Below are 288,358 nucleotides of genomic sequence, written 5' to 3'. Positions count from 1 at the left end.
GGGACTCTGTGAGTTTCTTCAAATCCCCTGAGAAATGGACAACTGTAGTCTGGTCTGTTTCTTGGTGGGTGGGAGGGTGGTTCTGGAAATCAAAGAGGTTACTGTGTGCTCTGAGATGTGCTTGGTAGTGCCTAGCATCTAGTTTAAGGTAAGGGATAGACAACCCTGATTTAAAGGGTCTCGTTTCTTCTCCTGTTGCTGTACTCCTTTAATAGGAAATCTGCACCCAATAATCATACTCCATCTTCTCTTGTTGTTTACACAGCTTTACATGAAACCCTTTAGATATAAAGTTAACAGTCTTATTCATTGATTAAATATTTTCCCCAAGTCAGGCATTTGTTAGTATTTAATTTCTGAAATGTCTAAAATGATGTGTGAAGTTAATGTGACATCCATTGCCTTAGCTTTGTGGTTGTTTAGTCACTAAACTGCATCCGACTCTTTTGCAACCCCATGGACTGTAGCCTGCCAGGCTTCTCTGTCCATGGCATTTCCCAGGCAAGAAATGTGGGTGTGGGTTACAATTTCCTTCTCCAGGGGATCTTCCTGACCCAGGGACTGAACCTGCATCTCCTGCACTGGCAGGCGGATTCTTTACCACTTAGCCACCAGGGAAGCCCATTATACTGGGTAGTTATAGAGTATACTGAAGAGAGGTGGAGAGGGAGGGATTATATTCACCTTAGACTGTAATAGGAGGTTCGCTCTTTGTTAGCCAGAGCTCGTAGGTTGAAATATTGATCTGAATTTGTAAAATTTTTAAAGAAAAATAGTTTTGAAACAGCTTGGATTGCTGTGACTTTCCCAAAACACAGGGTAAAAAGTCATTTCAAACTGACTCATTCATAAGCAAATATTACCATTTCCCGGACAGCACAGTAGAGGATCAGAAGGTATATAAAAGTAGAAATTTAAAGTGGTACCAGAAGATATCTGTGTCAGGCAAAGTACATCACTAACACTGTATCAAGCTCCATATTAAAGCTTATTGAAGCTTTGTTGAAACTTCCAAGTGGACTTGCACAGATGGTACATTGGGCTTCTTCAGTAATTTACCCATTGTCATCTGCGACCCATATGAAATAGCAACACAAGGACACCCCCCAAACACATGCAGTTCTATACAGGCCCACCTGCCATCAACAGTTTACCCTAGCTGCTTATATGAAAGGCAAGGTGAATATGGCCCGGCAACCAAGGTGGATAAGAAGTAACTCTGGGGGCTTCCCTGGTGGCTCAGTGGTAAAGAGTCACCTGCCAATGCAGGGAAAACAGGTTCAATCCCTGGTTCAGGAAGGTCCCACACGCCAAGGAGCAACTAAGCTGGTGAGCCACAACTCCTGAGCCAGCGCTCTAGAGCCCAGGAGCCGCAGCTACTGAGCCTGTGTGTCACAAGTAATGAAGCTCGTACGCCTAGAGCTTGTCCTGTGCAACAAGAGAAACTACTGCAATGAGAAGCCCTTGCACTGCAACAAAGAGTAGCCCCCCACACCCCACCAGCCGCCACAACTGGAGCAAGCCTGCAAGCAGCACTGAAGACCCAGCACAGCCATAATCTTTTTTTGTTTGTTTTTAAAGAAGTAGCTCTGAGAAGACATGCTACAGTTCTACCTTAAGAGAAAGGATGATAGGATTTTGGACAATCTGCAAAAATACTGTGATAAGCCTTCTAAGCTAAAAATACTCAAGTAACAGTTTTCATCTCAAAAAGACCCTTAATAAGACTTACTTATCCAATTGATATTTATTGAGAGCCTATTCTAGGTGCTTGGGTGAAGAGCAGCAGAGAAATGTTAGCCTGGGACCACCTTATTAAACTCCTGAACCCAAGAGTTCATCATGTAGATATTCAACGCATGTTTATTGTAAGAATGTTAACAGAACCTGTTCTGGTTGAGATTGAGGGCATAGGCTGCCCTTACAACCTCTTGACTATGGGTTAAGTGATAACACCATAAAATCCTCTCTTTCAAAAGTCCTTTGAGATTTCACTTTTTAGGTATTCCACATATCTTGGTTTTGATTAGAGAGGCCACCTATCTAGTAAGGGTGTTGCTGTCTGTGGTAGTCCTTCAGATTTGTCACAGTTCACGACCTGACCTTCAGCCTTACAGATCTGGAAGGTTGATTTTTTTTTTTTCTCCCACAGACCCATGGTTAATGAGGTTTTAGGTGTTAACTTACGATGCCTAAGCTCATAAGAGACTGATGGATATACTAGGATGGAACCTTGGTAATACAGTAGGGAAGTTTTATTCTAGTGCCTGGAATACTGATGTCTCAAACCCAGGCCATCCCTTTCTAGTATTTTAATTCCTGGCAATCTGAACTCACAAGGCAGAGTGGAATCAGAGCCAAGAATTTGGGGGGTAATTTGCCATCCAAGCATTGGGAAAGCCTTTTCTTGCCTCACTGTTCTGAACCCAGAACACTTCTGACTTCCAGATTCTGTGTCACTCTAGATAGCTCTGAAATAAATGTCATTCTTCTTCTTAATGTTCCTTTTCCAGGCTCCAAGCTGATCATTCCCTCTTCTTTTTCTTCAATGGAGCTTGTTAGGTTTTAGAAACATTAATGCCTTTGATTGTTATGGTTACTTTCAGCTGTTTCCTATTAAATTATAGCCTCATGGATTTTTATGGTCATACCGTCCTGAAAAAGGCATTTGAGACCCACTTCCAACTCATTTCCACTCTAGGAGACAATTATTACCTGTTAATACTTTTTTTTTTTTTTTTCGTAATTTTAAACTTTTGGGGCCTTCCCTGGTGGCTCAGTGGTAAAGAATCCACCTGCCCATGCAAGAGACATGAGTTCAGTCCCTGATCTGGGAGGATCCCACATGCTGAGGAGCAACTAACAGTGAATTGATCCTGTGCTCTGGAGCCTGGGAGCTGCAACTGTTGAAGCCTGAGCTCCTTGAACCGGTGCTCCAGAGCAAGAGAAGCCACTGCATTGAGAAGCTCATACAGTGCAACTACAGAGTAGCCCCAGCCCCCACTCACTGCAACTAGAGAAAAGCCTGAGCAGCAACTAAGACCCAGCACAGCGAAATAAATAAATAAAATTATTTTGTAAAAACCAAAACTTTTATTTTGTATTGGGGTGTGTGTACTTAGTTGCTCAGTCGTGTCTGACTCTTTGTGACCTCATGGACTGGAGCCCGTCAGGCTCCTCCATCTATGGGGATTCCTCAGGCAAGAATACTAAAGTGGGTTGCCATGCCCTCCTCCAGAGGATCTTCCCAACCCAAGGATCGAACCCAGGCCCCCTGCATTGCAGGCAGATTCTTTACCATCTGAGCCACCAGGGAAGCCCAAGAATACTGGAGTGGGTAGCCTATCCCTTCTCCAGGGAATCTTCCCGACCCAAGAATCTAACCGGGGTCTCCTGCATTGCAGGTGGATTCTTTACCAGCTGAGCTATCAGGGAAGCTCTGATTAACAATGTTGTGGTAGTTTCAGCAGAACAGCAAAGGGACTCAGTCATACATATACATGTATCCATTCTCCCCAAACCTCATTCCCATCCAGGCTGGCGTATAACATTGCCTCTCACTACTTAACATCCACTTTTTTTTTCCTTGTAACTTGGCAGATCGCCTCACTTCTTTGGACTCATTTCTGTATGTAAGTCCTTATCTCTTCCCTCCTATCATCTGAAATGCCCTCCCCGCTTATATTTCCTTTTTATATCCTATTCATTCTTTAGGCCAGTCTTAGATCTTACATTTCCCTTGATGGAGGTTGATTTCTTATTTTGATTCCTCTGGACTTTAACACTTATTTTGTCATTTAATTGGTTATACTGTCTTGTATAATTTAACCATGTTATCTGGGTGCGACTAATTCCATTTTATCTTTTAAGTCAGTTTAAAAGTCACCTCAGAGAGACTTCAGTTCAGTTCAGTTCAGTCTCTCAGTCGTGTCCGACTCTTTGCAACCCCATGAATCGCAGCACGCCAGGCCTCCCAGTTCACTCAGACTCACGTCCATCGAGTCAGTGATGCCATCCAGCCATCTCATCCTCTGTCATCCCCTTCTCCTCCTGCCCCCAATCCCTCCCAGCATCAGAGTCTTTTCCAATGAGTCAACTCTTCGCATGAGGTGACCAAAGTACTGGAGTTTCAGCTTTAGCATCATTCCTTCCAAAGAAATCCCAGGGCTGATCTCCTTCAGAATGGACTGGTTGGATCTCCTTGCAGTCCAAGGGACTCTCAAGAGTCTTCTCCAACACCACAGTTCAAACGCATCAATTCTTTGGAACTCAGCCTTCTTCACAGTCCAACTCTCACATCCGTACATGACCACAGGAAAAACCATAGCCTTGACTAGACGGACCTTTGTTGGCAAAGTAATGTCTCTGCTTTTGAATATGCTATCTAGGTTGGTCATAACTTTTCTTCCAAGGAGCAAGTGTCTTTTAATTTCATGGCTGCAGTCACCCTCTGCAGTGATTTTGGAGCCCCCAAAAATAAAGTCTGACACTGTTTCCACTGTTTCCCCATCTATTTCCCATGAAGTGATGGGACCGGATGCCATGATCTTTTGTTTTCTGAATGTTGAGCTTTAAGCCAACTTTTTCACTCTCCTCTTTCACTTTCATCAAGAGGCTTTTTAGTTCCTTTTCACTTTCTGCCATAAGGGTGGTGTCATCTGCATATCTGAGGTTATTGCTATTTCTCCTGGCAATCTTGATTCCAGCTTGTGCTTCTTCCAGTCCAGCGTTTCTCCTGATGTACTCTGCCTATAAGTTAAATAAGCAGGGTGACAATATAAAGCCTTGACGTACTCCTTTTCCTATTTGGAACCAGTCTGAGAGACTTGCTTTACCCTAAATAAAATAGTCCGTTCCCCACAGTGTTTCTTTTTCAGCTTTTCCTTTATGTGGAATTTACCACAACTGCCATTGTTTTGTTTGCATGCTCTCCTACTAAAATATAACTACCTAAAGGTAGGAACTCTTGTCTGTCCTGTTCATTGTTGTATCTATAGTACATAGAACAATAGTGTCTGATACATAATGGGGTCTTTAATAAATACTTTTCAGTTGAACTATTCCCTAAATAAATTGTTAAGTAGTTGAGGGTCAGGACCTATATTATTCTATGGCCAAATTCTCTGCAGTGCCGACACAGTAGACTGGTAAATTGGGAATGTTAATTTTTCATGAAGGAGAAGGGGATAAGCCTGAAGAAAGCTGAGGCACTTTTTCTGCAACCAGATGCCCAGAGTCTCTTCTGTAGAGGGGATAGCAGCAGTGAATGCTGGAGATACATCTTTGGTAAGCCTGCTCCAGGCCCAACACTCCCTCCCACAGGTGGGAACTTTCAGGACACTCCCCTCCGCTTTAGCCACTTAGCAATTCCAACGCAGTCATAGCTCCCAATACATTTTCCTTGTCTATAGGGTGCTTTAGGCTGGGAGAGTATTAACAGACAGAACTGAAAAATAGAAGGGTGAAGTAATGAAAGACACATGGTGGCCAAAAGTTTTTTTTTCTAGGCTCAGTGTTTTTCTTAAGGTGTATCCTGGAATACTAACAAAGGTTGCTTGTGGTAGCAAAGTAGATAAGGATGGGGTAGGTGTGAGTCTTTTGTTTACCTTATTACACAGATTGTTTTTTTTTGACTGCCCCAAATGACTTGTGGAATCTTAGTTCCCTGACCAGGGACTAAATCCAGACCAACTGCAGTGACAGTGCTTAACCACAGGACCATTAGGGAACCCATCAGATTTAATTTTTGATTCATATGAATTATTACCTATTCAAAATAAAAATACATTTAAAATATTACTTTGTATGCATATTGCTAAGCATATTGCTCTCTTTCAAAAGTCATTCGGTTACAAATTCTGTACATATTTACTGTTTTACTGAAATTCCATTTTAAGTTATTAAAAGGTCATTAGAGGGAATTCCCTGGCGGTCCAGTGGTTAGGACTTCGTGCTTCCTCTACAGGGGGCTAGGGTTTGATCCCTGGTCAAGCTGCACAGCCAAAAAAAGAAAAAGGGAGTCATTAGAGATCAGACTCTGGGAGCTGATATCTTCTAACCATAACCAAAAGATCAATTTATAAACCAGATTATTTGTTTATTAGCACAGACCAGGATACTTGTATGGGTTGTCAGGCCATTCATTTCCAGTAGGGAAGCTTACCCAGAGAACCAGTGAAGATTAGAACACTTTGATTAGTGCAAATTCATATCAGAGGGAATTGGATCATCTTAATTACGTGCTTTGTGTACCTTTTTTCACTATAGGGATATACTTGCCAGGCACTGTAACTAGGTGAGCCTTCCATATTACCTTCTCTGATCTATGCAGGAATATACTAACAGGTTCTTAAACTCTCTAATTCCCATTTTCCTTCTCTTTGGAATCCATGAATGGGTTAGATCAGATGGTGTCTGAGATTAGATTTAGTCCTTGGCAAGGGCAAAATTTCTAAGAATTTGATCAGTTTGATTATTTTTATTCTTATTACTGAATAAATTGACATTCTTTTGTATAACTCAGTCCCTTGTCATTTTGACTAGTGTGAATCAGTTCACCTTCACTTGAAAAGTCATCAAAATCTGTGAAATAGCTTTGCTAACTACAGAAATTAGTCTTAAGTAGCTAAGTCGTGTCCAACTCTTGTGATCCCATTGACTGGCCCGCCAGGTTCCTCTGGCTATGGGATTCTCCCAGCAAGAATACTGGAGTGGATTGCCATTTCCTTCCCCAGGAGATCTTCCCAATCCAAGGATCGAACCCAGGTCTCCTGAACTGCAGGCTGATTCTTTATGAACTGAGCTATGAAAGCCCAACTACAGAAATTACTTTCCTTTAACTATTTTATAGTTTCTGATTAAAATTGAAATAGAGTTTAAGATCTTTGTCCAGTACCTAAGAAAGAATTGCTGAAGCCAAACTGTGTAGGGAATATAATCTCAGATGTCAATTCTGCGCTTAGAACTAGTCTTAATATCTGTCATTTTAGTCTAAACCTGTCATAAAGCTGACCTTTGTACACCAACATTTAGTTAAGCAAGAATTGCACGGGTGTGTTCACCTATGAATTTTCCCTTGGCAATCAAAGTTATGCTACTGTGTTAGAGAGCAAAGGTTTTATTGTGCTGTTTGACTTTCTAAATATTAGGTCATTATAATCTTTGTCACACTTTTTCAGTAATATCAGTTACTATAATTTTTTTCCATGTTTCGTGCTGGTACAGCTGAGAACAGCCTAGGTCATCCAATTGGAACATTACCTTTTTTTTAAATTTTTTTTTTAATTTTTACTTTATTTTACTTTACAGTACTGTATTGGTTTTGCCATACATTGACATGAATCCACCATGGGTGTATACAAGCTTACATTACCTTTTTTTTAAAAAAAAATCACTGTTTTCATAATTCTTAATGGGTCTGATTGTAGGAAATCTTTCCCTATACCTGTCACCTTGACAGTTTTTATAAAGTGTAATGAATGTGCAATGTGGTTTCTTTAAATTTTCTGTTCTCAATAGTCTTACTGTTTCTCTTCTAGTACAGTCATGTTTGAAATTAAGAAGATCTGCTGCATTGGTGCAGGCTACGTTGGTGGACCCACGTGTAGTGTCATTGCTCACATGTGCCCTGAAATCAGGGTGACGGTTGTTGATATCAATGAATCAAGAATCAATGCATGGAACTCTCCTACACTTCCTATTTATGAGGTAAACCATATTAAACAATGCATTGTTCTTATGCTCTTTTTTGCTAATTTACTTTTTTTGCTAATTTAATTTGATGTAAAACTCTATGACTGTAACTGTAGGAATAAAATGGAAAAGTCTAAATACATATTATGAACATTATAATTATGTCAGATATGCCCAGGAAAAATGTGTAGAAAAAAGTTTACTGAATATTAATATTAGTGGAGTGAGATGATGAGTAATTTTCTTCTCCATTTTCTAATTTTGTCTGTTAGTATGGCTACCATATTATAATAGTGCAATTAAAAAGTGGCATTCTGTAAAAATAAAAATTAAAAAACTGGTTGTTTCTAATACTGATTCATGTAAGCCTATTATATTTTTGGATTATTGTATTTATCTCAGATAAACCTTGAATGAATAAATGGTGTCTTTCATGTTCAGTGTTCAGTATCACAAATTTGTTTAAATTGGAATTTCAGTATTTCTTTAATTTAGAGAACTCATAGTTAGGAAAATGTGTCTCTATTTTATTGCGTAAGGTTTCATTTTTAAAAGTTTTCATAGTAAAAAGAGTTCATGATATTATCCTTTTGAAACCCAACAGAAAAACATTTGAAAGTTTTGAGGATAGCATTTTTCTCCAACATCAATATATTCTTTTTTTTTTTTTTCCAGAAAAGTTTTGTTATTTATAAGACTAATCAACTGTAGTCTTTAAGGAGTCTTTAGCAGGGGAAATCTCTGTAAGATAAATCTTCCTGCTATTTATAGTTCTATGAATAGAAATCCATGATTTGTTAATATCTAAATCAGACAGAATTTTTTTTTAAAGCCCTCTGTGTGTGTGGTAGCTTCTGTTTGTGCTTTATCCTTTCTTCCTCTACCAGATGAACCTCCTGTAATACTTCTTTAAATACCTCAGTGTGATGGCATTTCTTTCCCTGTTAGACAGCACTACTACTATTTTGGTTTGTGGGAATTTTTAAAAGCATTTTGGAAAGATAACTTGATTAATAGTTTAATAATTCTGATATCCATAAAAGGGCTGGAAGTCATCTGAAATCTTGTGAACTATATTTATATCCAGTCATTCAGTTGATTACTGAATTGATTATTACATAATTATTATGCCAGCATAATTTTTCAAACACAAAGTGTAACAGAATGGCTAAAATTATGACTGTTGACAATGCCAAATGTTGACAAGGATTTAGGGCCATTGGAATTTTATGCACTGCTGTTGTTTAGTTGCTAAGTTGTGTCAAACTCTCTGTGACCCCATGGACTATAGCTTTCCAGGCTCCTCTGTCCATGGGATTTCCCAAGCAAGAATCCTGGAGTAGGTTGCCATTTGCTTCTCCAGGGAATCTTCCCAACCCAGGTATCGAACCCATGTCTCCTGCATTGCAGACAGATTTTTTACCACTGAGCCACCGAGGAAATGCTTATACACTGCTGATTAGAACATAAATTGGTACAGCCAGTTTGTAAAATGTTTCAGCGATAATTATTAAAACTGAAAATATACATAGTCTGACTTAGGAATTCCACTTCAAGGCATATATGCAACAGAAAAGCTCACATATATGCACCAAAAGACAGTATTATTAACAGTGTTACTCCTAATAACCCCAAATGGGAAACACCCTACGTGTTAATTAGCAACAGAATGGATACATAAATTATAGTTTAATTTTATAATAAAATACTACATTGAAAAATCAATGAAACTACTCCTGCATGCAAGCATATGTTTAAATTCTTATAAAAGTAACAAGTCATTGGACACAAGGTAGTCCATACTGTGTATCCCATTTATATAAAGTTCAAATATAGATATACTGGCCTGGTGGTAGAATTCAGCATGATGGTAGTTTGAGGGGTTGTAGTTACTAGAAGAGGACATACTGCAGGCTTTGATTTAATGTTTTTTGGTTTTGTTTTGTTGACCCAGCCAGGCTTGTAGGATCTCAGTCCCCTAACCAGAGACTGAACCCAGGCCACAGTAGTAAAAACCCAGAATCCTAACCACTAGACCACCAGGGAACTCCCCTGTTTATATTCTTCTAATTCTTATATGGATAGTGATCACACAAGTGTGTTCACTTCTGAAAACTGAGCACTTTTCTGTGCTAAAGTATATGTACTGTTTAAAACTTTTTTTTACTTCACTAAAATTTTTACTTAAAAAAAAGATTATCTCGAACTAGAAGTATAAGCTATCTATAATATATTGGCTTTAGATTTTTTTTTCTTTGAGAAAACAAAAACATTAGTTGATCAGAACGCATGTTCCCTAGATTCTTATTATTAGTACTGTTTTTAAAAAAAATAATTGGATTTATTTCTTTATTGACTGTGCTGGGTCTCTGTTGATGCCAGGGTTTTTCTAGTTGGGACGAGCGAGGGCTCCTCTCTAGTTGAGATGCATGAGTACTCAGTAGTTGTGGTTCCCAGGATCTAGAGCACAGGCTCAATAGTTGTGGTGCATAGGCTTAGTTACTCCGTGGCAGGTGGGGTGTTTCCAGACCAGGGTTCGAACCCATGTTTCCTGCATTGGCAGGCAGATTCTTTAGCCACCAGGGAAACCCAGTTGTTGCTCATTTGCTAAGTCGTGTCCAACTCTTTGAGACTCCATGGAAGACCAGTGCCATTTCTATTATCTGAAATTTGAAACTTTTTCCTGAGACTTCAGTGCTTTAAATTAAATACAGTGTGTTCCACAGATACAGAGAACTTGTGATTACCAAAGGGGAGAGGGAAGGGAGGAGGGGCAAAATAGAGATATAGAATGAACAGATATAAACCATATGAAGTAGATAAGCAACAAAATTATCCTGTATAGCACAGGGAATTATACCCATCATCTTGTAACAACCTGTAATGGACCATAATCTACAAAAGTACTGAGTTACTATAATATAGACCTGAAACTAACACAATATTATAAATTCAGTTCAGTTCAGTCGCTCAGGCGTATCCGACCCTTTGCGACCCCGTGAATCGCAGCACGCCAGGCCTCCCTGTCCATCACCATCTCCCGGAGTTCACTCAGACTCATGTCCATCGAGTCCGTGATGCCATCCAGCCATCTCATCCTCGGTAGTCCCCTTCTCCTCCTGCCCCCAATCCGTCCTAGTATCAGGGTCTTTTCCAATGAGTCAACTCTTCGCATGAGGTGACCAAAGTACTGGAGTTTCAGCTTTAGCATCATTCCCTCCAAAGAAATCCCAGGGTTGATCTCCTTCAGAATGGACTGGGTGAATCTCCTTGCAGTCCAAGGGACTCTCGGGAGTCTTCTCCAACACCACAGTTAAAAAGCGTCAATTCTTTGGCACTCAGCCTTCTTCACAGTCCAACTCTCACATCCACACATGACCACAGGAAAAACCATAGCCTTGACTAGACGGACCTTAGTTGGCAAAGTAATGTCTCTGCTTTTGAATATACTGTCTAGGTTGGTCATAACTTTTCTTCCAAGGAGTAAGCGTCTTTTAATTTCATGGCTGCAGTCACCATCTGCAGTGATTTTGGAACCCAAAAAAATAAAGTCTGACACTATTTCCACTGTTTCCCCATCTATTTCCCATGAAGTGATGGGACCAGATGCCATGATCTTCGTTTTCTGAATGTTGAGCATTAAGCCAGCTTTTTCAATCTCCTCTTTCACTTTCATCAAGAGGCTTTTTAGTTCCTCTTCACTTTCTCCCATAAGGGTAGTGTCATCTGCATATCTGAGTTTATTGATATTTCTCCCAGCAATCTTGATTCCAGCTTGTGCTTCTTCCAGTCCAGCATTTCTCATGATGTACTCTGCATAGAAGTTAAATAAGCAGGGTGACAATATAAAGCCTTGACGTACTCCTTTTCCTATTTGGAACCAGTCTGTTGTTCCATGTCCAGTTCTAACTGTTTTGCTTCCTGACCTGCATACAGATTTCTCAAGAGGCAGGTCAGGTGGTCTGGTATTCCCATCTCTTTCAGAATTTTCCACAGTTTATTGTGATCCACACAGTGAAAGGCTTTGGCATAGTCAATAAAGCAGAAATAGATGTTTTTCTGGAACTCTCTTGCTTTTTCCATGATCCAGCAGATGTTGGCAATTTGATCTCTGGTTCCTCTGCCTTTTCTAAAACCAGCTTGAACATCAGTGAGTTCACAGTTCACGTATTGCTGAAGCCTGGCTTGGAGAATTTTGAGCATTACTTGCTTATTTATTTTTTATTTAAGTATAGTTAATTTATAATAAATAAACTATAGTAAATAAATAAATTAACTATACTTAAATAAAAAATAAATAACAGCCAAATACCCAAAATAAAAGTAATAGCCACAGAAGAAGTGAATCAGTGGTCTCACTTTGCCATGTTATACTTTTTTTTTTTTTGAAAAATTAAAAGTTAAATTCCTCCAAAAAAACATAGTAGTATTCTACACTGATATTGAATCCAATCGGGATATATACTTAGAGAAAAAGAATTAAGATCTAAGATGATTTTTTTCCATGTCTTACTTGTTTTTTCTTGCTAACCTACCAAAAAAATCAAAAGTCTTTCTGGTTGTTTCACACTTTTATTTAATAAAATTTTTCTTCTTTAAAACTCTTTAAATAGAATCTAAAAGATTTGAAAGTCTATCTAGCAAGGCTGTCCATTTGAAACAATGTTTGAGTTCTCAGAAATCTAACAGCCCATAATTGTATTGGCTTTATGTAAAGTTGTAATTATTTGGTCTTCATAGTCTTATTTTTATCTCATTTTTAATATGTCTACTCCAGAAAATTAGATGATGATAAGCTAAGCAGCTATTTCAGTTCTGTACTAGTTAGTGTAGCTTGCAAAGAAATGGAGCCTTTCAATAAAACCCAGCTGACTTTGGAGGTTAAAAACATGGCATTGCTACTTTAAAATTCTAGAAGGAATCTTCTTGTAACAAGAAGATTCTTGTTTCAACAAGTAGAATGGTTTTCCTCTTTGCAAGTAAATGACTTTAGGCTTATAATTTTCATGTGTGTTTCTTAGACATTAGTTGTTAAAAGACACCTACTGAAGGAATTTATAAATCAGAAGAAAATAGATTATTTCTGTAGCATTGTGTATTTAAAAAAAAAATTGGGGGAAAAAATTAGGTAAATGAGCCATGTCCCCCAATTATCCATTTTCAAATATATGTTAGGCCTTTGTTCCAAAATGGAACAAAATTTATTTCTTTATTTTGTGTTGTAAAACTATTCCTACATATTTCCTTGGCCATATTGAAGGTGTGAATGTTAGGTGAAATGTCAAATAGGGAGAATTGTGAAAGAAGAAAAACAAGTGACAAGTTTAACCAGAGTTCATGGTGTTTTATGAATTCCTTTACTGAGTAGCTTATACATATTGTTACCAGTTGTGATTTTACACTGACCATTGACTATGCCAAAGCCTTTGACTGTGTGGATCACAATAAACTGTGGAGAATTCTGAAAGAGATGGGAATACAAGACCACCTAACCTGCCTCTTGAGAAATCTGTATGCAGGTCAGGAAGCAACAGTTAGAACTGGACATGGAAAAACACACTGGTTCTAAATCAGGAAAGGAGTACATCAAGGCTGTATATTGTCACCCTGCTTATTTAACTTATAGGCAGAGTACATCAGGAGAAACGCTGGACTAGAAGAAACACAAGCTGGAATCAAGATTGCCGGGAGAAATATCAATAACCTCAGATATGCAGATGACACCACCCTTATGGCAGAAAGTGAAGAGGAGCTAAAAAGCCTCTTGATGAAAGTGAAAGAGAAGAGTGAAAAAGTTGGCTTAAAGCTCAACATTCAGAAAACAAAGATCATGGCATCCGGTCCCATCACTTCATGGGAAATAGATGGGGAAACAGTGGAAACAGTGTCAGACTTTATTTTTGGGGGCTCCAAAATCACTGCAGATGGTGACTGCAGCCATGAAATTAAAAGACACTTACTCCTTGGAAGAAAAGTTATGACCAACCTAGACAGTATATTCAAAAGCAGAGACATTACTTTGCCGACTAAGGTCCGTCTAGTCAAGGCTATGGTTTTTCCTGTGGTCATGTATGGATGTGAGAGTTGGACTGTGAAGAAGGCTGAGCGCCAAAGAATTGATGCTTTTGAACTGTGGTGTTGGAGAAGACTCCCGAGAGTCCCTTGGACTGCAAGGAGATCCAACCAGTCCATTCTGAAGGAGATCAACCCTGGGATTTCTTTGGAAGGAATGATGCTAAAGCTGAAACTCCAGTACTTTGGCCACCTCATGCGAAGAGTTGACTCATTGGAAAAGACCTTGATGCTGGGAGGGATTGGGGGCAGGAGGAGAAGGGGACGACTGAGGATGAGATGACTGGATGGCATCACGGACTCGATGGAAGTGGGTCTGAGTGAACTCCGGGAGATGGTGATAGGGAGTCCTGGCATATGGGGTCACAAAGAGTCGGACATGACTGAGCGACTGAACTGAACTGATCTTGGACAAGGCAGAGAAATATTTTGTTTCCGGAGAAACTTTAGATACCTTTGCAATCAACTTCCTCCTTAAATCTGTATCCTATAATTCAGTTAAAATATGCAACCAGGCTTTCCTGGTGGCTCAGTGGTGAAGAGCCCACCTGCCAGTGTGGGGGACGCAGGTTCAATCCCTGGTCCAGGAGGCCCCCACATGACGTGGAGCAGCCAGCCCAGGTGCCACAACTATTGAGCCTGTGCTGTGGAGCCCAGGAGCTGGGACTGCTTCAGCCTGCAAGCCCTGGAGCCTGTGCTCTGCAGGGGAGGCCACTGCTGTGAGAGGCCCAGGCGCCCCAACTGGAGAGTGGCTTCCACTTGCAGTGAAGACCCACCACAACCAAAACTAAATAAAATTAAAAGAAAAAGAATATTTCTTTAGAAAAATAAATAAAATATACAAGTAGATATTTGTTTTCAATGATACTATTAAATTTATGGTATTGATTTTTCTTTGTATATACCAAATTTTCATATTAGAGAGACTCTTGGTGATTTATGTTTAAGTCCTCATCACTGATAGAGAAATGATAAATCATATGTATTATCATATTTAATCAGCTCTTTTGAATGCACAGCTTCCTTGAGAGTCATTCCATCCTCACTCCACTTACTCTGAGACTCACTAGATTAGAGAAATTTTTTTTTTTTACTTTGCCCTGAGGCTTGTGTCCTATCTTTTTGCCTTTTCATACTGTTCGTGAGGTTCTCAGAGATAATCACAATCGTGTGATCACTCACTTAGAGCCAGACATCCTGGAATGCAAAGTCAAGTGGGCCTTAGGAAGAATCACTATGAACAAAGCCAGTGGAGGTGATAGAATTCCAGTTGAGCTATTTAAAATCCTAAAAGATGATGCTATAAAAGTGCTGCACTCAATAAGCCAGCAAATTTGGAAAACTCAGCAGTGGCCACAGGACTGGAAGAGGTCAGTTTTCATTCCAATCCCAAAGAAAGGCAATGCAAAAGAATCATCAAACTACCGCACAATTGCACTCATCTCACACATTAACAAAGTAATGCTTGAAATTCTCCAAGACAGGGTTCAACAGTACATGAACCATGAACTTCCAGGTATACAAGCTGGATTTAGAAAAGGCAGAGGAACCAGAGATCAAATTGCCAACATCTGTTGGAGCATCGAAAAAGCAAGAGAGTTCCAGAAAAACATCTGCTTTATTGACTATGCCAAAGCCTTTGACTGTGTGGATCACCACAAACTGGAAAATTCTGAAAGAGATGGGAATACTAGACCACCTAACCTGCCTCTTGAGAAACCTGTATGCAGGTCAGGAAGCAACAGTTAGAACTGGACATGGAACAACAGACTGGTTCTAAGTCAGGAAAGGAGTATATCAAGGCTGTATATTGTCACCCTGCTTATTTAACTTATGTGCAGAGTACATCATGAGAAACGCTGGACTGGAAGAAACACAAGCTGGAATCAAGATTACTTGGAGAAATATCAATAACCTCAGATATGCAGGTAACACCACCCTTATGGCAGAAAGTGAAGAAGAACTAAAGAGCCTCTTGATGAAAGTGAAAGAGGAGATTGAAAATGTTGACTTAAAGCTCAACATTCAGAAAACGAAGATCATGGCATCTGGTCCCATCACTTCATGGGAAATAGATGGGGAAACAGTGGAAACAGTGACAGATTTTATTTTTTGGGACTCCAAAATCACTGCAGATGGTGACTACAGGCATGAAATTAAAAGATGCTTGCTCCTTGGAAGAAAAGTTATGACCAACCTAGACAGCTTATTAAAAAGCAGAGACATTACTTTTCCAACAAAGGTCTGTCTAGTCAAAGCTATGGTTTTTTCACTAGTCATGTATGGATGTAAGAGCTGAACTATAAAGAAAGCTGAGTGCCAAAGAATTGATGCTTTTGAACTGTGGTGTTGGAGAAGTCTCTTGAGAGTCCCTTGGACTGCAAGGAGATCCAATCAGTCCATCCTAAAGGAGATCAGTACTGAATATTCATTGGAAAGACTAATGCTGAAGCTGAAACTCCAATACTTTGGCCACCTGATGTGAAGAACTGACTCATTGGAATAGACCCTGATGCTGGGAAAGATTGAAGGCAGGAGGAAAAGGGGATGACAGAGGATGAGATGGTTGGATGGCATCACTGACTCAATGGACATGAGTCTGAGTGAACTCCGGGAGTTGGTGATGGACAGGGAGGCCTGGCATACTGCAGTCCAGGGGGTCACAAAGAGTTGGGTATGACTGAGCAACTGAACTGACTGACTACTGAGGCTCGTGTGATCCAACCAGGGATTCAATCCAGGCCCTCAGCACTGAGAGCTCAGAATCCTAACCCCTAGACCACCTTGGGAATTCCCAAGGGAAATATTTAGAAAGAAAAATGATCAGACTTGACTGTTGATTATATAAAAGGATGAAGGAGAGGAACGAATCTAGAATGATATTCAGGAATTCAGGGCTGGGGAATTCCCTGGTGGTCCAGTGATTTAGGTCTTGGCACCTTCACAGCCGAGGCCTGGGTTCAGTCCTTGGTTGGAGAACTAAGATTCCACATGCCACAAGGCATGGCCAAAAAGAAAAAAAAAGAATTCAAGTCTGAAGAGGTAAAGTTAAGATTGTCCAGGTATTAAAAAAAATATTATGCAGGCAGCAGTAAAATCAGAGTAGGTTAGCTCTCTCAGGAAGGACCTATAGTGAGAATAGAGCATGAGTCAAGGGCAGAACCCTGGAAAATACCAATGTTTGATGGTGGGTGGAGGAAGAAATGCCTTAGGGAAGCTATGAAGAATAGAGAAGGTGAACTAAAACCCAGAAGAGTTTTAGTGGTGCAAACTCCATAAAGCATATGTCTTGATTATGAGTGACTAACACAGGGGCCAGTACTCAGTCACTACTTGACAAGTATTTGCAGAGTGAGTAAGCTGTCAATTATGACAGATACAGCAGGAATGAGAGATGAGACATATTCTTGAAATTCAATGTTATGGAGGCCATTGCAGGTTTTACAAGAACAATTACAAGTGGTAGGAGATTGGAGAAGTAAGAGTGTAGAAAAGGAATGACTCTTAAAAAGTTTAGTAAGGAAATAAAGGTGGTGGTCACTGGAGAGGGACATGGGGTAAAGACGATTTTTTTTTAATTTATATTTTTTTCCTATGGTTGATAAAGAATCAAGCATGTTAATAAACTAAGGTAGACAAATCACATAGAGAAGGAAAGGTCAAAATTATAAGAAGAAAGAAGCTAACTGATGGAATTAAAGTCTAGAAAAATAGCAAAGATGATGAGGTCAAAAGCACAAGAAAAGGAATTGGCCTTGAAAGTCCCCTTCTCAGAAATTGGAAGGAAGTAAACAAGGATGGGGCTTCTCAGGTGTTTCAGTGGTAAAGAATCCACCTGCCAGTTCAAGAGACTAGGGTTTGATCTCTGGGTTGGGAAGATGTCCTGGAAGAGGAAATGGCAACCCACTCCAATATGCTTGCCAGCAAAATCCCGTGGACCGAAGAGCCTGGCAGACTACAGTCAATGGGGTCAGACAGGACTGAGCACACAGGCATGCAAATAAGAATGGAGAAAGGTACTGTTTTGTTGGTGGGAACAGGAAATAAAAGTGACTGGAACATTGGTCAATCTCAGTTGTTGGAACGTGGGAGGTACAATCCTCTGAAGAACCTGTAGTGTAGGTTGGAGCAGTAATCTCAGAATGAGAGGACAAGTAAAAATATTACCAAGCTACATTGAAAAACTCAGCTAAGTGTATTTAGGGTTCACAGAGTTGTGCTCATTGTGATTTTTTTCCCTGGTGGTCCAGTGGTTAATGTTATAAGTTTATATTTTATGGGTCAAAACTATATTAATAAAATTAGGCATTTTTGCTGTCTAAGAAGGAAATAGTAATGACCATCAGATGAAACTTGGTAATAAGGTATTCATGTTTTTACTCAGAGAACAGAATAGTAGATTCTGTTAATATTTAACAATGAAAACTTTTTGTGTTACCATATTTATTAAATAGTTATTACTTTAATGTTAATTTTGTTCACTTAAAAAAGCCAATTAATAACTACTTCTAAAAAAACCAAACTGGATAATTTGCTTTGCTTTTTCTGAATAAAACAAAAGCTAATTTTAACCTGTGAAAGGATCTGAGTTCTTCCATTAAAAAGTACCATATAAATTTGAAATACTAATTATGATAATTACATAATGAACCTAATAAGAGGTAGAACCTATATTATAAACTGCTTCTGCATTTGTTTTGGATATCTACAAACATCCCATTGATTTTAATGGAATAATGTAGCTGTTCATGTTGAAGTCTTATTAAGACTTATCATAAATTATGCATTGCTCTGAGTTTAGGTTACTTTAATTTAAATACCGGAAGATTATATATAGGATTGAATTAAATCTCTGTAAAATAACCCTTTACTCTAATTTTCTAGAACCTAGTCAAAATAAGGAAACAGTTGCTATAACTGGTGACACCAGGGACTTCCCTGGCTATCCAAGGGTTAGGACTCCACACTTCCGCTGCAGGGGGCAAGGGCTTGATCCTGGTCAGGAAACTAAGATCCTGCATGCCATTCGGACAAAAAAAGAGAAATTTCTTGAACTGAATAAAAATGAAAATATAACATATTAACTTAAAAAATTATATGGGAAAGTAACAATTTTTTTGATAGACATGTTCCTTATAATAGGACTTAGAAAAGTTATAAATTTACGCATGTGTAAATATTTATCAACTATTTCACAACTAGTCTGAATGGTCTGTGTTCTACGACCTGGATTCATGGGAGTAAACCTGCATTCATAATGACGATGCAAAATCAAATGTGTGCTTGAAATCACAAAAGACTTTGACTTTCCTGATCATTATGTGATACTTGGTGTTAACTGCTAACTCTTATGAAATAGTCTGGAACATGGTCAACAATGAAATGCATTAAGTTGATCTGCTGCTTTAATTGTTCAAGTTCAGTTTTGCTTTTTTTTTTTTTTATGTAACATAATGTGCATTAGATGGCCTTTGGTACCAGTTTGATCTTTGAGTTTTCTACAGAGGTGTTATTTGAGAGCAAATCTAGACCTTTAAATTACAACATGACCTTTCCCTGAATGAATGCAATTCTATACTACTGGGTTATCTCATCTGACTGGTAAAATTTATGTGCAACTTCGTTTCTTTTCTCTTTTTAGCCAGGACTAAAAGAAGTGGTAGAGTCCTGTCGAGGAAAAAATTTATTTTTTTCTACCAATATTGATGATGCCATTAAGGAAGCTGATCTTGTGTTTATTTCTGTAAGTATTTTCCTTTGCTGTGTGAGTTAATGTATTCTTGTCTGTATAGAAGTTTCATTGTAGTTTAATAATAAATCCAGTGGCATTAAGCCATAGCATTACTTAGTATAAAGTTGTCCAGTTGAATTTTGATGCTTACTAATTTTATCCAACAGTTCACCAAACTCTATGATCATCTGATCATTTCAGATCATTGAATAAATAAGTTCAGAGAAAGTTCTAGTCTGAGATCTAGAATTAGGAAGTATTGATAACTTGTGAGCACACATGAGCACATAGGGTGATAGTATATGTATTTCGTTGTTTCTTGGTTCCCCTGCTTGGTGTAGGTACGGTAAAAAGAATCAGGTAAAGTTTGCTGCAACTGTACAACCATCTCCTATCTAGATGAATTTATATTCCAAAAATCATTTTAAATTAATTATTTAGAACTTGGCATATCTTGATTAGGTTGTTAGGCTAGTCCATAAATAACTTCAGTTCATAATAGAACTTAACTGTTGTACCTTTGTAATTAAAAAAAGTAGAATCAGTGCTTGGGAATACACTCTGGTAATCCAATATGTGAACCAAGGTAGCTTTTTTTCTTGCTGTTTTGGTGACTCAAATATTCTGTGTGTGATGGTATAGTTATCACCAGGTGGTAGCTGAGCTAGGGTGTTATATGACTTAAGACCTTTATAGCCTTATGGAGTAAGAGGAAAGCCAGTGGTGTGAGCTTGGACTGGGTTCCATGAGATAAAGAAAACACCAGGGGCGTCCATAGAGTAGAGATGATGTTGAATTGATTATGTGTATCAAGGCAAAAGCAGTACTGTGAAGAAATATGAACTCCAGGAGAAAGAGTAATGAAACCCTTGGTGAAACTGTGCTATGAATTCAGTCTTTAAAAATTACTTCAGAGGAACTGGTGCCAGTTTTGTGACTCACCTATCCTTTGTCTGCTCAAGCTTGTAGAAGGTTAGGGTAGAGGCATAGAAAAGGAGAAATTATTTGGGAGTATCTAGATGCTTGGAGAAAATCAAGAAGTTACCTTAGTCCCAACATTTGGATAACCACAACCTAGAATGGGAATAGGGTACTTTTCTGTAAGAAAAAGAAATATTTTTTTTAAAGAATCTATTCTTAAGGCAATAGAGTTTACCTTAGTGTGTTCTGGCAAAGACAGCTGATTATACACTGCCTGAGTTCCCTTGACTCCCTTGAATCTTTCCAAGCTATTGCTTTGTGTGCCTGTTATTTTTTTGTGGTATGACTCCTACCTAGCTTCCATTTTTCTCTGCATCAGTTTTTTTTTTCAAATTGTGCTTGTTGTATACTTTTCATCATGCAAAATAGCAAACTTATGCAAAAGATGGACCAACGATATAATGAACCCCTACGTAAACATTCTCCATTGTCAACAGTCATCATGGTCATTCGTGTTTTTTGTCTTTATAATTTTTTTGGCTGCTCCTCGGGGTATGTGGGATCTTAGTTCCCCCAACCAAGGATCAAACCCACACCCCCTGCAGTGGAAGAATGGAGTCTTGACCACTGGACCACCAGGGAAGTCCCCAATCTTCTTTTATACTTCTCTCCCATCCTAGATTACCCAAATTATTTTTAGGCGAATTCCAGGTAGGAATAGTTTTATGCTATGGAATCAGTTTTCAGTTGTTATCTTTAGAGCTCCTTTACCTGGGGAAACCATCTGATCATCCCACATCTCCAGCATGGCTCACATTGTCTTATCAGTCGTTTTCGCCCTTCTGTGCACCACGGCACCCTGACTTCCATACCTAAGTCTTTTCCTAGGTTGTTCCATGCATATAAACAAAATTTCCTCATGCTTTTCACACCTCATCTAAATCTTCATGTTTTGATTTATTTTGGTTTCATTCTTTTATTTGGTCTCCCATTAAGTCATAAGCTTGTCAAGAGAAGAAAATTGGTGCTACATACTGGTTCAAAAATTATTCCTATATAGAAGTTTGGACTTCTCAGAGTATTTTCACTTTTATGTGAATGTTTTGAAACTCATGAGTTAGATTTTAGAGAATGTGTTATTCTCATTTTCCAGTGAGGTCATTGAGACAAAGGCAGCCATACTTCCCCACGGTTACATGATACAGCTACGCCAAAACTAAATGCCTGGACTCTGAACTCATGGTTTCTTTTTCTTTCTGTATGATAGTCTTTGTCTGCATAGTATTCTGTATCCTGGAGGTGCTAGATAATTTCTAGTTCTAAATAGCCAAGAAAGCATTTGTGAATGACACTGCAGACATTTATAAAAACTTATTGATATAGGTCTATAAAAAAAGGAGAGTACAAGGAGTTTTAAGTTTAGTTTTAAAGACTAGGATAATATGTGTACATATAATCAGGAGAAGAAGTAAGAGAGAACTTACATTTCATTTCAGTCCATGAACTCCTTTTGGAGTCTCCTTCATCTTTATATCTCCAGTCTTAGCTTAGTGAAGTGAAAGTGAAAGTCACTCAGTTGTGTCCGACTCTTTGTGACCCCATGAACTATACAGTTCATGGAATTCTCCAGGCTAGAATACTGGAGTGGGTATCCTTTCCCTTCTCCGGGGGATCTTCCCAACCCAAGGATTGAACCCAGGTCTCCCATATTGCAAGAGGATTCTTTACCAGCTGAGCCGCAAGAGAAGCCCAAGAATACTGGGGTGGGCAGCCTATCCCTTCTGTAGTGGATCTTCCTGACCCAGGAATCAAACTGGGGTCTCCTGCATTGCAGGTGGATTCTTTACCAACTGAGCTATGAGGGAAGCCCAGATGAGCTATGTGGGAAGCCTAGTCTTAGCTTAGACCCTGCCTATCCTGCTATCCTGACTCTGACACATATATAGTAGCTTCTCAATAGAAATGTAGAAATGTAATGAGTGAGTTCTCCAGGTACTTCAAGCTGTTCCCTAAGGTATTATATTTATAAAATGTATTATTTCCATGGAATTAATAGAGGGTGAAACCAAGCCTACTGATGCTGTTAACTTCCCACTTGACTAGTCAGTTGATGGTCCAGGGTATATCCTGATATAAGTGAACATTTCACAGATACTTTGTTCTTAATTCCGTATACTTTCATCAGGTGAACACACCAACCAAAACCTATGGAATGGGAAAAGGCCGTGCAGCAGATCTGAAGTATATTGAAGCTTGTGCTAGACGCATTGTGCAAAACTCACACGGGTACAAAATTGTGACTGAGAAAAGCACAGTCCCAGTGCGGGCAGCAGAAAGTATTCGTCGAATATTTGATGCAAACACAAAACCCAACTTGAATTTACAGGTATGAAAAAGGAAGCATTAGAATCTGGCCTTCTCATGTAAATATCAGTGCTTTGAGTTTTCCATAATTAATTCTAGCTTAAAACTTTCCTTTGCATTGGGATTTTAGGTGCTGTCCAACCCTGAGTTCTTGGCAGAAGGAACAGCCATTAAGGACCTGAAGAACCCAGACAGAGTACTGATTGGAGGGGATGAAACCCCAGAAGGCCAGAGAGCTGTGCAAGCACTGTGTGCTGTGTATGAGCACTGGGTTCCCAGAGAAAAGATCCTCACCACTAATACTTGGTCTTCAGAACTTTCCAAACTGGTTAGTATGTAACACTCAACTCTCTATTAAATTTAAGCCAAGGACTTATTTCTCTTAACGCTGATAAGCTACCTAGGTACTTTTTTAATAAAAGATATGCTTATGAAGATAATGTTCTTATATATTATGAAATAATTTCATAAGGGGATCAAGTATTTGGGTTTGAAATATTTTAGAGTATGTAAAAGAAAATAGAGTGTACTAAAATACTAATTTTAAAAATCACTCATTTCCTTCTTTTTACTTTCTCTGTTTTAAATCTTCACCTTTATTCATTTATTTTTTTAATATTTATTTATTTGGCCGAACTGGGTCTCAGTTGCAGCATGTGGGATCTTAGCTGTGTCATGTGGGATCTAGTTCCCTGACCAGGGATTGTACCCAGGCCCCCTGCATTGGGAGCAAAGAGTCTTAGCCGCTAGACTACCAGAGAAGTCCCTTTTGAAGCATGGCGTGCTGTGATTCATGGGGTCGCAAAGAGTTGGACACGACTGAGCGACTGAACTGAACTGAACTGAACTGAATCACCTTTCTTCTCTAAATTAAAACATTTTTCTGAACCAACCCACCCATTGCCTCTTTAGATTGAACCCATCAGAAACTTTCATATCTCCTTCAGTAATTTGCATCAACTTGAAATATAATGCAGATTATATAAAATGTTTATTTTAGTTCATTGTATTCTTCCTTTTTTTTTTTTTTAAAGACAGCAAATGCTTTTCTGGCCCAGAGAATCAGCAGCATTAACTCTATAAGTGCCCTCTGTGAAGCAACAGGAGCTGATGTAGAAGAGGTGGCCACAGCCATCGGAATGGACCAGAGAATTGGAAGTAAATTTCTGAAAGCCAGTGTTGGTAAGCTGAAAGTTTTCCATGCATCTAGAAAAAGTTAGATCTCTAACTTTAAGGAAGCCTTTGCTTAACACCCTTAAAATGATGATTTCATTATACATGTAGCCTTCAGCTTATCAGGGACTTTCTAAGTGAGACAATAGTTACATATATTGTTTAATAATTAGTGACTGATTAGTATATAAACATGGTTCAGTGTTTCAGAAGAAATATATTAATATTTTGTTAGAACATTTAGGTAGAATAAGTTTAGGAGATCACATCAGAAATCATGTAACACCTTACTGAAGCAATAGGAAAAAATTCCTTATCATTTGCTGTTCCTACTGATCAGTCAGTTCAGTTCAGTCGCTCAGTCGTGTCCGACTCTTTGCGACCCCGTGAATCGCAGCACGCCAGGCCTCCCTGTCCATCACCAACTCCTGGAGTTCACTCAGACTCATGTCCATCGAGGCAGTGATGCCATCCAGCCATCTCATCCTGGGTCGTCCCCTTCTCCTCCTGCCCCCAATCCCTCCCAGCATCAGGGTCTTTTCCAATGAGTCAACTCTTCGCATGAGGTGGCAGATGTGACCTTAGTGAAATATCTTCATTAATTGTGGATTCCATATTTGTGAATTATTTAGCCTACTTGCTAAAATGTATTTGTAACCCAACATCAGTACTCATCTGGTCATTTGCAGATATGAACAGAGCAGCATAAAATTTGAGTCACCCAACACATACATTCCCAGTTGAAGTTGAATAAGGCAGTACTCTTACCTTCTTGTTTTAGCTCACATACTGCAAATGTCTGCTGTTTTTGTGGTCTGTTTAGTACCATATTTTTTGCATTTTGGTGCTTTTTCCCCTCTGTGATTTCACTGTTTATAATGGCTCTCAAGAATATTGCTGAAATTTTTTCTGGTGTTCTAAAGTGTCAGCAAATTATGATGTGCTTTACAGAGAAAATACATGTGGTTTGATAAGCTTCACTTCAGTGCTATTGGCTTTGAGTTCATTGTTAATGAAGGTCAACAATATTTTTAAATAAGGTGTCTCTAAATATAAGCACACATAAAACAAGATTATGTTGATCAGTTGACAAAAAACATTACCAGAAGCTCCCAGGAACCTAATGCTGTATTTTACCTACAAGCAGCACTTCAGTATTTGCTAATTCAGTGTTTATGGTGAATTTATAGGATATAACTACTGAGTTTAATGAGAACTGTGTATATTTTTGGATTTAAATTAATAAAGTTGATGTAAAGGTAAAAAGAGTCTTTTACAGATTGGGCCATAGGCAGCACTTCCTATGTTTCTGGGGCTTTATGCCATTTTTCAGTACTGATTTCCTGGCCTTTTCTGTCTTTCTGATATTTACTTCTAGTGACCATTTAATAAAAATAGCTACTGTTTCCTGAAGGCATATTATGCAACAAGTTCTGAAACAGGTGTTTATATATCTTAATTTATAACCTGTTATATAAAAGTGTTGCTGATTAAGGATTGGGGGAATTTTCATAAGTTATTCAGTCATACAACTAGTGAGTGCCTAGGTGTGTCTGACTTCAAAGCTCATGCCAACCCTCACTGTATACTGCATTGCACTCAAACAGCGGTGGGCGAACTATAGTCCTCAGGCCAAATCTGGCCCACAGCTTTGTTTTGTAAATAAAGTTTTAATGGAAAATAGCTATGCCCATTTGATTACATATTGTCTATGACTGCTTTTGAGCAACAAAGGCAGAATTGAATAGTTGTGCCAGAGACTACATGACCTACAAAGTCTAAAATATTTTTCACTCGGAATGTTAAAGTTTGCCAGCTCTGTGTTAGAGTGAGAGATGTGGAGCAGTTATACCAGCTAATGATGGAAAAAATAGAAATGTAGCCACAATAAAACTTGTTAGAAAATTATTTTAAATTATTTGTAATTATTTAAAATTATTTATAACTATTAGGAAATTATTTATAGTTGATTAGTTTCTTGCAAATTTCACATAATTTATAAACTCATTAATTTTCCCCCATTCAAATTTTATTATTAAAAATCCTAGCATAGGCCTTCTGATTAGTATGACACAGAAATTTGTAACATGATTTAGTTGTGTGATTCCAAATGAAAATATTGTCATTTTTTTTTTTCTTTCTTCAGGTTTTGGTGGGAGTTGCTTTCAAAAGGATGTTCTGAATTTGGTTTATCTCTGTGAGGCTCTAAATTTGCCTGAAGTAGCTCGTTATTGGCAGCAGGTATTTATAGTCAACAGGTTATGATTAACTTCCAATAAAACATGTCATCTTTTTCTGTCAAATGTTTTTGAGAGTATTAATTTTTTCTAGGAACTCAATTATTATTATATTCAATTTGTTCATTTTAGGTTTATTTATTGAGATTCTGTGTTTATAATTTGTCTGTTTTGGTAATCAGCTATGATGAAAGTTTATGATAAACAAGTATTCCTTTTAATTTTAATAACAAAATTTGCTCCCTGTATAAAGCAAGAGCTTTTAATTGTAGTTCTTCATCTTGAAAGGCATAATAGAGAAGTAAAGAAGAACCTCTGTTGTTATGCTTGCAAATGGTTTGCATGTGTTGATATTTGTTTTGTCCCTTTGAGATTCACAGAGCTAAAATTGGAGACCCTACTCAACTGGAAATAGAGTTAACATTTATTGAGTGCTTACTCTGTGCCAGGCACTCTTTAAAGTACTTTATATGTAGTATCTTAGTTCTCAGCATTAATATTATCCCAGAAGGAAATGGCAAGCCACTCCAGTGTTCTTGCCTGGAGAATCCCAGGCACGGAGGAGCCTGGTGGGCTGCCGTCTATGGGGTCTCACAGAGTCGGACACGACTGAAGCAACTTAGCAGCAGCAACAGCATTTATAGATGGGGAAGCTGAAGCTTAACAGTGTTAAGTAATTTGCTCAAGATACCAGTCAGTGTATGTATCTTTTCCAAATATTTTTTCCCCAGGTTTAAAAATTTTCAGATTTCAGCAGTGAGTAGGAAAGTAAGGAAATGAGCATTTTTAGGGAAATATACACTTCTAAGTTCCTTTCACTCACTCTAGTGTAACAGCTTTATGTTACTGTCCATTGTGGGGAAAATGCAGATAAAGGCTTCATTTTCCAGGTTCCATGGCAGTCCAGTGGTTAAGATTCCATAGTTCCACTGCAGGGAGCACAGATTTGATCCCTGGTTGGGGAACTAAGATCCCACAATGCCTTGCAGCTATGTGGCAAAAAAATAAAGGCTTGATTTTTCTAAAGCTTTGAGCTCATTTCCCAAGCTTTCAGACTCTGAGATGGCTTCTGGAAGCTTAGAGCCTTAAAAAACAGTCTTTCCTTATATTCCTCTGGTCACAAATATGATGTTTGTTTATTAATTCTTAGGAGAGTAACAGATTAGATGATCAGAGACTTTACTGGTCACAAATATGATGTTTGTTTATAAATTCTTCGGAGAGTAACAGATTGGATGATCAGAGACTTTTACTTGTAACATTTAGTTAAAAATTTCTCCAAGTGTTCATGGTGTTATGGTTCATCTGGAGGCAACTGTAGCTCTGTACGTGGTTTGACTGTTCTCTATCTTCTTTCTACTCACACTCAGTTTTGATGAGGGGTCTGGTTAAGCATATGAGCGAGTACTTTGGAGTTTAGTTGCTTCCTTAGGGTTTGGAGAAGTTTGGTAAGGAGAACACTATTTTCTATGTGCCTTTTTAGGCTGGCCTCATGGCAGACCTCAAATGGGGTTGGAATTTACCTGTGCTCCTCTCCTTTAGATTCATCCCAGTCTGATGCTTGTAAAGTTAAAACCAAATGAAACTTAAACTTTTCAGGGTGGGGAGGAGTGGGAAAGGAAGGGAGTGGGTAAAATTCTTTGTTTTTTTTCTAATCTGTGGATACTAAAGAGGTTGGAAACTTTTGCCTCCTGTTAATTCATAAGGTTTGTATTCATACAAGAGTACTAACCATAAAGGTATATGCAGTGTATACACAGGCTGTACCACTTTTAACTGATCCTTGCATAATTGTGTACGTCCTTTCAGGTTATAGACATGAATGACTACCAGAGAAGGAGGTTTGCTTCTCGGATCATAGACAGTCTGTTTAATACAGTGACGGATAAGAAGATAGCTATTTTGGGGTTTGCTTTCAAAAAGGACACCGGTGATACAAGGTATTAATTCTTTCCTTTTTGAGAATCTTAAATCCTCATCCTGATTTTTTGATGGTAGCTGTATATGTGAAATACATGTATGTGTATAGTATAAAGAGTAAAAAAATGGACGTTCATATCCTCACAAGACATAGAATCTCACCTGTATATTAAATTCCATAGGTATTAAAATATATGCCATTCAGAAGCATAGCAAAGCTGGGTTTTGTTTTTTTCCTTCAGAGAGTCATCTAGTATATATATTAGCAAATATTTGATGGATGAAGGCGCACACCTCCATATATATGATCCAAAAGTACCAAGGGAGCAAATAGTTGTGGATCTTTCTCATCCAGGAGTTTCAAAGGATGACCAAGGTGAGTCAGGCTTTGTCTCCCACGTGTCGTTTTGAGTTTGGGCTCCCAAACTTATTTATTCTCTGGAAACCTTTGGTTGTTCAGTTTTTGTCATTGTTATCATTGCTAGGCCCCTCTTTTCAACCTCACTTCTCTAAAATTAAACTCTCAGACATTGCTTCATCAACTTTGATTTGAAGTAATCCAGTGGATTAGTAATGTAATTACTAATTAGTAATCAAGTAATGAAGTAGATTACTCTAACAATGTTTCCAAGATATTCTTTTAAAAACCCCCAGAGATTATAAGGAGATGCTTCTGGGACAAGACTGGGGACTACTCCAGGCCCCTCACTGTTACCCCCACTCATATTTCAACCAGACCATTCCACTTCTGTCAGACTCTCAATTCCTCCTGCAATCCTAGTGTTAAAATGCATAATCTCAAATCACTCCTTTCTTACTGCAGTTTTTTGTTGGGTTGTTACAGTGGCCCGGCTCGTGACCATTTCCAAAGATCCCTATGAAGCCTGTGATGGTGCCCATGCTGTTGTGATTTGCACTGAGTGGGACATGTTTAAGGTGAAGTGACAGAAGTGAGATTAAGGAAAATTTTAGAGGTGTTCTAATAGCATTTGGGGTGGAGTATGCGTTCCTATATATGCTCTAATTATTTCTCTGGTTCTTTCTTTATAGGAACTGGATTATGAACGCATTCATAAAAAAATGCTGAAACCAGCCTTTATCTTTGATGGACGACGTGTCCTGGATGGGCTCCACAATGAACTACAAACCATTGGCTTCCAGGTAAGCATCATCCTGAACTGGTTTTGTTTCACTTGTTGGGTCATTTGCTTTTTGAAATGGGCTTTGAGTTTCTTCGTTTTCATCTTTTTCATTTATTTTTTGGCTGCGCTGGGCCTTCGTTGTGCTGTGCGGGCTTCTCATTTTGGTGGCTGCTCTTGCTGCAGAGCGCAGGCTCTGGAGCACGTGGGCTTCCATAACTGCAGAACATGGCCTCCGTAGTTGTGGCTCACAGGCTTAGCTGCTCCTCGGCATGTGGGATCTTCCCGGATAAGGGGTGTCCCCTGAACTGGCAGGTGAATCCTTAACCACTGGACCGCCAGGGGAATCCCTGGCTGTGAGTTTTATGATTTTAATATTTTCTCATTTAGCAGTAACATAACTCTGGGAAAACGTCAGTCAGTTCTCTGGGAAGTCTCTGTGGTGTTTGTGAAATACTCTACTCCCTCCTCAAATTCATAACCTAAAGGGCATTCAGTTTGGTCTCTCTTACAAAGTTTATAGGGCCAAGATGTGCCTCACCCTACCTTGTATAAACATCAAGTAAGAAAGTATAGGCATTATTATTTTTTTTTTTTCCTAGAGCCTCCAAAGCTGCTCTGTTACACTGTGCGCGCCACACTGACCCCCTCAGAGGCCAGGTCATTTATTCCTATAGAAATGTGTTAGTACTATAGTTGTCCCATGTTGGTTTAGGATCCTCTGTCTCTGAGTGCCTAGCACTATGCTGGTGCTGTGAGAGGTCTAAATGAAAAGTATGGGAGCTGCAGGGGTGCTGGCCCTCTTTTAACGCAAAGCTTGTCAGTCAGGTATGGAACGTTTGGAGAGCAGACAGAAAGCTGCACAATACATTTTGTGTTGCACCCACTTCAGTTCTACCAGGGGCCTCAAAGGTATTAATAAGAAAGAGCCCCTTTCCATTTCCTCAGCAGACGTGGAGTCTGGGCCCCAAGGGGGAGGTTGGGAGGATAAAGAAATCTGCCAAGAGATTGTTGTCAGCAGAGTCCCAGAGCAGAGCAGAGTGTGGCAGTGTTTCGAGTTGGCTGTGTGCGTCTGCTTAGCACCAGCTGTCTGGGAGAGGTACTGATAAGGCCTCGTTCCCTGTTCGAAATATCTGATCTGTTTCTCTTAACCTGTCGCTGACTTGTTGAAGATCCTTCTTACTTATAATTCAGTGCCCACTCCTCATCCATGAGAGATTAACTTGCATCACAAATCAGATGACATCCTTGTCAGTTCACATTCCATCAAAGACCCTGGGGACTCTTCTATCCAACCCCTCCTTAGTGAGTAATGGGACTGTTTTTCCCAATCATGACTTAACTTAGCAGTGTTATTTTTTAAACATTATTTGCAGGCACAGAAACATTTTCTCTCATTGCTGTTTTACTCATCTAGAGGAGAAATGCAGAGACATATATATATATATATATATATATATATATATATATATATATATATATAAAATGAGTTTGAGCTCTTATAATTAACTATTCCTAGTAAGGGTTAAAAAAACTATTAGACTGGAATTGCTAAATGAAGATAATTTATAAGCCATTAAATAAGACAACTGATTAATACAAAGCAGAGGGACCTCCTTGGTGGTCCAGTGACTAAGACTCCACACTCCCAATGCAGGTGGCCTCTTTTCAATTCCTGATCAGGGAACTAGATCCCACATGCCTCAACAAAGAGTTCACATGCCACAGTCAAAGATCCTGTATGTAGCAATGAAGATCGATCTTGCGTGCTGCCACTAAGACCTGGCCAAATAAATAAGCAGAAGCCCTTTGTGGTATGAGTCAGCATTAAGTATTAATTTTTAATTAAAAATGTCCTTTTTAATTAAAAATACATTTCTGAAAATTAGTATATTTCTCTCTGCTGTAGAGAGGAGATAAAATATTATTAAAGAAACAGTATCTGTAAAGATAATATTGATAATTTTGGAAAGAGGGGGAAAAGTTTTAAATGTAATATGCAAAATGAAAATTGACTACTATTGGTTTATTGAAGGTTGACTTAATATGCCAGACATTGTCCTGAGCACTTTATCTAATTGAATCCTTTATCTAATTGAATCCTTTATCCAATCGAATCCTTCGAGGTAGGTGGGTAACACCATTTACGAACAAGGAAGAAAGACCTTAGAGAGTTTAGGTATCAGCAATTATCAGTCAGGATTCCAACTGGAGCCTTTAAGACTCTGAAGCCTGAACTTCTAAAAACTATGCTGTTATAACTTATGCAAGTTTTTTAGAATAAGGGAAAGAAGACATTAGAATAGAGTTTGGAAGAATGTGAATGAATGGGAATCTGGGCTGTTTATTGCTTTCACATCTGCTTTTAAAGCCACAGTGGCATGTAATCTCCTATTCTGTTTGAGGGAGTCTGGTGTTAAGAACGAGAGGAGTGAGCATGTCTAGATATGAATATGAAAAGGGGAATGTAGACTGACTCTAGAAACAAAAAATATGGAAGGAACCAAAGGTCTTTCACAGCAACCCACACAACCTGAGAAACTTCTGCCTTTAAAAAGAAAAAAAAATCATCTAGGTTTTAGCCCTTATTACACTGTATGGCAAAATGTTACGTTTAGGTATTGTTAACAATTTTCTTTTCTCCTCTAGATTGAAACAATTGGCAAGAAGGTGTCTTCAAAGAGAATTCCATATGCTCCTTCTGGTGAAATTCCAAAGTTTAGTCTTCAGGATATGCCCAACAAGAAACCCAGAGTATAGACATTGCCATTTTTATTTGGAACTTTTTTGGTACTTCAAGATAGCAAATATCTATCTGATATTAAATGATAAATGAACCAAGTGCTTTTAAGGAAACAAAACTATTTTTTTAATAATCAAATTTATACTAGCTATATGGGAATTAGCATATCTGGTAATTATGAAACTAGAATTTTTTTACGTATTTTTATAATATTGTTACCTCAGTGATTGGATGAGTAGCAAATAATCATGTTGGTTTTAATGGTGTCGATTTTTGTAAAATTAAACTTCAAACACTTTTTACTTTATAAAATATCTTTAGGCAGCACTTCAATATCAAATGGTAATGGGAGTGACACTCCTCAGTTTTTCTGATCAGTGGTTTATCTACTTGTCATTAAGTATGTATTTTCACTGCTGGAGTAGGAAGTGACTACTCACTCCAGTACTCTTGCATGGGAAGTTCTATGGACATAGGAGCTTGGCTGGCTACAGTCCATGGGATTGCAACAGAGTCAGACACAACTTAGTGATTAAACCACCACCCCATGTATTTTCTGCCATGAAAAGGCTGTGCTAAATACTGGGCTAAACCTGTTACCCTTTCCAATAGTGTCATGGAGATTTAAAGTTTTCTGGATTAATTGGGTGAGGTGTGTTCCATGCCATTTCTTGCCTCCCTGAATTGAGGAGGGTGCCATGGACAGAATGTGGCCTTTGTGCTTTTTTTCCTCCTATGCTTCCACGTTAGAAGTAACCCTACAGGTCTGGTTTGGTTATTGTTCTTTTGCTCCTTTTGTTTTAATGGGCTGTATCGATGGTTTCTTGAGTCCACTGCCCATTTCCAATCAATTCAAATAAGACTAAAAGGTAACCTTTTTTTAAAAAACATGAAGAAAAAAATCAGTGTAGTGAAATGAAAGTCTGTATCATTCCTTGTTTTTCCTCACTGATCATTGTTTTTTAGTCTAAAAGCCCAAACTATTTGTTACTTTTACTTTGTATTTCATTCCTGTGACTTACTGCAGTTTCTCCCATTTTAAGTAGTAAAATCAATATAATCTCATACATAAACTTACAGTAGTAGATTTTACAAGTTAATGTATAGCATAATCCTAAAATAAGGAATTTTGTGTTTTCATCTGCTTTTTTTCTTATGTCTCTTGTTGACTTATATTTGATTTTCTCTTGTGTCTATCATTATTGAAATATGTCCATTTGATGCTTGTACTCTGCCAAAAGTATACAAATTGAGTTAAACAGATACAAATCTCATCCTTTAGGAATTTTGCAGTTCAATAATAGAGATAAAGATGAGGACAGAGACATCTGTACAGATATCAAATACATAAATAAAATATTCTTCATAAGCCAGTGTGTGGATTATTTTTTGTCTAGTGCAAGTTCGTGACAGTATGACATTAGACAGGAAAATCACTCCTTTTTTGAGAAAGGGGCATTATGTTGTTCTTTCTAATGATGCAAGAAAGGAAGAGAACAGACCAGGTATTGGCAAACAAAATCCCATGGGCCAAACCTGGCCAGCAACCTGTGAGCTAAGATGTCTTTTACATTTTTACATGATTACATTTTAAATGGTTTCATATATATTGCTATCTGACTCTTTAAGAAAAAGTTGGCAGACTAGAGTGAAGGAAACAAAACAACAGAAAGAGACAATAGATGATCCCTTACTCCTAGATTTTGAAATGGGAGTGGGCTTATTAACGAACTGCTCTTCATTTCTCTTGAGAATATTCTTATATTCTGGTAACAATCTTAAAGTCTAGTAAAGGGATTATAACGCAAAGGTGTCTTGCTAAAGCAGTTGAATAAGGCACCAGTTTTAAGTTGCAGGATGCTTCAGTGCCTAGAACTGATAACTAAATGTGTAAAACATGGTTACTGATTAGAAGGTGGGAGAACTGGCAAGTGGATGAAAATACAAAAGACAAAGAGCCATATAACCTGGCTGTAATGGGGAAGAAGTGACTTGGTAGGTTAATTTATAGCAAATTGAGCCTTTATGTGAAAAGTTGCAAGAAGATGGTTACCATTGTTTTCTCTATTAAGACAATTAAAGACCTTGTGTTTTTTTAAAAATTGATACGTTTCAATTTTCAGGGGAGATCACTGGTGGCCCATGTTTAGGATTTTGGGCTTTCACTGCAGTGGCCCTGGTTCAACCCCTGGTTGGGGATGTGAGACCCCACAAGCTGTATGGTATGACAAAAAAAAAAAAAAGATTTATTAGCTAGTACTTTTGAGATTATTAACTAGTACTTAAAATTGAAAACAATACAAAAGGATATATAAAAAATCTCAGGACTTCCCTAATGGTCCAGTGGTTAAGAATCCAGAGGCCTGGCATGCTCCGGTTCATGGGGTCACAAAGAGTCAGACACGACTGAGTGACTGAACTGAAATGAACTGAACTGAACTGAACTGCCAATGCAGGGAACCATGGGTTAGGTCCCTGGTCGGGGAACTAAGATCCTGCAAGCTGTGAGGTGTGACAAAAATAAATTAATACATTCAGCTGCAAGTAAGAGAAACTCCTGTTCAAACTAGTTTCATTAATAATTATATCTGACCAAATAGGAACTGGGTTTTGGAGTTGGCTGATTTAGTCATTGGAAATGGGGCAGAGACCTCTGTTCTTCTCCCTTAATCCAGCAGCTACCCCTCTTCCAACTTCTTCCCTCTCCCCTGGCAATGTTGATGCCCCGTGGGCACATTTTATTCTCTTTCTTGTTGTGAACAAATGAGAAATATTGTTTATGCCATTTCAAGTTGACTTTGTGATTAAAAACTATGTGCCACCTGTCATTTTCACTTTTTCAAAGAATTTCATTTGTGCTACAGAAAGAAAAGGATCAGACATATTGAAATGTGCACATACCAAATTTTACATATTGGAGACTGGATGCATTAACTTGTACCACCCGGTCAGAAATTTTTTATAGGCTGCCTGCCATGTCTGTGCATTTAAATGTGCTTGTTTTTAATGCATCATTGTTTAGGAAGGTCAGAGCTCTGTCCTGGCCTTTCAAAATTCAGGCCTGCCCATTCTTGTGCAGTTGTACAAAGGACTATACCTACATCTCTACAGTACATGCCCACCAGATTTGGTCACATATTCTAGTCTTGATAGAATGGTCAATTATGCAATAATGAGTGGAGGAATAACAAATTCAAAAGATCGAACATTTCTTGCTAATCACCTTTCAGGTTTTTGGAATATATTTAACTGGAGAGTATCCTGAGATTGCATGATGTTTTAAAGTTTTTAAATGTGTTATTATTTAGCTGTACCAGACAGGATTTTTCTCAAGTGTATGTAACCAAAATAAAACAAAGGAGTAAATGGACTATTGAGATCTGACAAAGGCTGCAAACGTCACCCATAACTCCCAATTTCACATCTGTATCAAAATAGCTTCATTTTACCACTCACTATTTTTATGAGCAGTTGTTACAAATTAAAACTTTAACATCAGTTCAATTCAGTCACTCAGTTGTGTACGACTGTTTGCGACACCATAGACTGCAGCACGCCAGGCCTCCCTGTCCATCACCAACTCCTGGAGTTTACTCAAACTCATGTCCATTGAGTCGGTTGATGCCATCCAACCACCTCATCCTCTGTTGTCCCCTTCTCCCGCCTTCAATCTTTCCCAGCATCACGGTCTTTTCAAATGAGTCAGCTCTTCGCATCAGGTGGCCAAAGTATTGGAGTTTCAGCTTCAACATCAGTCCTTCCAATGAACACCCAGGACTGATCTTTAGGATGGACTGGCTGGATCTCCTTGCAGCCCAAGGGACTCTCAAGTCTTCTCCAACACCACAGTTCAAAAGCATCAATTCTTCGGCATTGAGCTTTCTTTATAGTCCAACTCGCACAATCATACATGACTACTGGAGAAACCATAGCCTTGACTAGACGGACCTTTGTTGGCAAAGTAATGTCTCTGCTTTTTAATACGCTATCTAGGTTGGTCATAACTTTTCTTCCAAGGAGTAAGCGTCTTTTTATTTCATGGCTGCAGGCATCATCTGCAGTGATTTTGGAGCCCCTCAAAAGTTTTATACTTATGCTAATAAAATGCCATTTTAGTTATTTTACACTGGGATAACAAAAATTTCACTTGACAAAATAACTCTTCTGTTAAGATATTTCATTATCACTTGCCTACCCTGGGCAATTGTTAACAGCAGATTATGTTACAAAATCAGAGTCTGAAAATTAATCCATTTTTTTTTCCTGTGAAATCCCATGGACAGAGGAGCCTGGTAGGCTACAGTCCATGGGGTTGCAAAGAGTTGGACATGACTGAACACACACAACATAAGGAGAGTAATTCAAAATATATATGGCTCCCCTGAGTTAAATTAAAATGTAATTTTCAAAGTTATACACTATAAAAAAATTAGTTCACGTATTTAAAACTTCGAAACAGAAATGGCTATCCAACTTACATATTTTACCATATTGCCATCTAAATACATCTCTAGTGAGATGTGGTAGAAAAACAGGATTCAGAGTCAAAGGATGAATTTGAGTTCTATTAGTTAGGAAAGTAATTCCTCACTCAGGTCATTACTATGATAGAACACAATCACCTCACCAGAGTGATGTAAGTTGAATAAAAGGAATAAGTGGACAGTGCATGTGATGTAGCAAATTTTATAAAATCAGAGTTAATATTTTATTATTAGGTTATATTTCCCCATCTTGGACAAAATCATGGTCTTGGTTTCATAGAAGTCCTAAACAAGTAATCAATGTAGAACTGTGTTGTAGGTCTAAAACAGTTGTTATCTATATGAAGGGTCTACAGTGAAATTCTTAAGCCTTTCTAAATTATTCCAATGATGTTTTTGCTAAACAGACATAACCTCAAGTCTATACTGTTTCATCATAATATGTCATTTTCCAGAAATGAAAGGTGACAATGATATATAGAGGCTCAAAAGATTTTCTTAAAGTTTTTAATGTATTATTTAAATTAATGATAAACTCTTACAAAGACATTTTATGATTATATCATAACAAGCAATTGTTTACTGGGACAAAGAAGATATCCTAAAAGATGAATGAATTATTATAGTTAAATATGCATAGCTTATTGACATTTTTCTTAAAATAAAAAAATTAGGATATATGCACTGAATTCTAGGCATTATACCATCACTTCTGTTAACAACTGGAGTGAAACTTCCAAAACTATCATCTTGAATGTCTCGTTAAATGTTACAGGGCTTTTGTTTTTCTTTTAGCCACTAGATTTTTCAGGAAAAATTCACCTATTTAGGAAAAATAAAAATATATTAGTATCAATTTAAGATTTCAGAATAATTATACTTCCATGTTTCCCTTTAAAGACGACTCCTGTATTTATTGGTGTTTCCTTCTTCTCAATTCTCAATGGCAATAATTCTCTAACCCCACAGATCCCCCACATCTTTGGCTCTTTCCTCAACCATAATGATCATTATCCTTAAAAGACATTTTCTATCACCACAATATCTACCATTTTTCTTTCAAGTAACTCAACATATAAAGGGTGACCCTATCGTATCTAAGGTGCATTTATTCTACTTTATGTGCAGTATCTACTGCTTAGCACTGATAAAGTATTGCTGTTGGTTGACACAGTTATTTCAGAGAGCAATTCGGCTACATTATTAGCCTAGATTCAATATTTATAAAACAGAGACCTTGCTGCAGTTGAGCAAATTCATTTGATGGAATCTCTTTAGCTTATTCCCCTCTAGGGAAGCAAGAGCTCTTCACTTATAATGGGCTTGCATTCTCTCTGCACTCTTAAGATGTGCCTGTGCACTAAATTAGCTACTTGGAGGAGGGTATTTCCCTTTTCAGGTCTTAAGGTACTGCTTAGTCTCTGGCTGTTACACCATGGCTCAGTGCTTAACGCCAGAGCTCAGTACTCCAGGCCCAACATTATGCAGAGTCTTAATGTTGTTGTTTAGTCACTTAGTTGTGTCTGATTCTTTTGTGACCCCATGGACTGTAGCCCACCAGACTCCTCTGTCCATGGGATTTCCTAGGCAAGAATACTGGAGTGGGCTGCCATTTCCTTCTCCAGAGGATCTTCTGAGTAGAATGCAATGACTGTGATGTGCACATAATCACCAAGGCTCATAACCTAGCCAAGTAATGGAGAGAATAATCCCTGCTGTCCCAGGCTTTATCTAAATCTGATAAGAACAGAACCAGATTATCATGTCCTAATCCATCTGAATCTAAGGCTTTGTTCTTTTACTGGTAATTTTAAAGGAATTAGAAGTTAATAATTCACTTACTTGTAAAAGTGAGAAATTCGCCTTACCAAAAAACAAAAGAAAACAAAAAACCAACAAAAACTCCTTTCAAATGATATTATTCTACTTTAACCACCCTGGAAGCTGCTGTTGGTCCTATCCTTTATATATATTTTTAGCTTGCCAGCAGCACTGCTTGAAGAGTAATTTATAATTATTTCCAAAGTTCCCACAGTCTGTCAATCAGCATCTGATCAAATTCTTGGGTTTTATAACCAAGATACGCTGTTGCTAGTTCATCAAAAAAGTCTTCAATTTCTTTATAGAACACACTAAATATTACACCTAAACCGTAATTTTTACAATCAGAATTTATGCCTAATTTAAACATATCTAGGATTAGACTTCAGTGTATAACAGTCATTAAAAATTATTAATGTATAACACAGTTTGGATATATCAAAAAAATAACTAGCTGTTTATTCTTGTAATGGCCATTACCACATGACTTTCTCTCTTAAAAAGGCTTTCATTTTCATAAGTCAGCTCAAGCTATTTATCAAAATAAGAGGTGAAATTACAAAGGTAAAAAATCATATTGCAGCTAGTAAAATTACACTAAAATTATGGACTAAACAGAAGCATGAACTTACCTGCTTTGTATGAAGAACGCACCAGGGGGCCACTTGCAGTATAATGAAATCCAAGTTCATTTCCTACTTTTTCCCAGTATTTGAACTTTTCAGGAGTAATGTATTCTTCAACCTAGATTTAAAGAATTCTAGATTCTAGAATTTTCCAAAATCATTTTAGTTCTATATGTAAATCTACTTGTTGGCTACTTGGTCAGAACATAATGGTAGTGAATTACAGTGAAGGGGAAACATCAATTTTGTATTACACTAGCTATTCCAACGAGGTCGCTAAGAGTCAGACACGACTGAGCGACTTCACTTTCACTTTTCACTTTCATGCATTGGAGAAGGAAATGGCAACCCACTCCAGTATTCTTGCCTAGAGAATCCCAGGGACAGGGGAGCCTGGTGGGCTGCCATCTATGGGGTTGCACAGAGTCGGAAATGACTGAAGCGACTTAGCAGCAGCAGCTATTCCAAAAGAGAAAGGATCAGTCATGCCTGTAAGATCGATCCCTAAGGATAAGACTGTGTTACTTATCTTGTATCTTCTGCTCAGCACTGTGTCTGGCACATGGTTACTACTCAAGAAAAGTTTTCTGAATGAATGAATAAATGTCTGATATAGAAATAGGGAGACTGGCTTTTCTTTCTTACTTCACCTCTAGCTCTCATATAATTCTAAAACAAATCACAAGATTGGCAGGAGTGATATGAATGTACTTCCCAACTTAAAAGTTTTTTTTCCTATAGGTTACTTTCGTAAGACAATATTGAGGGCAGCAAATAAGTGCCAGCATAGCCGCTTTATGCAGATAATAAAATGGAACGGAAACTCAGAAATATACATGGAACATTACACTAAAAAGCCAGCAGCTTCTGAATTTCACCTATAGAAAATATTTAATTCAAACTGCCAAGAAACATTTGGCAACCTATGGTAGTTGTACCTTAAGGTGGCGCTTTGTTGGCTGCATATATTGTCCTAAAGTCAAACAGTCCACATCTGCCTCACGAAGAGCTATAGGAAGAAAAGCACACATTATATGAGCTGATTTTTTTTACAGTGCTATCTGTATGCATTGCTGTAAAGAGTAGCTTTTAATTATTATTTGAATTTATTACTCTTTGAACCAGTAGATAACTGCAAGTTGGCCAAGGGCCTTCAGGTAAAATAAAAGCTTTTATATTTTAAAATTTAAGAAGCTCAAGAATTGCAAAGCAAACAGATTTAATAGACTAAAAGTCAAAAGCACACCATGTTATGTAACAATGCTTCAGTAAGCACTTTCTCAAAGGCCTGGATTCATCTTAGTCACCTTTGAGTTGTCAGTGGTTGACAGAGCTCCTGGTACCTGGCTAGCACTCAAAAATTGTCTTGACTGGACAAGAAAAGCAGACAAAATCATCTTTTTAGTTGATGAAAGGTAAGGAATAAAATGGAATGCAAATTCCATATTCTAAGCATCCTGTACATCATTCCATAAAGTTTTAAGAAAACATTCTTCCTTTCCTTTCTATGCTACTGTTTATAACCACATCCTAAATTTTTGTTCTCACTAGCACTTTCACTGAGACTATGGAGAAAGCATACCAGGTCTTCCAAAGTGGGATTCCTGCTATCACTCAAGTTAAATGGAAAAGAGTTTTCATTTTTCAATTTCTTTACCTTTCATCGTGGCATATACTTGCTCATCATTCTCACCTAAACCCAACATAATAGATGTTTTAGAAATAACATCAGGTCGAACCTCCTTGGCATGTTTTAGTACGCGTAGAGACTGGTCAAAATTGGCCCGGGGATCACGAACTTTCCTTGAAAACAGCAGAGCTGTTGTCAGCAAGAATAACCACAAACTCAACTAAGTACATAATTATGCAAGCAAGCTGAAACACCAGGAAGGTACATTCTGGACATCACGCCACATCATATGGTTCAATGTTAGGATTTGTGCACAAATGTCTAACTGTTACTTTGGGAAAGAAAATAAGGCTTCACTAGGCCCCCAGTTCTGCTGACTTTTCAGGCCTTTCAAGCCTGGGGCAGGGAAAATGAGAACAGAAGTCATGAATGAAGTAATTCAGTTTATGAATTACTTATTGAGAAACCAGGATTCTTCAGCCGGAGAATGAGTGGTTATAAGGGTAACTGAGAGAAGGGGGAAACATGGAAGAAAATTTCGATACTGAACAAAGAAAAAACTGTTTAACCTGAACCATTTCAGAGGACTGAAACTTCTATGTTCATTTCTTTTCTAAAGACTAAGCTGCCCTCTGCTGGTAGCTACACAGCATTGACATTTCTTAGGTTGAAAAAAAAATAAAAGCACTATTCTGGAATTTTCACTGGAAAGGATGTTTTTTAAATGAAAACAGAGAAACTGGCACCCACTGGTGGTGGGATCATAAGATATGACAAGGCTGGAACAGGCTGTGTGCTTGACTTCAACAGGGGACAAACCACCAAGTTTTAAATGGATAAAGGCCCAAAGGACACAGTTGCTGACGTTAAACTGCATTGATTTGAACTCTAATGTACCTTTATTCTGTGTAACTGATCTGTTGTTATGGTTGCTATTTTTAATCAGAGACCAGTTCACACAGGAGGAGAGGGAACAAATTTATGAATTTAAAAGTAACCACAATACTGATAATAAGGAAAATACTTTTTGAAAGTATTTATCCACTGAATTTAAATTAGGCTCCCTAATACAGTTATGATTTGGTAGAAATGCTGGTTGTTGTTTATCATACTTGTATGACACAGAATAACATGTAGAACCTAATAAAATCACTACCAAATGCTTTACTAAAATAATGAAAATGAATGTATAATCTTGCCTGAAATTTTTTATTTTTCTGAAATATGAATAGTTATTGATACAGAATAACAATCTATAATTATTCTTAACTACTAAAATTACTAGGAAGAGTAAGAAAGCACAGTACCTACTTTTTTAAAAGAGATTTAAAATACATCTGAATGATACCATTTTTTTTTCAGCATCATTTACTGTATATATTATTGTCAAATGCATTGTTATATGTCCTTTTTAAGAACTACAATCAATTGCTCTTTTGTAATATGTTTCTTTTTGAAAATTGTTCTTTGGGAAAAAAACCCAGCTCATCAGCACTTGCAATACTTTACCAAAAAAAGGAAAGAAAAAAAGATCCTAGTTATGTTTGTATGCATATACCAAAACATATACACACATGCATAAATATGTAAGTATATAGACACTGAGATGTAAGTAACTGATATTACCAGGTGGAAATATGGATGATGTCAACACTCTTTTTGTTGTCTATATTTTCTAATATTTCTGTACTAGACATATATTTTTTTTTAAAAAAACACAGTTTCGTTTAAAGAGAGTTCACTTTATAAAATTACAATCTTCTCCCCTGAAAAAAAGTATAGCAGATTTGACCCTCCAAACTTCCCAACATTATTCCATACATGAAATCACCTCTGTAATTCTGGAACTGTTTCTACATTATGCGCGTATACATCTAATCCTGACCGAGCAACTTTCTCTATTGCTTTAAGATCTCCTCGGAAATCAGGGGTGAGACATTCCACAAGAATTTTTGGATTCCTATAGTGAAAAAGAGATAGGTATCACACTGAGGAAAAGAATTGACGAAACTTGCTCAAAATAGAAATCATCAGTATGCATTCAGCGTCAGTTTCAGCACAGTAAGCTTCAGAATCTTGCCAAGAACAGCACCAACAGACAAATGCTTATATATGAACTGTTAAATGAAACAGTGACAACCTAGAACATCAGATAATATGTACACTGTGGTTAAAACACATCTGCTTGCAAATAATGATCAGAATAAATTTTGGGATGACATAAACTTTTAAACTTTATTAAAAGGTGTTTGAAGAAATTAAAATATTAAGTATTAAATAAAAAATAACATATTTTTATGAAAGTAAATTGGGATACCTCTTATGTGAATATAAAGTGATTGCCTTAATTTTGATTTCTTTTAAAATTCATGAATAATGCCCTCCTCCCTTCCTCTTGGTAAAATATTTCACAAGTGTTCTGGGCTTTAAAACCTGTCTTCTGAGTTGCTGAGTCATGAGCTTTGCTTAAATGAAATACAAGCTAAACATTAATCTATTTATACTATGCATTCAAGCATTCAAGTATGAACTAGGTACTAGAGCTGTTCCCTTTGATAAGCAGTAGAAATGACTGAGAAACTAATAAACTTTTTCACAAACCAAATTGCAACTTTTTGTTTTGGAGTTGTTTTATGAGAGAACAGATGTAGAAAGCACCACATCGTACCCTCTCTTGGATTCAAGAGATGTTGAAAGAACACATCCTATAGCTCACTGTTTAATTGCAAGGAGGGACCCACTGGTAGTTTGTGAAATCAATTTTATGGGTGGAACAGCAAACTTTTTTTAAATGAACTATTAAAAAAACAAATAGAAAATATTGGGGGAATCAGGGCAAAAACATTTACTGAGCGTGCTAGGTGCCAGACTAGTTCTGAGCTATAGGAAATAAGCATAAACTCCTTTTTAAAGGCTTTTAAAATAAAATTTACATATTAATAAAATGTGAGTTATGGGTAAAATCCCCAGGGCATGTCAATATCAATAAAATTTACATTATGATTACATATTTTAACAATGTGGGCGTTTATCTCATCCTAACTTCTCCTAGATGATGATTTATTCAATTCAGTCCTGGGAAGACTTTAATTTCCAGCAGACTATAAAACGAGTTTTTATAACCCCCTGCAAAAAGTTAGTAACCACTGCTTTAAGTTAACCTTAAAAAAACCTTAAATAAACTGAATTTAATATGGGTCAACAAAAGTCCCTAAATTGCACAAGCAAATGCAAAAACAAGTACCTTTCCTTTAAGTAAGATACAGTCTTTGCAAAGTGCTCAGCTCCTCCATCAGGCATATCTGGAATCAAGAGAATCCACTGCTTAAGATGACATCACAGCTTAATGAGTCAATTTAAGGAGAGGTAATGATGTCTCACTAACCATCTCGATCCACAGATGTCAGGACAACATAATCCAGACCCCACTCTGCAATTGCCTTTGCAGTATTGTAGGGCTCACTGGCATCCAGTGGAGGTGGATTTCTTGCAGTCTTAACAGAACAAAATCTACAACCTCTTGTACATGTGTCACCCATCAACTAGAATAGAGATGTTACAGTTTAAATCAAATAAACAAATGACTTTGAAAAATATACTCGTAAGGGAATAAAACTGCAAGGAATGAACAAATTTTGACCCTGTTTATATGAAATTTGAAACATTCAAAGCTAAACAATATAGTTAAGGAATACAAATATATATGGTAAAACAAGAAAGAAAAGGAAACAATAAACTCAGAATAAGGAATAGTGTTAAGGGAAAAAGAAAGGGGATGGGATCAAGAAGGGATGAAAAACTAATGTTCTGTTCTCAAACTGGAGGTATCAGGGTATCTGCGTATTGGTAGTCTTTATAACTTACACATAGGTTATAAAAATTCTTTTATATCTACTTAATTTTAACAAAAATGATGTTAAAAGAAACAAAATATTCAATTAACCTATCAATATGCAGATCTCTGTGGAAGTTAAACAGAAGGTATAGCTCCCTCTTGTTAAACAGATGAAACAGAAAACCACATAAAAAGTTAGTAACGGGATTCCCTGCTGTTTCTCCAGGACACTGCTTCTGCTGCCATGGGTCACTACCATGCTCTACCCCTCACCAAGCACAGCCACTGCGGATGTTTTGGAGCCACTGGAGTTTCAAAGCCCTATGCTAGGGGTTTTGATTTGAGGCAGAAAGCAATTCTTTCCCTTTATGTTTAACTCATTCAGAAGGAACTCACTGCAGTGGTAATTAGGCCCACCATCTCACAGAATGTTACTGAAACAATGAAACCTCCCAGGAGACACTAGGCAGCAACAGTGATCATGGAGAGCAGGCAAGGGATAAAACCAGAGATTTCCATCAGGGAGTATTCAGAATAACTTCTTCCTTTAAGAATTGACGTTGGGGCCTTCCCTGGTGGCCCAGTGGCTAAGACTCCATGCTGCTGATGCAGGGGGCCTGGGTTTGATACCTGGTCAGGGAACAGGATCCCACATGCCACAACTAAAGATCCCACGTGTGGCAACCAAGACTCAGTGCAACCAAATAAATTAAAAAAAAAAAAAAAAGAATTGACGTTGCATAGAAGGAAAGTTATGACCAACCTAGATAGCATATTGAAAAGCAGAGACATTACTTTGCCAAGAAAGGTCCATCTAGTCAAGGCTATGGTTTTTCCAGTGGTCATGTATGGATGTGAAAGTTGGACGGTGAAGAAAGCTGAGCGCCGAAGAATTGATGCTTTTGAACTGTGGTGTTGGAGAAGACTCTTGAGAGTCCCTTGGACTGCAAGGAGATCCAACCAGTCTATTCTGAAGGAGATCAGCCCTGGGATTTCTTTGGAAGGAATGATGCTAAAGCTGAAACTCCAGTACTTTGGCCACCTCATGCGAAGAGTTGACTCATTGGAAAAGACTTTGATGCTGGGAGGGATTGGGGGCAGAAGGGGACGACAGAGGATGAGATGCCTGGATGGCATCACTGACTTGATGGACGTTGAGTCTGAGTGAACTCCGGGAGTTGGTGATGGACAGGGAGGCCTGGTGTGCTGCGCTTCATGGGGTCGCAAAGGGTCGGACACGATTGAGCAACTGAACTGAACTGAACTGAACTTAGAAAAGCTCTCTGAGCCAAAGCAATCTTGAGAAAGAAGACTAGAACTGGAGGAATCAACCTGCCTGACTTCAGGCTCTACTACAAAGCCACAGTCATCAAGACAGTATGGTACTGGCACAAAGACAGAAATATAGATCAATGGAACAAAATAGAAAGCCCAGAGATAAATCCACACACCTATGGACACCTTATCTTCGACAAAGGGAGGCAAGAATATACAATGGATTAAAGACAATCTCTTTAACAAGTGGTGCTGGGAAAACTGGTCAACCACTTGTAAAAGAATGAAATTAGGACACTTTCTAACACCATACACAAAAATAAACTCAAAATGGATTAAAGATATAAACGTAAGACCAGAAACTAAAAAACTCCTAGAGGCGAACATAGGCAAAACACTCTCCGACATAAATCACAGCAGGATCCTCTATGACCCACCTCCCAGAATATTGGAAATAAAAGCAAAAATAAACAAATGGGATTTAACTAAAATTAAAAAGTTTCTGCACAACAAAGGAAACTATAAGCAAGGTGAAAAGACAGCCTTCGGAATGGGAGAAAATAATAGCAAATGAAGCAACTGACAAACAACTAATCTCAAAAGTATACAAGCAACTCATGCAGCTCAATTCCAGAAAAATAAACGACCCAATCAAAAAATGGGCCAAAGAACTAAATAGACATTTCTCCAAAGAAGACATACAGATGGCTAACAAACACATGAAAAGATGCTCAACATCATTCGTTATTAGAGAAATGCAAATCAAGATCACAATGAGGTACGATTTCACACCAGTCAGAATGGCTGCGATCCAAAAGTCTACAAGCAATATATGCTGGAGAGGGTGTGGAGAAAAGGGAACCCTCTTACACTGTTGGTGGGAATGCAAACTAGTACAGCCACTATGGAGAACAGTGTGGAGATTCCTTAAAAAACTACAAAAAGAACTGCCTTATGACCCAGCAATCCCACTGCTGGGTATACACACCGAGGAAACCAGAACTGAAAGAGACACGTGTACCCCAGTGTTCATCGCAGCATTGTTTATAATAGCCAGGACATGGAAACAACCTAGATGTCCATCAGCAGACGAATGGATAAGAAAGCTGTGATACATAAACACAATGGAGTACAAAGAATACATTTGAATCAGTTCTAATGAGGTGGATGAAACTGGAGCCTATTATACAGAGTGAACTAAGCCAGAAAGAAAAACACCAATACAGTATACTAACACATATATATGGAATTTAGAAAGATGGTAACGATAGCCCTGTATGCGAGACAGCAAAAGAGACACAGATGTATAGAATAGTCTTTTGGACTCTGTGGGAGAGGGAAAGGGTGGGATGATTTGGGAGAATGGCATTGAAACATGTATAATATCATGTAAGAAATGAATTGCCAGTCTAGGTTCAATGCAGGATACAGGATGCTTGGGGCTGGTGCACTGGGATGACCCAGAGAGACGGTGTGGGAAAGGAGGTGGGAGTGGGGTTCAGGACTGGGAACTCATGTACACCCATGGCAGATCCATGCTGATGTATGGCAAAACCAATACAGTATTGTAAATTAAAATAAAGTAAAAAAAAAAAAAAAGCAGCTACTTAAAAAGAAAAAAAAAAGCTCTCTGGCTGGCTCTGTATTATTCTAGAAGGAGCTCTATCTCACACGAATTTCCAGATTCTCATGTAAATAGCCTCTTGCTGGTATAACTCATTTATCAGACATTCCCCAGACAAGCATAACTTTAAGTTAGACATAATTTAGATTTAACCCAATATTTCAATCTCTTTGTATGAATAAATATGGTAGACTGCATTGTGAATTCCATTTCTTACTCCATCATATTAAGATTGTACATTTTACCCACTGCCATGTTACTTGCAGGGCCCACCTTCTGAGGGAGGAACTTAGACCTCTATTCCCATTGATCTGGCTTGGCCATGTGACTTATTTTAGCCAACAGAATGACAGCAGACATGACCAAGCATAAGCCTCAAGTGAGCATGGATGCTTGGCTTGCCCTCTTGTGCTCCTTCCATCCTCTGTGATAAGAATATCCTTGGTGAGCAGCTGGTCCAAGAATAAAGCTCTGCAGAGGAGGCCTGAGTCCAACCTACTTTCTGGAGTCCAGTTTAGCACACTCAAGATCAGAGGATCATGGGCTAACTGAAAGGCCCATGAGAGAGAAATATAAATTAATAGAAGAGGTAGTTCAAGGTAGCATGTAATTAATTATTATATTCTATCAGGTAGATGGAAGAATTAATAACAGACTTATTCAGAGAAAGGTGAGATTGTAACAAGCTAGATTATTCCGTCAAGTTTCGCCCCCACCACAAACTCATATGTAACAAAAAATATCATATTTTTTTGAGACTCAAAATGAACATCTGTAGGAAAAAGACATAAAACATTTCCTTTCGGTTTCTAGACTAAAACTCCGGAATTTGAGGGTGGCCTTACCATGATTGTGGCTGTGGCGGTAGCATATTCTCCACCTCCCCAACACTCTCCAATATTGGGACATCGAGCTTCCTCACACACCTATGAGTAAGAGAGAACTGAATACAATCAGGTTGAAAATATTTACCAACTGAGCAAATTAGTCATCAGGCATTTTATACTATCCATTCTTTATATAGCATGTTAAGAAATTCACTATTTGGAAATGCTGTTAAACTGCCAAACTACACAGATATTAGGATTCTATTTTTAAATTAAAAACTATGAATGTATATGTTTTATATGTACAAATAAAAAAGTCTACAAGGGTATATGTTGAATACTTAAAGTGGTATAACAAACATTTGAGATTTCATATAGTATGTTTCACATTTAATATATCCTTTCCAACAAGCATGTACTTAATTTGTAATACAAGACAAACAAAAACTCTCATTCCCTGAATGGCAGAAAAAAATTTTTTGGTTGGTACTATTAAATAAGTGGCTAAGCAATAAAATTACTTTTTGCTTCTTTTGCAGGAAAAATGAAAATAACTTTTAAATCTATTTCCATTACTGAGAGTAACGTGAAAACGTCTTTATTTACTTTCCTTGCTATTTTCAATATGTATTTTATTAATTTTCAAGTTATATATGCATAGAAAAATTATGTCTTCTGGTAAAGAGGGATACTTAACCCTTAACAGTAAGTAACAAAACTTACTGTGTGAAGATTTAAATTCCGCAAAGTGTTTTTCAGCTTATTGTAATTCTTCCCCATAGGAATCTCTGTCTTTAGCCATGGAGGTAGTCTTAACCTGGGGAAAGCCAAAATAACTACATGCTAACAAATATGTTCCCAAATAAGCACACAGCATTGAAGTTACTTTGCTCTATTATGATGACCAATTGGAAATTTCCCCCCTATAATCCTGGAATGATTCTTTTAATTTCTGCCACAGGAGATAACAGAATCAAAGTTCAGTTCAGTTCAGTCGCTCAGTCGTGTCTGACTCTTTGCGACCCCATGAATCACAGCACACCAGCCCTCCCTGTCCATCACCAACTCCCGGAGTTCACTCAGACTCGCGTCCATCAAGTCAGTGATGCCATCCAGCCATCTCATCCTCTGTCATCCCCTTCTCCTCCTGCCCCCAATCCCTCCCAGCATCAGAGTCTTTTCCAATGAGTCAACTCTTTGCATGAGGTGGCCAAAGTACTGGAGTTCCAGCTTTATCATCATTCCTTCCAGAGAAATCCCAGGGCTGATCTCCTTCAGAATGGACTGGTTGGATCTCCTTGCAGTCCAAGGGACTCTCAAGAGTCTTCTCCAACACCACAGTTCAAAAGCATCAATTCTTCAGCGCTCAGCCTTCTTCACAGTCCAACTCTCACATCCATACATGACCACTGGAAAAACCATAGCCTTGACTAGACGGACCTTAGTCGGCAAAGTAATGTCTCTGCTTTTGAATATGCTATCTAGGTTGGTCATAACTTTTCTTCCAAGGAGTAAGCGTCTTTTAATTTCATGGCTGCAGTCACCATCTGCAGTGATTTTGGAGCCCCAAAAAATTAAGTCTGACACTGTTTTCACTGTTTCCCATCTATTTCCCATGAAGTGATGGGAAATGATCCATAATCTTCGTTTTCTGAATGTTGAGCTTTAAGCCAAGTTTTTCACTCTCCTCTTTCACTTTCATCAAGAGGCTTTTTAGTTCTTCTTCACTTTCTGCCATAAGGGTGGTGTCATCTGCATATCTGAGGTTATTGATATTTCTCCGGGCAATCTTGATTCCAGCTTGTGCTTCTTCTAGCCCAGCGTTTCTCATGATGTACTCTGCATAGAAGTTAAATAAGCAGGGTGACAATATACAGCCTTGACGTACCCCTTTTCCTATTTGGAACCAGTCTGTTGTTCCATGTCCAGTTCTGTTGCTTCCTGGCCTGCATACAGATTTCTCAAGAGGCAGGTCAGGTGGTCTGGTATTTCCATCTCTTTCAGAATTTTCCACAGTTTATTGTGATCCACACAGTGAAAGGCTTTGGCATAGTCAATAAAGCAGAAATAGATGTTTTTTTTGGAACTCTCTTGCTTTTTCCATGATCCAGCAGATGTTGGCAATTTGATCTCTGGTTCCTCTGCCTTTCCTAAAACCAGCTTGAACATCAGGAAGTTGACGGTTCACGTGTTACTGAAGCCTGGCTTGGAGAATTTTGAGCATAACTTTACTAGCATGTGAGATGAGTGCAATTGTGCGGTAGTTTGAGCATTCTTTGGCATTGCCTTTCTTTAGGATTGGAATGAAAACCGACCTTTTCCAGTCCTGTGGCCACTGCTGAGTTTTCCAAATTTGTTGGCATATTGAGTGCAGCACTTTCACAGCATCATCTTTCAGGATTTGAAACAGCTCAACTGGAATTCTATCACCTCCACTAGCTTTGTTCGTAATGATGCTTTCTAAGGCCCACTTGATTTCACATTCCAGGATGTCTGGCTCTAGATGAATGATCACACCATCGTGATTATCTGGGTCGTGAAGATCTTTTTTATACAGTTCTTCTGTGTATTCTTGCCATCTCTTCTTAATATGTTCTGCTTCTGTTAGGTCCCTACCATTTCTGTCCTTTATCAAGCCCATCTTTGCATGAAATGTTCCCTTGGTATCAACTTAGATTTGCTCAAACCACTTTAGAAAACACTCATAACTGTGTCTATCAGGGCACTTTGCTCATGTCTTTGTTTTGCAAAGGCACAGAGTAATACCATCCTTAAAAAAAAAAAGGAGCTTTTGAAACATCTCATTCCCTAATGAATAATACTGACAAAATGTTCTGTATTTATTCAGATTAAAAAGAGACCCCACAGGTGAACCTTCTGTTCTTTGATTTTGATAGGTGTTAAATGGAAAAAAATGTAAAATTTGGAGTAAAGGCTACATATCCTCAGGTTTCCCTTGACTTCCACCCACTTGTAGTCTAGAAGTTGCTGGGTAAAGTACCTCCCCAAACAATTTGTGCTCTGCACTAAATTCTCTTACAACTTTTTTAAACTAAGGCATGCTATCTGTGCTAGGAGAAACAAGTTAGATCATCAGCACCCAGTAACAATGAAAACCTTATCGAAGTGTAACAGACTAATATCAAGGTGATAATCTTTGCTCTCTGAAGACACTTGTTGCTGGATGGACAAAGGGAGATGGTGGTGTAGGATGGATATGTCCTAGCAAGGCCCTCAGAGGACAGACAGAAAAGAAAATTTCACCTATTTGCCTATTCTATGTTAGTTATCAGTTCTAATGATTTTTAGCTAAATTTAACAAGCTGATTAAAAATGTATTTCAGGGTTTCATTATATCTGAAAATGATGCACTATGAAGAAACAGGATGTTAAAATTACCCCAAATTTTCAATTACCTTTCTCCTTTCTGGCGTTTTAAATTTCCTTTATATTCATCCCAGGTACTCTTGTCAGCCAGATCACCAGATATAAATTCTTGAAGGTCTGGTCCACTCTGTAAAAATTCCTTTTTTTCATCTGGCAGGGAACTTACTTCTCTGACAGGGCTGCATAAATATCTTCCAAATACCTAAACAAAAGGTTCATTATGACTTTTATTTAGTTTGCTGTTTAGTCACTAAGCCGTGTCTGACTCTTTTGCAACCCCATGGACTATAGTCCACCAGGCTCCTCTGTCCATGGATTTCCCAGGCAAAAATTTATTTAGAAGAGTTAGTAATAACTTAGTTTTAACCTATTTAAATATCTAAAAGGAAGAGTAAGCCAGAGAACTGATTCAGAAATGATGTTAAACTATTTACAAGCTCTGTGTTGAATAAGGTTAAGGAGGACCCAAAGGGAACAAAACAAACCTAAAGAAGAATAGGAATTAACTATTTCTGTCTAGATTTAAAATAGATTTGGAAACTTCTGGAACTGGCTAACAAAACATGCCACACTTTATCCGTATCAGGACTAAAAGTCAGTCATTCAAGTTTAAACTGCAATAATAGGAGAAGATGCTACAGATTTGAATTTTCTATTCCTGACGAGTCAAGGACGTTTAAATAAAATCTGAAGTAAATTATCTCTGCCTTGGGCTTTGGATAAACACATGTGTTAAAACTTAGAGGTTTAAGGTTTAACCCTGCTGATTTCAGAGAACTTGAAGTAGGGAAACCAAACTTACTGTTCCAATTTTCTACGTTATATTCTGTATTTGATCAAGGAAGTCACTCAATATATATTTGTTGACCAAAAGAAGCTGTCAGCTTATGGATTTGAACACACACATGGACAAGACAGCCAAAACATCATAAAATTCAAAGAGTTAAAAAAAAAAAAGTGTGCCTATTAAGATGCTGCACAATTGCTACTGTTCTCGCCCAGGTCTCCCGCTCAAGCTTACAACACAGATTTGGGTTCTAATTGCCCAAACCGGTGTCTAGTACAAATCACTGACATGCAAGAAAAAAAAAAAGACACCTCTCAGCGTCAGCCAGAGATACCTACAAACAAATCACTACCAGAGACTTAACTTCCTTGGGTGTCTGAAGAATTAGACGAGATACCACACGAAACATGTTTAGAAGAAAACCTGGCTAGAAGTAAACATTCAGTAAACGCTGGCATTATTGGGCGCTCTAAAGGGATGGGAGCCCTCTACCCGACGCCCGCACCCTGCTCCCCCAGCCGCTCACCCGGGGGCCCACGGTGCGGACCGCGCCCCCGCAGCGTAGAGACATCTCGCTCTTTCTTTCCTAGCAAGGACGAATAATCAGTAATTCCCGGGAAAAGAGAAAAGGATAAACCGTCGCCAGATTTACGACAAGATAAACCACCCTGACCCGGTGGAACTCGCGCAGCTCCGCGATTGGCTGCTTTAGTCTAGCGGCGTCGCACACTGATGACCCCATACGCAGACCTATACGACTATAAGAGCGTGATGACGAAAGACGCTCTCTCTTTGCCGCATCTACTGCGAGGTGAGGTGGTTTCTGTAATCGGTGGGCTTTGGGAATCTGAAGCCATCGGCCCTGGGAAGGCCAGCGGCGCGGTTGTGGCCCTCGGGAACTCTATCGTGGTTGTCTCCCCACACAGTGACCGCCATATGAATTTGGTTGCGCTGGAAATCGAGCCCTGTACTGGGCTTTCAGGCCTACCCCAGCTCCTCAGCCTTGCCGGGATGGCGCCAGCTTGACACCCGAGGGTGCCCTGAGCGGGGAGTTCGCCGGCTGGGCTTAACAACATGCGCCTGCGAGCTGCTCCTTCCAACCAGGGCGCAGCGGGGACCGCTCTCGGTTCGGGTCCTCCCGTATTCTTGCCGGCGGTCTCCGGTAGGAGTGGAGCTCCGTGCGGTGGAGCTTGGTCGTTGGCGGCCTTCTTCTTACCCTAGGTGTTTGTGTTTCAGAATGAAGACCATTCTCAGCAATCAGACTGTCGACATCCCAGAAAATGGTACGAGACTTGGTGTTTGCGTTTTTCTTACGTCTTTACTACATGCTCTATACCTTGTTCCGAGGCCTCACGAGTACGTTCTCTCCTAGTCGACATTAACTTGAAGGGACGGACAGTTATTGTGAAGGGCCCCAGAGGCACCCTGCGGAGGGACTTCAATCACATCAATGTAGAACTCAGTCTCCTTGGAAAGAAAAAGAAGAGGGTGAGTTTTTTGTTCGTTTTGGACACAGTTGCTTGTTTGGAAGGTTGTGATTTAAGAGTAACAAGATGGGTTGCTTTTCAAATTACGAAATTGAGATTCTGTGTTTTAGCTTCAAATTGGGTGTCTAGAATTATAGCTAGTTTCAGTGTTGTTGCTTTAACAAAATTGGAAGATCAAATTCTGAACAAAGTAGATTAGAAAAACTCCTTCCAGACCAGGGTGCAGCGGGGTAGTAATGATTCGTAGCAGATCTTAATAATACTGTTACAAGTTAAGTTTTTTTTTTTCCCTGATGGTTGTGTAAAAATCTTAGGGACACAGCAGTGGGTCTTAAACCTGATAATTTTCCAGGATTGACGTTTAATGCAGCTTGTACCATACTTTTGTTTCTGGGTTGTCGTTCCTTTGTGAAATAGTGTACCTGTAATGCATAGTAATGAAAATATTTTGAGGTGGTGTGGTTTTTTTTGGGGGGGGGCAAGTCATACTTTTTAATTAGGGCAAGTACTAGAATTTACAGTGATTGTTGTGAATAAATGGACTTCTTTCTAAGCCTGCTTATTTCTGGAAAGAGTTTTCTAAAGTTTTTTTGTTCTGTTACAGCTCCGTGTTGACAAATGGTGGGGAAACAGAAAGGAACTGGCCACTGTTCGCACAATCTGTAGTCACGTACAGAACATGATTAAGGGTGTTACACTGGTAAGCAGATTCCTCAGACTACTTTGTCTTAGAAGGGGGAGGTTTCTCAGCTATACTTCATGTATGCAACATATATGTTTGCTGCAGAGAATAGATTATGCATGTAATTTAGTGGCGTACTTGAGCCCTAGTGCTTGGGAAGAGGTAATGTTGGCAGATGTGTCCAATAGGCATTCCTGGGTCTTGGGATTAAGTGATACATGTGTGTGTGTGTGTGTGTAAAGACCAGGTAGTCTTTGATAGTCTGCTGATGGTTTTTATTTTTTTCCTACACAAATTAAGTCTCATTTTCAAGGTGCATGCTTATAGAAAAGTAACACATGGGGTAGACTTTGGTTTCTTGTTTGATGCCTGTCACTATTTACTCTTGCGGGGATAGAAAAAGGTGGATCAAATTTCTGAACTCCATGTCCATTTCCTTAAAAACATACCAGGGTAGGTTCCTTGAGTGTGGGTGCTTTTGTATCCTTAATTCTTGCTATCTGGTGTACCTTAGTAATTCAGTATGTTAGCCCCGGTGCCCAAGATGAAGGGCTTTGGGGTTCTTTATGAGAAACTAGTGTTGTTTACTGTGGGCATGGTGGTTAAATCACTGTGGTCTCCGACTCTTTTGCAACCCTGTGAACTGTAGTCCACCACGCTCCTCTGTCCATGGGATTTCCCAGGCAGAAATACTGTAGTAGTTTGCGATTTTCCTTCCCAACTAGAGATCAAACCCATGTTTCCTGCACTGGCAGGTGATTTCTTTACCACTGAGCCACCTGGAAAGGCATAGGTGGTAGTGAAACACTTTTCATTAAGGTGCGCACTGCAGTCTGGCAAAGAGACAACAGAAACCGATGATTCTGTATACACTTGTGTGGTGTGGGTGATTTTATAAAGCCTTGAATGAGTATGTGAGAACAGTTTTCAGTTTCCTTTGTCATGGAGGAGGAAGTTTTCCTCTAAAGTCTCTTAGAGATTTGGTCATCCTTTTCTTGGTGCAAAGAGGGAGACAACCCTGACAAATAATGTAAATATTCCTTACAAAGGGGCAGTTCCTACTTGGTTTTCGGAGAAAAACTGGGTATCCTGTTCAAATTTCTCAGCGTTACTGATAGTTTTTTTATTTAAATCTAGGGCTTCCGTTACAAGATGAGGTCGGTGTATGCCCACTTCCCCATCAACGTTGTTATTCAGGAGAATGGTTCTCTTGTGGAAATCCGAAATTTTTTGGGTGAAAAATACATACGCAGGGTTCGAATGAGGCCAGGTATGGTTCATAAGTTTTTTTTTCCTGCTTGTGAAGGCTTAAATATATTTTGGGTTAGTTATAACTAAGGCTAGATTATTTCAGACTTACCCAGTACAATTAAAGTAGAAGTGCACTTAAAATAGTTTTTCTCTGATACATAATTGATGCGTCTAACACTGAAGCAGATTTTAAAACTTAGTGCTCTTTGATTCTGCTTTTTTTTTTCCTATTGAATTGAGGGGGAGTGGGAGGTCTTGCACAAAGCTTGTGAGATCTTAGTTCCCCACTAGGTATCAAACCCTCGCCCCCTGCATTGGCATCATGGAGGCTTTAACCACTGGATCAGCAGGGAGGTCCCCAAAAATGAGCTTTGAAGAATACCAAACGTATACAATTGAAATAAGAAATAAGATTGGATACAAAGCTTATTTATCTGGCTGAGTCTTAGTTTTTGCTTATTTAGCTATGGGATTCTTAGTCAACAACATTCAAACTCTTTAATTTGCAGCATGTGGGAACTAGTTTCCTGACCAGGGATTGAATCCAGTCCGCCTGCATTGACAGCCCAGAGTGTTAGCTACTGGCCCACCAGGAAGTCCCAGGAATACGAAATTTGCCCAGATAATTCAGATTCTATTACAAAACATAGTTTCATTTGGTGTGTGGAATTTTAAATCAAGTAAATTGCTCCTTAATTTAAACATTTTAAGTATTCTACAATTCTTATTTTTTATCTTGACACTATGCAAATGCCCTCTTATATTTTAGGGGTTGCCTGTTCAGTATCTCAAGCCCAGAAAGATGAGTTGATTCTTGAAGGAAATGACATTGAACTTGTGTCAAATTCAGGTTTGTATGTTTACTGTGCATAATTAATACCTATAAAGTCTTATCTATCTAAATCCTGGAGTTGAATACCTGGTATTTGTTCATTTGGTGAGGGTTTTTTTTTAATTTGGGGGATCTTAATTAAAAGCTATAAAGTACAGCATGTGGTGAAATACTTGTGATGAGTTTGGCTGATAATTGCCTTATCTTTTTCACCCTTATAGCTGCTTTGATTCAGCAAGCCACCACAGTTAAAAACAAGGATATCAGAAAATTTTTGGATGGTATCTATGTATCTGAAAAAGGAACAGTTCAGCAGGCTGATGAATAAGATCTCAGGTGGGATTTTGTAATACCTGTATAATTTTATTGCTTTAGTTGGGTCTAATTAATAAACTTAAATTGTAGTTGTAGCAAAGGCAGAAAGTATGTTTTACATGATTGGGAATAAAACTTTTCTGGGTAAGAATATTGATGGAGAATTACAGACTGTTTCTTTTCTTTTTTACAGTGATCTGCAGAAACAACAAGATAGCAGATGGTTCTATGGACTCAGTTGTGATCCTTTAAAGAGACAATAAAAACTCTTGATTTGAGATTTTTTCCTACTGATTTGTCATTTCAAACTATTTGGCCAGTAAACAGTTAACTAAATTCTAATGTGTTAAGAATAATAACAGAAGGAATAGGAGTCGTTGATTTTGTTGTTGTTGTTGGCAAGACTTAATGGCAGAAGGGGCTTGAAGGAATACCAAGGACATTTCAGGCAAGAGGAATACAGTTATCGTGGGAAGAACTTTAGGAGATGCCCTGAAGGTATCTAATTTTACAGTGGCATAGATTTGAAGATTTGTGAGGTAAATGCCTGAGTCACAGTAACTGAAAAGGCAGCTGAGAAGTGATACTTGTCTTAGTAAGAATTAAAAGATGGGGTTAATTTATATTTACGATAAACATGGTTGCCGTAGTCTAAGGTTCTCTCAGACCCAAATTTCAGCCACTTCTATATCTTAGTCTTTGATAGCTTTAAAAAAACTTAAGAAACATTCCATGTGTCGTACTTCAGATACACTACTAAACAATACTGTGTCTTAACTCAGTAGGGTTGCCCCTAAACCTGCAGTCCTTCCCTATCTCATTTGTTAGAAACTGCAAGTGTGTAATTTCTCAGGCAATACATTTAACTTTGTCTTACCTACTTGTCTAGTCCATCAATAAAATCTGTGGGCTTACTAAGATCTTGGTTTAAATAAATGAAATTAATTTTATATTCAGTTAATCATTGGTTTGATGATAACAGTTAAATTTTTAAGAAATGGGTGAAATTGTAAATACAGATTTTGCTTTGAATTATTTTGAGATGAGGTTTGGGGTAGGTGTTGGATGGGTAAGTTGTCTTCCTTTGAGTGACAGGTTAGCAGTCAGATATTTTCAGTGAAGCCTGTTGAGCTCATTCCTCATGTCCATCCTAGCATACCCTGCTCCAGTTTTTGTCCATGATGTTTATAATGTAAGATTAATAGTTTACTTTGTTGGGTATTGATTATATACTCTTTTTCCTGCTAAGAGTCTAACCTTCATGGGGGGATGTGACCTTGTCTACCCTGGGATATTCTAAGTTCTAGAACAGTGTCTGGCATATAGCTGTTTGCTGAGTAATTGGTTCCCAAATTGCCAGGGAGATTCAGGTTGTGGAGATTGAGTAATAGTAATGGGCCTCAAAAGATGTTTTTAAGGTATTGACAGAATTTTAAAATTGAATTTGAGGGTTGAAATTTCCAAGTGGCAGTGTTGCAGAGGGATAAAGGTGTTATTGCAGAGTGTCGGTATATAGGCAGTGGTAGCAGCAGTGGGAGTGTGTAAGACCAGAAGTGAAGCGTGGAGACTTTAAAGGGTAACTGTTGGCAGTCTGGTTGTAGCTGAGGAGTTATTTCAATTTAATAACTTAGATGTGGTAAAGGAACGTGTAGCAGCTTCTCCCCAGGGAAGCTGTCCATGTTTGCTGTTACCACGGAGGAGCATGTAAGTGCATCCTCGGTTTTGAGGTGTATCAGTCTACGTTTTCTAATGAGAAAACATACTTGGGAGTAAATTGCCCATTTGGCACACAGTTTCGGCGGATGGAGGGAGGGGGTGTTGGCAGAACCCAGTTAAAACACCATTCACATTCCATAGTCCTTAAGTTGAATATAAATAATCAGCATGATCCAGTTTATTTGGAATGAATTACTTTGAGAATTAAAACATCCAGTCATCATTTACTGACCTCAATTTCCAGAGGCTCTTTAAACACCATGATTGCGATACTTCCATATATATCAGACTTAGTGGTGAAAGGGTTGTTAAACTGAACATGGAGAATGCAATAATATACAAAGTAAACTACATTTTAAGATGTTCAAGTTTTGAAAGGTAAATTAAAAGATCTGTCAAAAGCTGCCAACAGTTCCTAACTGACTCTTTATGGTCTTATTTTTTAATTAAACAAACGTATTTGGTAATGCAGGATCTATGTTGTGGCAAAGGCTCTTTAGATGTGGTATGTGGGTTCTAGTTCCCTGACCAGGGATTGAACCCAGACCCCCTGCTTTGGGGCATGGAATCTTAACCACTGGTCCATCAGGACAATCCCCATTTATTATTTTAAAATGAATTTAAGAAAAACCTGAAAGGTATAACTGAGCATGAGCTAGATTAAAATATGTACCTAGGGACTCATGGAGCTTACCTGGAGGCTCAGATGGTAAAGCGTCTGCCTGCGGTGCAGGAGACCCGGGTTCGATCCCTGGGTTGGGAAGATCCCCTGGAGAAGGAAATGGCAACCCACTCCAGTACTCCGGCCTGGAAAATTCCATGGACTGAGGAGCCTGGTAGGCTACAGTCCATGGGATCGGGGATCGCAAAGAGTCAGACTCGACTGAGTGACTTCAGTTTTCAGGGACTCATGTATGATGATGGCTTAAAGACTAGTAAAATTCCCAGGTGGCAAAAAAGGACAGCATTGAATTAGGGACTTTACTATTGATACCTTCTCTTCCCTGGTGGCTCAGATGGTAAAGCATAGTCTCTGTGAGATCCCCTGGAGAGAAGGGAAGGGCAACCCACTAGTATTCTTGCCTGGAGAACCCCATGGATGGACCATAGAGTTGCAAAGAGTGACTAACAGTTTTCACTTTGTGGCAAGGTGACAAGTTTAAAAGATACATTAAGCACTAAATGTAAAGACTTACAAACAATACAAGATAATCAAAACAGGACAGGAAAGCAAACATCTTAATTCCAAGTCTGTTTTTAGGACTGAATATGGATTTCTTTTTCAAAACCTTGGATGTTGATGAGTTGCTCAACTGATACTCATTAAAAAACTAGTTACTATAATCATGTATAGCCTCAAGCCTGATAATCAGATGAAAGTTGCTCAGTCGTGTCCGATATTTGTGACCCTTTGGACTGTAGGTCTCCAGGCCAGAATACTGGAGTGGGTAGCTGTCCCCTTCTCCAGTGGTTCTCAGAGAAATATAAAAAATTCTTGGAAAACAAAAGCTGCTAAGGTTGGAGGAAGGATGCAGTTGGAACAAGGAGACAAAAGCATCTAAAATTTTACTATCTGAATTAGCCAGAAAGAATATTGATGTCTTAACCACTTTTGCATTTGTTTGAATTGACCAATTGTGTTATTTTTATCTTTGAAACTTAATGCTGTTATCAATTAGTATCTCAGTTATGCAGGAAATAAGCTTTCCTTTGACTCTGGAAGTCAGACTTCCAGAGGAGTAGACAATAGTTAAATATTGACTCACCTAAGGAAAGAATGGGTATAAATGGGTTTAGATTCAGGTTTTCTTCCAACATTTAGAATACAGTGAATGAATGTTAAGAACAGAATTCAAAAAAGTCAAACTGCAAATTCTGTTTTAAGAATTTGCTTAATCCTAGCTTCAAAGGTTGCAATGTAAGAATAGTTTACTCAGGCCACCAGTACTCTGAATTGTGTCCACAGTTGGGAGGTGCCTTCTACACCTTGAGAGGTCCATATGTGCTTGTGTTAGATCAGTGAAGGACTTCAGGGGAGAGAACAAGTCTCATGGGATAAATGGTAACTTGATAACGATAATATAAAAAAGTCATGTCTTAGAATGTTTTCTGCATCTGTCACCTAAGATTCAGGTGAGGAATAATACCAATTTGAAGGAAGTTGCTGTACTGTGAGGTTGAATGACCTCTGTCTTCACAGGCAGTTGGATCTAGTTGAATTTAATCTTTGTCCTCTGATGTTTACATGAGTTACTAGAAATTAAATGTTATTTTTTAAAAAATCATCTGATAAAAGCTCATAAAATGAGATGTTTTATAAATGCTCAATTTTAACTTCTATTGACACAAGCTGAGGGATTGATGTGCTTAAGAGTTTATAATTGGCTATAGACAAATGATACTTAACCCTATTTTTTTCCATTTGAGAACCACCCTGACCAAAGGGGAAAGCACCTAAAAAGTGACAGAATTTTATCACTGACAATCTCCACTGTGGAATCTTAACAAAGTTGTACTTTCAAAACAATTTCTTTTATCATAAGTAGCTACTGGTATGAATAGAGGAAAACTAGAGAATAATGATAGGAAACAGCTCATCAAACACCATGAGACAACATATCAGATAATCTTCATAGGCTTACTGTCGAGGGAAACCTTTACCTTAGATCCAAGAACTGAATTCACTGATGTCAACACCTTTTAAGGGAAAATTTGAACCATACAATGGAGACCGAGATTGTCATTACCTTGGCTATCACTAAATTCTCAAGTTGTCTTTTTTCTACAATATAGGTGTATCTTCTGTAAGTTACCAGTATATGGAACTGGAGTGAATTTTTAAACTTTTCCATCTGCAGACAGAAATAAGATCAGCTTAGCTAAAAACTCTTTTGTGACCTTTCTTTAACGGTATGTGCTGTGAGTTCTTTGCTTTCCAAATTTTTCTTCTCTTTTGCTTATGAAAAATAGTAATTGATAACAGTAGAACCAGAGTGGAGAAGAAACAACATCCAAAGAATATCAGCGGTTTCTTCTGCACAAGAAGTAAGCAGACAATACATTCTGTGTTTCTTTGAGCCTGACTGCATCTAGGACTACCGTTCTCAGAAAGGAAGCCATTGTTGCTGATCAGTTTGTTGTAAAACTGGATTGAGGATTTAGCTTTGAAATCGGGTGTGAAGAATCCAAATCTGGGTCTAGATTTTTCTTCAGTCAGTTTGAATACATAATAGCCTTTGATTTTGATTTTATCAATCAGGTATGCTGAAAAATACCAAAAATAAACATTATTAATCACATGTGAACTATTAGATATCCTTAAGAATTTAGTTTTCATTGAAAACAGTCTAAAACTCATGCTCATAAAACATTTTCATTAAAGGTTTTTTGACATTCTTTTATCAATGATTTTTCTTGAGAAGATGAATATAGGTGTAATTTTTTAAAGATTGAATTAAAACATATCTATAATCATACAAAAACACCTGCAGGAAACTCAGATTTAAGAACTGTAGCCATAAAGGTCAAAGGACTTAACTGTCAACTTGTTCACAGTGTTAAAAAACAGAAAAATTTTGCTTATTTACCTTGATTCCAGAGCTCAGACGTGAGATAACTGCCCAATAACTGCACTTGGTTTCCCCAGCCACTCACTCTGGCTCGCCTACTCAACTCTTTTATACCTTCTGTCAACAAACTTACAGCACCTCCTCTGTTGGAATCATCTTTGACTACTCTCATACACACATCCAATCCTGTTGACTACCTTCAAAACACATCCAGAACCTATCCACTTCTCACTATCTCCACTCTTAACTGGAGAAGGAAATGGCATCTCACTCCAGGACTCTTGCCTGGAAAATCCTATGGATGGAGGAACCTCGTAGGCTACAGTCCATGGGGTCCGCAGAGAGTCGGACTCGACTGAGCGACTTCACTTTCACTTTCACCACTCTTAATAACCTGACCCAGTCCACCATTATCCTTACCCAGACCAGTGCAATTCTCCCTATATCAATTCTTGCTCCTTTAGAGTGTGTTCACAAAAGAGCAGCAATTCTTTTGGTGTGGGTTGGATCTTGTTAACCTGTTTAAAACCTAGAACCTTCCTATCCCTGAGAGTAAGCTACAGTTTTTACGACAGCCTTTTTATAAGCCCATAATAGACTATCATTAATGAGCCTGTTCCCCCTCATTCTTTGGTTCATATTATCTGGGAATGTCATATATTTCAAGGGAAATGGCCCTCGAACCTCACCTTTCAAAGCCTCCTGAATGTATTTCTCTAAGTAGTATTTTCGGAGCTCATCATTTTCCAGAGACTGGTCATCGATGCCACTGGCTGTGATGTAAACATCCATGTCTCCATAGTTCCTCCGGATCCACTTCAGCACCCTGCGCTCTCCCCAGGGCATCACGGCCAGGCGGGTGGGGGAGCTCAGGCAGGTGATGTCCTGCAGAAACTGGATGTCCCTGTCTGTGTCGTAGGTGCTGCCGTTCTGGCGCTCGTGCATCACGAACCTGGTGGTGAAGTGGTTCAGGGCGTAGAAGTCCGCAGTGCCCTTGACTAGCCTCCTCTCCTCCTCAGTGAACTGAGGCAGCGTGGAGCATGCGAGCCCTTGCCTATTCTTGAAGGCGACGTACTCTCTCATGGCCAGCGGGTAGTCTCCCGTCTTGAAAAGGGGTTCTGCGAACCAGGCGATTTGGAACTGGAGGAAGCGCTCGGCCGCCTTCCAGTGCGAGTCCGCGTAGGGATTGGCGGGCTCGGCCCAATCCGAGTGCAGAGACAGCGACACGGCCCCGCGCTGCACAGGCCTGTACTGCCGGTCATAGAGGTGCCAGGCCAGGGCGTGGGCGATCAGCAGGTGGTGGGCTGCCCAGTAGGTGTCGTTACTAGACTGCTCGTAGATGTCACTCAGTCGGTTAGGCTCGTTGATGGTGATCCAGAGCTTCACCAGGTCCCCCAGCTCCCGGAAGCACAGGTCGGCGTAGTCCTGGAAGGCCTCGGCCGTGGACCGGTTCAGCCACCCTCCGCTGTGCAGCAGAGGCCCAGGGAGGCCTAGGTGGGTGTGGGTCGGATAGTACAGCGTGACCATTGAGGAGATGTTGAGCTTCAGCCCCTCGCTGACCACACACCTGTAGTACCTCAAAGCCTGTCGGTTAGCCACGGACAGGCTGCCAGTGGGAAGGATTGAGGGCCAGTCCAGAGCAAACCGATAGTGGGTCACTTTCATTCTTGCTAACATCTCAAGCTGTCTTTTGATGCTGACAAAATCCGTGCATTGAGCTGGCCTTGTTTTCAGCCTCACTCCTTCCACTCGGTGCAAGAGTCTGTTGCCCGTCACATTCCACACATACAGATGAGGATCGCTGAACTGTGGGGAGGAAGCCACCGCCTCAGGCTGTGAAAGCAAGCACATACAGGCAGGCAGAATCTTAGCATGCGTCCTCTAAGAGAAAGAGGTGTGTGTTAGTCACTCAGTCATGTCCAACTCTTTTGCGACCCCATGGACTGTAGCCCCCAGGGCTGGAAGTGGGTTGCTATTTTCTCCTTCAGGGGCTCTTTCTGACCCAGGGATGGAACCTGGGTCTCCTCTATTGCATTCGGATTCTTTACTATCTGAGCCACTTCAGTCAGACCTTCAGACCAGAAAGGAAGAGCCTGATCTTATTTTGCCTCTCACAATAGAGAAAATAAATGATGCACATGTCCTTCAGAACAACCTATGTCTTCCTGCTTTTTTCCTGTTGATGTCAGCAAAAAAGGCCTGATGGATTATCCTCCCTCCAGGCCCTTGAAATTTACCAGGGAGACAGGAAAATGTAGAGAAAGAACCACACCTAGGGCTTGGCTTGCAAAACAATTTGTCTTTCAGAATACAAGAGGATGTTTTCCAGTTCCTGGGTCCTAAAAACCAGGTAATATGGGTTTGGGGGTGGGGGTGTGTGTGTGGGGTTCTCATGTGATTCTGTTCAAATGCATCAGGAAATTGGCTTGGTTCTCAGTTAAAAGGAACCACAAAGATGGACCTTCCAAACCTGTCACAAATTAAAGGCAAATTAGCATTCCAGTTGTGGAGGATTTCACTGAGATTAGCATTTGGGGTTAGAGGAGGCTGGTGGACCCCAGCCACAGTTCCTAAAATAGGCCAGTGGGAAAGAGCAGGAAATGACCCCTTGCGTTTGCTGAATGCGGCTAACACATTCCAGTTGAAAAATCCAAGTGATGTCACACGTCCATCATTCAGTTCTCCCCTTCCCATGTGCCTGTGAGAACACAGCATTTATTCCTCCAAAGGGAGGATTCTAAACACGCTCCTTATATAAGGTAATGAAGTGTGAAAGAAGAGAACCCTAAAATAACCCCCAGAATCTCGCAGGTTGACTCTTGAATCCATTCTCTGCCCCTCCACTAAGCAGAGAGCCCTGGACTCCTGCTCTGGTTCTGTCCCTTTAAAAGCCAGGCTTGACAACTCTGTTTAGTGACAGAGCAATCTCACCCACCTCACAGGTGTACTGTGAGAAGTCTGTGACTCTGGGCAATTGCTCTGTCAACTCTAAAGCACTCTACAAACATAAGGTACTTATGACTTGGGTTTAGTTCTCCCTGCAATTATCGCCTGTTAGGCCCTTGAGTCTAAATTAAAACAGAAAAGGGCTTAAGAAAAACAAGTTCAAGATTAATAAGAAAAAGTGAAAGTTCTGTTCTTGTTTTAATGTGCTTTTTCTTCCCATGACTGAATTTAACTGCACCTGGAAATCAATGGTAATTAGCCTTTGGTAAATATTTTCCCTCTAATTGTTTTCTCATGTGTCATCTTTCATAGTCTAATTATAAAATCAAATCATTGCCCACTTGCCATCTGCCAACTAGCCATCTAGAACATTAAACGGAGAGAACATTGATCATGTGAGCATGAAGCTAAATCTGTATATAATTATTTGAGTAAAATTCTTAGCCTAGATAGCCAGTTTCAGTGTTTTGAAACCTCAGAGCATCACGGTACTGAAAGGGTATTTATTTACAAAGGGCAATCTTACAGTAAGGTAAGGTACAATGAAATGAAAATCTGTTTTACTTTTAAAAATCTCCAGAAAGCATTAGTCTTAGCAACTGTGTGATTAATCTGCTAAGAGAAATAGTTAAAGTATTGCACTCTGACCTCAGCCCCAGCTCCCAGAGCTTGGTTCTAAAGTTCTTTATTCCACTAAAAGGATCCTGGACTCCTTGGAAAAATGGCTGTTTTCAGGTCTGGTTCAGGAAAGGAATGAGGGGATCCTGGTGAATATTGCACCAGAAAAATAAGAACATACTTAAAAACTGGAAAGGAAATGTCAAAAAGATATAAAAACAGCTTGAAAGAGTCCCATATGCCAAATTTGAGATAATTTGAGCATCAAAATTTCCAGTGAATCAGTGACAACAATGAATTATAACTGAGTTAATTCACTCATTAAACAATGTGTTTAATTCACTTAATAAATACAGAAGAAATAATCTAATTAGAAATTTGCCATTTTGCAATCTACAAAGTAATAACTAATTCAGGCAAGGTTCATAAATCAATGTTAAGAGCATTGGTTGAATGCTGTTGAGAAATAGGATATTTATACAGTCTTAAAATATCACCATCAGATTAATTCTTAATTACAAATGGAAAAGGACCTTTCAGTTAAGAGATCTGGCAAATGCCACATCAAGAAATCTGGTGACTGCTACTTCAACTAGTGTCTCCAGTAATGAAAGAAACTGACTTTATGTGCCTCCTATGGGCTGGAAGAAGCACAAGCTGGAATCAAGATTGCCGGGAGAAATATCAATAGCCTCAGATATGCAGATGACACCACCCTTATGGCAGAAAGTGAAGAAGAACTAAAGAGCCTCTTGATGAAAGTGAAAGAGGAGAGTGGAAAAGTAGGCTTAAAGCTCAACATTCAGAAAACTAAGATCATGGTATCTGGTCCCATTACTTCATGGCAAATAGATGGGGAAACAGTCGAAACAGTGTCAGACTTTATTTTTCTGGACTCCAGAATAACTGCAGATGGTGATTGCAGCCATGAAATTAAAAGACACTTACTCCTTGGAATAAAAGTTATGACCAACCTAGATAGCATATTTAAAAGCAGAGACACTACTTTGTCAACAAAGGTCCATCTAGTCAAGGCTATGGTTTTTCCTGTGGTCATGTATGGATGTGAGAGTTGGACTATAAAGAAAGCTGAGCGCCAAAGAATTGATGCTTTTGAACTGTGTTGTTGGAGAAGACTCTTGAGAGTCCCTTGGACTGCAAGGAGATCCAACTAGTCCATTCTAAAGGAAATCAGTCCCGGGTGTTCATTGGTAGGACTGATTTTGAAGCTGCAACTCCAATAGTTTGGCCACCTGATGCGAAGAGCTGACTCATTTGAAAAGACCCTGATGCTGGGAAAGATTGAGGGCAGGAGAAGGGGACGACAGAGGATGAGATGGTTGGATGGCATCACTGACTCAATGGACATGGGTTTGGGTGGACTCCAGGAGGTGGAGATGGACAGGGAGGCCTGGCGTGCTGCAATTCATGGAGTTGCAAAGAGTCGGACATGACTGAGCAACTAAAGTGAACTGAATATGATGTATTGGAAAATACACAACAGCATCTATGTAGTATTATTTCTAGAAACACTTAACTGAATCTAATAAAGAAACAGAAATCCATGCTTGCAGACATTTTACAAGCAACTGGGATGTCCCTGGTGGCTCAGTGGTTAAGATTTCACCTTCCAATGCAGGAGGTGTGGGTTGAGGAGCTAAGATCCCACATGCCTCCTGGTCAAAAAAAACCAAAACATAAAGCAGAAGCAATATTGTAACAAATATGATAAAAATTAAAAGAAAAAGTCCCACATTCTACAAAGCAACTGGCCTGAACTCTTCAAAACTATCAATACCATGAGATTAGGGGGATTTCTCTCAATTAAAGAAGCTAAAGATACATATAGGCCCAGATGCTGGGGAAGGCATAGTAGTATTTTTTAAATGTTATTTTCATTTTGTAGTCTTCCTATAGAGGCCATCTACTCTTGCCTGCCCATCATCTATTCATACAACCTTTGGCTGAGTTTTCAAAAAGCATCCAAATTTTTCTTGGTAAAGCATTTATCCTCATTCCTTAAGTGCAAGTGAAGCTGACTCCTCAGTGGGCTCCAGGTGTGAGCAAGAAGCCCAGGTCTGATTGATCACAGCATTGCTTTCCCCTGACCGAGTGATCAGCTCTTGCTCCGAGGAATAGGAGTAGGGTCCTCAGAGCGGACTGACAGTCATAGTGTCAGTTACTGGAGAGCAGATGGGTCTTCACATGAAGCAGGATCTTGCAGGTGGGGTTATGTACAATCCGGAACTCTTGTCTCTCCTGGGGCCTGTTGTTGCTGGTTCTAGACTTCGCAAAACATAAACCTACTTGAAGTGTTAGGGAAAAGATGGTCTGCCTGTGCCATGTGGAAGAGGAGAGAGATACTGGGTAAGTACGTGCCTCTCCGGGGGTCACAAACTGAAGGTGAGTCACTGTATTTATATCACTCCCTATATCTTTCTTCCTTTTATCACTCCCAGGCCTTTCCTAAAGTTTTGTCTAAATACTGATAGGGGTTGAGATTCATAACTTTGGCCACTCACGGTTTCGGCCCTTTTGTCTAGTTGTATCCCTTGCACATCTTGTTTTTCCATAAGCTTCTAGAATACAAGTACTATGAGGTCTTATAGCATAATGGTCAGAGACAGACAAATCAGGGTAAGTTGGACAAGTTATGTAACCTTCCTAAGCTTCGATTTCTTTGCCTATGAAATGAGGGTTTTGTGATTAAGTATACTGAATGTACATACATTCAGAAGTTAAGTGCTTGGAACATAGTAGGAGCTTCAAAAATAGTTTTGGAAAAATTATTTCGGAAAGAGCATCGTGCATCTGAGAACTTGAGGATAGCTTGCTACATGTTCTGTCACTATTTGTTACCTTAGGCAAGTCACTTTCTGTTATTAATTAACAGGCCTTACTTTCCTTAGCTATAAAATGAAAGATTTGAAACAAAAACAAAAACAAAACGAAACAAAACAAAACAAAATGAAAGATTTGGTATAGTCTCACCTGGGTCTAAAAGTTAGCCTTTTTCATACACTATGCACTGAGCAGTTACTGTGTATCTGAAACTGCTCTAGTAAGGCATCCAGCAGGCAGTAAATCCTCAAACCTCTCCACCGTCTTGCGGAGAAAGTTTGCATTCTAGTAGGAGAAACAGGTGATCAGTAAGGAAAATGTGTAAAGCAGTTACCAGAGGATGGCAGTGAGGGAAATGAGATACTGATTGAAGGGTACAAACTTCCAGTTATAAGATTAACATGTTCTGGGGGTCTATTATACAGGATGGTGACTATAGCTAATAATATTGTATTGTATACTTGAAAGTTGCTAAGAAGATCTTAAATTTTCTTACCATAAAAAAAAGATCTTAAATTTTCTTGCCTGTGATGGTATGGAAGTGATAGCTAATGCCATAGTGGTAATGTTTTTGCAATGAAAAATGTATCAAATCAACACATTGTACACCTCAAACTTACACAATGTTGTATGTCAATTATATCTCAATAAATCTGGAGAAAAAAGGAAAATGTGTAAAACATAGTATGGTAGATGTGATGAATGCTATATAAGAAAATAAAGCAGGAAGGGAGAATAAGCAGTGATAGTGATGAAGTTATGCTGTTTATTGTAGAGGGAAGCCTTATTGAGAGGTTGACGTTTGAGTTACATTTGAAGAAGGTGAAGAATGAGGCAAGTCAGGAGGCCCCATTGGGGTATAAAGACCTCATAAGGCAAATGACCCAAATTTATCATAAATCACTTAAATGAAGGGCCACTAGTAATTTGCTTCTGGCAAAACAAAAATCTAGGGAATTCCCTGGTGGTCCAGTGGCTAAGACTCCATGCTTTCACTGCTGAGGGTGTGGGTTCAATCCTTGTCAGGAAACTAAGATCCTACATGCTACATGGTGCAGCCAACAAATTAAAAAAAAAAAAAAAAAAAACTGTAAAATTTGTTTCCTGTAATTTTGATACTACTGACAAATGGCTGTCACAAAAATGACTGGAAGATCTCTCTAGACTATATGCAACTTGAGGGCAGTATGAAAAGCTCTCAGTAAGCATGAATTCTTCCCTTCCTCTCTCTTCTTTCCCCAATGTCCCTTATAACCCCCAAATAATCATGGTATTTGATATTATCTGACAGCTGTTTCTTAGATGTCATTGAGTAAAATGAAAGGGAATACTGTGTATTATTTGGAGTTGGTGATGGACAGGGAGGCCTGGCGTGCTGCATTTCATGGGGTCGCAAAGAGTCGGACACGACTGAGCGACTGAACTGAACTGATAGTTAAATTTGTGGAGCTTCCTAGGTGGCGCTAGTGGTAAAGAACTTGCCTGCCAATACAGGAGACAAAAGAGACACGTTTGATCCCTGGATCAGGGAAGAACCCCTGGAGGAGGGCATGGCAACCCACTGCAGTATTCTTGCCTGGAAAATTGCATGGACAGAGGAGCGTGCTGGACTACGGTCCATAGGGGAGCAAAGGGTCAGACACAACTTAGTGACTTAGCATGCATGCATAGTTAATTTGTAAGTAGCCACTTACCTTAAGGACAGATTCAGTGACACCCCAGGAGAAATCACAGGGAAACTGACCCTGCACATCTGGTGTGGACTCTTTCACAGTGAAACCATTTTCTTGAATGATCTGTTTATAGTAATGTGCTGAAGACTTGGGCTTTCTTTCTTTTTGTTTACTATTAAAATCCACATAAAATAATCCTCGGCGAGTGGTGTAAGCATCCTGCCATTCAAAGCCATCCAGGAGGGACCAGGCTGTGTAACCAAACACTTGTATTTCATCAAACTTGATTGCTGTACAGAAAGACAAAAGCAGATGTTCAGAGGCCTAAACACTCTGGTTCATGTTTACAGCTTCACAAATGACATGCCAGGGGCAGCATATTGTGAAACCAACTTTTTGCCTAATTTGCAGGCCCATTATATCAACTAGGAATTTTATTTTATTTATTTTTTGAATTTTATTTTTATATTTGAAAAGGGGCGGTTATTTTCAACCAGAATGGTCTTCCCATGTGAACAACACAGTTAAAGGGTCAAGTTTAAAATATTCCTTGTCAGAGAACTAAGATCCTGCGTGGGGCACCACATGGCCAAAAAATAAATACATAAAATAAAAATAAAATATTCATGAGACTTAACTTAGTGTGCAAATCTGTGTCAGAGTGCATGGTAATTTCCAGAACCCTTTGGGACCAATGCAGATGCCAGCTTTGACCAAGAGTTTCTCATTTCAAGCTTGGGTGGTTTCCCATTTGTGGACAAACTCTTCTATGAAACAATCCTCAGGGACTGAAACATCAGCTTTGAGAATGAACATATGTGAATGCAGATTTAAGGAGGAGACAGAAGCACAGTGATGTAAGAGAACAGGAACTGACCGGGCCCAGGGGCAAGAGGGGAGAGGGCTTGCTCTATTGTGCTCCTGGGCGGGGCTCTTGGGCAGGTTTCTCGACCTCAGTTTTCTCATTAGTAAAAACAGAGGATTGAAAAAGATGATCTTTCAGAAATTTTCTAGCTTTAAATTTAACAACGTTTAGGAATTAGGTAAAAGTTAAATATGCAATAAAAACAACAGTGGTTCAATCAAACATGAACTTTTGTTCTTAAAAGCTTTCATTTTCTCATGGAAATGTCTCCTTTCTGTACTTTGGGAGTTTTATCACAGAATTTCTTTTCCTAAAAGGTAGAATTGATGTCAAGAGATTCTAATGAGATAAATGTTTCAACAGGCCCTGGGTCTCGTGCTTTGGTGTCACAGGGCCCTGTGAAAGGAGGAATGGTAATGCCTAGGGAGTGACACCAGGCACTATGGGCAGAGTTCTCTGCTCTGGAGGCCCCCATGTGCACGAGCCCTGGGGCTGGGCCTGGCACAGCTCTGTTCCATGCGATCCTCCTGCAGGTTAGAACACTAGTGTCTTGCTCTCCCTGGGGACCTTTCCTGAACACTCTCTACAGAACCGGGGATTTTTTTCTCAAAGTTTGTGACTTTTGTTTTGGCCACTCCATGTAGTTTGCCATGATCTTAATTCCCTGACCAGGGATCGAATCCATGCTTTGGCAGTGAAAGCACGAAGTCCAAACCACTGAATCCCCAGGGCATTCCCTTCAAGCTTGTGACTTCTAAAGAGAGCTATAGAGTTGTAGAAAGAGCCACCGAGAATTCCTTTATATGGGAGAGAAATGGAGCCCAACTCTGTAGGGGACAGAACCATCATAATCAAAGCTCGTCTTCTGCTCCATTCTTTCTTTCTTTTTTTTTCCAAAGAAAGCTCCATTATTTCAATCAGCCACCTGCAGATGTCACTCCCTGAGTAATGGAAAAGGAATGAGAGGATGAGCAGGGCTTAGAGAAATATCCAGGAACAACAGAAATTGTTCAGGTTAGCCATTCACGGCTCATTCCCGGTATTCAGACTTCTCATCATCGAGTCATGTAATAGAGTAAAAGGACCACAGTCAAGAAAAGCTTTCAGCATCTTAAAACTGTTAAACTTTGGACATGTCTCATTAGCACTGGTGGCTCACACGGTAAAAAATCTGCCTGCAGTACAAGAGATCCAGGTTCAATCCCTTGGTCAGGAAGATCCCCTGGAGAAGGGAATGGCAACCCACTCCAGTACTCTTTCCTGGAGAATTCCATGGACAGAGGAGCCTGGTGGGTTACAGACCATGGGGTTGCACAGAGTTGGACACGACTGAGCGACTAACACTTTCTTTTCATTTTCCTTTAGTATTATGTTCTTTTTGAAGGAATGAAGCAGCACCTTGTTGAAAATTAGGATGTATCTACAACCTAAAATTATTCTGCTTTCAAACTCATTTATAAAGGACATGAAACTGAAAAAAAAGGGGACATGAGAGTAACATAAAATTCTGTCATCACTGCACAATAGAAAAGTCCAACAATACCAGCAACCTATTCAAAGGTGACCTTAAATATCCTATAGCAAAAGTATTCGAAACAGTTTTTTTTAATTGAGCTAATGTACGACCAACCTTGAAGAACCTGGTTGAGGAAGTTCTTCATCATGTAGATGGCTGTGGTATCCTCTGTTTTTACGTGACTGTCCATGAACCAGCCATTCTCAGTAATCAAGATTCGGGGATTGCCATATTCCAGTTTAATCCAGTTTAGCACATCTCTTAAATTGAGTGACACGTTTTGTCCCAGTTTAGCCATAGTGTTGGGGGGCTTGAAATTGTTGGGTCCAAAGGAAAAGGCAAAGAAGTCAGCTGTGCCCCTCACCTCATTCTTCTCTGCTTCAGAGAAACGAGGTAGAATGGAGAGCAACTGCTTTCTCATCACTTCTGGATAGTCGCCATCCCTGTGGATAGGGTTGGCAAACCACCCGAGCACGGAAACCATGGATTGCTGGCACTTGAGTATATCCTTTGTATTTTCTGATCTGTTTGGTTCAATCCAATGGGATCCCAATGTGATTGACAGCTGACCCTTCTGATGTGGGCGGAAATTTCTGTTGTAGTTATGCCAAACTTTCGAATGAGCCTAGTAATAAGAAAATATTGTTAATCTTTATTGCTGTTACTCACAAGGTTGTGACTTGGCTGGTAGAAGGTATTTTCATGGATAAATTAATGAATTGCTGGGTGATGGAGGGGAAAGCTGCCAGAGAACTCTGATAACTACGGAGTCTGCACTCTGTTCACTTCCTCCGTGCTTCCAACTTAAAGGCTCCCCTGTAAGATCACCGAGGGGCAGGCAGAGAGCCCTTGTCCAAGCTCCATCTTACTTTTTCTCTCCCTGTCTCCCTTCCAGGCCTTCTTGGGGCTGCATGCAGGTGAGATACTATGTAGATTACAGGGTTTTTTTCCTCTACATAAAAAGACTCGGAGCAGTGACCTTTCACTCTTCTACAGAATCTTTTGGCACTAAGTTAGAAATGCAGGATAACACAGCCTTTAAATTCTGTAAATGGATAATAACAGAGCTCACCTCTTATTGTAAGATTTGAATGAATTAATGTACTTTAGGAGAGTACCTGGCACAGAGTAACCTCTATATGAGCCTTAGCTATTATTACTGTTATTACAAAAGGGTGGCAGGCATGGTACAAAACAGAAAACCAGTGGAAATAGTGTAGGATTTGGGGTCAGCACACTTGGGCTTCAAGTTGAAGTACAAGCTACAGTGGCCTTTGACAAGTCACTTAAACTTTCTGAAATCTCTTCATATCTTCAGCTGTAAAATGAAGTTAAAAATAATAATCCCCTTTGTAAAGTTGTTTTCAGATGCAGGGCTAATGTATATATTGATTATGTAGCATAGAATAGAGCATCCAGGAGCTACTGCCAAAGATGGGTGTTATTATTGGTCCCCCTAGAGTCTACATTTCCAGTTGAGCTCACTTAAAACAGAGCCTCATGATTGGTCTCTAATCTATTTAATAGGTACTCATTGAGTGCTGACTCAACGAATGCCTGTCTTGTCTTGCCTTGCCTTGAGAAGCTGAAATAAATAGTACAGGAACCTGCTCTCAGAAGCCAATGATCTCAATGGGAAAATAAGACTAAAATGTGTGAAAGAGAAATATATAGCACCACATAAAATAAAACAGTAAACTAAGCCAGTAAAGAACCATGAGGTGTATCAGAAGGAGAACCAAAGGTTAAGGATTCCAATTAATGGCTCAGTTAAGGGCTTCCCTGGTGGTTGAAACAGTAAAGAATCCACCTGCAATGTGGGATATCTGGGTTCGATCCCTAGGAAGATCCCCTAGAAGAGGGCATGGCACCCATTCCAGTATTTTTGCCTGGAGAACTCCATGCACAGAGGAGACCGGTGGGCTATAGTCCATGGGATCGCAAAGGGTCGGACACAACTGAAGCGACTAAGCACACACACAGGCAGATTAATGCCCAAGGTCTCTTTCCTGTCCTGGGAAGCCAGAACTTCCTGGGGAAATGAACACATTTTCAATAGGCTTCCCATATTTTTCTACACTTGCTTCTTTTTGTTCCCCTCTCTACAAGGATGGTGTTTTAAAAAAATTAATGCACATTTGATGTGTGTTATGTAGTCTATTGTACATCCTTATGTAGTCTATTCTCCTTTCCTCTTCTCAGCACCTGACTTGCTTGCCTCTTCTTGTCTTTTCCTAAATCTGCCAATTTCTCCTCTATTTGGGTGCTTCTAGAACAAGAGCACAAACCCTTACTGCTTCTAACCCACAAAGTCAGCTTTCAATCTGTTCCTTTGCTTTTTTTTTTTTTCCTTTTGCTCACTGGAGATGTTTTCTTATATTGGGTTGAATTATCCAGAAGTGCCTTTTTGTAGGTCAAAAACAATAAAATATGAACAACGATTCAATCCTAATAGATCCTGTGGACATTAAAAATGCTCCATAAAATCTTGTTAGGGTGGGGAGAGATAAACATAAATGTGAGGGGTGAGGATTTCAAAACTGATGTCTCCTCGCCTTATGCAAGAAGAGCTAAATTAAACAATTTCATGGAAGATTTTCTGAAGAAGGAGATGCCTCCAGCTATTACCTCTATCTACCTGTTCTTACTCAGTTTTCATTGGAAGATTCTGGGAGCACTTAGCAAGCATCCCAATGTTCCTAAAGATCCTTAAAGAATATTCTTCTCAAAAACGTTTTCAGGCTGTAACCTCCTCCCCTGCCTCCAACCTGAGGTTGCAGTTTCTGGAAGGACTCTCAGTACTGTCTGGGACAGACTCTATCTGAAGTGGTCTCAGCTGCTCCAGACTTCTCTGGGGCTGGAATCACAGCGGGTCTTAACTGCATTTTTCCTGATTTGAAACAAAAGCAATTGTGCATTGCTAGAATTCAAAGGGAGGCATTCTTTGCTTATTCTAATCCATCACTTAATCCCTTGGTAGCCTCAGTGCTTTCATCCATAAAAGCCCCAGTGATCAGTAGTACGCCTCCTGTGGGTGGGTGTGCACCTCTGATGTGTAAACTGAAAAGCATTAAACACATGTAAGATTCTGAGCCATAAAGTAGCTGCCTGGCAAATATGATGTCATCAGACACTAAAGGGAAAGTGAGTTGAAATTTGTATAATGTATTAAACCAGTCCCAACAGCAATTAATCAGCTCTAATAGGAAAAAACAAGGGAGAATTTTCTTTGAAATAAATATTCTACTGCATATTTCAGTGATTAAACGAAAGATGACGTAAGTTGTGATAAAACAGACATGTATCTTTGCAGTAGTTTTCCAAGCAAGTTTTCTGGAAAAATAGATCTCTCCATGTATCTAGATACACATGCTATATACACATTTTGTTATGCCCCAAGGTGACCTTGGTGTTTCACAGTGTCTCTTTCACCTTTGCTGCTATTTGTATAGGCTATCAAGGTATCTAGGGTTATCTTTGCTCTGGGCTGAAGAGAGCCTCTCCATTCTCATGTGGAGAATGTGGGGGAGGTTCTTTGTGCAGTATTTATAGTTATAACTTGATCCTGTTTGCCAAGTAACCAGGTAAAAAGTATTGCTCCAAAAGAGTGAGTTTGACATAACTCTTGATGACACTGGAATATCTATGCGCGTGCTTTGGTCCAACGCTCAGAAAGGAGGTCTGCTGGGGAAACTGGACCACAGTTGGTGGGGGGAGTGCAACCTGGGCCCTGCAACCTTGCACAACCGTCATTCTGTGATTTTCCAAGGTTACCCTCTTTCTTGTACAAGGCCATCTACCTTTGGAATGATTGATTTAAAGGAGCTTCAACCTTTGTTCTTTAGATTCAGTAGCTTAAAGGAGAAGTCTGCTTTTTCTTTTTGAGGCAGATAGCAGGCAGAGACAGCCAGGGGCCCAATATCTCATTCTGCTCCCTCCTCTAATCTAACATAGAAGTTCTCTGATGCCACCGGAAGTCCAAATGCATGATAGGAAGCAAATAAGATAGCTGGACAACTTTAGAAACAAAGATGAAGAAGGGGTTAGGGTCAGGATGATGGAAGGGACACAAATGTAAGGCAGTGCTTTGGATGGCATGTATTGAAGAAACCTGGTACATCACACGTATCTGTATTTAAGGAATGCCCAATCATTGGTCAAAAATTAAATTTTCAAATCTGTGCACGGTTTTAGTCACATTTTGGCTGAAATATTTGCATGTGAACTTTAAACTTCTTTATTGTTAAAGCTATTTAATAAAGTATTAGCACCATTAAAGCATATTTACTTTAAAACTCCACAGAGCACATTGTTTCCATATTTCTGTTTCCCTCCCAGCTTTTCAAAATATATTTCTCAGCTAAAGTCACTCTAACATTTTCTATGTTATTTTTAGTTTTCATAATAACCTTAACAGTATGAGTTGGATGAAATATGATTTCCTTAGTCATCTCCCTCTTTTGATAAAAATTAGCTTGTCTTTCCTTTCCTGTCTCCTTTCCTCCTCCCTCTCTTTTCTCTCTCTCCGTTCCTTCTTCCCTCCGTCACACCCTTTCCGCCTTCCTTTCTGCCATAAATAATGTAATGACTCTCTTTGGCCATATAGCTTTTAATTTGTTTGAATTATTTCCTTTTTTTTTTTTAAATAAAAACCCAGGAATGAGCTATCTGTTTTTTGAAATACCTTTACATATTTCCAAATTGCTTTGCATACATTTTGTCCTTCAGTGTGGCTGTTTTTCAACCATCTACTTGGAATCATTGATTGCTCTTTTGGGGGATAACTGGCAGTCAGGAATGCTATGTAAGTGCTGCTCACCTACGTGGTACCACGGGGGACAGGACCTGGATCTTGAGAGCAGGACGCCTAGGCTTTGACACTGGCCCTGCTACTAACTTTAAGGTCTTGCGTAAGTCATTTCCCTCCTAGAGGCAGTCAGGTCCCTCCTTCATTATATTGAGCTAAAAATAGACATTCCAGAGAATTACTGTGAAGATAGAACAGGCAATATACTTAAAGACCTATGAAAACCACAGAAACCTAAATTTAAAGTACTTTAAAGGAGGAAGCTGAAAATTAATTAACTTGCTGTGGAGAACAGCTTTGGGAAGTTGTGTGGGCATACTAGTGTTCGCAGATGGCGCTCCCTGAACTCTCAAGGCTCCTGGCCGACAGTTTTGCCCTCATTTATTTTTGTTGCTGCTGACTGAGTTTATTCATTGTCCATTTGGGCTAGAATTAATTTCTGTTTGATTCATTTTTTCATTTACCTAGCACTTAAAAATTTTTTTTTAATTTTTACCCAGCACTTCTTTATATTAAGTATCAAGTTTTCTATTAGTTACAATCCTGCTCTTCTAAATTATTTAATATTCATTCACTCCACATTATTTATTGGGTGCTTAAGATGTGTCAACTTTATAGTTCATTGCTAAAAAGATTATATGACTATTATTTCTTTGAAATATATTATGTGAAAAAAATATATTATGTGATTGTTATTTTCTTATTTTTTGGACAATCTTGAAACTCTCTTGGAAACAATATCTTATGCTCATTATTCTTAGGAGAGAATTTAAATATTAACAAAAGTTATTACTTTTCATAAAGAAAATATTTACCCATTTTATTTCTAATGGTTTGAATTCATGTTTTGTATGGTTGGAGTAACACAGATCATGTTAAAATTCATTATTTTCCTCCTATTTTCTTTTCAATCATGATATCTTCAACTTATTCTTACAAATCATTGATTCTTATCAATTTGCATAGTGTCAGGATTTCCCCATAGAAGTCATGTAAAAACTAATATATTTGTTCCTGCAAAAAAAGGTCCTATTATTGTCACAGAATTCTAATTTCAATTATAATATTACTAGATTAAACTAATGCCTGAGCCAGAATCTAAGCCTGGCAACACAAAGAAGAAAAGGTTTAGAATAAAGGCAATAATCTATTAAGTGAAGCATCTGTAGGTTTCTTCAGATATTAGGCGGGCACTTAGAAGAAATCAATATCAGTAAATTGGTACCTTATTGAAGTTCAGATTACTTGCTCAAGGAGAATATATGCATGCCAACTTTGCAGAAGGCAGAATGACATTTTAAGTTTTCTGTTATTATTAAATTGACAATAGTGATCCTGTTAGTAATATTTTCATGCAAAAAGACTGTATCTCCAAGTATAACTGAAGCCAAAATGGCCTGGGTTGGAGACTTGAAGCCTTTCCTCAGAATTTAGAAATAAAAAGTTAAAGATAGTCAATATAGAAACCACTCTGAAAATTACAAATAATGTAATTATTACCAAAGTAAAAAAAAGACCTACCACTTTGGGGCTTGCCACAAAGGCAGATTGGCTGGAAACCTAAGGAACCTAAAACGTCAGGGCTCCTCACTGGCCTGAGTCCCCATGAAATGTCCTGGGTGGGGTGGGGAGCCAGACAGTACTTGGAAACGTTTCTAATTAAGTATTTCTGATAAATTCCTTGAAGAGACCTCAGAAAATAAGGAATCTGAATCTCTAAGACTACAATTACTACAGTAATTTGTTGTAATATTTTTCTCATTCTAAATAGATGTTTACTTTTGTACCAACACTTGTGTTTATGACTTTGTTTTGCTTTTTTTCTCCTTTATGTAAATTTCAGGCCCAGGCAACATAGATCCACTCTTGGCCTACAGGGTTCTTAACTGTATCTATTTTGTTCACAGTTTTACAAACAGATGCTCAGGGGAGAGCCTGGCATAGAATACTTGTTGACTGAATGCCCACTATGGATCAGCTAGTTTGCTGGTGACCTGAGATACGTTGTTGATAATACAGCCTCTGCAGCGCAGCTTTTATTTTTCCCATTTTAGAGAAGAAACTGAAGTTAAAGAGACTGAATAGTGATGGAGCCAGGACGTGAACCCAGGCCTCTCTGAACACTATACTAAACCATCCGGTTTTCTCTATGTCGCACCAGTTCTAAATTCTGAATCTTGGGGAAAGGCCATTTGACATGAACCATGACAGACTGTTTTAAAATTACATTTTCTTTCTGCTGCACTTGGTTATTAAAAGAACTAAATAGTCTTAGAATGAGGGTCTCACTCTTGCCTGTTGAGAATAAAATATCTATATACGGGTCTGAAATTTAGGATCATGTAGAAAGTTCATGGAGGACCTACCAGCAAATTTGGGATTTTCAGAAAACCATGTTGTTGTCCAAGTGCCTAGTACAGCATGTGACATTTATGTGTAATTCCCCTCTTTCCTAGAACTGGCAATGTTGACATTGGATATTGTTCTCACTGCTGTCAGAGGCTAAATGAATCCCTTAGGAACCATTTTTACACATGACTGTCTTGACTAAAGATGGTGAACTGTACACCATTGTCAATGTTAGACTGAAAGGGCAGGGATGCTTTGGTTGCATAGCACTTAGCACAGCATCATCTTTGCACAAGTCTTAATTAAATAGTTCCTTAAAGGTGAGTGACTTTCATGATAAAATAGAAAAGTGTTTAAATTGCAGAATCAGAAAATTTATAATATAAACAGTAGTAAAAATAAACATATATCTAGTGCTAAACATACTGAGCTTTTCAATACACTGTCTAGGTTTGCCATAGTTTTCCTACATCACTTTGCTAACAAAGGTCCGTCTAGTCAAAGCTATGGTTTTTCCAGTAGTCATGTATGGATGTGAGAGTTGGACCATAAAGAAGGCTGAGCACTAAAGAACTGATGCTTTTGGTAGTGCTGGAAAAGGCTCTTGAGAGTCCAGGGGACAGCAAGGAGATCAAACCAGTCAATCCTGAAGGAAATCAATCCCAAATATTCATTGGAAGGACTGATACTGAAGCTCCAATACTCTGGCCACCTGATGAGAAGAGCCAAATCATTGGAAGACTCTGATGCTGGGAAAGATTGAGGGCAGGAGGAGAAGAGGGCGATAGAGGATGAGATGGTTGGATGACATTATTGACTCAATGGACATGAGTTTGACCAAACTCTGTGAGATAGTGAAGGACAGGGAAGCCTGGCGTGCTGCAGTCCATGGAGTTGCAAAGAGTGGACACAACTTTGTGACTGAATAACAGACATTTGTGGTTCAGTCAATAAAGATACTAAGCACTATTCTAACTACTTTCCATGTCCTATCTCATTACAGTCCTCATTTAAATCTCGAGAGGTAGGTACTATTATTATTCCCATTTTATAAGAGAGCAAGGGAAGAGAGGTTAGGTGGTTTGTTCATAAGTTAAGTTAAGCTGAGGCTGTATTGCTCCAAGTTTTGTGTTCTTGCCTGCTAATTAGAGGTAGAAGATGGACTTTAGAGATCATTCGGTCTAATTCTTTAAAACTCTTTGTTACAGAAAAGATGCTGAAGCACAAGAAATAAGTAACTTGCCCAACGTCTCAGTTAGTGCAAAGCTAGAATTAGAGCTAAATCCTTCAACCTCTAGGTCACTGTCATTTCTGGACATGATGCACATTAAACTATGTGCTTTCAAAACAGACATTTATATTTTAGACTCAAAGGTGATTGAACAGGCTGTGTAAACGCAAGGAGTATGTAACAGACATGGCACAAAAACGAGGGACAGTACACTGAGAAAGACATGTGACAGGGGGTGCCAGGAACACTTTAAGAGGACTTCCCTTGTGGCTCGGCAGTAAAGAATTCACCCTCAATGCGAGAGAAGGAGATTTGATCCCTGGGTTGGGAAGATCCCCTGGAGAAGGAAATGGCAACCCACTCCAGTATTCAGGCCTGGAGAATTCCATGGACAGAGGAGCCTGATAGGCTATATAGTCCATGGGGTCACAAAGAGTCAGACAAAACTGAATGACTTTCACTTTCACTTTTCATCCAGTCTTACCAGCTGGGACATCATCTCAGTCCCCAAACAGAAAGTTCATCAGCATTACCTCCTGTTCTGCTTAATTATTTTTTTGCCCTTAAAGAAATTATACACAACAGTAAAAGCAAGTTTAGAAAAATCATTTTTACTTCTTGCTTTCCTTCAACCCATGGCTACTATTTTATCCTTTCCTTCACACTTCGTTCATTATGGCGATTAATTGCTTAAATTCAAGTCTATAAACACTTATTTAACAAAACAAGGCAGCTTTGCACAGTGACAGTATTGTAGCCAATTAAATTTATCCAAAATGTGATCGTTGCTAATTGAAAACTTTTCCCAATATCCTGCTTAAAAACAAAACAACAAAAATGCACACATACAAATACAAAGAGAAAACAAATACAAGCCACTTTAGTAGGCATTTAGAAAAAATATTAACAAGATAGCTCCTGCCTCCAGGTGACCTATGACCTCTAGTAGGAGAGAGAAGTACAGAAAGAAGTAGAAGAAAAATTAGTTAGAAATGATAACACAATCTTAATGTAATAATATGATTCAAAGTTTTAAAAAATGTCTATATGTGTAGGCTTATATATATAGAGAAATATATTTTGACATTGAACAAGCTGCTAGCATTGTTAGTTCTGAGGTATGGATTTAGGGAGTAAGAAAAGAGAAGACTGTTCATTTTTAACTTTATGTCTTTCTGTATTGTTTAAATGTTTTGTAGTAAAAATGCATTATTTTGAAATTTTAAGAAGTCAAGAGAATAGGTTGAAACATGTTTCCTGTCAGTGAATTTAATTGCTCTGTGCTATCACTTTTCACTTTCTCTGAAGTTTCAAAAGTCTCAAATTAAAAAAAAAGTGACTTACATAAAAAGTTCTGTTCTTCTGGATTTCATTCTATATTAAAGAATGTTTAGTTTTTTTTTTCACTCCAGAATAACACGTTCATATTTAAAGGTAAAACAAGGAAGCATACAATAACATGTGATTGCCATGTAAAATGAATTGATAACAGTAAACCCAACCCTTTATTTAAGACTCAGTCACAGAATCTCGGGTCAAGCTATGATGCTATAGAGAACCAGTGAATGGACTCCTCCAAAATACTAAAGGATCCTGGTTTTCACCAGCCTCAAGGCTCCCTCAATTTTTAGGTAGTACTATTAGATCACCCAGGAAGTCAATTTCATTACTTCTGTGATTCACTATTTATTGATTAGTAAGTTAGAAGGTTCTAGTCTATTCTCAGTGTCCCTCTGCTTTTCAGCAACAGAATCACTGTTAATGTTCAATAATTTTAATTACTCCTTTTCTTTCAATATAAACTATTTTCTAATATGAGTTTTCTCAGTAAGATTTTTTGCATGCAATTAAATGACACATGTGTTATATTATAAACTAGTACATGTTTCCCTCAGTTCATAGTTTCATTGTATTCACTGTTTCCATTAGTTACAATATTTTTGATCTCCAGTTGGGCCTAATTTTCCATGTATGAGAGTGTTCACATCAAATCAAGCTGTTTAAATACGATCCCAATGTTATTCTCTGAACATTTATAATTACATTTATTTAAACCTGTTAATCATTCACTGAAGTATAAGTTTTTCTACTTAATGATTAGAAAAGGTAAACACTGGTCTCTTGAAGGTTTTAAAATACCAACTGTCCTCTACAAATAGTTTTTTTTACTAGCCTGTTCTGTCAAACAATGGTATTCTGGTTATTGAAACTCTTTGGCAATTCTTATCCCAAAGCTGTTTTAACCTTGTATTCAAATTTGATTAGAAACATTGATAAGAATACTATTTTTAACTTGCTTTATCACTATTTCCTGTATCTTGTTAGACGTGTCTTAGGTCCTAATAAAGATGAGTTGGGATTATAATATAGGTACTATGGCGTTCCCTGGTGGCCTAGTGGTTAGGATTCTGGGTTTTCACTGCCATGGCCCGGGTTCAATCCCTGTTGGGAAACTGAAATCCTGCAAGCTGCTCAGTGAGGCAAAATATATATATATATTATATATATATATATATATATATACACACACATATTTGTGTGCATATAATGTTATATATATACCATGCATTAGCTAATTAAATGAATAATTATGTTAACATTTTTAAACTTTAGATGATATTGCCAAAGGCACACATATATGAGTAAATAGCACTTTAATGGGACATTAAAGTTTTGACAAGTAAAAATTAAAATCACGGGACAAATAATAAACCTCATGATTAACGCATGAGTTAGGGATAAACTGTTCATAGATTTTGTGGACAAATAAAACACATAGCTAGATTGTTTTTAAATAGGCAAAGTGAAGTCAAATATCTATCAAGTCTGCATCAACACAAGTGGCTGCCATGAGGTTGTAGGCTGTAAATTGGTCTTTTTTGCTGAGGCTAGGTAGCTGATTCATGTCAGCTAACTTGCTAACTTGTATTCAGACTGATGAAATTTAAATTTTGGATCTGACACTTATTGTGAGTTAAAAAAAAGACATTTGTATAGTTGTGTAATCTCACAATTATACAAAATACAAATTTCTGTGGGCTTCAGTTTCATCAACTATAAAATGCCTGTAAGAATACCTACCTGGCAGGGTTGATGTAAAAATTAAATGAGATAACATATGAAAAGTGGGGAAGGAAATGGCAACCTAGTAGTTTCTGACACAATAATAGGTGTGCAATAAAATAGTTTTATCATAATAGCTATTAAGAATAGTATAATAGAACATAAAAAAAGTTATCTGTTATAATTGTGTCAAGTGCCCATTTTAAGAATTAAAACCAGTTTCTGTCCTTTATCCCATTTCTGTATTATTGTTCCTTTGTTTTGTTTTTGGTGTTAGAAGGGAAGTGGTGGAAGGTAGCAAGTTAGTTTTTTTTTAATGTTCTCATGGACAGAAAAGCTTGGGCAAGTTTTTTAGCTAGCAGATTTAACAAAAATTAATTTTGATATATTGTTGTCTTGCAACCCAACTTTAACAAGGGAGCTTTTAAAAATTCCTTTTTTTTTCCCATGGAGAAAACCATTTCAGATGATCCTTGGAGGTTTTGCTTCTCTGTAACCAAGACAAGCTAAAAAGTACTCCTGCTAGAAACTCCATTTTGAAATATTATGCTTAGTTTTCAAAATATTCGTGGGAGGTTGGGCTGAAGAGGTTTAAAAATGACATTTAATCTATTTAAATGTGTCTATGAAACAGGACAGCCTTCTTGTTCAAGAAAACAGTTGCAGCCGTCTGTTGCCAAAGAAGGCTTAGCTATAAATCATGGGAATGGTGGCTTTTTCACAGCTGTTTCTGCAGTTTTAGCACTAAATTTTGGTTAGGAATTTTGACAGAACCCTTAAGAAGCGTACTATATAAAGATGACTGTTTCCTTTTCTTTTCAAAATACAAAATAATCTCTTTACTTTCTTACTTTATGTATTCTTTGCTTTTATTTTTATTTATTTTATTTTTTGCTTTTAATTGTGAAAATTGTCATAACACGTAAAGGTAGAAAGGATAGTATAATGACCCCTGAAAACACATCACTCAGTTTTAAGAGCTGTCAACATTCTGCACCTTGTTTTGAGATGCGCTTTCAATGTAAACTTTTTAACAGAAGCAGGTATACACAGTGAATTTGCATGTTCTGAAAAGACAGTATGTTTATGCCAGTATCTGGTTTAGTGTGTGTGTGTGTGTGTGTGTCTGAAGCCACTTTATTCAATTACAATTTTAAATCCTTTCTGGGGCAAAGCAGATTTTCCTTAAATAGGAAATAATCAATTGAATTATTTATTGAATACCTAATACATATGCAGCCTTGTGTGACCTTCTCTGAGGGAATGACGCCAATAAATGCCAAGACAGAGTTCCTCAAAGAGGTGGAAAAATAGGGCATAAATCAAGTCGTATTCCAGGCTCAGGAACAAACTGGTGAGGCCTTGACCTCGAGTAGAGTTTCCCAACGTATCTTGTCCTGAAAGCCTCTTTCACAGTATTAAGCAATCTCTTGAGCCCCTGAGGAATTTAAAGATATCATTTCATCATTTGTGTGTGGTATACAAACAAGTGTTGATCTATATTTTCTTTTATGTAATTCTATTTCATTAAAGATTGTACTGAAAAGTTTATTTCAAATAAATTTAAAATATTCAGAAAATAAAATATGAATATTTAAAATACTCATACATAAAGATAAATATTGGCATTTTCCCATTTAATAATGAATAGGTTTATGTTACTAAAATTATTTTAACTACATAAGAAAATGTATTTTATGACATATTTTTAAATGACACACTGTGTTTGGTATTAGGACTGAAAAAGTAAAAAGTGAAAGTGAAGTGACTCGTGACCGATTCTTTTCGACCCTGTGGACTGTAGCCTGCCAGGCTCCTCCATCCGTAGGATTTTCCAGGCAAGAATACTGGAGTGGGTTGCCATTTTCTTCTCCAGGGGATCTTCCCGACCCATGGATCAAACTCAGGTCTCCTGCATTGCAGGCAAAGTCTTCACCCTCTGAGCCACAGGGAATCCCACTGAATATATACTCAAATACAGAATAAAATGTACATATTCATTATGGTTTTCCAAGGCTGGTACATTTATATCTTTTTGTATGGAATGTGATATTGGGCATAACAAAGATGAACATTTTTTTATTTTAAATGTCACATATTTAAGGATATTAGAAAACACTGGTCTTTCATATATAATAGTATATAAGATTTCCTTTCAAAATAAACTTTTTTTTCACTTTCTTTTTTTCTGGCCAATCATCTTACGGGATTTCAGTTACCCAACCAGGGATTGAACCCCGGGCCATGGCAGTGAAAACACCAAATCCTAACCATTAGACCCCCCGGAGACTCCCCTCAAAATAAACATTTTTAAAGAAAAAATAATTAATAATGCATGTGGTACTTGGGTATACAAACGAGCCAGCAAAATGCCACCATGAAGTAATGCTTTGTGAAACACAAAGTTATGGCGTCAAAAATGGATAAATATTAATATATTTATAATATTGCTTCTATAACATTTTGTCTGAATTCTTGAATTTTACTCTTAAAAAAGAACAAGTGTGCAAAAAGTAAGTTTATTGTTTTGTTCATAAATAACTATGTAAGAGAAATGGGTTGGGGCAACTCTTTCAAGTATTTTACAGATAACACGGAACTAGTAGGAACAGTCTTTATTCCCACTGTGTGAAAAGCCAAACTAGATACAATCATCAATGTTATTTTCTCATTTAATATTTTTAAAGCATCATTTGTTATCAAAAAACATCCTGATATGCTATAAATTAGGGTCTGTGTATGGGACTTAACAAGTCTGGTGAATATCTCCTTGAGGTGATTCTGTAAAACTGAGACAATTGTATGTCCCTCATATTGATTGTATTTCAAAGTTACTGTTCTTTATGGTTCATATCTTTAACCAGTTGACAATTTATAGCTTTAAATCAGTTGTTTTCAAGGGAGGGAAGGGGGAGAAATTGTGCATCCCCCCTCAACTCCAGGGGACATTTGGTAATGTCTGGAGACAATTTTGGTTGTAACCCTGGGGACAAACATGCCACTGTCATCTAGGGGATAGAGGCCAGGAATGCTTCTAAACATCCTGCAAAGCACAGGACAGATCATGAGGAGGAAGAATTATTTGGCCCAATATGTCAACAGCACTCAGGTTAAGAAATCCTGGTACTGTGTAAACAGTACACATCTATGATGGATAATAACTTAAAGCCATGAAATGATCAGAACTATCATAGAAGCTGGCAGTATTTAGTGGTGTAATAAACTGAAGGAGTTACCATCTTATGAGCAACCTCATATCCCCCACCTCCCTGTATGTTTACTCAGAGGCTCTCAAATACTTCATTTTAAGGTTGGGGAAGGGAATAAAATTCATATATTTAAATTATTTTGCATATTTGTTGATTTACAGATAGAATAAAAACATATACCATTACTGCCTTTATTAACATGAAAACTTGGCGCTTTGCTGCTCTGAGGCATGCGTGCATAGGCCAAACAGGCTAGAATCTCGTGTCTGGGATTTTAAAACCTGATTTTTGGGACAGAGAACTCTTTCCTCTACAAAGGAGAGTGCAGGGCAAACCCACAAGAAGAAATAAACAAGAGAGACTAAGATAAAGGGCTTGTGAGGGTGTCCTAGTTACTGGGTCCATTCATCCCTGTGATTTGGTTACAGGAAATTGCTCATTTTTGCTTAAGTCAACTTGAGTTAGGTTTCTATCTCTTGCAACCAAGAATCCTAACATAAAACATACCACTGAATAAATATAAGCAATATTTCAAGAATTAGCTAGAATGCAATGAAATACGAATTTTGAACCTGTGGTTGGTTCTTCGATTACAAGGTATAAGATAGAAATCCCAAACCATTCATTCCACAGTATTAATACCTGTTGCTGCTGCTGCTAAGTCACTTCAGTCGTGTCCGACTCTGTGCGACCCCATAGACAGCGGCCCACCAGGCTCCCCCGTCCCTGGGATTCTCCAGGCAAGAACACTGGAGTGGGTTGCCATTTCCTTCTCCAATGCATGAAAGGGAAAAGTGAAAGTGAAGTCACTCAGTCATATCCGACTCTTAGTGACCCCATGGACTGCAGCCCACCAGGCTCCTCCGTCCATGGGATTTTCCAGGCCAGAGTATTGGAGTGGGGTGCCATTGCCTTCTCCATATTAATACCTAGCATGTACCTAATATTCTGTATTAGGTGCTGGAAACGTAAAACACATCAAACACAGTCTCTTGCAAAGAACTCTCAGGCTAGTCGAGGGAGATGGAAAAATACCACATGAAAGGAGTGCTATGATGGAAGCAAACATGTCTTATTACGGGAGCCCTCAGGAGGGCACTAACTCTGATGAGTTGAGAACTTAGCAGTGGAGACTGCCAAAGTTGAGTCTTGAAGGACATTAGATGGATAAAGCAGGGAGTTAGAAGGGCATTCTAGCTGGATAGAGCGCTTGTAGACTTAGCATGCACACACAGAGGTTGCGTGGAGAGGAGTAAGTGAAGTGAAGTGAAGTCGCTCAGTCATGTCCGACTCTTTGCGACCCTATGGACTGTAGCCCACCAGGCTACTCCATCCATGGAATTTTCCAGGCAAGAGTACTGGAGTGGGTTGTCATTTCCTTCTCGGTGGAGAGGAATGGTAGTGTAAAATTAAGACCCTCTTGGGCTTCCAGGGTGGCTCAGACAGTGAAGTATCTGCCTGTGATAGGAGAGACCTGAGTTCCATCCCTGGGTCAGGAAGATCCCCTGAAAAAGGGAACGGCTACCCACTCCAGTATTTTTGCCTGGAGAATCCCATGAACAAAGGAGCCTGGTGAGCTTCAGTTCATGGGGTCACAAAGAGTCGGACACAACTGAGCGAGTTTCCCTTTCACAAAGCACTCCTAGTATTGTGTTATTATGGAGTGTAGAGTACTAGGGGTTAGCGTCACTGATGGGGACAGGAGGGAGGAAATGCAGGCTGGGGCTGTGTCCTAAAGATCTTGTGAAAACTTGGGACTTCATTCCTAAAACTTTGGAAAGCCACTAATGGATTTTATGCAAAGGAGTGACATGATGCTTGGTAGAAATGTCATTGTATAAACAGAGATGATAATAGGTACCTGGGAAGGTTGTTGTAAAAATCATAGAAAATATTTAAAGCTATGATTACAGTGCTTAGAGATGGTCAAGGCCGAAGAATGCACCCTCTTTCTGTCCAAATGTTGTTAAAAACTCAGAGTGGTGGATCTATTAGTAGGTATCAGACTTAGCTTGCTCTAAGGTAATCCCCAGATATTCAATAAAGTGAAATCTAGATTCCAGGTCAGTCTCAGGACTGACTAGACCATTCAGGTTTCCTGCAAACCAGAACATTTAAGACTGAGATGGTGCTTTCAACATCATCCTGGAACTAGAAAGGCTACAAAGAGCCACTGTGAAATCTTTTCAGTATCTGAGGACTGGGGAATAAAGTGGTCTATAAATGACTTATGAATTTAGTTTTATATTAGTTTTTTTTTTAACTCAATAAATGTTCTTGGACAAAAAACTAAGCCTAAAGAAATGCTTCTTCTGGGTCACAAGTTGGCATAACAAGGGAGAAATATTTCGTTGCAACATAAAATATCAAATGAATCTTTTCTATGTTAAAGGAAGGCGAGAGAGGGGGTAAATGAGAAAATCTAGTTCACCCTGGGCTGCCAAACTATTGCGAGATTTCTCTCTGGTGCTATAAGTCACTGGGTTATGCAGTAGATTTCACTTTCTGACTGATTGCAAGAGACCCCTCATGCTCCTTATGTAGGTCAGTGATTTAGAAACTTAAAGGGATAAAAGTAATTATTTGGAAAATAATTAAAATGTAATCCTTTTATTTTAAACAATAAAATTTATCTTACTATCTAATTTTATGTTAAAGACAGAGTTTATTTCAAATTAGAGGAAAATGAAAAATATCTGAAAATATAGCTTTGATAGAATAAGTTTGGAAACAGTATCTGTTAATTAAAACTTTTTTTCTGTGTGTTTTTATCAGATAGTTTTTAGGGCTTTAAATTAACCACTGAAACATATTCTTCATGATAATTCTAATTGTTAACATTTTTCCAGGTAGGTGACCAAAAACTTTTTAACAATTTAGAATATTTTTGTTTCTAAAAAGGTTAAATAAGCACATATGCACATGTGTATATTTGCATAGAAAGCTTTATAAAGACTATATGAGATACTACTAACAGTAGTTTCCCTGAGTTTGGGATTATCAGGTGCAGAGAGACGGATAAATTTAACTTTTTCACTTTATATCTCAATTTATATGAGCATGTATTATTTTAATAATTTAAAGAACTAAATAAAAGGAATATTTTTCTAAAATATATATGCATAATCTTCATAGTTAATAGCTGTATGCTTTCTCCCCTTTGAGGTCTATTTGCCAAATCACAGTATACCCATACATTAATATTTGTTCTGTATACAAGTACAGTCAAAGATACATAAATGACCTTGAGATTGTAGTGCAATATGTTAACTGAACTGCAAGGGCAGGTGTGACTGAAACATAGTGCAATGTACATGTACGATAATCCAAAAAGTTCAAAAAGGAAAGAAGGGTTAACAGGTATTTTTGTATGTGAAAATTTAGACATGGAGTAATTTTATGTTCCTATACATTTTTCTGTTTCTATATATTTAACATTTGATTATTAAAACATCAAATTACTTCTCCTAGCACATTATGAAACCCTTCTAGTAAAGCTTTTTTCATTTTCAAAATGTAGCAGGTATCCAGAGTAATTTATTTTTTCCAAGTAAACTATTTAGATTAAAAAGTGAAGCCTGATTCTAGATATTAGCCTCAATATAAGACAAAACTTGAAAATTCCTGAAAGATTGCTCTTTTAAAAATATTCTTAATATAGATATTCTGTGTTTAATAATGTTGTAATTTATAAATTCCATGGTCACAACAGCTCATTTTACTCTGTAACCTTGGGCAACTTATTTAATCTCACTAAGCTTAAGTTTACTCATCTTTAAAATGGGGATAATAAAGGACCTAGTTCATAAGGTTATTATGAGGATTAAATATGATAATATATATAATATGCTTAATGTCATTTGTGGTAAATAATAAGCTCTCAATAAATATTAGCTATTATTTTGTTTACATTTCACTATTCTTTTCATCATTTTAGCATTTCCCAACATAAACTCTAGGTTTTGAAATATACTCCTTTAAAACACTTAGTAGAGCATTTTCTTTCCAGTTGTTATATTACTAGTTTAATTTTAACTCCTAGAACAAATAGTCTCATCTTTTCTGCCATGTAACACAAAGTCAACTGTGGAATACATTTATTTCAGTTCTTGCATTTAATATGTATTATCAATTAGCTAACATTTATCTACCTCATTATTGCTAAATATCACTAAGAATAGCAATGTCAACAACAAATACATGTTTGAAATGGTTATGCCTTAACATTAAGTTCTGAATTGGTTGCATATGGTCAGAAAAAGGGTTTCAACAATTAAATTTATGAAGGACTGGCTTTCCACAGAATGAAAGTAAACTCATATTCTCACTTTCTGATGTATAGCTGTAGATTTAAAAATAGTTAATTTAAAAAGTGTAATATTTAAGGAAAATAGTTGGGTTAATACAGTAATAAAACATGCACTACCTTAAGTATGAAATCTGAGGGTAGAACTTGTACATTAGACTAAAATTAGTTGAGCTGATTTCAATAAAAAGTTATTTAAATAAAACATACATTTTCATAGAGTTTCTTTTAAACTCCTGCTCTTTATATTCTGAAAGTATACTATGAAGTCAGCTGTACAGTACCTTGATCAGGTTGTGTCCCACGGTGTAGACAGCTGCTAAATTTCCCTTCTCTCCAGGAGCATGGATACCAGTCCCATACCCATGCCAAGCGACTAGATATGGGTTGTGAATTGTAATCCAATATTTGACACGGTCCCCAAATGTCTGGAAACAGTATGTGGCATAGTCATTGAAGAAATCTATTATGGTTTCATTTTTCCACCCCCCATATTTTTCCTGGAGAGCCAAAGGCAAATCCCAATGATATAAAGTAACTATAGGTTCAATGTTTCTAAGTACCAGAGCATTGAGAAGAGTATTGTAATACTGGAGACCTTTCGCGTTGACAGCTGATACTATTCCACCTGGGAAAAGCCTTGGCCAGGAAATTGAAAATTGATAGAAAGAAACGCCTATAAAATCCAGGGCTGATAAGTCCTTTTCCAGAAAAATGTAACTGTCACTGGAACTATTCATGGTGTTGACATTTTTAAGGTGTGTCTGGATGAAGTGATCCCATATAGAAGGTCCTTTTCCGTCTGCCTTCCAATTTCCTTCCACTTGAAATGCTCCAGTCCCAACGCCCCAGAAAAAGTTTTTAGGAAAAGTGTCATAGAGAAACAGCTGACTTTCATTTACCGGACTGAAATTAGGATTTTTAGACCATATAGTTCTTCCGTCTCCAGAGAATCCAGTAACAGCTCGTAGGAGAATAAACGCTGACAGAATGACAGATCTTGGCAGTCCCCCGCTGGACATTGTTTTCCTATAGCGTATGTTTCTTTCATCGGTGCTGAAGAAAATCCATTCATTCCCTGGAGATCATGCTGCACAGCCTGGCTTCATTTGCCACTAACTGCTCGACTGTCTTATCAACGCTTCAGTATAAAAGCTTGTGATTGTAAAGCTCTGTCAATGATTAGCTTGAACTGTGAGACTTAGGATGGGTCAGGGAGAGCAACGTAATTTGAGGGAGGTGGCTCTATTGCACTCACCAGCATGTTGCCTTCTCTCTTATTATTGGAAAAATTATATGGAAATGCATCAGTGACAAATAGTTCAAATGTATAACTTATATGTAAACAAGGAAGGAAATGCCATAGTTTCTTTGTCGACTTTGATAGTGATGAAAATCTTTTCTGGATGTTTTGGACATTATTGAGTAAAGAGTATACCTTTTCTATTTTTGTAGGCTTTGAGTGGTAATTTTATGTTTCACATTTCAGAAAAAGCAATTTTATGGACAAATAAACAGCATTCCTATATGCCAATAATAAAGAATTAGAAAACATAAGATATTATGCATGCATGAAAATTATAACACATTTAAGAATAATCTTATTAACTACTATTTATTTTAAGAACATTTTAAAAATGTATTTTAAATTAAATAATGAAGGAAGAAATATACAGCACTTTCTGGGTGGAAACACTGAATAATTTCCAATTTAATTTATACATTTAATGCACTTTTAACCAAAGTCCTCTGATCCCAAATTTTAGTTCAACAAAATTATTGTGGAAATTCACTTAAAGAATAAATACACAATAATTGCAAAAAAAAAACCACTGAAAAAGAAAATAGTGATGCTGTGTACTACCTTTAGATATGAAAACATAAAGAAAAATTTAAGGAGCATTGTCTGGAATAAGAATAAATAGAAATAATTATTGTACAGAACCTATAGCCTCCAAGTGACCTTGGTTATTTGGTCATTAGTTAAAATTTTAAAAATCTGAAGCATCACATACTAGTGAGAGGCAGAACGGTTAATGGTTTGGCCTCTACAGTTAGACTGCCTGAGTTTAACGGTTGTGTGGCTGAGGACAAGTTTTTCAGCTTCCTGCACCTCAGTTTCTTTTCATGTACAATAAGGCATAATAATAGTATCAACTACCTGAATTATTGTGAGATAATACATGTAAAGCACTTTGAATAGACACTGACACATAGTAAGTGCTCAATGAACATCACTCTTATTTCTATGTGAAAAGTGATGATTATTCAGAAAGTGGTGCAAGGATTTAGCATAGAAGACACTAAGTTCTGGCTCCTGCCTACATGTTTACCTTCATTTCTCATCCATTAACCACACGATCTGAACCACACGCAACCGTCCTCTCTGCAGCTGTAACAGCCTTTAATGAGCTCTGCACACACCCATTGCTCCTGCCCCTGTGCCTAGGTCTGTGTGCTCTCTGCATAGATGTGCTCTCCCCACCTCAGTTAGCTTTGGTCTACCCGTTCTGCGAAACTTCAGTACGTCTTCTGGAAAGCCTTTCTGGATTTTATTTTTAAAAATTATTTTGTTTATTAATTTGTTTTTGGCTGTTCTGGGTCTTTGCTGTTGCTTGAGCTTTTCTCTAGTAGTGGCGAGCAGGGACTGCCCTCCAGTTGCAGCGCACGGGCTTCTCACTGGAGTAGCTTCTTTTGGTGTGGAGCACAGGGTGTCCAGCGTGCAGGCTTCAGTAGCTGTGGCGCACAGGCTTATTTGCTCTGCGGCATGTGGGATCTTCCCAGATCAGGGATCGAATCTGTACCCACCTGCACTGGCAGGTCGACTCATCACCCCTTATTTTATTTATTTTTAAATTTAGATTTTAAGAAGGTTTTAGTTTATCGGTCCTCTCCTGAAAAAAATCTTCAGTCACTGCAGGTAAAATCACTCCATCTGCAGAACCTAACTCCACCTGTTGTCCAGGCTCCAGCTTGCTTTTTGCCAGTGTCACCATTGGCCTTACAGTCCCGACTTCATTCTGTGCCTGCATTCCTTTGGCTGTTTTCTTGAGGTTTGCTTCTTTTCATACAGGCCGCATCTTGCAAGTCTGTGTCTGGGTTCATTTTTGGGGATGTAATCTAAGGAATTGTAAATCAACTGTCTTGTCACCATAAAATGGGTTCTTAATCCAAATACCAAGATGACATCTGGTGTGGTTTTATACATTTAGCTAGTTTTTCCTGACTTTCTGTCTTAGGCACTGCTGTGTCCCCAGGGTGAAGGACATTTGTTTCTACTGAGGCAGCAGTTTGGTCATGAACTTCCTGGTCCAGATGGTTACAGTGACATTCATGATGGAGGTTGATCCTCAGGCAGGTCAGGAGGAAAAATAGCCACTCTGATTTGATTTAAATGAATATTCTCTGTGTTCCCATGGCAGCCCATGTTTTCACTGTTATGACACTTAACATACACTACATTTATCTGTATCTTTTGTTTGACTGTAATCTCTGTCTTAAAAACAAAAGCATTACTGTTTGGTTCCCTATTGAATATCTGGGGCCTAAACTTGTGTTGAATGAAGGAATGGAATGTAGCAATGATATACTATGCATACCTCTATCACTGCATTTATCATATAATCCCAGAACTGTTTGTCTCTCTTACTAGACTGTAAGAATATCTCTTATTTAAATTTTTATCTTATCAGAGTAAATGCTTAATCATTGTCTGTTAAATGAATGGAGTTGATGCAATTAGTTCCCTGTTTTAAAATTAAAATTTCCTAGGTCTAGTGAGACAAAATTGACATATAGGGCTTCCCATATGACACAGTGGTAAAGAACCCACCTGCCAATGGAAGAGATGCAGGAGATGCAGGTTTGATCCCTGGATGGGGAAGATCCCCTGGAGGAGGAAATGGCAACCCACTCCAGTATTCTTGCCTGGGAAATTCCATGGACAGAGGAGCCTGGTGGGATACAGTTCAAAGTGCTGCAAAGAGTCAGGTATGAATGAGCAACTGAGCACATACGCACACAATTGATATATAACATTGTTTTAGTTTAAGGTGTACAAATAATGATTTGATATATATATATATTACGAAATGATTACTAAAATTTTTTAAATGTAATAATTCAGAACCTCATAAATATATTTATTTCAAAAATATACAGCCACAGAAATTTAAGATGGTAAATTTTATGTTATGTGTATTCTACCACAATAAAAAATATGTATACATAGGGAATTTCCTGGCAGTCCAGTGGTTAGGACTCTGCACTTTCATTGCTGAGGGCTCAGGTTCAATCCTTGGTTGTGGAACTAAGATCCCATAAGCCACATGGTGCCACAGAAATCTAGAAGGAAACAGAAGTAAAAATGAAATTATATAAATATATGGTTTATAGGATGATATATATATTTGAGCATACATAATTTGTAATTAAAATATTTGAAAAAATAAAAAATTGAAAAGCTAATAACAAACTTGAAAAATGAGCAAATCTAGAAAGGTAATGGCCAACTTTTTATTATCTAAGTAATTCATTGCAAATCAAGAAAAATAAATAAATGGGTAAACTATGTGAGTAAAAAATATACGAGAGGAAATTGTAACTGTGTAGCTAATGAAAAAATTTTAATGACTGGTAATTAAAAGCACTTACAAAAATTACTATACAACATTTTCTTTTATAAAATTATCAAAAATATATGTAAGTAACAAAAATCAACATTAATGAGGTAAGACATTGCTGATTAGAATATAAATTTGTACAATACTCATGGAAAACAATTTTTAATATATCGTGAATCTTAGATTTTATTTTATCTTTTAAACCAGTGATCTCTGATGTATAATAAATTAATTAAAAATATATAAAGTGCTGTGTGTGCAAATATTTTTGTAGCAGCATTATTTATGACAGAGGGGAATTAGAAATAATTTAAAGATTCATTCATAGGGGAATAATTACCTAAAGCATGAAATGTCCATTTGATGAAATGTTTATTATTAACATTTTCAAAGAATATGTAGTAACATTAAAATATTAAAGATAAAAAACTGAAAAAAATTCAGACAATAAAATGAATAATCAGTATGATTATAATGATGTAATAAAAGCTATAACCAATACTTAGAATTATAAGAAAATACCCACATTTTTTGGCTTCCCTGGTTCATTGGTCATAAATCTGCCTGCAGTGCAGGAGACATGGGTTTGATCTTTGGATCGGAAAGATCTTCTAAAGAAGGAAATGGCAACCCATTCTGGTATTCTTGCCTGGGAAATCCCATGGACAGAGAAGTGTGGTGGGCTGTAGTCCACGGGGTTGCAAGAGTCGGACATGACTTAGCAACTAAACAACAATAGCAACAACCACCCACATTTTTTACCATATTGCATTCGGTAATATATATCATACCATTTCTTGGTATTTCCCCAAATGAATTAAAAATTTATGTCCACACAAAAACATGCACAAAAATGTTTATAGAAGCTTTATCCATAATTGCCCAAAATTGAAAGCAATGCCATTCAATAGGTGAATGGTAAACAAAGCTGTTGTAAATGGAATATTATTCAGTGATAGGAAATGAGCTATCAAGCCAGGAAAAGACATAGAGGAGCCTTAAATACACATTACTAAGTGAAAGGAATGAATCTGAAATGGCTACATACTGTATGATTCAAACTATATGATAAGCTGTAAAAAGACTATTGGTTGCCAGGTACTGGGGAGAGGAAAGCATGAATAGGTGGATTGCAGGGGATTTTTAGGGCAGTGAAATAAATATTCTGTAGGCTCCTGTAATGTTGAGCCCATTAATCAAAACCTATAGAATTTACAACATAAACAGTGAATCTTAATATAGACTATAAACTTTAGTTAGTAATAATACATCAATATTAGATTATCAATTATAATAAATATACCACACTAAAGCAAGATGTTAAATATGGGAAAAATGTAGGGGAAAGGAGTGAAGGAATTTATGGAAACTTTGTAACTATAATTGCTCACGAAAAAGTATTAATTAAAAAATAGTTTGTTGACAAAGACTAGGTTTTGAAATGTATACTGAGCATTTTTTAAGTTAATTTGTTAAATTAACTATAGTTGATTTACAATATTGTGTTAGTTTTAGGTATACAACTTCAGATTCTTTTCATTACAGATTATTAGACTATATTGAATATAGTTTCCTGCGCTAAAATGTAAATCTTTGTTGTTTATCTATTTTATATATAGTGGTATACAGTGATATGTGTCCCACCCCTGTTCACTTTGGTAATCATAGGTTTGTTTTCTATGTCTCTGTTTCTGTTTTGTAAATAAGCTTGTTGCGTCATATTTTAGATTCTACAAATAAGTGATAGCATACGGTATGATGATCTCTAGATCCTCCTGTGTTCCTGCAAATGGTAATATTTCATTCCTTTTATGGCTGAGTAATATTCCACTATATTACTCATTCAGTTCAGTTCAGTCGCTCAGTCATGCCAACTCTTTGTGGCCCCACTGACTGCAGCACGTCAGGCTTCCCTGTCCATCACCAGCTCCTGGAGCTTGCTCAAACTCATGTCTATTGAATCAGTGATGCCATCCAACCATCTCATCCTCTATCATCCCCTTCTCCTCCTGCCTTCAATCTTTCCCAGCATCAGGGTCTTTTCCAGTGAGTCAGTTAGTTCTTCACATCAGGTGGCCAAAGTATTGGAGCTTCAGCATCAGTCCTTCTGATGAATATTCAGGACTGATTTTCTGTAGGATGGACTGGTTTGATCTCCTTGCAGTCCAAGGGACTCTCAAGAGTCTTCTCCAACACCACAGTTCAAAAGCATCAGTTCTTTGGTGCTCAGCTTTCTTTATGGTCCAACTCTCACATCCATACATGACCACTGGAAAAAAGACTAGACTAGATGGACCTTTGTTGGCAAAGTAATGTCTCTGCCTTTTAATATGCTGTCTAAGTTGGTCATAGCTTTTCTTCCAAGGAGTAAGTGTCTTTTAATTTCATGGCTGCAGTCACAAACTGAAGTGATTTTGGAGCTCAAGAAAATAAAGTCTTTCACTGTTTCCATTTTTTCCCCATCTATTTGCCATGAAGTGATGGGACTGGATGCCGTGATCTTTGTTTTTTGAATGTTGAGTTTTAAGCCAGCTTTTTCACTCTCCTCTTTCACTTTCATATTACTTATATATATATACACACACACACACACCCCACATCTTTTTTATCCATTTATACATTTATCTGTTGATGGGCACTTAGGTTGCTTCCAAGTCTTGGCATTTTTAAAGAATAAAAGGGAAAAGTAGATGAATAAATTTTATGATGACAATGACTCAATACTGAAACAAAAATTTCCAAATATTTACAAAAATAGATTCTGAATTTATGAAGTATTTTTCATGGCTTAGTGAATCAAAACTAGGAGCTTCTTTTTTTGTAAACAATTATCAAATATTTTTTGAATATTTTACTCATAAAAGGATCCATCTTAGGTCCTAGGAGAGGACTATATACATCCCCGCCCTCAAAGAGTTTACAGTTTAGTCAAGGAAAAAAAGAATAAAAAACGTAAAATATCTAAGAATTTAGATAGCGTCTGCCAAGTACCAGGTGAGTGGGGCAGATCTATACACTCTAGGAATTCTACATTCAAAGCACCACTTCATAATGCTTTGTACAAATGACAGAATTTTATAGTTGAATGAGTCTTTAGAGATCATCTGGGTCAACCCTTTATTTTATAGATGAGGGCTTTGAGACCAAGATATTAGAAGTCAGAATTCATCATTTAATCATTCATCTATTTTCATTCAACAAATCTTTATTGAGTATCTCCTATGGTCAAGCATTTTGTTGGAGGTTGGAATTTAAAACTGAAGATGTCACAGTTTTCACTGATTCAATTCACAGATTCAAATCTTATAGAAACACATCTGTGCTCACTCAGTTGTGTCTGACTCTTTGCAGTCCCATGGACTATAGCCCACCAGGCTCCTCTGTCCATGGAATTTTCCAGGCAAGAATACTTGAATGGTGTGCCATTTCCTACTCCAAGGGATCATTCCAACCCAGGGATGGAACCCACATGTCTTGCATCTCCTGCATCGGCAGCTGGCTTCTTCACCACTAGCGCCATCTGGGAAGCATAGAAGCACATAGGAGTCGTATATAATTCAGCACTGTGAGTCTGTGTGTGTGTGTACGTGTGTGTATGTAAGTGGAAGGCTGAGTGGAGATGCCTGAAAACTCTTACTTTTTTCTTGAAGAATGAATGACAAGATTTAGCCAGAAGGAGGAGGGGAGGAGGGAGAAAAGCTATCCCATGTAGATGGAGGAGCATATTTAAAGTCCCAGGAATGGAAACGTTTGGCAAGTCGTTTAGGACCCCCGGGTCCTAAGAGTTAGAGGGAAATGGCAAGAAATGATTTGCAGAGATTGGCAGGCACTAGGTAATGAAGTTCATGACCCATGTTGCTGGAATTTGGCCTTTACCTTGAAAGAAATCGGCAGCCATTGAAAATATTTTAAGCAAGTATGTAAGGTAGGGTAATACTGTATAGACAGACCCAGAAATACAAAGTTAAGGCCCACACAGAAGGTCATCTGCCACACATTTGTCTGAAGAAGGAGTTCCAAGTTGTCAGGTGGCTCTTTACAGTGATTCAGAGATCCAGACTGCTTATGTGTATGGTCAGTTGCCCCTAAGGCCTTGCGGGGGCCTCACCCACTGCACTCAGTTGGTAAAAGTGGAAACCTGACAAGCTTTGGCCTGGAAGTGATGTACACAGTTTCTAATACATTGCAGTGGAGAAAACTAGTCCTGTGGCCACTTCTAGAGGCAGGGTGAACTGGGCAATATTCTCTGGTGCTCTTGCGTGCTCAGTCACGTCCGACTCTTTGTGACCCCATGCACTGTAGCCTGCCAGGCTCCTCTGTCCGTGGAATTTTCCAGACAAGAGTCCTAGAGTGGGTTGTCATTTCCTACTTCAGGGTATCTTCCCAACCCAGAACCGAACCTGCGTCTCTTTCATCTCCAGCATTGGCAGGCAGATTCTTCACCTCTCCACCACTTCTGTCCCGACTCTACTCTCTACTCAATGCTGTGGATGGGAGAGCACATGTTTTGGTATTTAGCCAGCATCCTCTGCCACAGGGAGGGCCCTGATCAGATCTTCACTCTAGGAGAATCACTCTGGCAGGGAGTGGGTAATACTGGAGGCAAGGAGATTGGTTAAAAGGCTCGTCTGTTAATCTGAAAAATGATCTGGCTTGAACAAAACATAGTATGTAGCAGGGTAAGATGGAGAGAAAGAGATGAGTTAAAGAACTAGTTAGAAGATAATACCAACAGGCTTTGATAATCAACTGGATATTGAGACAGAGTTTAGAAGAGAAAGGAGCCAGTGGTGACCCAGGTTTCTGACTTGGGCAACAGGTTAAAAGTGAGAACACAAGATTTTGAAGAGAAGATGGTATTCTTAACATTTTGAGTTTGAGGTATGAGATATCTGGTGTCCAGTTAGCTATTTGAGACTAAAGTATGAGGAAAGATCTTTTTCTGAAAGTATAAATGTGGGCCCTATCAGTGCATAAACAGTGGTTGAAACTTTAGAAATAAATGGAGATGTATCACACAAGAAGTGAAAAAGTAGTTTTTTGCAAATCTTTGAAACATTTTTATCATGATAAAATATACATGGAATTTACCATTTAACTGTTTTTAGGTGTACAGTTCAGTGGCATTAAGTACAGTCATATTGTTGTGCCACCATCACCATCCATCTCCAGACGTCTTTCATCTCCCCAAACTGAAACTCTGTACCCATTAAACAATGACTCCTCATTTCCCCCTTTCCTCAGCCCCTAGCAATCACCAACCTACTTTCTGCATCTATATGAATTTGACTTCTCCAGGTACTTCATATAAATAAAATAATACAATACTTATTCTTTTGTGTTTGACTTATTTCACTTAGCATTATATTTTCATAATGGTTCATCCATTTGTAGCATGTGTCAGAACTTAATTCCCTTCTGAAAGTGAAAGTGAAAGTCGCTCAGTCGTGTCCAACTCTTTGTGATCCCGTAGGCTGTCCATGAAATTCTCCAGGCCAGAATACTGGAGTGGGTAGCCTTTCCCTTCTCCAGGAGATCTTCCCAACCCAGGGATTCAACCCAGGTCTCCTGCATTGCAGGCAGATTCTTTACCAACTGAGCCACAAAGGAAGCCCAAGAACACAGGAGTGGGTAGCCTACCCCTTCTCCAGGGGATCTTCCCAACCCAGGAATCGAACCAAGGTCTCCCGCATTGCAGGCAGATTCTTTACCAAGTGAGCTATCAGGGAAGAGGTCGAATAATATTCCATTGCATGGCTATATCACATTTTATCCATTCATTCATTGATGAACATTGGGTTGTTTCTACCTTTTGGCTGTTGTGAATAATGCTACTATGAACAGCGTTATTCCCCTGGTGGCCCAGTGGCTAAGACTCTGGGCTCCCAATGCTGGGGGCCTGGGTTCAATTCCTGGTTGGGGAACTGAATTCCACATGCTACAGCAAATAATTTGCATGCTGTAACCAAAAAGATCCCGTATGCTGCAACTAAGACCCAGCAAGCTAAATAAATAGATATTTAAAATAAATAAATAAATTTATTAGAGTCCTTGCTTTTAATTCTTTGGAGTATACACACAAAAGGAGAACTGCTGGATCACATGGCCCTTCTATGTTAAATTTTTTGAGGGATTTCCATACTGTTTGCCACAGTCTCAATTTTTGCTGCACATCAAACTCACCTCTTGAGTTTTAAAAAATACATGTGCTCAAGTCTCCATCCCCTGGAGACTGATTCAGTATATCTGAATAGACACCTGACTTCTGTTTCTTTTTAGAATTCATATTCTTTAAGATACTAGAAACAAATTAATAAGGTTGGTTTTAAAAGAGTAAGAATAAAAGAATATGGAGCAAAAAGTTGAAGTCCACACTTAATATTTGGAGTGTATCCTTACACACACACACACACACACACACACACACACACACACAGACACACGAGCCTGGCAAGCTACAGTCCATAGGGTCACAAAGAGTCAGACACAACTGAAGTGGCTTAGCATGCATGCATGCTTATTATATGTAAAGCATTAAATCCCTTGCCTGATATTTATGTTGCAAATACTTTCTCCCAACAATTTCTCTCTTAACTCTTTTAAAAAACAGCTTTATTGAGATATAATCTCCATACCATGCAATCATCCACTAAAGATACACAGTTCGATAGTTTTTAGTGTACTCAGAGTTGGGCAACCATCTCCACAATCAATTTCAGAATATTACTGAACTCTGCTTTAATATATTTACATGTGAAAATGGTTTTCACTTTCTGTAATCAAATTATTAATTTCCTTTTGGGTTTCTGGGCTAGGGAAGCAGTCCCCAGTCCAAAATTATAAAGGTATTCTCATATATTTTTAGTACTTCTGCAGTTTTGCTTTTCATGTATGATTTTCTTAAAATTAATTCTAATTTTTATAAACTGACTCATTTGAAAAAACTGTGATGCTGGGAAAGATTGAAGGAGGAGAAGGGGATGACAGAAGATGAGATGGTTGGATGGCATCATCGACTCAATGGACATAAGTTTGAGTAAACTCTGGGAGTTGGTGAAAGGGAGGCCTGGCATGCTGCAATTCATGGGGTCGCAAAGAGTCGGATATGACTGAGCGACTGAACTGAACTGAACTACTCCCCTGTCCCCTCCCCTACTTTCAACTCTGTAGCTGTTCTTCTAGAATTTGTATATTTCCACATTTGAACCTTGCATAATAGTCAGGTACGTTTGTATCCTTCAGTTCATTAATTTTAGACTATTGATACCCTTCCACAGTAGATAAAGATTTTGGTTTCTTATGTCACCATTTTTTGTTGGTTAAAAATTTTCACTTTTTTGGTTAAATTGATACATTACATTACCTTTTACACAAATATTATTCATTGCTGAGTATTGTAGTATACTATGATTATGTTCTCTCTCTTCCTTTTTGTTTTTATTACAGTTTAATAATTGCTTTGCTTTTCACTTGCTTAGTTGTCTGTAGCTATTGTCAAATTCCCACACCTACCAATAGCTCTTGGTACGAGGTTGATCTCTATTATTAGTTTCAATCCTTTTTCTCAGATTACTCCTCCTGAAGACCTTTGTTCCCCTCCATCTGCTGATACTCTGGGCCTGTTCCTTTCTGCCTATTTGTCATTTTGGGACTTCTCTTTGCTGACAACTTAGGAATTCCTTTACCTTTTCATGGTTTCAGTTCCATTATATGAATCTTGTTCTTTCATTTTTCCTGGTTTATTCCCTCCTGTCCTGGACTGAATGCCCCAGTAGCTTTGTTCAGAGGGCACAGTGATGACAGCCCTTGATCTGCCTGTCTCCTGGGTGACAACTTCTACAGTCCGGACTGCATGCCCTCTCACTACACCTGGGGCACAGCTGCCACCTGGGGGCTCCTCTCTCTTTCTTTTTCAGTGCAAATGGTAGGATGCCATCAGTTGAGACACAGGTTTATGAGGGAAGATCAGGAGTTTAGTTTTGGACAGATTAACTTTGATATATCTATTAGTGGAGATGTGAAGTTGGAAAATGGATATAGAAGTCTGAAGTTTATAGGAAAATTCAGCAGCTGATAGAAAACTGGAAATGTCAGTATTCATGTAGTATGTTAGGCTATGAGATTGGATAAAATTACCAGGCAGTGAGCACAGAGCAAGCCCTAGAGCAATCAAATATTAAAAGGAAAGGAAAATTAGGAGCAATGAACATAAGAATCTGAGGAGTGGCTGTTGAGGAAGAAAGAAAACCAGATCAGATGTCCTTGAAACCAAGTAAAGGAAGTGTTTCATTAAGAAATTATTCTCATGAAGAAATGCTTTGCTGAAATCATAGAGATTTAAGATATAAGGTTCTCAATAATTTATTAATTATACTCTCAAGTTTTTTTTAAAACAGAGGATGCTTCTTAAAAATTTTATTAAGCTTAATAGCCATGTTACCTGGACATGTATACAAATACTTGGACATAAATACAAATTTTCTGATTTCTTTGCTGTGACTATTTCTTTCATCCCAAGTCCAAAGACATCTCAAACTTAACATGTTCAAAAAACAAACTCTTGCTTCCTATCTTCGACAGTCCTGTGTGTTTCATGGTACAACTATCCACTTTAGGGTCTTCTTTTTTTAATATAAAAAAGTTATAGGAAAGTGCCTAAAAGAGTAAGAGTTCACACACATCTTTCATTCAGTTCTGCTTCATGTTAACTTACATAATCACTTGCAATGATCAAAACAGGGATACTATGCTATGCTACTATTTATTAAAGTACATATCTTATTAAAATTTAGCCTATTTCCTTCTAATCTCCTTTTTGTCCATTATTCCACATTGCATTTATTTACTGTGTAATTTTAGTCCTCTCCAATCTGTGACAGTTTCTCCATCTTTCTTTGTCTTTCATGACCTTGAAAGACTGTTGCTGAATCCTGGTTAGTTAATTTATAGAAGGTCTTTCAGTTTTGGTCTGTTTGATATTTTCTTATGATCAGATTTAGATTATGCACACAAGTAGAAGAAGGTTAAAGAGGTGAAATTCAACTTTTGTAATGGGTTTCAACATATGGTAATGTTCAGTCCAGTTCATTTCAGTTCAGTTGCTCTTGTCCGACTCTTTGAGACCCCATGAATCGCAGCACGCCAGGCCTCCCTATCCATCACCAACTCCCGGAGTTCACTCAGACTCACGTCCATTGAGTCAGTGATGCCATCCAGCCATCTCACCCTCTGTCGTCCCCTTCTCCTCTTGCCCCCAATCTCTCCCACCATCAGAGTCTTTTCCAATGAGTCAACTCTTCCCATGAGGTGGCCAAAGTACTGGAGTTTCAGCTTTAGCATCATTCTTTCCAAAGAAATCCCAGGGCTGATCTCCTTCAGAATGGACTGGTTGGATCTCCTTGCAGTCCAAGGGACTCTCAAGAGTCTTCTCCAACACCACAGTTCAAAAGCATCAATTCTTCGGCGCTCAGCCTTCTTCACAGTCCAACTCTCACATCTATACATGACCACAGGAAAAACCATAGCCTTGATTAGACAGACCTTAGTCGGCAAAGTAATGTCTCTGCTTTAGGTTTTGAAAATAATATTTTTAGATCAAGCTGAACATCTCAGAAATGTCTAGGGAATCCCAGGTGTTAGAGATATGCTATGTAGTGTTAATTCAGAGCTAATGATAATATTTATGTAAAGATCAAACCAGGTATAATATTTAGAAACATAGAGTACAAACCACTTGACTTTCTCTTAAAGCAAAGTTAACTCTATAGGAACTAGCAGTTTAAATAGATATCTTAAAATTATTGTTTATATCCTTTCTGTGGCAATGAATCAGACTTTATCTGACTAAGATTTTGCTGTGTATTTTATGAAAGATGTGAATTTATTGGAATTTCTTTTTCATGTGTCTTTTCTATTCAGCTTGTGTTCATTTACAAGATATTTTTCACCCTCTAATATACACTACTCTGTATAAACAGTGAGTACATTCAATTCTACTTAAACTGCACATTGAGAAAGATGACCTGTGAGACTTCCATGGAAGTTCAAAAATATTTTCATTGCAAACTTTGTTGAAATATGCACAACAATTCTGGGTGTATCTTATCATAGAAACTCAGATTCTCAAGAGTCTTAAACTTCTATAATATCCAAGTATGTGATCATTCTTTAGTGTGCGTGTGGGCATGCTAAGTCACTTCAGTCATGTCTGACTCTTTGCAACACTAGGATTGTAGCCCACCAGGCTCCTCTGTCCATAGAGGTTCTCCAGGCAAGAATACTGGAGTGGGTTCCATGCCCTCCTCCAGGGGATCTTCCCAACCCAGGTACTGAACCTGCATCTCTTGAGTTTCCTGCATTGGTAGGCAGGTTCTTTACCAGTAGCACCACCTGGGAACCCCTATACCTGGTAATTTCCTTTATTTGTTGTATGATTATTATATATCCTCACATTATTCCCATGAAACAACAAAAGTTCTAGAACTACTTTGATTTGTAGGACTTGGAGAATGAAAGATTATCTTAATTGTAAAATCTACTCTCACTACAAAATATGGTTCACATTCCTGTTGTTCTGTCTATAAACAACTTTAACATTGCCAATGCATATTTTATTTATTTATTTTTTGCCCCACGTGGCATGCAGGATCTTAGTTCCCCCACTAGGGATCAAACCGGTGCCTGCTACAGTGAAAGCACGGAGTCTTAACAACTGGACCTCCAGGGAAGTCCTGCAGATGAATATTTTAGGGATTTAATTCATAATTTGAGATACATTTTATTTATATAATCAAATATGTATGCCAGAAGTAAAGTTATATGCTTTTTGTTAAATTTACTATTTTAAATGCAACTTTCTGCTAACGTAAGGGAAGATACTGATTTATTAGTGGAACAAACTTTTTTTATTATTTGTAAGATATTATCAGGCAAGTTTATATAAATTTGGATTACTCAAGCATAATCACATTAAGAAGATATCATCCAAGAATTAAGATAAATGACCAAGTTACTACCTAATTTCCTAAGTTAGAATATGTCCACTTTAATGGTGACAGATTATGACTTAACGATTATGTTCATAAATGGATTATAAGGTCAACATCACCGTTCTGGATCTCTGCAGGCATCACAAACCTAGAAAAGGACAAGCTGCCTATCGGATGGCTTTCTACAAGGAAAATGTTCCAATAAATCCTAGCAAAGCAAGACGTGCTAATATTTATCCAGAGGGCAGAAAGTCACATTTGTTGTTGCACAGTGAAAACTCGATTGATTTCTGCTGACTTATAAATGTCTAAGTGAAAGACAATGTAACTATTGTGCTCTTGAAAAGCATTTCTGAGTGACTCTAAGGGTTATATCTTATTACATAGATGATTTAACTAAGACACAGGCATTAACACTAATTTAGATTGCCTACGCAATTGTTTTTCACTTATGTATGGCAGTAGATAGTAAGATTATAAAGGTTGACCAAAATTCAAGTTATGCACTTCCTAACTAACACATAGCTTTTAAGTCATTTTCAAGAGTTTTCAATGGAGTTTTCTCAGGTGGTGGCAGTGGTAAAGAATCTTCCTGCCAACGGAGGAGGCATAGGACGTGTGGACATAGAAGGCTCAAGAGACACAGTTTCGATCCCTGGGTCAGGAAGATCCCCTGGAGTCGGAAGTGGCAACCTGCTCCAGTATTCTTGCCTGGAAAATTCCATCAACAGTGGAGCCTGGCAGCCTCCAGTCCACGGAGTCACAAAGAGTCAGACATGACTGAGTATTCACATACATTATGGAAAGAGAGCCAATTTTTATTCTCATAATCCAAACTATTCACAGATTTAGAAATATATTAACAGAGATGTTACTGTCAATATTCTTACTTTTGAAGTAAAGAGTTCTCCATGGAATGTCAGCAATTCTTCTACAGGTGATATATCCCTAAATGGAAGAGGGAAAGAGAGCCCTACCTTTCACAAAACTGACTTTCTCTACAAAGTTTTCCTTGAAGCTTTTTCTTTTAAGAACTAAGACAAGGCCAGTCAGTATCAGATGATCCCATCCAATACATAATATATCCCTTAAAATGGGTCTTCTCTGTGATATGTCTCAAACCATTATTAAAAGCAAAGAATTTTTAAAAAATATTTTAGGCTTCTAGATAGATGCCCCTAATTCTGGAAACTGCAGCATTGATCTAATTGCTATATTATCTGTTACTGGTGTTATTCTACCAGTTAATTATTAGTCTTATTTATTCATCAGCTAGTTTTAGAAACATTTATACTAAGAAGAGCTCAACTAAGGAAAGCATGACCAAGGAAAACATGAGGAAATAGTTTTGGTGAAAATACCTTCAAGAAAATATTAGCCAATCTGTGTTGGCTAATGTTTTACATCAGTGATAAATGACTTTTCTGGGCCTCTCTAGAAAAACTGTCTAAAAATCATTAGCCCTAGTTTGTTGTATTCTTTTTTGTGCACTATCAGTTTCCTGGAGATGTATTATTACAGTCTTTCAGTTAATAGTGAGAGATGGGAGTAGTTATGACCTATTGTCATTTTATTTTCATTGTTGAAGAAAGACCACATAGAGATGGAAGGTGCACACAGGCTGGCCTTTTGCTTGGAAAAAATTCAAACTATTATAGAATAGTGCACTGTAAGGGTTAAAATCCAGATGCAGTTATCATGGAGAAGCAAACTTAACAGGGAACTCTGCTGCTCTCCTATAGACACATTTAAAAAAAATCACATTTGATCATCTTTTTAGCACTTTTCAGATTTCTCTACCATGCAAAACAAATGTGGATCATATGTTGCCACAAAACACTTAGCAATCTTTTATTTTTCTTTTTTTGGTCATAAAATACAAAGGTGGCTCAGTTGGTAAAAAATACACCTGCCATGCAGGAGATCCAGGCTCAATTCCTGGATGGGGAAGCAAATGGCAACCCAGTTCAGTATTCTTGCCTGGGAAATCCCATGGACAGAGGAGCCTGGTGGGTTATAGTCTGTGCAGTGGCAAAGAGCTGGACACGACTTAGCAACTAAACCACCAACCAAGAATAATAGGATGGTAGCACTCTTTAGGCTTCAAATCTTATGATTTCTTTATAGCACTTACCCATATCTAAAAGTACAGATTTTATTTTTGTCTACTTATTTTTATCATTTCCTCAAAAATATAGACTTCAGAAAAGCTGGGACTGTCTGTCTTGTTTGCTATGGTTTCCCAGCATGTACATAAAATGTGCTGACACACAGTAGATGCTCAATAAATATTTGTTGAATGATGCATCAGTAAAAAAAGCACCACAGTGGAGAAAATAAGCCTGAGTATTTTGTTCCTGCTTATTTTTTTGGTTATCCTTTGGTTTCTTTAAAACATTGCTGTTCTGGTTATCTATTATTTTACAACAAACTACCCCAAACTTAGTACCCTAAAAGAACAATCATTTTATTATGCTCACATTACTGTTGGTCAGAGAATTTAAGCAAGACTTGACTAGGTGGTTTTTCTGCTCCACATAGTGTTGATGGGGTCCTTTAGTGGAATTCCACCAGCAGCTGGTACGGTGTGTTGAAGATGGTTTCACTGATAAGCCTGTTACCTGGTGGAGACGGTTGTAAGCCTGGACTCAACTGGCCCTCCTCCTGCTTTACATGGTGGCTCAAAGCTCCAAGAGAGCAAGATGGGAGCTGCTGGTCCTCTAAAAGCTTTATTAGGAAGCTTTACTTGGAACCGTCATAGCAACATTTCCACTATATTCTTTGGTCAAATCTGTCACAGGCCAGTCCATGTTTGGGGAGGAGCATCAAACATATATAGCCATTTCAAATCTGGTACATTTCTGAGATAGGATAGTTCCAAATAAATGTTCCTAAAGAAAACAATCCAACAAATTCAGTTCAGTATCTTTCTAGTAGTTAGTCTTTTGATTTAAGTCTTGCCTAAGTTCAAGGAGGGCTCCCCTGGTGGCTCAGACGGTAAAGTGTCTGCCCGCAATGCGGGAGACCCGGGTTCGGTCCCTGGGTCGGGAAGATGCCCTGGAGAAGGCAATGGCAATCCACTCCGGCAAGGCTCCTCTGTCCATGGGGTTGCAAAGAGTCGGACACGACTGAGCAACTTCACTCACTTCACTTTAAGTTCAAGGAAGGCTTCAAAATACTAAAAAAGAAATACAAAAGTTTAAACTTGTATAATGTAAAAGATATGTAAATGTTTTAACATACATCTTATTTGCTTGGGCCTCTCTGGTGGCTCGGCTGGTAAAGAATCTGCCTGCAATGCAAGAGACCTGGGTTTGATCCCCGGGAGAAGGGAACAGCTACCCACTCCAGTATTCTGGCTTGGAGAATTCCATGGACTGTATGTCCATGGAATCACAAAGAGTCAGACATGACTGAGCGGCTTTCACTTATTTGCTTATTTACAACACAATGAACACTGTAAATTGGTTTAGGTTCTCTGAAGTTACACGCAAAACCTTTTGTGATGTGTCTGCCATGTGTCTGTACATTTTTCTGGGGAGTAGTTTTTTATTGATTTCTCAACAGATTTGATTCCCTTCCTCCCCAATCAAGTATTTCCCTAAGCAAAACTGTGGAGTAGGTATGTTCATTTTTGGAACTATCTCTCTTGATATCACCTAGCTTTGTATAATAATAATAATAACTGATTTAAAAAATTATTCACTTATCCAAGAAAAGTTTCATAATAACCCTACGAGGAACACAGAACTATTATCATTGTTTTACAGTTGAGGAAACTGAGGCATAGTAACTTGCCCATGGTTACACAATTAGCATGTGGCAGGCTAGGAATCCTGGCATATTGGCATCAGAGGGTCCAATGCACTGAGGCCCTGTTCATGAGAGTAGTTTACTCCTTTGTAAATTGTGGATGATAATAGTAGCCAGTGTTACTGTAGGTATCAGATGAGTTAAAGTGGGATAGTCCGTAGCTGCTTGCCTGGCACATATTATGCTGCGCAGTTAATAAATAGGAGCTCTCTGTGCTTGGATGCTCAGCTGCTTAAGTCCTGTCTGACTCTTTGTGACCCTGTAGACTATAGCCCTCCAAGCTTTTCTGTCCATGAGGATTCCCAGGCAAGAATACTGGAGGGGATTGCCATGCTCTCCTCCAGGGGGTCTTCCTGACCCAGGGATTGAACCCAAGTCCCTTACGTCTCCTGCATTGGCAGGGAGGTTCTTTACCACTAGCCCCACCTTGGCTCAGAGGTTAAAGCGTCTGCCTGCAATGCGGGAGACCCGGGTACGATCCCTGGGTCGGGAAGATCCCCTGGAGAAGAAAATGGCAATCCACTCCAGTATTCTTGCCTGGAGAATCCCATGGACGGAGAAGCCTAGTAGGTTACAGTCCACGGGGTCACAAAGAGTCGGACACGACTGAGTGACTTCACCACCCACCTTAACCTCTGTTTCATTCCTGAAGGCTTTGCTATCTTTCATTGCAGAGATACTGGGTGTGATAAAATGCAAGATGGAACAAGGGGTGGGTGAGGGTGGATAAGGATTTGAAAGTCTAGGGCCAAACCTGGAGATACTGCTCTTCCCATTAAACTACTTAAGGTCTCAAGTTTTCTCTTAAAATTGTATGCAAATGTCACATTCTATTCTAAAATGCCATTGCTTATCTATTAATATAAAACTTGTTTACTCCAAAGCTTTCGGGATCATCGTTCTTCTAGGGAGATGTACCTCATTTATGCCTTGGCTTCCAACACACTTCTTTGACAGACTCAGCAGCAGCTGAGGTAGGTTTGGGAATTTGGAGGCCTAGATTCCCAGTTAGGGCCCCTAGCTTCTTTGGGACCCACTCCAGTGTTCTTGCCTGGAGAATCCCAGGGACGGGGAAGCCTGGTGGGCTGCTGTCTATGGGGTCGCAGAGAGTCGGACACGACTGAAGTGACTTAGCAGCAGTAGCAGCTTGTTTGGGCGTTATATTCTTCATTTATAAAATGGAGTGGGTGGTAATGACTATTTTATCAAAATCTTTTTTGTTCTGGAATTATACAGTATAAAATTGTCCTAAAAGTGTTTTCAAACTGTGGGTCTCCACTTAAAAGTAGGCGAACAAAACCAACTGGATTGGTCAAACATTTAAAAGATCAGGGGAAATACTGTTTGGTGAAATTTTAATTTCGGAATAGATGTTAAAATGTAATTTGTGAAACATACACCCAAAATGTTTGCCTTACTGCGGCTGGTAATAGAAACATTTTTTAAAAAATATAAACATGTTAAAGCTACTAAGGAGGGCAATGAAACCTCCAAACATGCTCGCCCTCGGAGGACATCGATCTCGAGACCTCCCCAATTGAGGGCCTCTACCAAAAGTCGAAGGCGCAAAACAAGGCTCGGGCCACGATCCCGCCACTCCTTGCGACGCCAGCGTCCAGGCGGTCTCAAGGGCCGCACCTGGGCTCACGTAGCGCCTCCCGCCTCCCACCGGGACCCAAAGGAAGCTGCGCGCCTCCTGACGTCATCACCGGGCGCCGCTGCCTCGACCTCCTTCCACTTCGCGGGAGAAGTTGTTGGCGCGAATGGATCCCGAGCCCCGGTAACGGACCCCCCCAGCCGGCAGGGCCTGCTTGCTCGCGCGTTCATCCGTGGGCTGCAATGGTGAGCACCTGGGAAAGGCTTCGCGGCTGGGGAGCTGGGGAGAGTTCGCAGGCAGGGCGTGGACCTGGCTCTCCTGGCATGGAGGGTCTGGGAGGACCGGGATGCGTGGCTCCGGAAGGGAACGAAGGCACGAAAGGGGCTACAAGCTGGGCGCCGGGCTCACAGCTTTCCTTCCACTGCGGGCTTCAGCTTTCGGCCGCAGCCAGCGCGCAGCGCTCTTGGTGCTGCGCGGCAGCTTCACGTTTTCCCACTGTTGGGGGAAGGGAAGAAGGAAAGGAGTAATGAGGTGATTTGGGGGGCTCAGGGGTAAAGTTGCTTTTCCTGTTAAGTGTTGCCTCCAACCTCGGTTTGAGTCCTGCCTAACGCGTTGATTTCAAGCTTTGAGTGTCAGAGAAGAAGAATCGAACAAACTTCCTTTCTGATGAACAAGTTTCAGGCCTTCAACTTTCGTCTTTAACAGCACCGCGAAATGCTCTCATGAATAAGTTTCTCAGCCTTCAGTTTTCGTACTTTCCTCATTAGCAGCTCCGCGAAGTGCTCATCAGCCGTTTTGCGATCGAGGACACGGGGAGGATGTTTTATTTTGTTCAGATGAGTTCATAGAAATTAAAGGGATAATACGGTTTACAGGAGAGAGGGCAAACCTGGGAGGAGCAGCTGTAGTGCATTTGACAGCTGTCATCGCTTGTCACCTGATATTAAAAATAATCTTAAACAAACCCTCAGTGCCTAATTCTGCATAAACCATATAAAGAGTGAAATAATTATGCGGCCGTCAAAACAAAACATTCATGCTAGAATGGCAGTAGATACTAGTGTGTGTTTGATTTTAATGTAAAGGACAGTTTATTGTGCTGCATTAAGCTGGAGTCTACTTAATAATCAGACATTTTTTTCAGTCATTTTATTTTCAGTCAGCATATTTGTCACAGTGTGCACATTCTGGGCTGTGTGTGTGTAATTTTATGCCAGATTGGGAAAACTTACAGCCCTTTGTGTTTCTTCTCAGAGAAGGATGAAATAATGATAACAGCATAATAGCCAGCTTGTAGCGAGTGTCTTGTTTTTTTTTTGAAGGTAGCAAGTATCTTCAGGTGGATATGCGGGCTGTTTGTATTACATGTCTTTTCTCATTTAAACCTCACAGCAATCCAGTTTTAAAGATGGTAAAGGGGGCCTTTAGAGTTTAAAACACTTTGTGATGTAACTAATAAATGGTTGAACTAGAATTAAAACCTAGGTTTTTCTGACCACCACATTATGCCACCCCCCTAAAATGACTGTAATTAGTAATTACATTTTGGACTTAAGGCACTGCATAGTAATTGTGGAAAATTCTTAAGACTTGGAGTCTTGAAGGTAAGAGTGAGGCGATGTTTTGGTATTGCTCTGCCATTTAATGATGAAGTGGTTTTTGAACAAGTAAATAGCCTAATTTTAACCTCTTAAATTATGTTTCCTTAACTGTAGAAAGGGAGAAATATAGCTGCCTTGAGTGATTGTCTTGAAGGTTAAACAAAATAATAAATGTAAAGCTTCTGTTCTGGTCCCTGGCTTGTGGTAGGAAACATACAACTACACGACCAATGATCTCTGTTTCTCAGGAAGGATTGTGTGGAATGTTAAAGAGTTTAAGGGGCATCAGAGATACCTTTGATGTTGTCAGTTATGGAGAACGATAGCTTATGTAGTCAACTTTTGATCATTCAGGTACTTTACATAATTGGTTCTTCTTAGTACTCCTGTTCAGGGTGCAGATGAAAAATAAAGCCCTTCTCAAAAAAAGTGAGAGTCAAAGGGATCGGTTTTGCTGTTTGTAAAGGAAAAAGATTCTATAAAGAACATAGCAAGTTTGGATTTTATTGGTGTTTAGTTCTCTCTTTAGTACAAAAAAGCAGATCCTAGACCAAAATTCTGTTCAACCTATGTTTATTAGACACCTGCACATAAGTTATATGGTATAGTAGTTTGTGACTTTTGTTTGGATCTCAGCTCTCCCTTTGGTAATGTGGTGAATGGTATGCAAGTTTGCTGCCCACAGAAATATGTAAGGACATACATACACCACTTAAGGAGATTCACATATCTTCTGAGGCCCTTCAATAGATGTAAGGTTAGCAACTCTTGCCCTGGGAGCTGCATCTTTTTCTTAAATCTTTTCCAATTAAAAGTTATCAAAGGTGTAAAATATTGTGTGTCTACAAAATGGAATACTGTGCAACCATCAAAAAGAGAAATCTTTGTGCCCTGATACAGAACAGTTGCCAAAATAATTAAGTGAAGAAAGATACAGACAGTATGTAAGATATGCTGCCAGTTTATTGTAGAAAAGGAGAGAAAAGAATATATACATATTTGCTTGAAGATGGGAAGGATACACAAGGCACTGATAACATCTGTTGCCTTCAAAGATGGGAAATGTGTGTCTGAGAGGCAGGGTAGGAAGGAGACATTTTACCCTTTTGAATTTTTGAACCATGTGAATATAATGTCTATTAAAGGAATTGAAAATAAATAGAATAAAAAGTAGCCATGTAAGTGATTTGGATTGCTGCTGCTGCTAAGTCGCTTCAGTCGTGTCCGACTCTGTGCGACCCCATAGACGGCAGCCCACCAGGCTCCTCTGCCCATGGGATTTTCCAGGCAAGAGTACTGGAGTGGGGTGCCATTGCCTTCTCCTTGATTGCTATGAGAACTTAATTATTTGCTTAAAACATTAATGAAACTTGAGAGATGCCATTTAAAAAAACGTGCCCTGGTGGCTCAGAGGTTAAAGCGTCTGCCTGCGGTGTGGGAGAGCTGGGTTCGATCCCTCGGTCGGGAAGATCCCCTGGAGAAGGAAATGGCAACCCACTGCAGTATTCTTGCCTGGAGAATCCCATGGACGGAGGAGCCTGGAGGGCTACAGTCCACGGGGTTGCAAAGAGTCCACACGACTTCACTTTCACTTTCAACATATTTAATTCATTGACTGCCATAGTTATTTATTGAAAATATGCAGAAGTTTGAATTAAACAGGCATGAGACTTGAGGGATGAGAGAGAGGTCAGAATGCATCTAAGCTGCTGCTTTGCCACATTCTAGGGGAGACCTTTCACACTGAAGTTTACTGCATGAATGCTTCCCTGGAGCAATGTTGGCACCCTTTTGTATTAATAATATAACTTTTGCCATTTGTACTAGTACTTGACCTATAAGACTCTTATTTCCTTTCCAGGCTCATCTATCTGTTCTTTGAGTGTGTTAAGCTAGTTCTGTCTCAGCTTTTATTTTTGTTATTTTCTCTCCTTGGGATACTCTTCCTCCTCTTGGAATACTCTGCCTTTTTCTCACTCATTCAAGTGTCAGTCATCACTTCCTCAGAGCTTTCTTCGTCATATCTAAGAAACCCATTACCTAATCCAGGGTCATGCTTCTATTGTCTTCTGACAGTTTTATAGTTTTAGCTCTTAACATTTAGGACTTTGATCCATTTTGAGTTAATTTTTGTATATGGTGTGAAGTAGGGGGCCCAATTTTTTTTTTTTTTTTTTGCATGCGGGTCTCCAGTTGTTTCTGCACCACTTGCAAAGTATTCTTTTCCCACTGAATTGCCTTGGCTCCCTTGTCAAAAATCAGTTTACCATAAGTGTGAAGGTTTCTTTCTGGACACTGAATTCTGTTCCATCGATCTATGTGTCTTCCCTAAAGCCAGTCATGCACTTATTTTATTACTGTAGCATTGTGGTACATTTTTACATTGGGAGGTGTAAGTCCTTCAACTTAGACCTTTTTCAGGATTGTTTTGCCTGTTCTGGATCCCTTGAATTTCTAAAATATGAATTTTAGAATCAGCAAAGAAACCAGCTAGGATTTTGTTAGGGATTGTATTGAATCTGTAAATCAATTTGGAAAGTATTGCCATCCTAACAACATAATGTCTTCTGATCCATGATATGGGCTATCTTTTCATTTGTTTGTGTCTTCTTTAATTTCTAAATAATATTTTATAGTTTTCAGAGTATGGATTTAACACTTCTGTTAAATTTATTTGTAAGTATTTGGTTCTTATTGATGATGCTATTTTGTTCTTATTAATGACGTTATAGATGGAATTGTTAATTTCATTTCTGGTTTGTTCTTTTGAAAAGTATAGAAATACAGTTGGTTTTAGTATATTGATCTTGTATCATGCAACCTTGTAGAACTCATCTAAGTTAGTTCTAACAGTTTTTCATTTTAGTAAATTCCTTAGGATTTTCTTTATTTAAGATCATTTCAGCTGCAAATAAAAATAATCTTGCTTCTTTCTGCCCAATCTGGTATGCCTTTTATAATTTAGCTTTGCCTAATGGCTTTGTTTTTTTTTTAAAACCAGAGTGTTGAATAAGAGTGGTGAGAATGGATTTCTCTCCTGAACTTAGGGAATTACATTCCAACAGCTTACCTGTCGTTTTTAAAGTATAAGCTTTTAATATAATTTAAAATTATTAAATTTCATTTGTCTATTCTGTGCTGCTGTTAATAGACACTTTTAGTCAGATATATCATTTTGCACTTAACTGTTTTTCAGGATTAAAGATTTTTGCATTTGGATAGATTTTGTGAAGTGTGTTGGTGATAATCAGTTTCTGCTTGTGGATTTGGTGGATAAATTAAACATAGTAATCAAAATATTTGTATTTCTTTACTTTCAAATTCATGGGAAGTAGATGGGGAAACAGTGGAAACAGTGTCAGACTTTATTTTTTTGGGCTCCAAAATCACTGCGGATGGTGATTGCAGCCATGAAATTAAAAGACGCTTACTCCTTGGAAGAAAAGTTATGACCAACCTAGATAGCATATTCAAAAGCAGAGACGTTACTTTTCCAACAAAGGTCTGTCTAGTCAAAGGTATGGTTTTTCCAGTGGTCATATATGGATGTGAGAGTTGGACTGTGAAGAAAGCTGAGCACCGAAGAACTGATGCGTTTGAACTGTGGTGTTGGAGAAGACTCTTGAGAGTCCCTTGGACTGCAAGGAGATCCAACCAGTCCATTCTGAAGGAGATCAGCCCTGGGATTTCCTTGGAGGGAATGATGGTGAAGCTGAAACTCCAGTACTTTGGTCACCTCATGCAAAGAGTTGACTCATTGGAAAAGACTCTGACGGTGGGAAGGATTGGGGGCAGGAGGAGAAGGGGATGACAGAGGATGAGATGGCTGGATGGCATCACGGACTCGATGGACGCGAGTCTGAGGGAACTCCGGGAGTTGGTGATGGATAGGGAGGCCTGGAGTGCTGCGATTCATGGGGTCGCAACGAGTCGGACACGACTGAGCGACTGAACTGACTGATTTTCAAATTAGAGAAGTAAAGCCAACCCCACAGAGCACTGCAGTGCTTATTTTGCATAAAATCCTGTACTCTTCAAAGTGAGTGAACACAGTGGTATGATATGGTTTCTCTTTGCATTTTTGGTAGGCAGATATAGCTTGTTTGCTCGTTGAGCCCATGTACAGTGGAAAAGTTACTAGCTGTTTGGTTATACTTCAAAGTAAATATGTATCAGCTTTTGTACTTTGATCTTTTAAAGTTAAAAGGTCATTATGGTAGTTTCCTTTGTGCAGGTTTAGGAGTATTTATTGCAAAGATTTTTTTTCCCCACCTCTAACTCTACTAATAGATTTGTAATTAGCAGATTTGGAAACTTCTAAAAAATTAATAATTTTTTTTTTGAGTACTGGTCTGGTACTTTGTCTTGACTTATGTCAGTTCAGTTCAGTTGCTCAGTCGTGTCTGATTCTTTGTGACCCCATGAACCGCACCATGCCAGGCCTCCCTGTCCATCACCAACTCCCGGAGTCCACCCAAACCCATGTCCATTGAGTCGATGATGCCATCCAACCATGTTATCCTCTGTCGTCCCCTTCTCCTCCTGCCCTCAATCTTTCCTAGCATCAGGGTCTTTTCCAGTGAGTCAGCTCTTTGCATCAGGTGGCCAAAGTATTGGAGTTTCAGCTTCAACATCAGTCCTTCCAATGAACACCCAGGACTGAATTCCTTTAGGATGGACTGGTTGGATTTCCTTGCAGTCCAAGGGGCTCTCAAGAGTCTTCTCCAACACCACAGTTCAAAAGCATCAATTCTTCGGTGCTCAGCTTTCTTCACAGTCCAGCTCTCACATCCATACATGACCACTGGAAAAACCATAGCCTTGACTAGATGGACCTTTGTTGACAAAGTAATGTCTTTGCTTTTAATATGCTCTCTAGATTGGTCATAACTTTCCTTCCAGTGTATATGTATATTAAAATTGCATTTGGGCTGCCTGATAGGTGATGCTTTTCTTTAATAGTGTTGTAGAATTGTTAGTTACACCTTAGGGTAGGAGAGTGCAACAGATCTTTCCCTTTTGCTTACATTTATGTGACTCAGCTGGTAAAAAATCTTCCTGCAGTGTGGGCGACCTGGGTTCCATCCCTGAGTTGGGAAGATCCCCTGGAGAAGGGAAAGGATACCTTGGCGGTCCAATGGTTCAGAACCTGCCTTCCAATGCAGGGGACGCAGGTTCGACTGCTGGTCCTCGAACTGGGATCCCGCATGTTGCAACTAAGCCCTGGTGCTGCAGCTGCTGAGCCCACACATTCTGGAGCCCACAAGCCACAACTTGAGGGCCTGCATGCTGCAAAGAAGAGCCCATGATGGAAGATACCCCATGCAGCAGCAGAGATCCTGTGTGCCCCAATTAAGACCCAACACAGCCAAGGAGATAAATAAATATTTTTTTATTAAGTAAATGAAGCCCTAAATCAGGGCATTGGCAATAGAAACAGAAGAAGGAAGACAGCAGTAGTCAGGAGATTCTTAGATAGGTTGGTGAGGTGGAGGGTCAGAAGGAGGAAAAACAGTGCCCATTTTTCTGTTTTGAGTGAATGGTTATGCTGTGCATTGAGGTGGGAAAGAGAGAGAAACAAGTACCCCCAAAATATGAGCTTGGTTTTGGATGTTATGAGTTGGAGGCATCTTTGGGGGCATTTGGATTGAGGTGAGATCCAACCAGTCCATTCTGAAGGAGATCAGCCCTGGGATTTCTTTGGAAGGAATGATGCTAAAGCTGAAACTCCAGTACTTTGGCCACCTCATGCGAAGAGTTGACTCATTGGAAAAGACTCTGATGCTGGGAGGGATTGAGGGCAGGAGGAGAAGGGGACGACAGAGGATGAGATGCCTGGATGGCATCACGGACTCGATGGATGTGAGTCTGAGTGAACTCCAGGAGTTGGTGATGGACAGGGAGGCCTGGTGTGCTGTGATTCACAGGGTCGCAAAGAGTTGGACATGACTGAGCAGCTGAACTGAACTGAAGATGGCAGACTGTTTGACTAAATGGATATGGAGCTCAGAGGTCTGGAGTAGAGACAAGATTTAGGAGGCTCAGGTGGCTGAGTGGTAAAGAATCCACCTGTTAAGCAGGAGACGCGGGTTCGATCCCTAAGTCAGGAAGATCTCCTGGAGAAGAAAATGACAACCCACTCCAGTATTCTTGCCTGGAAAGTTCCATGGACGGAGGAGCCTGGCGGGCTTTAGTCCGTGAGGCCTCCAAGAGTGGGTCACGACTGAGCGACTAAACAGCAGCAGCAGTGTGCTTTTAAGCGGTACCTGATTTTGAGATGGATGTAAGTTAGCTAATGCAGTGTGAGTATGTGAATCAGAAGTTTTTAACTGAAGGTCCATGGAGAGCCATTAATAGGCTTTAGAGAAAAGCTGTGAAGAAGAGTATTATACTAAAAGTGAAAGTACTTTGTTTTTTGTAGCCACAATACTGTAATATGACAAGAGTACCATATGATAGAAGAGTCAACTTGAATAATTTTCCTGGGAAATAATACACAATAATGTTAATTTAATACCTGCTTAAAATTCCTTAAAACAAAGAGCAGTAGATAAAGTCATGCCCACAAATTAATATCAAAGTTTATTTTAATAAGCAATCTTTAAAAAAAAAATCTACCATCAGTTTCATTTTACACAGTTAAAAACCTCTCTTTCTGAGCCCAGGTGTGAAGGTCAGGACTTTAAAAATAACCACTCATGTGTTTAACCATTATTAATTAAGCACCTGCTTATCTGAGGTGCTGGCCCTGTACTTGAGATACAGAGGTGAGTAGGATAGACAAGCCTCCTGTATGGAATTTATAGCAATGTGTTCAAACTCAGATTTCTATGACTATCAAAAGTATCTCCTACTGATCATTTTGGGACCCATTTCAGGTCTTACTGCTGTCCTTGAGGCTGTCTGTATTAGGTGCTCCTGGTGCTTTTACAGTTTTGTGATTATCTCTGTCTTAGCACTTAGTATTTAATTCTTCATATACTAATTTGTCTCCCAGGTAACTTTATGAGGTCTTTTTCCTGTTTGTGTCCTAAGTCCCTGGCATGGTGCCTATCTGTAATCACATAAGGATCAAATGTATCAGGAATAATAAGGGAAAGGCCATATTGCTAGTGATGGAGTGTGGCAGCTTTTGCTTAGATCCTGAGAGTTATCAGGATCTATCAGGGCTTCCTTGATAGCTCAGTTGGTAAAGAATCTGCCTGCAATGCAGGAGACTCCAGTTTGATTCCTGGGTTGGGAAGATCCGCTGGAGAAGGGATGGGCTACCCATTCCAGTATCCTTGGGCTTCCCTTGTGGCTCAGCTGGTAAAGAATCACCTGCAGTACGGGAGATCTGGGTTCAATCCCTGGGTTGAGAAGATCCCCTGGAGAAGGGAAAGGCTACCCACTCCAGTATTCTGGCCTGGAGAATTCCATGGACTGTATAGTCCATGGGGTCGCAAAGAGTTGGACATGACTGAGTGACTTTCACTTAGAATTATGGTAAAACTATGAGGGGGCAGTCGTGGTCAAGTAGAGAGAGAACTATGAAAGGAATTCGGAGTCAGAGGACCAGGTCGCAATCTGGTGTGCCATCTCTAATCCCCACAAGAATCTTGTGAGGCAAGTGGCATTATGAAGAAACAGAGGGCCAGAAAAGTTAAGTAATTCATCCCAAGTGTCTGGTGCATGTGTGCTAAGTTGCTTCAGTTGTGTCTGACTCTTTGTAGCCCACCTGACTCCTCTGTCCTTGGGACTCTCCAGGCAAGAATACCGGAGTGGGTTGCCATGCCTTCCTTCAGGGGATCTTCCTGACCCAGGATCGAACCCATGTCTCTTATATCTCCTGCATTAGCAGGCAGGTTCTTTACCACTGGTGCCACCTGGGAAGACCCCAAGTGTCTAGTGAAAGTGAAAGTCGCTCAGTCGTGTGACCCCATGGACTCTAGAGTCCATGGAACTCTCCAGGCCAGAATACTGGAGTGGGTAGCCTTTCCCTTCTCCAGGGGATCTTCCCAACCCAGGATCGACCCAGGTCTCCTGCATTGTGGCCAGATTCTTTTACCAGCTGAGCCACAAGGGACACCCAAGAATACTGGAGTGGGTAGCCTATCCCTTCTCCAGTGGATCTTCCCCACCCAGGAATTGAACTGGGGTCTCCTCCATTACAGGCGAATTCTTTACCAACTGAGCTACCCGGGAAACCCAAGTGTCTAATAGTAAGTGGCAAAACTGACTAAAAGCTTACGTTTGTCAGACTTAATTCTACTTATTTATCTATAAAATGAAGATAAATCATTCTATTTGCCTTTATACCTCATAGAATCGTCAAAAGAGATAAATCTGTGTCCAGTAGCTGTAAATGGAAGTGTGAAAAACTTGTTGCTATTAGCTGTCTGTGCTAAAATATGTTTTAATGTTTATGTGATTTTTGCCTAAGTCTTTTGCTTTATTTGAACTGTCATGTTCAATTAATAACTATTTAAAAAGAAAATAAGAGTTAATTACCACTCTTTTGGTTTCCCCAAATAAAACCGTTCCTTTTACCATTTCTTTTAGAAGTGAAATCCTGGGACAAAGGGTTTGCACATTTAAAATTTTGATAAGTGTTGTTGGATTGTCTTGGAAAGGTTATACCAATTTTTACTGTTATTAGCAGTATAGTGTGTGAGAATCTGTTTCCCCACACCTTTGACATACCTGGGCATTACGAATCTTTTAACACTTAGAAAAATAATCAAGTTCTAATTTATCTATTAGTTGTCAGGTTGAGCATCTTTTATTATTTGGTTATTTGCATTTCTTTTATAATTTATCTACTGGTAACTTTTATCCATTTTTTCCTACTGGATTACCTTTTATTGATTTGTAGGAGCCCTCATATGTAATGTGTGGTAGATATTTTCACGTTAGTTATTTTTTAACTGTTTATGATATCTTTTATTTTTATGTAGTCAAATTTTTCTTAATGGGTAGTTTCTAGTCCTGATGTTCTGCTTGGACGGACTTCCCTTTGCTAAGATTATAAAAATAAATTTAAAAACGTGTTCCTTTTTCTACTCATATACTGAGCAAGAATTGTTCTGTGCAGGTAAGAGTGATGTTTAGATCCATTATTTGGGAATTTGATTAGTCACTAGTGTTATTCTTTATTTCATGAAATCTTTAAAGACCTGGAATACCAGGTAGGGACTGTTAATAAAGAATAAGGTAAAGTCATGGTATAAATTAAAGTCAAATTGGTGACCTTTTTATCTTAGATGTTTATACACCAGATGGCTGCTCACTTTGGAGGTAACTCCTAAAAAAAAGTGTGAGTACAATGACTTTCACTCCAATGAAAATTCTTTTTCAAAAGTTTAGATTTTTAGTAGATATTGAGTTAGGATCAGGATGCTGTAATTTAATTGTTCTGCTGCCGTCAGAGTGTAACGGCATGAGGAGTGGGAAAGTAGGGGAGAATACAGGGAAAGGAAAGGGGTTGTGAATAGGAAGAATTACTTAGGAAGAAAAGGTCGCAAAAATGCTTAGGATTGGCAGGGTGGTACAGACAAAAGTCAGAGAGCTCAACGTTACCAATAGTTCCATTTCCTGAATTATGTTTTGTTTTCTTTCTCTTTGTGGTTTTAAGTATTTGTGTTTCCATCACAGATGGAAAACCACCACTGACTTTAAGCTGATTGTTAATGTTCAGTATTGAACTGTGGTGCATGTGTGCTCTGTGTGTGTATTTGAAAAATCACACTATTTGAAGACTTACTTGGTAATTTCAAAAGTGAAACTCCAATGTGAAACTCTCATTTCCTCCAGAGGCAATAAAGTAAGTAGTTGTCCCCCTCAAATTCAATTCTTTGCAAATTATACGGAAGACTGTGGCTTTCTGGCTTTCTTTATTATCTAGTTTTTCTTTAGCAACTGACACAAATGTCTCAGTTTCATAGCTAAGGTACCATTTTGCAAACAATATATCTTAGATTTTATTAGGATGGATTTGTGACTTTTTTATATTAGGAAATTTACAGAAGAGGGTATAAAACCAGGGAAGTCTGTAACCTTTCAAAAATATTTAACATGTCTGTGTACCTCATTTATCTGTTTTCTTTATTGGCTTAACCACAAAGCTGTGTGTTTCTGTGTTTGCAGAACACACTTATTTGGGATTTTTGACATTTTAAGAGTGTGACAGTTACCGCCAGGATCGAGGAAAAACATTGTTACCTTGTTACACTTGACAAAGTACTTTTAACAGGTATTTTCCTCATTACAGTAAAGAGAGAGAACTTGGAATAGGCAAAAAAAAATTGGAGACTCAGGATTATAAGCATTGAGGATAGGAATAGGGAAAATGGTTCAACTCCCTCTTTGAACCCAGTTCTTTGAAATTCAGATCCTAAATTCTCATATTCTGTGTTCCTTATACCCTTCCTTTCCTGTGAGTAGAGAACTGTAGGTGGAGATGTTTCAGTGATATGGAGGGTTAATAGTGCATAAATGAGGGAGAAGGGAAGCTTTTTACTGAGTCAGAATTGTGATAGATGCATAATTAATCCTCATAAAGTGTAGGGAGTATTTGACTCACTGATGAGAAAACAGATTAAAAGTCAAGGTCATACCTTGGTCCACTGGAAAGTGCTAGAGCAGAGATTCATACCAGGGATTTCATACTCTAAGGTCTATTGCCTTTTCTCTACACCACAGTGTATTCAGAGCTTAAATCTAAAAGTCCGTCCTAAAGAACATCAGTCCTGAATATCCATCGAAAGGAGTGATGTTGAAACTGAACCTCCAATACTGTGGCCATCTGATGCGAAGAACTGACTCATTTGAAAAGACCCTGATTCTGGGAAAGATTGAAGGCAGGAGGAGAAGAGGACGACAGAGGATGAGATGGTTGGATGGCATCACCGACTCAATGGACATGAGTTTAAGTAAACTCCTGGAGTTGGTGATGGACAGGGAGGCCTGGTGTGCCGTAGTCCATGGGGTTGCAAAGAGTCAGAGGTGGACACGACTGAGAGACTGAATTGAACTGAAAATCTAAAAGCGTAGGAAGAATATGTATCATAAGAAAGATGAGTGATATTAATTATAAGTTACATTGCAAATGTTTTAGTATGATTAATTTGACAGAGTAATTGAAGGAAGTATAATCAAAATTTTTCCTTTGGAATTTGGAAAAATCATGTAAAGGGAAATAATTTAAAAGTTCTTAGTTATTAAGGTCTTAAATGATCAGGGTTGTAAGAATTATTCTTTTCTCAAACTGGAGTATAAATTCCATAGGCAAGGATTATGTTCTTCAACTCTGTCTTTTCCCCTAGTGTGTCTACGATGATGGGGTATGTGCAGGCATAATCAATAAATGCTTGTTACTTACCTCTTTTAACTGTGCTGTTTTTAGCAAAAATTTCCTTTATTTTTGCCCTGGTTTTGGCCAGATTCTGAGGATTAAAATTACTTTTCATTAGGCACATTATTATTATTTTTGAATCTTTTTGCCTGTGCTGCTCAGCTTGTAGGATCTTAGTTCTCCAACCAGGGATTGAACCTGGTTGAACGGGGCCTTAGCAGTAAAAGCTTGGAGTCCTTACCACTGGACCACCAGGGAATTCCCTAGACTCATTTTTTTAACTCAGGTAATTTTTATCAGTTAATTTTTGCATCTAAAAAGGATGCTGCTGCACACTTGGAACTATATCATTGTGAAGACATGATTGAGAGTGGACCAGTGTTATGTAGAGTTGTTCCTTTTTACAATTGAAATTAGAATTTTGTGCAGTTAATGTTTGTTATGAATCTCCTTTTTTGCCTCTAGGATATTCGGAAATTCTTTGGGGTTATACCAAGTGGAAAGAAACTTGTAAGTGAGACAGTAAAGAAGAATGAGAAAACAAAGTCTGCTGAAGAAAGTTTAAAAGCAAAGAAAGGAATAAAGGAAATCAAGGTCAGTTTTCCAGATGCAATGTTGAATTGTATAAAATAAACTCAGTTCTGAGATTTGATATATTGAGAGCCTTATGTAAATATAAATTTCGACGTATTTAGCAGATAATAAGGTCTTACTTATTTCTAGTTAATATATCTTACTGTGTCTATAGTTTGGTATTTTCGTTAACTGTTTTAACGAAAACTTAACCAAAATTTGCTCATAAAGACATAAGCTCCAGTATTGGGCTTCTCGTGAAGCAAGGCTTTGGAGGAAAGCTTTATTCTTTTTCCTATCCTTCTTGGGCTTCAGAGAATTTAAGATATAATCTCACTATGATAAGCAGGCAGTGGTGCCAGTAGTGTATTTGAGTTAATATTGTTCCTTTGTGTGTAAAATGTGAGAATTTTGCAGCTCTACAGGTAGGTTTACTACTACCCCACCCTTTATGCCATAATTGGCATATGAATTATATCTATATATGTTAATACTCCACATTCAATATAATAATTATTGCTCTAAACCAATGTTATTTTAAAGGAATTAACAAAGGAAAATTGCTTTGTGACTACATATGGTGATGGATGTTAACTAGGCTTATGGTCATTTTACAATATATGTAAATATTGAATCATGTTGTACACCTGAAACTAATAGAATGTTACATGTCAATTATATCTCAGTAAAAACTTCCTTTGTAAATAAGGTAAAAATAATTAAACAATATTTTAAAAACATGTAAGAGTAAAATTACAAATGCATGTAATTAAACTGTCATTAAAATACCAATAAATTATAATTTAAACACATAAATTAACTTTTTTTATTTCCTAGGTGAGACTAAAATAAAAATCTCAGTCTTCTGCTGTCAAAAAAAAAAACCAGGAAGATTGATCTTTTGTACTTAACCATATATTGGCCACTTCTGGTGTTTTCCTTTCTTATCAAAGATCTGAATTTCCATCTACTATAATTTTCTTTAATTAATATATTTATTTAATTATGTAAATGCACCCAGTCTTAGTTGCAGCACACAGGATCCTTTCGATCTTTGTTGGCAGCATGCAGAATCTTTAGTTGCGGCATGCATGTAAAATCTAGTTCTCTGAGCGAGGATTGAACCCAGACCCCCTGCATTGGGAGCGTGGAGTCTTAGCCACTGGACCACCAGGGAAGTCCCTTATACCATTTTCTGTAAATCTGAAGAATTTTCTTGAGCATTTCTTGTAGAATAGGCCTATTGGCAGTGAATTTTATAAGTTTTTGTTTATCTAAAAATGTCTTTATTCTGTCTCCATTCTCGATGTTTTTGCTGGATATAGAGTTTTGGACTGATAGTTTTTGTTTCAGCACTGTAAAGGTGTTCCATTCCTTTTTTTTGGTCTCCATTTTTTTCTGGTGAGATGTTAGCAGTCATTGATATTGTTTTCTCTTGTATGTGTTGTATTATTTTCTCATGCTGCTTTAAAAGACTTTATCTTTGAGTTTCAGCCTTGCCCATGGTGTACTTGGGTGTAGTTTTCTTTTTTTTAAATACTGTTTAGGGTTTCTGAGCTTCTGAGTCTGTGAATTTATATATATTTTTGAATTTGGTAATTTTTTACCATTATTTCTTCAAATATATTTCTGCTTTACTCTCTCCTCTTCTTATAGGAGAAGAGTCCTTATATATATACACACACACATACACGCATATGCCCACACACACATATATGTATATATATTAGAATTATGGAATTGCACTACAGATAATTGAGGCTTGTTGTTTAGTCCCTCAGTCATGTCTCACTCCGTGATCCCATGGACTGTAGCATGCCAGGCTTCCCTGTCCTTCACTCCCATAGTTTGCACAAACTCATGTCCATTGAGTCAGTGATGCCATCTAACCATCTAATCCTCCGTCATCCCATTCTCCTCCCACCTTCAGTCTTTCCCAGCATCAGGGTCTTTTCAGATGAGTTAGTTCTTCATATTAGGTGGCCAAAGTATTGGAGTTTCAGCTTCAATATCAGTCCTTCCAATGAATACCCAGGACTGATCTCCTTTAGGATGGACTGCTTGGATCTCAGTGCAGTCCAAGGGACTCTCAAGAGCCTTTCCAACACCACAGTTCAAAAGCATCTATTCTTCAGTGCTCAGCTTTCTTTATAGTTAACTCTCACACCCATACATGACCACTGGAAAAACCATAGCCTTGACTAGACGAACCTTTGTTGACAAAGTAATGTCTCTGCTTTTTAATATGCTGTCTACGTTGGTCATAACTTTCTTTCCAAGGAGTAACCGTCTTTTAATTTCACGGCTGCAGTCACCATCTGCAGTGATTTTGGAGCCCCCCAAAATAAAGTATGCCCCTGTTTCCACTGTTTCCCCATCTATTTGCCATGAAGTGATGGGACCAGATGCCATGATCTCAGTTTTCTGAATGTTGAGCTTTAAGCCAGCTTTTTCACTCTCCTCTTTCACTTTCATCAAGAGGCTTTTTAGTTCTTCTTCACTTTCTGCCATAAGGGTGGTGTCATCTGCATATCTGAGGTTATTGCTATTTCTCCTGGCAATCTTGATTCCAGCTTGTGCTTTATCCAGCCCAGCATTTCTCATGATGTACTCTGCATATAAGTTAAATAAGCAGGGTGACAATATACAGCCTTGATGTATTCTTTTTCCTATTTGGAACCAATCTGTTGTTCCATGTCCAGTTCTAACTGTTGCTTCCTGACCTGCATACAGGTTTCTCAAGAGGCAGGTCAGGTGGTCTGGTATGCGCATCTCTTTCAGAGTTTTCCACAGTTAATTGTGATCCACACAGTCAAAGGCTTTGGCATAGTCAATAAAGCAGAAATAGATGTTTTTCTGGAACTCTCTTGCTTTTTCGATGATCCAGCAGATGTTGGCAATTTGATCTCTGGTTCCTCTGCTTTTTCTAAAACAAGCTTGGACATCTGGAAGTTCACGGTTCACGTATTGCTGAAGCCTGGCTTGGAGAATTTCGAGCATTACTTTACTAGCGTGTGAGATGAGTGCAGTTGTGTGGTATTCTTTGGCATTGCCTTTCTTTGGGATTGGGATGAAAACTGACCTTTTCCAGTCCTGTGGCCACTGCTGAGTTTTCCAAATTTGTTGGCATATTGAGTGCAGCACTTTCACAGCATCATCTTTCAGGATTTGAAATAGCTCAACTGGAATTCCATTACCTCCACTAGCTTTGTTCGAAGTAATGCTTTCTAAGGCCCACTTGACTTCACATTCCAGGATGTCTGGCTCTAGGTGAGTGATCACACCATGGTGATTATCTGGGTCATGAAGATCTTTTTTGTATAGTTCTTCTGTGTATTTTTGCCACCTCTTCTTAATATCTTTTGTTTCTGTTAGGTCCCTACCATTTCTGTCCTTTATTGAGCCCATCTTTGCATGAAATGTTCCCTTGGTATCTCTAATTTTCATGAAGAGATCTCTAGTCTTTCCCATTCTGTTGTTTTCCTCTATTTCTTTGCATTGATCCCTGAGGAAGGCTTTCTTGTCTCTCCTTGCTAGTCTTTGGAACTCTGCATTCAAATGGGTATATCGTTCCTTTTCTCCTTTGCTTTTCATTTCCCTTCTTTTCACAGCTATTTGTAAGGCCTCCTCAGACAGCCATTTTACTTTTTTGCATTTCTTTTTCTTGGGGATAGTCTTGATCCTGTCTCCTGTACAATGTCACGAACCTCCGTCCATAGTTCATCAGGCACTATGTCTGTCAGATCTAGTCCCTTAAATCTATTTCTCACTTCTACTGTATAATCATAAGGGATTTGACTTAGGTCATACCTGAATGGTCTAGTGGTTTTCTCCACTTTCTTTAATTTCAGTCTGAATTTGGTAATAAGGAGTTTATGATTGGAGCCACAGTCAGCTCCCGGTCTTGTTTTTGCTGACTGTATAGAGCTTCTCCATCTTTGGCTGCAAAGAATATAATCAGTCTGATTTCGGTGTTGACCATCTGGTGATGTCCATGTGTAGCGTCTTCTCTTGTGTTGTTGGAAGACGGTGTTTGCTATGACCAGTATGTTCTCTTGGCAGAACTCTTATTAGCCTTTGCCCTGCTTCATTCTGTATTCCAAGGCCAAATTTGCCTGTAATTCCAGGTGTTTCTTGACTTTCTACTTTTGCATTCCAGTCCCCTGTAATGAAAAGGACATCTTTTAATTGACATACATCACCTGTTCGATTGAGGTATACAGCATGATAGTTTAATTTACACATATTATGAAATGATTATCACTCTGGGTTCAGTTAGCATCCATCATCTTATATACATACAGTGAAAGGAAGAAAAGTTTTTTTCCTTGTGTTAAGAACTCTTGGGATCTGCTGTCCTAAATTTTCCTGTGTAGCATACAGCAGTGTTAACTACAGTCGTCATGTTGTACATCACACTCCTAGCACTTCTTTATCTTAAACTGGAAGTTTTTACATTTTGACCACCTTCCTCCAGGTCCCCCTTCCCCCCACCCTCTGCCTCTGGTAACCATAGATCTGTTTCTCTTTTTTTATGAGTTCATGCTTTTTTATTTTTTGCTTTTGATTCTATGTACAGTGAGATAAACAGTATGTGTCTTTCTCTGATTTATTTCACATAGTTAAATGCCTTTGAGGTCCCTCCACGTTGTTAGAAATGGTAGGATACCCTTATTTTTTATGGCTGAGTAATATTCATATATTCACAACTTCTTTATCCATTCATCCATTGACTGACGCTTGGGTTGTTTCTATGTCTTGGCTTTTGTAAGTAATGCTGCTATGAACATGTGGGTGCAGATAACTTTTCAAGCTAGTGTTTTTTCTTCCTTTGAATATATTCTCAGAAGTGGAATTGCTAGTCGTGTGGTAGTTAGTTCTATTTTTAGTTGTTTTGAAAAACCTCCATACTGTTTTTCATAGTGACTGCTCCAATTTACAGTTCCACCAGCAGTGCACAAGTGTTCCCTTTTATCCGCATCCACACCAGCATTTGTGATCTCTTTATCTTTTTGATGATGGGTCTGGCCTAGTCTTTAGGGTTTCTCAGGTGGTAATCTAGTGGTAAAGAACCTGTGTGCCAGTGCAGGAGACCTGAGAGATGCGGGCTCTATCTCTGGGTTGGAAAAATCCCCGGAGAATGAAATGGCAACCCACTCCAGTATTCTTGCTTGGAAAATCCACATGGACAGAGGAGTCTGGCCGGCTACAGTCCATAAGGTCGCAAAGAGTCAGACACGACTGAAGCGACTTAGCAGCAGCAGTAGGAATAGGCTAAAGAATAGGCCAGTGTGTGCGTGCATGCTACGTCACTTCAGTCGTGTCCAACTCTGTGCGACCTCACAGATGGCAACGCAGCAGGCTCCCCCATCCCTGGGATTCTCCAGGCAAGAACACTGGAGTGGGTTGCCATTTCCTTCTTCAATGTATGAAAGTGAAAAGTGAAAGTGAATTTGCTCAGTCGTGTCAGACTCTGCACAACCCCACAGACGGCAGCCTACCAGACTCCTCCGTCCATGGGATTTTGCAGGCAAGAGTGCTAGAGTGGGGTGCATTGCCTTCTCCATTCTTTAGCCTAATTAGAGCATTATTGACATTTGGGGTGAGATAATTCATTGTTCTGTGCATTGTAGAACATTAAATAGCATCCCTTATCTACCCATTATATACCTGTAACACCCCCACCCCAGTATGACAAGTGAAAATGTTTCCTGTAGGGGCAGGGTTTCTCTGGTTGTGAACTATTGAGCTCAAGTCTAACAAGGAAAAAATAGGTAAGTTATATAGGCTTCCTTGTATTCTAACTATACTGTGATGTTTATAGGTAAATAATTCTTGTACAGAAGATGAAATCAAGCCGAAGCAGTCAAACAAGAAAAAGAGGATCATCTATGATTCGGGTAATATTTCTTTTCAGGAGTTTTCAAGTTTAAAAATTTTCATTGTGTATCTGTTAGAGCTGATGTTCTGTATAATGTTAATAGGTGCTGTGAGAAGAGGGCTCTGTGTTCAAGAAAAATTGAAAACAACTTTTATTATACTACAGGATTTATCAGAGCTGAAATATGTTAATAAAGTTTTGTTCTGTAGAAATGTGGTATATATGGCGTGTCTGAAACTTACTTTGAATATGCTAAAGTATTTGTATTAATTTCTCTTTCAGCTGAGGTTCTTGGAAACTGAATTTGAAAAAGAGTGCCATAAAATGTTGCTTTACAAAGATCTAAAACTTCATTTTTGTCCTTTTGATTTGGTCCTTTTTTATTGCAGTTAAAAAGGAAAAATGGTAAAAGTTTTAGATTTTGATTTTTTTGGAGAAGATCTATGCAGTATGAATTCTTAAAATTAAGAATGTAACCTAAGGAAGCATTTATAGATTATCAGGATTTTGACAGTGATAGCAAAGGTTCTAAAAGTACCTGAATGTTTATTGTGAGTCTTTTACTGCCGTATATAATAAAGAATTTGAAATAAGTACATATCCCTATTCCCCAGAAGTTTCCATCTTTTGGGACAGTGGAATTATAACTGATACATTTTTAGAACTGTATGAGACAGGATTTATAAAAGCATGGTGAGAGGAAGGGGAAGGACACTGAAATTTCTGAAACTCCTGTTTTGTACCAGACATATACTAGGTATTTGTACTTTGTCTTGATTTGTATTTAAGTGCTCTGGGTGATCAGCCTGTGGTAGACAGAATAATGGCCCCTAAAGATGCCCACGCCATGGTTACTAGAACCTTGTGACTATGTTCGGTTGTAAGGCAAAAGAGGTGACATTAAATTTATAGGTGACCTTAATGTAGGGAGATTATCTGGATGGGCCCAGTGTAGTCACAAAGAAGAGGAAGGCAGAAGAAGAGGTTTAAAAATTGACTGTGGAAGGAGGTCAGAAAACTGGAGAGATTGCAGTGTGAGAAGGACTTGGCCTAATGCTGTAGTCTTTGAAGATGGAGGAAGGGAGGGGGCTATGAGCTAAGGAATGCTTGCAGTCACTAGAAACTGGAAAAGGTAAGGAAATAGATTCTTCTGTATAGTATCCAGAAAGGATCACAGCAGTCCTGATGCTTGATTTTAGTCCAGAGACCCAAGTTGGATTTCTAACCTCCAGAACTGAGAATAATGCATTTGTGTTGTTTTAAGCGAGTAAGTTTGTGTTGACTTATTACCGCAGCAGTAGAAAGGCTTAACCACTGGGTAGTGATAATCTATCAGAATTTTAAAAAGAGATTTGTTTGGAAAAGAATCTTGAGGAATTGATTAATAATAATCACTTTAAAGTAATTCCCTAGTAGTCTCAGTGGTTAGGACTTGGTGCTTGCACTGCTGTGGGCTCAGGTTTGATCCTTGGTTGAGCTAAGATCCCACAGGCTGTGTTTCATGGCAAAAAAAAATAAAAGCAAACTATATGGGGGTAGGGTGGGAGGGAGGTCCAAGAAGATGTATGAATATGGCTGATTCACTTGTGTTAGCAGAAACTAACACAGTGTTATAAAGCAATTATATATTCCAATAAAAGAAATAAAAGCACACTATATTAATACTATTTCTTTTCAAAGTTTTTATTTTCCTCTTGTATTCAGATTCAGAATCAGAGGAAACAGTACAGGTAAAAAATGCCAAAAAGCGACCAGAAAAATTGCCACTGTCTTCTAAACCTGCTAAAATCCAACAGCAGGATCCTGTTACCTACATTTCAGAAACAGGTAAGGGCACTAAATATGTTTGTTTTCGAGAGAACTGCCCTGTGTATTGTGTTCTTGAGCTTCTCTTGGTAGCTAAATGTATCTCCTTCACTTTCAACTGAACTTCAGTTGCCTTTTTCTCTGTGTAGAATTGTCCTTACCAGGGGAAGGCTGTAATTATCTTTGGCATTTCCTGTGAGTTGAGGGCCAATAACAGGATAGTTGTTTCTTGGAATTTTTTTTTTAAGTGCTCTATATCAAACCATACATGTTGATGCTATGTCTTGAATCATATATTAAACTATTATTGGATTGTTTAAAAACTTTGGTGTTTTATTTTACCTTTTTAAGTCATAACAATCTTAAGTATATAATGACTATGCAAATTTGTGCCTTCTAATCTGTAATCTTGTGACTTGAATTCCTTATATTCTCTGGTGACCCTAAAGATTTAATGGTGGCTTTAAAAATATGCTTGTTTTTGTGTTTATATTTATTTGATCTATTTTGAGTGGTCCAAAAATAAGACATTTATAAATGTACACTAATTTTAAGATGTCATAGTATAAATAATGTCATAGTATATAAATAATTGCAGTATTCTTTTATAGTGAAAGGCCCTGAATTACATTGTCATCTTAGGGGAAAAAAAACTTAGGGTGGATTTGTTATAAAGTCATTTTGATCTGAGCATTGTTAACTCCTAGAGGAGACTGTCTTCAAATTCACGGAGCCTGTTGAATCAGTTTCTAATAAAAATGCTTGGGGGCCATGAGAGCATCTGATATACCTCATCGGTTTGTTCGTCTTGAAGAAAACCTCTGACAGCATTATTTTTAGCACTCAGTTACTTGTGTTGCCGGTGAAGTGAATACACCTGGTTTGAAGAGATAGGGTAAAAACCACATAATTGTTTTGGGACAGCATGTTGCAACTTGCATTCACCAGGCTTTTACTGATTGTCTTTTCCATCCTGATTGCTAGGTGCCGGGGATACAAAGGTAGGAGTATAGACTCCTAAGTACTGTAGGAATTGCCTGAGGCTGCAGTATGCACTAGTTAGGGAGAGAGCTTAATGGAGAGGGTAGGATTTGGTCTAAACCTTGAAGGATGAGCAGGTGATGGAGGGAAAGAATATGTCTGGTTGTTGTTTAATCTCTCAGTTGTGTCTGACTTTTGCTACCCAATGGACTATAGCCTGTCATGCTCCTCTGCCCAAGAGATTTCCCAGATAAGAATACTGGAGTGGATTGCCATTCTCTTCTCCAGGGGAATCTTCCTGACCCAGGGGTCAAACCCACGTCTCCTGCATTGGCAGACAGATTTTTTACCACTGAGCCACCAGGGAAGCCCGTCTGGTTAATAGGATGGGGTTATTTAAGACACAGCATCCAGCACGAGGCTTGATATGTTCATAGGACCCCAAAGAGATTGCTTGCCCACATGATGAGAAATAATGAGTGGTATATGAGGCCAATTTAAGGAAGACCTTGAAAACTAGATGGAATAATTTAGTTTAACGTACAGGGAAAATGGAAAAATAATAATTGAGGAGGCTGAGACTCTTAGAGTAATCTATGAGTGAAGTAATAAGTATTTTAAAGAGGTAGCAATAGTAAGGGACTGATCTATAAACATTTGAGACGTGAGTTATAGATTAGGTTTTTGGATTATCTGTGGTTCAGCCATGCTGTCTATGATTTACTATTAGGATAATTGGAAAGTTGATGTTATTATCCTGCTTATGTTTAATTTTTTTTAATTTTCTAGCATCAGCTTTATTGAGATAGAATTCACATACCCTACAATTCACCTTTCATGTTTTAGTGTTACTGGAATTTTATTATTTATTACATGTTTGAGCTGGTACTTGAGAGCATGAAGGTACCCATGGTAGATAAATTGGTCAGTAAGTAGGGAATGAAACAGGAAAGAAGTCCTTGTGTTATAGAAAGAAGCTGAAAGAAGCCCTGCCTGGGGGGATACATCCTTGGTTCCTATCTAACTCTAAAGGGCTAAAGATCAGTAACTCTGCCTCCATTTCTGTAAAGCAGAAACTCTTAATTGAATAGGACAGTTGGGACAACTTAACAGGGTGATGCACATGAGAGGGCCAGACCCAGTGCCTGAAACGTAAATAGCCCGCTGTCAAAAGGGAAAACTAAAAGCAAAAGAAGCCCACAGATGAGATTTGCAGGCTCTCTGAAACATTTGCATATTTAATAAAGTTGTTCAAATACCAAAGGGAAAATCTAAGTGGCATGAGCATATTTCTATAACATTTTTTGTAAGCTGAGATGTTTCTTCATTATGACTTGTGGCAGGTTGACTTTTGAACCTGGTTCGTTGCTAAATATCTGCTCAGGCAAATGCAGTCTTCCATTAAAGGGCCCCCTCTTAACATCTAGCCACCTTTGTCAAGTTTTAAATATGTGGGAGAGATACTAAAACCAGTTAAGGTGATAGGTTTATTATGTAACTGAAGGTGGTGTGATCAGGCTTTCCAGTGACACTCTGAAAACGTCAAAGTTGGCAGACAGCAATGGCCTTCAACCGGGGATCAAGGCTATCCTTGTGATTTTTAGAGGTCAGACAGTTTAAGCTCTGGTCACAGATTTTTTTAACATGGGACTGTTTACTTCAGACCAGGTATTTTTGAATGTTATTTTCTAAGGAGATAACTGACATCTTATCTGAAAATTTTATGACCATTAGACAGTATTTATGTCATTCTGCCAAGGGTATGTGCGTGTGAAAGTGAACGTTGTCTCCTGGTTTTATCAAAGAATCTTGGGGTACAACGTATCCATTTAATACGATGCTATTATATAGTTTTCTGCTTTTTCTTAGAATTGAGATATAGGAAAGAAGCTAACATTTTTTTGCCTATTTTATCTTTTCATATTTTTTTATACCTTCGAATGATAGGTGAATAGGAGAAAGATAAGCCCTTTTCCTTCCCTTCATAAATGAGAATGAGACTGTTAAAAAGAAGTCTGCAATAAAATTAGCATAATGAGATCAGAAATAAAATGAGTTTGTAAAACAGAAAAGTGCAGCTTGAAATAAATTTGAAATTTCTTGACCACAAAATAATCTTTTTATTCATTTTTAAAGCTAAATCTATAATTATGAATAAATAAATTATAAATATAAACATTTATCATAAATTTAAATAAAATATGTGTGGTAATAGTTTACAAATAAAAATTCTAACCTAAAATTGTTTTTATTTTATTCTTTTTGGAGTTTGGAGCTTCTTGTGGAGAATTATATTATTCAGTTTTAATAACCTGTTAATTCCTAAAGAAATGATTTTGCTTTACTATTCCATATTTTATCTTTTATAAATCAACTTTTTTTTTTTTTTTTCTTATAGTATAGCATGTATAGTGATTAAGAGCATGAGCTCTTGAGTTAAACCTCCTACTGCCTGGGTTAAACCTTCATTTACCTTCCCTATGTCCTAGTTTCCTTGTTTGTAAAATGAGGGTATTACTAGTGCCAGCATCAGGGGCTTTTGTGCTTGATCAAATGAGATAATGCTTGACAAGCACTTAAAGTAGGGTCTGGTACATATGAAATGTTTAGTAAGTATTAACTGTTATTCTTATATTTTGACTTGATTGTTTACCTACATGTGCCTTTAAAGATTATGCTAAAGACATTTGCTTTTGCTTAGGTATTTAGGGCTTCTTTTGATTATATAACTATGCTTTAGAAATTTAGAAATTGTATTTGACCCACTTATGTTATAGATGCTCTCTGACCAATGTAGGAACATGTGCCTGTGGAGCACTTGAAATGTGATTAGTCCAAATGGAAAAGGTGGTATGTGTGAAGTATAGATTTCAAAGACTTTAAAAAAAGATAAATTATCTTATTAATAATTTTTTAGCATCAGTTACATGTTGAAATCATCTGAATATTTTTGGATAGATGAAATATATTGTTAATTTCATCTGTTCCTTTCTACTTTTTAAAATGTGGATCACATTTTATTTCTGTTGCATAGTGCTTTATAAACAATGAGAAATATATTTAGGAAATAACAATACTTTAGAAAATAACCTACTTAACCTACTTCAGGTGCTTTTGTTTGTACTATCATATGAGTCTTTAGGCTATATTATTATACAGGTCTTTAGGCTTATCATTTAGCTCCATGACATACTTTTCATCATCACTTTGACTAAACTTATCTTCTATTACTTACTGATTTCTAAAGTACTTTAAGTACATTAGTTTCCCAGATTACAGGAAAGGGAAAAAATTCTTTATACTATACGTATCTTCATAGCAACTGTTGACTGTAATGGGATGTTTTTGAAGGTTGGTAAAAATCCAAAGTACTGGGTAAATATATTTACTTTTAGCTGTTTAATGAAGTGAGAGACCTTGAGTTTTGTTTGGTAGAAGATGACCTTTTATTATGCAGTTTCATCAGGAGCTGTGAGTGTTTGCTTGAAAATAGTGAGGGTTTTCCGTGTCTTGAGAATTGTTTATGACTGGTAATTAAAAAAAAATAAATTTTTTAATTGAAGTATAGTTGATTTGCAATGTTGTGTTAGTTATAGGTGTACTGCAAAGTGAATCAGTTATACATATGCATATATCTACTCTTTTCTAGATTCTTCTCCCATATAGGTTATTACAGAGTATTGAGTAGAGTTCCTTGTGCTATACGATAGGCCCTTATTTGTTATCTATTTTATATATAGTAGTATGTATATGTCAATGCCAATCTTCCAGTTTATCCCCCCTTCCTCCTCTAGTAACCGTAAGTTTGTTTTCTCTATCTGTGACTCTTTCTGTTTTGTAAATAAGTTCATTTCTTTTTTTTTTTAGGTTCCACATATACGCAATATCATGATACTTGTTTTTCTCTGTCTGACAGACTTCATTCAGTATGTCAGTTTCTAGGTCTACCCGTGTTGCTACAAGTGGCATTATTTCATTCTTTTTCATGACCAAGTAATATTCCATTGTGTATATGCACCACACATTCTTTATCTCCTCCTCTGTTGGTGGACATTTAGGTTGCTTCCATGTCTTGGCTTTTGCATAGTACTACAGTGAATATTGGGGTGCATGTCCCTTTTGGAATTAAGGTTTTTCTCTGGTATATGCCCAGGAGTGGGACTGCTGAATCATATAGTAGTTCTATACTTAGTTTTTTGTATCAGTTTACATTCCTAGCAACAGTGTAGAAGACGTCCCTTTTCTTTACACTCTCTCCAGCATTTATTATTTGTAGACTTTCTGTTCATGGTCATTCTGACCTGTGTGAGGTGATATCTTGTTATATTGTAGGTTTGATTTGTATTTCTCTAATAATTAGTGATGTTGAACATGTTTTCATATAATTTTTAGCCATTTGTATGTCTTTTTTGAAAAAATGTCTACTTAGATCTGCCCATTTTTTGATTGGGTTTGGTTTTTTTTTTTTTAATTGAGCTGCATGAACTGTTTGTATATTTTGGAGATTTAATCCTTTGTTGGTTTGTTTGCAAATATTTTCTCCCATTCTGTGGGTTTTTATGACTGGTAATTTTTAGTGAGCACATAATTCCAGAGGCAAGTGCTCTTACAGTTGTAATTATTTGGGGAATATTAAGTGGGAAAAAATTGGGAATGTGGAGTTCTCCAGATTTACCAGGCAGTATCCATGACTTGGGGAAATAGCAGTAGAAAATATTACTGGAGATGTATGTGCTAATTTTTAATGACCTATAACTTTGTATAATGGATAAATGGAAATGGATTTTATATAGGATAGAGACCTTCTCTTAGACTTTTCAGGGAAACCCAGCATGACTGAGGCAGAATTTCTTTGAAGTGAGAGGAAACTTAAGAATTATATTTCTTTCATTATACTTGTTCAAAAACTAATACTGATTTGTGCACTAAGACTATAAAAGAAACTAGGTTTAGCTTTTAGAGGATGAGTATTTACATTAATATTATTTAAAATTATCTAAGTAACACATTCTCACTGAAAAAGAATTAATTCAAATATAAAACATTCCATTCCTTCATCCATCCCTTTGCCTGACATAGCTATATAAATTTAAACTATATAATATGAAAGAAAGAAAGTGAAGTCACTCAGTTGTGTCTGACTCTTGCGACACTATGGACTATAGCCCCCCATGTTCCTCAGTCTGTGGGATTTTCCAGGCAAGAATACGGGAGTGGGTTGCCATTTCCTTCTTGAGGGGATCTTTCCCACCCAGGGATTGAACTCAGGTCTCCCGCATTGCAGGCAGACTCTTGACCATCTGAGCACCAGGGGACAGATAAAAAAAAAAAAAATATATATATATATATAATATATATGTACATATACCCACATGTATATGTATTTGAGAGCGGCATCTTGTAACATTTCTGTAGCTTGGTTGTTCATAGTTTTAATGTCTCCCTCCCTTCCTCCTTTCTTATTGCCTTTTCTCTCCTCCTTCCCTCCCCACCTGCCCCAGCCTCTCTTTCTTTCAATACAGAAAGATCTGTATCTCATTCTTTTAAACTTCTGCATTTAATTTAATAGTATGCATTTACTTTTTCTCATCCTCTTATTTTGGATATTGGATTATTATATGAATGTCCTTGTTTATGCTTCATTGTAAGAGAACATATCTAACTATCAACAAGTGGGCAGTTCACAATGAAGAATATGATCACTTAAAAGAGAGTAGTGGGACTTCTTTGGTGGTCCAGGGGCTAAAACTCTGTGCTCCTAATGCAGGAGGCCTGGGTTCGATCCCTGGTCTGGAACTAGATCCACATGCTCAGACCTAGTGCAGCCAAATAAATAAATTTTTTTAAAAAATAGCATTTCTTAAGATTCAGTGGTATTCATTTTTAAGGATGTAGTTCATCCACCTATATTATGAAGGATAGGATGGGGCTTCTACTCTTTGATTCTTAGGTCCAGAAAAGGAACTTTACATTTATTTTCATTAAATTTTTTTCGGAAGCTCTTGACATTTTTATCTTGATTCCAGGCTTTTGTATTCTGATTCTGTCATCTATTTTAAAAATTTTAAATTTGAATACTTTTATTGAACAATATTAAATTCTTTGGACTCCTCTGGTGGTCCAGTGGCTAAGACTCCACACTCACAATGCAGGGGGCTGGGGTTTGATTCCTGATCTGTGAACTAGATCCCACATGCTGCAGCTAAGAGTTCACATGCTGCACCTAAAGATCCCATATATCCTAAGACCTGGTGCAGCCAAGTAAATATTTTAAAAATGTTAAATTCTCCTAATTTATTTATTTAACAAATGTGATGGTTCACCATATATGCCCAACCGTGTACTGGACAATCTGTAAAACAGGTAAGAGAATAACATTCTGTCCTATTTTCAGGGGGTTATAAACTATCAGGTTATCTCTTTTAAATACTATAAATTATAATATAAGGAAACAATTAACAGTGATAGAAATATCTTCCAAGGATATTTGGGCATGAGAGAAATCGCTTTTATTTTGGAGGTTCAGGAAGCATTCCCTGGGAGAGAGATTCAATTTGTAAACTTTCATAGATTTACTTAAACTAGATTATTACCACCTAGTATTGTGTTATACCTTGTATTTTTTTAATTATAGCATCATCTGTCTAGGAATCTCTTACTCTGCTTGAAACCCCTGTGTCCATAGTGAGAGGCAGGGGGAGTCCGACCATAATAATGTTAACATATGTTTTGTCTCGTATGGTATTGTAAATTTTTTTCAAAGCAGTGTTTTACAGACTTCATGAACAGAATAACATCATTATATGGCTTGTGTTTCTGTCTGTCTCATTGATCTTTAAAACTACCTTATATTCAGGGCTGACTTACCTTAGGAAAACTTACTTTCTTTTTATTTATTTATTTATTTATTTATTTATTTTTTTAAATTTTAAAATCTTTAATTCTTACATGTGTTCCCAAACATGAAACCCCCTCCCACCTCCCTCCCCATAACATCTCTGTGGGTGATCCCCATGCACCAGCCCCAAGCATGCTGTATCCTGCGTCAGACATAGACTGCCGATTCAATTCTTACATGATAGTATACATGATAGAATGCCATTCTCCCAAATCATCCCGCCCTCTCCCTCTCTCTCTGAGGGAAAACTTACTTTCGAAAGAATCAACTTTCAAACCATTACACAAACCTTCACTGTGGATGAATTCTGTAGTTCTTTGGATGTCCCCATCCACTTTTTTTTTTTTTCATATCTTCCAATTTGATGAACCTATCTGTGTACATTTTCTGGATCATTAGTAAAATGCAGGAGATGCAGGAGATACAGGTTCGATCCCTGGCTCAAGAAGATCCCCTGGAGTAGGAAATGGCAACCCTCTCTCGTAATCTTACCTGGAGAATTCCATGGATAGAGGAGCCTGGTGGGCTGTAGTCCATGGGCCAAAAAGAGTTGGACATTACTGAGTGACTGAGCGCACGTGTGTATACACACAAAGAAACCTTTTTCAAAATGGACATGATCCATTATCAGCCCCCTGGATACAGCTGTTCAATTTCTTTTGAATAGCTGTTCAATTACTTATGAATTTCAGAAACCACTGTTACTTATCTTGTATTTCTCCATTTTGCCATAAATCAGTACTTCTTAATCAAGGGTGATTTTGCCTCCCAGGGGAACTTTGGCATATCTCGAGTGCTATTTTTGGTCATCACAACTGGTGGATCCTGTAGCATCCAGTTGGTAGAGGCCAGAGACGTTATTAAACATCCTACAATGCAAAATGTCAATAATGCAGAGGTTAAAAACCCTGCCGTGGCCTATCAGAAGACAGTTTTGGTAGATTCTTTGTTGAAATCCAGACATCCCTGTTTCTAGTATTCTTCTCACCTACTAGTCCTGTAACTCAAGGAATAAATGATGGCTTAGGCCAGTGCACTGTAATGTCAGTGAATTCTCTGCTTCTATTAAATACTTTCTCTAAGGTTTTTAATTGAAGTATGGTTGATCTGCAATGCTGTGTTAATTTCTGCTGTATAGCAAAGTACTTCAGTTATAATATATGTACATTCTTTTTCATATTTTTTTCCATCACAGTATATTGATTATAGTTGCCTGTGCTATACAGTAGGACCTTGTTGCTTATCCATTCTGTATATCATAGTTTGCATCTGCTAACCCCAAACTCCCACTGAAGCCCTCTCCCCCTCTGTCCCCTTTGGCAACCAGAAGTTTATTCTCTGTAAGTCTTGTTTCTGTTCCGTAGATAAGTTCATTTGTGTCTATATTTTAGATTCCACATGTAGGTTGTATCGTACAGTATTTGTCTTTTTCTTTCTGACTTCACTAAGTATGATACTCTGTAGTTGCGGCCATATGGCTGCAGATGGCATTATTTTATTCTTTTTTATGGCTGAGTAGTATTCCATTGTATATATGTACCACATTGCCTTTATCCATTCATCTGTCAGTGGGCGTTTAGGTTGTTTCCATGTCTTGGCTATTGTGCATAGTGCTGCTTTGAGCATTGGGTAGGGATGGGGGTATGAACATATCTTTTTGAATTATAATTTTGTCTGGATATATGCCCAGGAGTGAGATTGCTGGGTCATGTGGTAGTTCTGGCTTTTTAGTTTTTTGAGTAACCTCAATACTATTTTCCATATTGGCTACACCAGCTCACATTCCTACCACAGTGTACAAGCGTCCCCTTTTCTCCACCCCCTCTCCAGTGTTTGTTACTCGTAGACTTGTTAATGATGGCCATTCTGACTCGTGTGAGGTGGTACCTCATTGTAGTTTTGATTTGCATTTTTTAGTAATTCACAGTGTTGAGCACCTTTTCATGTGCCTGTTGTTTTAGTTGCCAAGTTGTGTCCAACTCTTTTGTGACCCCATGGACTATAGAGCCTGCCAGGCTCCTCTGTCCATGGAATTTCCCAGGCAAGAGTACTAGAGTCGGCTGCCATTTGCTTCTCCAGGGGATCTTCCCAATTCAGGTATTGGACCTGCGTCTCCTGCATTCACAGGTGGATTCTTTACCACTGAGCCACCAGGAAAGCCTGCATGTGCCTGTTCGCTATCTGTAAATACTCTCGTTTTGAACTATTCGAATTGTCACAAAACCTTTCTGGTTCTATTGTAGTTGGGAATTTGCCTTTCTCGTTTTGAAATTAGGACTCTACTTCTCTTTAATCTTTGGAGACTTCTTCCATTTTATGTCATGATTCACAGGTCGCTGATACCCTTTAGCAATTTTTATTCACAGATTTATTTTGACTAAAGCATCATTATAAGAGCTAGATGCTTTTAAAAAAATATAAATTTATTTATTTTAATTGGAGGCTAATTGCTTTACAATATTGTATAGATGCTTTCTTAAAATATTTTTTGCCTACTTTTTGCCCTTCATTCCTCTTTCAATATTTGACCTAAAAAAATTTGGTGGCGTATGGAGAGGGAGAATTTAAAAGGACATATGAATAGTGCAGCACTAGCGTATCTGGAATGATTATTTGTGTGAAGCATCTCTGAAAATGAACAGACTGTTGTTTGTTATCGTGACGTGTATTTTGTTGTCAGGCACTTGTGAAACTGTGAGAGACACAGGATTGTATTCCAAAATGCTAAGTAGGATTATGTTATGAAAATGTCAGTAAGTACTGATAAAACAATACACAGGTGATTTATGCTTAGTTGTTACACTGAAACCACAGTCATTCTGTTCTCTCACGTGCAGGGATTTGGAACGTGAATGGAAGTGGGGAATTGCGTTGCTGAACCACTCCCTTAACGCTTCTGGTCAGTCAGGTTTCCTTCTGTAACTGGTTTCATGCCTTAGAAGCTCTGGAAAATGTACCTGTGGCCAGTTGTCCAAGCCTTCCCTCCCCTAACTCCAAACCTCCTTTTTCTTTTCCTGAGAGATGCAGTGGAGATGGAGGAAGGAGGCGAGTAAGTAGTCGAGTATGCCACTCTCTTCTCCTGTGTTGTGCTTTCTTAGAAACTGAAACCAGCTGGTACTTTCCATGGACTGTTATTCCTGCTGTGGTGAGGACTCTGTGGTAGATAACATCACAGCACAAGTCAGTGCTTTTATCTTGAGGATAAATATCATTGTTTACCTACCTCACTATATACCTCATGGATTATTGAATATTTTTATTCTTAAAATATAACTGACTCCATTTGATTGTAAGAGGATTTATTAGTAAAGAATCATAATATCTTTAATTTCTTGATTAAAGATGATCAGTCTGTTTTATTTCATTATACTCAGAGCTATCTGATTCACCACAGAATATCTGATTCTCACACTCCTTAAGTTTTGCAGAGGTGGTATGTGTAATTTCTCTTCTATCCACTTAATTGAAGATTTGAAATATGCATGAACCTTTCTCTTTGTCTATAACCAGAGTTACAGTTGGGATTTTTGACTCATGGAGGTATTAAAAAAGAACTTAATAGAAAAAAAGCTCTAAAGACTCAGATTCCCTTTTTAGCTTTTGACTTGTTGCAAAATAAATTATTTTAAATCTCTGTAACCAGATTCTCTAGCATGGTCTCCATTAATTTGGTTTCTATGTGTTTCACACTGAAGGAAAAAAAAATCAGAATCCCAAACTCTGAGCAGTAGGAACATCAGAATTAGATTTTTTTTAGAGAGCTGCACATTATTTTCTTGCTCTTTCATTTGTTACCCTTTTAAATAAATGAATGTATCTAACTCAGAGTGGCAAAACAATCTTCTTTTCTAGGCAGTTCCTCTGCTGTGTGTTGGATAATGCTAGTTTATGTGGTGACTGTTGCCATGTTTGAGGTTATGTTGTATATAAATAAAAATAAATGGTGTTTTTAAAAGGAGTCAAATATCCTGGGGGGAGATTCTGAGTGTTCAATTGCCAAATTTTCAAGTAGGTCACAGAAATTTGACTTAGATTTATCTATCACTACTTTATTATAAGTTTCTGGGAAGAAGAGAACACAATTTTGCCTTTGGCTTCTGACAAGGGAGAACAAATTTAGGTTCATTAGAAAACAAGAATAAATGTTAAAAAAGGAAAACAAGCATAACTTTATTTGGCATGTTTCATCCCTATACACTGTGTAGAATTGTAAAATACTTATTTTACGTGAGGTTGGTCATAACACCGCCTGTTAAATGATGGTCTTTGTCAAGCAGCTAGTTGCATTGTTCTAATCCCTAGCCTTTTTTGCCTTCTGGAACTTCATAATATTTTGGTACAGCTTTTGAAATATCTAGCAGGAGTCTGGTGGGCCGCTGTCCATGGGGTTGCACAGAGTTGGACATGACTGAAGCCACTTAGCATGCATGCATGCATTGGAGAAGGAAATGGCAACCCACTCCAGTATTCTTGCCTGGAGAATCCCAGGGACGGGGGTGCCTGGTGGGCTGCCGTCTATGGGGTCGCACAGAGTTGGACACGACTGAAGCGACTTAGCAGCCGCAGCAGCAGGGCCAAAAGAGTTTTAGGGGGTTTCCTAGGTGGCATTAGTGGTAAAGAGTCCACCTGGCAATGCAGGAGATGGAAGAGGTGCAAGTTCAATCCCTGGATCGGGAAGATGCCCTGGAATAGGAAATGGCGCTCCACTTCAGTATTCTTGCCTGGACAATCCCATGGGTAGAGGAGCCTGGTGGGCTACAGTCCATGGGGTCGCAAAGAGCTGGGCAAGACTGAGCACGTGAGCACAAAGGGACCTTAAGCTGGCTAGATCAGAAGTCATCAGGTAGAGAGAGCAGGACTGCTGCTTTGTTCAGGTTTCCTGGTGTTATCAAGGCAAGGTGACAGCATGCTCTCGGATATGCCTGTGACTTTTTCAGTGTTTACCTTGATGAAATCCTCTCTGAGAAACACAGGGTCATGAATTTGCATTTGGTGTTAGTTTTCCCCACATAACTATAAAGACTACGGAGAAGTGCACAAATCACAAGGCACTAAATAAGTATTAAACATTAATTTTTTTTCTTCTTGCATAACTGTATTTCACTAGAATGGCTCCTGCTTTCCAAGTGCCTGAAGGACCATTTTTTTTTGGTGTGGTTAGTAGAGAAAAAGGAACTTTGATACAATTTTTTCTTAGTACAATGAAAACATACTTGATATTTCATGCAGAATATTTCTTTATTTTTTTCTTGAGAATTACATTTTTCTTAGTATTTATGAAAATGTTTATAAAATTATGTTTGTGTTTAGGTATAATATATTTTTGGAATCTATAGCTTGAAGATATTTTAAATTTTAAATGCATGTATTCTAAACCAAAATTTCAGAGTAGGACTCTATTACCCTCCACCATTGTAAAGAGATCTCTGGTAGAGAAGGCTGTGAAAAGAAACTATTTTAGGAATGATGTTTAAGGCTAACTTAAAAGAACAAAGTGATACATTTTTTGGTTTTCCATGAATCTATTATGTGATCGGGCTTTCCTGGTGGATCAGACGGTAAAAAAAATTTACCTGCTATGTGGGAGACCCGAGTTTGATCCCTGGGTCGGGTAGATCCCCTGGAGAAGGGAATGGTATTTTTACCTGGAGAATTCCATGGACAGAGGAGCCTGGCAGGCAAGCTACAGTCCATGGGGTCCCAGAGATTCAGAGACAACTGAGCAACTAACACTTTCACTTTCATTATATGATTAGATCACAATTTATATAGCCCTTCCAGTTTTAAATACTTTTGTTGCTTACATTTTTATGTTCTCAATAGTGTGATGAATATATTTGTATATAAATATTTGTCAGCACCGCTGATTATCTCTAAGAATTACTATGCTAAATGTTATGAATTTCTTTGCCAAATTGCTTTCTAGAAAAGTTGTGCTAGTTTACACTTTCATAGTTAGTGTTTATATTAGTACATCCTTATCACATTCTCACCAGTACTGAGTATGGAAGCTACAAAATCTATGTGACCATCCACAGATTCTTAGAATTATAGACAGGAAATCTGAAGAATTTGTCTGGTCCAACATTTTGTGGAGGAGGATAGTGAATCTCAGATAATTAAAATAAGTTGAAGTCAGGTTAGAATTTTGGTTTTCTAGATTTCTGATTCAGTATTGTTTTTACCAGAGAATACTGCTTTATTATTTATTGAATGTTTATTATAGCATGATGAGTTGCTATACTGAGCAGTTTGATTTTTAAAAATCTAATCTTCCTAGTAACTCAAATGGTGAGTTGTTTGAAACTGTTTTACCATTTATAGGGAAGAGGAGCTAAAGAAGAGAATGAGAGCAGTCTTCAAATGCTGAATGTGAGAAAAGGAAAATAGGTAGAATTCACAGGGAAATATTTTGGCTTAATATAAGGAAGATCTTTCCTAAAGAGTACAGTAGTGCTATTCACTAAAGAAAGAGGAGGCTGCGGTGAGTTTCACTGTTCTATTTTGGAAGTATTTAAGCCCAGTCTGTGTTTGCCAGGAATGTGGAAAACACATTCAATACATGTGGAGTCCATGTATTGAATAAGAAAACTAGTTGACTAAAGGTAATGGATTCTAAAGAATGTGGTAGAGAACCTGGCATGAAGTTAAATGCCCAATAATGATAGCTATTATAAATTTTTATTCTATCATATATTAGATAGAAAGATACCATGTAGTCCCTGAAGCCAGTGACAGAATAAGCAGAGATGTTAATAAGTAATGAAAGAAGTAGCAAAGAAAAATGGAGGGAGAAGCTAAAGCCAAACCTTTCTGTCTCAGAAAGCCAGAGGGACAGAGAGTTTCTAGGAGATAGTCGATTTGTTGTAAATATTAGATGTAGGTTAAAAAGAAAGACAAATGTAATATAAAGATGAAAAACATACGATGGAAGAAATTCAAACCACCCATAATCCCCTATCTAGACATAAAAGTTGCTAACATTTTATTCTTTTCAGATCTTTGAACATGAATTTAAAAGCATAAATGAATAGATTCAGGTATATCACTAAACATCTTATGTCTCTCTTATCACATAAACATAAGCTTATTTTGATGTCAGTAAATATGTATATGCATTGTAATTTTCTATTGGAGCATAGAATCCATTACAGGATTGAACATAATAGTAGATATTCTGGTAATTTGTTTTCCCACTTTATAAACACTGTTCACTTGCCTCTGTCTTTGGTGCCACTTCATAGTTGAGGCTGTCTTTTTTGCCTCAACTGTGTTCATCTTTAATTTAGTTACTATTTTTGGCTGCCCTGGGTCTTTGTTGCTGCACGAGCTCTCTCTCTTTGCGGTGAGCATGGGCTCCTCTCTAGTTGCGATGCGTGAGCCGCTTGTTATGGTGGCTTCCCTTGTGGCAGAGCACGGGCTCTATAGAGCGTAGGCTCAGAAGCTGTAGCACATAGACCTAATTGCTCTTTGGCATGGGGAGTCTTCCCCGGCCAGTGATGAAACCCGTCTGCCTTGCATTGGCAGGTGGATTCTTAACCACTGGACTAGGAAAGTTCCAGTCCCTTAATTTTTTTTCATCTTTTCTTACCCTCTTGCAGTCTATTCTTTATAATACTTTTGAATGGATAAATACCATTTGAAGCATTTTTGTACATACATATTTGTATGTATGTTTCTTTTTGTTTGTTTATTTGTTTTTTGGCTGCAGCATGTGGGATCTTAGTTCCCTAACTGGAAGTGACCCCAAGGCTCCTGCAGTGAAAGCATAGCATCGAAACCACTGGATCCCCAGGGAAGTCTGTTTTGTTTTTAGACTAATTAATTAGAGGTGGAATTGCTGGGTCTGACTAATGGGTATGCATAGTTGAGATTTTGATATATATTGCAGGTTTGCCCCCCATAAAGGTTTTTTAAAGTTTGCTGTTTTTAAATACCAGAAGATCCTTTTGCATATATGAAGGTCCCATTTCCCTATACACTTGCCAACAATCTTTTTAATCTGATAGTCTTAGAAATTCTTGATCTCACTGAATTTCATACTAGCCTGTTAACCTGTGAATATTTATGAGATTGCTAGAGAAAGGTTTAAGCTAGGGATTGCAAATATCGCTAATACCGTTGTTTCCTTTTCTGAGGTAGCAGTGGTTGATCTTGTCTGAATTAATTCCTTAAGGACAGTTATAATATTTTGTATACAAATGAAGTTCTTGAGTGAAGGGGGAAGAACTATAACAGAGAAACACAGTGGTTGACTTGATCCATTCAGTTCTAAGATTTTCTGTCATACTGCTTGTTCACATGGGTGGATGTAGTGGAAATTAAATATTACCGCCTTTGACTTTTTGAAGTGAGGGAAAAACTAGTAGAGGACTGTCATTTTGTAAATACAATTTAGTTTATTTTTCTCCATTAAGGGAGTCCTTCCTCCCCAAAAGTACAGTTGTTGAACTTAAACCAAGTAAAAATTATAAAATTTAATAAGCTCTCAGATATGATTGGAAGTCTTATATATGCTAGCTATGCTCTTAATTTCGCACTTATGGCCTAAGGAGATGTATTGGATGTTCACACCTAGGAGCTTCCAGGTTTTTTGGTTTTCTTATTTTTATTAAAGCCAGATATCAGCAGTTTTGTTCTAATCTTCTCTTAGGGGCATTTTGTGCAGTTTGTTTTGGCTGGTAAGGTAGAGTAGTGCTGAACACCAACAGTTTGCCTGTGCTGCACCTTAGCTGAGTGTAGGTATTTAAAATTGACAGACAATAAATTATAAAAAAAGTTGGACTTCTGTAACAGTTCATTTTGTTGTTATCTTAGAAGGAGAGAAGTTTCAGATTATATTGTCTGTGGGTGATTTGCGTGGCTGTTGTACCTACGTGGAATGGGGTAGAACTTTGCAGAACCGTCTGAATACAGTGGCAGGGAAAGTGAAGGACTGATTGTCATGTAGGGAGAACAGATATATGAGAGACTGAATTTAGTCTGTTGACTCTTGTCAACACATGGTTAAACTGAAATCTGGTAAGTGTATCAAACCTTGCATGTGCTTAGAAGGATTGATACGAATTTTTAATTTAATCTTGAAGGTAGATTGGCTATAGTTGAAGCTAAGTAAAACAAGTATGTTTTAATTAAAATCTTTGGTTGCAGGTTAAGAAGAAAACCTAGCTTGTTGTGAGCAAAATGGAATTTATTAGGTCATTATTGAGTCTCATTGAATGTAAGAATAAACCTTTAGCACCTTAGTTTATACATGTGAGTTCAGCAAAATGATTAAGGGTAAGATTGGGCCCACCTTGTTCAAGTGCCCATTCCTTGTCCAGTTTGTGATGGCACAGAATATGTGCATGTGTACTAAGCTGCTTTAGTTGTGTCTGACTCTTTGTGACCCTGTGGATTGTAGCCCACCAGGCTCCTCTGTCCATGGGATTCTCCAGGCAAGAATACTGGAGTGGGTTGCCATGTCTTCCTCCAGGGGATCTTCCCGACCCAGGGATTGAACCCGAGTCTGGTATTCTTCTGCATTGGCAAGGAGGTTCTTTACCACTAGCGCCACCTGGGGAATATGGAACCATGTAATAAATATATCTGTGGTTATAGGAGGCCATTGGGATGTCAAGTGGGGTGTAAGTCCTTCAGGAAAGTGGACTTGTAGCGAGCTGAATGGGCATTCTCTGAGATGTCTGTTATATTTTTGCTTTATATAGTGGATTACTTTTTATGTTTAGTACTCAGAAACCTCTAAAAGTTATTTATGCATTGTTTATAGTTTCATTTTAATATAAATAAATAGAGAATAAGACTGAATCCTTTTTGATTTTTATATATCTTAGGCACTTTTTATGTTTGAGATGGCAGCACCTAGGAATAGCCTGGTTCCTGCCACATAACACTCTTAGCAAATACTAGTGGTTGAATGAGTACTAGAGAGGAAGCAGGGCTCATTCATAGGTGGCCTTGAATAACAAACTTATAGAGAGTGAACACGCGCTCCTCCGGAGTGACCTAGAGACTGAGACTGCCTTTTAGATTTTTCTTTTCATTGGATTTCTTTTTTTTTTTTTTATTAGGCCAGAAGCCTTTTATCTTGTGAATCACTGAACCAAACAAAAAGAGTTTACTGAGGTCCTTTTGAGGTGCATTTTTGGGGTCTCTAGTTATGTATCGTCACGCATGCTTATAAAGACTTTTAAAGCCAGATGTTCGATGTAAGCATTTGAGAAACTTAAAATGTAACACAGCAAAGTGTTTAAAGTCTTCAGTGGTTAGATATTGCTAGATATTCCGCCTTCAAAGTATAGCTGTACTCTGCCTCTCACCACCTCTGCAGCTACCACCCTAATCCAGGGCTTCAGCATTTCCTCTGTAACTGTGCAGAACAGCTTCCTAAATGGGCTCCCTGCATTCACTTTTTTTTTTTTTCCTGCATTCACTTTTATCCCGTGATATTGTGTAACCAAAAGACATGACTTAACTTGGATTACTTACAGCTCTGCTGAAAATTCTCCATATTGCATAGGAAGCTGGAACGTTTGGTCCATGAATCAAAGTAAATTGGGTGTGGCCAAGCAGGAGATGGCAAGAGTGAACATTGACATTTTAGGAATCAGTGAACTAAAAATGGATAGGAATGGGCAGATTTAATTCAGATGACCATTATATCTACTACTGTTGTCAAGAATCCCTTAGAAGAAATGGAGTAGTCCTCAAGTCATCAGAGGAGTCCAAAATGCAGTACTTGGGTGCAATCTCAAAAGACAGAATGATCTCAGTTCCAAGTCAAACCATTCAGCATCATAATAATCCAAGTGTATGTCCCAGCCACTAATGCTGAAGAAATTAAAGTCGAACAGTTCTGTAAAGACCGACAACACCTTCTAGAACTAACACCAAAAAAAGTTGTCCTTTTCATCATAAGGGGTTGGAATGCGAAAGTAGGAAGTCAAGAGTTACCTGGGTAACAGTCAGGTTTGGCCTTGGAGTGCAGAATGAAGCAGGGCAAAGGTTAGCAGAATTTTGCTAAGAGAACGCACTGTTCATAGCAAACACCCTCTTCCAACAACATGAGAGACGACTTTACACAGGGACATCACCAGATGGTCAGTACCGAAATCGGATTGTTTATACTACCCTATCTAAGAGAACCCTTCATCCACTCTCAGTCTTTCGTTCTGTTTTACTTTTCTTCATAGCACTTATAACTTGACAGCATATGTTTTTATCTGTTTCCTCTTCTAGGCGCCAAGCTCTATAGGGGCAGGAATTTTGTCTTTTTTAAAAAATTTATTTATTTTTAACTGAAGGATAATTGCGTGGAATTTTGTCTGTCTTATTGACTCCTGTATCAGTGCCTTGCACATAATGGACACTCAGTAAATATTTGTTGGCTATGTGAATAAATGTACATGTTTATGTACTCTGGGTAGTCAGTGGGGGATATGGTGTATTACAGACATAGCACTGGTAAATGTGAGGGTAACTGTTAAATTTAGGAGAGAGGAAGAAAAAAAGTCATTAGCATCCCATAGCATGTATATATTTTTTAGAAAGTTGGTGGAAATGGTTGTCTTTGTAGTTAGAATTGATGTTTTATCAAACCACATTTGGTTATGTTTTGTTTAAGATGAAGATGATGACTTTGTGTGTAAGAAGACAGCCTCTAAATCAAAAGAAAATGGAGGATCTACAAATAGTTATCTTGGAGCATCAAACATGAAAAAGAATGAGGAAAACACTAAGACCAAGAATAAGCCTTTGTCACCAATAAAACTTACCCCCACATCAGTGCTTGATTATTTTGGAACTGGAAGCATCCAAAGATCAGATAAGAAGATGGTGGCAAGCAGAAGAAAAGAGGTGAGTGTTCTCCATGCAGGCAAGAACGTTCAGGATTTGTCCCTGTTCACTGTTGTTAATAAGAGGTGACATGTGAATTTTATAAATAGATCAACATTTTATTGATGAAGATACTTTTCCTATGGGTAAAATGTGTGGATGCTGTTTTGGAGCATGAAGAAATTGGCCTATCGCACATTGAAGCTTCTAATATTTGAAAGTGGGAAAAGATCATTTAAATCATGAGACTAAATTGTAATTCTTCGTGTTTAAATACTCAGAATGTAAACTATTTTTACTGTTAACCTCAGCTAGACAAAACTGGACAGTATAATTGTTCCCAAGTGAGGTCATGAATACATAACTTAGAATAGAGCCCACCCATTCTGTACATTTGACCTTTCAGGCTGATGGTTGGATTTATTTTTTTTGGACACTTAGGAAACAGAAATACAGATAAACAAAGTAGTTCCCTGCGTGGAAACCTGGCACATGGAGTGTGTGTGTGTTGATTTCATTAGTGCCTCCATAAGATGATGTAATTTCTCTCACTGTTGGTTTGCCATTGTTCTGGGCTATTTCTGAAGTCAAGACAGATAAGATTTTGGGGATATTTCTTATGAATATTTCAATAGAATACGTGAGAATCATCTGTCTGTAGGATATTTGCTCATTAGGAAATTGAATGTGATCATGGAGTAGATGTGAACATAATTTTTTGGCTGATGCTGCATTGAGACTGTATTTATCTCTCATTGGTGTATTGGGTTAGCCAAAAAGTTCGTTTGGGTTTTTCCATACGGTTTTACAGAAAACCCAAACAAACTTGTTGGCCAACCCAGTATTTATTCATCTACGTTTAAGAAAAAGCACCGTACTTTGAACTTAAGGTTTATGCTGTTCTTGCTTGATTTTCTTTGAAATGTAGCCTTCACAAAATGCAGATGATTCCAGATTAAATGATGAAGCCATCGCCAAGCAATTACAACTTGATGAAGATGCAGAGGTATTGGCATTTTCATTAGATAATCGTAATCATTGGAGTTGTCACTTATTATTTAGTCTCCTCAGGCAGACAATTATTTTGAATTGAGCCTCATTCTGAGTTATATGTAAAATAAGTTAAGATCTAAAGATCTATGAAAACCTAAGTTTATATAAAAGATAAATGATGAGAGCAGAGGATAATTGTTTAAAGATTTATTATTAGATTTCTTTGAATAGAAGCTTCCTTTAGTATAATTAAAATAATTTAACTTGGTCATATATCTCTTTTCACTATGGACCATCTCATCTACTTCTGTGGCCTTATGTAGTATGCATGTGTTAGTGATCCCTAAATCTACCTTCATTCAGAGTACTGTTTGTAGTAAACCCGTTCCACTCATTTAATAAGTGTTTACTGAGCACTTACTGTGGCACACTTCTAGGTGTTAAGGCTACTGCAGTTAAAAAAAAAATAATGTCAGGTCATTATAAATGCTATGAGGACAAGTAAAGGGGTAGCTGCTTTGGGGGCAATCAATGGGGTTATTTAAATAAGAGGTTAGGCAACCCCTCTGAGGGGGTGACATTGGAGCATAAAATTAAGTGGTAAGCTTCCCTCCACTTGGAGGAAGATTTCCTCTAAACAGAGAGAAAAGCAGGTGCAAGCCTCCTGAGGTAGAAATATTAGAACTTGGTGACTTTGAAAGAAAGTGCAGCAAATATTGTTAAGTCATGACTGGTCTTTGGTACCTACCAGAAGGACTTGGGATGGAAAGGAGTCTGGATTTTAGTCTCTGTGAGATGAGAAACCATTGGAGTACTGAATAGAGAAATGACATGACTTGATGGATCTTAAAATTATTCTGGCTGTTATGAAGGTAATAAACCATGATGGGGCAAAATCAGATCAGTTTGGAAACTGTTAGAGTGGGGTGGGGGGCAAGAGACAGTGTTGGCTTGTACCAGGGTGGTGGTAATGGAAGAGGTGGTGAGAAGTGGTCACAATCTGTATGTGCTTTTTGAAGATATAACCTTGAAGTTGTTGCTGATAGATTGAATGTAAGGTATGAGAGAAAGAGAAGATTCAAAGATAACTCCATGTTTTTTTGGCTTGAGCAACTAGGTGAATGGTGTTGTCATTTATTAAGACTGAACAGTGGTACAGGGAAGTCAAGAAATCTGTTTTGCTCAGAAATGCCTAATAGGCTTCCAAATGGAGATGCAGAGTGGGTAGTTGGTAGAGGAATCTGGAGCTCAGGGGAGAGGTCTAAGCTGAAGATTCTTATTTGGGATCAGTAGCATTTGAATGGTATTAAGACCAGTGTAACTAGATGAGATCACGGAGAGGATGTAAACAGGAAAGAAGTGTCAGAATTGAGCTCTGGGGCACTGTTAACAATGAGAGGTCAGGAAGAGGAGGAGGATCAAGCGGAGGAGATTTACCGAAGTGGCTAGGGAAGTGGAGCAATCAGGAAAGCGTGGTATTTTATGGAAGCCAAGTGAAGAAGGTTATTTCAGGGACAAGTGTTCATCTCTGTCAGAGGCTCCAGACCTTGGTGCCTGTTTGAACCCTCTTCCTATTTATTAGCTTAAATGTCGCTTTCTTATACTCCCTAAACTATGTTAGAAATCCCTTCTGTGTACTTTGCTGAACCCCCTGTATCTGCTGTTAACATTTAAGTGTCTTCTTAAATTGCTATTTAACTGTCTTCCTGTATGTCGACTTTAAACTCTGCCTACCAGGGGTGTTTATGTCACAGCTGTCATACATTAGTGCCCGTTTTAGCGCTTGGCAAGGAAGAGGCTCTTGATAACAGTTGTTATGGGAGAACAGTATTCCAGTCTTCTGCAGCGTATGTTGCTGTTCACGTTTTATTGATTTGGCAGTTTATAGTTTGTGTTTTCAAAATCTTTTTCCATCTTACTGTCTATACTGAATTTTATAAACTGCATACAGGTATCCATGTGACTCAGGGTAGCACACATGGCCTAGGTAAAACTGTGGGGTGAGTTTTAGGGACCTGACTTCTTATCTGTCCCAAATACTGAAGTCTTACCCTATCCTTTCCAAACCAGGTGTGGCGCTTTGTATCACAATCCTCTATGTTCCCATTTCTGTCACATTCTTTCAGAATCTTGTTTGGGTAATTTATTAGTCTGTGAAGGACTTTCAGGGTGTTAATGACTGACTGATGCTGTCCTTCTTAATTATCCCTCTAAGAGCTTCTATTTTCCTCCCCTCCCCTTCACTTTCACCTTTTTGTTTATTCATTTAGTGAATGTGTGCCCAGAATCTAACTTGCAAGTCAGTATGTTAAACACTATCTGCTATGATAAATATTGTATTAAAATAGAAGACTTTTGATCACATAATACCATAATTACCAATAATGAATTTCTAATGGAAGTATTTAAATTTCTTCTAAAACAACTAGAATCCTGTTTACTAGAAGAGTACTACTACATAGTATGAAATTTTAGAAAAATGATGTAGAGTTCAACCAGAAATCCTTGCAGGACCACTGGAAGTTTAGAGTTTGGAGGAACTTTATATGATAAAGTTTGTTTTTGTTTATTTTTTTAGAAATTAGATGTGTAGTTCAGTTATGGTAAAGAAATGCTAGGCAACAGAGAGCATACTGATGTGCACCTGTCTGGCTTGCTTATAGTTCTGTGTAGCTTGAGTTAATTCATTTTATAAACAAGAGGAGGCTTGGTTACCGAGTTCTTACCAGGTTTATACCAGTTTGCAAATCTTTTCTTTTGGATTGGTTTTGAGGTCCTTTCCTTTGTTTAAATAAGGTATTGTATTAGGCCATTTTATCAGGGAGTATAAATTTATAATGAGAAATATAATCTGTTTCTATACATTCTCTTCTAGAAGAGTTCCATTTAACTGAAAGTAAAAATAGTAATATTTGGAAATAACAGTGAGGTAACTAGAATGACTGTGTGTTATATTAGCATGTTAGGAAAACTTCTGGTATAATGACTTACATTTTCAGAAGTTAAAACAGAGAAATTACTACTGTGTTGTATACCTTAAACTAGTATAAAATTGTTAAGTCTGCTATACTTCAATTAAAAAAGAACAGATACATTTGAGTTGGTAATTGAAAATAGAAGTTTGATGATATTGGTGATAGTTGCATTGTATGTATCTTACTGTCATGTGCAAAGAAACTATATAATTTTCTTGGTTTATTCAGTTTTTTGTGCCCCCCACCCAGGCTATTGCTTTTTGTGTTAGGATAATGATTCTTTTCTGAGCCCTTCTTAGAGTTTAGAATAAATAGAAATGAGAGATCTGTAAGTATTGCATTGGGACCATTAAGAGAAAGCTAAAGACTTGGATCTTTATGCTCAGATCCATCTATCTTGCCTGCAAAATTAGCAGTATATGTTCTGCAATCTAATTTGACTTAGCAAAGCAAACCTGTGACACTTCTAAGTGAAAAAATGTCATAGTTACTTTCTAGAAAATGTTTTTCCAGTTTCTTTTAAGTATCACGAACCAAACATTTTAAAGCTTTTTATTTATGAAAAGAAAAAAAAGCAACTCACTGTGTTGACACTTTACAGCTGGAGAGACAACTGCATGAAGATGAAGAGTTTGCTAGAACGTTAGCCATGTTGGATGAAGAACCCAAGACCAAAAAGGTGGTGTTTTACTGGGCTGTTTGCACTCTGAATATACAATACAGATCAGTGTTGGAGATACAACCATGAATAACTCTTCTAGAGAGATGCTTAAAATTATTTCAGTTAATGAAAATGCTTTTGGGGAAGCTCATTGAGAAACTTATTCTTCCTAAAGGAAGATTAATAGGACCAAAGCTAATCAGAACCCTTCTTCACAAAAAAACAAATTGTAACTTTGACTTACTGTCTGTCCCAAAGAGGTTCTTATGTACTTGTTCAGAGAATAACACTGATAAATAAAGATTCCAATGGAATCTAAAGTTTAATAACTATAATATGAATTACTGTCTTTTTAAAAGCATAATTTGTTGTTTGTAGCTAGCTAACTTTAAGATCTGTATAGGACAGTCTCAAATAGTGAGTATTTTGGGGAATCTCTGAAAGCATCAAGATTTTTTTCCTTAAGCACTTGATCTCCAAAAAATTAGCCTTATTTCTATTGAATCACGCTCTGTTAATATTGTCAGTATCAATCTGACTGTTTAAAGAGATTTTACAGCGGGCAGATGTAAGGCAGTATAGGGAATGGTGAAGACTTTGTCATTAGAAAAGCCTTATTATTTCATCTAAAGACATTCAAATTGAAAGTACTGCATCATACACCCCAGTTGTGACTTTCTGCAAAATGGAGTTTTGAAGAGCAGTGGAGAGAATGGACATTTTTTTCCCTTTTGAGAAAGTACTCTGTTTTTCTTTTGAGCTTTAGATTGTTGTTAGTCTTTTGGGTTAGATTTTAGTTTTTAACTGCATGATGCTAATAGTTTGAGAATTGAGATGAAAGCAGCAGAAACAAGGCTTTCATTTTCAGAGTCACAAGTGGGGAACAACTGGGGTAGTTTTTTTTAGGTCTGTTTTTATACGCTTTCATCTGTTTCCTCATCTGTAAAATTGAAAGTAATTAAACATGTTTCATCTGCCCCAGAAATTTTATGTAAGAATGAATGAAAATTTATTGCATTGTTTTGCTACTTTGGAAGATGACCCTTAATCTTTGGTTGATTTTAACAACATACTTTGTGGTAAAAGTTTTCCTGTTGTCGCATTTGACACTTTTTTACATTTTCTTAGGCTGAAAAGGCTGCAGAAGAAAGAGAGACGTTTTCATCTGTGCAAGTCAATTTACATAAAGCAGAGAAACCTAAATATCCTCATAAAGGTAAAACTAGCAGAACAAAGTAAGCTGGAACATTTATCTTTATAGAAGAAACTTCATGTAACCTTTTGTTTAAACATTTGTTCAATAATTGCCTGGTATTCTTTTTTAAAAATTAATTTATTTATTTTAATTGGAGGATAATTACTTTACAATATTGTGATGGTTTTGCTATACATCAGTAGAAATTGTCCTTAGGTATACATGTGTCTCCTCCATCCTGAACCACCCCCCAACCTCCCTCTCCACCCCATCCCTCTAGGTTGTCACAGAGCAGCTGTGTGACAGGTGCCTGTCACATGGTGATGGGTTTGGGTGCCCTGCTTCATATATCAAACTTGCACTGGTTATCTGTTTTACATACGGTAATGTATGTTTCAGTGCTATTCTCTCAAATCATCCCACCCTTGCCTTCTCTCACTGAGTCCAAAAGTCTCTTCTTTACATCTGTGTTGCCTTTGCTGCCTTGTACATAGGATCATTGGTACCATCTTCTAGATTGTATACAGTTAATATACAGTGTTTGTCTTTCTCTCTCTGACTTCCTTCACTCTGTAAGTAATTGCCTGGTGTTCTTAGGTTGACATTATTTCATAGTACTGGAGCATGTTCTACTTAGATGCTTGGCAAACCGTGTGGATGTTAGCCAGTACAGAATGCCTGTCTGCTCTGTAATTGTTGTTTGGGTTCATGTTAATTTCCAAGTGTAGCGCAAGTGTGTGGACTTCAATACATGAAGACAAAAGGCTCGATGTTTCAAGCTCGTGTAGTTGAATCGTCATCGCCCAGGTCATCTGAAGCTCTTCTGCTAGTTGTAGGTTTTAGTTTTTTTTAAGTGGTCCTGATATCTAACCATGTGCTAGTGGTTAGATGCTAATAGATGGCCTTAATCTTACAAGTATTAATGTATCTGTTCATATAATTTTAGTCTTGAAACCCCAGGATTCTTTCAGACTTTATTACAAACAGAATTCTTATGTGACAGGATATTCTAATTAGTAACTTTTCTCTGTGAATTTTGGATCATTGAAGTTTATCTGTGGAATAAAGTCCATGTTCTCAGATGTAGTTTACTATCTCATTTCAATTAATGAATAATTTATAGTTAAAAAGGCAGATCTCTTATTTTGAACTGGTTACACAAAGAAGTAATATACAAATATTTAATTTTTTAAAATAAATATTTTGTATAAACTTAACTAAAATTTTAATGTGAATGTTATGAAGTCACCATATGACATTATGTCCTACTAAGATTATTCTGTTGAAAATGAAAAAATAGTCTTGATATTGGGTATCATTTTGCAAAAACAACATTTATAATCCTTTCTTTCTTCCTCATAAAAGCAGAACAATTTTCAGATGAAAGAAAGAACTTCAGCCCTAAGAAGCAAACTAAGTTTGAAGGTTCAAGAGAATCCCAGCAACGTTCCAGGTCATCAGCTCATAAAACAGGAGAAACTTCTCCAAAAGCCAGTTCTAAGCTGGCACTTTTGAAAAAAAAAGAAGAGAGTTCTAATAAAGAAACAGAGTCTATGGCCTCAAAAAGAAAAGAAAATGTTATTGAGTTAAAAGAGACAAGAACTCCTAAGAAAATCAAAAGTTCTCCAGCTAAAAAAGAGGTAGACATTTTTGAAAAGGGTATCATTGCAGGGGCTGTGTGTTGATCTGGTTTGTTTTCAAGTTTTGTCTCTAACTTTATGAGGCATTATAGTATCTTAAAGATACTCTCTTATTTAAAGATGCTGTTGCAGAATATAGGTTATGTTAATAATATAGCTAAATAAGCCAGTATGTATTGAGGGTTAATGTGTATCAGACACTGTGCTCATACAGGTGATATGTCATGTAATCTTCACCACAAGAGATATTTACTTTTATTATTCAACTTTTGAAGATGATAAAACAGGCTGAAAGGGTTTAAGTAGCTTTCCCAAGATCATCTGGTGAGTACTTGGCAGAGTCATTTTTAACTCAGGTCCTCTAAGGCCAGTGAAAAGTAATGTAATATTGTGGCTCTGAACATGGACTCTGGAGCCAATTTTGGATCATAGTCCTACCACTGGGCAGATATGTGACCTCGGTCTGGTTACTTCGCCTCTCTCTGCTTTGGTTTCTTCATTTGTAGAATTGGGATAATAATGGTATGCAATGAGATAATGTGTGTAACCGCTTGGAACAGTGCCTGGTACATAGTACATGCTATATAAATTTTGGCTATTATTGTTATTAAAATAACTTGTTTGGATTTGTCCTAAATGTATGCCTTTTTGCTCTTGTTTAACAGTGTTGAGATACTGAAATCATTTTCAGAGGGATAAACAGTGAAGTAATGCAGAATGATTTTTAGAAGTTTTTTTGTTTTCATATATATTTGAGAATTTTTTCTTAATGTCTTCAGTTTGAAACCACCTTATTAGGATCATGAGAGAAGCCACTGTTCGTTCAAGCCTCTTTGGCACGTGGAGTTAAAAGCAGAATATTATCTATTTTAAGTGCTCATCACCATTATTTTTTAGTAAAAAACTGAAATGCTGATGATTTCTAGATGCTTTTGTTTTTGGTCAGTGCTAATAAATATGCTTAAGGGAACAATTAACTTTTTGGTCTTAGATTTTTCTTCACAAAATACTTAGCTGGAGAATGAATATTTTTCTTCAGACTCATTAAACATGTTCAGTTTACAGACGCTTGTCTATTTTTATTAAAGCAGAATAATTTTAAACTGATACTGTTGCTATTCACCTTATTTCTCAAAGTTGGAATAGAAATGACTCAAAGAACTTAAGTAGTTTTGAGAACATGAAAGTCTGTTTTATAAATTCAGTCTATCTCAGTCAAATAATTTTGACTTCACAAATGAATGTGCTTCAGATTTCTTTTATAATTTGTTTATAATTCAGTCATTTTTTCACAGAATTATTGTTATAAATGATTTTCCCATTTTGGCATGCATTGTACTTTCCCATGACACTGGTTAAAAATATGATTTCCTAGGGCATGTGGTCTGGGCAGGTATATTTCAACAAGCTTCTCAGATGAAATGGTTGCACACCACCATTTGAGAACCACTGATAAAAAGTAGGATTAGAGTCTAGGATTAGCCTATAGCCTATGGCACAATTAACTCAAAACCAAAGCAACTTATTTTCTTTTGTTGATTAAATCATTTGTTTGTATAAAAGTGGTATTTTGTCTACTCTCAGAGGACTTTGAGATGGCGTACAAGTTAAAAATAATGTAAAATTAGGAAGTAGAAAAAATGACAGAGATCATTCTTGTAGTGATGCTTAATTATCTAAGATGTTCTTCCCCCAAATATACACATGCTGGTTATACCACCTATCTCGCCTATCTCTGGATCAAAAACTTGGAGTGCATCCAGGGATTACAGTTAAAAAGATTTCCCCAGTATTTTCTGAGACACACCCATGGTCAGATCCCTTGAGAGAAACAGAATAGGGGACATTAGACCCAGAAGGTAGAGTGGTGGCATACAGAATGTGTCTGCTTTTTGGAGTATAGCTTACCCCTCAATTTGAGCCAGGTGTTTATATAAAGCCATTGATTCTCAGACTGTAGTGCTTATTTCCCCAGGAGTACAGTTCAGTTCAGTTCAGTCGCTCAGTCGTGTCCAACTCTTTGCGACCCCATGAACTGCAGCACACCAGGCCTCCCTGTCCATCACCAACTCCCAGAGTTCACCCAAACTCATGTCCATCGAGTCGGTGATGCCATGCAGCCATCTCATCCTCTGTCGTCCCCTTCTCCTCCTGCCCCCAATCCCTCCCAGCATCAGAGTCTTCTCCAATGAGTCAACTCTTTGCATGAGGTGGCCAAAGTATTGGAGTTTCAGCTTTAGCATCAGTCCTTCCAAAGAACACCTAGGACTGATCTCCTTTAGAATGGACTGGTTGGATCTCCTTGCCATCCGAGGGACTCTCAAGAGTCTTCTCCAACACCACAGTTGAAAAGCATCAATTCTTCGGTGCTCAGCTTTCTTCACAGTCCAACTTTCACATCCATACATGACCACAGGAAAAACCGTAGCTGTACAGGGGATAAGTTATTTTAAGGGTATTCAGAGCCATTGGCTAAAAATAGTATATTTTCTTCTGTGATCGTTTACTTGGGGAAAAATTGATTTTTCCACTGAAATATACATGATATATTATGGAATAGAATTTAAAATTCACGTGGGTTTTTGAAATAACATCTTTTTGTTTTGTGGCTTGGGGCTAGCAGCTTGGCTTGTACGCTCAGTCTACCCTGAGGTTTGTGCCTTTAGAGAGAGTTGAAGGGTTTAAGAAGGGCTAATGACAGGGCTGTTTGTAAGCCTGGCATGTGTAGGTTGGGGCGTACCTACGTGGTTGAAAATGTTAGTATCAGGATCAAGCACTGAAGTGACTTAGTGTTTATTTATTGATAGGTGTTTTTATTTATTTTTTGATAAGTATTTTTAATTTTGTAAGAATTTTGCATGACTTTATTCAGTTTTCTTTCTGTCTCCTCAAAGTCTATAAGTCCTGATGATGCTGAAAAGAGACGCACTAATTATCAAGCTTACCGAAGCTACTTAAATCGAGAAGGTCCCAAAGCTCTGGGCTCCAAAGAAATACCAAAGGTAAGAATACTGAGAGGATGTTTCAAGGCCTCTGGCCTATGGGTCCATGTATGTATTCACTATGACTGCATAGCAGAGAATTAATAATTAAAAATGAACAGGGCTTCCCTGGTGGCTCAGTGGTAAAGAATCTGCCTGCCAATGCAGGAGACACGGGTTTGACCCCTGGTCCAGGCAGATCCCGCGTGCCGTGGAATAGCTAAGCCCGTGTGCTGCAGCTACTGAGCCTATGCCCTAGAGCCCGAAACCGCAACTGCTGAGGCTGTGTGCTGCAGCTGCTGACGCCCGCTTGCCCTCGAGCCAGCACTGTGCAACAGGAGGAGTCACTGCAGTGAGAAGCCCTCACGCTGCAAGTAGAGAGTAGCCCCCGCTCACCACTAGAAAAAGCCCACACAGCAACAGACCCAGCACAGCCGAAAGTGAATAGATAAGAACAGGAAAACATGAGTCATCATCTTTACAGGTTAGGAAGTGGCATACGGCAGTCACAAGACTAATGCTTTTTGCCTTCATGGTACTTAATTATTATAATTGTGATATGTGCCATAAGGGAAAAAGCAGAGATTCTTTTAGGGAATCTGGTCCTTAAGTGGAGTTGTGGGTGGGGGAACAGTCTGACCAGATTTGCATTTCAGGCTGAGCACTCTTGGCTGCTAAATATAGAGTACAGTGGAAGGAGCGGGGAATAAATACAGGCAGATCAATTAGGAGAGATGGTGAGAAATGATAGAGACTTGTCTAGGGTAGTGGCAGTGACCAGGCTGAGAAGTGAAGTAGCTTCAATGAAAAAGGAAAATCTATAGGACGTGGTGGTAATTGGGAGTGGGAACCGAGAAAGAATGAGCATGTGGTGATTTCCTTGTTACTGGCCTGAGCATCTGTGGGTGGATACTGATGCCGCTGGAGGCAGAGCAGATTTGGGGAGATGACAATGAGTTCATTGTGACCATGCTGTGCTTTAGATGTATGCAAGGTAGCCACGTGGAAATATTCAGTGGACAGGAGGACTGGCGCTCAGAACAGAAGTCATGATGGGATGCAAAAGATTGGGCATTATTGGCATGTAGAAAATGTTTGAAGGACTTGATGTCACCTGGCAAACAAGGACAGAATGAAAAGAGACCTTGGACCTAGCTTCCTCGTGAAGTGGAGGAGGGTGAAACCCAAAAACAGACTGAGGAGCAGCAGCCACAGATACAGGAGAGAAACCTGGTTAAGGTGGTATCACAGTAGCAAACGGAGAAGAGAGTTTTAAAAAACATTGAGGAGGCTGAAAACTGTCCACTGCGTTTAGTGATGTGAATGACCCTTAGTGATCTTAGCAAAAGTTCTGATAGAATGATGGAGGCAGAACCTGGTGGAAGTGGGTTGAAGAGTGAGTGGGAGGAGATGGAATGGAGGCAGCATAAGTAGATGATGTTGGCTGTGAAGGCGAGAAGAGAGAGAGGACTTCTAGCTACAAACGGGAGGCGGCTTTCGGGGGAAAATGTGAGCGTCTTTAGGGTTTGTTGTTGTTCACTTGCTCAGTCACATCTGATTCTTTTGCGGCCCCGTAGGCTGTAGCCTGCCAGGCTCCTCTGTCCACGGGATTGCCCAGGCAAGAACACTGGAGCACTGTTGCTGTTGCCTACTCCAGGGGATCTTCCCAGACCAGGGATTGAACTGTCATCTCTGTAATTGGCAGGCAGGTTCTTTACCACTGAGTCAGATGCTTAAAGCATGTTTGTTTGTTTGTTTTTTTTGATGATAAAGGGAGAGATTGAAGATATCCCAGAAAGAGAAGGATAATCAAAGGTACTATGAGGTTTCTGAGAATGTAGAAGGGCAGGGGACTCAGATCACAGATGGAGGTGTAGTTCTCATAATAAAGAGGGGCAGAGGATGAGCCAGAAGGGGCTAGAGGGCTGTGTAGGAGGCTGGAGGAAGATGCCAGGCTTGCCTCCTGTATGAAAGATAAAAAAGCTTCTGCTTGAGAGGACTTGAGCCAAAGCGGTGTTCTTAGGGGGGTGGCCAGGTTTCAGTGAAAGCAAGGCCATGGAGGGAATATTGGAGAAGAGGTTGAGAATATTGGGTGGTTTGCTGGTCCTGCAATGAGAGTTTGAGAATGAAAGAGTGTGGTAGGGAGATCCACAAGGTCGTTTCAATCCTAGAGTCATAGGGACCTTGAGATGTTGTTAGTCAAACCTCTTCTCTCCAAACAGACTTACTACACTCCCCCTACCCTCCCAACAACAATTTTTCACCCGGATGGTAAAGGATTGAGCTTGTATTGGGGCAGTCTTTGAATTTTGCTTAGCTGCTTCTTTGCAAGCATGTTTTAAGTCTACGTTGATCTCAATCCTCTTTTCAAAAGTAATAAGTAACTTGGAATGACATATATTTTTCCTTTTGCTTGGGGTTATACCATATTGAGCCATTGTGAAAGTAAAAAAAATCTATACCTGTACACAGTTCCAATTAAGATTAAATGTCTTTCCATCTAGCCTTCTTTTGCCGAGTGTCTTTTGTCTTATCAGATTTTCAATCAAGAGATGGTGTGATAGGGTAAGAGCTCAAACGTGTGTAGTTTCTTTCAGAATTGAAACTTTTTTTTAGCAGAAGCAAGATATTCTGTAGGTGCATTACATGTGGTTGCTTACTTAAAGTTATACAAGTTAACCAGTAGTTTAAATATTTTTTAAACAATGAGGATAGTATGAACGGATAACTTTAATAAGGTTTCCTAACCATACTGAACATACATTTTTTGTTGCTGGTTTTATAAGCTTGTTAAATGTTAACCTACATAAGAATTTCTCAGGATTTAATTTCCGTTTCTGCGTATTCATTCACTGTAAATTTCCTGCACATTTTTTCATGCTGAGATTATTTATGATGTCAAATGAGAAAAATCAACTTCCTGCAGTTTTGATGCCAAATATTTCTTTGGAAAGCTACCATGTAATTTCCTCTCTGCTTGAACATTTTGGTTTTTAGGGAGCTGAAAATTGCTTGGAAGGCCTTACGTTTGTAATCACAGGAGTGCTGGAGTCCATTGAACGAGATGAGGCCAAGTCTCTAATTGAGCGTTATGGGGGAAAAGTGACGGGAAATGTCAGCAAGAAAACAAACTACCTGGTCATGGGTCGTGATAGTGGCCAATCCAAGAGTGACAAGGTGGGTAGTGCTGTGTTCTCAGCACAGTGAAATAGCCTGCTTGCCTTGGCAGGCTCATGGTGTGACCATACGTAGTAATGTCCTGTACACAGAGGGAAGTGAAGAGAAAAAATGGAAAAGTAATTTCTTCTCTACATTATTTCTTTTCCACAGAAGTGTTGTTTGGCTTTGACCCGGGATTTCGGTTTTCCAGTTGAAGGCACAGTTCCTATTTACTTGGCTTTCTTAGTGTAGTATTCTAGCCAAAAATCTTTTTTTGAAGGTAGAAGCAAAAGCAGTTTTCCTCCTCTTCTAGTGCTAAGTATTCCTATTTATGCTGCTGTGGACTCCATCTTGAGTTTTTTAATTGGTAACTCTCTTTTATACTTAGTTCCAATAATAGAATACCTGAGTAACTGTGGTTTTGACAAATAGCTGCTTATTTCCTTACCTTATGAGGATTCCAGAGGTGGGCCGTTGCTGGGGGTGGTTCAGCCCCTCAGTGATGTAGCTGGACTTAGTTCTGTCCTTCACTCCTGTCTTTATGCATGTTGCCTTGTGTTGCAAGCTGGCTGCTGCTCTCAAGTTCACATTCAAGGCAGGAAAGAGGGAGCAGTGGCAAGATGTTACACTAGGTGTAGCTGACCTCATAAGAGTTTTCCCGGAAATACCTCCTATAGAATTCCACTTAAGTCTCATTGGCCACAGCTGTCCTGTGGCCATTCAGAGTGATAGAGTTTGGGGAAGATGAAGAGTCTTCTGATTCTTAGACCAGTCATAAGTCATCCCTTGGAGATGAACACACTGGAGTTCTGTTAGCAGGGGAGACGGTGGAGGAGAAGGTCTGCCAGCCAGTTGTGCCTGGGAGAGGGTGTGAGGAGCTGGACTTAGGCCCTAGAGGCTTTGACCTTTTTAGGGTAGAAAGAAAGGGAAAGCAGTCCACAAAAGGGGCAGTGTGATACCCCAGGTGCCAACCCACCATTCTTAGAGGAGGTTCTGTTATTTTCTTTTTAACGATGCTTTTTCATGCATACTGTTGTAAACAATATTCCAGTGTTACCTAGTTTACAAATGTGGTTTTTCACCTTCTGACAAGCCTGAGAATCGTATTTTTTTTTACAGAAAGTAATGGTTTCAATGATTTGAATTTTAAATTAATAGGCAGCAGCCTTGGGAACAAATATTATTGATGAAGATGGCCTGTTGAATCTGATTCGAACCATGCCAGGCAAGAAGTCCAAGTATGAAATAGCTGCTGAAGCTGAGGTTTGTATAAAATGAACTTGACTTATTTATGTTGGTGTATAGACCTTTCCTGTTTCATAGAGACATTTCTTGGGTGAATACAGGCCTGTGGGCTAAAAAATTAACTTTTCCTCCTACTGCAGATGAACTTCCCTTTTGAGTAGGTGGACTCAGCTGTAGGCTGTTGTCCTTGATATATTTCTTTAATTTTCTCAAAGGAGTATGAGGAGGAAGAGGGGACCATACATTGTACTACCCATATCTATTAATTACTGATTAAACTGTCCATCTTTTCCTTTTTCTTACAGTAAAACTGTGCAGAGCTTCTTGATTAATAATTCTTTGAAGGTTATATCATAGATATCAGCATGATAAAATCTTTTGCATTTAGAACTATATCGGGACTTTTTCAGTTGTGATAGAAACCAAGTCCATGTTACCTTACCAAAAAAGGGAACCATTTTGACTCACATAAGTAAACTCTGAGAAGTCTGATGTAGGGACTGCTGGGTCTGCAGACTGCCGTGCTTCTAGTACTCTTTCCGTTTCTGTCTCTCTGCTTCTCCTAGTGTTAGCTGCCTTCATTTCTACTGTATATATGTCCGTGTGTAGGACACAGGGGTGCCAGCAGCCCAAGTGTTCTGTCCCCAGCTCTGTCACCCAAGTGGTGAGGTGGTCTTCCAATCTATTCCAGTTAGAAAAGTCTTGGGGAATGATTTGGATTGCCCCGCCATCCATGTCCCCTAGTGTTCACAACTTACATAACATAGTGCAGTTCTGAACACCAGGAGATAAACACTGATGCTAAATGTGTTACCTTCACATTTAGCCCCATCGTCCTTAGGATCTCACACTGCGTTGTGTCTTCTTAGTCTCCTCCAGTCTATGAGAGTTCTGCAAGTCATTCCTCTGTCTTGTTATGACCTTGATTTGATGAGTGCCAGTCAGTTGATTTGTAGAATGTCTCTCAATTTGGGCTGTTAGTCTTTTCTCTTGGTGAGATTGAGGTTATGCATTTTGGGCAAGATGACAATATATGTGATACTGTGTCCCCCTCAGGGCATCAGATCAGCTGTGCGTGATGTTGACATGTCTTATTATTGGTGGTGGTAGCCTTCATTACTTAGTTCATATGATTTCTGCCTTGTTTTTCCACTAGTGAAGTGACAGTTTTTCCTTTTATAGTTGATAAATGTCTTGGGGAGATACTTTAATACAATGCCAGTACCTTGCTTTTTGTCAAATTTCCCACTAATTTTAGTTCTCATAGATCATAAAATTCACCTGTCTTAAAATGTATGTTAGTGGATATTCACAGGATTGTGCAAACTGTCGCTACTGTCTATTCCAGAACAGTTGCATCACCTCCCACAAAAACTCTGATCCATTATCAGTCACTCTTCATACCCACCCCTTGGCAACCGCTACTCTATTGTGAACATTTTGTATAAAGCGAGACATGTACCATGTGGCCCTCTTATCTTTTTTTACCTCGCGCCTTGCTTTCAAAGTTCAGCTATATTGAAGCATAATTGGTGCTCCTCTCCTTTTTCTTGGTGATTAGTTATTGTGTGGATATACCACGTTTTATTTGTTCATCATCTGTTGGCCAAAAGTGGTTGTTTCCACTTTTTGGCTATAATATTTGTATATATAAAATATAATAATGATGCTGTGAACATTTGTGTAAATGTTTTTCTGGAGGAATAAAATATTAATGTCACAAAGCAAAACTTCTTAATCCTTTTTTTTTCAACTAATTTTATAATACTTAATTGCTTTCAAAAAGCTATTTTCATTTTTTTTAACTCTCATTTTTAAAATTGGATGTGGATGCTTTTGGTGTGTTTTTCATTTTTTTTTAATAAGTTTGGAACATAGAGATTTCCACAAACAGCAGAGTCCATTGTGAGAAGACAGACCCAGGCTGCTCACCTGGGGACCTCAGCTTGCCCTCTAGAGTACGTTTAGCAGGATAGAAATTCTGTATATCTCATCAGGTTTCTTTTTTCCTCCAATTTTTAAGATGAAGAAAGAAAAATCCAAATTGGAAAGAACACCCCAAAAAAATGACCGAGGAAAAAGAAAAAGTAGTCCAACTAAGAAGGAATCAGAATCTAAAAAGTGCAAACTGACTCCCAAAAGGGAAAGCTCTATAAAGTCACTAAAAAAGGAAGCAAGTGTGTCTCAGAGAGGCCTGGACTTCAAGGAGCAGGCGGCTGAGGAGGCAAATGGTGACAGCCGGGCTAGGAATTTGGCTGATGACAGCAGAGAAAGCAAAGTGGAAAGTTTGCTCTGGGTGGATAAGTATAAGCCAACCTCGCTCAAGACCATAATTGGACAGCAAGGTGACCAGAGCTGTGCCAACAAACTCCTGCGCTGGCTCCAAAACTGGCATAAGGGTCCATCCGAAGATAAGAAACACGGTGATTTTACAGCTTCATTCATTCTTGTGTGTGTCTGTCACCATGTCGTTGCTCAGGAACACATATGTTAGGAAGTGTAATAGTTGGTTATTGATTCTCAGCAGCATTAATTAAGAGCCTGCTCTGAGCCTCGGTGTCATACTAGACCCCAAAAGTGCTGTTGTGAACAAAGCACGGTCCCCTTTAAGGATCTTCCAGTCAGTGAGGGAGACATAGATAAACCAGCAATTAAAATGTACTGTGCTAAGTACTGTTACAGGGTTAAGTGTAGGGCACTCAGGGGTTGGAAGAGTGTGGACAGGGATTCCCATCCCTAGAGGAAGGGATAGCTAAGCTAAGACTTAGAAACTCAAGAGGAGTTAGTTAGCTTGGTGAAGGGAGGGGAGTGTCAGGTGGGAGAGCACACGTGTACCAAGGTCTGCGACATGTGAGAGCAAGACCCCCTAGAGGGCCAGAGAGACTCGGGGGGGAAAGGTGCGAGTAAAAAGCTGAGGCATGCTGCAGAGTAGGCAGCCTAAGAACCCCAGCAGCATGTTTGCTTTTGCTAGGCATGGAAAATGAATGGTCATATATATATATATATGTCCATATATATATTTAATGTCCAAAGTATTTATTATTGGAACTGAAGTTTCTAATCACAAATGCTAGTAGTCTTGAATTCCAGCCACAACCCTAGGGGATATTTTGTGAGAAATAGAAAGGAGAAATTTAGTGAGCATCGTAGTGAATTTCCAAAGTGATGGCTGGGTTATTCGCAGCAAGGTTGTCACTAGACATTGGTCAACAGTGCCAATTTATTTCACTTTTAATATTTAATAAATAATATAATTTTGATGATACAGAGTTAAACTGACCCCTTTTCTCTCTCACAACCGAATAAAATGTGGCGTAAGTGCTTTATGTGCCTAAAGAAGAGATTTTAAGGCTTCAGGCGAGCTGTAGTCCCTTTCCCTATGCCTGAGGTAGGCTTAACCATCTCTCTCTCCCAGTCTTTGTGTACGTATTGAGCACCTGTTATGTTCCAGGCCCCCATGATAAGGAGAGGAGTTGAGCTGGGCAGGATAGTTGTGGATGCAACATCTTCAATTCATTCTTTTTGTGGCCATTCTTGTTAATATTTATTAAGACATGCCAGGCTCTGTGCTCAGCTTGTCCATCCTCACAGCTTCCCCTCCAGGCACATTGCTGTTGTTCCCCTCATTTTACAAAGGAGGAAACAGACAGGGGTTAAATCACCTGCAGCTCTCCCAAAACCCAGGTAGTCTGCTCAATGACCTATGCTTTTGTAGGAAAGGAAGCTCATAAAATTATTGTTTGTTTTGAAGTTTTTTTATTTGAGTGAAGATGAGGTAGGGAGTAGAATTTCACTAAATGCTCAGGAAAGTTGCTTGAACTTTGCAAAAAAAAATATTTTGCAGATTTTCAGTGAAACTGGAGGACTGCTCTTGATGCTAACTTAATGCACAGTTATTCCTATCATTCCTACATTTCTGTTAGGTCATAGAGGTTAACATTCTGGAATTTCTTTTTCCCTAGCAGCAAAGTTTGGTAAATTTGCTGGCAAAGATGATGGGTCCAGTTTTAAAGCGGCATTGCTCTCAGGTCCTCCTGGTGTTGGCAAAACAACCACAGCTTCTCTGGTTTGTCAGGTGGGTATTCTGTCATTACTTTTCTAAAATCTAACCTCTGCAGTTTGCTTTGGTTCTGAGCCTATTTGTCATTTTCAGCCTTTTAAAAATATTGGTAATTATAATAGGTGATATTTACTTGTGTGCCAGGCCGTGTGCAGATAAGCCCTTGGGTGCATAATCTTACAGATAATATGTCTTACAGACTGTTACAGATATCTTATATGCCCCGTAGGAAAAATTCTGTGTACCGAATATATGTACTCTTGCCATTGCCACGTGACAGATGAAACAGATTTGTAGAGGAGGGTGGTGGCAAAGTATGAACCCAGACAGTCTGACTCTTCACCACTGTGGGAACCTGCCTTTGGTCTTGTCTCTACGGTTGCCACACCTCTGGACAGTGGGAGCGTGAGGCACTGGAGCAAACCAGGACTCTTGTATCAGAATGTGTGCTAAGTCACTTCAGTCATGTCCGACTCCTTGTGACCCCATGGACTGTAGCCCGCCAGGCTCCTCTGTCCATGGCATTCTCCAGGCAAGAATACCGGAGTGGGTTGCTGTTTCCTTCTCCAGATCTTCCCAACCCAGGGATTGGGCCCAAGTCTCCTATGGCTCCTTGTGTTGCAGGCAGATTCTTTACCGCTCAGTCGCCAGGGGAGTCCAGATGTTTCAGAATGGTGTGAAACAATACATGAAGTAGTATCAGGAAAGTTAAATGAGAGATTTTAAATTTACTTTATTACTGGATTTCCCAACCCTTTTCCCATAGGTTGATGTTTTTGTTTAGTATTTTTTATTATAGACCAGACCATAAATTTTTAGCTTGTGAATAACTATATATTTCCTACTCTGTTATTTAACATTTAAAAACAAAAACAAAAAATGTTTTCCCTAGTCTTTACAATTGTGAAAATGACGCCTTTTCCCCCCTTTATTATTATCATTACTTTTTTGTGGAATTAATGGTTTTACATAATGCCTTAACATAATGATCCCTTTTGGGAAATAAGCCCAAGTTAGTTGATTTTTCACAATTTGAGAGGGAGATTATATATTGGGATAATTTGACACAGAACAATTTATAGTTTATCTTGAGTCAGTGATTACTTTTTGTTATCTTAATGTACTTTTTGATATCTTAATTCTGTATCTGGTATTGAAATTTTGGGGTAGTTATATTTAATTCTTTTTGAGGACTTTAAGAAGCGAACTTAGTAAAATTGCTTGTTCAGATATGCTCTTCCAGATTATTTATATGTAGCAGTTGAGGTTTTAAGACCACACTTGCGTGTGTATTTATGTGTTGTGTTATGTATGTATATGATATTTAAAAAAAAATCTCTTATAATCTCATTATCTATTAGTGTTCACGGTATCATTTTACCCATGGTTGCTTATGTGACTTTTCTAGCCTCTTTCTTAATTTCTCTGTTTCTGTGGGGAGAGTTTATAATTTGCATTGTGATGGCAGTGTTTCCCAACGTTTTGACTAGGAATTGGGGTATAGCTATGTGGAACTGAATGCAAGTGACACCCGGAGTAAGAACAGTTTGAAGGAGATTGTTGCTGAGTCACTGAATAATACCAGCATCAAAGGCTTTTATTCAAGTATGTGGGTTTCTTTTTTTCTTGGCAGAGGGGTTGGGGGGAGGTTATGTAAGAAAAATGGGTTTGTTTCAGTGTTCAATAACATTACTATGATTGAACATTACTATGTGCCAAGCACCCTGTTAGATCCTGGGGTTACTGAGAGAAGGACATAACCCTGAGAGGCAGTAGTTAACTGTTTTTTGTTTAGGTCTTAGTGGGTTCTGAGAGTGTGATTAAAAACATATACATGGACATAATTACGCAGATTTTAGAGGATTCAAGAGTGAATCCTGTGAAGAAAGTTAATAAATAACTAACAAAGTATGATGAGTGAGGAAATAGAGGCCTGTAGATGAAGGAATGGTTCTGTCTGGGACACTGGGGAAAGCTACCATGAAAGGGTGACATTTGTTCAAAGGGCCTTGAAGAATGAGAAAGAGAATAGTTTGCAGGAGGAAAAGATTGTTTCAGGCCAAGGCAGTAGAGGAGGACACGAGACACAGTACAAAAGTGCTGCTGTTTCCAGTTGTAGCTAGTGGTCTGTGTGGCCAGTTTATGGGGAAAATAGGGTACTCAAAGTTACAGACCGTGCTGTGTATTTAGAATCTGTGGTATTGTGCATTGTCACTGAGTGGTAGAGATGATTGTTAAAAAGAGTTTGCTGAGAAATGTCACACATACGCATGATTATTGGGAATGTAAATTGGTGCAACTCTGGAGAGCAATCTGACAGCATTTCTTGAAGTTATTTAATAAATTATACATACCCTTAACCCAGAAATTCTGATTCCTGGAATTTAGCAACTGTTATACTTGTACATATGCAAAATGATACATCCATGTAGGGATCTTCATTTCATACAATTCATAATAGCAAAAGATTGAAGGATCTTCATATTACATCAATGAAAAGTGATTGATTTTTGATATGTGTGTAAAATGGAATATTACAGCCTTTAAAAACTGAGGTGTTCTGTATCTATAGATAAGTAACAGAATACGAAAATATATTAAGTGGTAAAACCAAGGTGTGTGTGTGTATTTTAAAAATAGAAATTCCATTTATTTTTTTGGCCATGCCATGTGACATGCGAGATTATAGTTCCCTGACCAGGGATCAGACCCATGCCTTTTGCAGTGGAAGTGCTAAGTCTTAACCCCTGGACCATCAGGGAAGTCCTGAAGGTGTATATTTTTATGTACACGTTTTTAACGTGTAGGATATCTCTTAAGGGGTATGTCCCCGAGTTTGTTTACGTCATTTGCCTCTAGAGAGAGAAACTGCATACCCTAGCGGACAGAGGTGGGAGAGAATTTCACTGCTTACTCTTGTGCCTTTTGAATTTTGTATCATGTATCTATGTTATTTATATATTTGTGTATATAGTTTTTTTTTTTTAAAGCAGCAGTGTTTGAACAACAATTTTTCTTTTTGTGTCCCATCCCATTGCTTCCCACCATGGGTCAGGTGGAACAGTCCGTACAGTAGGCACGAGGCATGCTCTCATCATGGATGAAGTAGATGGCATGGCTGGCAATGAGGACAGGGGAGGAATTCAGGTAATGAAAGACTGTATTTCTGTAGTGGTACTGTTAATTTTTAGGTTTTAAAAAAAAATTGAAGAGCTAATTATAATTACGGCAATTAAGATGTTGCTGAGGAGGTTTTAAAACCTAAAATACATACATTTTGTGATTTTTTTTTTAACAAATTATATATATGTTGCAAATTTGCTTTTTAGGAATTAATTGGCCTGATAAAACATACAAAAATTCCCATTATTTGTATGTGCAATGATAGAAACCATCCCAAGATTCGCTCTTTGGTTCATTATTGTTTTGATCTTCGTTTTCAAAGACCTCGGGTTGAACAGATTAAGGTATGATAATTGGAATTTTTTCTCCATCATACTGTCATGTATATTTTTGGGTCAGTTTTTTAAAGTACCTGATAAATACTTTAAAATATCTGATTATGTGAATTGAAAAAAAAATCATTGAAGGTTCATTCTCCCTTGTCAATTTCAGGGTGCTATGATGTCTATTGCATTTAAAGAGGGTCTAAAGATCCCCCCTCCAGCTATGAATGAAATAATTTTGGGAGCTAATCAAGATATCAGACAGGTAAATTAAATATATGTTATATAGCTGTTGACAGTTCTTTTGAACTGATGCCTTTAGTGTTTTGAGGATAGGGAGTGGCAGTGTTTTCCTGTCTTGACAGTATCTTGCTTGTGATTCCTTTAGGTTTTACACAATCTGAATATGTGGTGTGCACGAAATAAGGCACTAACCTATGACCAGGCCAAGGCTGATTCTCATAGAGCCAAAAAGGATATCAAACTGGTAAAATGAATTTCCATTTCCTACTTTCTTAACCAAAGCATTTCTTCTCCTATCAGTATTAATCTAATGGAAATAGTTATTATAGTTCATAGAGACATCTATACAACCTATGGATATTTATAGTAAACAAATATAAATATAGCTGCTAATAGCTTTTCCAGAGTCCCTTCTGTGTGGGCTTCAGGTTTTGAAACTTCAGAATAATCGTTTCAAATCGTTTATAGTTGACCTCTCTGAGACTAGAGGTCTATATAAATTGAGATTTCCTAGGTATGTCCTGTCCCCAGACTTGTGTATAGTGTCCCCTACTATCAACATCCCCTACCAGAGTGTTACATTTGTTATAACTGATGAACCTACACTGACATATCATCATCACCCAAAGTCCATAGTTTAACATTAGGGTTTGCTCTGGGTTTTATACATCCTGTGGGATTTGACAATGTGTAATGGCTTGTATCCACCATTGTAGTATTGCACAGAATACTTTGACTGCCCTAAAAATCCTCTTTGCTTTGCCTCTGCATCCCTCAATTCTCCTAACCCCTGGCAACCACTAGTCTTTTTACCGTTTCTATAGTTCAGGTTTTTCAGAATGTCAGACGATTGGAACCTTTTCAGACTGGCTCCTTTCACTTAGTATCTATTTAAGGCTTCTCCATATCCTCTCATGGTTTTGTAACTCTTTTTTCTTTAGTGCTGAATGGTAGTACAGTGTTTGGATATACCATAGTTTATCCATTCATTCACCTATTGAAGGACGTCTTGGTTACTTCCAGGTTTTGGCAGTTTTGAAAAAAACTTCTATAAGCATTCATGTGCAGGTTATTTTGTGTTTTCAGTTCATTTAGGTAAATATCAAGGAGCACACTTGCTGGATGGGATGATAAAGAGTTTTGTAAGGTCTGTCTTCCAAAGTGCCTGTAACATCTTGCATTCCTGCCAGCAATGAAATGGAGTTTCTGTTGCCCCACATCTTAGCCTGCGTTTGGTGTTGTCAGTGTTTTGGATATCGGCTGTTCTACTAGCTACGTCCCTCTCTCTTTTAGGGCCCGTTTGATGTTGCCCGGAAAGTGTTTGTAACTGGAGAAGAGACTGCTCATATGTCACTTATGGACAAATCAGATCTCTTCTTCCATGATTATTCAATAGCACCCCTCTTTGTCCAGGAGAACTACATACATGTGAAGCCCATAGCTGCAGGGTGAGTGTTCAGAGGTAGCGAGGAGTTAGGATCAGCACCCTCGCAGCCCCACGAAGGCCAGGTATCCTGGGAGGGAGGGTGTGGAGTGTGAACAGTGGTGTAACTAAGACTGGTGTATTCCTGCAGGGGTGACATGAAAAAGCACTTGATGCTTTTAAGCAGAGCAGCAGACAGCATATGTGATGGTGACCTAGTGGACCGTCAAATCCGAAATAAGCAAAACTGGAGTCTTCTGCCCACACAGGTAAGCATAGGGCTCCCTTTAAAGTGCAGACTCTGCTTTAGTTAGAACAAAAATAGCTTTTAGCTCCTGTAATTATTTGAATACCAGATAAACATTTAAACTCTTAATGGCAAAAATAGTCTTTTATAAAGTATCCCGTGGGCACTATTCTGTTTCTTAATCTAGCCTTATTTTTCAATGTTTTTATATAAATGGACATATGGAATAGGTAAGTTAGATTTTGGTCATAACGGAGAAGGCAGTGGCACCCCACTCCAGTACTCTAGCCTGGAAAATCCCATGGATGGAGGAGCCTGGTAGGCTGCAGTCCATGGGGTCGCGAAGAGTCAGACACAACTGACCGACTTCACTTTCACTTTTCACTTTCATGCATTGGAGAAGGAAATGGCAACCCACTCCAGTATTCTTGCCTGGAGAATCCCAGGGATGGGGGACCCTGATGGGCTGCCGTCTGTGGGGTCGCACAGAGTCGGACACGACTGAAGTGACTTAGCAGCAGCAAGATGTGAATCTAGTTTCATTTCCTTTCTTTTATCTTAAGAATGCATTTCTTTTTTGTCATTCTTGGCTTTCCCACATTGTCACTAAGTAGCTTATTCTTAAAGACATGCAGGGGCAGACCTATAGCCACTTTTCTGATACGTGAATTCTGATTTTCTTTAATTTCCTTGCTACAGAGGCAGTTTTATATTGATTACTTTATGTAGGTTGATATCTTTTACTCAAACAGAATTTTGCCAACTTTCATCGTTAAGACTGTTATTTGCTCTTGAGTTTTGCATATGTAGTTATGGACCTGAGTAACAAGCAAGGGACTGCTGGAAGGTCTACTCTTCTTTTAAAGATATCTTTTTTTGTTTTAGAAGTGTTCATTTTTCTCTGTACCTAATAATTCATTATACCTGTGAGGATTTATCCTAAAGAAATAATGCTAAACACAGCAAGAACTTAATGTGCAAAAATACTCCCTAAAGCATTAATTCTGATAGTAAGAAATGGGAGAAAATCTCTATGGTCAGCAATAGGAGTCTGATTAATTATGGTAAATCCTCTTGATGGTATGTTCATGGAGCCTTTAAAATTGTAAAGATGATCTAATATAAAGAACACTAATGCCAGAAAATTGTTAAAGCAGGGTAGAAAATTTATGTATAATTCCAGCCTTAAAAAAGTTAAAAACTGTGGCTATAAAAGATAACCAAGGATGCCTATAAAAAACTTTCCTCAAGTGCCAGTTGACTTATTTCTCTTTTAGATTTTCCATGCTTTGATTGACCTGGGTCTATCAATATATTTTTCTTAAGACAGTCGTATCCCTCTTAAAATATTTTCTGTGACATTGACCTGAAGTAACTGGTGTGTTGAGATCAGCTGGCTGGGCAGGCTAGGTCGGTGAGATGACCTCTGAGGCCATAACATGTTTTGGTCCAAGGCATTGACAGCAATTAGTTGTTTTCTCAAGTCGAAGCTTCCCATATCAGCAAATCAGAGACAGAGGGAAAGGGCTTGACTGTCCTGGAATTGGGCTCAGGGGACAGTGTTGCCTCTTTCCAGAGACTGCTTAGAAGCCAGCAGCTGCTAAAGAAGCAACTTAGTACTGGATTTAACTTGTGGACTGCAATTAATTTTTTTTTAGGCCATTTATGCCAGTGTTCTTCCTGGAGAGTTAATGAGGGGGTACATGACCCAGTTTCCCACCTTCCCAAGTTGGTTGGGGAAATACTCATCTATGGGCAAACACGATCGTACTGTTCAGGACCTGGCTCTGCATATGAGTCTCAGGTAAGCAGTATTACTCCATGCTCGACAGTTTAAAATCAGGGTAGTATATTTAGCCTTTATCTAATAACCACAGCATGAGTCACAAAGATTTGTGTTTTAGTTTTGATTACTAATTAGATAAGTGATCATGGATAAGTTCATGGCCTTGAGTTTTATTATCTATAATTAGTGTAACACTTGCTTTATTACTTAAAAGGATACTTTGGAAAGTAAAGCCAGATGGTAGATGTGCCATAATGTTAAGTTCTAAAACTATATAAATCTGAGGTAGTGCTATTATTTGTTGTTATTGTGAGTATGTCTATTACCAGGAAGCATACATAATGTCTTGGTCTCCAGAATACTTAATAGGAGAAAGAGAACTATTTAAATAGATGAACTACTTTTTGCCTCCTATGCTAATAGTAAACTGACCTGGTCATTTGGGGAAGGGGATATAGTTTAGCATACTACAGAAGGTAGATACTCAGATAATTAAAAACCAGTCTCCTTAGAGGAGTTTAAGAAGTTCAAAAATTCTTATTATTTGGTAAAATTCGGTTACAGTTTAGAAACGTAGAAAATGTATGTACACACAAATATTAGGTGAACTTTCAGTTCAGTTCAGTCGCTCAGTCGTGTCCGACTCTGCAACCCCATGAACTGCAGCATGCCAGGCCTCCCTGTCCATTACCAACTCCCAGAGTTCACCCAAACCCATGTCCATCGAGTTGGTGGTGCCATCCAGCCATCTCATCCTCGATCGTCTCCTTCTCCTCCTGCCCCCAATCTCTCCCAGCATCAGAGTCTTTTCCAGTGAGTCAACTCTTCCCATGAGGTGGCCAAAGTATTGGAGTTTCAGCTTTAGCATCAGTCCTTCCAAAGAACACCCAGGACTGATCTCCTTCAGAATGGACTGGTTGGATCTCCTTGCAGTCTAAGGGACTCTCAAGAGTCTTCTCCAACAACACAGTTGAAAAGCATCAATTCTTCAGCACTCAGCTTTCTTCACAGTCCAACTCTCACATCCATACATGAGTACTGGAAAAACCATAGCCTTGACTAGACGGAACTTTAGGGATTCATTTTTAACCACGAAGTACTACTTGAATAATTGTATTTTCCTTTCTGGTCACTGAAGAGAATATTAGTCTACTGTTAACTTTTATTTAAAACTGAACCAAGATGCGCCTTTCTTTTGTTCCTATAGAGTTCTACTTCCTACTGTGTTCCCTCTTCATAGCCTGTGGGATGGGGTTGGTTGGTTGGTTGGTTTTTGCCACCCCTGAATTAGTTTTCTATTGCTGCTGTAACAAATTACCAAAACTTAATGTTTTAACATGAATTTATTCTCATCTTGAGATGGTAAGGTTATCCTGGATTATCGGGATAGGCCCAATGTAATTGTAAGTGTTTTTACCCCCCCAAAAAAAAAAATAAAGAGTGGTGAGGGAAGGCAGCAGTTAGGCAGAGATCTGAAGATGCAGCTTTCCCTCTGCTGACTTGAAGATGGAAGAAGGGACTGTGAGCCAAGAGACGTAGGTGGCCTCCAGAAGTGGGAAAGGGCTCTTTCCCCAGCTCTTCTTATTAGTAAAGCTGAAGGCCTGCATCTCAGCTCTTTTCCTGTTCTCTGCCTGTTGCTTTTTAAAGGTGAAGCATCACTTTGCCCAAGTGTCCCTCTCTGATGCTTCCACTGTATTTGTGTAGATACACTAATGTGTATCCATTGCCCTAGTAGTGTAAGTGCTAAGCTTTCCCTACTCCAGCTATTAATTAGTAAGCATTCCTCTGAGCTTTACTAAAAGTGGATTAAATTCTAGCAAACTGTGAGCTGGTGGTAGTTTGCCAGTGACTACATTTGTATCTCTTTCGTTTCAAGAACTTACTCCAGCAAAAGGACAGTAAACATGGATTATCTGTCACATCTAAGGGATGCACTTGTACAGCCCTTGGCCTCACAAGGGATAGAAGGAGTACAGGATGTTGTTGCTCTCATGGATGCATATTATTTGATGAAAGATGACTTCGAGAATATTATGGAAATTAGCAACTGGGGAGGCAGACCTAGTCCGTTTTCTAAACTGGATCCCAAGGTAAACTATGTACTCCACTGGTTCTCCAACAGTTTATAATTACAATATAGAGGGAATATCTCAGAAATGTTTTAGATGCTTTCAAAAGTTTAATTTTTTTTTCGTAAATGCTTTTTGCTTATGGTCTGCACTTTCCAAAGATACTATTTGAGTACAGTATTTGACTTTGTAATTTATAGTTTTATCTTTGCTTTATGCTAAATGGGAAAGCATGATGTGAAATCTGCGGGGCCAATGTATTAATAAATGTATTCTTTATAAGGATGGGCAGATGAGCCTAGGGGAGTAACAGACACACAGACTTTTTATAATGAGCATGAAAAAACTAAAGTGACATGAATTTGTGATATCTAAGACCTCACCTGGTGCCTTTTTATTTGGTGCTGTTCTGGAAGTTATATTTTCTGTGACTTGCCTTCTCTAGAACTTTGACCTGACTATGGGAATGACTATTAGGTAAATTCTCACAAGAGACATCCATTGTTAGAATTTTTGCACTAATTCAGCAGTTAGGTTTAGAAGCTTGAAGTTAAGACTTTTCAAGTTACCTAGTGTTGTTTTGAAATAACCTGTTTTTGTGGGAATTGTAATTTATTTCTGTAGTAATTAAAGGCCACCTTTAGTCTGTACTTCATTGTAAATCTTTTTTGATTTGTTGGTTTACTGATCAACTTTGTCACTTTGTAGAACTGCAGAGAGCACTGAATAGAAAAAAATGATGACTTAAAATGATTATTAGAAATCTGCCTAATGTTCCCAAATAAAAAAATTTATTAAAGATAGTTGATTTACAGTTTTTTAAAAAATACATTTATTTATTTGGCTGTGCCAAGTCTTCATTGCGGCACGTGGGATCTGGTTCCCTGACCAGGGGTTGACTCTGGGCCCTGTGCGCTGGGAGTACAGAGTCTTAGTCACTGGACCACCAGGGAAGCCCCTGATTTACAGTGTTTGATTCTTACTTTTTGTCATGGGCTCTATTAAGAATGTCATGAAACATATGGAACTTCTCCATAGAAAAATGCATAGAGATAGACTTATATGTACATGCATGCATATTTTACAAACAATTTCAAGGGGTTCCTAGGGTCTCTCAAGGCCTCTAGGCCTATAGGGTTTAAAGGAGTTGTTTGACACTTGAAGTTTTAAAAACCTTCCTCTATTCCTTTTGTGTAGGTGAAAGCAGCCTTCACAAGAGCTTACAATAAAGAAGTCCACCTTACTCCGTATTCACTCCAGGCAGTAAAGACACACAGACATAGCACAGGCCCATCACTGGATTCTGAATACAGTGAAGAGTTAAATGAAGATGACTCTCAATCTGATGAGAAAGACCAGGACACTTTGGAAACTGATGCTATGATCAAGGTACTATTTTAATATACTAATAGGAGAAGCCACGATACTCCCTCAAAATAGCTTACCTTGTATGTAACTTGCCTTTTGAAATGATTCAGAGCCTGTTTAGCAAGTAGCAGAGGAAGCTGAGAAAGTTTTTTTGTTCATCACAGTTCCAAGGGTAAAGAAAGTATAGATTTTATAAACAGCTGCTTATAAGGGTGTAGGAGCCTGATAGCAAGAAAATAGGCCATCATATTGATGGTCATATTCTCTGTTGGAGAAAGGACTGTTTTGTTTTGTTTTTTTCCACTCTTGGTGTGTGCTTTACCCACAGACACATTTTCACAGCATAATTAAGAAAAGCATTTTTAATGAAACTATTCCTCCCTTCTGTTGTTTTTTTGCTATAGCTATTGAACTGCCTATAGAAACTTCTCAGAGCAAAACATCCTCATCTTTTCCTAGGAAAGATGAAAATCATTTATGGTGTCGGTCCACTGTTTACCATGGGCCAAGGCAAAGGAAATCTAGTTTGTATCCTCTTCTGTCCTTGGTGTGGGTGCGTTTATCATTCGTGCCCCTCGATTCTGTTTTGTATGTGTAGGGGTGGGGATAGTGGCCTCTCCAGTGTCGCTCTCACTAGTCTTGTCTAGACATACCACTCCTTCCCCTGCTCAGACTGTGTGTTTGGATCTCTACTCTGAAACTAAAAGAAAAGATAATTCTTCACGAAAGCATTACTGTGTGTGTAAATTATCTCTTGGTTGTTTTGTCTTTCCCTAAGTATATCTATACCTGAAGTCTAAGAAACTGCATATTGGGGAACATATTCTAGTTTTAGAGGCTAAATAGCTTTTCAGTAGTTTAAAGGCCACACACCTAGCCAGTTGTTAGTAAGCTCATCAAGGGTAGCCACAGCTCAGGATATAGGTGTTTGTAGCCTTGTTTCTTTATTAAGTTGCAGATAAAGATTTGATTTATTGTAGAGATCAACTTAGCCATACACACAAATGCTAACTATTCTGTGCATCTTTCCCTCCCAACAGAAAAAGACAAAATCTTCAAAGCCTTCAAAATCAGAAAAAGATAAGGAGTCCAGAAAAGGAAAAGGAAAAAGTTCAAAGAAATGAAACTCTTTCACTGTTGACAGCTACTTTTTGCTTACCCTGCTGACCAGTCTCAGCTGGTCTTAGAGAATATCTTGTTTTTCCAAAGGAACCATGTTTTAGTGTAATGGGAGAACCTCATGGTCTCATTGCAAATAAACGGTGGTACAGCTAGGACGTTAACTGGTAGGCTGATGTACACCTCTTATAGAGGTTATTAGGACTGTGTAGGTCCTCCACTGTCCCCTGTCAGTCTAACAAGATTGTACTTCAAAATGACTGTATAATCAGAATTAGAAACTGCATGTGGGCTTTGGAGTCAGATTTTTAGTTAAGAGTAATATGTCTGGGAACAGAGGTAGTAAGGCGGCTTTTGTAGGCGTACAAGTTTATCCTAATGGCCAATATGGGACCAATCCCGATTTTTTAAAAAGCATAGTTACTATAATGTGGTGAACTTTTGTAAATAAATCATAATACAAAATAATCACCACCTAGAACTGGGTTTTCTTTGTACATTGTCAAATACCTTGCAAAATATAAACTAGGAATAAAAATGTTTCACAGGCTACATGTACAGATTCTTAAGATTGTTATCTTGTACAGTAAAATATTATGTTGGTATATTTTTCCTTACTAATTTGCAAATGATTGGATACAAAAGCTAACTATATTCCTACTAACCTCTTGTGTAAAACATGTAACTTTTGCAGTTGAAGAGTCAAACTCTCATTCCAAACATTGTTCCCCTGTGAAAGTCAACCACACACACCTCTGCTGTGAACAGCATTTCATGGAGAGGTCTCTTTGTTATTACTAGAGGGTATTGTGGCTGCAAAAGGATTGTCAGACATTACTAACCTTCCAGAGTTTCAGCTCATGAGGTTCAAACCAGAAAGGCCTAGGCTGGCTCAGACTCTTATCTTCCTCTGGTTTCGGACAAAATGAACACAGGCTTTTGTTGACTCTGTCCTTGGGAGAGCCAGTTCTATCCTCACAGGCTCCACAAACCCTGCTGGGATTTTAGATTGTACCTGCAGCTGCACTTGTTGAGGAGCCTTGAGGCTGTGGAACCAGCCTGGAGTTTGGGTGTCTAGCGATTATTTAATCTTGTCAGTAAATGCTCAGAGGTATGTGCTACTTCTGTGAGGTATGTGTTAAAAGGAATGTAAAATCTGGAATCTGTTCCCAGCCTTTAGGGAACTGATTGTCTCTCTCACCTCTATAACAAGATTAAGTCTTGAGACATTTAAAATGTATTTACCAGTGTGAAAAACGTCTTCCATGTAGATTAAGTTCATTATGGGAATAAAATGTTTCCTTAAGCCTTTGCCTACTGGCCATGTCCCTCTTTTTGTTAAAGCCCTGTTTGAAACTTCTGCTTCAGTGAAGATTTCCTTGATTGATGCCTGCCTCACCTCACCAGTGGGGTGCGCATAAATTTCTTAAGCATATTCTTCTATCAATCACTTTTGGATATGCAAGTTGTGTCTGCTAACTTGCTCTGTGCTCCCCGGGAAAAAGACTGTAATTGTAATCTCCTTGCACCCCGGTCAGCAGGTTGTGTCCTTTACTTGTTCAATATGATTTGGAGCAACCAGCAAATCCTTATTGGAGCCCCCTGGAGGCCACACATCATCCTTGCAGCACACTTTCTGTTTTTGAAACCCACTGAATCTTGGCTATTTGGTAGTAAGAAACTACTAGTTTATTACTACTTACTGCTACTTTATCCTTCATCTTTTACGTTTTGGCAGTCTTTTATTTGCAGCATTATTGGGCCTCTTGAAGTTATTAACAAGGAGTATACTGGTGTATGTATTGGGAAGAGTATCTTCCTAAATAAGTTTTGGTACAATTATGTTCATTAGTGAATGTCTAAGCCTCTTATGGGTAGGTTTAATGATAATGACTTGTATCACTTAGTAAGTAAGGCCAAGGCCTCTAGCCAGCCTTTGGGAGGAAAAAAAGAGATGATAAAGTTGGAGGTAGTCATATGGATACCTGGTGCCATAAAACGTCATTGGCACTTTGGTTTCTACCCTAGGTGCCTAGGTACCTCTGTAATGCTCAGGATGCTGGTGGCTACCCTGTAAAATCGTATCATCTGATACATTCAGAGTTAGGCTACATGACCTTGTCTCTGCTCAGACTTTGGTACTTTGGTTTTGGATGGCAAGGAAGTATATACTCACCTATATAGTATGGGGGGTACTATACCATGGGGAAGGAATCCTCAGGGCCACCTTGGGGAAGATACTGAATAACGTACATCTACAGCTAATGTCAAATGATTTAACTTTTGACAGGAATTCTGTACTACATAGTATAATGGCTCAGGAAACATAAGCTTATAGTTTCACTCATTCTTTCAAATATTGATTTTACTGATTTTTGATGTTTTTATTCTAGGACTGGTTCTGCTAAATAGCCTTGATTTGTGTAAGCCTCTCACTTTAAACTTTTTAACACTGTTAACATCTGTGCTGTCTAAACTTCAGTGTTTCAAAGCTACTTTATTTTTCTGTCTTTAAATACAGGAAAACATTACAAATGTTTAATACGTTTATTTTAAAGGGGATATTTCAAAATATAAAAGATATCAAAAAGCTGAATATTTACAATTATGTTATAGGTTACTATTAACAGTACAGAGTATTGAATATGTAAGACTCAGAAGAGGAAATATACAAAGTATAAAAAATAGCATGTTATATATCACTGTCACTCTACAGAAGTTCAAAGTGGTGACCTGGAGATGTGACTTTATTTTTTCTGTATCCAGAAAGAACCATCCTTAATCTGCTAGGGGCAGAAACACAGCCTCTTGTGGAAAAACGTTGTCTTCTCAGGCTCATTATACCTAAAAAGGCCAAAAAAACCCCAAAAAACCTCATATGCTTTTATAAGGGTTTCAAATAATAAACTGGCATTTAGTAATAAAAAAGCTAAGCATGGTAAAGATATTTTGCTCATTTCTGGAATGTGAAGCAGGATCACTACATGTAGGTGAGAAATTTTCAGTCTGTAATTAGTACTGAGAATCAGTCTTGGCCTTTCAGTTGACTAAAATTGTATGGGCAGGTTGTTGAACCTCGTTATAAAATAAGGATGATGTTGACAACAGCCACCTTACTGAGAACAATGAGGAAATGCAAAGTTAGTGCCCAGCGACTCAACCCAAAGAGACCCATGCCAAGACACATTACAGTTAAACTGCCAGAAGTTAAAGACAAGGAAAGAATCTTAAAAGCAGCAAAAGATAACTTGTTATGTACAAGGGAACCTCCTCCTCCTCCTCCCCTTAAGAATGTCAGCAGATTTTTCAGGAGAAGCTTTGACAACATCAGGCCATTCTCTGCTAGCCTGTAAAGAGCTGAAAGAATAAAACTGCCTGTCAAGAACAGGTTTTCTGGCAAAGCCACCCTTCAGAACTAAAGGAGAGAGAAAGAATTTTCCAGACACGGAAAAGCTAGAGGTTCATCACCACTAGACTGACCTTACAGAAATGTTAAAGGGACTTCTTTAAGCTGAAATGCAAGGGCACTACTTAATAATAGGGAGATATATGAAATTGTAAATCTCAATGGTAAAAGTAAATGTAAATTCAGACTAATGAAAGGTACTTATAACTAGTGTGAAAGTTAAACAAATAAAAATAACTAATGTTTTATTATATCCATAAAGTGAATAAACTATGTATATAAACTATTCTATAGATATCCTTCTCATAATGCAAAGGCTTTCTAACTACAGTAATTTGTTAATGATACATAAGGTTCAGTTGCTCGGTCGTGTCTGACTCTTTGCGACCCTATGAACCGCAGCATGCCAGGCCTCCCTGTCCATTACCAACTCCCGGAGTTCACGCAAACCCATGTCCATTGAGTCAGTGATGCCATCCAACCATCTCATCCTCTGTCGTCTCCTTCTCCTCCTGCCCTCAATCTTACCCAGCATCAGGTGGCCAAAGTATTGGAGTTTCAGCTTCAACATCAGTCCTTCCAGTGAACACCCAGGACTGACCTCCTTTAGGATGGACTGGTTGGATCTCCTTGCAGTCCAAGGGACTCTCAAGAGTCAAAGATGTAAACTGTGATGTCAGAAACAGTGTGGATAAGGAGAGTAAAAATGCATTTGAACTTAAGTTGTTATCAGCTTCAAATAGACTATTGTATTTTACGTCAGTCTTATGGTATCCACTCCAGTGTTCTTGCCTGGAGAATCCCAGGGATGGGGGAGCCTGGTGGGCTGCCGTCTATGGGGTCGCACAGAGTCGGACACAACTGAAGCGACTTAGCAGCAGCAGCATGATATCCACAAAGCAAAACCTATAGTAGACAAAAGAATCTAAGCATACAACTACAGAAAACTGTCAAGTCACAAAAGGAGAGAAAGGAGCAAGAACAAAGGAATAACCAGAAAACAAAATGGTAGTAAGTCCGTATCTATCAGTAACTATTTAACTATAAATTCTCTGATCAAAAGAGAATAGATTAAAACCAAGATCCATCTGTAGGCAGCCTACTAGACTCTGCTCTAAGGACACACAGACTGGAATGGAAAAAGATAGGGAAATCAAAAGAAACCTGGAATAGCTATAGTTAGACACAATAGACTTGAAAACAAAGACTGTAATAAAGGACAAAGAAGGCCATTATATACTGATAAAGGGATCAGTCCACAAGAGGATATAACATTTGTAAATATAAAGCAAATATTAACATATCTCAAGGGAGAAGGAGCAATACCATAATGGTAGGGGACTTCACTCCCCCACTTTCATCAGTGAATAAATCTTCCTTTGACAGAATATTAGTAAACACTGGTCTTAAATGAAGTGTTTCACCAGATAGACTAAACAAGCATAAGTGGACAGATCACATGTCAGGCCACAAAACAAGTCTTAAATTTAGAAGACTGAAATCACATCAAACATCTTTTCTGACCACAGAAATACAAAACTAGAAATCAATTTCAAGAAAACTGGAAAATTTACAAATACGTAGAAATTAAAACATACCACTCAGCAACCACTGAGGTCACAGAAGAAATCAAGAAGAAAAAAAAATCTTGAAAATGGCAATATCGTTGACCCACCATATCTATGGGTTCTGTATTCACAGATCCAACCAATCATGGATCAAAAAAATTCAGGAGAAGTACCAAAAAGTTCCAAAAGGCAAAATGTGAATTTGCCACATGCTGGCAGCTTTTTATATAGCATTTACATTGTATTCAGTTATATAAGTAATCTACGACTGAGCGACTTCACTTTCACTTTTCACTTTCATGTATTCGAGAAGGAAATGGCAACCCACTCCAGTGTTCTTGCCTGGAGAATCCCAGGGACGGAGGAGCCTGGTGGGCTGTCATCTATGGGGGTTGCACAGAGTCGGACACAACTGAAGTGACTTAGCAGCAGCAGAGGTGATTTAAAGTGTATGGGAAGATGTGCATAGGTTTTATGCAAATACTACACCATTGTAAATAAGGGACTTGAGCATCCGTGGATGTTGCTATCCACTAGGGGTCCTAGAACCAATCCCCACGAATACTGAGGGACAACTCTACAGCAAACCAAACACAACAAAAACAAAAACACTTCTGAAAAGAAACTCAACAATAAATACCTACATTAAGAAACAAGAATGATCTCAAATAGCCTAACTTTCCACCTTAAGGACCTAGAAAATGTACAAGCTAAGCCCAAAGTTAGTGGAAGGAAATTTCAGAGCAGAAATAAATGAAATGGAGACTAAAAAGACAACAGAAAAGTTCAATGAAACTAATAGCTGTTTTTTGTTTCTCAAAAGATAATAAACCTTTAGCTAGACTCACCAAGAAAAAAAGGGGACTCAGAAATGAAGGAAGGGATATGATATTCAACAACATGGAAATACAAAAGATTGTAAGAGACTTATGTGAAACACTATAAGGCCAGCAAAATGCACAACTTAGAAGAAATGGATAAATTCCTAGAAACACACAACCTTATAAGACTGAATCGTGAGGAAATTAAAAAAATAGGCCAATTACTGTAAAGGAGATTGAATCAATAATTTTAAAAATCTAGGACTAGATGGCTTCACTGGTGAATTCTACCAAGTATTTAAAGAATTACCTTCTCAAACTTTTCCAAACTCATTTGATACCAAAACCAGACAAGGAAACTACAAAAAAGAAAATTATAGGCCAGTGTCTCTGAACATAGTTGCAAAAGCCCTCAACAAAATATATGTGGTGTATATCTTGTGTATATACATATACAAAAGAAGGCAATACTGCTGTTTGCAACAACACAGATGGACCTTGAGGGCATTATGCTAAATGAAATAAGAGACAGGTACCTGTACTATCTACTTATGAAAAGTGAAAGTGAAGTTGCTCAGTCATGTCTCTTTGGGACCCCATGGACGGTAGCTCACCAGGCTCCTCTGTCCAAGGGATTTTCCAGGCAAGAATACTGGAGTGGGTTGCCATTTCTTTCTCCAGGGGATCTTCCCAACTCAGGGATTGAACCTGGGTCTCCTGCATTGCAGGCAGACTCTTTACTGTCTGAGCTACCAGGGAATCCCCATCTTACTTATATGTGTAGTTAAAAAAACCCCACTGAACTCACAGATGCAGAACAGTTTGTTGGTTGCCAGAGGCCCAGGAATGAACATGGCTGAAAGGTATAAAATTCTGGTTACTAATAAACCCCAGGTATGTAGTGTACAGCGTGGTGATTATAAGTTAATACTATATATCTGGAAGTTGCTAAGAGAGTAGATATTAAAAGTTCTCAAAAAAACCTGTTAACTGTGTGTAGTGATGGGTGTTAATTACTGTGGTAATCATTTTGTAATATAAACATAAAATCATTATGTTGTATGCCTAATACTAACACAAGATGATTAACTATACCTCAAAAAGTTGAGATATTAAATACATATTAAGATGCTAAATATGTGATAATATGTTATGTAGCAACAGAAAAATAAATGGATCCCAATCATAATTTGAGCAAGCTTTTAAAACAGAATCTGACAAGCTGATTCTAAAATTTTATAGAGAAATGGAAAGAAAAGGAAGAGTAGTCAAAACAATCTTGGAAAAGATGACAAAGTTGTAGGATACACAATACCTGGCTTTAAGATATATTATAAAGTCACAGTAATCAAGACAGTGTAGTATAAAAATATGGGACATACATACTGAAAACCCAACTGATTTTCAATAAAGGCATGCAAGCAGTTCAATGAGGAAAGACTTTTCAACAAATGCTGTTGGAAGAGTAGATATCTACTTGAGGTGGAAAGAAATCTCAATCCCTACCTCACACTGTAAACAAAAATAACTTCAGGATGGATCACAGACCTAACATAGGTGAATATGTGCCTGACTTCCAAGTAGGGAAATATTTTCTTAGACACAGAAAGTCATAACAATAAGATAAATTGCTAAGATATAGTTCATCAAAATCTTCTGCTCATCAGAAGACCACTAAAATATATATAACTGATTCACTTTGCTGTACACCTGAAACTAATACAACATTGTAAATCAACTCAGATAATACATAAATTAAGAAAAAGAATTGGGAAGCCACAGTGGGAGAAAATATCTGCAAAATAAATTTGATGAAGACATCTAGAACATAACAAATAAAGAACTTATGTAATAAGACAATCATCTGGTAATAACAGGAAAGGAACAGCCTTTTCAACAAATGGTGCGACATATCTGGTCATCCACATGCAGAAGAAGGAATTGGGGTCCCTACCACACATCATACACAAAAATAGACTGAAGACGTAAATACAAGAGCAATAACTATAAAACTCTTAGAAGGAAATGTAACTGTAAAACCTTTGTGATCCAGGATTAAGCAATGGCTTCTTAGACACAACACCAAGCAACCAAAGGAAAAAAAACATAAATTGGACTTCATCAAAATAAAAACTTGAGTACATTAAAGGATACTATCTAGAAGATATCTGCAAATCACGCATCTGATAAAGGACTTGTACCTAGAATATATTAAGGATTCTTATAACTCAATGAAAAGATGAAATACCCAGTTAAAAAATGGGCAAATGATTTGAACCGTTCTCTAAAGAAGATATACAAGTGGCCAACAAGCCCATGAAAAGATGCTTAACATTATTATCATTAGGGAAATGCAAATCAAACCACAGTGAGATACCACTTCACACCTACTAGGATGCCTGTAATCAAGAAGGCAGACAATAACAAGTGTTGGTGAGGATGAGGGGAAACTAGAACTCTATGCTGCTGGCAGGAATATGAGAGACTGCAGGTGCTGTAGAGGAAGCAGTTTGGAGTCCAAGGAACAGCAAAAGGCCAGTGGGGCTGCAATAAGTAGAGGAAGAGGCTGGGACCTCTTTGTGTTTTCACTTGCAATGAAAAGCTCCACCTGCGGAAGGGAGCCAGCTACACTGGAGGTGGACTGAAAGGACCTGACCATGGACTGGGTGACTGGGGGTTCCAGGTTTCCATCCTGATCAGCTGGTTGGATGAAGCTGCAGTTTATTGAGGGAGTAAAGGAATGCAAGAACAGGTTTTGTGAAAACCGAGAAGAGCTTTTGGCAGGGGCTTTTGGCTTCCTAGCTAGAGACTGCATTTCCCCGCCTCCCCTGCAGTGTGTGTGGCCACATGAATAGGTTCTTCCCAGTGGAGAGTGGAAGGGTATGTCCTGCTTCTATGCAACAAAAATGAAACTTGGAAGGAAAAATGGGAATTTTTCAGGTCTCTGGAAACAAAAATTTTTACAATTACTCTCCTGAGTTACAAACTAAAACAATCTCCATTTTAACAGCTAGCTATAGTTTTAATGAACTGGTTAAAAAGAAACCCATGTGACTTGATAAAATACACTCCGGTTGGAATCCATGATGCTGTTCAGTCAAATAACCTTTGTCACCATGGAGACTGTACAACCTGTATTTTAGTTTGTTGTTCAAATCTGACAGGTTCCATGATGCACAAAAAGGAACCAAGGGCAGAACACACTGTAAAGCTGTGTCTGCCCTGTGGATCCCGTGCCCTGAGAAGGTGAGTGGATGACCTGGTACTTACTCGCACATGCCGCTCATTGCTCCACTTCTGTCCGCAGGTACTGGGTACAGTCAGAGGTTTTTTTCAGTTGATCCAAGTTTAATCTTTCTGAACACATAGGACATGTGCTTTCAGTGCTTAACATGCTGTTTGGGGAGGGAAAGGCAGAGTAGATTAAATATATAATATTCCTTTACCTTTGCATTATTGTGATACGAAAAACAACTGTTCCTTTCTATGTCTTAGTACATGTTCATCACGCAACTTAAGAATTAGGAACATTCAGTCTTATGCAGTAGTCCCTTTAAGGAAAATGTTCTCAGAAGTCATAGAAGATTCTCCCAAGAAGACAATTTGAGTCTTTAGAGATTTTTAGGAAATGAACAAATAAAGAGACCTCAGTAGAAACTGGCTGAATAAAAGGTCTACTTTTTGATAATAAGTCTGTATGACTAAGTGAAATGATACAACTTACACCTTGAATTCTGAGTACAGAGCAGGGAAGTCACAATGTGGACACACCGTCCAATCATCCTTCAACATATGTCGACCCTGGAAACAGTACATTGAAGAGTAAACCTCATCTTTGTTCAAATTTCCCCTGTTACTCAGTTACAATACATGGTTACAGTTAAAAGCCAAAGCTCTAAATCATGATATAATAATAATGATAGGTGGGTAATTGATTAAGAAGAGATGACATCAAAAGGACTAAAGCCAGATTTTATCAAATTTGTGTATAAAAGAATAATCTTTAGTATTGTGACATTACCTAAATTTATTTTCATTTAAAATAAAGCTTATATTAGTCTAGTGATGAACAAACATTTTAATATTTTCTAATAATAGGTCTTAGTTTTAAATAGATGAGGACAACAGTGGAAACAGTGGCTGGCTTTATTTTTCTGGGCTCCAAAATCACTGCAGATGGTGATTGCAGCCATGAAATTAAAAGAGGCTTACTCCTGGGAAGAAAAGTTATGACCAACCTAGACAGCATATTAAAAACCAGAGACATTACTTTGTCAACAAAGGTCCATCTAGTCAGGGCTATGGTTTTTCCAGTGGTCATGTATGGATGTGAGAATTGGACTATAAAGAAAGCTGAGTGCCCAAGAATTGATGCTTTTGAACTGTGGTATTGGAGAAGACTCTTGAGAGTCCCTTGGACTACAAGGAGATCCAACCAGTCAATCCTAAAGGAGATCAGTCCTGGGTGTTCATTGGTAGGACTGATTTTGAAGCTGAAACTCCAATACTTCGGCCACCTAATGCGAAGAGCTGACTCATTTGAAAAGACCCTGATGCTGGGTAAGATTGAGGGCAGGAGGAGAGGAGAACTACAGAGGATGAGATGGTTGGATGGCATCACTGACTCAATGGACATAGGTTTAGGTGGACTCCAGGAGTTGGTGATGGACAGGGAGGCCTGGCGTGCTGCAGTTCATGCGGTCACAAAGAGTTGGACATGACTGACCGACTAAACTGAACTGAATAATAGGTCTTAATATTAAAGTTTATAATAAAAACCACCACTTAAGTGCTACAGCATGCCAGGTATTGAATTAAGACTTCATATTCATTCTCTGGTCAACCTGCAGTTCATCTCAATAGACGAGAGATTATGATGGAGGGATCTAGTGAGGTAAAAGGCAAAGTGTACCAAGTTATACAGCCAGTATGTGGCAGAAAGAGGATCTAAGCCCAGGACCATCTGATCTCCAACTCTGGGCTCTCCTGCTCTGCAGGGCCTCATACTTAAGTTATTATATGCCTTGAATACAACTTTCAGCTTTGTTGATCATGCAATTATATGCTAACTGTTGCAGGAAATTTGAGAGGTAAGATTATTTCAGAAGCAAAGAATGTGTTAACACATCAAGTATTCAAGCGGGCTATAGATTATATATATGTAAAGAAAGGGAAATGATAAAGAAACTTACTGTTGCAATGCAATATGGGATATTATTTTTACACCCAGGACAGAGGAGTTCACACTCTGGGAGGAGAAATTCGCAGAAGGGACATGGGGTTGTGGCCTCTTCTGTCTCGGATGTATCTGGTCTCCTGTGAGGAAGAGTCACAAGAACGCACCTGTTTCTTCATAATCAGGTCCTGAGACTAGAGATACAAGCTAGAGACTAGGGGCCCATGCGCCAGCATAATCAAGTCCTGAGACTAGAGGTACGAGCTAGAGACTATGGGCCCATGCGCCAGCATAATCAGGTCCTGAGACTAGAGATGCAAGCTAGAGACTATGGGCCCATGCGCCAGCCCGAGGAGGAGCAAGAGGAATGAGCGTGGCTCAGACCGTTGCATTCCACGGGCCGCCTCTGGTGGGGGGCGGGTAGAGGCCACAGCACAGTATGTGCAGAAAGCATGCTGGGTCTGGCTGTACCCCGTCTCCCAGATCACTGGAGCAGTGAGCCCGCTACTTCGCTTTGTGTTCTGAAGTGGTAAAGGCTGTCCAGGGCTGCACAACACAACTTTCCGTGCTGGCGGCTATGTTCGAATTGTGTGCTCACCAATATGGTAGCTAGGAGCCACACAGAGCTCTGAGCGCTTGGAATGTGGGTATCGTGAGACACTTTTAAGTTTCATTCACTTTCAATGTAAATAGCCATATGTGCCAGTGGCTCCCACAGCAGACCTCACAGCTATAGAGCACTCGTGTGGGGCGAGGCCCAGTGCCTCCCCAAACTGGCACCCGGGCTTGTGTGGCATGAACCTGGGGGTCTGTGCCCTAGCATTTTCTCCCCGCTTCATTTCCCACGCTGGCAGGCATGCTCGGTCCTGATGATTTGGCCTGAAGCGCCTTAGGCTTATCGGGAGCGGTCCATGTAGCCCCATCCAGCTGAGAGCTGGCTGCCGTGAGCCCAGCTAGCAGTCAGTGGTACTTGGTTTCCCTCTGCCGTTACGGGCACAGCCGTCGCGCTTGGCTGACGTGGGAATTCTGGGTCAGCAGGCAAGTACACCCGAGTTCCCTGGCCAAAATGGGACTAACAGGCGCCCCAGATGTCATCACTGCGGCCCCAGAATTACCATGTGATTGCAACTACCTTCTTTTGTAAAGATGAGTGCTACGTTCCCTGAGTTTCCCTGTAGAGAGTCAGATCGCTGCCTTCTGAAGCGGGACTGTGACTTGTGTGCCTTTGGAGCTACAGTCTTTGGAAATGAACTCTCTTGGCAATAGGCTGTGTAATTACCAAGTTGTTTACACTGAGAAGCATTCACTCTTTGTCCTTCCGTGGCCGACAGGGTTTGCTGCCTACCTAGCAGCCATCCTGGCCAGCAGAGCTTTGTTTTTACTCAGAAATATGCATCACAGCTAGAAGGAGCCACGCAGCAGAGGACTAGCCAGTAAGAGGTAAATGCAATGTCTTTCCTAACTAACAAGGCAAAAGCCTTCTCGTCTTTGGATTTCCCTACTTCTTTCTTGCTGCCTTGAACAGGGTACGTGATGTCAGACAACCACAGCTGTGCAGCTGTGAGGCGGGAACATTTTTTGCCCTTGGTGATAAGCAGGACAGAGGTACCAGCCTGGGACTGCAACACCTTGTGTATGAGTCAAACAAATCCTGACTTATTCAGGTCGTCTCTGGGTTTCCTGCTCCTGATAGCTGAGTACAATCCTAATTGTTATCCCCAATCTGTGTTCTTATTCAGTCCACACATTAGTAGCTGTGTTCTGAAAAATATACTTGTGATCAGACAGTAGGAACAGTTGTCCCCACATACCTGACCATCGCCTCGATCTTCTTTTTGTATTTGGCGTCTATCTTGTTGCGGTACTCGGGCCTCATCAGCATGGCTGCGAAACTGAAGGCCGAGTTCTTCAGGCCAGCCCTGTGACACTCGATCACAGTGGACGTCAGGATGGGTACGATGTCTGCAAAGCAAATGGAGGAGCACTGGCATGATGCCAGAATCGCCTCTTTCAATCTGCCTTTCCTGGCAAAGAACCTGTGATGGACTGTTTGAGGAGGAAAGGGCACAGCGGTGGAATCGGGTGTCTTTCCTCTGGTGATACTGTGTTTTGTTGATAACACGGGGCCCCGCACTCCCTTGAGGTAACCTTTGGCATGTTTCCTTTCCTGCCTCGAAGATGAAAGTTCTGCATTTGACAGGACAGCTGATGAATGAGTGGGGAGATTAACACTTTTATGCACTAACCTGAGTGCACTTGTTTCTTCAGGACAGATACCTAGAAGTCAATTTATTGGGTCAAATAGCATAACTTAAAAAATACACACAGAAACTTGCACACACTCAGTGCAAATTGTTAAACTGCTTTCTGGAAAGACAATGTTTGTTCCCACCAGCAATCAGGAGAGTGCCTGTCTAGCACACCCTTTGCCAGCCACATACAGTTATTTAGTCTTTTTCATGTAACAAAAACGAACTCATTTAAAGAACGGGGTGAACTGTGACCTGTGAGCTAAATCTGGCCCTCCGTTTTTGTATGGTCCATGGGCTTTTACATTTTTAAATGGTTGGAAAAAAATCAAAAGAATAATAATTTGTGACGTGAAAGTTATAGGAAGTTCAGATTTTAGTATCCAAAAGAATGAAGTTCTGTTGGAACACAGCTGTGCTCATTTACGTACGGTTCAGGCCAAAATGGCAGAGACTGGCCCACAAAGCCCCAAGCCTTCGATATCTGATGCTTTATAGAAAAAATTGACCCTGTCATAGAATGTGACAAAATCTAATCACTGAAAAATGTTATGACGACATGTCTTAGAATATTGGGACCGCTTTCAGAGGCAGGGACCTACAGTGGTTGAGAACACAGAGTAAGACTTATTAGCTGACTGTATGATCGTGGGCACGTGCCACCTCACTTCTTTAACCCAAGTTTGCTTATCTATAAAGTAGAGAAAATAGGACACGTGTGCAAACTGGAGACTGGTAGTCTGAAAAAGACCTGCTTGAACCTGGAGCTTGGATTTTGGGAGAGTTCCCACCATTTCCAGAGCAGGGAATGAATGGTTCCCTGTGCCTGCCCTCGGTACAAACAATGGCGTTTATACTGAACATCTGCTTTCTGGGAGCCAAGGCTGGGTACCTGCTCATCAGGGGGTACCTATGTGGCCAGCCCCCCATGCTCACCCCTGGGCACTGAGCCATGTACACCCTGGTAGACACGCTACGTGTTGCCTGGAGGCGCTGAGTGTGTCCAGTGTGACAGCACAGGGGGCGCTTGGGTGCTGGCACCTGACCCCCAGGCCCTGCCCCTCACCTTTTCCCTTTCCTGGTTTTGCTTCCTATCTTTTCCTCATAATAAATCTGAACCTTCGCACTACTCTGTGCTGAGTTATATGAGTCCTCCTCGTGAATGATCAAACCTGGGGGTGTCTTGGGAATGCCGGTTACACCTCTTCATGGGGTGGCTGTGAGGATGAAATGACTCACTACGTGGAGAGAAGAGAGGCTGGCAGAGTTAGCGAGGCTCGATCTTAACCATGCTACACTCAGGCAGAAATGGGGACAACTGGCTCCTCTCAGGACTCACGTGATGGAAACTTGCTGATGTTGTTGGCCACCCGGATGAGCAAACGTGCCCCTTTCATATGGTCTCCATTTTTCACGTGAATCTGAAATAAGTGACACATTAGACTCTTAGAGACTTTTAACACTAACTCAGTATACTCCAATTAAAAATTTTTTAAAAACCCACTAATTCACCTTTTATTCTCCCAAATAAACAGCTGAGTTGTGATCCTGAACAGGGCGGTCAGGAGATCCTTGCAGTCTTACTCTCATGTCACTCACTTGAGGTTTCTCCTTATTTCTTCCGGCAGCTGCTGCCTGGCCTCACGGCCTTGCCAGCCTCACCCTGCTCTACACTCTGCTTTTTACTTTGCTCTAGATCACTCAACATCTTTTACTGGCCTTTGTTGGGGAGCTTGAGTAACAATAACAACTTTACCAACTTCTTGTGAGACCTGAAGTCTGAGTTAGTGAGGCAGGAGGAGAGGGGATGGGCTGTTTCGAGAAGAGGGTGCTACCTGTGAGAGGCAAAGGGGCAATGATGGCTGGAGAGCCTGAGGTTAGGTAAGCATGAGTCGGGTGTGTGATGCAAGGAGGTGGTCCTCTTAGGATGACATGAGGCTGGGGAGTTGGCAGGGCCAGACCACCGTGTTGCTGCTGTTGTCCAGGTGAGAGGAGGCGGCCCTGAGAGGATGGGGAGTGGGGATGGAGAGAAGCAGACAGACGGGGAGTCGGAAGTGGTGCTATTTGGTGAGAAGGCGAAGGGTGAGTACAGAGTAACTCCCAGCTGTAACATCCATCAGGTCTGAGCAGATGGATGATGGTGTAATTAACTGAGCATTGCAACATAATTAATAAACATTAACTGAACCTGAAGCTGCCTTCCACTGACTCCTTGGGCCTCAGACTGCCCAGATCAGCCAGCCATGTGCAGAGGTCCCAGGCTGTCCTTCAGCCGGAGTTCCTGTCCCAGCTGTGGGAGGAAGCAGCCACCAACGCCAAGTCTCCCATTTCCCCTGAAACATGGATGGCTTTCTCCAACCCTTTGTGTCAAAGAGGCCTGTGACACTTTTATATCAGTGCTTACTTGATAAGGTCTAATAGTTTCCCTTTTGAATGCCAGATGCAGTTAAAAATCTTGAATATATCTGGTGCCGGGATAAAGGAGTATAGAGGAGGGGAACAGTTACATGGGTGCTCTTCAGTGGTGGGGAGGGCGGGGGAGGACATCTGGTCCAGGGGAAGTGATGGGCCCACTCTTAGAGCCAGAGGAAAAGAAGACTCAAGAGCCATCCCTGTGGCCTTCGGTGGGAGAAAGCCCTGTCCTGGAGGGCTTCTAACAGGAACCCATAATTTTTGTTCCCATCTTCCACCAACTTGTTTCTGTCTTCCCCTCCATGCCCAAAGGCTCCATTTTGCTGGATTCTGTGCCTCAGTACATTGGTGCTGCCACTCATGTCTAAGCCTAGAAAGCCCTCCTTCCCCATTTCTAGTCATTTCTGTACAAGAGCCCTCCTGTGGCTCAAGAGGAAAAGTACTCCTGGTGGCTGCACGTTGGAATTCTCAGATTTCCCTTACAATAGGAACTGTAGACCTGTGGGGGTTTCCCTGGTGGCTCAGACACTAGGTAAAGAATCCACCTGTAATGCTGGAGACTGGGGTTCGATCCCTGGGTTGGGAAGATCCCCTGGAGATGAGAATGGCAACGCACCTCAGTTTTCTTGCCTGGAGAATTCTATGGCAGAGGAGCCTGGTGGGCTATGGTCCATGGGGTTGCAAAGAGTTGGACGTGACTGAAGCACAGCACAGAAGACGTGTGGGACCTAAACTGGCAGCTGCTAGTCGCATGCAGCTACAGTACAAACTAAGATTATAACAATTCAAAATTTAGTTTATCAACTGCATTACGTGTAATTCAGGTACTCCATAGCCAGGCTAGTGGATATAGGACACATCTATCACTGCAGAAGTTCTATTAGGCAGTGCTGTTATAGGTCATAATTAGTATCTAAGTCATTCATAACATGACTGCTGTAACACAGGAAGCTTCCAAACTGAATACACTCTTGTGGACTGGCCTGAAAAACAACTTAGCATTAAAATGGGAAGACGTACTTTGACATAAATCAAAATTTGGACAAGTACGTAAGTTGGAGCCTACGTGTATTTTTACAAAGATATGTGTGCATATAAAATGTATATATACATACACATGTTATATAAACTGTACATAGAAGTATTTCAGGTTTGCATATTCTGTTTTTACTAAAAATCACTAATTAAAAACAGACAACTGGACATAAATATATTCTTAATAATAAAAAAAAAAAGGCTGCTGTTTAGTTATGTCCAACTCTTTTGTGACCCTATGGACCATAGCCTGCCAGGCTCCTCTGTCCATGGGATTTTCCAGGCAAGAATACTGGAGTGGGTTGCCACTTCCTTCTCCAGGGTACGTTCCTGACCCAGGGATTGAAACCATGTCTCCTGCATTGGCAGGTGGGTTCTTTACCACTGAGCCACTTGGGAGGTGCCCCCAAATGGTGCACACAAGTATTTTAGAAGCATGGAGGATATAGTGTACAACAGTGTTAACAACTTATATCTGATGATGGATTTAAAGGGGGAAAATTATTTTTCATTATATTTTCTATATTCTCTAAGTTTTCTCGGTATTATTTTATATTCAGATGAAAACGAAATAGTATTAAAGCACAGTGGAATTGTATAAAATTCATTACCCTACAATTAATAAACTAGGAAACTGGTTAAACAAAAATGTTTTTAGTAAATCTTTTTTTGGACCAAGTAACACATTTATCTGCTTCAAAAGCAAGACAATATAAAAAGATATTCTATATGGAGGGACCTGTTCTCCCTCTTCTCCCTTGACTGGGTTTAGTGCTATGCTGCGCCTCTGCCTCGATCCCTTTAGGAAACTATTTTTCCTAATTAAAAAAAAAAAAAAGTATTTCTAATTTTACTTGGGACGAATATATGTATTTATTTTTTTCTGCCTTTTTGTACACAAAAGGCAGCATATTATATAGTTATCCTGTATCTTGCGTCTTCAGTTAACAATATAGAGATCTGGGAGATGGCTCCAACCCAGTGGAGGGGTGCCCAGCTTATGTCCCACGTCACCCAAAGGCCTCACCCTCACTAGTATGTAACTGTGCAGAATCATGAGGTTGGTGGCCATCTCAGAGGGAATCTTGATCTTCTGAGATTTAAGTTCTGCATACATGCTGAAGAGAACGTCATGTGCATTCCGATAGTTTCCTTGAAAAGAGGTGGTAAACGACATTACTGCAAAGGATGAAATCTGAGGACTTTCTGTGGACCACCATTTAACAGGTGGATTTTGTCAAATCGTCTTATTAAGTTATTAATAAAGCATGATTTACTTAATTCCATGTTTTCTGGAGCATGCTCCTACTACTTGTCTGGGGAGTAAACCATGGCTTTGGGGGACCCACCTGCAGACTGCTCTTCCCTGGCAATGATGACGGCGGTCCGGGCGGCTTCCCGATACTGCTTCAGGGCCATGTACAAGCGGAACAGGTACTTGGCATCCTGACATACAAGCCATTAGAGAAACATCACATTCTGCATTAGCTATGAGGGAAAATACCTAAAATTTTGCATTTTCATTTAGGATCACATTTACTTTCTAGTTAAGTAAAAGTGTCAGTCACTCAGTTGGGCCCGACTCTCTGCAACCCCATGGACTGCAGCCCACCAGACTCCTTTGTCCATGGGATTTTCCAGGCAAGAATATGGGAGTGGATTGCCATTCTCTTCTCCAGGGGATTTTCCTGACCCAGGGATCGAACCTGGTCTCCTGCTCTGCAGGCAGATTCTTTACTGACTGAGCTACCAGGGAAGCCCTTCACTTTCCAGTGGCTGAGTGTTAAAATTGTTTTTTAAAAACCCAATAAAGAGGGCCTTTCCTGGTGGTCCAGTAGTTAAGACTCCATACTTCCACTGTGGGCGGGGGCGGTGCATGGGTTCCATCCCTGGTTGGGAACTGAGACTCTGCATGCTGCACAGTGTGGCCAAAAAAAAACAACCCCAAAATAATTTAGCTTGTGTTAAGAGGCCATTTTTTAAAAACAACCTTTTCTTTTTGTTTTTAAAGAGTCAACAAATAATTATTTATTATGTATTTATTCAGAGTTTAATATGTGCCAGGCAGTATTCTAAGTACTTGAGAAATAACAGCTCTATTAAATCCTCATACCCTCCCTGGGAGGAAGGTGTGATTATGTACTGAAACAAAGCACCTCTTCCAAGCCAGGATCTGAACCAGCGTCAGAGTCTGTGCTCCTAACCCTAGTCCATAGAGTTCTCTCGTGTGCTTCAGATGGAAAGGTATGCTGAGACAATGTACCAATGTTACAAAATTTCAAAAATTTATACACCTATAAACATTTTTTGAGCCCATTTTCCACTCCTATTTTAACTCTAAGCAATTTCACATACTTGATACTGGTTTTCTGATTATTAGAAGAAGTGGATATAAGGTGAGGGGGTTCGGCAAGTTTAACCTGTGCCCTTTGGCAGGTTCCCTGGGCCTCCCTGGGTCTCAGTGTCTTTATATCTATAAAACATAGGAAATGGACTCGGGGATCAGGATGGCCAATCCTCTCCAGGTACAACTTTCAGCACCTTGTATCCAAATCAGTTACAGTTGACCCCTGAACAATAATGGGGTTAGGGTGCTGACATCCACAGAGCTGAAAAATCAGCGTGTAGCTTATAGTCAGCCTTCTGTATCTGTAGCTCCTCCATATCCGGGACTTAACCGACTTGGGATTATGTAGTACCACAGTATTAACGGTTGAAGATAATCTATGTGAGTGGATACACAGTCCATACCCATACTGTTCAGGGGTCAACTGTACTCAAGTTCCTCACAAACAGACTGATTCCCCTAAACACCAAAGCAAAAGGGAAAAATAAGGCTCTGGGGCGGCATTCTCGAAGGAGTCTGTCCTTATCAGGACTGAGAGAAGGCCAACTTCTGCACAAAATCCAAGAAAGTCACCTATTTTGAAAACATATTCTTAATGATATCCACTTTATTTCTGGTGAGTTATTTTTATAGTAAATAGGACTTTTATTAATTCCCATAATTTTTGAAATATGAACCAAGTACACTGATTTTGGAGGATTAGTGCTAACTCATGATTTTAATAGTCATTTTTCAAAGTTCTAAGAATAAATAAAACTCTACCATGTTTGAGAAAAATGGTGGGTGGTGAGAACTGTTACCCAGGAGGGTGTGGCATCACAGGAAGTGATGCCAGTTTCCAAGAGTGAGTGCACACAATATCTAAAACGCAGGATCTGTCTAGATGATCTAAGGCTGCATACAGAGAGAAAAGTTCGTACATCTATGATGCAAAAGCGATATTAGATAAAAACAGTGGATGCACGTGTGCTCAGTAGCTTCAGCTGTGTCTGACTCTTTTACGACCCCATGGCTGTAGTCTGCCAGGCTCCAAAACAGGGCGGATAAAAGTAAAAGCACAACTAGGATACTTAAGAATCCCAGTGGAGAGAACACTTTAGTACCTTGGGCATGCCATCACTCTCTCCCATAAGATGGTCTATCAGTTGACTGGTCAGCAGTTCATCTTTGGCCTGACCAACCTGTTTAGGAAAAGAAAGAAACAGTAAGTTCAGCATCTTAAACCTAGGAAGGGAATGGAGAGGAAGGACAAAAACTCGTCCGCTGAGGAGGCAGAATTTTAAAAGTGTAAAAAACACCTATAGTCAAGTGCCTGAACCATGATGTAAGCTCAGGGTCTCTGTTGTCATTCATTGGTGGGTGCATGTGAAGTCGCTTCAGTCGTGTCCAATTCTTTGCGACCCCACGGACTGCAGCCTGCCAGGCTTCTCTGTCCAAGGGATTCTCCAGGCAAGAATACTGGAGTGGGCTGCCATGCCCTCCTTCCAGGGATCTTCCCAACCCAGGGATTGAACCCGCATCTCATGTCTACCTACATTAACAGGCAGGTTCTTTACCACTAGCACCACCTGGGAAGCCTGTCATTCATTTGTAACGTCTCCATGAATAAAAATCCATCCTTAGAAGCTCTAGTTTTTCTAAGTTGCTGTATCAAAATACTGTAGTATTATTTTTACACACAGAATGTACTCCTTGGATGTTTCAATAAACACTTTCTTAGGATGAGTGATTATGACATGGAAAGGATGCCATCTTGAGCACAGGAACTGGGCCATTCACAACAATGCACCCCTAAACGCTCACCTCCAGCAGCTCCCTGAAGACACATGCTCGCTTGTGCTTACTCGTAATCCACAGTAGAAATGAAAGTATGGCCAAGGGATCCCAGAAGTGGGCAGGCAGCTGGAAGTGTGGGTTGGAGTTCTGGAGAGGACCTGGCCTGGAGATCCAGATTTCAGAGTCTGCTCCATAAAGCTCAGAGTTAAATCACTGCTAGGTTGGGCAGTGATGGTCAAGAAAATCATTTACCAAATTGGAGAATGGAAATATATTAGTTTTAGTTAGTAGGAATAATTATTGACAAGATCTGGAGGCGTAAGAGTCTTGCATCTATAAAAAAAAAGAGGTGAGCCAAGAGCCCAACTGGAGCTCAACCAAGGAGCAGGAAGGAGTCCTGCCCTCCTGTCACAGCAGTGATGTGGTGAGAAAAGCAACTGGAGAAGGAAGGAAACTCATTAGGGACAGAGCAACAAGAGGCCTAGCTCACCACAGCTCCGGGAAAGCGCAAGACGCTCAGAAGCTCTCTGTGCAGCAGAGGGAAACTGTGAGCACAGAAGGGGTCTTGGTGAGCCTTCGTGAACCTGTGGTGGGGGGTGGGGGCATAGGCTCTAGGGCTGCCGAATTTCCACACTCCACTGCCCGTGGTCCTCACTGCAAGAAAGCTAAGCTTTGACCAATCTGCTGTCTCTGCTCTGCCCACGGCTGTAAGGAAGGATGGAAAGGTAGAGCTCATCAACTTCAAGGCTTTCGGGCATGGCTTTGGGTGAATAAACCTGTACAAAGAAATGGTTAAAGCAAAGGGCTTTGGAGTCAGTCTGCCTGAGGTCAAAAGGTCACCTGTGAGATCCAGAGCAGGTCACTCTTAGGACCTCAAAGGAGATATATATATATATATATAATACCTAACTCACAGAATTGTTGTAAGGATTAAATATGTTCATACACAAGTAAGCAAGTGCCAGATAGTGTTGCCAGAGAGAGCAAACAGCAACTAAAAAATGTGATGCCTAGTTAAGCTTGAATTTCAGAGAGTTGAGCACATCCGAAACACTACTATAAGTGAGAAGAGAAGAGATGTAGCCACTCAGAATCAAAATTAAAAGAAGCATGGCGCCATAGTGCTGCGGATGCTCCCACTGAAGGGCGGGGGAGCCAGAGAAGAAGGCTGAGAAGGTCCATCTGAGGGGTAACTGGAGAGCCAAGCGAAGCAGTGTGCCAAGGGAGTAGAAAAGTTCAAGAAAGATACGGTGTAAGAGTATAAAATGCTACCATAGCATGGAGTAGGGTGCAGGCTGAGAAGAGACGTCTGTATTTAGCAAGAAAGAGATCAGTGGCAACCCTTCTGAGAAGGCTATGATTGGTGAAGGCGAAACCTGACTGCAAAGAGGGAAGCACGCCCCCAACAAAGCTAACGGATGCCGTACAGTCCCATCTTTCCCATCTGTATTGTGGGTCCACGCTGGTAATGACTCCTAACCTGGGGTCCATGACAGCCCCCCTCCACCAACAAAAACAGCAAGAAGGTATTTCAGAACCCTGAGGGGTCGAGGGTGTGGGTGGGCGAACTATGAACATTTTAAAGATGTTCTCAAAGGATTAAGTGCTGTGCCTTCTGGTTGAGAATCAGCAGATACAAACACACAGGTTGTGAGAAAATGCATGTCATGAGTAAAGGTGATTCTTTTTTCAGGGGAGGGTTCTCAAGGTGGAAAGGAGAAGAGGGATGGGAAGGAAACTAACATCACCTACACAGTACTTTCAGAACTGGGGCCAATATGTGTTCATTCCAGTGAATATTAATTGAGTGTCCACAATGTGCTGAACACCACAAAGAGATGGGCCTTTCGCTTAGAGGGACTATTAATTTGAAGAGGGTTAACTGTAGCAGTGAGGTTCAAAGTATTCACAGGATTCCAAGGAGGCTTAATTTACATCCAGAGAACAGTTCAGGAGGCATGTGAAGTGGGTCCTGCCTGTTGGGTAGGAGGCAAGGTTGCAGGGAGGAGGGTGTCCCAGGTGTGGGTAACAGCAAGAGCACAGGAACAAAGGGATGGGAGCCCTCAACTACTCGGGGGAAAGTGGCCAGTTGGGCTGTAGCACAGAGCACCGACCTAGGACTGTGATCAGGCAGTCTGGTTGGGAAGAAGACTTGGGTTTTGGTCTTAGCTCAATTCCTCTGTCTTTAGGTCGATTTTATCATCTTCTGGGACCTTGGTTTCCTTGTCAGTAAATGGAGATTAGGTTGGATCATTTCCAGGGATATCTAAGATTCTTTTTGGAGTCTGCAAGTCAGGAAGAGAGCCCTCAGCAGGAATCAAATAAGCAGGTCCCTTGATCTTAGGGTTCTCAGCCTCCAGGACTGAGTGAGAGATAAATGTCTGTTGTTTAAGCCACTTGGTCTGTGGTATTTGTTACGGCAGCCTGAACTACGACTTGGGCCTGCTAATGTGATGATATAACAAGTACATGGCATTGGGACTTCCCTGGAGTCTTAACTCCAGGCTCTCAATACAGGGGGCCCAGGCTGGATTCCTGGTCAGAGAACTAGATCCCACACGCCACAACAAAGAGTTTGTGTGCCACAACTAAAAAAGATCCTGTGTGCTGCAACTAAAACCTGGTGCACCCAAATACATAAATAAATTTGTTTTTTAAAAGAAGTCCATGGCATCATCTATGAAGCAGTGTTTCAAAAAAAAGAAATCAAATCTATATCTAATGAAATACCTAGATTAAATACCTAGTTAGTTGGAGGTGCAGGAGGTAGAGAAACAAATTACACCACAAGGATGCAATCAGCTAAATCTAAATGTCAGGAATTCCTCAGCACAAATAACCCATTTTCTTAACAAACAAGTGACAAGGGGGTAAAGAGAGAGGGGAGGGGGGAAAAAAGCAGAAGGGAGAAGAAAGAAGGGGGAAGGAAGAAGAGGAGGAAGAAAAGAGAAAAGGAGCCAGAAGGAGGGAGAAAGGGAGACGGGGGAAGAACAATCTTTTGATAGAAGAGATTTAAGGCCCATGTAAACTAACTGCAACGCAAGGACCTCGTTTGGATATGATGTGAAATAACCAACTGAAAGGCACTCATGCAACATTGGGGAAATTTGAACTCTAGCTACATGTTTGAAAATATCAAGAGATTATTGTTGGAGAAACTGGAACTTTAATACATTGGTGCTGGGATGTAAAATGGCGTAGCTGCTTTGGGAAACAGTTGGCAGTTCCTCAAAATGTTAAATGTAGACTTAACGTATGGCCTAGCAATTCTACTATTAGGTATATTCCCAAGAGAAATGAAAACATGTGTCCACATAAAACCTTGTACACAAATGGTCACAGCAGCATTGTTCATAATAGACCCCAAGAGGAAGGAACCCAATGTGTAACCACTGGTGAATAAAGACAAGGTATACAGCATTCAGTGAGACATTATTCTGCCCTTAAGAGGGATAATATATCAATAGCGTTACAACAATGCTTCTATATGATGAAAAGACTAATATCCAGAATATATAATACAACTGTACAAACTAGTAAGAATGAGATGATACCATCAACAATTAGAAAAAAAAGATCTGAATAGAACTTTTTTAAGATAGGACATTCAAATAGCCAACAAACTTGAAAAAAATGCTCGATATGGTTATTCTTTAGAAAAGTGAAATTAAGACCGTAATGAGATACCACTACCTATCTATCGGCACAGTAGCAACGAAACAGATCAGTGCTGGTGAAGATGAGGAGCAACTACATTCTCTTACATCGTTGGTAGAGTGAAACTGGTACACCTAGTGTGGAAAAAGTGTTTGGCAGTACCTACTATTGCTGACTGCCGCCATGAAATTAAAAGACACTTGCTCCTTGGAAGAAAGGCTATGACAAACCTAGACAGTGTATTAAAAAGCAGAGCTATCACTTTGGCGACAAAGGTCTGTATAGTCAAAGCTCTGGTTTTTCCATTAGTCATGTACAGCTGTGAGAGTGGGACTATAAAGAAGGATGAGTGCCAAAGAATTTGAACTGTGGTATTAGAAAAGACTCTTGTTAAGTCCCTTGGATAGCAAGGAGATCCAACCAGTCCATCCTAAAGAAAACCAGCCCTGAGTATTCATTGGAAGGACTGATGCTGAAGCTCCAATACTCTGGCCACCTGATGTGAAGAGCTGTCTTACTAGAGAAGACCCTGATTCTGGAAAGGACTGAGGGCAGGAGAAGGGGGAAACAGAGGATGAGATGGTTGGATGGCATCACTGACTCAATGGACATAAGTTTGAGCAAACTCCAGGAAATAGTAAAGGACAGGGAAGCCTCGCGTGCTACAGTCCACGGGGTCACAAAGAGTCAGCCACAACAGGGCGACTGAACTACACAACTATTGCTGAAGATATATATATGTATTCTGTAAGCTAATAATTCTACTCCTGGATACATACCCAATAAAACTGAATGCTTATGTCCGCACAAGGATATGAACAGCATTATGGCAACTTAATTCATAATATGCCCAAACTGAGACAACCTAAATGTCCATTAATAGAACAGTGGGTAAAGAAACTGTGATAGTCACATGGTGGAACACTACACAGCAATGAGTAGGAATGAACTATTGACACGTGATAACACAGCTGCCTTTGCAGACTTACTATTGACTGAAAGAAACTGGATACGAAAGGAAACATATGGGCTTCCCTGATGGCTCTGTAGTACAGAATCTGCCTGCCAGTGCAGGAGACACGGGTTTGATCTCCAGTCTGGAAAGATCCCATCTGCAGTGGAGCAACTAAGCCCGTGCGCCACAACTATTGAGCCCGTGCTCTTCTAGAGCCCAGGAGCCGCAACCACTGAAGCCTGCCTGCCCTAGAGACCGTGCTGTGCAACAAAGGAAGCCACTGCAATTGGAAGCCTGCGCGCCGCAACTACTGAGCAGCTCCCACTCACAACAACTAGCAAAAGGCCCACGCAGTCTGAAGACACAGAGCAGCCAAAAAAAAAGAGATTGTGTGTATGATTTTATTTACATGAAATTCATAAACATGTAAAACTATAACAACGGAAGTCTGAATTGTGGTTACCCTTGTTGGGAGGCAAGGACGTCCCTGGTGGCTCAGATGGTAAAGAATCTGCCTGCAATGTGGGAGACTTGGGTTCGACCCCTGGGTCTGGAAGATCCCATGGAGAAGGGAATGGCAACCCACTCCAGTGTTCTTGCCTGGAGAATCCCGTGGACAGAGGAGCCTGGCGGGCTCCATGGGGTTGCAAAGAGTCGGACACAACTGATTGACTAATGTTTCTTTTCTCTCTTGTTGGGGAGCACGGGTTGGGAGGCAGCACAAGTGGGCCTTCTGGGGAGCTTGAGCCAGGTGGGGGTTACACAGGTGTACATATTTGAAAAAACTAACTGAATTGTATATTTAAGATTTTGGCATTTTACTGGATGCAAATTACATCTAAAAGAAAATCCAAATGTTTTTATCTTTCAGAGATAATTTTTCTATTCACAAATGAAATGGTATGTGTGATTTTTGTGATATTTGTGATTTGCTTTAAAATAATACAGGGAAAGAGGGTGGGGGTAGGAATAAAATATGATGGGCCATGTGTTAGCTGTTGAAATGAGATGATGGGTACCTGGGAATTTGTTATACTGTTAGGTCTACTTTTGTAAATGTTTGGAAATTTCAAAAAGTTTTTTTTCCCCCATATTTAACAAATTAACTTTAATAAATAGTCAGGGTAAGTTATTTATTTTGTGCATGAAGAGATGGAGATGGAGAGAATTTAATTAACCTCCTTAACTGCTCAAACTAAAAAGTAACAAATGGAACTAATATTTGCATTTTGACTTGAAATCTAGTATTCTTTAAAAAGTTAGCATTCTTGAAAATTTCATTACAGAGTTTACTTACAGTTTCAATGGCCATTTCTATTGCTGCATTATCTTCTGAGCTTGGACATTTCAGGAAGTGTTTAAGTGCCTGAAAGGAGAATTGTATAACAATTTAAAAAATTTCAGACTGCTTTCACAATAGGAAACACAAAGCTTTCACACACACATAGTAATCGCAGTTTGAGAAAGTATCTTCATCTCAGCCAGGAGCTTGCACCATGTTGGGTCATGTAACACATACTTAAAAGGCTGAGTGTAGTTTAAAAAGTAGAAAGATCCAGTCTGAAGAATCTAGTTTTGATTTTGAATGAAATAAGAATGAAAAATGTGCCCTCTTCAGCTAGGAAGATGCAATTATTTTCCTTGATTCGTTCAACAAATCATTTACTGACAATCTGCTGCTCTGAATATGAGGCTGTGCTAGATTCTAAGGAAAATACCAGTTAAGGGGATTCTGCAGCTTGTCTTTTTGTATCATGTACAGTCTCACTGGGGGGATCTATGTGATGTGATGATAATACAGAGAGTCAATCTTTTTTTTTAAGGTTTTTTTTTTTTTTTTTTGATGTGGACCACTTCTAAAGTCTTAGCTGAATTTGTTACAACACTGTTTCTGTTTCTCTTTTTTTCCCCAATGTTTTGGTTTTTGGCCACAAGGCATGGATCTTAGCTTCCTGATCAGGGATCCAACCCACACCCTCTGCAATGGAAGGTGAAGTCTTAACCACTGGATCACCAGGGAAATCCCCAAAACCAATTATTTTAAACCACAGTTGTCTAATTCCTAAACACCACCACAACTATGAAGACAATTATGGCTATAAAGGCTTCAGAGACAAATGGGCAGTATTTTCTTTCCGATTTATTTATACACAGTATGTCCTTGCTGGTTATCTATTTAAATTTTTTAAATACAGCAGTGTGTGCAAGTCAGTACTAAACTGACAAATGAACAGTATTGCCAGTTGGTTTTATGGCTGGTGTGAGGAAGACAGGATGTTCTTGAGGGTATCACAGAGGAAAAGGACTTGAAGATGAACAGGTCTGTGGTAGGTGGGGAAGAGGGCAGAGAGAAGCCCAGTGGAGAGCAAGGATGGGAAAGGCTAATGGGATTGTAAGACTCTTCACTGGAAAAAGCGAGATGCCACTCTGTGAGGTTCAGGCTGGTTGATCAGTCATGGAAAATCCAGCGAAGGAATTTAGACTCAAGAACTAAAGGGCCAGAACAGCAAATTGGTGGCCTGAAGGCCAAGTTCACACACAGACATGTTTCTTTGGTCAGAGAGATGTTATACAAATATCCGGGCCTATATTTTAACACTGACCCAGACTTATGTTTATGAAAAATCCTATGATCTGAAACTAGTGGGCCCAAACTCCTGAATGGCAACACATTTTTGAGGGTGAGTAGCAGCCATTTCCTTCATACGAGGTGCCATCCAGCAGTCCCAGCCCTTCACTCACTGAATGCAAGCCTTACTCCACAGCTTCACTTGTTTACGTCCCTTGCTTAAACACTGTAACTCTGCTTTAGGGGTCCTTTGGCAGTCAAAGTCAGTACCACTTGGGGAACAAACCTAAGAATGATTTATAGAGAGAGAAGGTAAAAACAAGGAAAACAGGAAACAATCTAAAGTGAGGTGACCCGGGTCTGGATTATGTGGATGGTGGTAAGAACAAAAAGGAGAGAGAGCTGTGAGAGAGGTTACGAAGGCAGCTGTGAAAGAGGTGACTGCGTGTGGGAGAGAGTGGAAGATGTCAAGGTTGACTTTCAGATTTCAAAGCTGGGTGTCTAGGAACATACTATATTTTAACACATTTCCCCTAACCATTCCTGTGGAGTCCAAAGTGTTTTCTCCACAAATACTCACTCGTGAATACTGGCCACACAGCAAGAAGAATTTTCCAGCCTGAAAATGTCTTTTTTCTCCTTCAAAATATAAGGCTATGCTTTGATAGTCCTCATTAGTGGTATCTTCAGAACCTACAACAGAAATCAGAAATTCACTGAGTAAAATATCTGAGCATAATCTGTTTACTTCTCATTGCTAATTCAAAAACAAGATCTAAAAACAGGTGATCTAAGAAGAGGCAATTAAAATCCCTTAACAGCAAATATTATTATCAGTGGCTTTTTCATCACAAAACACATTCACCATAACAACCTCACAGATCAACTGTTCCACCTTCTTTTCTCTCTAAACAGCAATCAGGAGAGGAAGCTAGGAGGCTTTGTGAGAAGCTAGGTTATGGTTTGACATTACCCTTAGGGGCTTTTATCTTTCTTTAAAAGTTTCAATCTCATTTGCTAAAACAACAGGAACAATCCAGGATTTCCCTAGGGTTTCAAAACAACTGGGTCCATCTCCTTTCTCGGTTTCTCCGATGCCTGGTTTAAACAATAGTCTGTGTGTATTTGTCAGACAGGGAAGATGATACTCAAGTGGATAATAGATGCTATTAAAGATAATTCCTGTTTTTCCTTTTTTACTGTTGTTCTTTTAGTTTGAGGCTTAAACATATTAAGCACAGAAGACCCCAAAGCTGCTGGAGTTCCAATTCATTGTTTACATTCATTTTACATTTACTCACGGGGGTTGGAGGCCCAATCGGGCACCAGAGTATGAACAGCCCTGTATCTCCAGACCAAGCTAGATTTAGAGTTTATAAAAGAAAAGAGTAAAGAAAGATGAAGGAGAGTGTGTGTTATGTTTGGGGACTGGAGGACCTGTGTATTTCTGTGTATGTATCAGATAAGCCACATCCTTATGAAATTAGAGAAACTTAAATGCTTTAGTGCAATGATGACTTGTAATGTTAGCATAGAAATGTCATCGGCCATGTTAAACAAACATTAATAATTATAATGTGACTTTCATCTGTACTTTCTTTTTTTCTTTAACTCTTCATATTTCCAATTATCTGAATGACTTCTGAAGATATTACAAGATGCTTTTACCTATTATTTCCCTTAAAGACTGAAACAAAAATTTTCTTATGAATCCTACCATCATTTCTTATGGTCACTTTCTGAATTTTAAAACATGAAATAACATAAAAGGACAAATATTATAATTCCACTTATATAAGGTGCCATGAATAGTCAAATTCATAGAGACTGAGAGCAGAACAGCGTTGCCAGGCTGGGTGGTGAGGGGAATGGGAGCCACTGTTTAATGGGTAGAGTTTAGGATGGTGAAAAAGTTCTGGAGACAGATGTGGCGATGGTTGTACAAGAGTGTAAACGTACTTCACACAACCAAACTGTGCACTTAAAAATTATTAAAATGGCAAATTTATGTTTTGTATATTTTACCACAGTAAAAACAAGAGAGAAAAATCACACCACAAATAATATTATATATGGTCCATGAAGTGAAAAATCTGAGTTATTTCAGTAAGTTTTAAGAATAATTACAAACAGGGGAAGATAACCTATAAGCTGGTATTCTCAGACTATAAAATTTTCTTTCGGACTTTCAAAATTTTTAAAAACCACATCCTATATTCTTAATTTACAACTCAATTTTTAAATTTTATGAACACAATTACTTTTTCAAAAGTCACTCTGCATTTCCTGTTACTTTTGTTTTGGAACCTTCCTTTACCACTGGTTGATCGGCAGGACAATTTGGGAAACCTGGCCTCCCATGGAAGTTACCTGAAACACCGTAATTTTTCAAAGTGGTCTTACAATTCCGTCTCACCTTGAAGGTGACAGTAGGGATCTTGAAAGCTAACACGTAACATACAGTTGTATGTGTGTCTGTGCACAATGGAATGGTGTGTGTGCGTGTGCGTGTGGACGTAGCCAATCTGATTATTAGACCAGATAAAATCTTTACGAGAAATTGGGGAAAACAATGATATTTACCAATAATGTCTGCATAGATTTCCATTTTGTTGTGTTGCTGAGCCAGTGTGAAAGCTTCGTTATTACATTTGGATATAACAAGAAACTGGATGGCAGATCCGTAGTCACCAAGCTGTAGAAAAAATCTAAAGCAAAGAGTACTTTAATTAGCTTGACTCATTTAAAAGAAGTCTGTCATTCACAAAATAAAATCTTTTTCAAGCCAGAGAAACCATTCCAAAGTAAAAATATAGTGGGTAAACTGTATGTTTATATTCGGTAAACATACTCTCGTATGTTGGCCATAACAAACAGCCTTTGAATTTAAACACCTACAAGATATAATTTTGAAAAGAAAGAATAAATATTCCATTTGAAATGATTTTTTTTGACAAGGGGAAGTGGGGGCTGTCTTTAAAGGCTGGTTTTTGGAAGTCCAAAAATAACGCATCACATCACCTGGCTACCATCTTGGCTCCTTCCAGGGACTGGGTCTCTCTGACAATACTGACAGCCTTTTCCGGATTGTTGAGGTGGTCCAGGTAGATGCGGATCACACTGTTCCACTGTTTTGCGTTCTCATAAGCCACAACAGCTTCTTTGTATCTATAAGAGATATTTAGTTCAAACAAACTTTCTCAACCCTGTCATATTTGGGAGAAAAATGTCAATAAATGCTTGGGACATTGTTTTTTGTTTTTTTTAAATTGATGGTGGCTGCTCACTTTTCTTGTACTTCTTTGTTTTTTTATCAGAAAGAATACCATAAACCATTTCATTAAAATATGCTGTTTTTAGAGGTTTGATAAACTTAACAGTAAAATACCAACAATGAACTGTGTTTTCTCATCTGAATCACATATATACAATTTTTTATATTTTACTGTTTTGTTAAACTGGAAAGATTATAACAGTAATACAGGCTTATTTTAGCAAACAGAAAATCAGGAATTTTTCACAATTACAGATACAATTTAACAGTAACCTGTAAAATCATTGTGTACTGACCTCTAGATGGAGCTCAAGACTTCTGTTCAGTCTCCATGAGCTCTCTATCTCTTTCCATTTTAACAAGACATTTAGTGTGTATCTCTTTCTTAAGGTTACTTTTCTAAAAGTAGAAGTAAGTAACCTTTAAAAATCTCTTAATACATATTGCTAAATAACCTTCTAAAGACTTTAGAAATTTACAGTCCTATTAGTCATGCATAACAAGTGCTTTTTGACAATATGGTTATTAGTTTAAAATAAATCTTTTCCCAAGATAAGTTAAAATGATATGCTGTTGCTTTAATTTAATTACCATTAGTGAGATGGAACTTTTTTGTGTTTGTATAAAATATAATTTCATAACTGTATTTCCTCCTCTGGCACTCCTTCTTGTCTTAGCCCATTTCCTCCCAGTGCATTTGAGTTTCTTATATTAAGTTCCAGAAAATCTTTGTCTATTTAAAGTACCAGCAATCTGTTGTTATACTGTAATCCTGTTTTTCAGCTTAAACAGAGCAGCCATGAAATTCATGTTTCTTCACTTTTCTTTGCCTCTGTAAGTTATCCTCCTTAATAAAATGACTATTGTCTAATTTCATTTTCATGCCATAATTATATCAAAATTTCAACTTCTAGTATTTAACCTTCAAATAAAAATGAGATTGTAGTCCACATATAAATACATAAAGGACTGGATGAACTATATAAAGTATCGGGAAAACTTAATAGCCTGGCACTTCAAGCCAGGTGAGGGTAAAGATGTTTTCTGTTTTTGCCTTTCTTAAAGGTTGCAGATATCAATGATTACTTTATAAAACATCCTTTTAGATTTGTGTAAAATTGAGACATTGCACAAACCTCCCATCTGCTTCTTTAGCTTTGGCATACTGCAAGTGAATCTTTGGAGAAGAAACATGAGGCAGAAGCTCACCAACTTTTGCCCTAGAAACGTAGGTCGAGGAGAATAATGTCAGCACTGCATTTGCTCCAAAAGTAGCTTCCTACAATCAGATGTTAATTTTTTGGATTCAAGAAACAGTTATCATGATCTTAAAAAAATCTTGGCCCCTACAGTGAAAAGATTTAATTGCCTTTTCTCGGGCCGCTGACCCCGCCAGCCCACCCTCTGTGGGAAAATGAAGGCTAGTTCATTGACTCTTTGTGGATAATAGGGGTTTTTTATTCTAGTAATTTATGTGATCAGGTTATTTCCCCATATTAAACCAAGAAAATGTGCTGTTCTTTGGAAAAAGAACTATTAAGATGAACTAATCTATAAAGAAAAACAGGCGATGGAGGGAAGGCCCAGACAGAGGCAATAGCTGCGCAGTTGGGAGGATGAGCAAGAAAACCAGAGGGGTGGCCGTCGACACACACTCATTTCCACACCTGCTCAGAACACACTTTACAGCAGATTCTTACCAGTTCTTACAGCGGATGTACACAGATGCTGCTTTGTCATAGTAGAGACCCTTTTCATACAGTTGAGCTGCTTCTGAAAATTGCTAAAATAGTATGAGATTATCAAATACTAGTTTAATTGTGTATGAGACCTCATAAATATGTTTTCCCAGGAAACACTACCTTCATGTTCTCCAGGATGGCTCCACAGTCTCTCTTAAGGACCCTGCTGGGGTGCTTGAGGGCTTGGTTGACCCCTCGGCGGATGTCTCCCATTCTTATGGACATCTGGGCCACACCAGCCAGGCACACCTCATCGTGTTCCTGAAATTAGAAGGCAAATAACTAACAAATCACACCCTAGCTTAAAATGATGTATTTTATTTTTATTTCTTAAAAGCTTTTTATTTTGTATTGGGATATAGCCGATTAACAATGTTGTGATACCTTCAGGTGAACAGCAAAGAGACTCAGCCATACACATACGTGTATCCATTCTCCCCGAAAGACCCCTCCCATCCAGGCTGCCACATAACATTGAGCAGAGTTCCGCATGCTATACAGGAGATTCCTGCTGGTTATCCATTTTAAGTATAGCAGTGTATACATATCTGTCCCAAACTCCCTAACTATCCTGTCCCCCCAGTCTTTCCCCTGGCAACCATAAGTTCATTCTCTGTGAGTCTCTTTCTGTCTTCTAAGTAAGTTCATTTGTAAAGATGATGTATTTTAGCCAAACAATTTAAATCTAAAATGAGCCTAAAGGTTATGGTTTACTTTCAATAATCTTTGCTGGCAAATCTAAAGATTCTGAAATAATACTGAATCTTTTTTTAAAAAAAATCATCTGTTACAAAGTCATGGTCTCTTCTTTAGAAGTCTAGATCTTTTCTGCTCAAGGCCAAATTTTTACTGCACCTTTGCCATAATACCTTGCATATCTTTGTAGTCTTCTTGGTATAAAATTTTATGTGAGAGGAAATACACTGGGTACATAGCTATGCTACGAATAAAATTAAGAGAAAAAACATTTATCAAATTAAAGATTTCTCTACTAGGCATGATGAAACATAAAACCTTTACTTATTTGTGACAGAGGATCTGAGTTTTATGTTTTATTTAATTTTAAATAACTTAAATGGCCCCAGGTGGCTAGTGGTGACTGTATTTAATAATACAGTTAAGAATGAACTAAAATAGATACAGTCAAACAAAGAAATTGTCAAAACTCCGAGAGATAAATGAGCAAAGGATTTAATCAGGCAATTCATATTAATTTAAAAAACATACAATTGGCCAAGAAATAAATAAAACACACTTGGCTTCACTAATAATCAAACACACAAAAAATAAAATTAAATACAAATGCTGATCAAACTGGTAGAGATTGGTAGTGTAGAGAATATGGGGGAAATGAACACTTTCATGCACAGCTGGATGAATTACCACAAGTTCTTTTGAAGAGCAATCTCGCAGTTTAAAGAATTGAAAGCACACATTTTATCATGTAGAAATCCCACTTGTAAGAATATAACCTGCAGAAATACTATCTTAAGTAGCTAAGATACATATATTAATACTAGGCAGAATATTCACTGCAGTGTATTCGATAGAAACAAACCCCCAAATAATTATAATTATTGATAAAGGACAGAAATGGTATGGACCTAACAGAAGCAGAAGATATTAAGAAGAGGTGGCAAGAATACACAGAAGAACTGTATAAAAAAGATCTTTACGACCCAGATAATCATGATGGTGTGATCACTCATCTAGAGCCAGACATCCTGGAATGTGAAGTCAAGTGGGCCTTAGAAAACATCACTACAAACAAAGCTAGTGGAGGTGATGGAATTCCAGCTGAGCGATTTCAAATCCTGAAAGCTGATGCTGTGAAAGTGCTGCACTCAATATGCCAGCAAATTTGGAAAACTCAGCAGTGGCCACAGGACTGGAAAAGGTCAGTTTTCATTCCAGTCCCAAAGAAAGGCAATGCCAAAGAATGCGCAAACTATCACACAATTGCACTCATCTCACACGCTAGTAAAGTGATGCTCAAAATTCTCCAAGCCAGGCTTCAGCAATACGTGAACCGTGAACTTCCAGATGTTCAAGCTGGTTTTAGAAAAGGCAGAGGAACCAGAGATCAAATTGCCAGCCTCTGCTGGATCATGGAAAAAGCAAGAGAGTTCCAGAAAAACATCTACTTCTGCTTTATTGACTATGCCAAAGCCTTTGACTGTGTGGATCACAATAAACTGTAGAAAATTCTGAAAGAGATGAGAATACCAGACCACCTGACCTCCCTCTTGAGAAACCTATATGCAGGTCAGGAAGCAACAGTTAGAATTGGACATGGAACAACAGACTGGTTCCAAATAGGAAAAGGAGTACATCAAGGCTATATATTGTCACCCTGCTTATTTAACTTATATGCAGAGTACATCATGAGAAATACTGGGCTGGAAGAAGCACAAGCTGGAATCAAGATTGCCAGGAGAAATATCAATAACTTCAGATATGCAGATGACACTACCCTTATGGCAGAAAGTGAAGAGGAACTAAACAGCCTCTTGATGAAAGTGAAAGAGGAGAGTGAAAAAGTTGGCTTAAAGCTCAACATTCAGAAAATGAAGATCACGGCATCTGGTCCCATCACTTCATGGGAAATAGATGGGGAAACAGTAGAAACAGTGTCAGACTTTATTTCTTTGGGCTCCAAAATCACTGCAGATGGTGACTGCAGCCATGAAATTTAAAGATGCTTACTCCTTGGAAGAAAAGTTATGACCAACCTAGAGAGCATATTGAAAAGCAGAGACATTACTTTGCCAACAAAGGTCTGTCTAGTCAAGGCTATGGTTTTTCCAGTGGTCATGTATGGATGTGAGAGTTGGACTGTGAAGAAAGCTGAGCGCCGAAGAATTGATGCTTTTGAACTGTGGTGTTGGAGAAGACTCTTGAGAGTCTCTTGGACTGCAAGGAGAGCCAACTAGTCCATTCTGAAGATCAACCCTGGGATTTCTTTGGAGGGAATGATGCTGAAGCTGAAATTCCAGTACTTTGGCCACCTCATGCGAAGAGTTGACTCATTGGAAAAGACTCTGATGCTGGGAAGGACTGGGGGTAGGAGAAGGGGACTACAGAGGATGAGATGGCTGGATGGCATCACTGACTCGATGGACGTTTAGTCTGAGTGAACTCCGGGAGTTGGTGATGGACAGGGAGGACTGGTGTGCTGAGATTCATGGGGTCGCAAAGAGTCGGACATGACTGAGCGACTGAACTGAACTGAAAGTCATTTGAATTCAACAAGGGAGTGGATGAAAAAAACCATGATACATCCAAACAATGAAAGTTTAGAAGCTCTTAAAAAATTAAATCGTTCATATTTATTGACTTGGAAAGACCATAAGGCAAAATGCTGTTTTTATTTTACAGAACAGATTCTCAGTTGATCTTTGCTGAGAGAATGGAAGTGAATGATTTTATTTTTAGTAAAAATCCCTATTGTATACATATCTATATGCTTAGAAGAGATTCTGGATGGAAATATATAAGATCATGACCGGCAGTCATCATTAAGGATTGGGTTTAGAGGAGAGAATGTTGAACTCTCACTTTGTAAGGTTAACAGACTTTGGTGATTTTTCAAATTGACTATAATGACATTGTTACCACTTTTGTGATAAAAGGCTAGATATAAAACCGAAAATAAAAAGATTTTCAATCTTGACATCACCTAACAAAAGTATAAATTTTTATCGCCAAATTTATCTTGTTGAGTTAAATTCTGAGATGGTCTGGGACAAGAGAATGGACTGGAATGGTGGGTAAAGTATATGCTTACCAGGTTAATCATACAAGATATAGCATGAGTGATAAAATGGCAGAAAAACCTTTATGGACTGGGAATTCACTTTCAAAGCAGTTACTGAAACGTTTTAAGAGTGAAACGAAAAGCCTTATGAAACTAATAGCTAGCCTGGAAGTGGAAAGGGATACAAATTTTACTCCCAATCTCAACAAAAAGCTCATATTTAGGGTGCAATGGAAAACAAAGCTTTTTCAGACAGATAAAAATATTATCAATGTCAGTTTTTAAGAGGTCAAAGTGTTTTAAAATGATTTAACAATGTCCTTGCAAAGTTGTTAATAAACTGAAAAAAAAAAAAGGCTCACCTGCTTCATACTAAATAAATACAATGCAAATAAGATTATTTCTTACAGGAAACTAACAACAAACTCAAAGATAACTATGCATATCTTATCTTTATTCAAGGTTACCTTATTATCACCTGTTATTCCTTTCTCATAATGAGCCAAAGCATTTACATAATCACCTCTGGAAAAAAAAGAGTGAATTTTAATTCACATTTAAGTATCTTGTTTACATATACAAGATTTAAAACATAATCTGTCACTGAGTTGCTTAAGCACATGAAAGATGTGATACACAATGTTTATGCATGCATTCTTTGAAATGCAGGCCATTATTTTGCTCCTTTTTTTTTTTTTACTTTATTTTACAATACTGTATTGGTTTTGCCATACATTGACATGAATCCACCACGGGTGTACATACGTTCCCAAACGTGAACCCCCTCCCACCTCCCTCCCCATAACATCTCTCTGGGTCATCCCCATGCACCAGCCCCAAGCATCCTGTATCCTGCATCGGACATAGACTGGCAATTCGTTTCTTACATGATAATATACATGTTTCAATGCCATTCTCCCCAATCATCCCACCCTCTCCCTCTCCCTCAGAGTCTAAAAGTCCGCTCTACACATCTGTGTCTCTTTTACTGTCTCGCATACAGGGTCATCATTGCCATCTTTCTAAATTCCATATATATGTGTTAGTATACTGTATTGGTGTTTTTCTTTCTGGCTTACTTCACTCTGTATAATCGGCTCCAGTTTCATCCATCTCATTAGAACTGATTCAAATGTATTCTTTTTAACGGCTGAGTAATACTCCATTGTGTATATGTACCACAGCTTTCTTATCCATTCATCTGCTGATGGACATCTAGGTTGTTTCCATGTCCTGGCTATTATAAAGAGTGCTGCAATGAATATTGGGGTACGTGTGTCTCTCAATTCTAGTTTCCTTGGTGTGTATGCCCAGCAGTGGGATTGCTGGGTCATAAGGCAGTTCTATTTGCAATTTTTTAAGGAATCTCCACACTGTTCTCCATAGTGGCTGTACTAGTTTGCATTCCCACCAACAGTGTAGGAGGGTTCCCTTTTCTCCACACCCTCTCCAGCATTTATTGCTTGCAGACTTTTGGATTGCAGACATTCTGACTGGTGTGAAGTGGTACCTCATTGTGGTTTTGATTTGCATTTCTTTAATAATAAGTGATGTTCAGCATCTTTTCATGTGTTTGTTAGCCATCCGTATGTCTTCTTTGGAGAAATGTCTATTTAGTTCTTTGGCCCATTTTTTGATTGGGTCGTTTATTTTTCTGGAATTGAGCTGCATAAGTTGCTTGTATATTTTTGAGATTAAAGATCTAAATGTAAGACCAGAAACTATAAAACTCCTAGAGGAGAACATAGGCAAAACACTCTCCAACATAAATCACAGCAGGATCCTCTATGATCCACCCCCCAGAATTCTGGAAATAAAAGCAAAAATAAACAAATGGGATCTAATTAAAATTAAAAGCTTCTGCACAACAAAGGAAACTATAAGCAAGGTGAAAAGACAGCCTTCTGAATGGGAGAAAATAATAGTAAATGAAGCAACTGACAACTAATCTCAAAAATATACAAGCAACTTATTTTGCTACTTTAAAAGTAAGTATTAAGCTAGATTATGCTAAGAGTGTAAGGTACTAACTTTGTACTATGCTAGGCATTTTGGGGAGCTACATTAAAAATTTGGGGTCACTTTTAATTATCTCCTTTGGGGTTCTAAGGGACTTCCTTAGTAACTCAGTTGGTAAAGAATCTGCCTGCAATGCAGAAGACCCGTGTTCAATCCCTGGGTAGGGGAAGATGCCCTGGAAAAGGGAACGGCAACCCACTCCAGTACTCTTGCTTGGAGAATTTCATGGACAGAGGATGTGGTGGACTATAGTCCATGGGACTGCAAAGAGTTGGACACAACTGTGTGACAAACTTTCCTTTCCTCCTTTCCTTTGGGGTTCTAAAGACAATCATGAGACCATAAAAAGCAATGTTTGTTCTTTTTTTTTCCACAAATACCCAGTATTTATAAGTGCAATATGTATTGAGAGAATCTGTGTAGAAATTAAGGAAAATACTGGGGATGACAGTATTAAGGGCCCTGATTCTTATTCTGATAAAAAGTATCATATTGTTTGTTTAGTCACTAAGATGTGTCCAACTCTGCAACCCCATGGACTGTAGCCTGCCAGGCTCCTCTGTCCATGGGATTTGCCAGGCAGGAATACTGAAGTGGGTTGCCATTCTCTTCTCCAGGGGATCTTTCTGACCCAAGGATTGAACTCTTGTCTCCTGTCTCCTGCATTGGCAGGCAGATTCTTTACCACTGAGACAGCAGGGAATATAAATGATACTACTCCCTCTTCCCATGACGGATGCTAATATGGATCTGCATATCTAGAAGCCATATTTATTACCTCAGTTCATTCTTACTGCTTGGAACAGAATGAATCAGTGATTGCTTAGTATCCATCTGGAGATCCATTGTCCTTTAAGAAACCATCTCCTCCAGAATAAATTAATCAGCTCTGAAAAATCAGCTTAGACCAGTCAACCTCCCTCAGCTTCACTCAATTTCCTCATCTGTTGGTTACAAGGAATTTGTTGGACAGCCCAGAGCTTCACAGTCAGCAGTGTTCCTACGTGGGAGTTTCTAATGCTGCTGTGCTATGCTTAGTCATGTCCGACTCTTTGTAACCCTATGAACTGTAGCCCACCAGGCCCCTCTGTCCATGGGGATTCTCCAGGCAAGAATACTGGAGTGGGTTGCCATGTACTCTCCAGGGGATCTTCCCAACCCAGTGATTGAACCCAGGTCTCCCGCACTGCAGGCGGATTCTTTACCATCTGAGCCACCAGGGAAGCCCCAAATACTGAAATGGGTAGCCTATCTCTTCTCCAGGAGATCTTCCCGATCCAGGAATCCAACCAGGGTCTCCTGCATTGCAGGTGGATTCTTTACCAGCTGAACTACCCAGGAAGCCCAGGAATTTCCAATATTTGGACCCAATTACATCAACACAGATAGAGATGTCTCTTGATGGTTCCTCCTTCAGGAACCTGAGGTTTCCCTTGAGCAAGCCCAATTAAGAGATGCTAGAGGAGATGAGCCCTGGGATTTCTTTTGGAAGGAATGATGCTGAAGCTGAAACTCTAGTACTTTGGCCACCTCATGTGAAGAGTTGACTCACTGGAAAAGACTCTGATGCTGAGAGGGATTGGGGGCAGGAGGAAAAGGGGGTGACAGAGGATGAGATGGCTGGATGGCATCACCGACTCGATGGACATGAGTCTGAGTGAATTCCAGGAGTTGGTGATGGACAGGGAGGCCTGGCATGCTGCGATTCATGGGGTTGCAAAGAGTCGGACACGACTGAGCGACCGAACTGAACTGAAACTGAGACTTGGGAACCCTTACTTTTTTTTTTATGGTATTTTAGTTCATGTTATTTATTTTGGAACTCTCATGTGGCCCTAGCTCATGATTCTAATGTCAGACTGGAGAGCTAATCCTTCCCACAGATGTCAGATGGGTCCTTCTTTGATCTAATCAATGTCTTGGATGTGGAATAAAAAAGACTGTTGGGACTGAGCAGAGGCCCAGGGCCTTAGAATCAAACTCAGCAGCTGGTGGGACTCCTCTGGTGGTCCAGTGGCTAAGACATCACACTCTCAATGCAAGGGTCCTGGGTGCAATCCCTCCCTGGTCAGGAAACTAGATCCCACATGCCATAACTAAGAGGTCACATGCCACAAATAAGACCTGGTGCAGCCAAACAAATAAATATTTTTTTAAAAATCAGCACCTGGTAGCCACTGGGGTACTGGACAGTGATGACCTATACCTAACTAGTTATGATTATCACAAGAATAAGTCTCCTGATTTGGGTGTTGGGGTGCATACCTAGATCAGGACCCAGGGGTCAGCATAGAAACAGTGAAAACTATGGAAACTGGTGACTTCCCAGTCACATGTTGAGCAAAAACGGTTAAAAAAGTATCAATAACATCAGACTTTCAACTGGCTCAGCTCACCTGACTATGATGAGACAGTTTTCGAGGGTTTGCTACAAAGACTTTGATTCTCCTGAAAGGAGGAACAAGGGAAGTTTTCTGGATAGTTCCAGAGCTTCCTCAAGTGCTTGTGCTCTGACCGGGGAGGGTGGGTCATCTCCCAGTGCAGTGACCCTCTTCTCTTTACTCTCAGCCCCAGTCATTCACAGGACAGAGATGCAGGGCCAGGGCACTGGGCCTCCTCTCTCGAGTTATGCACTAAGATTCCTGTTTGTTCTTTTCAACATATTGGATTAACTCTAAGGGGCAGATTAAGATTGACTAGGAAGAAATAAAATCTCCAAAAAGCTTTTATTTGCAAAATGGGAACTTTTAAATAAGGTATCCTGGTTAGAAATGTGGGAGGGGGTTTCATGTTTGGGAACACATGTAAGAATTAAAGATTTTAAAATTAAAAAAATAATTAAAAATAAATTTAAAAAAATAAATAAAGTTAAAAAAAAATGAAAGAGTACTTTTTGATGGAGTAATTTCTACAACTATTATCTGTCAATATTCTCAATGACTATAAAGTCTATATGAAAATAAAATGGAACTACATAAACATGATTTTTAATGTTAGAACCATATTTTCTTTGTTCAAGAAGCAGTGTTTTTCCCATTTTATAATTTTTGAAAATGGAATATATCCTATAATAAACTGTCCAGTTATGATGTAGTTGTCATTGCAACTACATATACTTGCAAACTTGTATCTGTCAATAAATGATTCAGTTCTTGTCTCTGCAGGCATCTGCATTAGTGACATTAACCACAGCTGAATGCGAGTCTAAAATTGGATCCTGAAATCCCTCTAAAATTACGCTTTTAGGCAGGACTGAAGTAAAAAAGTATAGTCTGTCAATTAAGACTACTGACAGTTAACACTGTCTAGCAATTAAGACGGAGAAGGCAATGGCAACCCACTCCAGTACTCATGCCTGGAAAATTCCATGGACGGAGGAGCCTGGTAGGCTGCAGTCCATGAGGTCGCTAAGAGTCAGACACGACTGAGTGACTACACTTTCGTTTTTCACTTTCATGCACTGGAGAAGGAAATGGCAACCCACTCCAGTATTCTTGCCTGGAGAATCCCAGGGACGGGGGAGCCTGGTGGGCTGCAGTCTATAGGGTCACACAGAGTCAGACACAACTGAAGCAACTTAGCAGCAGCAGCAATTAAGAACACTAGAAATTTCTAAATCTCTCAGAACAGATTATGGTATTTTCAAAGGCAGGCGAGATCTGTGAAGCATATTCATCATGCATCAGCAGGGCTTATTACTCAAGCACTGCGGCTTCACCTTGAAAAGCTTCTGGCTTGATTTGCAACATGAACTGATGAATTTTTATCCGTGTGCAATTCAATCTTAAAAAGCAGAAGTACAAGTTGAAGCAAATAGAGTTGTAGAACAAAGCCTGTATCTTTCACCAGGCCTTGAATTCACACTGCAAATCCTCAAAGTGTTCAAAGAGGTCAAGGTCATGATCGTAAATTAAGAAAAGCAGAGTCACCTTGACACTATGTGTAACTGTTGTTGGCCAAATGTGTTTCAAAACAATATTTCTCAATTCAAAACAATTCTAAATATGGAAAAGACTTAGACCCAAACTGAGATTTTGATGCCGAAAGGGAGTGGATAGATACACGGATAAGACATCATTAGTTAAAATAAAACATTTTTGGATGTATAATTAATATAGTTTTTTTCTACCTAAGAAGCCACTATTAAACCCATGGATTTAATTATTAAATCAATGGCCTTATAATGAATAGCAGTTTAGAACTGAAGATATTCAATAATTAGATACTGACTGAAACATATGAAGATGAGGACTTACGTGAATTCAAGCTGAACAGCATATTCTTTTGATATAAACGGTATTTGGTCTGGGGCTAAACGTTTTGCCAGCTGCAGAGCACTGTCCCAGTGCTGCAAATCCCTTCTCATCTATTAGAAAGAGAAAGATATTAATTTCAAATAGCAAATTATTCTGCACAGTTACCATATAGTGCTGGTTTTAATAAAAGTGATTACATTCCCTGGTGGCTCAATGGACCACTGCCAATGCAGGGGACATGGGTTTGGTCCAGGAAGATTCTAAGTGGTGTGCCACAACTACTGAGCCTGTGCCTTCCAGGGCCCGTGGCTATTACAATGGTTCATGGCCCTCCAAAACTCAATCCTAAACAAAATCTTATTCTCTTTAGTATTTAATTTGTCTCAATAGGAAAAGGGCTTCCCTGGTGGCTCAGAGGTTAAAGTGTCTGCCTCCAATGCGGGAGACCTGGGTTTGATCCCTGGGTTGGGAAGATCCCCTGGAGAAGGAAATGGTAACCCACTCCAGTATTCTTGCCTGGAGAATCCCATGGATAGAGAAGCCTGGTAGGCTACAGTCCATGGGGTCGCAAAGAGTCAGACATGACTGAGTGACTTCACTTTCACTAGGAAAAAATTAAATTGAATTAAAATTAATTCAATCAACTAAATTAAAATTAGTATTTCTTCTCAGAGGGGAGATGATAAAGAAAAAGTTGAGAAATACTTTACTATAGGAATCAATCTTATTTTCTGAGAAAATCTGAACCTGTATCATGAGATGAAGAGTAGCAAACATAAATAAAATGTGAACATGTCTCTCTCTCTGACTCCTGAGGTCTTTTATCTGTGTCTGGGGCACAATTTCACAATTCCAAAATTGTATGTAATTATTTTATACTGTTAGGTTAATCATGTTCCCATTATGGCTTGAAATTGTAATTATCTTTCATTTTTTGTCTGGCTATTGATTGCAAAAACTGAGAAACATCTTTTTACTATTGTGATTATGTAACTATTACTCACTTAATACCATTGTATTATGATTGGTCAACAGAAAAATTATAGAATTCTGTATCACCAAAACTACCATTTAATAGAAAAACCTGTAATCGCTTTTTAAAATTCATACGCATATCAGAATTATCTTGGAATTTTTTTGAAAAAGACAAATACAAATGCCCAGGGTTTGCTTTTTTTTTTTTTTGCTAGAGCTCCAGTTTCTAATGAACAGCCATGTTATGGGAGAATGCCACTGAAACATGTATAATATCATATGTGAAACGAATTGCCAGTCCAGGTTTGATGCATGATACAGGGTGCTCGGGGATGGTGCACTGGGATGACCCAGAGGGATGGGATGGGGAGGGAGGTGGGAGGGGGGTTCAGGATGGGGAACATATGTACACTGATGGCAGATTCAAGTGAATATATGGCAAAACCAATACAATATTGTAAAGCGAAATAAAGTAATTAATTAAAAATAAATAAAAAATAAAAATAAAAACACCTGGACTATATGAGGATCTTTCATTTTTATCTGTTTTGTTTCATTATTTCTTTCTATTTCATATTCAGTGCTCCCATTTCATTTTGTTTATGCTTTCCAATTTTCCACCTTTTCTTTTTTTGGATGTTCTTTCTCAAGTCTTTATCAAGAATAGTAGAAAAGCTTTTGTAAACATATATATATATTTAAAAACTTATGAATTTTTGCCTAACTAAAGAATTAATGACATTTTGATTCCACTTGTTTTTCTTAGTATGAATAGAATGCTAGATTTCCAAATTAAAAAAAACAGATATGCAACAAGCAACAAAGGTTTACCGTATAGCACAGGGAACAGAATGATGTAATAACCTCTACTGGAAAATAATTTCAGAAGTAATGTGTATATGTATAACTGAATCACAGGCACAAAAAAGAATTCTACTTTTTGAAATTCAGTTTTTCTAAATGTCCTATGGACGTCTAATAACATATGAGATACAAAATTTTAAATTTATTTGTGTAGGATATCATTAGGACTTCCCAGGTAGCACTAGTAGTAAAGAACCCACCTGCCAATGCAGGAGATATAAGAGATGTGGGTTCGACCCCTGGGTCTGGAAGATCCCCTGCAGGAGGGCATAACAACCCACTCCAGTATTCTTGCCTGGAGAATCCCATGGACAGAGGAGCCTGGTGGGTGCAGTCCAGTGGGTCACAAAGAGATGGACATGACTGCAGTGACTTAGCATACAAGCACACAGGATATGATTAACATAAATTAATTAAATATAAATCTATTATATTTAAATTAATGACATCATTCAAGATGCTCCTATTCTTTCTGCACTTGATAAAATGGTCTCAGAGAAATGTTAATGTCTCACTATGATTATATATTGCTTCTTTTCCCTTTTATTTCTTCTGATTTTTGCTTTATGTCTTTTGTTTCTTTGTTGTTAAGCGTCTAATGGTTTATGATATCTTCTTTGTGAATTGTTCCTTTTATCATTAAAATATTCATCTTTGTTTCATTTAAAATAAATAGTAATAAAAAACTAACCATAAAAGAGTAAACCATTAATCTTCTGGAGTTCATTCCTCACTTTATTCACCCTTTGTACAGAATTAACAATGGCTAACATTTTGCAAGTGATATCTTCTACTCTAAGACATTAGCCTATTTACTTTCCACAACTAGGCCTTTTATAATGAGCTGTTCCTGTGCCCATTTTAGGGATCCAGAACTGAGGCAAAGAGAGGCTAGTTTTGCACACACAGTCTCACTGTTAGTGTGCGGCAGGGCTGAGCAGTAGGACTTTGCCTCCCAAGTTTTTACTTAGCTAACCTGTCAGCCTTCAAAGTGCGGTTAAAGGAACAATGGAGTGCAGTCACCGCTTCCCACTGTGAAGCCATCAGCTTAAATCCTTTACGAAGCCAGGAGCACGTGACAAGTGTCCACAGCTAACGCGGAAGAGCGAGGATGACATCTCTGCCCTCACCCAGGGAAGCCCTGTTCCTACTCCAGCACATACCAATCCAAGATCTGAAAATTTCTCAGGGTGTCCCCAGTCCTCTCAAATAATACTGTGAGTGCAAGCGCGCTAAGTCGCTTCAGTCACGTCTGATTCTTTGCAAGCCCATGGACTGTACCCCACCAGGCCGCTTTGTCCATGGGATTCTCCATGCATGAATACTGGAGTGGGTTGCCACTTCCCACTCCAGGGGATCTTCCTGACCCAAGGATCAGACCCACATCTCTTTCATCTGCTGTATTGGCAGGCGGGTTGTTTACCACTAATGCCACCTGGGAAGCCAATAACACTGGAAAACCATCTAATTTTTTTCTTAACATTCAGTTCACTTAAAATTTAAAAATGAAATTTGCTATAGAACAATTTGAAAAAGAGAAGTTGTGAAATCAATAGCAAATATGCTTTCTCTATGTGGCTGTGGAAATGTTGGCCGAGGTGGAACAATGTTAGTGATGACAGCCACCATCTGTGTCTTTACAGTCAATCTGGCGCCGTTCCCAAAGATCTAATCTCATTCTTACATCTTTACGGCAACCCTATGGGCTACATATTATTATCCCTCCTTTAAATGGGATCTAGGGCACTGAGACATGGAATAACTTGTCCAAGGGCACACAGAGGTGGGATCTGAAACCCAGCTCTAAAGGCCACATTCGTAACTGCTCTTCTACACACAGCCACAGTGCTCTCCTACCTCGTGCGGCCCTGGGTCCTTCATTCTGTTCTGGTCCTTCCCTCGTAATGCTCACCTCTGGGGAACTAGTGATGATACACAAGCCTTAGCCTACCCCTCTTCACACACAAGAGAATGTCACACAGTAAATGATAAATGTGCCTCAGGTTTCCCATTTGGAAAATAGAGAAAATAATAGTATTATCTCACAGGAGTGTTGTGAGGGTTGAATGAATTAAAATATTTATGTCAACACTTAGAAAAGTACCTGGTAAACGTAAGCACTCAATAAATGATGTCTGTTTTCATTTGTATGTGTTTTTGTAAGTTACAGAATCTGTTCTCTTTGGATACGCTCTGACTCTAAATTATTTGGTAATGTTACAATACATGCCTTTTACTGCTCCACAGAACACAGAGTGAAAATACTTCTAAGGTTAATGAATACTCAGGGGTTCTTAAAGCTGAAGTCTGAGTTCAAGGAGGGGGAAGGCATGTGGTGCCTGGTGCTGAGAGATGTTAACTCTTTAAAAGAGGTCAGAGCCTCTTTGCGCGTTCTTTCCCTCATCTGCTGCCTTACCTCAAGGGCGGCAACAGGGCAGCTGGATGCCAGGTACAGGTCCTGAGCCAGGTTGAAGTCATTGCTGAACATGGCAAGATGTCCTGCCAGAAGACTGTAGTCCTCTATTCCCTATAGATAAAATCAGTTTTAATGAGAAGAAACTCAAGGGTTTAATTTTTATTTAAGGACTGCGCTTAGGAAGAAGTGGTAGTATCTATCAGTTTTTGAGCTAGGTAAGACTAACTGCAGAAATTTAAATGCTTGACTCAGTATCATTTAAATGCTAATCTGATAATTCCCATAAGATGCTGTTTACCTTTATTTGTTCCAAGGACATCACCATGCCAACGTTTCCAATAGTCCGATAAACACGGATTGCAAACTCCACTTCCATGTGGTGTAGACAGGCTCTGGCCAGTTCATTCCAGGCAGCCTGATCATTGAGAATCTTGCACAGTTCCCAGGCATCAGAAAACCTGGCATTTGAATATATAAGCATAATCAAGGAGCTCTATTTGTTTCCTACTAGGCAGTTTTTAGACTGTATGTAATTTAATGTTATGCCTTAGATAAATTTTGCAAAAACATTTTTCAACCTTTAATCATTTCCAAGTTATAAAAGAACTACATAAACTTTTCTTCCTTTTTTGTATAGATGTTTTTTCCTGAATTTATTGAATTAATCTGAGTCTATGCTGTGTAACCACCCTCCCTCATCAGTAACTAAATAGGTCAGCCCACTATGGCCTGCAGCTTCCTGCTTTGGGAAATAAAGTGTGAGTGGAAGACAGCCACCAGCCCGCCTACCCTTTATGGCCTGTCTGGGCTGCTCTCACTCCAGCAACCAACCTGGGTAGTTGTGATGGACCCTATAGCCCTTAAAGCCTGAAATACCATTTTGACCATAACAGAAAAAGCTTACTGACTTCTGGTTTAAAACTTAACCACAAATGTCAATGAGACTTTTTGTGGGACTCCTATATTAATGAATATGTCATCCTCTCCATCTAGTCATCAATCTAGTTTCCACCCAACACACACACACTGAGCACTGCTATGTGCCAGGATCTGTGCATGGAACCAAGATGTAAGGATCAAATGTAGTCACTGTCCTTAGGTGGTCACACTTGGGGAAGGCAGAAGAGACAGGTGAGTAAACAGAGGACTATGACATAGCATGGCAGAGATACCAGAGTGCCTACAGTATGTGCATCTTTGTGCTTAGTGCGTTGCATAAATTATCTTGCTGGATCACCCTAACAACCCTATTCCCTATATTTTATTATTATTTCTTCTTTATAAAGGAGGAAAGTGAGGCTTAGAGGCCTTAAAAAACCAGCCTAGTGGTAAGAGACAATGTGCTCTAAACCACTCTGCACACCAGATCCTGGCTCTGAGGCAACACATGAGAAAGGCCTCAATCTACACTGCCAGTGGTCAGGGGCTTCAGGGAAGGCTTCCTGGAGGAGAGGGCCCTGCTGAATGGTGGAGAATGAGGCGTTACTACCTACACAGACAGGAAAGGGCAGCCTGAGATGTGAAAGCAGCACATGCCAAGGCAGGAAATCACGAAACATTATTGAATTCAAGCAGTCAGTAGACAGAGAGCACTGGAGGAGTCGGGGCAGGAGAGGCTGGTATTACATCAGCAAGAGCTGAGCATGTCAGGCTGAGGTCCCCAAGAAATAGGGGTCTCTTCCTAAAGCCAGTGGGAAGTCACTGAGGATCAGACTCATTTTCCAAAGTGTGTGGAGAATAGATTGTCTTGAGGCTACCTGGAGAGAGAGCCGTCAGAGTCGCTCTGCTACCCATTACTCCATTGGAAGGCCTGAGTTAAGGTGGGGGAATAGTGGAGGAGAAAAAGACCTGGGGGTGTGTGGGTGTGTATGCATGCGTGGGTGTGTATGCGTGGGTGTGGGTGTGCGCTGTAGGGTATGTGCACAACATGATTTGGGCAGGGGGAGAAAAGGAGGCTGGGAAAGATGATGACGCAAGTTTGAGGAACTCGTGGACTCCCAGCTACACAGGACTGGGAGGCAGTGGTGATACAGGTTTAAGTCAAGGATGCATATTCTGGAGTTAATCTCATATATAAGGTATTGAAACCACCTTTGAGGAGATTCATTCTGGAAGAATAATTAGAGTGAGAAGATAAGAAAGGAGCCCAAGGGACCCTGAGGAAGAGCAACATTTACACAGAGGAATTCACAGTCACCCTAAGAGGTGAGAGGAAAAAGCAGGGATAGCTCAGAAAGTAAAGCGTCCACCTACAATGCAGGAGACCCAGGTTCGATCTCTGGGTTGGGAAGATCCCCTGGAGAAGGAAATGGCAACCCACTCCAGTACTCTTGCCTGGAGAATCCCATGGAAGGAGGAGCCTGGTGGGCTACAGCCCATGGGGTCACAAAGAGTCGGACATGACTGAGCGACTTCACTCACTTGAGGAGATTCACTCTGGAAGAATAATTAGAGTGAAAAGAGAAGAAAGGAGCCCAAGGGACCCTGAGGAAGAGCAACATTTACACAGAGGAATTCACTGTGGTCCTAAGAGGTGAGAGGAAAAAGCAGGGTAAAAAAAATCTCAAGTAAGATAAAATCAAACTTTGTTATGATGAAATTAAGGGAGTGTTGAAATAATTACATTTATTAGAATTTCACAATAACTGTGCTATTTGGGAGATTAGAAACCCTTTTTGTTCTGATGGGCTTTTCCCATAGTACAAAATCCCTTCCTTTAGAATTTACATATATTCTCAAATCGATCATATCTGAGCTTCATGATAATCCCGTGAAGTAAATGAGGTAAATCCTATTATCTCCATCTTTTTTTTTTTTGGTCATGCTGTGTGGCATGTGCGACCTTAGTTTCCCAACCAGTGATCGAACCTGTGCTCCCTGCATTGGAAGAGTATAGTCTTATTAAGCACTGGATGGCCAGGGAATTCCTTTCCATCTATTTTCACAAGATTTGACCTTTAAAATCACAAAAGGAAATGAGAAGCTCCACAAGAAGTGTTTAAGCCATACCTTTTTAGCATTAAAGTCTGTGTCAGCACCTGCCTCAGTTCATGAGGCCCCACGTCTTTTAAAGTGTCGAGGAAGCGGTGAGTGCTAAGGTAGATGTTGTTTATTTTTCCACTCTGGGTCTGGCAGGTCAGCTCTCCATTATATAACAGCAAAGGTTTATGAGAGAAAGGAACTTTGGTGCCACCAGCCAGAATGACCTTGGATCCTATATTATAAAACAGACACCTTAATGTTGAAAACTAATACACACATTAAAAAAAGAATGTTTTAATTTTAGTGCAATGGAAATGTAATTCTCAACAAACATACAAAAAAGTGATTAAGTACCTTGGATAGTGTCCTTGTGAAAGACATACGTGTATACCTTATCGTCATCATAGGCGATAAATACACCTTTATCCATTGGCCAGTTTTCCCAAAGAACACCTTTAATGGTTGGCGAAAAATCTGGAATCTCATAGGTAGCATCATTAACCTAAAAATTAAGGATTTACAGATTTTACCCAAATCTGCACTTAAACCATTACAATTTGCCTTTGTAGGATGGAGCTTGTCTGCAGTCTTAGCTGGTAAAGCTTACCAACTCGTATTCAACTCATCAACATCCCAAGATAAATGAAGAAAAGTTTCTTTTCCCCTTTCTATACTAAGCATGGCTTTAAAAAAAACTGTAGTTACATGCAAAGTCAAGGGTTTTATCTAAAATTTGGTGAATTTGCAGGAAAAACTACAAGTCTGGACACAAAACTTCAGGTTAAGAAAAAAAGTTGAAGTTGCTCAGAATGATAACAGAAATATTAACTATGAACACACTTGTGCTTAGAAAATTTTCAGTAATATTGGGTACAGAAATGCTCCAACTAGAGAAGAAACAAATAATTCATACATGATTTGAGGTCTAAATAAATTCCACTTGATACATTTTATTTAAAAACATGCATTCCAACAATGTATTCCAACAAACTGTAATTAGAGTAATATAAGCTATTAAAAAAAAATCAACCCATATATTCCTATCAACTCAGGCAGATAGGTTTATATATATATCCTGAAAGGAAATCTCTACAAGATTGAATTTCCTTATTAAGCAGGGGGAACTCAAGGTCATCTTTACATCCAGGTCATTTTTCCTCATTTATTTTGCAACTGAGAAATGGGTTGGAAAGAACTAGAATATTAGGAATTTTGAATAAATAATCCAGGCACTTCTGGTGAAACCTGTTACACATTTGTCAAAGACAGAAAAGAAAAGAAATAAAGAGAAGAGAAAAAGAAAAAGGGAGGAAGGAAGTTTTACTATCTAGGAGAGTATGTCGTGAAGTGAGAGCTATCTTCAGGGAATGTGTCTTCACTGTGGTAAAGCTAAGACACCTGGGAACAGTTACTAAGGTTCAGTCCAAGCACAGCTGTAGGCTGTGTGAACTATGAACAAAAATATACTAACTGGATATTAAAAAAAAAATCCAAGTATAGTAAGTGTGATAAAACCACAATACTTCCTTTTTTCTAAATTAAGCCTTGTAAAAGTTAAGGATGTTTAAAAATAAGAGTAACTAAATCTAAAAATCTTAATCAACCCTGACTATTCACTGGAAGACTGACGCTGAAGCTCCAACACTTTGGCCACCTGATGTGAAGAACTGACTCATTGGAAAACACCCTGATGCTGGGAAAGAGTGGAGGCAGGAGCAGAAGAGAGTGACATGAGGATGAGATGGCTGGATGGCATCACCAACTCAAAGGACATGACTCTGAGCAAACTCCTCCAAGATAAAAGCTTCCTTTATCTTGGACATGAGATAGTCAAGGACTGGGAAGCCTGGTATGCTGCAATCCATGGGATCGCAAAGAATCAGACACAACTGAATGACTGAACAACAATAAAAAATGTCTAAAAATGGATTCATCTGTTTTTAAATCACCTGATTAAAAAAGAATCTTTCCTTAGTGTTCAGGATCTTTAAGAGAAGAGGAAAATCAACTGAGGCGGGCAGAAAGGACCAGGAACAGTCCTTGCTCTCTGAAGCTATTGCATTTCCAAGGAGAAAACTCATGTTATCTGAAGATACACTGTAGTACTGTGCCATAAATAAGGTTAAAATGATACAGAATAAGAACTGTTCTTTCCATTAAAAAGTCTAAGAGTTTTTAACACTTAAAAATTACAAATAATGTAAAAAGTTTTATAGATGAAAAGTCGTGAAAACAAATCACAAATATACCACAAACATAATAACAAAGTACCATAATTCTCCACATTAAGAGAAAGTGATCTTATATACAAAATATATTTTAAAAACACTTTTTTCATATGTTGCCATTTTAAAAAATAACTATTTGAAAACTTTTCTAGACTTACTGGACAGTAGACATATCCATCACTTTTTTCATCAATGAAAACTAATCTGGTCCCATTTGGGTCAGGAAAAATCTTTTTCACACTGACGGGATGTCGATAATCATTAACAAACTGCCAGTCTTCAATGTAGAAATACTGAATAACACCAGTCTAAAAAAATCCAGTCATAGAAATGAAAGATTGTCAAGAAAATACTGACTTCTCAGCATTTATGTTAAGCTATTTCCTAATTTGAAAAAAATAAGTCATATTTTTGATCAAGGAAGAGTCTAAAAATAATATTTACTATATAAGCAAAGTATAGATCCAAGAAAGTAAGTTAAATGAGTATGTACATCTGAGTCAACAGTCTATTATTAGTTCTAACATCCTTAGTCATATTAAGGCTTAACTGATTTTCAGATTTTCCACTTGTAAGAAATACTCTTATTGGTTAAAGTAACTTTCAAGTCATATTACTTAAAATATTTTTGCTGTTAACAAATTAGAAAATTAAGTTTAAAATAAACAAAAACCCACAAGATACAGTCATAGTTCTCTAACAACAATGAACACGTAGACATCAAAATTTAAAAATATACCATTTAAACTCACTCAAAAAAAAATGAAATACTTAGGTGTGAATTTAACAAAGCATGCATAGGACTTGTGTGTTAAAAACTAAAAATCACTAATGAAAGAATCCAAGAATATTTAAATAAATGGAGAGGTATACTGTGTTCATGGATTGGTGTCAGAATAAAGATGTTATTTCTCCTGAACTGATAGACAAGATTTTTTTGTAGATACAGACAAGATTATTCTAAAATTTACATGGCCCTGCAAAGGAACTAGAATAGGTAAAACAGTTGTGAAAAAAAATGGGAAAATTAGTCTTTTTTTTTTTTTTTTTAATAGTTACAGTGGAGGGACAGACACACAGACCACTGGAATAGACTAGAAAAGCCAGATTGTTATCAGGGATTAAGGTAGAGGCAAGAAGAAAGTGGGTGTGGAGATAAATGCAACATGAAGGATCCTGGTGGAGACAGAATTGTTCTATATCTTGCCTGTTAATATCAATACCTTGGTTGTGATATGTAATATAATGTTACCATTGGGAGAAACCAGGAAAAGGATTTATAGGATTTCTCTGTATTGTTTCTTATACCTGCAGGTGAGTCTACGATGATCCCAAAATAGAAAGTTTAATTAAAATAAAAACACATGTTAACATCTGACATTTCTATTCAGGCCAAGATGGTGTGACTGGACTTAATTTGCCCACCCAAAAGAACCAAAAATAACAGACAAAATACATGAAATATGATTTTCAAGATACTGGAATAAGGCAACATAGGATAAGGGTCTCTTGGAGATGGGAAACAAGCTAAGTCCTGTGATTGCTCCAGTTTTTGCCTTGGGAGAGTCTTCAAGCCATGGCAAAGCGGGGGAACATGCCCGTGGAGCGCGACTCCCTGAGCTGCGGAGACTGAGCTGAGGATCCAGTGGGGCAGAAGGGAGGTGGCTAGACTTGCAGCGTATAACACCAGAGAGGAGAGAGATGCACTGAGAGAGCACTGAAGATCTTCAGAGGGTCCACCCTGAGTCTTCAGCAGAGTACTGATCACTGCACACTTAGAAAATTGTCAAAGCCAGGGAGAAGAACCATCCAAAGGCATTAGAGGAAACAGTGACTGGCACTCACAGAGAACTGGAAACAGTGGCTGTTTCCAACTGGCAGATTAGAAAACGTAATTCACAGGAAGTGTGTTCACAAGAGAGTTCCAGAAAAACATCTATTTCTGCTTTCTTGACTATGCCAAAGCCTTTGACTGTGTGGATCACAATCAACTGGAAAATTCTGAAAGAGATGGGAATACCAGACCACCTAACCTGCCTCTTGAGAAATCTGTATGCAGGTCAGGAAGCAACAGTTAGAACTGGACATGGAACAACAGATTGGTTCCAAATAGGAAAAGGAGTACATCAAGGCTGTATATTGTCACCCTGCTTATTTAACTTATATGCAGAGTACATCATGAAAAACGCTGGGCTGGAAGAAGCACAAGCTGGAATCAAGATTACTGGGAGAAATATCAATAACCTCATTATGCAGATGACACCACCCTTATGGCAGAAAGTGAAGAGGAACTCAGAAGCCTCTTGATGAAAGTGAAAGAGGAGAGTGAAAAAGATAAGCATATATAAACATATATACACACACACACACACACACACACACACACACACACATATAGCTTCCCTGCTTATTTTATAGAGTTAATGAGATAAAATAAGTGAGATCAGGGCTTTATAAATTGTTGTGTGTTATACAAATGTACTATTAATTTATTTACTACTTATTTACCATATCACCACCACTTTATCTGATACATGAGACCTACCTTACTCGTGTGTATAAGCTCAAAAACCGATTTTGGGTCAAATTTAAATTTAAAAAGTCTCTCTTCTGGCAATAAGCATGTTTTTAAATATGCTCTTTTAAAAAAACAATGTGAGAAAACAGAACCTTTGAAACAGTGATTAACTGTCTTTCTAATGAAGGACAGGGAAGCCTGGTGTGCTGCAGTCCATGGGGGAGTCAGACATTGCTGAGCAACTGAACAATAGCAACAAATGTGGAAACAATGCCTTTTTTTTTAAACCAATTTAGTCAATTCTTCTAGAGGCTAAGCAAGGTAACAGGTATGATATGCTTTGAAAAATCTTTAAAAGTTTTTACAAATATAAATGTTATTACTAAACTATGCTTTATGTATATGTGGCTAATGTAACATCTAAGAGTACAGGGTGTTGATGGTTCAAATGACCAAAAGGTTGAAGTGGGATTCTCAATATTCAATTAATTTTAATTAAATGCCTGCTAAATGTAGGCATTGGATAGCTAAAGTTGAATGAGGTGTCTTACATTTGTCATCAAATTAAATCCTGAAAGCATCAAGATAAGGAAAATGAGACTGGAAGTGTCAAGCAGCAAGTAAGAGGACTAGTATTTGAGCCCAGGTTGTCCAGACTCCAAAGTCTGTCCTTTTCATTGTGCCATCAAAGTTGCTTATAGTTACAAAAGCACTTGATAATAGCAAATCACACCAAAGTGCTCTACATACATATATAATAATTTTTTGCACATATAATGCTTCCCAGGTGGCTCAGTGGTAAAGATTCATATATAATAATTTTTTGCACATATAATGCTTCCCAGGCGGCTCAGTGGTAAAGATTCTGCCTGCCAATGCAGGAGGCGTGGATTTGATTCCTGGTTTGGGAAGAGCCCCTGGAGGGGGAAATGGCAACCCACTCCAGTATTCTTGCCTGGATAATCCCAAAGACAGAAGAAAACTACAGTCCATGGGGTTGCAAAGAGTTGGACACAAGTGAGTAACTGAGCATATATGCATGTATGTGCATATAATATCTATATAACATATATATACACACACGTATATAATAAATTACAAGGTAAAAATGAGAAATTTTCCCATGTTCTATATTACAGAAGACAACACGTACATCTGTACCATAGATGAGGAAATCACCAGTTAAGGCATGACATAAAATACGGCACTTATCATCCACTGCTGGGAAAAGTCGCGTCTCACGTTCTTCTTGAGCATCCAACATATCACTTTCTATCTAAAACAAAGAATAATAGTGGCTCATAGACTTAACTGAAAAAATCTGGTTTGCAATATCTAGGGAGTAATGGGAGTCTTTTTCTTAAATTCAACTAAATATTTAGGCTCACCAGATAAACCACTTTACTCAGAAAGGTATCAGGCAGGAACCCAGCTTGCCAGCAAGGCAATTAAATATCCCTTTTAACGAGTTTCCCTGGTGGCTCAGATAGTAAAGAATCTGGCTGCAATGCAGCAGACTGGGTTTGACCCCTGGGTTGGGAAGATCCCCTGGAGAATGGAATGGCTACCCACTCCAGTAATTCTTGTCTGGAGAATTCCATGGACAGAGGAGCCTGATGGGCTACAGTTCAAGGGGGTGCAAAGAGTCAGACAGGACTGAGCGACTGACACTTTCACTTTCTTTAACGGTAATAGTCTTTGCAGTAGCCTCTGCAGTTGTCTTGTAGCTAATCTCTTTGGCTTCCCAGAAGTAAAGAGCCAAGAAATACATGTGGGAAGTGTCCTGGTTGAGAAGCCTCATATTTCAAGGGCCAACATCTCTTGAACAACTCATGGAGCATAGTTTCAAGATCCCCACCAGTGACAGGACCAAACACATGGGTCAATCAATTCCAGGAAGCCAGACCTATGGCATTCCCATCAGTTTTTATAACTTACTTATAGTTCCTTCTAGATGCACTTTACATGGCCATTTTTACATAAGCCATGTTATGAGCAGCACAGCTGAAATGTTGTTGGGTTTCTTGGGAACAGAGTTAAAGGGTTAACTGAGGGTTAATCTCATGAGGTTACTCTCATGACAAACTCAAAAGAGTTTTGTCAGTCCTTTATTACATACAGCTTTCTAGCTAGTCTGTACATGGTTGCTTCTTGACCAAAGTTCTTGATTATAAAACACTAGGCTATTCATTGTCATCACTGACCTAAGCAGGCCATGGGACACCAAAAATACTTACCAGATGTAATTGGACTTTGCCTTCAAAAAGTGCAGACGCATAGTCAGAATAAAGGCAAACACTGGCTACTGTCCCCAGATATTCCACATCTTTCAATTTTTTAACACCTGTAGTAATCAAAACAAACACAAACACAATAAAATATAAACAAAATGATCTAAGCTAATCATCTCCAAATAAGTTTTAAATGTGTGCCTTTGAAAGACTATTCTGAACCTGAAAGTTTAATTTTAGCCATTCTAAAGAAAATCTTAGTTGCCATATAAATTTGCCTTTAGGAATTTCATAGTGGTTCACAAGAAACAAAGTAATAAAAAATAAAGTCACTTGCAAAATAACCAAAAATTAAACCTTAGTGACAAGAAGCTTCATGGACCATCTGAGGATAATTCTCAGGCTGGCTCTGTTCCTGAGGGACATCTGACCTCCTGTGGGAAAGAGGAGAAGGAGGAGGAGGAGGAGAAGAAAAAGTGAGGCTCCCTTCAGATGTCAGTGGTTATTCAAGTATACAGTGGAAGGGGTAGGGAATTAACATTTATGATGCTGTGAAAGTGCTGCACTCAATATACCAGCAAATTTGGAAAACTCAGCAGTGGCCACAGGACTGGAAAAGGTCAGTTTTCATTCCAATCCCAAAGAAAGGCAATGCCAAAGAATGCTCAAACTACTGCACAATTGCACTCATCTCACATGCTAGTAAAGTAATGCTCAAAATTCTCCAAGCCAGACTTCAGCAATACGTGAACCATGAACTCCCTGATGTTCAAGCTGGTTTTAGAAAAGGCAGAGGAACCAGAGATCAAATTGCCAACATCCGCTGGATCATGGAAAAAGCAAGAGAGTTCCAGAAAAACATCTATTTCTGCTTTTTTGACTATGCCAAAGCCTTTGACTGTGTGGATCACAATAAACTGTGGAAAATTCTGAAAGAGATGGGAATACCAGACCACCTAACCTGCCTTTTGAGAAATCTGTATGCAGGTCAGGAAGCAATAGTTAGAACTGGACATGGAACAACAGACTGGTTCCAAATAGGAAAAGGAGTACATCAAGGCTGTATGTTGTCACCCTGCTTATTTAACTTATATGCAGAGTACATCATGAGAAACACTGGACTGGAAGAAACACAAGCTGGAATCAAGATTGCCGGGAGAAATATCATTAACCTCAGATATGCAGATGACACCACCCTTATGGCAGAAAGTGAAGAGGAGCTAAAGATCCTCTTGATGAAAGTGAAAGAGGAGAGCACAAAAGTTGGCTCAAAGCTCAACATTCAGAAAACGAAGATCATGGCATCTGGTCCCATCACTTCATGGGAAACAGATGGGGAAACAGTAGAAACGGTGTCAGACTTTATGTTTTTGGGCTCCAAAATCACTGCAGATGGTGACAGCAGCCATGAAATTAAAAGACGCTTACTCCTTGGAAGAAAAGTTATGACCAACCTAGATAGCATATTCAAAAGCAGAGACATTACTTTGCTGACTAAAGTCCGTCTAGTCAAGGCTATGGTTTTTCCTGTGGTCATGTATGGATGTGAGAGTTGGACTGTGAAGAAGGCTGAGCGCCGAAGAATTGATGCGTTTGAACTGTGGTGTTGGAGAAGACTCTTGAGGGTCCCCTGGACTGCAAGGAGATCCAACCAGTCCATTCTGAAGGAGATCAGCCCTGGGATTTCTTCGGAAGGAATGATGCTAAAGCTGAAGCTCCAGTACTTTGGACACCTCATGTGAAGAGTTGACTCATTGGAAAAGACTCTGATGCTGGGAGGGATTGGGGGCAGGAGGAGAAGGGGACGACCGAGGATGAGATGGCTGGAAGGCATCACGGACTCGATGGACGCGAGTCTGAGTGAACTCCAGGAGATGGTGATGGACAGGGAGGCCTGGCATGCTGTGATTCTTGGGGTCGCAAAGAGTCGGACACGACTGAACGACTGAACTGACTAAACTGAAGTACCTACCAGACCAACAGGTGCCTAAGAAAGAACAGGTGCAAAAGTAGATCACATATTTTATTCCATGTAATTTTTCTCATAACCCTTTACAAGTAGAAGAATCTTCATTTTCCAGATGAGGAAACCAAGGCTCAGAGGGGTAAAGAATTTGTCTACAGTCACCCAGCTAAAAGGGGCAGAAGGGAATTTAAACCCAGGGCCCAATTCTAAAGAACACAATCTGCTCAGGATACCACAGTGTCTTCACAACAAAGATAAAGAACAAAACCTTTCCCAAAACTATGCAAAATTTTTAGAAGATTCGCAAAAAACCATTTAAGCTAAGAAAGAGATGTCTGAAGAAAAACAAAGATTTGGTCTTAAAAGAAACTACTAGTGCTTCCCAAACAAACAAACAAACAGACAGACAAAAAAACAAATTATATGTTAGATAAGAAAACAACTGGATTTAGACTTGCCATTCTCGCCAAGGACATAAAACCAAGCTCGATTATTCATTCCCACAGCCAGGTGATAAAGTCCCACTGCTACAAAGTTGGGCTCCACGGCGACAGAAACTGTGATTGGCAGTTCCTATAACAGAAAAAAGGAGCAGTAGTGAATCAACTGTCAACACTGTGTTAATTTTATTGACAAGTGAAGAGAACACTGTTTTTGTACTCCTTCAACAGGGTTGGCTACGGTGACTTCAAGGAGGGAGGTGAGGTATGCAATCCTGGTGCTGCAGGCATCTCCAAGGATGGGGAGCTTGGTCAGGAACACGTGCAGCGAGCCCCTCTGGGTGGACAGTGCCAGCAGCTGGCCATCATCTGTCCAGGACAAGGTGCCCAGCCCTGAAATGATGGAGCACATAAAGGATTATTTTAAAACAGATATGCTGTTACAAGAAACCAAGCACACTAAATATCTTCACTTAAGCTACCAGAGGCATAAAAATCTTCAAAGTTTAAAAAAAAATAGTGGACATAGCTTTTATTTAGACTAGGAGATTCATCATGGATTGGCTTATGAGCATGAGCCCCGATGCATTCAAAACTGGCTCAAAGGGAAATATATCAGAATTCAGATTTTGCAACTGGATTTGGGATAAAATACAACAGAAATCTTTGAGTCAAAGTATATTCACATCCTCCTAGTCAAGAAGTTTTTTTTGTTTTTAGTCACTGAGTCATTTCCAACTCTTTTGTGACCCCATGCACTGTAGCCAGCCAGGTTCCTCTGTCCATGAGATTTCACAGGCAAGAGTAATGGAGTGGGTTGTCATTTCCTTCTCCAGGGGATCTTCGTGACCCAGGGATTGAATCTGCGCCTCCTGCAACGGCAGGTGGATTCTTTACCACCAAGCCAACTGGGAAGCCCAGTCAAGGAGTATGACCCAACATAATTACTAATAAAGAGGCTACTTGAGGGAATTCCAGTGAAAGGTGTAAATTTGCTTCCTCCTACAATGAATGCAAACCATACGTTAACAAACACATTACTCTCTTACTAAAATGATCAAACGCCAACTTGCTTCAGAAAAATCAATACCTTTATGTTCATCATCCAGGCTGACTATAGCATACATGTCTCTTAATTCTGCCAAGTCATGGATTTTAATGCTGAAAAAAAAAAATGTATATTTAAAATATGAGCACTAAGTTAAATTCAAGCAATTATAAGCTATGGAACAGGTCAGTGTTCTCCAAAAAGGGATGTACAGGAGGATCTATAGGGTTAAGGTAAGAAAATATTAAACTTTCCATATTTAATTATATTTTCTTTAAAATTTTTGTTTGTTGATAGGGGGTGGGAGTGGGGCCCAGCTTAGTTCTTTGATCTATAGTCAGGAACAAGGAGGCTGAAGATCCTGAGGAAAAGTTTGAGTCAGAAAACTTTCCCCTGAGCAGTACTGATTATTGTAAAATGAAGCAGGTTTCTCTTTGCAACGTGTCCTTCCCCCCCTCTCCCCCGATCCACTGCTCTAAGAGTTCCTTCCTACAAAAATAAGTGAGGTATAAAAGAAAGATTTGGAAAGGCCTAGGTGGAAAGTTCTGAAAAGTGGAGGTATAATGTTACTTCAAAGGGTTATTGTGAAGGGTAAGTAGGCTTATGCAAGTGAAACCTGTGTAGCATGATGTTGGGACCTAATAGTGGTATTTCTTTCTTCCTGTCTCCCTTGCTCTCTCCTTCCTTTGTCCATTCTCCACCCTCCCAGTGCTTCTTCTTCATATATTTTCCGTTTTCATTTAATTAAAATTTGTATATAATTGTAGGTCCACATGTGACTGTGAAATAAGAGAGAGAACAAAGAGCCCAGAAGTAAATCCGTACACCTACAGTCAATTACTCTTCAACAAAGGAGGCAAGGATACACAATGGGAAAAAGACAGTCTCTTCAGCAAGTGGCGCTGGGGAAGTCGGACAGCTGCACGTAGATCAGATGTTAGAGCACATCCTCAAAAGGGTGATGTGCACCCTTTTGTGCACACCACACACAAAAATAAACTCAAAATGGCTTAAAGACAAATCTAAGACAAGATAGTATAAAACTCTTAGAAGGGAACATCGGCAAAACATTCTCTGACATAAATCATATCAATGTTTTCTTAGGTCAGTCTAGCAAGGCAATAGAAATAAAAGTGAAAATAAACAAATGGGATTTAATCAAACTTAACAAGATTTGGCATAGCAAAGGAGACCATTTAAAAAAAAAACCAACAACAAAAACGAAAAGAACTTACAGAATGGGAGAAAGTATTTGCAAATGATGCGACAGACAAGGGCTTAATCTCCAAAATATATAAACAGCTCATACAGCTCAACAAAAAACCAAACAACCCAACTGAAAACTGAGCAGAAGACTTTAATAGACATTTTTCCAAAGACAACATACAGATGGCCAGTAGGCACATAAAAATGTACCCTCGACTGAGTTGCTTCCTATGTTCCCAGTCGTCAAATTTCTGAGTATAAAGTTGTTTGTAGTATTGCTTTGTTAGTGGTTTTCAGATCTGTAGTGAAACTTCTATTTCACTCATGATATTGGTGAATTGTATTCTATTTTTGTTATCCTTGCTAGAGATTTATCAATTTTTCCCCCCAAACCCCTAGCTTTTAAGTTTTTTCCCTGTTTTCAATTTCTGCTCTGTTACTTTCTTCCTTCTGCTCTGGGCTTGTTTTGCTCTTTCTAGTTTTTTGAGATAGGAACTCAGATAATTGATTAGATGTCTTTTCTCTTTCCTCTATATCAATTTAGTACTATAAATTTTCTTCTCAGCACTGTTTTAGCCACCTGAAATAGATATTGCTATGTACATCTATTGAAGATTGAAGACAGGAGCAGAAGGGGACAACAGAGAATGAGATGGTTGGATGGCATCACCAACTCAATGGATGTGAGTTTGAGCAAGCTCTGGGAGATGGTGAAGAATAGGGAAGCCTGGCATGCATGGGGTCACAAAGAGTTGGACACTACTGAGTGACTGAACAACAAATGTACATTTCCATTTTCACTCAGTTCTATGTATTTTCTAGTTTACTTTTAGATTTACTCTTTGACCCATGAATTATTTGGAAGTAGGCTAATTTCTAAGTACACAGAGAATTTCCTGTTGTTACCAATTTCAAGTGTGATTACATGATGGCTTAACACATTTTGTATGATTTCAATTTGTTGAGGTTTGTTTCACACTCCAGGATATGGTCTACAATGGTGAATGCTCCACAGGTGTCTGGAAAAAATGTGTACTCTGTTGTTGCTGGGTGGAGTGTTCTGTAGATGTCTGCTAGGTCTAGTTGGTTTATAGTGTTATCCAAGTCTGTTGAGAGTTTAACTAAGTTACACCATGATATAGCTGCTCTGGCATCTATTTTGTTTGGCCAAGTGGCCTGCAGTGATCTTAAATGAACACTAGTCCCTTTATGCACATACATGCCCTCTTCATAGCAGCCCACGGTCATAAACAAATATAAGTTCCTGATGTGATTTCACCAGTAGCCTTTGTGACCAACACCTTCACTTTATCTACTGTTATTTTCCGTTTCTATTGCCTTACTTTATTTTTGACATTCCAAGTTTCATTCTGTCACCTGTTATCTCCTATCTGAAGAACCTCCTTCAGTAGTTCTTTTAGAGGAAGCCCACTGGCAGTAAATTCTCTTCATTTTCCTTCATCTGAGAATGTTTATTTCACCTTCATTACTGATTGCTATTTTTACTGGATATAGATGGAAGTTTGGTTGACGATTCTTTTCTTTCAGCAATTTAAAAGTGTTATGAGTTTCCTCCTGGTCACTACGGTTTATGGTGAGAAATCTGCTGTCATTCAAAATGTTCTCTTCCAAACCTTTTCTTTGCCTTTAGTTTTTAGCAGTTTAACCATGATGAGTCTGGGCCTAGATTTCTTTGGATTTATCCTTTTGGGGGTTTGCTGAGCTTGTATAATATATAGGTTGTCTTTGGTCAAACATGAGATGCTTCCAACCTTTATTTTTGAGATTTTAATGACACAAATGTTAGACATTTTGGTAGTTTCAAGGTCCCTGAGGCTTTTTTTTAAATCTTTTCCTCTGTGTTCAGAATGGGTATTTCTATTGATCTATCTTTAAGTTCACCAACTCTTTTACTGTGATTTCTATTCTGATATTACAAATACTGTATTAATTTTATTTTTTCAGTTCTAGAATTGCCATTTGGTTCTTCTTTATAGGTTCCATTTTTTCCCCCCCTGAGGTTATGTTTCAGTCTGTTTTGAGAATGCTGTTACCTTTTGGAACCTTTTTATAATAGCTGCTACATGCATCACCTCAGCACTGGGGTCCTTTGATTGTCTTTTCTCAAGTCAGTCAAAATTTTCCTGATTCCTCATGTGTCAAGCAAATTGGGGTTATATTCTGGACAGTTTCACAATTATGAGACTCTGTCTTGTTTAAATCCCACGGAAGAAGTTAAATTTTTTTTTTAAGGAGGCAATTGGCCCAGTTGGGTTCGGGCCACACATTTCGACCAGCCTTCTGTGGGCTATGATTTCAATGACTGTTCCACTTCCAAACCCTTGGCAGTGGTATTCAGGTATGTCCTTGTATGGTCCACTCAGTGGCCAGTACAGGACCTGGGCTATGGTCTATCCCTTAGTTCAGTTCTCAAAGTCTTTGTCAGGCATGTAGGATATGATACACACACAAAGCTCAGAGATGAACCTGGGACTTCATAAGTATCTTTGTAGGATTACTTTCCAGAGTTCCTCCTTCTCTAGGACCTCCCAGGTATATCAGAATATACCTGGACTTCCCCTTGTTGGTCTTCCAGCACAAAAGCTGGGCTCTAGTTATTCTCCTTTGGTCTTCCTACAACTGCACCGGTGGCCAAGCAGTGAAAGGACAGAGAGAAAAATAAACAGCAGGGGTATGCCCCATCTTCTTGGGACCACAGTTCCCTCAACTGGAGAGGAAGGTTAGCTTCCTTCAGGGTTTCAGGTGCCTGTGGGTCCTTGCTGTCACTGCCATGGTGGACTGCTTGATGGCTAGGGCATGAAAGAACAAAGAAGTGGGGGGGGAGAGAAAATTGAGGGATTTCCCCAACTTAGTCTGAGTGTTAGGAGTTCTCTTTACTGAAAGTTCAGCCAGAACTAAAGGGCTTCTTTCAGAGCTCTGTCTGTCTCTGCTCCAGTGCTTACGTCCAGGTCTCAGGCTGCCTTGAGTCCTGGCTGAGACCAGAAGACACACAAGGAGACTCACCGCTGGCTCAGTGGTACTTCAAATGCGGGCTTTCTTCTCCAATCTGCCTGCTACTATTTACTTTTCAGAATCCTTACATAGCTGTTTCATGAGTTCTCTTCAGGTTTTATGGCTGTATTTGGTGAGAGAGACAGAGTCAAGGGTACTTACTCCCTGTTACCCAGAAGTGCCCATTTTATTTTTATGACTGATTTTTTTTTTATTTTTTTTTACATATTTTATTATTTTTTTTTAATTTTAAAATCTTTAATTCTTACATGTGTTCCCAAACATGAACCCCCCTCCCACCTCCCTCCCCATAACATCTCTCTGGGTCATCCCCATGCACCAGCCCCAAGCATGCTGTATCCTGCGTCAGACATAGACGGGAGATTCAATTCTTACATGATAGTATACATGATAGAATGCCATTCTCCCAAATCATCCCACCCTCTCCCTCTCCCTCTGAGTCCAAAAGTCCGTTATACACAGCTGTGTCTTTTTTCCTGTCTTGATACAGGGTCGTCATTGCCATCTTTCTAAATTCCATATATATGTGTTAGTATACTATATTGGTGTTTTTCTTTCTGGCTTACTTCGCTCTGTGTAATCGGCTCCAGTTTCATCCATCTCATCAGAACTGATTCAAATGAATTCTTTTCAACGGCTGAGTAATACTCCATTGTGTATATGTACCACAGCTTTCTTATCCATTCCTCTGCTGATGGACATCTAGGTTGTTTCCATGTCCTGGCTATTATAAACAGTGCTGCAATGAACATTGGGGTACATGTGTCTCTTTCAATTCTGGTTTCCTCGGTGTGTATGCCCAGCAGTGGGATTGCTGGGTCATAAGGTAGTTCTATTTGCAATTTTTTAAGGAATCTCCACACTGTTCTCCATAGTGGCTGTACTAGTTTGCATTCCCACCAACAGTGTAGGAGGGTTCCCTTTTCTCCACACCCTCTCCAGCATTTATTGCTTGCAGATTTTTGGATCGCAGCCATTCTGACTGGTGTGAAGTGGTACCTCATTGTGGTTTTGATTTGCATTTCTCTGATAATGAGTGATGTTGAGCATCTTTTCATGTGTTTGTTAGCCATCCTCATGTCTTCTTTGGAGAAACGTCTATTTAGTTCTTAGGCCCATTTTTTGATTGGGTCGTTTATTTTTCTGGAATTGAGCTGCATAAGTTGCTTGTATATTTTTGAGATTAGTTGTTTGTCAGTTGCTTCATTTGCTATTATTTTCTCCCATTCAGAAGGCTGTCTTTTCACCTTGCTTATAGTTTCCTTTGTTGTGCAGAAGCTTTTAATTTTAATTAGATCCCATTTGTTTATTTTTGCTTTTATTTCCAGAATTCTGGGAGGTGGATCATAGAGGATCCTGCTGTGATTTATGTCTGAGAGTGTTTTGCCTATGTTCTCCTCTAGGAGTTTTATAGTTTCTGGTCTTACATTTAGATCTTTAATCCATTTTGAGTTTATTTTTGTGTGCGGTGTTAGAAAGTGATCTAGTTTCATTCTTTTACAAGTGGTTGACCAGTTTTCCCAGCACCACTTGTTAAAGAGATTGTCTTTACTCCATTGTATATTCTTGCCTCCTTTGTCAAAGCTAAGGTGTCCATATGTGTGTGGATTTATCTCTGGGCTTTCTATTTCATTCCATTGATCTATATGTCTGTCTTTGTGCCAGTACCATACTGTTTTGATGACTGTGGCTTTGTAGTAGAGCCTGAAGTCAGGCAAGTTGATTCCTCCAGTTCCATTCTTCTTTCTCAAGATTGCTTTGGCAATTCGAGGTTTTTTCTATTTCCATACAAATCTTGAAATTATTTGTTCTAGTTCTGTGAAAAATATGGCTGGTAGCTTGATAGGAATTGCATTGAATTTGTAAATTGCTTTGGGTAGTATACTCATTTTCACTATATTGATTCTTCCGATCCATGAACATGGTATATTTCTCCATCTATTAGTGTCCTCTTTGATTTCTTTCATCAGTGTTTTATAGTTTTCTATATATAGGTCTTTAGTTTCTTTGGGTAGATATATTCCTAAGTATTTTATTCTTTTCGTTGCAATGGTGAATGGAATTGTTTCCTTAATTTCTTTTTCTACTTTCTCATTATTAGTGTATAGGAATGCAAGGGATTTCTGTGTGTTGATTTTATATTATGACTGATTTTAAAGTATACTCCATTTTAGGTTTTGTATCTGGTACACATTTAGTATTTTAGGTTTTATCCTGAGTGTTCAAGGCAAAGGTAAAGGTATCTTAGAAATTTTCAACTGCAAACATGTTCTAATTGTGCAAGTATGGTGGATAGATTAACATTAGTTAACAACATCTTGTTGAATCTCTTGACTACTCCTTAAATAAGCTTTCCTAGGAATACATGAATATAACTTACCAGTTATCACCACACGTAGCAGCTTTGTTAAGGGTCTGTGATACTGCAATACTGGTTAGACTGTCTTTATGGTCATGAGCCTGAAATATTTCTTGACCGATCTCTCGAATATGAGTGGAAATGACCACAAAACTTCCACGAGAAAAACCAATCATGATGTAGCCATCACCGTACCTACAGCAACAAAGGCAGTAATACAGTAAAAGGAAGATTAACTGTCATTTGCAATACAGTAATAAAAAAGTACCTTAACATTAAGGAAACAGAGAATATCATCTATCAAGGGTCTATTTGCCAGATAACATGCTAGGTAGTTTCACATGTTAAGTCTCAGACTGCAATCCAGAAAATGTCACATAGAGGAGTGAAAATGCTACAGACAAAAAAGAAACACATTATAATTGGTAAGGAAAGACTCTGTGTATTGTGCTTCTGTACATACCAGCTGTAGCAGACAATGTTGCCATAGTGCTGCTGAAACTCCATATCAACTGGGTTATCTGGTTCATTCAGATTAAAAAGAAACAAAGTTTTCTTGCCAACCACTACACTTATCTGCCAAAAATAGGAATTATGAGAGGAATGTTCAGTACTTCATGAAAAGACTAATAAGCAAATTCAAATAGCATAAACCTAATTTAGAAAAACAACTGAGCCAAATTTAGTGTTAAATGTTATAAATTAATAAGGAAACAACGTGACTAACTCAAAACATTTGTACCATTTTCCTAAAATGTAGTCTGGGAAGGATCCTTGGGTTTACACATACCCAATATACCCTTGGAAGTATACTAAAATAGCTCAATGGAATAACTTTTTAAAATTCTCTGTACCTCTAATAAGAGTACCGTGCAGTACAAGAAGGTAAGTGTGACACAGTTCCATTGGAATTAAACTCACATTCAGAGTATACCAACTCTTCTACCCTAAGGCCATCTGATTTTCATTCTGAACCACGTGGGACTACCTGTCCACACCTGTGTGGATAATCTAGCTCAGCTTTTTATATCATCACTTTTTCCATCACCGCAGGCCACTGGTCAATGTGGCTAGACTAGTATCCCTGTTACTCACAGGCCAATACTAAACTGTAATTCTCAGCTGAGAGTGTAACTGTATCGAGACAGAAGAGTACATTACCAATTTGGGCTCACTAAGCGTAATGGATATATATATATAAACAGAAACACTTTGGTATATTTCCTTGCTTTGAAGATGCTATCGGTTATGAGTCATTATCAATATAACATCTTTTTAAGAAATAAAGAAAAACATTACTTCATTAAATATATTCTGGTTGATTGTGAAAACCATCTGGACTTCAGAATGTTAAAATGTGGCAGGGAAAATAAATCTAAGGTGTTAAAAAAATAAAACTAGTAATTTCTGGCATTCTGGTCCCCATATCTGATAAGAATGAAAAAATCTAAAAGATATAGAAATCAATACTCTTGTTTTTCAAGGCGCCCCCACTGTTTTTGCTACCATACGGAGAGCAACAACAGCGCTACAGGACGCTGTCTTCAATTGTTTTGATGTTAGGTGGCAGCAGAAACAACATTTAGGCCTGAGAAACTGGGGTCTATGTTGGTTTAATAAGTGATGCACCATAATTATTTTAATGGAGATTCTGAACCATCCCAGAAAAGGAGACAGTATATCCTACAAAATTACCAAAATAAGTTGGGCCTGGATTTAGAACACTTACTGTGCTTTCAGCAGCGGAGGTTCGGTCATTAGTCTTCATCATGGAAAACTGCATGTCACTAGGCTCCGATCTCACTGGTATCTGTGGAGATGAACATAGTATCACCATGAATAAACCCCACATCCAAATTCCATTAACAAAACAGGGAACTTGCTTTCATTTCTGAATACACTGGACTGAATAACCTGAAAATCCCACTGCTACAAAGTTCTAGAAATTCAGGATGAAACTGAACATGTATCTTATTAAATGGCTAAGATAAGCCTGAAAGAAGGTAAGGAAGATTTCTGTGGCCCATAGGCAAAGATCAAACTGAAAAGCAAAGTGAGTGCAGGAACTGATGCTCCAGATATCTGGCTGATAAAGAGAGATGATAATGAACCCATTTGACTCGAGTGTTTCAAATGTTTCCCTTCTATACTCATTGTGGTCTAAGGTCCAAAGTTATACTCTGAGTGGTCTAGAAACTCCCTGCAGTGTTCAGCAAAAACAAATCTAAAGCCTCTTTCTTCCAAGGCTGCAAACAACTTCCTATAGTAGATAAGCTCCCAATTCAAAATGAGAAAATTCACAAGCAATGTACCAAGAGCAAGGGTCAGCAGATCTAAAAAGAACAAAATTATTGGAAAAAGATCATAAAATACTTTAAAAATGATTATAAACATAAAAGACTCAAAAATAGAAGAAAAGACAACACTTTCTTTAAAAGTCCAAGCAGGTTTTAAAAAAGAACTACAAAGTACTTTCCACCAATAAAAATTAGGGTCATTACAATGGGAAGGACTGATGGGATAGAAGATTAGATGTATTTGAAGAATAAGTGAACTGATTTGTGGAAATTACCCTGAAGATTGCACAGAGTGACAAAAAGAAACTATTAAAGAGAGATTAAGAGACATCAGATGGTCAAACATATGTCTAACAGTTGCTGCAGAAAGAGAAGAGCAAGGGCAAGAGGCAAATTTCAAGTAGACAATGACTAAGAATTTTTCAGAACTGACGAATGACAGCAATCTTCAGATTTAGGAAGCAAGACAAGCAGGATAAATAAAAAATAAATCCACATGAGTAACGATGGAGTGCTTTGCAGAATAGCCAAGTATAAGCAATTCGGAGAAAATACCAGATGAAACAATACTTACAATGTATGCTTTGTTTACTAAATTACAACTTTAGTATGTCATATTCTGGAAGCATAATTCTTGGGATTAAAAATGGGAGACAGTTATCTTGTATGTAAATAACAGCTCAGTGGTAGAGGCTTCCTGGGATGTTAGATGTGGAATAGTATTCTAAGGTCATGTCTTGATTTCAGTGAAGAAAAAAATGCCAGTATCTACTGATGATGTCTGGTATGGACACAAGAGCTGGGCCTGTAGTATTAGAATTCTAAAGGATAACAATACAGATTGATGAAAATTACAAGGTTTCTAGAAACTATTTTTACAGCAATGCCTTCCCTAAGAATCACTGGAATCACGCTGAGTTACTTCTACCTCAGTTTCAAAGCTTTCCAGATATAAGAACCAACTTTCTTCTTCAGACTTCTGCAAATTCTCAAAGCCCAAATTTTCAGTCATTCCAGTCTTGAACGAGCCATAGTAAGTTTTTCCTCCTATCTTTGTTCTGTTCTGCTTGGAGTGAATGACAGCAACTGATAAAAGTCTTCCAATATCCTCTATAACAAGTTTTAGCAGGGTACATGGTCACCTAGGGAGACTAAATTTGCAGCTTTCCATGGCAGCACTTAGGTTTGACCATATGACTAGGTTCATGTGATATGAATGGCAGTAATGACTGCATCTCCCAGATCAGGTAGCTTACAATTTCTTGCACTCCACTTCTCTTTTTCCTTTCCCTGGGGCTGAAATGCAGATGTGGTGCTAATGAGGGCAAAACACCCTAATAAATGGCAAAACATTAAGATGGAAGGAAGGGTGGGGAAGGAGAGAAGGGGGACTTTACGCAACCTGGAGAAGCAGAGATACACAGATGACCTGCTTACCTCTGTTGTACGATAAAATGAAAGAGGAAAAAGCCACCCAAACTACTATATTCTTAAGAGTCCTTGTCATTTTGGGTCTCTGTTAAAATAGTTTAGCCTTCACCCTTGACTGATTTAGATCTTCTCTCTTACAAATTCACAATCCAACATTCATTTATCTCCTCTATCTCACAAATGCTACAGGGTTTGTAGGCTATATCACACATTTGACAATCATATAAGGCTACATGTGTTTTATCATGATTAGTTTTCTCTTCCTGAGAGAAGGGGGCCTATGGCAGGCAGCCTCTAGGATGGTCCACAATGGTCCTCGCCTCCTGGTTTTTATGCCTTAGTGCAATTGCCACCCAGACCCTGAGTATGTGCTGAGCCTAGTGACTCACTTCTAGAGAACAGAATATGGCGAAAATAATTCTGAGATCAGGTTATTTATTAAGAGGTTATGGCTTAAGTCTTGAATGACTATTCTCATTCTCTTGCCAGCGGCTTTGTTGTGAGATATGCTATGGATAGATACATGTGACTATAAAATGAGGCAGGCTTCCAGTCAATAGTGAGAGGAGCTAAGCCCTGAGCCTAACAGCCTGCATTTCAACAACCTCATGAGCTTGGAAATAGACTTGTCCCTAGTCAAGACTTCAGATAAGACTGCAGTCCAGACTGCTAAAATGACCGCAGCCTTGTGAGAGACCCTGAGGCAGAAGCACTCAGCTTAGCTGTGTCTGGACTACTCACCCACAAAAATGGCAAAGCAGCATCTGTTATTTTAAACTGCTAAGTTTCAGGGGTAATTTGTTATGCAGCAATAAATAGCTAATGAAGGACCTATTAATGTAAAACTAGCAGTATTCAAAGAATGTGTCAGTCACTATTGCTCTAGAAATACTAAATAAACCATAAGCCAAGTCATCCGAATTGAAATTTTGCCACTGGTAAGATTATATAGCTATGGGTAATACAAATTCCCTTAATCATGGGAAATTTGAACAGCAGTAAAATTTAATCCTAAAATTAAATTTAATTAGGATTAGTCTGGAACCAATTTAACATATCAGCTAAAGGAGTAGGCTTTAGAATCAGGCAGATCTGGCTGAGTCCAGTGGTTAAGATTTACATTGTAAATACCCATATAAAATAAGAGATATTCACAAATATAATGGTTGATTATAACCACAGAGCTGATAATCCAAGCTAACACTAGCCAACAGGAAGTGTACAAAGGAGGAAATTTGGACAAAGTATTTGTATTAAAAGAAAAATGTCCTAGTACATAAAAAGAAAAAACTTGATGTTTAGAATATGAAGTTATTGTAAACATCTCTCATAGAGATTTTAAAATTTTATAGGTCAGTTTGATAGACAAACTTTATTTTGGAGGAAAATCTTAATACAGCAAGTCAAAGAGATGTTACTGTATTACCTGTCTTATTGTGTCACCTTCCTGATTACTAACAGTAATCATTTTATCTTCACCACCTAAAGCAAGCATGTTTTCTGCATTCCAACATCCACATGTGATTCTCTTAGTATGTTTTCCTGCAAAAGAGATGATTTTTGTACATATTGATTTCTCAAAAAAAATTTTTACAAAATCTGTGATGGTAATTTCAAAGTTAGATAATATACTATGGAAATTAAACAAACAAGGAATTTAAAATTTCAAAGCAGTTTAGTGTCTAAGCAGCCTTATTTAAAACAGTTTATAAAAAGTTTTAAATCAAGATAACTGTATATAAGGGCAATCCTATTTTCCAGCTTTTTACGTGAATATGAGCATAGGTCCTAACATAAAAAGATATCCCACCCCTCGACAAGTTTGTTTGTTTAACCATATAACAAGACCTATCACAGTAATGTCTTAAAAGAAGTAAATCTCAAAGCACTGAAGTTATCTTTATTATATTCAGCTTTATGATGTGGGAGACCCTTGGCATAAGCCAATTCAACATCACAATTTTGATTATTTGTATACAACTAAAAGACATACAGTGATTTGTAACAATACTGAGGTACAAATATGAATGCACTTTAGTGAGACTTATGTTAAGAACTGAGTCATTTAGCTAGTGAAGGATATTAGAGAGCCACTAAGTAACAGAATGCTTTTTAATTAAGCAATCTAGTCAGTGCAAAAACTACATTTTGGGGTGGAAATCACATGACTTGACACCAGGTATTCGTTAAAGGTGTTAGAATAGATAAATACTCAAAAGTCTCAAGGTTAAGTATACAGTTTCTGGAGGCAGGCTGCCTATTTTGAGTAAGTGGCTCCACTACTTATCACAAAACCTTGGGTAAATTAACCTTTCTATTCCTTCGTCACACTGTCCAAAAACTGGGGATAATAGTAGAAGCTGTCTCACAGGGTTGGGGATCAAATGAGCTAAAGCACTTAGAAGACTGCCAGCCATACAGGAAATGCTATATAAGTGTTAGCTATTTTAGCTGTTATTGAGACAGAGATCATGCTTATTTTATCCCTTGTACCCCTTATTGAACCTATTACAGTATCTCTGCAGAAAGCAGGCTCTAAATAAATAGTTATTAAGTCAGTAGACCCTGAAGCAAGAGTGTGTCCAGTGTGTTAGAGGCTCAGCTAGGAGAGGGAGGCCAGAAAGTAAAGAAAGGTAACTAAGAGATGAAATCACAGTTTTCAAGGGCCAGGTCATAGAGGGCTTGGCTAGCCATTGTAAGGATTCTGACTTTGATCTTGGGTGACATGAAGAGCCACTGGAGAGTTCTGAGCAGAAGGCTCACTTGGGCTTCTGAGTTGAGAATATTATTATAGCAGGGCAAGAGTTGAAGCAGGGAGACCGGTTAAGAGATTGCAGAGATGCAGGTAGAAGATGTCTGAGCTCCACACCATGGTGGTGGTGGTACTGGTAGAGGTGGTGAGACCAGTTGATTCTGGACATATTTGGAGGTAGATCTTGTAACATTTTCTGGCACATTTGGTATAGAGGGTATGAGGAAGATAAGAGTCAGGATAACAGTAAGATTTGGCTTAAACGTCCAAGAGGATGAAAAGATACCAATGATGAGAGGGAACAGCTGCACGGTTTGGTGATATCAAATCTGAAGTATTTACTAGAAATTTCACTGGAGCTCTTGAGTAAGCAATTGCTTGCATGAGTCTAGAGTCTGGAAGAGACAAACATGGGACTACAGAGGTAACATTTCAAACCAGGAGACCAGAGCACAAAAATGAAGGGAACATTCAGAGAAGAGACAGGAATATAGGAAATTTTGCTGATCATAGATTAAGAGATTTAGGTAGTGCAATGGAACTGGGGTGTCCAAAGTAATAGGTATTAGAAGGGATAAAGGAGTACATTAAGAGAGGTGGAAAGATGCCAAGGACAAACTTCATCCTACACTCAGGACAGAGAGAAGAAAATCTCTCCTTTTCTTCCAGTGCTCAGAACTCAGGTTAGTCTTAACATCAACGATAACAGTTAACATTTTCGTGTGCTTACTTAACAGTGTTCCAGGCAGGTATTGACTTATTTAATTAATATTAACTTACAGGAATATACCACAGTTACTGAAATGTGAATCATGTTATTGGGAAACTGGCAATATTAAGTAAACTGTGGTCAATGAAATTCATGCATATTAGAATCATGCAAAGTGAGGATTGCCTGTATCTAACCCAGTTCAAGGAAAGAAATCAGAGCAAGATGTAACAAGGGAACAGATATTTAGTTACTGTAAAAACCACCTGCTGATTGTGCATTTGTGCAGCTGCTTCTGGAAGTGAAATGCCTTGGTTTTAGAAAAGTAAATTATTTCAGAGGAAAAAAAAGCACACCTACAAATCACAACAAACTCTGAAAGAGGCAGTGAAAGGGCCTAAAATGTACAACTAACCTGAATATTTTCAGGTCTATTTTACACAGTTAATAAATTAGACTGAATTTAAAAAAAATAAAAAAAATTAGACTGAATTAGAATCAATATTCATATTAAATACAAAGATCACATATAAAATCATGTACATATGAACAAATAATGATGCAAAATAATCATGTTTTGACATGATTATTTTCTTATTACCTCAAGTGTTAAGCTATCTAAGGACTGTAAGTTAACTGGTAGGACACGCCTATAAATGAAGTAGGATACAGAAAATGCCTACTTAAGTCAAACAAATTAATTTACATGGTGAAAGCTGATTTTTTAGTTCAATTTTTCAAATGGATCAATGATGTAACTGTACAGCTAGAGTGCTAAAAACACCCATATGAAAGATATACATATATGTGAAAATAATTTGAAATGAATAAGTGTCTTTAACTGAAAAGCACTTTCTCAAGTATTCTGTGGGCACTATTATCTCCAGCATTTAACTCTTCCATTAGCAGTAGATTATACTGGCCACTTGTATGTAATTAAGCCTACCCATTTCACCCCTCACCAGCATGATGTTACAACAATTGAAAAAAATCAATACTATTTCCTTCAGGTAGTCAGATGCTAAGTGCTCAGAGGCTGGGGGAATCAAAGAGGCTGAATCAAGAAGGTCAAAGAAGGAATAAATACACATACCCTCCAGTCATATACCCTGAGGTAAAAATAACTCCTAGCTCACTCCCAGATTAAATTAGTGACTGGAGAGAGTGAGGGGTGAGAATTAGGAATATGGATATACTATGCCCAAGAAGTGGCCAAATGTTTTAGCCCATCTACTAACGTGTTGATAGGCACATGAGCTACTCCACACCAGAGGCATAATCTGGGTGAGAAAGGGACAGATGGAAATCATGCTGTTAATGTACTGGTGTCCAGAGGCACAGGCTCATCCACCTTACTGCAACCTGTTCTCTGTAACCTGGGAAGTTCTTAGTAGGTAGTGAAGATGGATCTTCTAGTTAGACAGAGGTATGGCTTGACAAGGGAAGTCAATTTTAAACTACAAAATTTCCCCTGCAATATCAGGGAAACCTGAAGTGATAAAATTTACATTTATGTTAAAGCATCCCAAATATTTAGCAGTGTTTCCAGCTGTAACCTACCAATGACAGGAATCTTTCGAGATGTCTGATGATTATAAATTAGCAAATTTCCTTTAACAGTTCCAACGGCCAGGAAACTTCCAAATTTTGACCAAAGAAGGAAAGACAATTGATCCCTGTAACATTAAGATATAAATTACTAAACAATTTACAACCACAACCTCCTAAGCAGTCCTTTTAAAAAGTGCTTCGTGAATTTCATGAATAACTGTAATACCCACTTAGAAGCTGAAGTATAAAATTACAATTTTAATGATTTAGAACAAAGAGTAAGTGCTAAAGGTATTTTGAGACACTATAAAATGATCTTAAGTCAGTGAGACCTAAAATACAAATGTATAACGAATAAAAGGCTTCAACTCAGTCATGATGGAATCTCAAATTTCAGGAGATGACTAATGATAAGATAGTTATTGATCTGTCTACTAATTATTGTTGTAACTCTAATTGGCATAAAAATCTTAATGGATAACATCTTAAGCTTTTAACAAGTCTAAAAATGTGATATAATAAACTGAAAAAATTATTGGGAATTCATGATTTGAAAAAGGATATAGATTTTCCAGCTCTGTCACTATTAAGGGTATCTCAGAAGGAGGTTTGGGCTTCCCTGGTGGCTCAGATGGTAAAGAATCCACCTGCAATGTGAGAGACCCGGGTTGGAAGATCCCTGGGAGGAGGAATGGCAACCCAATCCAGTATCCTTGCCTGGAGTGCCGGGGTCCAGCCCCGGTGGATCCAGGGAATTCGAAGTGGGGACCGCATTGGCAAGGAGAACTTATTTCTTTATTAATATAGAAATATAAGATTAAATTAGGAAGAAATAGTGTAGTAGGAAAATTAAGTGGAGAAAGAAGGCTGAATAACTTGGTTTACGTGGGAAGCCAATAAAGTTCCAGACAAGGAGTTTGCACCATCTACGTTAGGCCACCGGCATCCTCTTGCATATTGGGGGGTGCCCCACCTTGGGCTCCCCTTCGCATGGATCTTAAAAGCCGGGACAAGTAAGTATACATGGTGAGCCTCCACGCCCCAGATGGGAATTCAGTCAGAAATTAGAGAGGAGACACGGGGGAAACCAGTCCAGCGACTGGCCCCCTCCTCTATTGTTCAGAAGGCCTTTTATACTTTTGATAAAACATGGAGATCAATGGGTAACACAAAGTTATGCAGCGTTAGCAGCCCAGACTCTTATCAAAACCAGGCTTTTCCCTCTGCATACCTAATTGTATACACAAGTCTTAGGTGATTTATATCATCTTCTGGCCAAAAAGGCCAATTAACATTTCACAGCCTTTTTTCTGATAAGGGTTTGTCAACCAGAAGACTTATTTGTGTTGATCTTCCCAAAGTCTGGTGCCACTCTCAGAAAGCACTAAATAAAGTTACATTCTTACATAGCAAGGACACAAGAGGAGTGCAGTGATATATAACAAAGAAAAGTAATTAACTCAAAAGTCTAGTGTTGCTAACATCAAAACTACTATATATCTTTTTCCATATCCCGTTTACATTGATTAACATCCTCCCAGGTGCCTAAAAGATAAAGAATATGGAGGCCTGGTGGCAATCATTGAGTCAACAGTGAAAACCCGTCACCGATATGATTTTTAGCTCTTAGAAAAGGTTCTGTATCTTAAGATGCTTTAAGCTCTGTGCCTCTCGCGGTTGGGGGGCTGTAAGCAATTCACAAGCTGTAAGAGGTCCGGGGGAACCTGTTAGGCAAGCTAGAGAGTTATCAGAGGGGGTTTGAGCTGAAACATCCCTTTCAAATGCAGAAGACTAAAGCCCTGATTTGACTTTTTCCAGAGAATATTAGAAGAGTGGAAAAGCAGGCAGATTCTTATTTTTGAGGGGGTGGATGCTCAGGAAATTCCAGGGGGAAAACCTGAGGTCTGATTAGCCTTGCCATCAGAGCTCTGCCGCATGACCTTGTCACGGGTGGAATTCCTCACGCTGGCTCCCGGCACTGGAGAACTGCATGAACAGATACGCCTGACAGGCTACAGCCCATGGGGTCACAAAGAGTTGGACACAACTGAGCAATTAACACTTCCACTTTCTTGAATGGAAGCACAGACTGTATAAAATCCTTCTGAAAAGTGACGTATGGAAGTGTAAAAGGGCAGAGCAAGAAGTGGAGGTTCTCAGATCTAGTAAGGCTTGATGTTGGTCAGACACTATTGCCTGTGGATGCATTTCTTGTGTGTCACTTTGGAGGGTCAAGGGAACCTGCACTAGGGGGATGTTTTGACCTGCTCTGTTATTCCTTGATAAATAAGTCGGAAAAGTAAAGTCTAATCTTATGGTAGATGTGTGATCTCTTCCTGCACTTATAGGCCACATGATGGTATGAGGCAGATATTACTACTAGACTCATTTTACATATACGAAGAAACTGAGGCTCAAGCAGAGGTTAAGCAACTTGTTCAAGGTCAAAATTGCAGTTTCAGTTGTAAATACTGACAAGTTTTTCTTTTCCATATGGCAAACAGCTTCTATTTTAGCAGAGATCTGTAATTTATTCTGTCTGCCCAGGATTTCTTCCACTTGTGAATTTACCCCAATCTTCATGGGTAGGATTATCAACCCTATGGCCCTGCCTACCCTATTCAAAGACCTTTTAAAGAACTGAGAGGATACTGGTGATGTAATAGTGGCATGCCCTTTTCTCTGGCATAACTTGCTGTGAAGAATGGTAGAAGCTGATACCTGCCAGTAGCCATTAAAAGAGTCTAAATATATATAGGATGGATAAATGACTTGGACCTATTGTATAGCACAGGGAATAATATTCAATATCATGTGATAAACCACAATGAAAAAGAATATGAAAAAGTACATATATGTATAACTGAATCACTTTACTGCACAGCAGAAATTAACACAATATTATAAATCAACTATACTTCAACAGAATTAAAAAACAGAGAGAGTCTGACTTAGAAGAAGTCAATACAGAGAAAGAAAGAGCTGTGAGATGTCTAGACTGCATCATTACAACTCCTAGATCCAGTCATGCCTGTAGTCATCCTATTTCCAGATTTTCCCATAAATCTTTTCTCTCTTCTTTGGACTTTTTAGTCTATTCCATTGAAAGCAACTTTTTAAGAAGCTCTTTATACTTTAGAATGATACTGTATTCTAATTAATTGGGCAAAATTAATAGGATTATATATAACAATTTTAAAAGAAATGAATTTTTCCCTTTTATAAGAAAATAACTCATCAGAGAATATTTATAATGAATGTAGTAAGACCTTTTTAGCATCAAAGCTGCAGGTAGTATTTCTAAGTGAAGATTTAAAACATAAAAAAAGTTATCCTTACCTCAAGCCACTCTCTAACTGACTGGTTTTGTTTGTGTTGGCATCCCATAGATAAATGCAACTGGATTTCTCAGCAATCACTGCTAGAATATCTCCATTCTTGTCCCAATCCATAGCAACACAGTTACTTTTTTCAAAAAGAGAACAAAACAATCACTACACATTTTTTTTTTAAAGTAGGGGAAAGAAATTAAAACACTCAACCATTTGTGATTCTTGTCTATAGCAAGTCTAACCAATCTATTTTTTAAATCATAAACTTTTTAAAGTAAGAAACAGAACTCCACATACACTGCCTGGATAACACTAACACCAATTTTGTTGTTGTTGAGAGGATGGAAACATTTTGAATTCTATTTTAAATATCATTTTCACATACTATATTAAATACAATTATATTAATAGGTTAATAGATTTTCTTGACACCTGTAAAGAGCTGGGCTCTTGTGGTAAAATACTCTAGAAAGGAATCACGTCTGCAATCAAAAGGAAATTTGTGTGATCAACTTTTGAAAGGTTGTTTCAGATGCACAGAGGGAAAAAGAAGGTACTGATAAGTGAAATATCTAGACAAGCTGTGTATTAAACAGAGCAAGGTTGGTTAGATGTAGGATTGCAAACAGTAAGAAAGACTGAATTCTGAAATACATAGTAAGAAAAGTTATTTTCATTTCATATCTTAATATTGAATAGGATAAGAAGAGTAATTTAAGGTAACAAAATAGTTATAAATAGGAAATGCTCTATTTAATAAGTTTCTTACTGTTTAAAATTACTCCAAATGTTTATTATAATTTAAGAACTTCCCTGGAGAGTAACCTTTTCTTCCTTCTGATTCTGTTTTTCATTTGGAGACTGTTTTTGGGCACCAACCCAGTGGTCCCCAACCTTTTTGGCCTTTTGTGGAAGACAATTTTTCCATGGACTCAGGGTTGGGAGATGGATTCTGGATAATTCCAGTGCATTACATTTACTGTGCACTTTATTCCTATTATTATTACATCAGCTCCAGCTCAGATCTCAGACTTTGAGGGCCCCTGAAGCAACACTCAGCTTTCCATTTAAGAGATCTGGGAATCACTTCAGTTATTTTATTCTTCAAACTGTTAAAATATGTTTTGGGATCTTATATTTTCTATAGTATTTTCACAGATTTTGAGAGGTATGGAAGAGTGAGATTTTCAAGTTCTTAATAAAATCATTAAAGACAACATATAATAGCATTTTGTTTATTTGGTGATCTTTTGTCAGTCTAATTCAGCTATGTTGAATACGGCAAAAGAGCTCAGAAGCAAAAAAATAAGGACATTGCATAACCAAAAGCGATGTTGCAGAGATTATGCAATAAAGCTCATACAACTTAGTCAAAGAAGTTTTTGACTAAGTGCCTTTCACTTTATTTTAAACATAATTATAACTAGCTTGCCCTCTGTTCCCCAGAATATAGAAACCAGAAGCAACAATTAAGAGAGCAATAGGAAATGCTAAAATGGTGGCATTAGGTGGGTGTGAGATAAGAAGAGCCACTTAATTTGCAAAGATGGTGGCTGATAAACTACAGAAGGCTGATGTGAATTTCAAAAGCCTGGCAGCTTAAGACCACTTAGGTCTTATGCAAACATCATCATAATCACTAAGACTATGGGTAAGATAACTAATACAGGTAATGATCACACTGAATTATTAAAAATGCTTATGTTATGCTTACTGTAATCTAGAATGACTTTCTTAAAAAGGATAAAAAAAGTGTGGAAAGTAACTATTTCCCAATTTATATTAGACAGGAAATACTACATCAGTAAGGGCTTATCTGCAAATATATACACTAAGGCTTGTTTATAATTAAATAAGAATTCTTTCACATAGACTCATTTACAATTCTGCCTTAAAGCTTATCTGTCAATGAATGTATTAAACTCTTAATTCATATGCTACATACCTATTTCATTAACTGCTTATGGTATACAAAACTAAATCTCTTTGGAATGGAGAAAGCAAAAGAAGAGATACAGGTTAGAAATATGTTATAAAGTTCTACTTGATTATAAGTTTTAAGACAGTGCCTTTTTATCTTTTAGGCCACAAAGTTGGAAAAAATTTTTGATCTACCTCTGCACTTACCCAGATAAGTTGATTTCACTTCTTTTTTGACCATGGCGATCAAAGATTTTCACAATATGATCAGCTCTAAAACCAATTAGAACAAAAAGATATGATTTAAATTTTACTTCTTATGTATCTAAAGAGTCTTCTTATACATTCAAGTGATTTCTATATTTTCTCATGATAGTTTCATAATTTGTATGTAAAAAGTTATCACTAGGGAATAGGTTCTATGAATTGTGATATTAATGGAAATTAATATATTACTTATCTCACCATGCAACCATCATTCAAGAATTTCTACTGAACAGATGGTGTGGTTTGGTGGGCATACAACCATGTGGAGTCAGGATGATTTACTAACAATCACTGTTATCTTACCCTGTTACTGCAAGATAGTTTCCTGATGTTTTCTGCCAGGTAAACTGTATTGGTGTGCCAAGCCAAGTCTTTTCTAGTAGTGAGAAAACACGCTAAAAAAGCACAACACAATTTTTATATTTTAAAACATTCAATTAACAGTTGGTCAGAAAAGATGTCAAAACATAATAATGAAAACAGTAGGATTCAGGATGGTGAAGGCTTATGCTAGAGCTTACCTCAAAGAAGTCAACAATGTAACAAATAAAATGACCAATTAACCAACCAACCAACCAAATAACCATAATCTGGCTGGTCAAGTACAGACCTCAACATACATAGGAGCATTTACTATAAAACTTTTTTGCTTTTGAATGTTTCTAAATGTTAATTTTATAAAAATTTATGATTTAGTGTTTTATAACTATTAAAAATTTAAAAAATTTAAACTTGAATTTGTAAAAGTCACTCAGTCGTGTCCGACTCTTTGCAACTCCACGGACTACAGTCCATGGGGATTCTCCAGGCCAGAATACTAGAGCAGGTAGCCTATCCTTTCTCCAGCAGATCTTCCCCACCCAAGGATTGAACCCAGGTCTCCTGCATTGCAGGTGGATTCTTTACCAACTGAGCTACCAGGGAATTTAGCTAATTATTAATAGCATGGATTTGGGGGGATTAAATTTAATAAAGTTGTTATTAAAAAACCTTGACAGAAATACAAAATATCTATACCTCCTTCAAATGTATTTTTTCTCCTTTCTCCATTAGATACACTTTATCGTTAAGTGTTTAATTTGGCTATTGGCTGGATACTTTTTCAACTGAAAAATCATTCTTTTCACTTAGACAACAAAGAACTGTGTATACAATATGGAGGGCTTCCCAGGTGGCTCAGTGATAAAGAATCTGCCTGCAATGCAGGAAACCCAGGTTCGATCCCTGGGTCGGGAAGATCCCCTGGAGGAAATGGCAGCCCTCTCAGGTATTCTTGCCTGGAGAAACCTAGGGACAGAGGAGCCTGGAGAGGGTTCAAGTCCTTTAAGTTCCAAAGGGTCAAATACCACTGAGCACATCTGATATAGAAGCCACAAACCACATGTGTACTTGGAATTTTATTGAGGACTTGAAATACAGGTAGTCCAAATTTAGACGTTCAAAGACAATACAGCTATATATGACAAACCCACAGCAAACATTATCCTGAAAAATTGAAAGCATTTCCCCTAAAGTCAGGAACAAGACAAGGGTGCCCACTTTCACCACTACTATTCAACATAGTTTTGGCCACAGCAATCAGAGCAGAAAAAGAAATAAAAGAGATACAAATTGGAAAAGAAGTAAAACTGTTTGCAGATGACATGATCCTCTACATAGAAAAACCCTAAAGACTACACCAGAAAATTACTAGAGCTTATCAATGAATATAGTAAAGTTGCAGGATATAAAATCAACACACAGAAATCCCTTGCATTCCTATACACTAATAATGAGAAAATAGAAAGAGAAATTAAGGAAACAGTTCCATTCACCACTGCAATGAAAATACTTAGGAATATATCTACCTAAAGAAACAAAAGACTTATATATAGAAAACTATAAAACACTCACCAGGGAAAGAAATCAAAGAGGACACTAATAGATGGAGAAATATACCTTGTTCATGGATTGGAAGAATCAATATAGTGAAAATGAGTATATTACCCAAAGCAATCTATAGATTCAATGCAATCCCTATCAAGCTACCAATGATATTTGTCACAGAGCTAGAACAAATAAATTTCACAATGTGTATAGAATACAGAAAACCTCAAATAGCCAAAGCAATCTTGAGAAAGAAGAATGGAACTGGAGGAATCAACCTGCCTGACTTCAGGCTCTACTACAAAGCCACAGTCATCAAGACAGTATGGTACTGGCACAAACACAGAAATATAGATCAATGGAACAAAACAGAAAGCCCAGAGATAAATCCACGCACCTATGGACACCTTATCTTTGACAAAGGAGGCAAGAATATACAATGGAGAAAAGACAATCTCTTTAACAAGTGGTGCTGGGAAAACTGGTCAACCACTTATAAAAGAATGAAACTAGAACACTTTCTAACACCATACACAAAAATAAACTCAAAATGGATTAAAGATCTAAACGTAAGACCAGAAACTATACAACTCCTAGAGGAGAACATAGGCAAAACACTCTCCCAACATAAATCACAGCAGGATCCTCTATGACCTACCTCCCAGAATATTGGAAATAAAAGCAAAAATAAACAAATGGGACCTAATTAAACTTATAAGCTTCTGCACAACAAAGGAAACTATAAGCAAGGGGAAAAGACAGCCTTCTGAATGGGAGGAAATAATAGCAAATGAAGCAACTGATGAACAACTAATCTCAAAAATATACAAGCAACTTATGCAGCTCAATTCCAGAAAAATAAATGACCCAATCAAAAAATGGGCCAAAGAACTAAAAAAACATTTCTCCAAAGAAGACATACAGATGGCTAACAAACACATGAAAAGATGCTCAACATCACTCATTATCAGAGAAATGCAAATCAAAACCACAATGAGGTACCATTTCACGCCAGTCAGAATGGCTGCGATCCAAAAGTCTACAAGCAATAAATGCTGGAGAGGGTGTGGAGAAAAGAGAACCCTCTTACACTGTTGGTGGGAATGCAAACTAGTACAGCCACTATGGAGAACAGTGTGGAGATTCCTTTAAAACCTGGAAATAGAACTGCTATATGACCCAGCAATCCCACTGTTGGGGATACACACTGAGGAAACCAGAATTGAAAGAGACAACGTGTACCCCAATGTTCATCGCAGCACTCTTTATAATAGCCAGGACATGGAAGCAACCTAGATGTCCATCAGCAGACGAATGGATAGGAAAGCTGTGGTACATATACACAATGGAGTATTACTCAGCCATTAAAAAGAATACATTTGATTCAGTTCTAATGAGGTGGATGAAACTGGAGCCTATTATACAGAGTGAAGTAAGCCAGAAAGAAAAACACCAATACAGTATACTAACACATATATATGGAATTTAGAAAGATGGTAATGATAACCCTGCATGCGAGACAGCAAAAGGGATACAGATGCATATAAGTCTTTTGGACTCTGTGAGAGAGGGCGAGGGAGGGATGATTTGGGAGAATGGCATTGAAACCTGTATATTATCATATGTGAAATGAATCACCAGTCCAGGTTCTATGCATGATACAGGATGCTCGGGGTTGGTGCACTGGGATGACCCAGAGGGATGGTATGGGGAGGGAGGAGGGAGGGGGGTTCAGGATGGGGAACACGTGTACCCCCTTGGTGGATTCATGTCAATGTATGGCAAAACCAATACAGTACTGTAAAGTAATTAGCCTCCAACTAAAATAAATAAATTTATATTAAAAAAAAAACAAAGACAATACAGGAAAGAAGGCAAACTATCTTTACTGATAATTTTTCATACTGATTCCATGTTGAAATGATAATGTTTTGGATATACTGTGTAAAACAAAATATATTATGAAAGGTAACCGTACCTGTTTTTTTAAAAACATTTTAATGTGGCTACTAAATATTTTAAAGTACATTGGCTCACATATTTATATTAAAGTGTTGATACAAAACATCGAGGACCATAAGAGTTTGAATGAATGAATTTACATTTTAACATTAGGTTAAATTAAAAATTAAAAAACGATGCCTATATTGAGGCAAGTGAAGTTCAGATACAATTGCAGGTGGTGTGACAGTCTCAGTGGTAACACAAAACTCTTCCAATGGTCTAAATTTTATACCAATCACAGGCAATTACTATGTTAAAAAGATGATCAAATCCACCTCTATTGAAAACAGAGGTGCCTATAATCACAGGTGCATCCAAGTTGCGTGGAGCAAGAAGACACCCTTTAAAAAACAAAAGCATAAAAGCACTTTACTTTTGCAATTTTATGACCACATTGCCCTGGAACCCCTATATGCAAGTGAGGGTGCCCTAAATTTGAATGTCACTAGCTTCTTGGTAGATCTCCTCTGGTTGTGATTTTACATACTATTTTTCTTCGAAGGAGGTCAACAGGTGCTCTATACACATACAACACCCCATAAAAGGGTGCTAGCTTCACAACCAGAAAACGAACCCTTAGACTTTGCTTTTTTTTTTCTTTCAATTTTTTTTTTCAATCTTTATTTTTTAATACAATTGTTTTTTGGCCACCCACATGGCTTGTGGGATCCTAGTTCCCTAACCAGGTAACTAACCTGGGCCCTTGACAGTGAAAGAAAGGAGTATCACGAGGGAACTCTAGATTTTGCTTTTCACTTATTAGCTGTAGGGCTTAAAGCAGGTCTATTAAATGGCCTCAAGCACAGAATTCTCAACTGTAAACCAGGAATAACAATATCTCCTTACACTGATGGTTTAGTCCTTAAGTCGTGTAGGACTCTTGCCGACCCCATGGACAGAGGAGCCTGGCAGGCTACAGTCCATGGGATTCTCCAGGCAAGAATACTGGAGTGGGCTGCCATTTCCTTCTCCACGGGATCTTCCCAACCCAGGAATCGAATGCAGGTATCCCGCACTGTAGGCATTTTCTTTACCAGCTGAGCTACAAGTATTTCGTAAATGGCGAAGAGCTTTAGAAATGTGAGTTAAGATTACAGGTCAACTCTAATTTCCACTATAACCACGAAAATGTACAAAACAATGAAAAAAATTAAGCTTTCCATTTCTATGCCAGATCAGGGCCTGTGTGTGGTGGGGGGTTGGGGAGGTGGGGGGTTGGGGAGTAGGGGGCACTAGGAGCGGGGCGGGGGTACTGTTTGGTAAGGCGATGGGTGAATGAGCTGTAGCCAGTGACTAGGGAACGTGGGGTTCGTAAGAAGCCCAATCCTAAAAACGGTGCATGCAAAGGATGACGCTCTAGAGATTGAGACCCGTGCATGCAGATTTCCCCGTGAATAATATACACCGTCACCAGGTGATCTGTAAATTGCGCCAGTCACAGCCAATACAATTTGAGATTCTTTCGGAGCTTTTCACTCATTTTAAGGAGCTGAACAGCTGCGAGGCTTGCCAGGTGTTTAGCTGCAAGAAATGAGGCAGCTCCTGACACTCGAACGAGCCAACTTCACAAGGACCCTCCAAACGCTTTTTTCCCCAAACTCGTTCTGCCCGCCATGTGAATTGGGGCGAATTCGGAGTCTCTTCAGATCCAGTCTGCTCATTTCCAGCAGTGGAGGGGTGGCCAAAATGCACCAACTCCGTCCGCGGTCCCAGAAATGAGAGGCCTCCCTCCCCGCCGTCTCTTCAATTTTCCTTCCTTTGGCCTTTATTTCTTCAACTTCGCCTCTGTTCTCCCTGGTCACCCTGCTCCCTTCCCCATTTCTCAAGCACTCGGGAGAAGGAAGGGAGGTCACAAGGCTCTATCCTCAAAGCGACTCTCGGAGAGTTTAAGGGACTGGCGAGTGGTCGCATCTTCCCGCACCCCGGGGTTTGTAAGTTATTTACCTTCATCTCAAAAGATCCAGCAGCCGCGCGATCTAACAAGTGCGCAAGCGCACCCGGTCTTCATCAAGAAAGCTACCGCGTTCCCGTCACCCAGGAGACCGCGCGAGCAATAACCAATCAGCGGGCGCCAGCTGAAGGGCGGTGCCCCCAGACAACCTCGGAGGGAGTGGGCGGGAGGCGGGGACTTGAGTCACGTGATGCCAGCGAAGCAAGGCCCTGAGTAGTTAAACGTCGTGAGGCGTTACTGAGCTTTGGCTTTCTGCTTGGGCCCTGATTGGATGACACTGGAGAGTTCTGTGAGATGTGGAAGCCGCCGGCGTAAATTTAGGCCCTGACTACAAAGAAATCAGTGGTGGCCAGTAGAGACGCTGAGAACTTCAAGGAGCTGAGTGTTGTATAAGAAGAGGCGGGAGTTGATTCGTGGGGCAGTACTCTTACGCAGTTCACGCGAAGAGCTCACACTGCAGCTGTTCAAAGGATATTCAATTTGGAGGCTGATTTTGGCTGGGAATATGTTTGTGTCTTCAGATATTTAAATTTGGCTGCAAGACCCACACATTTAAACGGAGATGTCTTAAATAGGTGATTGGGTGAAGGAGAAAAAGGTCAGAGAAGTAGAAATTAGGAAATTGTTTTTGTATTGATAATAATTAAAACAGTGAATGGGACTTCTTAGATTTAGGGAATGTTAAGAGGGAGAAACAATTTTAGGGGCTGAGAATTAAACTGACAGAAGGCCAATAAACAGGAGAAAAGCTTACGAATTTGTATGTATTGGGAGAATTAGTTAAAAAGAGAAAAGAAACATGAAATCTCACATCAATGTATTAATTAGGGTGCTATATTTCTCTCTAGTTTTTGTCCCTGTGTATACCAGTTTTACTTTGTGTTTATAATTATATATGTGTATTTGACACAGTTATTTAGATCAAATAATAAAGCACATTTTTTAGAGTGGTTAGTACTGTTAGGTAGCAAGTTAGGCATGTGCAACAAGGAGTGGCCTAGACAAAAAGGATCAAGCTGATCTCTAAAACCCCTCCCAGACACAGTCAGGAAAATTCACAGATGCTATAGAAATAACAACAGAGACTTTTCTAACTCCTGCACATGTGCCCTAGGCACACAGTGGGTACAACCTAACCACAGGGGCTTCCTCAAGTAACCTTAGGCAACTAGGAGCCAATTAAGGGTTCATAAATATTACACACACACACATATATATCTGATTATAACAGACTGAATTATGGGAAGACATGCACAACAGAGCCTGCTGTTACATAACTTGCAGGTGCCAATTGACTTTGAGTGTATGCCTATTTGCATTCCCTTTCTTGATTGGTGGTGGGTACAAGGCCTACTTTGTACAGGGCACAACCAAAAGGAAGAGACAGGAAGTATAAAAAGGGGGAGGCCAAAAGGGATCATTATGACTGTGGCCTACTCCCATGTCTTGGGAGTGTCTGTCGAATAAAAAGATCTGCCTGCTTGTACTGTAACTTTTCTGTCTTTTTCAACAAGGAAGAGAAATAAACTGACCTGATAGTACTGAGTAATAGAGCATACAATCCTAATAAAAGAGGTTTTAATTTTCCCCTACTAAGTAGAAAGCATCACTAGGAACAAGGCTAGTGGATGTGACGGAATTCCAGTTGAGCTGTTTCAAATCCTGAAAGATGACGCTGTGAAAGTGCTGCACTCAATATGCCAGCAAATTTGGAAAACTCAGCAGTGGCCACAGGACTGGAAAAGGTCAGTTTTCATTCCAATCCCAAAGAAAAGCAATGCCAAAGAATGCTCAAACTACCGCACAATTGCACTCATCTCACATGCTAGTGAAGTAATGCTCAAAATTCTCCAAGCCACACTTCAGCAATACGTGAACCATGAAGTCCCTGATGTTCAAGCTGGCTTTAGAAAACGCAGAGGAACCAGAGATCAAATTGCCAACATCTGCTGGATCATGGAAAAAAGCAAGAGAGTTCCAGAAAAACATCTATTTCTGCTTTATTGACTATGCCACACAGACTGGTTCCAAATAGGAAAAGGAGTATGTCAAGGCTGTATATTGTCACACTGCTTATTTAACTTATATGCAGAGTACATCATGAGAAACGCTGGACTGGAAGAAACACAAGCTGGAATCAAGATTGCCAGGAGAAATATCAATAACCTCAGATATGCAGATGACACAACCCTTATGGCAGAAAGTGAAGAGGAGTTAAAAAGCCTCTTGATGGAAGTGAAAGAGGAGAGTGAAAAAGTTGGCTTCAAGCTCAACATTCAGAAAACTAAGATCATGGCATCTGGTCCCATCACTTCATGGGAAATAGATGGGGAAACAGTGGAAACAGTGTCAGACTTTATTTTGGGGGGCTCCAAAGTCACTGCAGATGGTGATTGCAGCCATGAAATTAAAAGACACTTACTCCTTGGAAGAAAAGTTATGACCAACCTAGACAGCATATTCAAAAGCAGAGACATTACTTTGCTGACTAAGGTCCATCTAGTCAAGGCTATGGTTTTTCCTGTGGTCATGTATGGATGTGAGAGTTGGACAGTGAAGAAGGCTGAGCGCTGAAGAATTGATGCTTTTGAACTGTGGTGTTGGAGAAGCCTCTTGAGAGTCCCTTGGACTGCAAGGAGATCCAACCAGTCCATTCTGAAGGAGATCAACCCTGGGATTTCTTTGGAAGAAATGATGCTAAAGCTGAAGCTCCAGTACTTTGGCTACCTCCTGTGAAGAGCTGACTCATTGGAAAAGACTCTGATGGTGGGAGGGATTGGGGGCAGGTGGAGAAGGGGACGACCGAGGATGAGATGGCTGGATGGCATCACGGACTCAATGGACGTGAGTCTGAGTGAACTCTGGGAGATGGTGATGGACAGGGAGGCCTGGCGTGCTGCGATTCATGGGGTCGCAAAGAGTTGGACACGACTGATCAACTGAACTGAACTGAAGTAAATCAATTTTTTCAGCTCCTTTCTACAACTTTTGAGGCTGAATCATTTAGATCATTGGTTCTATAACTTTACTGTGTATTTGAGAGGTTTAGCGGGTGTTTGAACCACCTTGGGAGCCTGCTGAAACATAGATTGCTTGGCCCCACCACCAGTCTTTGATTAGTTGTCCTTGGGTGGATTTGGAGGATTTCCAAGTCTAACACATTCTCAGGTGATGCTGATGATGCCCCTCTGGATTACACTGAGACCACTGTTCTCTAAATTTGTTTCCTAAATCCTCTGTATTCTTTTTCATGGTGTTACAAAGCAACAATTTTTTCCCAAGTATATGCCTTCTGAAAAGTCAATTGTCAATTTATTTTTAAGCTGCAAGGAACATTTGGTATTATTATTTTACACAAAGCAGGGAGCCTAATTAATGCCTAGTTTCTTGTTTTTTATTATTCTGTTTTTCTCCTTAGGGTAACAGAATAGGCAGAATTTCAATATGTGAATGAAAGGATATTTAGAGGTAATGAGGCACAGGGGAAGATACAGACAATGTGAACCAAACAACAACCTCTTAGTAACTTAGGTTATGTACTTAACTTTCTCAGCTCTCCTTTAAAAAAATGGAGTTATATATTTGACATAGAGTGTCATGTAGATTTAAGGTGTACAACATGTTAATTTGATACATTGTTATATTGTAATATGATCGCCATTGCAGTGACAATTATCAACTTCACTTATCTTCTTCTTTTATGGCCATGCTGTTCAGCTTGCAGGATCTTAGTTCCATGACCAGAGACTGAACCCTGGCCACGGCAGGGAGAGCTCTGAATCCTAACCACTGGACCAGCAGGAAACTTCCCCTCAGATTCACCTATCTATAATGAAACTTGAAAACTGGTAAAAATATATTTGGTTGTGGTATTCTTCTGGAAGTATTTGTATGCATTGGAAATATGTGTATCCTTACCTGAATACAAAATTATGTAAAATAATACTTGGGAAAAGATGGAACAGCTGTATACAGTCAGTAAAAATAAGACCAGGAGCTGACTGTGGCTCAGATTATGAACTCCTTATTGCCAAATTCAAACTTAAATTGAACAAAGTAGGGAAAACCACTACACCATTCAGGTATGACTTAAATCAAATCCCTTTAGATGATACAGTGGAAGTAACAAACAGATACAAGGGATTAGATCTGATAGAGTGCCTGAAGAACTATGTATGGAGGTTCATAACTCTGTACAGGAGGCAGTGATCAAAACCATCCCCAAAGGAAAAAAAATGTAAAAAGGCAAAATTATTGTCTGAGGAGGCCTTACAAATAGCTAAGAAAAGACGAGAAGCAAAAAGCAAAAGAGAAAAGGAAAGATATACCCATTTGAATGCAGAATTCCAAAGAATAGCATGGAGAGATAAGAAAGCCCTCCTCAGTGATCAGTGCAAAGAAATACAGGAAAACAATAGAATGGGAAAGACTAGAGATCTCTTCAAGAAAATCAGAGATACCAAGGGAACATTTCATGCAAAGCTGGGCACAATAAAGGATAGAAATGGTATGGACCTAACAGAAGCAGAAGATATTAAGAAGTGACAAGACCACACAGAACTATACAAAAAAAAAAAAAAGAGATCTTTGTGACTCAGATAATCTCGATGGTGTAATCACTCATCTAGAGCCAGACATCCTGGAATGCGAAGTCCAGTGGGCCTTAGGAAGCATCACTACGAACAAAGCTAGTGAAGGTGATGGAATCCCAGTTGAGCTATTTCAAGCCTTCAAAGATGATGCTGTCAGAGTGCTGCACTCACTATGCCAGCAAATTTGGAAAACTCAGCAGTGGCCACAGGACTGGAAAAGGTCAGTTTTCATTCCAATCCCAAAGAAAGACAATGCCAAAGAATGTTCAAACTATGGCACAACTGCACTCATCTCACACGCTAGCAAAGTAATGTGCAAAATTCTCCAAGCCAGGCTTCAACAGTACATGAATCGTGAACTTCCAGATGTTCAAGCTGGATTTAGAAAAGGGAAAGGAACCAGAGGTCAAGTTGCCAACATCTGTTGGATCATAGAAGAAGCAAGAGAGTTCCAGAAAAACACCTGCTTTATTGACTATGCTGAAGCCTTTGACTATGTGGATCACAACAAACTGTGGAAAATTCTGAAAGAGATGGGCATACCAGACCACCTGACCTGCCTCCTGAGAAACCTGTATGCAGGTCAGGAAGCAACAGTTAGAACTGGACATGGAATGACAGACTGGTTCCAAATAGGAAAAGGAGAACATCAAGGCTGTATATTGTCACCCTGCTTATTTAACTTATATGCAGAGTACATCATGCGAGATGCCAGGCTGGATGAAGCACAAGCTGGAATGAAGATTGCTGGGAGAAATATCAATAAGCTCAGATATGCAGATGACACCACCCTTACGGCAGAAAGCAAAGAGGAACTAAAGAGCCTCTTGATGAAAATGAAAGAGGAGAGTGAAGAAGTTGGCTTAAAACTCAACATTCAAAAAATGAAGATCATGGCATCCAATCCCATCACTTCATGGTAAATAGATGGGGAAACGATGGAAGCAGTGACAGACTTTATTTTCTTGGGCTCCAAAATCTCTGCTGATGGTGACTGCAGCCATGAAATTAAAAGATGCTTGCTTCTTGGAAGAAAAACTATGACCAACCTAGACAGCATATTAAAAAGCAGAGACATTTCTTGGCCAATAAAGGTCCATCTAGTCAAAGCTATGGTTTTTCCACTAGTCATGTATGGATGTGAGTTGGACTATAAAGAAAGCTGAGTGATGAAGAATTGATGCTTTTGAACTGTGGTGTTGGAGAAGACTCTTGAGAGCCCCTTGGACTGCAAGGAGATCAAACCAGTCAAGCCTAAAGGAAACCAGTCCTGAATATTCATTGGAAGGACTGACGCTGAGCTGAAACTCCAAAACTTTGGCCTCCTGATGTGAAGAACTGACTCACTGGAAAAGACCTTGAGGCTGGGAAAGATTGAGGGTAGGAGGAGAAGGGGACGACAGAGGATGAGATGGTTGGATGGCACCACCAACTGGATGGACAGGAGTTTGAGCAAGTTCCGGGAGTTGGCGATGGACTCCCATCAATAGGGAAGCCTGGGACCCCAGCCCTCCTCGGTCCCAGTGGCAGCACAAGGCGGCTCCAGGACATCCTGCTCGGGAGACAGTGGCAGCCCCAGGCCCAGGGTGCCCTACGTGCCATGACACTGTCTCAAGGACCAAGAAGCAAAAGAAGAAAACCCAGAATGGGGCGTCTGTTGCCAATGGAAGTGGGAAGACCCCAGAAAAGCAGGCCCCCGAGGAAGCCCCCCTAAGCGCAGAAGCGCAGGCTGAGCAGCTGGCTCGGGAACTGGCCTGGTGCATGGAAAAAGCTGGAGCTGGGACTGAAGATGCAGAGACCCATCCCTAAGCAGAAAGAACAAGCTCTTGGGGCAATCCGAACCCTGAGCAGCCAGAGAACCCCCTGCCCCAGAAGAGGCAGCTGATGTGCTCTTCGGGGACTATAGGGATCAGATAGAAGCCGAGTGGTGCGAGGCCCTGCAGGCTCTCAGGACTGCTGAGTACTCAGCTCAGGTGCAGCCTGTAGGCGAGGCTGCCAGAAAGAAGAGCAGAAGGGTCTGCAGACCTCATCCAGAAGGACGGTCCAAGTGCACCTCAGATACTCGTGATGAAGAGTTTAGGTTTAATTTCTTTTAGCTTCTTCCCTATTCTAGAGTGGCCACCTCTGCAATGGTGCAGGGTTTCTCTGGAGTGCAGCACTTTTCCAGGAATGCTATGGGGCAGATGGGAGACCTGCATGTTTGATGCTGACAAGCCCAGGACCCCACTTGTAGGTTTTCAGCTTGAGAACCCCATCAACAGTATGAAAAGGCAAAATGATAGGATACTGAAAGAGGAACTCCCCAGGTCAGTAGGTGCCCAATATGCTGCTGGAGGTTAGTGGAGAAATAACTCCAGAAAGAATGAAGGGATGGAGCCAAAGCAAAAACAATACCCAGCTGTGGATGTAACTGGTGATAGAAGCAAGGTCCGATGCTGTAAAGAGCAATATTGCATAGGAACCTGGAATGTCAGGTCCATAAATCAAGGCAAATTGGAAGTGGTCAAACAGGAGATGGCAAGAGTGAACGTCGTCATTCTAGGAATCAGCGAACTAAAATGGACTGGAATGGGTGAATTTAACTCAGATGACCATTATATCTACTACTGCGGGCAGGAATCCCTCAGAAGAAATGGAATAGCCATCATGGTCAACAAAAGAGTCCAAAATGCAGTACTTGAATGCAGTCTCAAAAACGACAGAATGATCTGTTTGTCTCCAAGGCAAACCATTCAATATCACAGTTATCCAAGTCTATGCCCCAACCAGTAACGCTGAAGAAGCTGAAGTTGAACGGTTCTGTGAAGACCTACAAGACCTTTTACAACTAAAACCCCAAAAAGATGTCCTTTTCAATATAGGGGACTGGAATGCAAAAGTAGGAAGTCAAGAAACACTTGGAGTAACAGGCAAATTTGGCCTTGGAATGCAGAATGAAGCAGGGCAAAGACTAATAGAGTTTTGCCAAGAAAATGCACTGGTCATAGCAAACACCCTCTTCCAACAACACAAGAGAAGACATGGACATCACCAGATGGTTAACACCAAAATCAGATTGATTCTATTCTCTGCAGCAAAAGATGGAGAAACTCTATACAGTCAACAAAAACAAGACCAGGAGCTGACTGTGGCTCAGATCATGAACTCCTTATTACCAAATTCAGACTCAAATTGAAGAAAGCAGGGAAAACCGCTAGACCATTCAGGTAGGACCTAAATCAAATCCCTTATGATTATACAGTGGAAGTGAGAAATAGATTTAAAGGCCTAGATCTGATAGATAGAGTTCCTGATGAACTATGGAATGAGGTTCATGACATTGTACAGGAGACAGGGATCAAGACCATCCCCATGGAAAAGAAATGCAAAAAAGCAAAATGGCTGTCTGGGGAGGCCTTACAAGTAGCTGTGAAAAGAAGAGAGGCGAAAAGCCAAGGAGAAAAGGAAAGATATAAGCATCTGAATGCAGAGTTCCAAAGAATAGCAAGGAGAGATAAGAAAGCCTTCTTCAGCGATCAATGCAAAGAAATAGAGGAAAACAACAGAATGGAAAAGACTAGAGATCTCTTCAAGAAAATTAGAGATACCAAAGGAACATTTCATACAAAGATGGGCTCGATAAAGGGCAGAAATGGTGTGTACCTAACAGAAGCAGAAGATATTAAGAGGTGGCAAGAATACATGGAAGAACTGTACAAAAAATATCTTCACGCCCCAGATAATCATGATGATGTGATCACTCATCTAGAGCCAGACATCCTGGAATGTGAAATCAAGTGGGCCTTAGAAAGCATCACTATGAACAAAGCTAGTGGAGGTGATGGAATTCCAGTGGAGCTATTTCAAATCCTGGAAGATGATGCTGTGAAAGTGCTGCACTCAATATGCCAGCAAATTTGGAAAACTCAGCAGTGGCCACAGGACTGGAAAAGGTCAGTTTTCATTCCAATCCCAAAGAAAGGCAATGCCAAAGAATGCTCAAACTACCGCACAATTGCACTCATGTCACACTCTAGCAAAGTAATGTTCAAAATTCTCCAAGCCAGGCTTCAGTAATATGTGAACCGTGAAATTCCAGATGTTCAAGCTGGTTTTAGGAAAGGCAGAGGAACCAGAGATCAAATTGCCAACATCCGCTGGATCATGGAAAAAGCAAGAGAGTTCCAGAAAAACATCTATTTCTGCTTTATTGACTATGCCAAAGCCTTTGACTGTGTGGATCACAATCAACTGTGGAAAATTCTGAAAGAGATGGGCATACCAGACCACCTGACCTGCCTCTTGAGAAATCTGTATGCAGGCCAGGAAGCAACAGTCAGAACTGGACATGGAACAATAGACTGGTTCCAAATAGGAAAAGGAGTCCATCAAGGCTGTATATTGTCACCCTGCTTATTTAACTTCTATGCAGAGTACATCATGAGAAACGCTGGACTGGAAGAAACACAAGTGGAATCAATTTGCCAGGAGAAATATCAATAACCTCAGATATGCAGATGACACCACCCTTATGGCAGAAACTGAAGAGGAACTAAAAAGCCTCTTGATGAAAGTAAAGAGGAGAGTGAAAAAGTTGGCTTAAAGCTCAACATTCAGAAAACGAAGATCATGGCATCTGGTCCCATCACTTCATGGGAAATAGATGGGGAAACAGTGGAAACAGTGTCAGACTTTATTTTTGGGGGCTCCAAAATCACTGCAGATGGTGATTGCAGCCATGAAATTAAAAGACACTTACTCCTTGGAAGAAAAGTTATGACCAACCTAGATAGCATATTCAAAAGCAGAGACATTACTTTGCTGACTAAGGTCTATCTAGTCAAGGCTATGGTTTTTCCAGTAGTCATGTATAGATGTGAGAGTTGGACTGTGAAGAAGGCTGAGCGCTGAAGAATTGATGCTTTTGAACTGTGGTGTTGGAGAAGACTCTTGAGAGTCCCTTGGACTGCAAGGAGATCCAACCAGTCCATTCTGAAGGAGATCAACCCTGGGATTTCTTTGGAGGGAATGATGCTAAAGCTGAAACTCCAGTACTTTGACCACTTCATGTGAAGAGTTGGCTCATTGGAAAAGACTTTGATGCTGGGAGGGATTGGGGGTAGGAGAAGAAGGGGACAACTGAGGATGAGATGGCTGGATGGCATCACTGACTCGATGGAAGCGAGTCTGAGTGAACTCCGGGAGATGGTGATGGACAGAGAGGCCTGGCGTGCTGCGATTCATGGGGTCACAAAGAGTCGGACACGACTGAGCGACTGAACTGAACTGAACTGAACTGTCTCTTCTGTCAGAAGATGGAGGTTCCTTTAGATGGTTCTACAGTAGACTGAAGTGAATGTTCACAGTGTGTTGTAAAACAGCTGTCCCTAACCTTTTTGACACCAGGGACAGATTTCATGGAAAACAGTTTTTCCAGAGAGGGTGGGAGGTGAAACTCAGGTGATAATGTAAGCAATGGGGAATGGATATAAATATAGATGAGTCTTCCCTTGTTCACAGTCTTTTCATCTCCTGCTGTGTGGTGTGGTTACTAACAGGCCATAGACCAGTACTGGCCTGGGGGTTGGGGACCCCTGTTACAGAAGACTCTCAACAGTCTCAGGAGCAGACTCAGTAGGTGTTGTTAATAAGGGTTAGTGGGGAAGCTGTATAGTTGTACACTGGTGCTCACTTATGGGAGGATGTCCTCTCAAGTGGTGTGGCCTATTGCTGTAATAAAACTCTTTCTTATAAATGTGGATAAAAAAAAAAGCAACTAGGGAAGCCTGGCATGAGGCAGTACATGGAATTGCAAAGAAGTCAGACATGACTGAGCGACTTAATTTAACTGAATATTTGGGAAAGGAGGGACATACAGTGTCTCATTCTAAAATTTAAGAACTAAAAACAAACAAAAAAAAATTTAAGAACTAGGGACATGATTAAGCCTGTTCATCTGGGAAAGGATCTGGTGTACACATGCTGGGAAAGAGCTACTGAAGAGTTAGCCAGTCCATTATACAACCTATGGGAGGGGGTAATTCTAGAGTGCACAGAGCTATTTTAAAAAATAAACTATATAACTTAAAATTGATTGCTTAAGTATAAATAAATATCTCTTAAATATGCTATCCTGAAGATAGCAATCTTCAGGAACCTCTAATTTGTTAAAGTATGACATTATGAAAAATATTTGTCAGAATCTGCTATAAAACCTGGCAAAAAACAGCATGAAGTTTGTCAAAAGGATATTGAGAAAAATAACCTAACTTGTTATATCAGAAAAATGTTTTTCCAGATAAAGAGAAAATGAGAGAGGTGAGTTTCCATGGTGAAGAAAAGCCATAGTATGGGATTGAGGATGGAAAAGAATGACATTTAACACTAAGTACAGATAAAAAAACTAGGAAATTTAGGTGGAATTCAGATTTTTTAAATAAATAGATATGATACAGAAAATTTTTATTTATACAATATTTCCAATAAATGCCAGTATTGTTTGATCATCTTATATTTTGCTTTCAATTTATTGTTTATACTTCTGTTTAAAATGATGCCCATTAGAACAAATAAATAATTTTCTACCAATATTATGTGGAAAGTCTAATAAGCATGACAATTAATAACTAGGGAAAGACAGTATATTCAAAAATAATATCTGATCAGGGGATCCTAAATTGAGCACAGTTCCCTTTGGTTTCCTAAGGAATATTAGTAGCTAAAAATATTAATGTCATTTAAACATTAATAGCTATTATATATGATTAATTTTAAGCTTAAAATATAATTGAATATTCAACATTAAGACAATTATTTTTGTCCAGTTCAGTGCCAAGCATGATTCTAGGTGCAGATACTTGACTGTGAATAAAATAGCCAAGGAAATTAATAAAATCAGTTCTGGGTCCATGACAAGTTAATGATTCCTATTCTCTGGAGAAGGTTTTTGCATTACTTCCCCTGAGTTCATATTGTAGTTCTTAGTCCTCACTGCCATTAGAATTAGCTGGGGCTCACTTGCAGTAGCTTAGGCTCAACCCAGATTTATTGAAACAGATTTCTAGAGACGAAGCCTACCTTTTCTTTCTTTCCTTCTCTCTCTTTTTAAATTCTGCGGTGCACAGAGTTGAGAACCATTGGTCTAGAGTATGCCAAATGTAAAGAAGAAGATGGAAAGCCTGTTTTGTTTCTGAAGATGGATAACTACTTCTGCTAAAAAACCTATGCTCACTCTGTTCCTCTGGAAACCAGCTTGATGGTTCCTTAAAAAGTTCAACATAGAATTACCACGACTCAACAATCCCTCTCCTAGGTATTATATCTCAAAGAATTAAAAACAGGGATTCAAACAAATTCTTTTATACATATGTTCGTAGCAGCACTATTCACATTAGTCAAAAGGCAAAAACAATTCAAATGTCCATGAATGGATTAGCAAGTTTGGTATACACATAGTGGAATATTATTCCATCAGTATAAAGTAATGAAGTGTTGATACACATCATGCTACAATATAGATGAATCTTGAATATATCTTAAGTGAAAGAAGCCTGACATAAAGAGCCACATGTCATATGATTCTACCTGAAATATCCAGAATGGATAAATTCACAGAGATGGAATGCAGACTGGTGGTTGCCAGGAGCTGGGGAAAGGGGGTCGGGTAGGGCACTAACTGGCCATGGGGTTTTCTTTTGGGCTTATGAAACTGTTTTGGAATTAGATAGAGGTGGCAGTTATACAACACTATGAATATACTAAATACTACTTAATTGTTCACTTTAAAATGATTAATATTATGTTATGTGAATTTGGCCTTAATTAAAAGAAAAATGTATGAACAAACTGAATCTTTATAGTTAATGTGATTTTCTTGATATAACAAAACTAGCTTTTCTGAAAATTAAAGCTTGTCATAAAACAATTATTGTATCTACTTATTCACATGATCCAGGCATTTGTTTCATAAAGAGCCTTAGGTAGAAACTGACTTACCTATATTCTGAATACACCTAAGGATATACTGTATTTGGACTTATTAAAAAAATAACTGGATGTTTAGGGAGCATGCAATGACTAAAACGTATCCCTTGTTTCAATAATTACTATTAATGATTTAAAAACTTCTGGATGGACTTGTCCACCAAGGGTAAATGACTGAAGATAATGCTTTCTCTAAAAGGGTAGAAGAGAAGCACGCCAGAGGGAGGGAAAGAAATTAAGGAAAATAAAAAGAGAATAGGAAAAACAAGACTAGTAGGGTTGAGAGATATGAATATTGTCTTAAGTAGCTGCAGACTTCAAGATTTTTCTTGAAAACATGCCAAATGTGAATTTTTCTTCAAAAAACTAGTAGGGTTGAGAGATGCGAATATTGTCTTAAGTAGCTGCAGACTTCAAGATTTTTCTTGAAAACATGCCAGACATGTGAATTATTCTTCAAAAAAGATATCAATACATTCTGATAGTAATTAAAAATGCCAAGCAATGGGATACAGTTGAGACCTGGGGAAAAGTTACTGTTTCAGAAACAATTTTCTGAAAGAATGGAAATTATAGATAAATAATGTAACTGTTATGCTAGAACAGTCTATGATAAACACACAAGATCAGACTTACAGGGCAGGAGTGGTCAGAGGCCCAAGACCTGCCACTGGACTCTTCTAGATGATACTCATATTCACAGGAGGACCGCTAGTATAACAGAGCTAAGGCCCTTACACACTCTGCTTATATCAGGTCTTTCAAATCCTAAGGCTGGCCCTGAGTATAAAATACCTTTTTATCTTCCTAGTTAATGTGTAAAAGAATACGCTATTCATTCCAAAGTTTTCGGCATTTCTTTCCATGCCCCATTTACTTTCTCTAACCTCTTCCACAGGGAAGTCATCATTAAGCGGGAATAATCATATCTACTTCACAGAGCTATTATAAAGATTAAATGTATGAACATATATATGACATGCTTAGCATGTATCTGCCACACAATCAAGTTGACTCAACCCTCCTATATTTCAGTAAACAAAAGGCCAAGTCTGAAGAAATTTAATAAAACATGAGATTTAGCCTAATTACATTTAAATGCTTCAAAACCTAAGAGATGCTCTGCTTGTCTTCAGGCCCAGAGACTCAGTTATTTATCCTCTGACTTCTTTCAATAACTTTCTTGATGTTGGAAGCCCCACCTTGGTTTACCATTTTCTTTGCTATATTTCTCCACATCCTCTCCAACACTTTATTTTTAAAATTACAGTCATCCTAGTGGATGTGAAGTGGTGTGCAGTGTGGGAGACCTGGGTTCAACCCTGGGTTGGGAAGATCCTCTGGAGGAGAGCATGGCAACTCATTTCAGTATTCCTGCCTGGAGAATCCCCATGTACAGAGGTGCCTGGTGGGCTATAGTCCATTGGGTCGCAGAGTCGGACATAACTGAATGACTAAGAATAGCACAGCGCATGCTTCCCAGGTGGCTCAGAGGTAAAGAATCCACCTGCCAAGCAGATGTGGGTTTGATCCTGGGTCAGGAAGATCCCCTGGAGAAGGAAATGGGAACCGACTACAGTTTTCTTGCCTGGGAAATCCCATGGACAGAGGAAGTTGACAGGCTACAAGTCCATGGGGTCACAAAAGAGTCGGACATGACTTAGTGACTAAACAACAGTGTGAGGTAAAGTAAGGGTGCAATTTCATTCTTTTGCACTTGGGGATCCCCAAGTGGCTCAGCAGTAAAGAATCTGCCTGAGAAGTAGGAGATGTGGGTTCGAGCCCTGGGTCAGGAAGATTCCCTGGAGGAGGAAGTGGCAACCCACTCCAGTATTCTTGCCTGGGAGATCCCATGACAGAGGAGCCTGGTGAGCTATAGTCAGTAGGGTCACAAAGAATTGGGTATGACAGCATGCATGCATGCATCTGGCACCATTTGTTGAAGAGACTGTTTTCTGCATTGAACGGTCTTAGCACTCTTACTGAAAATGAACTGACCATAATGTTGGCCCTCCTTAGGTAGATGCAGAACCAGTGGATACTGAGGGCCGGCTGTTAAGAGATTTAAGCATCCTTGAATTTTGGTATCTGTGTGTGTGAGGGGAGGGGGTGATCCTGGGACCAATCCAGCCACCCCCCTCAGGATTCTGAAGAATGACTGTGTAATATTTTAATACTCAGTGTTCATCAAAGTGTATTTTAGATATGATACTATTTCTCAAGGGAAGTGGGGATATGTTGTTCATTAACCAATGCAGAATAAAAATGTACTGTGCCTTGGGAAAAAAAAAAGATATTGACTAGTTTATTTCTAGACTTTCTATTTTATGCTTTTAGTCCGTATGTTTATCCTTGTAACAGTACCACACTGTTTTGATAAATTTTGATATAAGAAAGTCCTTCAACTTTGCTATTCTTTTTTCACAATTGTTTTGGCTCTTTTGGGTCCCATGAAATTTTACAGGAATTTTAAAATTGGCTTTTCCATTTCTGCAAAAAAGGCTGTTAAGATTTTTGACAGATCTATAGACTAATTTGTGGAGCATTGCCATCTTAATATTAAGTCTTCCAATTTATGAACATGTCTTTCCACTTACTTAGGTCTTCATTTCAGCAATGGTTTCAGTGTACAAACCTTATACCAAACTTTTCAGTGTACAAGCCTTATACCTCCTTTGTTAGATTTATTCCCAAGTGTTGTACATGAAAAGGTTTTCTAATTTTCATCTTACACTTTTGGTCAGTATATAGAAATCAGCTAACAGTTGTGTGTTGACCTTGTAACATTAGCTCTAACAGTTATGCATGTATGTGTTTTCTTTAGGATTTTGACTATATAGGATCAAAACAGCTGCAAATGGAGTTATACTTCTTCCTAATTGTGATTTGTTTTCTTTCTTGCCTAATTGCTTTGGCTAGAACCTCTTGTACAATATTGACCAGGAATGGTGGGAGTGGATATTTTCCTGATGTTGGAGGAAAACCTTTTAATTTTTATCATTTATTGTGTGGTTAACTGTGGGTTTTTCATGAATGTTTTTTAACAGGGTGAGGAAATTTCATTCTCTTCCAAGTTTGCTGAGTCCTTTTATCATTAAAGGGTATTAATTTCTGTCAAATGCTTTTTCTTATCAACTGAGATGCTAATGTTATCTTTTTTTAAATAATGAAGAGCTTTATTTTCATGTCACTGTTTTCGTTTCTTCTAGCTGAGTTCTCTTCATTCTATTAAGTGGTAAATTGCATTGATGGATTGATTTTTGTATTTGAACCACCCCTGTATTTTTGCAATAAATTCTTAGTTTGTCGTGGTATAAAATCTGCTTTTGCCTGGCTTAAGTATCAAGGTAATGCTGGTCTTATAAACTTGTGAAGTCTACCAAATTCTGGTTCTGAACTTTCTTTGTTGAGAGGTTTTGATGATTGAGTCAATTCTTGTTAGATTTGTTTAGACTTATTTCTTCTTAAATCAGTTTTAGTGATTTGTGTATTTCCAGAAATTCATCTATTTCATACACGTTATCTATTTTGTTGGCCATAAAACATTAAAAATATATATATTTATTACTTATTTATTTGGCTGTGCCATCTTAGCTGTGAAATGCGAGATCTTTGATCATTGCAGCATTCAGGATCTTTAGTTGTGGTAGGTGGGATCCAATACCCCAACCAGCTGGGCCCCCTGTATTGGGAGTGTGGAGTCCTAGCCACTGAACCAACAGAGAAGTCCCACAAAGCATATTTTTGATTTATGATTGAGCCATCCAAAATACCATGAAATTTATCTAGTATTCATAAAACTTGAAAGTATGTTCACTTACATTTACTTTTCTAAAGCAAAATGTATATAAAATTCCATGAGTTTTATTTAAATAAAATATCCCCCTAATATCAAGGAACCAAAATTTTCTGGTAAGAGTATAACTGATAAATTTTACTTCTAAAGCATTAACATTCTTTTAAATTAAAGTAAATGATTTATTTAAAATAAAGTTTTTTTAAATTAAATGATTTCTCACATGAAATGAAACTTCTTTTCTATCTAGAAGCAGGAGTGGTAGCAGAATGGACTCCTGAGCCAGAGTTCCTACAACCTGAATCCCTATTCTGCCACTAACTTGGTATATATAATTTTGGGGTTAAACTCTCCATGCCCCAGCTTCCTCATGTGAGTAAGGAGAATAATAAAAGGAGAACAAGAGAACAATTAAGTACATTAATGCATCCAAAAAACTTGGCTCCTAATTCCTAAGTATTCAATAGTTCACAAATATTCTTAATTTTCATAAGGTGGTCATTAATTGAGGCTAAAATAAAGAGCAGCTAGATGAGATGTTC

The 288,358-nt window shown here is 38.9% G+C and overlaps 6 protein-coding genes and 1 pseudogene across 13 annotated transcripts in view; 4 read left to right on the top strand and 3 right to left on the bottom strand.

Moving 5' to 3' along the window:
• The window catches only part of UGDH (UDP-glucose 6-dehydrogenase), a 34,348-nt gene extending 1,013 nt beyond the window's left edge, over nucleotides 1-33,335 (top strand). The window contains exons 2-12 of one of the 3 annotated variants that reach the window (XM_068974905.1): nucleotides 7,544-7,707; nucleotides 19,406-19,507; nucleotides 22,602-22,802; nucleotides 22,911-23,108; nucleotides 23,815-23,962; nucleotides 26,100-26,194; nucleotides 28,000-28,130; nucleotides 28,353-28,486; nucleotides 28,955-29,046; nucleotides 29,161-29,271; nucleotides 31,899-33,335. In XM_068974905.1, coding sequence (XP_068831006.1) covers nucleotides 7,546-7,707; nucleotides 19,406-19,507; nucleotides 22,602-22,802; nucleotides 22,911-23,108; nucleotides 23,815-23,962; nucleotides 26,100-26,194; nucleotides 28,000-28,130; nucleotides 28,353-28,486; nucleotides 28,955-29,046; nucleotides 29,161-29,271; nucleotides 31,899-32,009 — 1,485 coding nt within the window. In that variant the 5' untranslated portion in view covers nucleotides 7,544-7,545 and the 3' untranslated portion in view covers nucleotides 32,010-33,335. Of the gene's footprint in view, nucleotides 1-7,518; nucleotides 7,708-19,405; nucleotides 19,508-22,601; nucleotides 22,803-22,910; nucleotides 23,109-23,814; nucleotides 23,963-26,099; nucleotides 26,195-27,999; nucleotides 28,131-28,352; nucleotides 28,487-28,954; nucleotides 29,047-29,160; nucleotides 29,272-31,898 lie in introns of all 3 variants that reach the window. The other 2 variants (XM_068974904.1, XM_068974906.1) reach the window with 2 other exon arrangements.
• Nucleotides 33,336-37,073: 3,738 nt separating this feature from the next.
• Nucleotides 37,074-52,938, bottom strand: LIAS (lipoic acid synthetase). 4 transcript variants are annotated; one of them, XM_068975174.1, is made up of 11 exons: nucleotides 52,815-52,938; nucleotides 51,531-51,703; nucleotides 48,838-48,931; nucleotides 48,133-48,213; nucleotides 43,939-44,095; nucleotides 43,798-43,855; nucleotides 42,385-42,513; nucleotides 40,581-40,726; nucleotides 39,862-39,932; nucleotides 38,930-39,041; nucleotides 37,074-37,298 (listed from the first exon to the last, which is right to left on the bottom strand). In XM_068975174.1, the coding sequence occupies exons 1-11, from the start codon at nucleotides 52,857-52,859 to the stop codon at nucleotides 37,246-37,248; spliced, it is 1,119 nt and encodes a 372-aa protein (XP_068831275.1). In that variant the 5' UTR covers nucleotides 52,860-52,938; the 3' UTR covers nucleotides 37,074-37,245. The 4 variants fall into 4 exon arrangements, with proteins under 4 accessions (XP_068831275.1, XP_068831276.1, XP_068831277.1 ...); XM_068975175.1 differs by lacking the exon at nucleotides 42,385-42,513; XM_068975176.1 differs by lacking the exons at nucleotides 43,798-43,855; nucleotides 43,939-44,095; nucleotides 48,838-48,931.
• Nucleotides 52,939-53,391: 453 nt separating this feature from the next.
• On the top strand, nucleotides 53,392-57,258 carry RPL9 (ribosomal protein L9). The gene is made up of 7 exons (XM_068975085.1): nucleotides 53,392-53,571; nucleotides 53,661-53,776; nucleotides 54,380-54,475; nucleotides 55,595-55,727; nucleotides 56,478-56,558; nucleotides 56,762-56,876; nucleotides 57,049-57,258. Exons 1-6 carry the CDS (start codon nucleotides 53,526-53,528, stop codon nucleotides 56,866-56,868), a joined length of 579 nt encoding a protein of 192 aa, XP_068831186.1. The 5' UTR covers nucleotides 53,392-53,525; the 3' UTR covers nucleotides 56,869-56,876; nucleotides 57,049-57,258.
• Nucleotides 57,259-58,760: 1,502 nt separating this feature from the next.
• KLB (klotho beta) lies at nucleotides 58,761-92,673 on the bottom strand. The gene is given in 5 exon segments (XM_068975112.1): nucleotides 58,761-61,835; nucleotides 62,830-63,973; nucleotides 70,240-70,508; nucleotides 72,714-73,224; nucleotides 91,849-92,673. Coding segments are annotated over 5 exon segments (3,138 nt in total). The 3' UTR covers nucleotides 58,761-61,446.
• Nucleotides 92,674-112,739: 20,066 nt separating this feature from the next.
• RFC1 (replication factor C subunit 1) lies at nucleotides 112,740-185,347 on the top strand. Of its 3 annotated transcripts, XM_068974892.1 has the most exons (25): nucleotides 112,740-112,829; nucleotides 125,983-126,111; nucleotides 131,915-131,990; nucleotides 133,676-133,798; nucleotides 153,280-153,512; nucleotides 154,420-154,497; nucleotides 158,061-158,138; nucleotides 159,249-159,345; nucleotides 160,684-160,955; nucleotides 163,850-163,957; nucleotides 166,934-167,113; nucleotides 168,254-168,358; nucleotides 170,364-170,763; nucleotides 172,303-172,415; nucleotides 173,891-174,005; nucleotides 175,456-175,547; nucleotides 175,730-175,867; nucleotides 176,016-176,111; nucleotides 176,235-176,333; nucleotides 177,383-177,537; nucleotides 177,664-177,781; nucleotides 179,418-179,563; nucleotides 181,422-181,635; nucleotides 182,812-183,003; nucleotides 184,023-185,347. In XM_068974892.1, exons 1-25 carry the CDS (start codon nucleotides 112,827-112,829, stop codon nucleotides 184,104-184,106), a joined length of 3,444 nt encoding a protein of 1,147 aa, XP_068830993.1. In that variant the 5' UTR covers nucleotides 112,740-112,826; the 3' UTR covers nucleotides 184,107-185,347. The 3 variants fall into 3 exon arrangements, with proteins under 3 accessions (XP_068830993.1, XP_068830995.1, XP_068830994.1); XM_068974894.1 differs by lacking the exons at nucleotides 112,740-112,829; nucleotides 125,983-126,111; nucleotides 131,915-131,990; nucleotides 133,676-133,798 and having other exon boundaries at nucleotides 153,396-153,512; nucleotides 159,249-159,336; nucleotides 160,696-160,955; XM_068974893.1 differs by lacking the exons at nucleotides 112,740-112,829; nucleotides 125,983-126,111; nucleotides 131,915-131,990; nucleotides 133,676-133,798 and having other exon boundaries at nucleotides 153,396-153,512; nucleotides 159,249-159,336; nucleotides 160,681-160,955.
• Nucleotides 185,348-187,824: 2,477 nt separating this feature from the next.
• WDR19 (WD repeat domain 19) lies at nucleotides 187,825-266,036 on the bottom strand. The gene is made up of 36 exons (XM_068975170.1): nucleotides 265,949-266,036; nucleotides 265,586-265,651; nucleotides 263,466-263,591; nucleotides 260,136-260,251; nucleotides 256,541-256,656; nucleotides 253,116-253,196; nucleotides 251,850-251,962; nucleotides 251,408-251,581; nucleotides 244,831-244,901; nucleotides 243,961-244,133; nucleotides 243,759-243,873; nucleotides 241,341-241,447; nucleotides 240,257-240,379; nucleotides 236,744-236,893; nucleotides 234,712-234,859; nucleotides 234,385-234,589; nucleotides 231,674-231,833; nucleotides 231,376-231,486; nucleotides 227,121-227,230; nucleotides 221,313-221,370; nucleotides 217,209-217,349; nucleotides 217,047-217,129; nucleotides 216,483-216,566; nucleotides 215,094-215,240; nucleotides 214,656-214,780; nucleotides 212,653-212,765; nucleotides 210,801-210,869; nucleotides 204,219-204,296; nucleotides 202,118-202,214; nucleotides 201,796-201,920; nucleotides 198,661-198,742; nucleotides 196,884-197,034; nucleotides 195,089-195,212; nucleotides 193,621-193,697; nucleotides 193,167-193,291; nucleotides 187,825-188,175 (listed from the first exon to the last, which is right to left on the bottom strand). The coding sequence occupies exons 3-35, from the start codon at nucleotides 263,576-263,578 to the stop codon at nucleotides 193,180-193,182; spliced, it is 3,852 nt and encodes a 1,283-aa protein (XP_068831271.1). The 5' UTR covers nucleotides 263,579-263,591; nucleotides 265,586-265,651; nucleotides 265,949-266,036; the 3' UTR covers nucleotides 187,825-188,175; nucleotides 193,167-193,179.
• Nucleotides 266,037-271,045: 5,009 nt separating this feature from the next.
• LOC138081807 (UPF0488 protein C8orf33 homolog pseudogene) lies at nucleotides 271,046-278,154 on the top strand (annotated as a pseudogene).
• The last annotated feature ends 10,204 nt before the right edge of the window (nucleotides 278,155-288,358 follow it).

The sequence above is a fragment of the Capricornis sumatraensis genome, chromosome 7 (genome assembly GCF_032405125.1).
Source record: "Capricornis sumatraensis isolate serow.1 chromosome 7, serow.2, whole genome shotgun sequence".
NCBI classification, from domain to species: Eukaryota; Metazoa; Chordata; class Mammalia; order Artiodactyla; family Bovidae; genus Capricornis; species Capricornis sumatraensis.
This window is presented reverse-complemented; position numbering and strand designations above follow the sequence as displayed.

Coding starts and splice junctions, on each gene's coding strand:
- RPL9 (XM_068975085.1), top strand. CDS start 53,526: ATGAAGACCATTCTCAGCAATCAGACTGTCGACATCCCAGAAAATG. Junction 53,572..53,660: donor TGTCGACATCCCAGAAAATG/GTACGAGACTTG, acceptor GTTCTCTCCTAG/TCGACATTAACTTGAAGGGA. Junction 55,728..56,477: donor CAGGGTTCGAATGAGGCCAG/GTATGGTTCATA, acceptor CTTATATTTTAG/GGGTTGCCTGTTCAGTATCT.
- WDR19 (XM_068975170.1), bottom strand. CDS start 263,578: ATGGATTGGGACAAGAATGGAGATATTCTAGCAGTGATTGCTGAGAAA. Junction 234,590..234,711: donor TCACAAGGACACTATCCAAG/GTACTTAATCAC, acceptor TTTATAATATAG/GATCCAAGGTCATTCTGGCT. Junction 217,350..221,312: donor GAATAACAGGTGATAATAAG/GTAACCTTGAAT, acceptor TTCTAATTTCAG/GAACACGATGAGGTGTGCCT.
- LIAS (XM_068975174.1), bottom strand. CDS start 52,859: ATGTCTCTACGCTGCGGGGGCGCGGTCCGCACCGTGGGCCCCCGG. Junction 48,214..48,837: donor GGAATTTAAATCTTCACACA/GTAAGTTTTGTT, acceptor TCTTACTCATAG/GTGTGTGAGGAAGCTCGATG. Junction 42,514..43,797: donor GTATCTTACTTAAAGGAAAG/GTACTTGTTTTT, acceptor TTTTCACTATAG/GAATCCAAAAATTCTTGTGG.
- RFC1 (XM_068974892.1), top strand. Junction 167,114..168,253: donor GCCAATCCAAGAGTGACAAG/GTGGGTAGTGCT, acceptor TTAAATTAATAG/GCAGCAGCCTTGGGAACAAA. Junction 174,006..175,455: donor CATCAAAGGCTTTTATTCAA/GTATGTGGGTTT, acceptor ACCATGGGTCAG/GTGGAACAGTCCGTACAGTA.